Source organism: Schistocerca piceifrons, chromosome 8 (genome assembly GCF_021461385.2).
Source record: "Schistocerca piceifrons isolate TAMUIC-IGC-003096 chromosome 8, iqSchPice1.1, whole genome shotgun sequence".
NCBI lineage: Eukaryota > Metazoa > Arthropoda > Insecta > Orthoptera > Acrididae > Schistocerca > Schistocerca piceifrons.
In genome coordinates, this window is record NC_060145.1 from 54,538,771 (window position 1) to 54,827,128 (window position 288,358).

The 288,358-nt window shown below is 42.8% G+C and overlaps 1 protein-coding gene and 1 pseudogene across 1 annotated transcript; one reads left to right on the forward strand and one right to left on the reverse strand.

Moving 5' to 3' along the window:
* Window positions 1-17,584: 17,584 nt before the first annotated feature.
* On the forward strand, window positions 17,585-17,702 carry LOC124712897 (annotated as a pseudogene).
* Window positions 17,703-71,593: 53,891 nt separating this feature from the next.
* Window positions 71,594-232,494, reverse strand: LOC124711749 (alpha-tocopherol transfer protein-like). The gene is made up of 7 exons (XM_047241962.1): window positions 232,443-232,494; window positions 153,899-154,040; window positions 100,495-100,654; window positions 97,675-97,933; window positions 81,065-81,175; window positions 80,880-80,982; window positions 71,594-72,095 (listed from the first exon to the last, which is right to left on the reverse strand). Exons 2-7 carry the CDS (start codon window positions 154,038-154,040, stop codon window positions 71,944-71,946), a joined length of 927 nt encoding a protein of 308 aa, XP_047097918.1. The 5' UTR covers window positions 232,443-232,494; the 3' UTR covers window positions 71,594-71,943.
* Window positions 232,495-288,358: the final 55,864 nt, after the last annotated feature.

A 288,358-nucleotide genomic window follows, 5' to 3' on the forward strand; every position in this document is an offset into this window, starting at 1 on the left:
TATAAGAGGTGTTTATTTTTGCTAGATGACCACCAGACCGTGAGAAACAAATGACATTCATCCGCAGCCACACTCGACGCTGCACTCTCAAGAACTGTGATGTAGCGAGCGATACAAGAACGAAAAATAGGACCGAAACAACATCTCCAGTGAATTTGGAACTTGCGATGTACTAAAGAGCGTATGACACTGGCTGACTGCTAATATATACGGATTAATTAGTTTCATATGAATAACGAGATAACGTCAAAGAACAGAATAACAAAATTACCGGGTGGGCAAAATAAATGTAGCAAGGAAAACAGTTACATAACGCTGACACGGGATCGATCCTTCTTGGTAAACGTCACAGAAAATGCCGGAAATGGCCACCGTCAACAATGCAGCGCTGTGTTCGTGTTCTCAAACTGTGGGACAGGCGTAGCAGCTCCGCCTAAGGGATAACAGCAATAGTGTTCTCAATATTCTGCTGTAGTTCTTCAATTATGTGTGGTGTATTTGAGTACACTTAAGCCTCCCTTCAATTTGCCCCACAGGTAAATATCATAGTTGGCCAGGAGGTGGCACTACTTCTGCTAATTACTTTTCCGCACCAGACACTCCTGACAAAAACGTCATGACGGTGTGAGCTGTTGCTCCATCTCGCTTAAAATATCGAAACAGTCGTTCTTGTGTCAGTTGATCCAAGTACAGATTAAACTGTTTACATACCAGTTAGCATTAACTGAGTGGCGAAATAAAATCTTATTACGATGCGCACCAAACATGGTTCAAATGGCTATGAGCACTATGGGACTTAACATCTGAGGTCTTCAGTCCCCTAGAACTTAGAACTACCTAAACCTAGCTAACCTAAGGACATCACACACATCCAATGCCCAAGGCAGGATTCGAACCTGAGACCGTAGCGGTCGAACGGTTCCAGACTGAAGCGCCTAGAACCACTCATCCACAACGGCCGGCGCACCAAACATGAATCTTGCGAGAATGCAGTGGTTCTTTAAAGTAGTGATGCGGATTTTCTGATGCATAATGGCGCATTTTCTGCGGGTTGACACCCTGACAGGTTGAACCACGCCTCAAAGGTCCTGATTCCACTTCACTCGCGAAACCACTGGCAGAGCTCTAAGTGCTAGAGTTCGCTTAGACACTTTAACTCAGGCACAATAGCAAATTTGTAGGGATACAGATGCAGGTACTTTTGGATGTTTCAGCACAACAATCCGGTAATTCTCACAGATATACGGCGTCGATTTTTCGTCAGACTTTATTCCATGCTTTCCTCCACTCAAGCAATGTTTTGTAGTTTTCGAACTGTTTTCGGATAGCTGCGGTTTTATTCGCTACAGAGCCTTTTTCATGCCATTTTCCCAAAGCGTTTTGCGTTACAGACTTTGCTGGAGGTTTTACCAAAACACATTCAGTCCTAAACTCTTGCGCACGTTTCCATGTGCTTCGTATAACACTCGACAACCAACAAGTGCTGTTTTATCCTGAGTACCATTCTGCAATCGCATTCAATTGCTCACTAAACATGTCTGCTCTTCCCACTAACTCAACAGTAATGACACAGCAAAGTACTAGGAGCAAGTGGGAGATTCGCATGCATAGACATTTGACAGCAACCGACTGTTGCATCTATAACACGATTTCCAGCATTTTTTCGTGATGGGCAGTTCTCCTGTTCTTTAACAAGGATCAGTTCCGTTTCAGTCTTTCAAATATTTTCCAGGGCAATTTTGTCTTGTCAGCCCTCTATAAAGCGAAGTAAAATACTTCATTCAACACTTTCAGATTATTACCTCCACTCACAAATATTTGTATCTAATGAATACGAGGGAGTGCTGAAAACTGATGCCTCCAAATTTTTATTCTGTTCTTAATATCGGTCGAGGTTACAAGACATGCTCATTACTTTCTCGCTTCGCTGAACCAAGTTGCAACCATTTGCCGCTCGATTTCTCAGAACTTTAGTGTGTAACACGGCAGTGTGAGGCGTAACTACGTCGCGGCGCAGGGAAACTGAAAGCACAAATTCAAAAAATGATCCAAATTGCTCTGAGCACTATGAGACTTGATATCTAAGGTCATCAGTCCCCTAGAACTTACAACTACTTAAACCTAACTAACCTAAGGGCATCACACACATCCATGCCCGAGGCAGGATTCGAACCTGCGACCGTAGCACATATTCAGAGACTTGATCCAGACATGGATCACCCTCTGATTCAGCATGACGAAGTCAGACCACACACGAGCGATATCTGTAACAGTCCGATGCTTGGGTTCACTGTGATCTATCGTCCTCCGTACAGCCCCGACTTATCCCCATCCGACTTCTATCTGTTTCCAAAACTTAAGGAAGACCTTCGAGGACTTCACTTTGATAGTGATGAAGCGGTGCGAGCAGCGTTGGAGTTGTGCCTCCGTCAACAAAGTTAAAGATACTACAGAGACGGTATCAACAAATTCGTCTGTCGTTGCAGAAAATACGTTCATCGCCAGGGTGACTACGTTTAACAATAAATATGTACATATGAAGAATAAAGATGTAGAATATTAACACGTTTGTTTTATTTAAAAAGTTGTAAGAGTTTTCACATAAAATATTCAGAGGTATGGGGCTTCCATTTAGTTGCACAACACAAAGTTTAAAACTTCGAATTAAAGCTCATTTTTTAGCGTTACTTTCGCGCTCAAATATGATATACCGCCATTGTAGTGTTTATAATCTGTTACTCAATCCCACAAGTAAATTACAACGTTTACATTACAGTGACCTTTTGCACTCTTACAGATTTTATTATACACGTATCGGGTACTAGTCGTTGGATACAAAAGATTCTAACTAAGAGGCGCGCGGGGTAGCCGTGTGGTCTGATGCGCCTTGGGTTCACGCGACTCCTCCCGTCGCAGGTTCGAATCCTCCCTCGGGCATCGGTGGCTGTGTTGTCCTTAGTGTAAGTTAGATTACGTTAGATTGAGTAGTGTGTAATCCTAGGGACCGATGACCTCAGCGGTTTGGTTCCATAGGCCTTACCACAGATTTTTCTAACTGATAAACATACATCTTAAAAATTACCAAGTTACCAGCTTTCTCTGCTGGTAGCAGCACAGCAAGACAAAGCCGAAAAAGATATGATTTCTGGGATTAGCTACAGAAGAGTTTGCGTAGCTAAACTACAAACCAAAACGAAAAAGGATAACAAATATCTTTTAGCAGAATGGGAAGCAGTATTCGATGCTGTTTGACTCTAGGTATGGTAACTGATGTACCACCAACAACAAAAGAGCCTCTTAATCTTTCCCAGCACTGAAGTACTCTTATCCCTTCACAAAATTTATTTTCTTGTCTCTGCTTGCCACGTCTTTGCTCTAATCTTCGTATTCCTTCTTCACTTATTATTCCATTCTTAGGTTTTCTGTGGCGTCTTCTGTTTGCTCTGTCCTTCTCTCAGCGACCTTTATCTTCCAGTAATTCCTTTGCTGTCACACTTAACGATGCGTTTTTTTTACCACATTTTAAAATACTCTGGCCGCAAACTTGCCTTTGTCACTTAGAATGTCTTCTTTTGCCCTACAGTTAATGTTTCCCTAAGCTGCATCGTGTTCTGGACTTTGTGGATGGCTTATAAACTTGCACGTCGGTTCTATTGTTGGAGCCGGCCGCGGTGGTTTCGCGGTTAAGGCGCTCAGTCCGGAACCGCGCGACTGCTACGGTCGCAGGTTCGAATCCTGCCTCGGGCATGGATGTGTGTGATGTCCTTAGGTTAGTTAGGTTTAAGTAGTTCTAAGTTCTAGGGCACTGATGACCACAGATGTTAAGTCCCATAGTGCTCAGAGCCATCTGAACCATTTTTTATTGTTGAACCTGAAATAGTGCCTTCTCTGCAACATTTGACCTCTAAACATAATGATTGTTGGGCAGAGAGCTGCCTATTTCCCATCGATGAAATATCCTCCTCGATAATGCAGAGTGCACGCTGTCGGTGCGTTGAAGGAACCATTCTGTAACGTTCATCATCGGTGAATAGCAGAAATCAAAGACAACACAACTGAGAGGGTCGCGGTACGACATTTAAATCAAATACTGTGATCTCGGCAGAGTTACTTTTGAGAGGGTTTATCGCTCACGTTGTAACTGTTGTGCGTCTTGCACGTGCAGGAGTGTACGGTTTGTCGAAGCGTAACTTCTGGTGTTCATGTCTGTTTTACACTGTGGATGGCCGCTAAATGATGGACGTTAGAAAAACCCTTTCAACAACCAAGATCGCATAAATTTGTTTTTTGTTGACAACCGGTTTCGTCAGTTTTAATTGTCGTCTACTGGTATTCAAAAATTTTTTGCTATAAACTTGTTCCATTGTGAATTAGTATCTCATGCCAGTCTTAAAACGCACGAATTAACAAGGCTATGTGAGTACTACGTATGGCAACATACCCATGTGCACAATGTCGTTAACTAAAAATAGTTTATTGTTGACAGACCTATGTATAATGTGCTGTACTTCATTCACCATAATGACAACATAGTATGAGGCACTAACTGACAATGAAACACGTTTTATAACAAAAATTACTTGAAGACCAGAAGGTGACAGTTGCCACTATCGAAACAGATTGTCAACAATGAAGACTAAATTATGCGATCCTGCGTATTGAAAGCTTGTTTCTGCGTAAAACATAGGTCGCTCCTTCTAAGTTCTCATATGATAAAATTTAATCGTAATCCCTCTTCACCTTTATGATGGCTTGAGCTCTGCTGGACATTGTCAATGAGATATCTTTATGTCTGTGGGGGAATGGCGATCCTTTCTTCCTCAAGAGCCGGAACCAGAGAAGGTGGTGATCTTGCACACTGAGCTCTGAAACTAAGTCGATGTTCTAACTCATGCCACAGGTGCTCCACTGGACTCAGGTCAGCGTTCACGGCAGGCCAGTCCATTTCAGGAATGTTACTGTTCACAAACCAATGCGTCACCGAACGTGCTTTATGACAGGGTGCGTTATAATGCTTATATGCTCATCCTCTTCGACCTGTTACTCTCCTGTACTCGGTTCGTAATGCTATGGAAAAAGTTTATATCCTTCTGCATTTAGCAGTTTCTTAGAGGCATTGAGTAGACGACGCCCTAATCGCAAAAGACATTCCAATACCGTAGGACCACCTCCTCCATACTTTACCGTTGGCACTACACATGATGACTGGTAATCTCCTCCAGCCATTCACCAAACCCAAACCCTTCCATGGGATTGCCACAGAGTACAATTCTATTCAGCACTCCCTCACTAGTTTCCAGCCATTCAGTTTCCACTCATTCTCTACCCAGTTTTTTTTTTCGTCATCAGTCTACTGACTGGTTTGATGCGGCCCGCCACGAATTCCTTTCCTGTGCTAACCTCTTCATCTCAGAGTAGCACTTGCAACCTACGTCCTCAATTATTTGCTTGACGTATTCCCATCTCTGTTTTCCTCTACAGTTTTTGCCCTCTACAGCTCCCTCTAGTACCATGGAAGTCATTCCCTCATGTCTTAGCAGATGTCCTATCATCCTGCCCCTTCTCCTTATCAATGTTTTCCACACATTCCTTTCCTCTCCGATTCTGCGTAGAACCTCCTCATTCCTTACCTTATCAGTGCACCTAATTTTCAACATTCGTCATCTCAAATGCTTCGATTCTCTTCTGTTCCGGTTTTCCCACAGTCCATGTTTCACTACCATACAATGCTGTACACCAGACGTACATCCTCAGAAATTTCTTCCTCAAATTAAGGCCGGTATTTGATATTAGAATTCTCTTAGCCAGAAATGCCTTTTTTGCCATAGCGAGTCTGCTTTTGATGTCCTCCTTGCTCCGTCCGTCATTGGTTATTTTACTGCCTACGTACCAGAATTCCTTAACTTCATTGACTTCGTGACCATCAATCCTGATGTTACGTTTCTCGCAGTTCTCATTTCTACTACTTCTCATTACCTTCGTCTTTCTCCGATTTACTCTCAAACCATACTGTGTATTCATTAGACTGTTCATTCCATTCAGCAGATCATTTAACTCTTCTTCACTTTCACTCAGGATAGCAATGTCATCAGCGAATCGTATCATTGATATCCTTTCACCTTGTATTTTAATTCCACTCCTGAACCTTTCTTTTATTTCCATCATTGCTTCCTCGATGTACAGATTGAAGAGTAGGGGCGAAAGGCTACAGCCTTGTCTTACACCCTTCTTAATACGAGCACTTCGTTCTTGATCGTCCACTCTTATTATTCCCTCTTGGTTGTTGTACATATTTATATGACCCGTCTCTCCATATAGCTTACCCCTACCTTTTTTCATAAAATCGAACAGCTTGCACCATTTTATATTGTCGAACGCTTTTTCCAGGTCGACAAATCCTATGAACGTGTCTTGATTTTTCTTTAGCCTTGCTTCCATTATTAGCCGTAACGTCAGAATTGCCTCTATCGTCCCTTTACTTTTCCTAAAGCCAAACTGATCGTCACCTAGCGCATTCTCAATTTTCTTTTCCATTCTTCTGTATACTATTCTTGTAAGCAGCTTCAATGCATGAGCTGTTAAGCTGATTGTGCGATAATTCTCGCACTTGTCAGCTCTTGCCGTCATCGGAATTGTGTGGATGATGCTTTTCCGAAAGTCAGATGGTATGTCGCCAGACTCATATATTCTACACACCAACGTGAGTAGTCGTTTTGTTGCCACTTCCCGCAATGATTTTAGAAATTCTGATGGAATGTTATCTATTCCTTCTGCCTTATTTGACCGTAAGTCCTCCAAAGCTCTTTTAAATTCCGACTCTAATACTGGATCCCCTATCTCTTCTAAATCGACTCCTGTTTCTTCTTCTATCACATCATACAAATCTTCACTCTCATAGAGGCTTTCAATGTATTCTTTCCACCTATCTGCTCTCTCCTCTGCATTTAACAGTGGAATTCCCGTTGCACTCTTAATGTTACCACCGTTGCTTTTCATGTCACCAAAGGTTGTTTTGATTTTCCTGTATGCTGAGTCTGTCCTTCCGACAATCATACCTTTTTCGATGTCTTCACATTTTTCCTGCAGCCATTTCGTCTTAGCTTCCCTGCACTTCCTATTTATTTCATTCCTCAGCGACTTGTATTTCTGTATTCCTGATTTTCCCGGAACATGTTTGTACTTCCTCCTTTCATCAATCAACTGAAATATTTCTTCTGTTACCCATGGTTTCTTCGCAACTACCTTCTTTGTACCTATGTTTTCCTTCCCAACTTCTGTGATGGCCCATTTTAGAGATGTCCATTCCTCTTCCACTGTACTGCCTACTGCGCTATTCCTTATTGCTGTATCTATAGCGTTAGAGAACTTCAAACGTATCTCGTTATTCCTTAGTACTTATGTATCCCACTTCTTTGCGTATTGATTCTTCCTGACTAATGTCTTGAACTTCAGCCTACTCTTCATCACTACTATATTGTGATCTGAGTCTATATCTGCTTCTGGGTACGCCTTATAATCCAGTATCTGATTTCGAAATCTCTGTCTGACCACGATGTAATCTAATTGAAATCTTCCCGTATCTCCCGGCCTTTTCCAAGTATACCTCCTCCTCTTGTGATTCTTGAACAGGGTATTCGCTATTACTAGCTGAAACTTGTTACAGACCTCAATTAGTCTTTTTCCTCTTTCATTCCTCGTCCCAAGCCCATATTCTCCTGTAACCTTTTCTTCTACTCCTTCCCCTACAACTGCATTCCAGTCGCCCATGACTATTAGATTTTCGTTCCCCTTTACATAATGCATTACCCTTTCAATATCCTCATACACTTTCTCTATTTGTTCATCTTCAGCTTGCGACGTCGGCATGTATACCTGAACTATCGTTGTCGGTGTTGGTCTGCTGTCGATTCTGATTAGAACAACCCGGTCACTGAACTGTTCACAGAAACACACCCTCCGCCCTACCTTCCTATTCATAACGAATCCTACACCTGTTATACTGTTTTCTACTGCTGTTGATATTACCCGATACTCATCTGACCGTAAATCCTTGTTTTCCTTCCACTTCACTTCACTGACCCCTACTGTATCTAGATTGAGCTTTTGCATTTCCCTTTTCAGATTTTCTAGTTTCCCTACCACGTTCAAGCTTCTGACATTCCACGCCCCGACTAGTAGAACGTTATCCTTTCGTTGATTATTCAATCTTTTTCTCATGGTAACCTCCCCCTTGGCAGTCCCCTCCCGGAGATCCGAATGGGGGACTATTCCGGAATCTTTTGCCAATGGAGAGATCATCTTGACACTGCTTCAATTACAGGCCACATGTCTTGTGGATACACGTTACGTGTCTTTAATGGAGTGGTTTCCATTGCCTTCTGCATCCTCATGTCGTTGATCATTGCTGATTCTTCCGCCTTTACGGGCAATTTCCCACCCCTAGGACAAGAGAGTGCCCTGAACCTCTATCCGCTCCTCCGCCCTCTTTGACAAGGCCGTTGGCAGAATGAGGCTGACTTCTTATGCCGGAAGTCTTGGGCCGCCAATGCTGATTGTTTATCAAAATTTAGGCAGTGGCAGGGATCGAACCCGGGACCGAAGACGTTTTGATTATGAATCAAAGACGCTACTAGACCACGGGTACAATCCTACCCAGTATCGGGACCTTTATATCACCTCAAGCTTCGATTAGCAATGACTGCAAAAATGTGTGGCCCATGAGGGGTTCTTCGACTACTGCACGCTATTTTTATCTCCCTATGTACAGTCATTGTAATGGCTGAACTGCTGGTAGCACTTAGGAATTCACGAATGATCCCGTCCGCTGAGTCCATAAGATTTTTTACAGCCTCCCCCCGCAATGATCGACGGTCCCTGTCCTTCAGTATACGTGGTCTGCTTGGTCTTGATTTAGCTGCGGTTTGTCCCTTCGCGTGTCCACTTCGCAATCACCAACACTACACCTGAACAGATCTTGGAGGATTCAAATATCCCTGATAGATCTGTCACTCAGGCGAGATCCAAAGCTAGTCTACGTGCGAAGTTAGTGTGCTCTCTTGAGCGACCATTCTGGTGTTAATGTTTTTATATTGACAACACAATAATCCTGGCCTCCTTTTACATTATACGATAGTGCAGTACCTCTTGTTAGTAAGGACTCGGCAACTTTCATTCTTGCATTATTGTTCTTAGCAATACAGGCACTTCAATATCGTATTTATCCACGGATACCGGACAGCGACTTTCAGTTAAAGATGTCCTCCCCTTTCAGGAAGTACATAATGTGTGTGCGATTACAGGGATGACGATATATGGAAGTTTGGTTCCGCCCATGAGCCGTGCACGGACGGCCAATGCGGTTAAGGCGACAACTCGCGTAAAGCACAGATTCCCATTGTCGTCATTCGCAACTGCGAAACATTCCATGCACATTCTTTTATACTGGCAGACCCGCCTCTCCTGACATCTGACGGTCATTTCTGCATTACACTGTGGTGCCCGTAAACTTTTCATCTGATAGTATAGACGTAACAAATGCATACGTCAAACATTTATCTTACCTTCACCATTTAGTGATACATAAGAAAATTAATTTAGACTAATTATTTACAAACGCAAACAAACGAAAAGAGTCAAAATTAAAAGTGAAAAGATAGATGTAACGACGGATCAGGTAGAACAAAGACTGACATTACATGTTCTCACATATCATGAGGTTCATCGTCAAAGTAGATGCGATAAGTGGTTATCGATGTATTAAATACAGCAATTTGAGACCAGTAGGGGTCATACAAGTCACAGTTCTGAATTTATAATAACTTGTACTTGCACACCTATTTCCATAGCTCTGACGTTCTTACATGTGGTTGCGTCAGCACGGAGCCTTTTCTAGCTGTTGCTGGCATGTCATTTACCTTTAAGCTCCTGAGTCAAAATTAGGAGCTGATAGTGTGGAAAAATATCTTCGATTTGATATCGGAAAGACTGCACACACATGTGGATGATGCGGCGATTTTCTTTCTCCTATCTTTTATTTTTCGCTGTTGCGAAAACTGTATTATCTACTTTAGGTCATTTCTGGGAAACTAAAGTGACTGCTCAAGACACAAAGAAATTAACTACGTTGGCTGCCTTTGGGCATTGATTTATATCAATGGGTAAAGTTGAAAATTGGTGGCAGACCAGGACTGGACTCCAGCTTCCCTGTTTACTGGACAGGTGCCCTGACCAATACGCCATCCGGACTTGGTGATCAACACGGCTGCACGGAGTACCCTTTCGGACATGTCCAAAAGAAGAGACGCCACGCAAAATAATTAAGTCCACGACGGCCTATGACACCTTCAGTGCAGATACATTAATCTTGAACTCTTACGGGAGTCGGCGAAATGCCGCGAGTAATGAGGATAATGGACCAGGGGCACTACATCTGTAGTGTGTGAATAAGTTGGGTCTGATGGGAAGTGTGCTAGGGTAGTCCATGCAGTTGTGTTCACCACTGTGTCCGGATGGCGCAGTGGTCAGTGCCTAGTAAGAGAAGTAGGGTCGAATCCTGGTCTGGCACAAATTTTCAGCTCTCCTCACTGATACAAATCAATGACCACCGGAACTAATGTTCAATACCAATCTGTCTTCACTCATAGGGAATGCAGGATCAAAATGGTGACTGCTTTTTCGGACATGGCCGAAAGAACGGACACCACATAAATTGAAGCGCCAAAGAAACTGGTATAGGCATGCATAATCAAATACAGAGATATGTAAACAGGCACAATACTGGGCTACGGTCGGCAACGCCCATAGCACACGTGTCTGGCGCAGTTGTTATATCGGTTACTGCTGCTACAGTGGCAGGTTATCAAGATTTAAGTGAGTTTGATCGAGGTGTTACAGACGGCGCACGAACGATGGGTCACAGCATCTCCGAAGTAGCGATGAAGGGATTTTCCCGTACGACCGTTTCACGAGTTTACTGTGAATATCAGGAATTTGGTGGAACATCAAATCTCCGATATCGCTGCGGCCGGGTAAAGATCCTGCAAGAACGGGACCAACGACGACTGAAGAGAATCGTTCAACGTAACGAAAGTGCAACCCTTCCGCAAATTGCTGGAGATTTCAACGCTGGGCCGTCAACAAGTGATAGTGATAAGGTCTTATGGGACCAAACTGCTGAGGTTAACCGTCCCGTCAACAAGTGGCAGCGTGCGAACCATTCAACGAAACGTCATCGATATGGAATTTCGGAGTCGATGGCCCACTCGCGTGCCCTTGATGACTCCGCGACGTATAGCTTTACGCCTCGCCTGGACTGCTAATGACTGGAAACACGTTGCCTTGTCGGACGAGTCTCGATTCCAAATTGTATCGAGCAGATGGACGTGTACGGGTATGGAGACAACTTCATGAATCCATGGACCCTACATGTCAGCAGGGGACTGTTCAAGCTGGTGGAGGCTCTGTAATGGTGTACGGCGTGTGCGGCTGGAGTGATATGGGACCCCTAACACGTCTAGATACGACACTGACAGGTGACACGTACGTAAGCGTCCCGTCTGATCACCTGCATCCATTCATGACCACTGTGCACTCCGACGGACTTGGGTAATTCCATCAGGACAGAGCGACACTCAATATGTCCAGAATCGCTACAAAGTGGCTCCAGGAACACCCTTCTGAGGTTTGATACGAAACTCCCCAGACATGAACATTATTTGAGGTTATCTGCGATGCCTTGCAAAGTGCTGTTCAGACGAGATCTCTACCCTCTCGTATTCTTACGGATTTGAGGACTGCCCTGCAGGATTCATCATGCCAGTTCCCTCCAGCATTACTTCAGACATTGATCGAGTCCATGCCACGCCGTGTTGCGGCACTTCTGCGTGGTCCAGGGGGTTTAACACAATATTAGGCAGGCGTACCAGTGTCGTTGGCTCTTCAGTGTATATATAAAGTGACCGAAGCAATATTCTTATTTTATAATGTAGCTTAAGATATTATCTAAAATTGTCCACTATACATTGTAATGATGCATTCAGTTTAAAGGCTCGCAGCTATGAGCTGATTAATGATTATCATATTTATTAATTAAAAGACTATTGCAAGTGAGTGTGGCACTTAAAATAATAAAAAGGCAAGTGATTAAGCGCACCAACAGCAGGAGTATAAAGAGTAAATTACAATCTTTTTAGTTTCGTTGAAGGTGCTGTTATGGACCACAGCTAGTCAGTATCTGTTAAGCTAGACAAAACACAATTAGAAGGCAATTAATATCTTCCATTCACTATGATTAAAAGAAAATGATAATATGCCCATTATATTAATGAAAATATCAGGGTTGTTTTTCCGGGTTCTCGGTTATTGCGTTGTGTCGCTTGCATGACATCTATACTGCATGGAGAGGAGCAGCGTCTTCGACTGGTGGTGGTGGTTGTGGTGGTGGTGGTGGTGGTGGCGGCGGAATGGCAGTCACCAGTTGCCCCCATAAGCGAACTCATACAGTTCCTTCTCTCAAACGTTGAAGTGTCGTACCTCGGGCCTGGCAGCGAATGATTTTCTCTGAAGCCTAGCAGTGACGTTTCCCACGCTAAGGGGAGGAATGGGGGAGGCTGCTCTCTTTCTTAGTCTTCTATACAGCTTCCCATGGGTGTTTCCCATACAGCAGATGTTTCAAATGTATTCAAGAACTGAAGCCCTATGGCGATGTAGTGCAGAAATTTGAGTATACTGGACATGCACAGAAACGAATGAGATCAAGACTTTGGCGACTGAAAGCTTAGTACAAAAAACAAACGCTCAGTGATGGTAAAGGGTTGTACGGGAAGGGAAGTTTAACTGACAGTATAATTGACAAAATACAGAACTATTATGGAATATCTATTAATTAAAACACACAGTGTCGATGAAATGGAGAAGGCTATTTTGGGCTCTTTTTTTCATACTTTTTAAACCGATGAATGTCCACATCATTACTTCTGTCTCAAAAGAGAAAACACTCATAAACATAGTCTGCCTGATGACATAATGGAGGTGATAAAAAATTTTTTTTCAGAGAATTAGCATCACCTGAACTGTTGAAAAAGCATGGTCTTGGAAGAACTCAAAACCCCAACGAAAGTGTAAATAGAGTTATGTTATATGCTCAAGAATCCCCATGTCTGTTTGTTGGAATAGAAACACTTCACTTTGCTGTGTATGACGGTATTGCTACTTTCAATGATGGCAACGTTGTAAGGTGCAAAGTATTTTCAAATATTTAAATGAAGATAGGTTTCAACATGGTACGAACGATGCTTCCTTTAGACAAAGAAAGTCATCGGGCTGTTGACAGGACTGTAAATAACCTAGAAATAAAAGCCAGAGTAAACAGGAGGAGGACAAAAGGAAGCTGGCGGAGGATTTTGCACAAGATGAAGACAATCCATCGTATGGACCTGGAATGCACAAAAAGGTAATCCAATCTCTATCACTCGATGCCCAAAAGTTACATTTTTCATACAAAGTACATGTTTTCTCAGGATCTACAAAACCAGTTTCCTTCATATTTTCAGGAAATGTTACACAGCCTCTTCTGCGTAACTTAACACAGCCTTTTTTCAGAAATCGGTTTAGTGTTGATTTATAAACAAAGAATGGCACAAAAAGTAGCAGATTTTCATTACAACAGAAAAAATTAATCTCTAACAACTGAATTCAAATTTTCAAAAATCCCTATCTTAAGTTCTAGCCAATACTCCAGTAAATAACCGGTAAAAATTTCAACTTCTTAGTTTAAATACTTTCTGAGTAAACATGTAATTTACAAGCGCTATTTTAACATTGGAAAGATACGGCTTTCTGAAGCCCATTGAGCAACAAAAACGTAATGTATTTGCATGTTACCCAGATATAATTAAAATTACAGCAAATAAGTTTGCAATGTCATCTGCGCACAGGCAGGTAATTTCTGAAACGAAGATCGTTTTACGCCGGCCGAAGTCGCCGTGCGGTTAAAGGCGCTGCAGTCTGGAACCGCAAGACCGCTACGGTCGCAGGTTCGAATCCTGCCTCGGGCATGGATGTTTGTGATGTCCTTAGGTTAGTTAGGTTTAACTAGTTCTAAGTTCTAGGGGACTAATGACCTCAGCCGTTGAGTCCCATAGTGCTCAGAGCCATTTGAACCATTTTTGAAGATCGTTTCGACGACACCGAAAGACATAATAGCAAATAAATAGTGAAATAAGCAAATAGTTCTCATTACAGAATTAGAGCTACTCACTTAACTCCTCCTATGAGTAATGGCGCATCATTACATAAAACAGTGAAAATAAAAATGACCAACGTTTCGACCACATTACAGCGTCATTCCTCAAAGCACACACACCGCTGGATGCGATTACTCATATATTGCATCTCTACTTGTGTTGTATGACAAGGCTGACATGCCGGTCGTTTTAATGATTAAAATAATTTAAATTAAGACGCCGTAGCCCCGAAAATGCGTTACTGTAGCCGAATTAAATGAGGTGATGCTGAGTGAATTGAAATTTGGGGCAGAATTAGACTAAAAGAAAGAATTGGCTCATAGGACATGTTCTGAGATCAAGGAATCATCAGTTTAGTATTTGAGGGAGGTGTGTGAGAGGGGAGGGGCAAAAATTGTAGAGGGGCACCAAGGCTTGAATACAGTAAGCACATTCAAACAGTTGTACCTTGGAGCAGGTATTCGGGGATGGAGAGGCTTGTAGACGATAGAATAGCATGGAGAGCTGCATCAAACCACTATTTGGACTGAACACCACAACGGTAACAACAACAAGATTAAACACTGGCCAGGGAAGATTATGTGACTGCAGTTGAAAATATGTTTAAATTTTTTAATTACGGTTCAAGGAGAGAAACACATAGATAAAGTAACCAACAGAAAGATAACGTTGTAAAATGGTTTTCATATATTTCATCTTCGACGAATAAAGTCACGTCTCCAGTTCTATGGCCAGCTACTCTAAAATGTTTCCAACGTTTGTTTACAACCATTCTCAATATTACGTAACCTGAATCTATAAAATAATGAAAAATTATTGATTTTTGTGTAGACAATGAAAAGAAATTAAATAAAAAACGCAGAGCTAATGTGAAAATTAATCGTGGAGGGAAACACTCCTTACTTACACGTCGTCACTGAATCAGTGACACCAGATAGCTGCTGCTCTATAAAAAGGCAGTGTTTCAGCCATTAGACCATCTATATGAAAACAGGGTTCAGTGGATGGTTGTTGGTGCCGATATCATACTTTTCTCGACAACAACCAGAAGAGAAAACACTATATTCCAGTATGCTTTCACATCTGCCATCACTTCAGTGGCTTATACACGGTGTCCTTTGCGTATTATGGTTCGATCGAAGAGACTGTACGGTTATGAGGCTAGTGCTGAAGACGATTCATAGCACCCGCAACAACTTACAAAAGTCATCCGACCGTTTCAGATAAAAGTAATGTCATAACACATCATCCGTCACAGAGTCACAACCATCAGCTGTATAATTATATGGATCAGAATTACAAACTGATTGACAGCTAGTTGTTTGCAGGACAGCTACCACGGCAACAGCGAATCAGGGAATGAGTTTAGTCGCACCTTCTATTGTGTTGACCCTTGTCGTATCGGTCTGCTGCCACAATTTGTCGCACACGGCGCTTGTAGCTGGTAGCGTAACAACTGTAGGGGAATAGCCTTTACTTGTGTGTGTGTGTGTGTGTGTGTGTGTGTGTGTGTGTGTGTGTGTGCGTGCGTGTGTGTGGGTGTTATCGTAAATACAAACCAGAGAATGTGAACTGACAACCTAAATATGCTACTGAGCTCAAAGCCACATCACTTACACGAAATTGAGAAGAATCCTGTTTGTGTGAAAACCGATCTCATTCATAAGCAAATAAATAAGCAAACCAATTATTTCACGATCAGTAGAATTGGTCAGTGCGAACTGTTAAAAATATATAACTGTACAAAAACTCCCTGTAATGTCGACCTGTATAAGAATGTAACCTGAAACATACGAAAATTTCTGCAGTGACATATGAACCTGGTAAAATAAAGATGCTGACAGAACCTACATTATGGCAAAGGTAACTGAACAGTCATGGATTATGAATCTCATTTGTAAAATGAAGCATTGGTAGAAGCAACAACCTGTAAGACTCCGCAACAGTAAAAAACATACTGCTTAGTACTAACTACAGATGGACGAGGGAAATTGGGTTCATAATCTTGATACAAAATGCCAATGAAACTCATGACTCAGCCTTTAAGTTCTGAAATTTCAGTTAGGAAGGAACTTATCAAAGAACAACCACTATAGACTAATATGAAAACTCATTTAATCTAATAATTTCCATGGCACAGTGAATTAACTCAGAAGATCAATCGCTAGAACAATTATCAAAACTCGACTGCCACGAGGGGTGAAGTCTACAAACATAAAAATAAACTATTTGCCTCATCAAATAATACCTTCTTCATTTCAAAAGCATTTTTGTGTCCGTATGCTATCCAACCATTGCTCTGAGTCATCATTCCTCCTCGTAATAAATCAGCAACTGACATAGATCCCAAAATGTGCCCGTGCATAACACTGTACACTCGACGAATCCCGCCTGCTGCACACCACAGCTTTCCATTACTGACTGTCAAAGATTCTACTACTCCACAGTGCTGCCGTTGCAGACACATACTCTTGCCTAACAGCTACTTCTCTGACCGCAGTTCTTCAAATATATCATTCTCCTTTACAAATATTGACGTGTCCAAAAACATTATCAAAAAATAGCCATCTTACACAATGCTGATTCGTTTTTGTTGTTTGCGTTGGTTCTTCGTGTGGCTTGTTAAATATCGTCAACAGAATTTTTTAAACTTCACTACCAGACACAGACAGTGACAGTTTTTAGAACGGGAGGAGCAAACGGAATGAACGGGGGAAACGGAATGAACCTTCGCACGTTGAAAGAATATGTGGTGTTATTGCATTGTTAACGAGCTCAAGTCACATTTAGAAAGAACTGGACCTTGATGTCCTGCATAGTGGCTCGGGGACGGATTTAACGTCCGGGGTGGTCCAACACATATCCTACCTGTGAAGGTCATGGGGACGAGAGCACTTCAGCGTCTGTATGGACTGTTGTCATGTGAGGACCAGCACCGCCCTATTGCACAATGACACCACGATACCGTCCGCACAACGGATTTAACGCATGAAGACGCAGGGTGTCCGCGACCTATCGTTGTGTCGTCAGAGTTCCCTCCGTCGTTACGAGCTGTGACTTGAAGTCATACCCGACGGCTCCCCACTCCCCAATGCCAGGAGTACGACTCCTGTGCCTCTCCAAAACACTGGAAGAATGGGATCGCACCCCACTGGATTATCCGAGAGTCAAATTTTCAGAAACGTTTACTTTACGCACAAAAAATCTATTTGAAATACAGCTCTGAAACTTCTTTGGGTGTTTCAGGGTACTGTTTGGAGGAAGGTAGACTACACCGATAACGTAGTATCAACAGGAAGGAAAATATAAACTGTTTGAAAAAGTAACCTTAGTTTTGATTAGCCAACGGCCTTGCCACAGTGGTAACACCGGTTCCCGTCAGATCACCCAAGCTAAGCACTATCGGCCTGGGCTAGCACTTGGATGGGTGACCATCCAGTCTGCCGAGCGCTGTTGGCAAGCGGTGTGCACTCAGCCCTCGTGAGGCAAACGGAGGAGCTACTTGACTGAGAAATAGCGGACAGGAGAGCGGTGTGCTGACCACATGCCCCTCCATATCCTCATCCAGTGACACCTGTGGTTGAGGGTGACACGGCGGCCGGTCGGTACCGTTGGGTCTTCCAAGGACTGTTCGGACAGAGTTTAGATTTTAGAGTTTTGATTATCAGATTTAAAACTTGTGGCTGGAATGACATGATTGTAATCTATTTTTAGATAGACACGCTTATGTCTACATATGGTTTCGAGCATTTAAGTAAAATAGCTGGTCAGAGAATAGATACCAAGTATGGGCCGGCATATCGATATGTAATTTACTTATGTTCACAAAAATCTGTAACAAAGTCAACATGACGGTTCTAGGCACCTCAGTCCGGAACCGCGTGACTGCTACGGTCGCAGGTTCGAATCCTGCCTCGGGCATGGATGTGTGTGATGTCCTTAGGTTAGTTAGGTTTAAGTAGTTCTATGTTTCAGGGGACTGATAACCTCAGATGTTGAGTCCCATAGTGCTCAGAGCCATTTGATCCAAAGTCTACATGAGAGCTACTGTCATTAATTGCATTTGAGGAAATTTGGAAATTTGTGGTTAGGTCTTATGGGACCAAACTGCTAAGGTCATCGATCCCTAAGGTAACACGCTACTTAATCTAACTTAAACTAACTTACGCTAAGGACGACACACATACCCATGTCCGAGGGAAGACTCGAACCTCCGACGGGGGCAGCCGCGCGGACCGTAACAAGACGCCCGAGACAGCCCGGCTGCATATGAACAACAAACACTCCTATTGTCCTACAATTTTCATCGTACGAAGAGTTCACGTTGTTTAGTTAGTGCCATGTAAACTTAATGAAAATTGGTAGTATTTCTCCAGGCGTTCACAGGCTAGTTACCTTAAAAACCGTTGATTTAAGACGAGTTCGCGCTTGAGATGATTTATTATTTCTTTCTACAAAAATTCAGAACGGCCACGGCCAACTACGCAGTAAAATTTATATTTACTTGGTTAACCCCAAGACAGTAAAAGAAAAACGACCGTTTAGCATCCCTTGAGCGGCAGCTGCCGTTTGTGAACTACTTAAATTGACGCGTGTTCAACACCCAGCAAAAGACGATATTTACACCACATCGCGAGGAAGAATTACAGGAGCTGCTGAATGGAATAAACAATCTACTGAGTACAGAATATGGATTGAGAGTAAATCGAAGAACGATGAAAGTAATCAGAAGTAGCAGAAGTGAGAACAGTGAGAGACTAAATATACGATTGGTGATCAAGAAGTAGATGAAGTTAAGGAACTGCGCTACGTAGGCATCAGAATAATCCATGACGGACGGAGCAAGGAGGACATCAGAAGCAGATTAACACTGGCAAAAGGGCGTTTCTGGCTAAGAGAAGTCTACTGGTATCAAACATAGGTCTTAATTTTAGGAAGATATTTCCGAGAATATACATTTGGAGACAGCGTTTTATGGTAGTGAAACATGCACTGCGAGGAAACTGGAAAAGAAGAGAATCGAAGCGTTTGAGATGTAGTGCTATAGACGAATGTTAAAAATTAGGTGGGCTGATAAGGTAAGTAATGAGGAGGTTCTCAACAGAATCGAGGAAAATAGGGATATACGAGTGGAAAACGCAGTCGAGGAGAAGGAACTGGATGGCAGGAATAATTTGTATGGCAGTACAGGTAGCTGTAGAGGGTAAAACCTAGGGCTCGGCAAAGGATGCTAGCGTTCGAACGTGCTAGAGATGTCCCGATGCGCCACAGCTTCGATACAGCATCGATCTTGTTCGAACAAGCTCGTGGCATTTGACTCGTGCCGCGCGAGTGCAAAGGACGCGTAGGAAACGACGAACTAGACACAACAGTAAGCCGTGGCTCAGCGCAAATTTCTCAATTTCGTGAAACAGTGGAGGAAACAGCAATAAATCCTACCGCTGCACAAACTCTTGTTATGTCTGAATAAATTTAAAACACCGAGTTCTCATATAGTATGTATGGATATATGAACATTTATACCAGTTTTTAAGTAAAGATATCAAAGACGAAAATGTTTCCCTACAAAACATATTTCTTGACTGAACACAGTATAATACATTATTTGACTACAAGAAGCGGCAATGATTTCCAAATAGGTTGGAAATGAGCAGTTCAATCCCTGTTCACATTTCTGAAAAACAGGTGAAAACTTTAGCAGATTCTAATGAGTTTGAAAAGAACGCTGCAACTTTCAGATGGAACAGTCAACTAATCATGAATTAAATACCGAACAAACGGAATATGTCTGAATAAAGCGCTGGTTATTTTTATCGCGAGAGTACGTTACAGCGGAGTGAACAGTCTTTCAGATAGTACTACCACACCTCACCAGATTGTGGGTCGACCGGAAGCTCGAGAAGTCCACAGAATCATGATTTATTAGCTGCCGTTGTTACGCGTGACCTACACCTCTGAAAATACTTCAGTCCGCGTTTCACAGCTATTTTTATTGTTAAAATCTATAGTGCACTAAAAACGTTGAAACAGGTCGTTGTGGTAGCGCCAACAGAAATCAGCAGACCACAGGCTGATCAAAAGATCGACCGAGCGATGTGGCACAGTGGTTAGCGCACTAAACTCGCATTCGGGAGGTATGTGGTTCAAACCCGGATCCGGCAATCCTGATTTAGGTTTTCCGTGATTTCCCTAGATCGCTTCAGGCAAATGCCTGGGTGCCTCCTTTGAAAGAGCACGGCCGATTTCCTCCCCTAATCCGATGGAACCGACGATCTCGCTGTTTGGTCCCCTCCCCCAACCAACCAAAAAATCTAACAGAACCCGAGATTTCCCGATCTGCGACGTATACTGTTCTAACAGTTAACGTCGTCTTCAAATACAGCCCTAGTAAAAACTGTAGAGGAAAACATGCAGCAAATAATTGAGGACACGGGTAGCAAGTACTACTTTGAGCTGAAGAGGTTGACACAGAAGCGGAATTCCAGGCGGGCTGCATCAAACCAGTCAGAATATTCATGACAAATAATAATAATAAAATGTGATACAGACTGCACAGCTCTTAGTCCTCTGGAAGAATCCTTGCAATTAATTGGTGAGAAACTGGATGAGGAAACAATCAAACTTTGTCGCCATGTGCTGACGTCAACATACTTTTTATTCAGTGACAAATATTGTCAACAGACGGAATGGCTATGGGGAGCTCATTGTCCCCAATAGTCGCCAGTCTTTTTATGGAGGATTTTGAGGATATGGCACTGAAGACGGCGTCTTTAAAACCAATCTGTTTCTGGAGATTTTAACCTCCCCCTCACTTATCGACCTTAATGACAGTGAAAAATTAAACAGCGTTCACCTAATGGAAATTTGGGAAAACCAATCGTCACCGAAGTTAATTTGTCGGTAAAGAGGGAGGAAAGGGTTACATCTAAATGAAAGGAAAAATGCAAATGAAATTGGTGAAAATTAATTTTGAGAAAAGGGTAAAATTAATAAAGAAAGTAAATGTGCGGTCGTTACGTTAACAATTAATTGGCGTTAATTAGATATTTGAGATTTGGGGAAAATTACGGTCGCCAGTCCTATGGACAATTACTAAAATAACTGAAAATGAAAGATTGATGCATATATAATTAGCACTAAAAGCGTGGCAACTGAAGGTTGACACGTGTTGTGTGAAGACTGAATGTTTGTCAGAAGTAATAAATTTCGCTACACTCTGACTTAATTTAGCAAAAGAATTAATAAAACAGGAAAATTTAAAGTTAATTTAGTGACTGAAATTAATAGTGAACTTTATTTCTGAAGCACTACGAAATTCAATAAAATAAGGTTAGTCTTGGGCTACCTCAACAATCATTTCAAAAGATACTTGAATCTACGCAATTTAGAAATAAAAGATTTAACTTTGAACAATTACCAATAGTAAAATTTTGTACGTACCAAGCTGAGCTGCAGTCACAGGTAAGCTAAAATATGGTAACAAAACTCGCACCATTAATTTGTGCTTGTGTAATCTAAATATTGTAGCCAGCTATGAATACCTTAACTGAACTTTGAAATTAAAGCAGTGAAATCGAATGATATTACTTTAATGCTGGCGATTGAATTTCAGCGACACTCGGGTTCATTCCGAAAAGGAAGGGACCCTGCTTGGTAATGCAATTGGGACAATGAGCAACAAAGGTTCATGCTACATTGCTGTAATTTAAAGAGAGAAATGGAACAATTTTAAAAGCTGAGGTCTGCCATACAGTTCCAAACCTTTACGTGCTTCCAGTCTTCCTTGCTGGTTGATTGAAGGTTTGAAGTCGTCGGTCGAGGAGGTGGCGACAGTCGCTCATTGTCGGCCGTCGCTGTTGCAGAAGCTGGATGTTGGCGCGCCTTCTCGACACGGTCACCAGGCGAAACGGGCTCTTGATGTGCGCCTGATAATGCTTCCCGTCCGCGACACCGTGTCAGAAACTATCATAGCAAGTCGAGCGCAACTACATGCTGCCAAACCCCGAAAGCGCGGCAACTCGCGGGAGCGTCACACAACACACCTGCTCAACCGCACTCCTCCAGCCAGACTCTCTCTCTGCTCTGACCGCACTCCACGCGGCAGAGTTAACACTACCAAAGATCCTAAGCACTTTGGTTCTCCACACGACCTATCGATGTATTCGTTCGATAGCATAGTTTTCCCTAGGCCAGACCCAGCGTATAAATACAAATAATATTCACAAAACAAACCATTTATACATCGACATAAATGCATATATATATATATATATATATATATATATATATACAAATAGTAAAACAATTACAATATACAAAGACACAGAAATGTTATATCTTCAGGTAACAAAATAAGGAAAAAAAATTTGCAGTGCAATAGATGGAAATAGGAGGATATGCATTTCCGGCGTTACAAGGTACGTCGACGATACGTTTGTGATGTGGCCTCATGGGAGAGAAACTCTTGACTGCCTCCTAGATCATTTTAATTCCCTGCATCCTAGCATCAAGTTTACCATGGAGGTGGAAAGTTATGGAAAGCTTCCGTTTCTGGATATTCTGGTATACAGAAAGGATGATGGGACACTGCGACACAGTGTTTATCGAAAGCCTACGCACACGGTCAGTTACCTGCGTGCTTCTAACTGTCATCCATCGTTCCAGCGTACGGGGGTCCTGAAGACGTTGGCGAGAAGAGCTTATGCCAATTCAGATGGAGAAAGTTTGACACAAGAATTGGACCATCTTAAGGTTGTGTTTAAGCTGAATGGCTATACAGATAAACAGATCCGTCGTGCTTTCCAGTTTGGACCTTCGCCTGAACCACCAGAAGATACCTGCAAATCGGTAGCTTTTCTACCTTTTGCTGGGAGCATTTCCTCGAAGATAGGAGGAACTCTATGAAGATATCATATCAAAAGCATTTTTCGTCCGCCAGCCAAGATTAGAGCGCTTCTTGGCTCTCTTAAGGATGACTTGGGTTTGAGGAAGCCCAGTGTGTACAAGATCCCTTGCCACTGTGGGAAGTCTTATATTGGTCAGACAATCCGGACCATTCAGGACCGATTTGTTGAGGACCAGCGGCACACACGGCTGCTTCAACCTGAGAAATCTGCAGTGGCGGAGCACTGTCTCACCGAGGGACATAGAATGTTGTATGACGAGAATCAAACGGTTGCCCCTGCATCTCGGTATTGGGACGGTGTTTTAAAAAAAATCCATAGAGATTCGTTCATCTGATAATCTTAATAGAGACAAGGGTTACCTTTTAAGTAATACTTGGAACCCGGTGTTATCAGACATTAAAAAACAACGCTCTGTGTTTCGATCGTCGGAACAATTTTTAATTTTTGATAGCGATATCTAGATTTCGCCTGTTTCCACCACTGGCGGCGCGGTATGTTTACTTGCGCTAGAGGGCAGTTACGGTACCTTCTCGCGCACGCGTTGTGGGCCTTCTGCGGCCTATATAGGGGCCGCCGCTTGTGCTGAGAAGTCAGTTCCGGCGAGACCGTGTACCAGCACTCTCACCTGAAGATGGCGGCCAGTTGGACCGCGGAAATATTGTGTCAAGATGACGTTACGATCCGGTTGCACACACGAGAAGAATATTATCAGCTTAAGAGGACGTAAACTTTTCTAACCAACAAAGAATTATAATTGATTTTCCCAACAAGAGAAGCTACGTCATACTTAAGTCCACTTTCATGAAGTTCAAAGAGCTTTGCTCTCCATGATAGTACAACGGACTATATTTTACTTGTTCCTATTACCCACAATGAAACGTGAACAGAAACACTAATAAGGGTGGCTCAAAAATTTGCCTCGATTGACGTTCAAGAGTTTATTTAGGAATACTAAACACCGAAAGATAACTATACATATGCCTTGCGTTGCATTCACCCAAGTTGTCAAGCCAAATGCGTTACAGGAATGGGAACGGTAAACGCCATATGTAAGGGTGTGGATAGGAATTAAAACTCCAAAAGTGTGTGGACTGTTCATGTTTGCTGAGAAAACAGTTACAAGTAACATCTATCTTGATATATTACAATAGTTTTGGGAACCACATTTAATATAAGATCACTGTCGTCTACCAAAATGATGGAGGACCTGTTCATTTTATCATCCGTGCATTACAAAGACTCTTGCCTCAACGCTCATCCGATTTGACCCGTATGGTCTTTTTCATCCGCAGATTTGTCAGGGGCAAGGTGTATCAAATGAAATTCAACAGTCTTCAACAACTGGAAAAGATCATTTTTGCAGCTGTGAGACAAATAACTCCATCTATGTTAGAAAGGGTGTTTCGTGCTACACAGGAACGAAGGGACTTTTGCGTACATTTCCTGGGTCATCACACTGAACTGCATTAAATTTGTGTTAGTAAATGTTTATGTTGTTTATAGTTCATAATAAATAGTTTAAGTGCAGAATGGTAAATGACTTTACGAGCATGCTACATTGTCCAGAATCAGATTTTCACTCTGCTGCAGAGTGAAAATCTCATTCTGGAAGCATCCCCGAGGCTGTGGCTAAGCCATGTCTCCGCAATATCCTTTCTTTCAGGAGTGCTAGTTCTGCAAGGTTCGCAGGAGAGCTTCTGTAAAGTTTGAAAGGTAGGAGACGTACTGGCAGAAGTAAAGCTGTGAGGACGGGGCGTGAGTCGTGCTTGGGTAGCTCAGATGGTAGAGCACTTGCCCGCGAAAGGTGAAGGTCCCGACTTCGAGTCTCGGTCCGGCACACAGTTTTATTCATGGTAAATTGTCTTTACATGTCTTTTGGGGGATGTGCTCCGGCATACGAGCGTTCAGTAACATTGTCAGAGCATTTTACCGATTTGAATGTTGTAAAATGTAGTACCAACTATGTTTCTGTCTCAAACTAATCAGAATATAGAAGATGATTTCCCATTACCACAGTTAGAATTTTTAATCTGGTGCTACACTATGACATTAAGTTACATTTACACTCTTAATCTCGTCATACTTCGACATTTCCGAAGTCGTAAGTGAGTTTACGTACTTTTACAATATCTTTTGGTCAGTGGTACGATTTTTTGGCTTATTTTTACGAAACTATTCGTGGGCATTCCGTAATTTAAATTTTTTGGAGTTTTGTTAACTAAATGCGAACAGACCTTTTAGATTAAATTTGGTACCGAAGTCGGGTTTTGCATGTCGTACATTACGGTTTTAGGATACATTTTTAAGCACATGCACGCTCAATATTCAAAAGTTTAATACTTTTAGAGGCGGTTTCGTTAGAACCCATACTAAATAAGAGGAAAAGGTGAAAGTAAACGCTTGTGAAGAAGGGTGACGCGAATAGTCCCACGCTTGTTTAAATCACTGGAAAAAGTCACAGAAATGCTACAAAACCTAAAATTTTGGATACTCTTGAAGAATGATGCCAATTATCCCGCTAATCCATACGTACGAAGTTTCAAGAAGCAGTGTTATCTTTTAAAAAAAATGTCGCGTCGTAACCACAATATAGTTCAGATCTGAAAGCAGGATCGTCAGTAAAAACGGAAATGCCGTGTGGCTAGGGCCTCCTAGCAGGTCTTCCGAGTTGACGCCACTTCGGCGACTTGCGTATCGATGGGGATGAAATGATGATGATAAGGACAACACAACACCCAGTCTCTGAGCGGAAAAAATCTCCGATCGTGCCGGGAAGCGAACCCAGGTCGTTAAGTATGACATTCCGTCGCGCACCGACAGCTGCGTACAGACAGAATAGAACTCCTGGGTAGGAGTCCTGCTATTTACACAAACATCGAATACTGCAAAATATGTAAAATAAGGAAGTTCGAGACTCTTCAAGAAATGGTAAATACTAAATAATAGATAACTGTGGTGGTCGAACTTGAACTGGCGACCCACTACACACCAGCCAGCAACGCTAACCTCTACGTCACGTCGCATGCAGAACAGCTCACGGCAGAGTATTTCAGAGCCTACGTATCACTCCCGCAGAAACCTCGAACAAATCATCAAACTCGTTACAGCGCACCCGAAGACATCAACAGTCGTTCTTGCCGCACAGCATTCGCGATGGAAAACAACACTAATATGTTCTATAATGTCTAGTTGACTTCACCATCCACCTCATAGTGGTTCGCGGAGTATATTCATATATGTTTAAATGAACACGTCGATTCAGTTCGTCAGAAAAGTGTACCATCAACTCAGCTAAAACACACCCATCGTGACGCCAAAGTTGGAAGCGCCTGATAGCTGTGCAATGCTACACACCTCTCTGCTGGATAGGAAGCAGAGCAACAAGGCGCTACAAAATTTCGAACAAGGGAACCTCCCCATCGCACCCGCCTCAGATTTACTCGTAGTTATAAGTTGGCACAGTGGATAGGCCTTGAAAAACTGAACTCATATCAATCGCGAAAACAGGAAGAAGTTGTGTGGAACTATGAAAAAAATAAGCAAAATATACAAACTGAGTAGTCCATGCGCAACATAGGGCAATATCAAGGATAGTGTAAGCTCAGGAGCGCCGTGGTCCCGTGGTTAGCGTGAGCAGCTGCGGGAGAAGAGGTCCTTGGTTCAAGTCTTCCCTCGCATGAAAAGTTTATTTTCTTTATTTTCGCAAAGTTATGATCTGCTCGTTCGTTCATTGACGCCTCTGTTCACTGTAATAAATTTAGTGTCTGTGCATTGCGACCGCACTGTAAAACCGTGCGATCAGTAGACGAAAGGACGTGCCTCTCCAATGGGAACCGAAAACATTTGATCGCCTCGTTAGCAGGAATACTCTCTCTTCCGTGCGCTGTAGTCGACTGACGTCGTGTGTTTCGATGTTTGTTTCGGTGTAGCGACCCCTTACTACGGCGCAGTTACCTCGCATCGGACGGACGGACGTACAGATAATAACTGTCTGAAAATAAAAAATTAAACTCTTCACTCGAGGGAAGACTTGAAGCAAGGACCTCTCGTTCCGCAGCTGCTCACGCTAACCACGGGACCACGGCGCTGCTGAGCTCAGACTATCTTTGAGGTTGCGTATCTTGCGCATGGACTACTCAAGTTGGTATATTTTGCTTATTTTTTTCATAGTTCCACACAACTTCTTCCTGCTTTTTCGATTGATCTGTGTTCAGATTTTCAAGGCCTATCCACTGTGCCAACTTATAACTAAATCTGAGGGGGCTGCGATGGAGAGGTTCCCTTGTAAGTGCATTTGAAACAGACATATTTGTAAAGCAGAAACATGTTTATAAAGAAGGTGAGAACGTTAAAATAGCAGCTCTACAGGAGTTAATTATTTTTAATTTCGCTACCGGCTCCACAATAGACGTATTCCATTTCCGAGTGAATTCAAGTACGCTTTCTAAGCCATACTAGGCCAAATTTTTAGCCAGGACTAGGCACAGCAGGCATAGAAAATTGTTTACGAAAATTTTGCAAGATCGGATCGAGAATATTATTTTATGTATCCCAATAACCGCTCCGATTACTTGTGTGTAACATTCATAAAGAAATCGTCGATGTTCTGTGTTTGCCGTTTATGAAAAGTTAAATCGACCGAAAATCTACGCTCGTACTCGTCACTCCACTGTGCGGCACACAAAACAGGGCAGTGCTCTTAGGGCGAATGCTTAAACGCTTCTGCTTCGGTGCAGTTAACCTAATATTGTCTTTGTGGTTTTAAAGTGAGGCGATACGTGGGCGATTGTACTATCTTCCTAGGTAACTCACTTAGTATTGGTTCTCGAAACTTTGTAAATACGCTTTCGCTGTATAGTTGACGTCTATCTTAGATTCAAGGAAGCACAGAATGAAAAAATAGACAGATACCGCAGGTCATTCCATTTGGCTGAGAAATCTGTTGAATAGCTATGCACTGTGCGCTCGGCCACTCCTATATACAGCCGGACCAGAGCTTCGAAAATCCCGTCCCCAATAGGGTAAGGTGCCCTATTTTCGAATAGCTAGGGAAGTCTAAAGATATGGTTGGTTAAAAATCAGCCGAAAGCTCCTAAAATGACTGACGTACGTAAAATATTACAGATTTTAGTTATAAATAACCTTTTCCAGCGAAATTCAACATATTACATTTCATAATTCATGTCAAATAAACTTGTGCATTTTGGAGAGTGTACTACAAGGGTTCACAGAACAATAGATCATCCGGCCACCCCTTAAAATTAACATGCCAAATCCGCAGTTAGTAGGAAGCACAAGGATTTCAGCTAGTTTCCTCTTCGGCACCACTGTACAGAGAGCAAATATCCACCTATCCGGAATTAGGCCACCATCCGAAAACATGGCATCTTACCCTACTGCACAGCCGTTACATTACCCTCGCTAGCGACGATAGGCATCCGATATCCGTAAACGGTACCGATGCAGAACACGAATGACATATCTCTCTGCTGAGCCCGTGGAGCAGCATGCCGCAAAGTGCATTGGTACACAGCTACTTCCACACTTATCCGGCTCCAGACAAATCCAGCTTTCTTCGGCGAACAAAACGAGAAGCACTTAACCGAGACCGAAAGCCACTCACGTGTTTTGACTAGCTGAGTACGTACAGGGCTGTGTCAAAAAAACGAAAACACAAAAAACACAACACATTGCCGTGTGTAATACGGTGTAGGAAACCAGCTGGCATTAAAAACAGCTTCCAGTCGTCTCTAAATGGATAAATACGGGACCTGCACTGTTTTCATGGGAATTTTGCACTTTTCTTCCTGCAAAATAGTTACAAATTCAGGTAACGATGACGGAGGTGGTTCAGATAACGCACACCTCTCTCCAAACTACGCCACAAGAGCTCAATAATATTGAGAACTGTTGTGGCCATCCTCGTGTTCACAAAACCAGTGCGGCACGATGCGAGCTGTGTAAACAGCGGCCCTATCTACTTGGAACTAGGCACCACCATTGGAGAATAAACATTGCATCACGGGGTGGACCTGATCAGCGGAAAATGTCACACAGTCATTGGCAGGTAAGTGCAGGAACTTTCGCACAATCAGCTTAACAGCTCATGCATCCAGTTTGCTGGCAAGAATAATACTCAGTTAATGGAAAAAAAAGTAGAGGACCTGTTAGATGACGATCAGTTTTGTTTTAGGAAAGGGAGAGGGGCAGGAGAGGCAGTCCTGACATTGGATTGATAATAACAGAAGCAAAACTCAGAAAAATGAAGACACTTTTATAGGATTTGTTGACCTGGGAAGAGCGTTCGACGATGTAAAATGGTCGAAAATGTTCGAAAACCTGAGAAATATTGCCGTAAACTGAACAGAAATACAGGCAACATACATTACTCCTGAGTCGTGATGTAACACCATATCTCTAATACCCTACTGATTTATTTTGCTTTTGTTTTATTTAACATTACATCGTTGAGCTTCTGTAAATGTGTTTGATTGAATCGATAACACAAAATTGTTTACTCCTTTCTTGGTAAAAACTTTGATGACATGATTTGATTCTATGCAATGTAGTATATCTGTCATTTAAATTCTATGTCCCATTTCTAGGGAACAAAACTTACTCTATAATATTGTAATTTCTGTGTGAATAATTTTTTGTAGAATTGTCTATATGTGCAAATGTTCTGTTTTATTTAATGTATTTGTTTGCTGTTATGTAAACTTCTGACCTTCACTTAGGATTCTTAGTTCTTTAGTATATAAAAGGTGCAGTGGTTCCCCTCAGGAACGGAACTGTAGCGCGCGCAAATTGTGGTTGGCCTAGATAGAAAAGGTGGAAGAAGAGTCAGACGGGGACGAGCTACCAAACTGTGCACTGCCATGTAAATGTTACATATTGTGCTGGTTCCGAGAGAGGCTTTTCCTGCTACTTTCAAATGCCTCGGACGGATGGATAAGTAGCTGGAACGATTCTGGAATTGGTATGCATCATCGCCACCAAGAAGGGACAGAGTCCAGCAATTCTGCCTGCAAATCCACCGACCAACATGCAGTTGCCACCACATTGCGCAATCACTGTAAAAGAGTACTATAATAGTGTACAGTGAAGGATCAGCTTATTGGATGTGTTAGTGTGCTCGAATATAAGGTAACTTATAACTGAATTTATGTACCTACCTTAATTTTTTCCCTATCACAACTCCTTTCAGGTTCAACTCCATTTAAACTATGATTACCGAGTGTCCTAGTTTGTGAGAAAAATGAAAGCCTCAGGACATTAATTAATGTTGTTCGATCTTTGATAAGAAGGGAATTTTCAGGTTTACTGTGGATTTAGTGAAATTGTGGGAAGCAGTAAATGTAGTTTTGTAAAGTTTTAAAGTCACCTATTTAACCATTTATCTGAAAGTAGAAGACTGTGGTAATAAAGACAATTTGCTGTTTCTTTTAAAGATTAAAATTTCATAAAACTGAGGCTTATAAAGTTTTGCTTAGTTAATCATAGTGCTACCTGTAGTGAATTTTAAAAGGTGAGTCAGTTTCTCGCAAATTTGTCAATATTGTGTTTCACTGTAGTAAAAGTGGAAAACTGCAATAGTAGAAAATTATATGTTCATGATTGCTAAGTGTTTGTCTCTCTTGTGTATTGGAAGTGCATATTAATAGTATAACAGGATCCACAGTTTGTCTATTGTGCTAATGCTAGGTAATAAGTAACGAGAAGATCACTATTTATGAAAACCAAAATTTATTTATTCAAAAGACAGTGAGAAGTAACCTGTTAGTGAATTTCAACTAACTTTCATTTTAAATAGTAAAGTATTTAACTGAGAGAGACTTAACCTGTGACCAGTTCATAATTTTGCAGTGCATTACATTTAAAATTTTATGTCAGCTTGGAAAATGCGTGAAAAGTAATACTGAACTTATTACTAATAACTATTTTCTTGAACAAGAATGTTAATATTCTCTTGCCTAATTAGGCTGGCGACCGTTTTCTTTATCCGTTAAACAGTGCAGATAGGCAAAAATTTTGTTTGTTGCTGTTCAAATATTTACGCAATTCTGACTTTCATTTCCGATAAGCCACCCCCGTTAGGTACAACTCGGTCAACACAACAAAATTCCTCTCAGAGAGTAACACTGTTCTGTTGCTTTATACCATAATTGTTTTAACTAGATAGTTATATTTCACGACCTGCCTCCTATTTTAAGGTTATGGTATAGCAGTAGCAGACGGTAGTGTTATAGTGAACTCGGCCAGAAGTTGTAAATAGTATGAAGCAAGACACATCCTACCAAACAACTTCCTTCCATTGCTCCGTCGTTCATGTGTTAATGGCTTCGGAACCACATCTTCCTGTTATAGGCGTTTGAATCACTGATGCGTGGTTTTGGAATTCCATCTCGCGCTGCAGTTCCCAGTTTACGGAGCTCCCTTAGTGTTGTTACGGTGCTGACAGGGTTGGCGAGTTCGGCGTTCAGTTCATCAGTGACTTTCGCAGCTGTTGTGCTCCGATTTTTTCTCACAGTTTTCTTTGATGATAGTTTGTCACCATCACTCAACACATACTTTGATCCGCGTTGTGACTTAGCGGATGATATTTTTTCTTTGCCCTATATGGGGGTATAAATCTTCGATCGGTGCCTCTTGAAACACCAAACACTTCGACTGAATCGGCTACGGAAGTACTCACCATGAGCTCCAACAATTTACCTGCGCTCTAAATCACATAGTTCCGACACAATGCACTCACAAGTATAGTCTGTTCATCGTAAAAACAATCACGATGTACACAAACATATACGCGGGGCTGGTCAGCGGTAGTAGCACATGTTCATGGGTGTTGTTACGCCGCTGGAAGTAGACCCTACTTATGTACTAGATATTTGTGTTATATTATCGCCAATGAAACTTTAAGATGCCCAAAAGTACTAGAAGACATCAACGGGTTTGTTGTTCAGTACTCTAAACGTTTATGCTATATATTTCCTACTTCAAATCTCAGTGTACAGTTGCTTTCCCTGAACGGTTCTGTGCATGACGTTATGGCCATTTCTGATCGGTCCGTGTCGGCTTGGTTTGTAAATAGTATCTCAGTTTCTCCTTTGAATAAAAAGTGCCAAAACGCCTAATTTTTCCACCTTCTGTTTAATAAATTTAAGAACAATGGTATAGTAACATTATAAAAATATCACTAAAGCTAGACATTTGAAGCAGCGTAGTGGATATATGAAGTGACCTGGATGCGCAAGGCCGTCGGTTTGATTCCACTCTAAGTTAATTTTTTTAATGTTTATTGAAGTAACATCCTGCGATGTACACTTAGGAGTAAATGTAATGTGCGGAGGAAAATCAGTCTTTAGATGTGACAATGCGCGGCTGACCATTCCTCACTTTTTAAGTGGTGATCTTCCTGTAAACGAGCGTTCAGTTACATTGTCGTTATGAAGAAACATCCGGAGGGTAGGATGGTAGAAACAAGCACCCCCCGTTATAACTACTGAAGAAAATGATGGGAAGCCCCCCCCCCTCCCCAAAAAAGAAGGTTTTCGACAATTTCGCGGACAGTCATTGTGGTGGTTCTTACTCGTTCATGCTCCCATCGTGTACGATGAAAATGCCTGAGACTGCGTCGTGCTCTTTTGTGAAACACAGAAGAGGAACACAGTTGAAAAGCGGTGAAAAACTGATAGTTCAACCATGTTTTCGAGAACCTATCGGAAAACCGTCTGTCGCTATTGGTAAAGGAACTTGTAGCAATGACATCTGATTTCACCGGTGTTTCTGTGACAAATGTAATGTGTGTTCTTGAAGAAAGACGAAATACGGGCAAGCTGTCAACTCCAGAAAAGACAAGAAAACGTCAATCGTGTTTTTTAGGAAAATGTGATTATTTCCTGGAAAATGCTGTGTGTTCAAAGATGTACCAATTTTTCTTCAGGAACTAAATGCCTACAATAAACAAGGTAACTCGGGTAGTAAATAATGACAATAACTTCCCTTCTTTTAAAAGAACGACATTTCATTAAACTAATAAAAGATACTGGATTTCATTACGAAAATAGGAAACGAAGTAGCGTATTTACAAATAGAGAGGACATTGCTTAGTGAAGGAGGCGTCACCTCAAGTAGATTCAACAGCTCAGATGCGAGAAACGGGAGATTTATTACCTTGCCGAAAAATTGTTTAACCCAGGACAAGTGAACAAAAAGTGTGCACTGGCAAAACAGTGACTGATAAGAGATAAGCTTTCGTTGCACGTCTATCATAGGGGCTAAAAAATGCGACGGGAAAAGGAAAAGGCTAATAATAGCGCATATAGGAAGCAACTGTGGTTTTGTGGAGGGTGCTGAATTGATTTTTGAATAAAAAAAGACTGGAGATCATCATGAAGACATAAATGGTGAAGTGTTCCTATAATGGTTCAAAGATAGTCTACTGAAATTAGAGACGAACTGTGTTATGATTATGGACAACGCTTCATAGCACAGTGTTAAGGTTGAACGGAGACCACAAAAATCTTGGAGGAAGAAAGACATTATAAACTGGCTTATGGGAAAGGAAGTACATGTCGACCCTAATGCGATTAAGCTTGAATTACTGAAACAAGCTGAAGCTTACGTTGTAAATGAGTACATTATTGACGAGCAAGCGCAGTCTGTGAGTCACATTGTCGTTAGGTTACCGCCGCGCATACTGCAACTTGAACCTCATAGAACTTATTTGGAACCAAGTGAAAGTATGTTACAAAAAGTGATATGGCATTTAATCTACCAGACGTGCTTGAATTAATGTACGACTATGAAGCTCTGTCGCACGTTACTAGCGAACGCTGGTAGCATGCAGAACAACAAATACCAAAAATAAAGCGAAAATGTGACACTTGGATGCTTTCATAAAGTGTGCTGTTGAGCGGCTACTCATCAATGCTGAAGATGGCAGCTCCTCTGTTGAAACGTCTACTTCAGACTCATATTCAGGGATGGAAGGAGTTCAGACGTGAGCTCATGACTGAGGCGAGCGATTCCTTAAAAGGCTTCAGTATTTCATTACACAGCAAACACTCTTAAAAAATGGTTCAAATGGCGCTGAGCACTATGGGACTTAACTTCTGAGGTCGTCAGTCCCATAGAACTTAGAACTACTTAAACCTAACTAACCTAAGGACATCACACACATCCATGCCGAAGCAGGATTCGAACCTGCGACCGTAGCGGTCACGCGGTTCCAGACTGTAGCATCTAGAACCGTTCGGCCACTCCAGCCAGCCAAACACTCTTACAGACACTGGATTCATGCAAGTATATTTGATGGTATTTCTCTAAACTAAAATATTGTTTCCACCTGGTCCCTCAACGAGTTTATTACCGGAGAGTAACTGCATATTTATCTCTTTTAAAATTTAAATCGCATTTCAAGTTTTATTATTTGTCTGCTGTTGATCGATTTTATTAATTATCTGGAGGCGTAATACTTCGTCTAGTCTGCTTCCGAATGTTTTATTTTAACAATTTTGACACGAATGATTTCAGTGACCAGCATTTTCAAATAAGTATCTGTGACAAGTGTTAAAATAAAGCAAGTGGTAAGACATTGGACATTACATTATTAACATTCAGTTGTAGAATCTCTAACAGAAATGAATGAGCTACCAAACGACTATCTGCAGTTGTTCGCATCAATGCGGACTTGACGGACAAGCTTACTAGTTTATGCGCGCCTGTAAAGCGTTGTGGGTTGGGTTATCTTTGCTGAGCAGTGCGAGCGAGCGTCGTTGCGGCGTAAAACATAAGATTATTTTTGTACCCGACTATACACAGCAGAAGGCCGCAGGGAAATGAAATCCACTCAGGTACCAGCAAACACTGAATATTACGTAGAGTGATGTTTACATAAGAGTTGTTCTTATCATGAACAGACTATACACAGAAAACTGTTCAAACCACGTCTGACACAACGTATGGAAGACACTGGTCTGCACAACGTGCAGGTTTCGCTAGCAACTGCATTTACGTTCGACCATGTATTACTCGCGCGTTTCCATATTTTTATTCAACCCTTGTAACTGGTACGACTTCTGTGAAAATGGCCTGAAAATATTCCCCTATAACACACAATTTTGACCCAGGAAAGAATAGTAACGTGAACTGACTGCTATTTGACTCCTCAGAAGTAGAAAAGACCCTTTTCTTTTTTAACTTAAAGGGACGTTGAATACGTATTCGAGTGTAACATTAACATCAACACACATTACTCTCGTGATATAATCCATAACTATTGTTGTGTCCTTTAGTATACAGAGGATACCTGTAATGAGGATGTAAAACCTCACTTTGTAGGATCACGGGGCCCCGGGCCGTGTTGGGAAATTTCTCTGTCCGGGGACTGGGTGTTTGTGTTGTCCTCATCTTTCCATCATCATTCGCGACAGTGGCTAGGTTGCACTGTGTACGGATTGGGAATGTGTACGGGCGCTGATGACCCCGCAGTTGAACGCCCCACAAACCAAGCATCATCATCATCATCATCATCTGATGACCCCGCAGTTGAACGCCCCACAAACCAAGCATCATCATCATCATCATCATCATCTCACTTCGTATGGTCTAATACATATTCACAATGAACATGATACAATAGTTATCCCTATCATATTCAGGATCAGCATCAATTCTCGCAGTTGTCAGCAACATAAACCTGCCTTTTTTCACTGTACAGCGTGTGCAAAGAAATTGAAAATACTTCTGCTGACGGCAGGTTTCCAGCGAAAAGGATCCTGCTGAAGTTAGAACGTGTCTAGTGAATTGTGCTTGCATCAGCTACCGATTTAAGTAAGAATACATGAGGACGTGGGAACATCCAGGAAAACACTCTAACTTTGAAGGTGGGATGAAATAACACTACACAACAACAAAAAAACTTTTTTTCAGGTACAGAGATAAAACATGGTAGAGCTAACTAATTTGGACTTGCTGAATCTGAAAATGAAGTTAGGATTTCGCTATCACACTCCAACTCTTTGTTACGGAGGTTTTGAAATGCCTATATCCACAAACAGAGACTAGGTTGATCTACACTAAATTTAGACAATATATAACATACTTAATGCCATAGAACTATCTTACTCTAGTGTCCTGCGCCTAATGTACATTTTTACAAGAAAAATTGCAACATTCATTTGCTCAATGGTGATGTTGACGGTGGAGGTTGAGTCTCTTTGATACAACTTCCTCCTGTGGGATGTATAACCTTCAAGCTTCACAAACCAAAAGAACACTCAGCATTGAAGGGTTCCATCTACCTTTATAGCGGCTTTCCATTCGCAAAATATTCTGATGGAACCTTTCTCCGTTTTCGTCACTACCCGCTCCAAACTTGGTAGGGAAAAAATGTAAATGAGAAAGAAGGAAGTGAATTTTTAGTGACATTCTGCATCCAAGATTTTTATAGTTCTCTAAAAGAGTTCCCACTAATATATCACTGTTTTCTGCTCTTGTATTCCCTAAGAAACCTTCAACGACATCCTTAAAAGAACGCCAGGCTGGAAGCTCTAACTGACTTAATTTTTCTGCGAAGTTCTTATCATGCATTAACTTCCTAAATTTGTGGCCCAATAAAATACCCTCTTTGAGTTTGGCGTCACTTAATTCAGGGAACACTTCACGTAGATACATGAAACCATAATCATCTGTGCCCATTCCCTTGACAAAATTCTTCATAAGGCTGAGCTTAAGATGCAGAGGGGGAAGGAAAAAATTTTGAGAGTCCACCAAAGGTACATATTTCACATTTTCTCTCCCTGGAATCAATTTCTCTCGTGGTGGCCACTGTTTTAACTGTATAATGTTTATCTGTTGCGCGGCTGTCCCAAAGGCAAAGGAAACAGCAGTACTTTGTGAAACCACTTTGGAGACCAGTTAATAAACCAATCACCTTAAGATCACCGCATGTTTTCCAGTTTTCTTCGTTACAGCTTCAAGTATCTCTGGCAAATTTCCGTAGTTCTCTTTCATAGTCACATAGTACCCTACAGGTACAGATAGAAACGTATTACCATCATGCAACAGTACAGCCTTCGGACTTGCCTTGAAAGTGTCAATAAACAAGCGCAGATTAGTAACATCGTATGGTGTGTTTAATTGTTTCATTAATCCTACTACATCACTACAAGCACAACGTTGCCCACCATACAGTAATATGTCATCAGATCTTTATTACGTTGCCTGAAGTGAGTAATTCTTTTTTCTTCTTGAAGTAAGTTCCATTCCTTAAGCCGTGAAGACAAAATTTCTGCAATCTCCTTGGATAGGTATAAATCACGAACTATATCATTCAAGTCTGCTGATGTGGTCTTTGTTCTGGAAAGTGCTCCTCTTCACTTGACATTGTGCTTCCTCAGCGTTTGCAGATTCATGATCAGAATTAGGAACTTATTCCCACACTAGTGGAGGGGTTGGAACGGGCGGGTCTTCACAGTGGGGAACAGGTCTAATTGCTGAGGGCAGGTTAGGGTACTGAATATTCTTCTTATTCTTTGATGAAAAGCCAGTTACGTAGTCAAACAGAAGTAGCAACCATCAACATGATTTTGAGGCACTCGCCAGATCACTGGTCTGCCAAGTGGTAAGTGCTCTATTTTTCATTCAGCCGTGGTGTTAGTTTAGAATTGCACCTAGTGCAAGTTATGTGAGGTGCCCAGTCTTTATCCTGATCTCCCAGTTGGCATTTGAAGTATAAACGATACGGCGTCTTCAGTAAGTTAGAAGTTGGTCGTCTTTGTTTCCTTGTAGTGAATTCACCACCTATATAACAAAATGAATCGGGGTGGTTTGTACATCCACGTTTTGATTTCTTCAGGTTTTATTTTCAATGCCTACAAAACACTTTTCTGTCGAATGAACTTAGCCAGATCAGTTCCTGAAAAAGAAAAGAAAAATTCAAAGACTTGAGATAGTATAGAAGTAAGAGTAAGCAAATGTATGTATCTGGAGGGTTTAAATTCACTATGTAAAATACACTAATGTTACATATTATATTTAAAAAGTAGTTCACATTAAAGTTAAGAAGAAAAAAGTTCACTGCACTAACTTTCATCACACTCCTCAAACACAAAGCGTGTAAAAAGTATACAATAAATTCAACTATGTTATATAACTTGCAGGTCATAACTTTTAATACTGACGTGATGGACACCTTCTGATTACACGTTTTATGACACATTAAAATACAGAATTAAGTTTTATATGTACTTTGTCTGTACCAAAACCCCTGTTGACTAGTGACAGATATATTGAGTAGCAGCATATTGTTACTCAATAAATAAGTGAGACTTTGCCATAGGAAGGTTACGTTTGTCTTCAAACCGATGTTGCGAATAATTTCACTGAGCATTTAAATTAATACAAAAGATATCCCATATAATCTAAAATTGCTCAAGTAATAATAAATTAGTGGGACAGTAACGAGTGTCACGGGCTACATCACGTACGAATAGATAAAATACCGACATTGATCCTTGAAAATTTAACAAAGTCGCCCTCTTCGAACAACGGATTTAACCTTGGTCACAAAGATGGCACATCTATGCAGCTGAAAACTTGCTGAATGAAATGTTACGTCAATGTACGCTTGCAAGTCACGATCCCATCGCAAACTCCTGTAGGCTGCAGCATATATATTCATCGAAATGAAACACCAGACAATAATTGAAATGATGAAGGCAGCGTCCTCGTAATGCATCTAGCCCTGACACTCCCGGAAACACAAGTGTCTCTCCAGCAACTCCAGCACGCTTCTCACCTCTGCCGCACTGATATCGGATTGGTGAGACACGTACTACTCCAATGTATACCTTCACTGTTCAGCCAAAGACTGTGGCATTCGAAGTGTTTTATTATATTTTAATTAATTTATTTATTTAAGAAATGAAATGAAATGATCGTATGGTATTGTTGGCCGGGAGGCCCCTTGCGGGGAAGTTCGACCGCCGTATTGCAAGTGCTTTTTAGTTGACACCACTTCGGCGACTTGCGAGTCAATGAGGATGAAATGATGATGAAGAACACACAACACCCAGTCAGCACGAGGCAGAGAAAATCCCTGACCCCGCCGAGAATCGAACCCGGGACCCCGTACACGGGAAGCGAGAACGCTACTGCAAGACCACGAGCTGCGGACATTTATTCAAGAAATTTTGTTGAAGAAAATTCTTTGCTTCTTATTTATTTTTGGTATTTTTAGTTATGATTTCCAGTGGTTTTATTTATGTTTTAGCATCAGTCTTTTAAACACTAAAGAATATAAGTCTTTGATTTTGAACACTACAGGAGAGCTTGCTATATGTCCCGCAGCGTCAATCTCGCTGATACTCCTCGTCGGAATCTCTAAAATGTTTATTTCGCTACGAAGATCCTTCGGCACAACTAGGTGCTATGTTGTATGATGCATAAGGACTGATGTGTCCAACTTTTTTATCTACGAAAAGTTTATTGCTTCTGAGATATTCCTCTCAAGGATGTTAACCGTGAAAAGATGCAGGTTCGCACTATCATTCTACACTGCACCTCCGATCGATCTACGTCACGTGATATCTGAAGAATGTTTGTGTTCTTTCATCTCCCCAACGACTAAATTACTCGCAATGATAAACGATTTGAAAGACCTTTTCTAATGGACAGCTTTCAAGACTTCATTCCAGATGTTCCCTTACCCACCTTCCATGCACAGCACAGTGCTGGGTCTTTATAGTATCATTCGTAATGGACGCCTAGAGACCAAAAAGGTCGTAGAGGCGGTTGCACACAGACAGTGTGTTAACACAGCCCTCCAAGTGTCCTCCAAAAAGGCAGTTCGGTTGTATTTTTACGCGCCCTAATCTGTCTGGTGACGTCAGCTATGAGATTTCACTACGAGCGTCGGTCAAAGCTAACTTACCGCTCAAGATAACGCTGACAGAGCGCATACCCAGGCGTTCCTTGTCCTATTCTCGCGTTCACAGCGCGTTCTACGATAGTGCACTGCGAACTAACGTTTACTTTTTACCTCCTTTATACGGGTATAGGTGGCTCTAGGCAGTGAATTTCTGTGGTAAAAATGGTGTTGAGAACGACATTGCGATGATGAAACAGATACATACATACCATAAGAGAGCTGTTCGCCCCCGATAGCTGAGTGGTCAGCGCGACAGAACGTCAATCCTAAGGGCCCGGGTTCGATTCCCGGCTGGGTCGGAGATTCTCTCCGCTGAGGGACTGGGTGTTGTCCTTATCATCATCATTTCATCCCCATCGGCGTACAAGCCACCGAAGTGGCGTCAGATCGAAAGACTTGCACCCGGAGAACGGTCTACCCGACGGGAAACCCTAGTCACTCGACATTTACATAAGAGGCCTGTAATAGTTTTTTTAGTAGTTTACCATAGGGGATAGTCAGGCCACAAACAATAAATCTGCTGTCATTCCGTGCTGTGGATATACATACCACTGACCCACACGTGTTTCTGTCCTCACTCCACGTTGAAAACCACATGTGGCGATGAATACTGTCTGCAAGAGAGCCGCTGCCGCAAGAACAGCTGGTAGTGATAGCGTGTGACAGGTGTTTGTAGATAGACAAGACCTATCGAAACGATTACTGCCGCCTATAGCTTGAAAATGATATTCGTACATACTGTGCCAACATTTATATGCGTTTATCCCTCTACACTGCTCTCTCGGCGAATATAAATACAGCGCGACAATTCATCAAGCCATCGCTCGCGAAATGCGTCCTATCGCTTTGGCGAACTCTGCTGATATGAGGGTTGTTATATGGCCTTGCAGGTCTTGTGGCCTCAGTTCTGTCGAGAGCATCTGGGACGAAAGTGGGAAAGATGCGCTCGCCTTGAACCCAGCTACAACAAATTACCGTGAGTGCTTTCGGTCTTCTTTCAGTCCGTGCAACTACACTTTGGCGCCACCACCACCAGAGCGGAAGAAAAGCTACATATCAAAATGGCTCTGAGCACCATGGGACTTAACATCTGAGGTCATCAGTAACCTAGACGTAGAACTACTCAAACCTAACTAAACTAAGGACAGCACACACATCCATGCCCTAGGCAGGATTCGAACCTGCGACCGTAGCAGCAGCGCGGTTCCGGACTGAAGCGCCTAGAATCGCTCGGCCACAGCTACATGTCACCAGGCAGCAGTATGTAACTTAGCTTATGTTTTCGTAGCGTATTTTGCCTTACTGTTGCCCGTTATTAAATCCAGAGTGCCACTCCTTTTGTAAGCATACTGTAACTTCGTTCCCCTTCCCCTCGCCTCTCTAGAGTGCGTGGAGCGTGGCGTAATTGTTAGAGAAAGCTAGACGATCGACGCCACGTCTAACGCCAGCAGACACATGGTGAGCATAAACGCTAATTTTGCATTTTGCTGGAAGACAATTAAGGCCTTTACCAGAAAAACTTGTGCACTTTAGATCAATTTCAGCAGTAGCCGTATAGCGAAGTACTACGAAAAGTGTAAATTCCGCAATGAAACCAACATACGTGGACTTCATCCGAATTCAGTGTTCGTTCTGACTGAGAGAGATAATCTCTGTAGCTGATATTTGCAAGTGGAGATACTTTTATTCGCGTATCATGTCGAGAGATCAGCAGTCGGCCGCGCTGCGAAACATTTACACGCGCACTACTAATATGAACCAGCGTTAATTGCGAGAACTGTGCCGAGCATCAAAACTATCTGAACTGTGATATCGTGTGACTGCAGGGCCAGTAATCGAACAGAGTGACTGAACAGCGACAATAGGTTCCACCCCAACGGACTATGTAACTGAAGTACTAGTTACAGTTCACAGTAATCGTGTGCTCAACCCATTTGGAACAGAACAGCCGAAGTTATTTTGTTTTACTGCTAGAATATATTTGTGGTCCTTATTATGTGCACGCTCTCTCAAGCTCCAGCTAATTAATAACCAGTTTCATCACCAATCATAGAGCGCACAGCAAAATTAAGGGACCAATTTTTTTGAAACACTTTCATTTTTTCCCATTGAGACACGGGAGCCTCGAACTTGCCTGCAAGCTTCCTCTGTCATGTCGAAAATCCGTGACGCCTCGTGACGTCACTCTCGGGCTCGGCGCGCTTCAAACTGCGAGGTGTCGACACTTGGAAAGAGAAAAAAAAAAAAAAAGGAAAAAATGGTTCAAATGGCTCTGAGCATTATGGGACTTAAACATCTGAGGTCATCAGTCCTCTAGAACTTAGAACTACTTAAACCTAACTAACCTAAGGACATCACACACATCCATGCGCGAGGCAGGATTCGAACCTGCGACCGTAGCGGTCGCTCGGTTCCAGACTGTAGCGCCTAGAACCGCACGGCCACTCCGGCCGGCCGGCGAGACATTGAGAATGATTTAGTGAGGGTACTGTGTCTACATTATAAGATTATTTGGAGGGGTAATTTGCAATGTTTTATTTCAGGATTTATTGTAGCTTCTATGTTGTTTCGTCTCAAACGGATTTTTTTTATTTTGTTTTGCACAAGGTCTATGCAGTTATAAAGAGATAGTTTATATGGACATCTGGGTGCGAGGAGGTTGGAGAACACAATTATTTGGTGGACGGTAACAAGTCAAAAATCAGTGCACAGTATGCGTATAAATTAGGTTTTTGGTGGTATATAATGGATTTATTTATGTGTAGGTAGGTGTTAGGCTTAAGTTTTTGGATGGTTTTATGTTTGTTGTAAATTCCAAATTATAAGTTATGGTCACGCCAACTGGGGTCCATGGAGGTCAGAGAAATTTTAAAATGAAAATTAATAATGGCCACCTAGGAAGACAGATGTATTTTTATCTAATTATCTGAGAATATTGTGGGGGAATAATTTACTATTGTATGGAGTATCGATTTGTATGCAATTTGACTGCACGGAATTACACGAGGGGTAAGATTTGTTCATATTTGTTAGTTTAGAGTAAGGGAGTTGTTTAAATTAAAAGAAAATATGAATTTGCCGATGAAGTCGATTGGGAATCTGCCACGAGATGCATGTCTCTAGTGGGACTTGAATAACGTGTCAGAATCATTGAATGAATTTAAGAGTATCTTGCAAATGCTGTAAATGAATTGTTTACTGTGTAGTTTAGATCTGCTTTTATCAACTCCACTGGGAGAAGCGTTCGATGCAGATCCTGAGTGGTTTCGGAAAGTATTTGTTTTCTGGTATCTACACCCGATTTCAACAGATTTCTGCCCCAAAAGAACGCTGACGATGGAATGCAGAGCCATACAGAATTTCAGCGGGATACTCGGCTCTGAATCTGTGGGGGCCGCTGGAGACTTCGTTGTGACAAAAAGGTTCTTTGAAAATGAGTGCAGTGGCGCTGATATTTCTGCGGAATTACAATAGACAGTCGATTTTGATAAATGTTTAGTTTTATTTGGCATTTAACTAATATGCCGCACTTCATAATTTATGTTAGATATACGTTTCTTTAAATTTAAAGCATGCTGCATCAACTCCACTACAAATAATTACACTATTGATCTGGCGCTTAGGATATTTGTGTTATTGTCTTATGAATTTGTGTCTTGTAAATTGGGGCGCTACTGCATAACATATACGGCACGCCAACATGTTATGAAGTGGAGGTGTGTGAGTTAACGAGCATTTCACTCTCATTTAAATATATGGCCGAAAGAGTCAGCCTACAGGAATTGTGAAACGAACCCTGTCGTCCAGGACCGTGTGCCACAAAGAGCGCAGATTCGCCATGACATGGGGAAATTCACAGGCGTGTATTGTGTTGAATGAGGCCTAGGCGCTGTAGTGTGCGAGTGAGACAGACAAGAACCTACTTCATAGGGAAACCCCGTAGAAGCCATTTGTGGCTAGGAGACGTAGCACTGTTAAATATGGTGGACCTAAGATCACCCAAAAAGTGAAAATTCATGAAAACTATTTAATTCTGTAGCAATGCAGGAAATGAAGCCGAAGTAATTTTGATCTACCATCCTTCATAAATTTTCATGGTGATCCGAATAAAAAAAACTGAATTCTTTGGTCGATCTTAACGATCGACATTTCATTTCATATAGAAGTGGATCATTAAAATGACAAATGTTTTAAATATCAACTCTGAAACTCTATTTGTTTAAAATATACAGTAAATTTAAATTATCAGTATTTTCAGTTAAGCATCAGATCATCATTTCCTCCACACAGAACACATTGATCGATGACATCGTCACACCTTATTGAATCATTTGGTAATAGAATGTTTGTTGTAAAGTTTAGTGCATAATAGTTACTTTTGTTCTATATTTATTTATCAGAGAGCACACTGGTGGAAGACTACAGGCCGTGACATTCAAAGTTAAGAAGGAAATTGTACTGGTTTTGTGTAAAAGAATTTAACGTTTATTATGTAATGGATATTAATGTTATTTTATTTAGAACGTGAAACTGGTCAAGCTATGATTATTGAAATATGTTTAAATGTAAAATAATGTAGAATAAGCTATAGCCAATCAGATGGATGGCTTCAGGAGAGGGATCTGCCCTAGTCAGTTGAGCGAGGATATTCGGCGCGCGGGAAACGCGGCCGGGGACGGCCAGAGGGACAGTGCTGGTGCAGACGTCAAAGCGGACAGTTCGGCTGGAGACACCAAAGTGAACAGTCCTGGTCTACACACCAAAGGGAACAGTTCGGATTCAGACGCGAAACTCCAGTGGACGACTCTGCAGGAGAGACGCTCAGTAGCTCGGTACGGGCTTTTGTTGAAGTTTCGAGAACATACCTTCACCGAGGAGTCAAGCAGTATATTGCTCCCTCCTATCTCGCGAAGAGACCATGAGGATAAAATCAGAGAGAGCCCACACAGAGGTATACCGACAATCCTTCTTCCCACGAACAATACGAGACTGGAATAGAAGGGAGAACCGATAGAGGTACTCAAGGTACCCTCCGCCACACACCGTCAGGTGGCTTGCGGATTATGGATGTAGATGTAGATGTAGAAAGCGGACCGTCTGTGTTTAGGCGGCTGGGAGGTGAGACGACTTAGAAAATTTCGCGTTGCTTGGTATCACGGGACTTGGTCTCTGAGCGGTAGGCAGCTGCGCGCCTGGTGTGAACTCCAACTTTTCCTGAAGATAACGGGGTGGAATATTAGACTTGTATTTTGCAATGAGATTGTGAATGATCGAACTGTGTCAGAAGGATGTGCGCTCGAGTGTAACATTAAGTCTAAATACGACCACTTTCGCTATTAGTTTGTTTTCTGAATAAACATTATTCTAACCAAACCGCAACTGTGTGGCCTACATCATTTATGGGTCGTTAATTTAGTTCCCGACACTACTATTACTGTTGTTACAGGTCATACAATTTCGCAAACTTGCCATCAGCCAGACAATTGAACGAAACGGTCGCAAATGTCTAATTTATGGCGCGTAATCCGACACGTGCGCTTCAACTCCTAAACGAGCTTGAGCCAAGACATTTCGACGAAGAGGAACCACATTTGAGCTTGAACATCTCTGGGATGTTAGCTCGCAACCGTTTAATATCCGTTGATAACTTTTAGTGTACCGCTAATTCTGAATCTGTAAGCTTTATTACAAAAACTGTTGTTGGTATGTAATGGATGTAATAGCGTATTTATTTCTGACGGTATATAATTGTTTGTAATTGTAATGTAAATTTTGTAAATGTCTGGGCTATAGCCAAGGCAACTTTATCTAAACGTATCGATAGTAACGACGAAATGGCAGTAGCTGTGCCGTTGTTTATCTTTGCATATGGAGAACCTCTGTCGCACTGCGGCCAGAGAAGAAGCAGAGCAGCCTGAATCGAGAAAGTGTGCGGCAACGTCTGTTGGGCGCTCTTGCAGATGCGGTGTGCAGCTATGATCGCGTCAATGTATGCGCACCTATATCGTTAACGCGCGAGTATTGAGACAGAAGTGAACAGTGGATGGAACCTGTAGTTCTAACTACTGCCTGTAGCATAATTATCTGTGGTTCTGGAGAAGATTCGATGTTCTCAACCAGCAACAGCAGCTATTCAGCATTGTCGTCGGCTACATTCTTCGTCGTCCGCACAGCTTCATCATCGTAAGACTGTTAAATGACAATATGTAACTGATATTGTGCTGGCATTACCCAGTGGCATTTCTTTCACCAACTTTAATGACTAACCTGATTAATAACCTGCAATAGTTAAAACTTGTAGGGCACCTGGGTTGTCATTGTTCTTAGACATTATTACGCAGCATGCTGCCTTTTCCTTTCCATGCAATCACCGAATGTCGTAAGTAAGAATATAAAAAATTGATTATTTACTGCCAGTTTTGATTGTCTGCTAATGACCAGTTTCTATCTAAATTTTTCTGCCTCTGTAACTGTTCATTCTTGTATTGCATAACAGAGGCTTAACTAACTTGCAATTTTGAGTGTTAACTTGACTGAGAGTAATGTAGCATTTCACTAATCACTAAAGATACAACACAAACTAAGACTGCGCATTTTCATTTATCCTGTCTTTAGCTTCGCGAGTGACTTCTGCTGGCTTGGGACATATTTTATTGTTCTCATGTTAAAATTAAATCAGTTGCTCATTTGCTAAAAGTAGCTTCAATTCAATCTTAAAATAATTAAAAGTAAATTGCTTGCCATTTTCCAAATTTTGCATTACGTTAGCTGAAATTAGTGAAAATAATTTTTTTACGTAACAGAGTTTCAGTTCCAGTCAGTCGTTTATTTAACCAGCAACTTCATTTAACGTTGCTTTCAAAATTTAGTGTTTCATATTAAGTAATCGCACATTCATTTCTTTTTGAGTCATTTATTTTGTCGCGAACTGTAGTGGAAAAGTGTGACAATGATTATTTGCTTAAATTTCTTTGTTATTGACTTTCTTAAGATTCTGGATACTCATTATCCTAGTGGGCTGACTAAGATTAATTATGAATTTTTTGCTGATCAGTATCTTTTGTATCATCAATATGTGTATGAAAATATTACATGGTACCCTTTTCCCCCAGTGTGGTTCGTGAGCTATTGCACTATATTCCATCCCTTTCAAAATTTTCATCAGTATTTATATTAGGTATAAAATAGATTCTTCCTTCAGAAGGGTCTATGGTACACATTCCTACTACTAACCGCTATTGTTTTTCTTCGGCAACGATAGCCTTATGGCTCTGAACATTATGGACTTAACATCTGAGGTCATCAGTCCCCTAGAACTTAGAAGTACTTAAACCTAACTAACCTAAGGACATCACACACATTCATGCCCGAGCCAGGATTCGTACCTGCGACCGTAGCGGTGGCGCGATTCGAGACTAAAGCGCCTAGAACCGCTCCACCACAACGGCCGGCGATAGCCTTACTCACTAGGCACACGCTATCACGGCCAATTATATCGCAATCCAGGAGGCCGATTAGGAAGGGAGAGGTTACAAGAAGGGGAACTTTATTTGCATTGCTGCACCCATACTACCCAACATTATCTAAATCTGATTAACACATCTGAAACAATATTTTTATTTTTATTTATTAAAGAGACATTAATTTTTTTAGCTATCGTCCCAAAGATAACGAGGACAGCATCGCTATCGACGTTACAAAAATCTGTCACGAGACCCGCATCAGCGACAATACTGATGCGTTCCAGGATATTCTCCCTGATGGACACGAAAAATTCTTCCAAGTCGTACCTTGGCATCTCCAGGAATCCCAACAGCCTGCGATGATGACCACTAGAATGCAAGCTAGGGAGAAATGCTGAACAAAATATGGCAAACACGGAAATTATCGCAGCACGGGGGAATGACCGAGCGCCCAAGTCTGTAAGCGAAGATAATGACTTCACGGAAGCCGAGAGATACCGCCATACTAGTGACAAAGCAGAGTGTCGTAAGAAAGGCTGGGTACAACGCAACAGTAAATGTTTAGATGCCGAACCAGCAGCAAAGAGCCTGTGAAAGGTGAAGTTGTGAAACTCTGAAGTCACTTGGAGAGCCGACGGTGAGGTAAATCGGGAACACACGAAGTCATAGCCGTCCCCACCGCCACAGAGCGCACTGGGAGCACCAACATAAATATTCCACTCTTCTCAGCAAATCGCTGACTGCCTAGTGTGAAGTCTCAGCCGAGTTGCAGATATCCAGTGAGAGGGGAGACTGGTGATCAAACGGCATGGTTAACTGTCTGTGACCGTCTATGGAACTGCGAGTCTGGCTGGAAGGACGCTGCTGCTGCTAGCTGCTCTGCCAACTTCCCAAGTGACAATGATGGAACCTTCCAGGTCTACTGGAAGCTTGACCTGCGTGACCTGGACGCTGTCCTTCGTCCGCCTTCGAGAGTGAGGGACACCACTGCTCAACTCGCACTGATGGTGCCGGCTCCCGTCTTCCAAAAGTGAGGCTGAGAGCCGACCCCTGAGAGCCAGCGAGTACTTCAGAAGGACCTGGGGCCTGAGTGGAGATCTTCGAGGTCAACGAGGGCACTTTGGAGTTCTCGCATAGAGCTAGAAGCCGCCGGCGTCCACGGGTCTACGATCGACCTGTGACGTGTCCCCACCTGATACTTTGCTGCACTGGCGAAATTGCAAATCGAGCGTAAGCCCACATTCCACTGTGACGAAGTAGCTGCTCTGCCAGTCTGGCAATGGAACAGTGCTTCGGAAAACAGTCCTATATTACCTCCTAACAAAGGTTTTATTGTCAATGACATTTTCTTGGCCCTCTCAAACGTTGCTAGGTCCTCACCACTGCATCCTGTCTGAATTTCTCCTGAAGAGGGCCCCATTTCTGTAGCACTACTGATCATATGATGAGCACATGCAGAGCACATGGCAGATCGTGTGATGGTATCATGCTGTGAGAAATGACATCAGTTATTGTAGCTCATTAAAACTGCGCGATTAACTCTTCCCCAACAACAAAATTTCAGTGGTTGTTCGGGGATACTTGGGATTTTCGAGTGAGGGGCCTGTGATCTCAGATCGTTTCATTTGATTTCTTACCTCCATTTATTTTTGTATCTGTATTTCACTAATAATAATTGCATAGCATTATAAATGTCGACTGTATATACTGTGTGGAAACAAATGCATTTCATTTGCACTCATCATTTGCTATTCACAACAGTAATGTCTCCTTTACTCTTCTACCTTACGTCTGAAATCAGTACTGATTGGTTCTTTCTCAGGTTTGTTTCATCTCAGAGTTCTCCCACTACTTTCCCCTTTTTCCTGCACATTTCGGTGACTGAGTACTACAGGCCTTATTGTGAAGATTTGTATCTACAAATAAGAAGTTAATTACGCAAACAAACTTAATTTAAAAATTTTTTGGGTTATCAGTCTGACTGGTTTGATTCGGCCCGCCACGAATTCCTCTCCTGATCCAACCTCTTCATCTCAGAGTAGCACTTATAACCTATGTCCTCAATTATTTGCTGGATGTAATCAAATCTCTGTCTTCCGCTACAGTTTTTGCCCTCTACAGTCCCCTCTAGTATCATGGAACTAATTCACTCATGTCCTAACAGATGTCCTATCATCCTGTCTCTTCTCATTTTCAGTGTTTTTCCACATATACGTCCGGCTGCTGTGGCCGAGCCGTTCTAGGCGCTTCAGTCCGGAACCGCGCGACCGCTACGGTGGCAGGTTCGAATCCTGCCTCGGGCAAGGATGTGTGTGATGTCCTTAGGTTGGTTAGGTTTAAGTAGTTCTAAGTTCTAGGCGACTGATGACCTCAGAAGTTAAGTCCCATAGTGCTCAGAGCCATTTGAACCACATATGCCTTTCCTCTCCGATTCTGCGCATTGCTTGGATTGTTAGTCCATATTCATTTGTAGCACCACATCTCAAATGCTTCGATTCTCTCCCGTTACGGTTTTCCCACAGTCCATGTTTCACTACCATACAACGCTGCACTCCAGACGGAACGGTCTCAGAAATTTCTTCCTCAAATTAAGGCCTATATTTGATACTGAAACACGTATGTAACATAGCAGCGATGGCGAGGCATTGTAGCATCTGTGACCAGAGAGTTTGCGCTTGACCGCGCGAGTGTTTCGATTCGCTGAACTCCAGTGCGAGTACACTTATGTCACTGGTCGACATGATGTTTTGCCATTATGTTTATTTGTTGTGAGAATGCTAAAGACATTTTTTCAGTGCGTGTGCACTCTGGACATGATTTTTTTTGCCATTATGTTTATTTCTCGTCAAAATGCTAAAGACATTTATTTTTTCAATTTGTTCTGAAGTACAGTATATGTACACTCTTGTCTTTTATATTGTATATACATTTTTATTTTTATGATATGTTCTGAACTACAGTGCATGTGCACTTCTGTTAGGTGTTAATATGTTTCCTACTGAACTTCAGTGCCTGTGCACTTTTCTCATTTTTCAATATGATTTGTACTATTCTGTATATTCAATACTTCAATGCGTATGCACTTATGTCATTTGTTACTAATTGTACATACATTTCATCAATTACCGATATGTTCTCAACTGCAGTGCATGTGCACTCATGTCACTTGTCAACATAATATTTTTTGCCAGTCTGTTTATTTGTTCTGAATATGCTAAAGAATTTTCAGTGCCTGTGCACTTTGTTTTCTGTCAAATAATTTGTATATACATTTTTCTGATTTGCTACTATGTTTTGTACTCACATTTTGTCTTTGTATTTTGTACATAGTGCGTGTGCACAACATTTACTTTATGTACTACATCTAATTATTCTGTAAATTGTAGAAGTTTATTAATTAGAAAAAAATTTGCCGCGATTGGCAAGTCCAAATGACTCACCATCGCTGCCAAATTTTTGCCCCCCCAGTGGAAGGTTATGAAACACGTATGTAACATAGCAGCGATGGCGAGGCATTGTAGCATCTGCGACCAGAGAGTTGAAACACGTATGTAACGCAGCAGCGATGGCGAGGCATTGTAGCATCTGTGACCAGAGAGTTTGCGCTTGACCGCGCGAGTGTTGCGAGCGGTTCTCAGTCTGTCAGTCAGTCGTTGCGAGTCTGTAGCTCTGTCTAGTTGAGAGCAGTACTCTGTCAGTAGTCGTCGCGTGCAGTACGATAATAGTCGTCATGCAGAGCGGTCGGTCAGTAGTAGCAGCCCAGTGCGGTTGTGTGATGTAGGCGGTCGGCAACACTGGTCAAGATGGTGAATAAGGTATACTGTTAATTAATATAATCATTAGATAATGAAAAATTTTATTTATTGTAATTATTCTCCAACAAGTTCCCCAATAATAATTTTTATTTCAAAAGCATTTTTTTCAAAAATTTAATTTTTTATTGAACTAAAGATTTCGTTGCACTTCCCATTTCATTCCACTTCTTTTGAAGAAAAATTTCACTAAAATCACAAAAAAAGAGAATATTATTATTTGCAATGCAGTTCCTCCAAGCGGTGCGCAACAACAAGAGCAGAAATGTGACATCCATTTATTCTGAGGTAAGATTTTAATTCTGATTGTTTTGCACAGGGCCAAAGACCGATATTTCGGTTTAATTGAATTTCCTTATCACTGAATGGACTTTTAAGTTTTTTTTGAGGGATTTGCATTCGAGTCAGATTGCGTATTTCACATTTTTGTTGCCATTGTCAGTACATTTCATTGTGGGCAGGTTACGCATAGAGCAATGTCCATTAGGATTTCCAAATAATATTGTCATTCATTTTCTTTCAAATTTTTATGGGGAGGTTACACTTTTTTTTTTCTTTTTTTTTTACACCCAGATCTTCCTAGAAATTTTTCCATTGCTACCGACAGTTCCAACACCGCTTTAGGCGTACATATTTTCCAGGAAATTGAAGAAGATGGTTCAATAGTAATTAAAAACATCGCATTTGCAAGTCGCATTCTGTCACCTGCTGAGCGAAATTATTCTGTTACAGAACTTGAAACATTATGTGTTGTATGGGCTTTCACGAGATTTAGGCACTTTCTTTATGGCAGACATACCACTGTTTACACTGACCACAGAGCGATACAATTTTTACTTTCGGCCAAATTCACTCACGATAGATTAAGTAGATGGAAACTGTATTTACAAGAATTTAATTTTACGATTGTCCACATTCCCGGCACACAAAATGTTATAGCAGACGCACTATCGCGTTCTCTCGGCAACAATCAGCAAGACGCAGCAACCAACTTCTGCAAAACAAATTTCAGTGTCATGTACATTCAGCAAGTCGCATTTGAAAACTTTATTTCATCGTCATTACAGGACATAGCACAAGAGCAAAATAAAGACAATGTGTGGAAAGAAATTAAACACCTATGGCAAGATAGGAATAATGTTACGATTAGAAACCACTACACTGTACGCAATGACATTCTGTTTCGCCGCTCTCATCCTGACAGCAACATTTGGTTATTATGCATTCCTGACGAACTGGTTAACAAATTAATTTGGTACACTCATTTAAGTTACGCACATTACGGAGCAAGAAAATGTTTTCTTATACTGAGACAGAACTGTTATTTTACCAACATGGAGAAACGTATACGACGAGTTTTAGCGTCTTGTAAAATTTGCCAGAAAGCTAAATCAGACACCACTTCACATATTCCTCCTTTATATCCCATTATACCTGTTAAATTAAGACATATGGCCGCTGTAGATATTTTTTTGGTCCGATTCCGAGAACTAACAGAGGTTTTTGCTACATTTTTGTCGCTGTTGAGCTCACTTCAAAATTTGTTACGTTCACTCCATTACGCAAAGCTACTGCTAAAACTGTTTCGAAAGCATTTGTAAAACATTTTCTATCTCATGTAGGGCATGTAATGAAAGTAATTTCTGACAATGGATCTCAATTTCGTAGTAGCGTATGGACACGCATGTTACGAGCCAGAAACATTTCTCCGATCTATATATCCAAGTACCACGCTTCTTCGAACCCCTGTGAAAGATTAATGAAAGAAATTGGTAAGCTGTGCCGAATATACTGCCACAAAAGACATATTGATTGGGATACACACATACTCTCATTCCAAGATGTAATTAATTCCATTCCAAATGAATCCACTATGCTATCTCCGTCTGTTATACTGAAAAATGCTGAACCACCTAACAAAATTAAAGAGTTAATAACATTTCCTACATCTCATCGATTACGACACCACGAAATAATTGACATTGCGCTGAACAACATCAAACGTGCCGCAGAGCGCCGGAGAAGACAGCAAAAACAGGTTTGTACACGCCGTGACTTTCACGTTGGACAGAAGATACTAGTACGTACACACTATTTATCCAGTAAATTAAAAGGTAAGTGCAGTAAATTTGAACTTCTATACGCAGGTCCATATCGGATTCGCAGCATCCCTCACCCCAATGTTGTACACGTCGAAACTTTGAGAACCAGAAAATCGAAAGGCAATCACCGTATCTCAAACATTAAACCGTTTATTGAATGAAGACACTTTATGATTCAACACACTATAATGTCATTTACTAATGCAATTATTTCACCTGACTAATTACTGATGATTATCGTATTTTTTCTTGGCAAGTGCCCGGCAAGGTAAGGTTAGCAGGTCGCTTTTCTTGTCGTTACACATCAGACCGTGCACATTTTTCCATTTTTTTTTTGTGTGTATGATGGTACTTCAGTTTTATTTGTATGCACTGTGAAATAGCTAAGATATAACACACACCAGTTGACTTTGACATTTTTTTTGCCCTATGATATCACAACATCGTGACTGTTTTACATTTTTTGCTGCTGCATTGTATTATTCTGTGTACATTTTTGCATCAGAACACTGTCAATGTCTTTGACATATTACGTTTTCTGTCATGCTTTGCTGTATGGTTAATTATGTCACCATAAACCAGTCATTATTTAGTGGGTATAGGATTTAAATGCAAGACATTAATCTTTGTTCATCAATTTCAGAAAGAAATGATGCGTGTAAGAGATAAATTCCACAGAAATGGGAATTTCACCTACGGAATAAACGAAAGGAGATGCAATAACTTTATGAGGAAGAGTAAATGGATCAGGATTAACAAACATTAACAAGAATATATTATACTCATCATAGAATAGCAGTCTTAACTAATTTTTTCTTTCAGAATACAAGGTGATTGATGCAGGCTGTCAGACTGAACTACACATCTTAGTTTTAGTGATGAAATATGCTAGAGATAAGGAATAGTTGTATAATGAGTAATGAAGTGATTTTTTTGCAGATGATAATGAATACTGATGAATGATGATGAGGGATATGGTATTATGAATAATGAAGTTTTTCTTTACAGGTGATGATGATAGTGAAGTTATGGTAATGTGGATAATGAAGTGATGGATAATGAAGTTTTTTCTTTACAGATGAGGATAATGTTGAAGTTATGTATTTATGCTACGTAGTTATTTAAGTATTTGTTGCAGTTTGTTTTGACAGCAAGTATTATATTGCATAGTAGGATGACAGAAAGTTTTGGAAAGGACAGCTATGGAACACATTTTATACACATTTCACTACCTGTTAATTCGAAGTTCACTACTTTTCAGCATAGTGTGCGTTTCTTCTTTCAGGTCAATAATCCATTTTGTATATTTTTTCAGGAGAAGTTTTTCATGATACTTACTAAACCAGTTACTTATTATACCTGTTCTAGTACTTGCATTTTTATTTTTTACCCATTTGTGTTTATCATTTATGAATGTGATCACATATACTGCCTTGTTACATAATCTTTCTACAGCTGACTCATGACGAATGACGTTACCTATCCTCATTTGCAGCAATCGGTCAAAAGCAAATAGTGTTATGCCTCAGCAATTAATTATCGATCTCAACGCAATGCATTGCTAACAAAAAAAAAATGTATTACCAGTCCCAAATAGTGATACCAGTTTGAGATAATTCTGAATAATACTGATTAGCTCTGAATAGTATGTCACTTCAGTAATGACTTCTTAATGAGACAAAAAAAAAAAAAAAAGGAGAAGGTATATATATATATAAAATAATGCTTTGTCACTAGCTAATAACTGCCACTGTTTATTGTAATGAGACTACTTATAATGCCTGTGATTATTAATGCTATGACTGTAATTAACTGATTTTTAATAATGACTTCGTAATAATCTGAATAATACTGAATGATGATTCTATTCAATACTTGCTGGCCACTGAGTGCCAATAATTAATGTCACTTGAAGAATTGTTATTAATTATGCCATTAATTAGCCCTTTTTTTCCCATGTTGAGTTTTCATGTTTTGGTTAATGGCCAATGAGTGCCAATAATTTGTATCACTCAATGTATTATGTTAATGCTAGGCCAATAATTGACTCTCCTTTTCAACTAAGACTTCTGATGAACATTATTCTGTCACACTAAATATACTTTGTAACTGGCCAAGGACCGCCACTGTTTATTGTAATACGATTACCCATGATGCCAGCTAGTGATTCTTAATAGATTGGAATGACACATAATTAATTAACTATGGTACTGTTTAATAATGCTTTGTAATTAGGAGAAGACTAATAATTCTTACTATTGGAATGACAAATGATTAATTAACGACAAATGATTAATTAACTGTAATTAGACAAATGATTAATTAACGACAAATGATTAATTAACTGTAATTAGGAAAAGGCTAATGATTATTATTGGAATGACAAATGATTAATTAACTGTAATTAGGAGAAGGTTAATGATTCTTAACTACACTCTGTAACTGAAAAGAATGCGATTATTTAATAATGCTTTGTAACCAGGAAAAGAAGGCTACTGATTCCATGTAAAACAATTAATGAACATTTTTCTGTAATACTACATACTTGGTACAGAAATGTTCAATAACTGGGCTATGAATGCCACAAACTAATTAAGTCTCTAATTGTCAATATTATGTGACTTGATGTCCTTCACCTCATAAGCTGACTACCCTGAATTATTGCAATGTCCATTTGTCCTGTTTATCCTAGTGATCATGGAGCACTATATTTGGTTTTGCACTAATTCTACATTGGTGTGCCTTGTAAGAGTGTGGTGTTGACACGACATGCTGTCCACCACCGTGAGCGATGAAGACATTATTATGGTCCCACTGTTTGGTGTACCTAATGTACTGCCAAAATGAAAATATGGAACATTACTACGACAGTTCAGTGTCTTGGCTACACTGATAAATTCTGATGGGAAAAGAACTTCAAGTTGTGTCACTTGGTGTTGTACTTCTGTGGAAAGATATGGACTTTCAAAACAGCTGTGTGCAATCTAAAGTGCTACAACCATGATGCAATCCTTCCCTTTCCTATCCTGATTCTTGTCACGTAATTAAAAAAAAAAAAAAAAAAATTTTTTTGGTAACATCATTTCTGTTCGTAGGTTATACATTTTTTTCGATTCGCTGAACTCCAGTGCGAGTACACTTATGTCACTGGTCGACATGATGTTTTGCCATTATGTTTATTTGTTGTGAGAATGCTAAAGACATTTTTTCAGTGCGTGTGCACTCTGGACATGATTTTTTTTTGCCATTATGTTTATTTCTCGTCAAAATGCTAAAGACATTTATTTTTTCAATTTTTTCTGAAGTACAGTATATGTACACTCTTGTCTTTTATATTGTATATACATTTTTATTTTTATGATATGTTCTGAACTACAGTGCATGTGCACTTCTGTTAGGTGTTAATATGTTTCCTACTGAACTTCAGTGCCTGTGCACTTTTCTCATTTTTCAATATGATTTGTACTATTCTGTATATTCAATACTTCAATGCGTATGCACTTATGTCATTTGTTACTAATTGTACATACATTTCATCAATTACCGATATGTTCTCAACTGCAGTGCATGTGCACTCATGTCACTTGTCAACATAATATTTTTTGCCAGTCTGTTTATTTGTTCTGAATATGCTAAAGAATTTTCAGTGCCTGTGCACTTTGTTTTCTGTCAAATAATTTGTATATACATTTTTCTGATTTGCTACTATGTTTTGTACTCACATTTTGTCTTTGTATTTTGTACATACTGCGTGTGCACAACATTTACTTTATGTACTAAATCTAATTATTCTGTAAATTGTAGAAGTTTATTAATTAGAAAAAAATTTGCCGCGATTGGCAAGTCCAAATGACTCACCATCGCTGCCAAATTTTTGCCCCCCCAGTGGAGGGTTATGAAACACGTATGTAACATAGCAGCGATGGCGAGGCATTGTAGCATCTGTGACCAGAGAGTTTGCGCTTGACCGCGCAAGTGTTGCGAGCGGTTCTCAGTCTGTCAGTCAGTCGTTGCGAGTCTGTAGCTCTGTCTAGTTGAGAGCAGTACTCTGTCAGTAGTCGTGCAGTGCAGTACGCTAATAGTCGTCATGCAGAGCGGTCGGTCAGTAGTAGCAGCCCAGTGCGGTTGTGTGATGTAGGCGGTCGGCAACACTGGTCAAGATGGTGAATAAGGTATACTGTTAATTAATATAATCATTAGATAATGTAAAAATTTATTTGTTGTAATTATTAATTTATTTGTTGTAATTATTCTCCAACAAGTCCCCCAATAATAATTTTTATTTCCAAAGCATTTTTTTCAAAATTTAATTTTTATTGAACTAAAGATTTAATTGCACTTCCCCTTTCATTCCACTTCCGTTAAAGAAAAATTTCACTAAAATCACAAAAAAAGAGAATATTATTATTTACAATGCAGTTCCTCCAAGCGGTGCGCAACATCAAGAGCAGAAATGTGACATCCATTTATTCTGAGGTAAGACTTTAATTCTGATTGTTTTGCACAGGGCCAAAGACCGATATTTCGGTTTAATTGAATTTTCTTATCACTGAATGGACTTTAATTTTTTTATGAAAAACTTATATTTGAGTCAGATTGCGAATTTCACATTTTGTTGCCATTGTCAATACATTTCATTGTGGACAGGTTACGCTTAGCACAATGTCCATTAGCATTCCTAAATAATATTGTCACACTCTTTTAAAATTATTGTGGGGAGGTTACACTCGGCTCTAGCATTCATAATTAAATATTGTCATATTTCTTTCCTTTTAAATTATGGTGGGGAGGTTACAATACTAGCAGACATCTCTTGGCCAGGTATGCCCTTTTTTCCAGTGCTAGTCTGTCTTCCTTGCTCTGTCCGTCATTGTTTATTTTACTGTCTAGTCATCAGAATTCCTTAACTTCATCTACTTGGTTACCATCAATCCTGATGTTACGTTTCTCGCTGTTCTTATTTCAAGTAATTGTCGAACAAAGTAGCGGGCTTAAGTACAGTGTAACAATCATGCAGGGGCTAAGAAAGTTCTTGCATTATCTGAGAAACACAATTCAAATCACCTTGTGGTCTTCTTTTGAGAAACATGCTGACAATTTCTAGCTCAACTGTTGTCAACAGTCAGCTAATGACCGGAGTTACAGATATCATGGCCGACGAGACACAACTAACTTTTTACAGAGACCTGAACGGTTTCCGACGTTAATAAATTTCAGGTGTGTCTTATACACTCGAAACTTTCAACACAGGAGTTTCAAGAATTATACTCTACAGAAATTGTTAAATAAAATTTTCTTTCACAGAAATTTACCAGAGCTACCAACCTATCCCTGAACTCTGAATAATAGTTCAGTCATTTAGTTTATAACCTGACCAGTAATACCCCCCACCCCACCCCACTCTACCCCACTAAAAATAGCCAATTCTTTGAAGACTCGAATACCAATGTACAAACAGCTTCAAACGTCCGATTACTGTACAAACGAGTATGTCTGAGAGCTTTTAGCTACGTTTTAAGAAAGGCTGGTTTCACATATATTTCAATCTTTGTAATATCATGTCTTGAAACGTGTCTTAAAACGAAATAATTTTGCAGGTACATTCAGAGCATATATGAAGACAGTCTTGTTACATGTCAGCTTTTCCCCAAAACTGTAATGCAACATATTTCATATTATATGCTCATACCCGTGGTCAAGACAGCCAAGCTCTTAACACTGCATTATCTGCAGACAGTATTCAGTACACCAGTGACCGCCCAGCTAATTTTTTCTATTCCCTTCATTTTGTTACAAAGCGGGCCCTGGTATATCTCTGTAGAGTTGTAAGCTTCCAAACTGTCTGGGGCTGAGGAGACACCACAAATGTGTGTAGAGTTGAGAGATAACTTCAGAACAGGTATTCGAAAGCGGAATTCATTTCGCCCACCCCTGTGCTCAGAGACGCTATTTGCGTTGGCAGCCATGTCATGGAAGAACGTTCATTTTAAATCCTTGTAACAGACCTTCTCACTGGTTCATAGTATATTTCTGTAGAGTTTTTGCTTTCCCATGACTATCTACATGTAAGCCTTCTATTTGTGAGCTTCAGAATCGTACCACTGACTGGGACGCTTTTTCTACCATCCTCACCACAACACAGCACTACTGGTTAGTTACACATGGGTGTGTTGAAAAGTAATGCTTGTCAATTTTTCATGTAAAAACTCTAAAGACAATCAAAAATAATTAAACTTTAAACCAAAATAAGAAATAACCTTCATAACGCCCCTGAACGGGCTGTATTTTTAGCATTATCTTCACCATCATAGTGCAGCTGATCTATAAATGAGAGATAGCTCAAAATTCTTACACACAACTAGGGTCATTAGTCAAAGCATTTCCCAAAAAATCATTGAGATATTTATTATATTTTGGTACTGACAACAATATTTACAATAGTATAAAAAACGGAACACTATTTCACTGCATTACCATTTTCTTTGGAACCACTGACTGCACAGCTTGGAAAAAGAGTCAGAGTACAGACAACATTCACATAAGCGTTTTATGCCTCCAGTTTCCTTCCCTGATGCTAATCTGTGAAAAAGACAAGTAATTTATTTTCCTACAACAAAAATATTTAAAAATGTGGCTCAAATATCACCGACATCATCATGATGTTATAAATTTTTCAGGAAATAGTAAATATCTGTACTAATTTTTGTGAGTTTAACTTCAGTCATTTAGGAGAAAAGTCTACTTGAATTATGAAAATTCAAGTTTTCGGTAAATCACTAAAGAAGATTTACTGATATATTAACTTACCACTATACTCATTTAGAACATTCCAGCTGCATACTCCAGTCGTCGTCCTGTTCCCTTATCCTCCATACTCTCTCTCTTCATTCTTTTCTCTATCCTTGACTCCTGCTTCGGTTACTCGCCGCTTATGAACAGCAGTTAGAGCTGAAGCCATATTCCTTCCTGTTTGGATGTTCACTTTCTTCATAACATTGATCTTTTAAATGGCACCATCATTGAGTGTTATTATTGTATACATTACACCAATCTTCAGCACTGTCAGCCCAACAAATACAGCTGTTGAAGTTTTCATTTGCATTCTGAGAGAGACCATGCATACATTTTCTAAGTAGATTTTTATTTACCAGATCCCTATATATAGGCCTAAGTGCCTCCATTACAGCAAGAGGTAAGGAATGTTTGTGGGTATATTGTATGCCTGCAGCATTGCTCCACCAGTACTTGCACCTCGAATCTTCCCCTTTTGGACACAAACCATGCTGAGGGGTTTCATTTGTTGGCACTTTGTGAAACTATGTTGCCCAAACAGCTCATCTCATGTTCTCCAAATCTCCTACATTTCCCCTTATTGCTAGTCCGTAATATTGAGTCAGAGTCAGTTTCACTTTTTGTAAGACGACCTCGACCACCAGTGTGTATCCTGACTGACAGTTTTTTCTACTGAAGACTGTGCATAATTTTCTCAGCCGAGCTCCCATTCGTTTTTGTGCATGCCCAACATATTCAAGCTTTTCTGTCAGAATGTCCACAAATGGTCTGTCATTAACAACAGTAGTGTGTCCTTTATGGTCTCCATCCTCAAGGTAGCCAACATGCCTCACACCACGACTGACCTCTGATGATCTAAAAATGTTTAGAACTCCTTTTTTTCCATGTTTCGACTTTGGCCATCAAACTTCTTTTCACAAACATGGGTGCCAATAAATTTCCTTGAGCAACCCTGGCAGTGCTTTGTTAGACATTCATAATGTAGTAACTTACCAGTTTCAATAAATCTGCCAGTAACAGTCCCATTCAGAGACGTATGACCTCTCTTCTGCCCATATGCATCAAATGCTGCTACAATATCTGTATTCTCAAACAAGGTTACTGCTTCTTCTGCTGCTCTTTTCATTGAATGTTCACTTACACTACATAAAGCATTATGTACTAATTTATTGTATCTGTCAAACCTCAGTGGAGGTGGAGGCAAATCCATCACTGCACAAAAAGTCTGGGCAGCTCTCCTTCCCCTTCCAATACTTCGCATTGCATAAGCAAGCTGAATATTTAAACTCTAATGTCGACTATCAGTTACTGGCGATATCATAGTATCACTGTGTGTCTTACACGAGTTACAGGCAATCACTAACCAACTTGAAAGACCTTTCCTTGCTGGAATGTCCTCAGAAACGTCAACACCACCTTCACAATTGCAGTACTTGCATTTCACAGCACTCTTCAAAAGTATTCACAGCATATTTAGGTACACTATAACATTTCAGTCGTTATAGCTGCTCTCAATACTACTAAGCTTGTTCTTATTACATTCAAAAAGCGAAAGTTTACGTCTAGAAGCACTTCCTGTGACACAGTTTCCACGGGCGACTTTTGAAGCAACTGACGTGTATTATTCGGATGTGTTTGGAACTGGTTGCCGCCAAACTTCCGTTTGGGGTTAAATTTCTTTACTCTCTGCATTTTTAGCACAAGAAACACAAACACACAAAAACAAAACTGTGGTGTCACCGCCAGACACCACACTTGCTAGGTGGTAGTTTAAATCGGCCGCGGTCCATGTAGTACATGTCGGACCCGCGTGTCGCCACTGTGATCGCAGACCTAGCGCCACCACCAAGGCAGGTCTCGTGATACGAGAGTGGACTCGACCCCAGTTGTACGAGAACCAAGCTACCGCCCAGTTGTACGCGAACCTAGCTATCGCCCAGTTGTACGAAGCCTTTCTCTCTCATTAGCCGAGAGACAGAATAGCCATCAGAAGTTAATGGCTACGAACTAGCAAGGAGCCATTTGTATCAGTGCCTATAGCTTACGAGTAATCAAGAGAGATGTATTCCAAGGAATTATTAAAAGTTAAGTAAAAAGCATCTACATACTTTTCTTCTTATTCATTCATAAGTTCTCATGTTCCAGACTTCACGCCCGTCTGCTTATTGCCGTTCGTGCACTATCGGCCACAGCGTTAGTTTAGCATTCCTTTTCAGCACTCCACATCACGGTGTCGGTCCAGCTACCGACACTACAATTATTGGCGACGAGGGAAAAGGACCTTTTTCTGATTGCTTACTTTTATTTCTGATTGCTTACATTTATTTGTGTCATGGCTTCGCCACATTCTCCAGATGTACTGTCCGAATTTTATCGCTTGCAGAATCAGCAGACGCAGGCGTTACTGGATGCCCTTGGACAGCTCGTCCAGGGTCAACGTGCGCTGCACACCGATGCGGCCGCAGCCGCTTCACCGCTACCGCAGCCACAACCTGCCGTTGCACCGCCTTTTAGGCACTACGACCCGAACCACGAGACCTGGCAAGAGTGGTCTCGTCAGTTCGCCTTTCACATGGCTGCCTACAGAATTCAAGGTAATGAGCGGCAGCCGTTTTTGCTTTCTTGTGTCGGTGTGTCCACATACCGGGTGATAGTGAAATTGTTTCCCCGGCGCGACGTAGCAACTTTGTCATACGAGGAAATTTTGTCTGCATTAGATGCCTATTTCAAAGAAACAGTTAATGTGGTTGCAAAACGGTATACGTTTTTTCGTACAAAACGTACGGCCGGTCAAACTAATAGGGAGTGGGTAGCAACATTGCAAGGACTTACTAGGGACTGTGCCTTTGAATGTGACTGTGGTCTTTCTTATTCAGATACAATGGTGCGTGATGCAATTGCACAGAACGTTTCTGATGTTCGCATACGGGAGCAAATTTTGAAACTAGTTAATCCCTCCCTTCAACAAGTGATAGACATATTGGATAGACAGGACACACTTGACTGTGCTCAGGAATCTTTTGAAACTTCGCCAGCTGTGTGTAACATTAACCGGCCCGCCGGGCGCGCTCGCGCAACGCGGCCCGGTCAACTGCCCTCGCGGCCGTCCGCACAGCTGCCGCCGCGTGCTAAGCCAGGTGTGCCGCGCCAGCACACAAATGCAGTGAAATCATGCCCGCGGTGTGCTACTAGACATTCGCGTGAACATTGCCCGTCACGCCAAGCTATTTGCTTTTTCTGCAATAAGAAAGGACATGTTCAAAGTGTTTGCCAGAAAAAGCTCAGATCAGACAATCACAATCATTCCAGGCCCTTTGCTTCGCGCCGGAATCGAACCAAGGACACTCAGGCTCGTGGACCTTCGCCTATGGACATTCATGTCGTTAATTCCACTTCGTCCAGTGACAATTTCTCTAACAGTAACTGTGATCGTCCCACAAAAACTGTGCGTCGACGTCGCCGGCAATCACGTCAATTAGCAAGTGATTCTGTACCAGTGTCTGTTCCAATTGCACAAAACAGTCGCTCTTGTCGTCAGCAGGACAATAAACTTTTTGTGGACTTAGACTTTGAAGGCAAAGTGATACCATTCCAGCTCGATACCGGAGCTGCAGTTTCATTGCTCAATCACGACACGTACAAACAACTGGGCGCACCTCCGATGCGTGCCGCAAATGTTAAGCTAACTACATATTCCGGACAGACAATTCCTGTGTTAGGACAGTGCAGCCTTCTTGCAACATACAAGGGACAAACAAAACTTGTGTCATTTTACGTTCTTCGTTCTTCTTCTGCAGTGAACTTATTTGGTCTAGATTTATTTAAGTTGTTTAACATGTCTATTGTAAATCAGGTCCTATCAGTGAATCAGACTGTGCCTGCAGACAGTGTTTCTCGGCTGTGTGACGAATTTGCAGATATTTTTGCACCGGGCTTAGGTTGCGCTAAAAACTATGAAGCACATTTGGAACTGGAAGGACACGCGCAACCGAAATTTTTCCGAGCGCGCAATGTTCCCCACGCATTGCGTCAGGAGGTCGCAAGAACATCGAACAATGTAGAATCACAAGGTGTGAGTGAATGTGCGCAATGCCTCTTTCATTTCAGCTCCGCTTCATCGCTTACGCCGTAAAGGTGTTCCGTTCGTCTGGACGACGGAATGTGAACGCGCCTTTCGCCAGTTGAAATCGGCGTTGCTTTCTAATACTTGCCTTACGCCATTCGATCCCCAGAAACCCCTTTTGTTGATGGTAGATGCCTCAGATTTCGGGATCGGTGCTGTGCTTGCGCACAAAGTTGGCTCCCATGATCGCCCTATTGCCTTTGCGTCCAAATTGCTCTCGTCTGCGCAAAGAAATTATTCACAGATAGAGAAAGAAGCTTTGGCTCTCGTGTTTGGTGTTCCTAAGTTCCATGATTTCTTGTATGGTCGTCACTTTACCATCATCACAGACCACAAACCTTTGACATCGCTTTTTCATCCGACCAAGCCTGTACCTCCACGTACAGCGCAGAAATTCATTCGCTGGTCTATTTTCCTCTCGCAGTACCGCTACGATATCTTGTATCGGTCCACTGCTAAGCACGGAAACGCCGATGCGTTGTCCCGTTTGCCTGTTGCTGAGGATAAAGCATTCGATTCTTCCGAACTTGCTTGCATGTTCATTGATTCGGAAACCGATGAAGTGGTCGAATCGTTTCCGATTGATTTTCGTCGTGTCGCTACAGCCACAGCTGCTGACCCTGTCCTTGCTACTGTTTTACGTTTTGTTGCTACGCAATGGCCTTTGTCAAAGTCTCGGATCGAGGATCCGTTGGTTCGCCGATTTTTTGCTCACAAGGAGAGACTTTTTGTTCGACGTGGTGTTTTGTTGTTGCGTTCTGATAATGATCAGTCCAGAGTCGTGGTCCCACGTTCGTTACAGTCCTCTGTTTTACGGCTTCTTCACCAAGGACATTGGGGTATAGTGCGAACGAAACAACTTGCTCGTCAGCACTGTACTTGGTTCGGAATCGATGCTGCGATTACGAATATGTGTTCTTCGTGCCCGGCGTGTGCCGAACAACAGTCCACACCGCCGCGGAAAGTCTTTGCGTGGCCAAAAGCCACTTCCCCTTGGCAACGCTTGCACATTGATTTTGCTGGTCCATTCTGGAATGCTCGATGGTTGGTTCTGGTCGACGCCTTCAGTAATTTTCCTTTTGTTGTCCGGATGTCTTCCACGACGTCCTCCGCCACCATCCAAGCGTTGTCTGCTATCTTTTGCGTTGAAGGTCTTCCGCAGACTATTGTTTCCGACAATGGCCCACAATTCATGTCCGCAGAATTTCAGTCATTCTGCCAGGCCAATGGTATTCAACATCTGACATCCGCGCCGTTTTCGCCTCAGTCCAACGGTGCCGCTGAACGATTGGTCCGGACTTTCAAGTCACAGATGTTGAAATTGAAAGAGTCGCATTCTCGGGAGGACGCATTGTTGCTCTTTTTGTCTTCGTATCGCTCTCAGCCCCGAGATGGTCGCTCGCCGGCTGAGTTGCTCCACGGTCGTCCTCATCGCACCTTGATGTCATTGCTGCATCCGCCGCATCAGGTTCCTGTGCAGCGGCAGACTCCTGCTTTTGCTCCAGGCGACGTTGTATTTTATCGCCACTATCGAGGTTCACGGCGTTGGCTCGCAGGGCGCATTCTTCGCTGCCTCGGCCGCGCGATGTATTTGGTTTTGGGGGCCTCTGGTGAGGTGCGTCGGCATCTCAATCAACTGCGCCTCTGTCGTCGCTCGGGTTCTGCCGCTCCCCGTCTGCTTTCAGCGACGGTGCCGTCCGGTCAGCGCCCTGGGGACCCATCTACTGGCTCGCCTCATCCCCAGGTGTTCCCGACGATGCCTTCCATTTTGCCCCATGGCGACGCGCCGCCGCCGCCGCAGCAGCAGCAGCCGCCGCCGCCGCTTGTTCTCCCGCCGGCGCCGCCCGCATTCGACGCTTCGTTGCAGCCGCCAAGCGCCTCCCAGGGTCACGCGCCGCCGATCGCTTCCCGTGACCAGCTGTCCTCCGCCATGGAACGCCCGCCCGCTCCGGACCACATGACGTCGTCGCGCGTCGGCTACCCCGACGCCATGGACATCGACCCTTCGGTCCCTCATGTCTTATTACGGGCGCATACACCGCATGTTGACGTGCACCCTGGACTAGTTTTGCAGGCGTTTTCTAGCTCCCCTCGGACCGGATGGCCGGGTGCGGGTGGCACAGCCTCGCCTGTTGTTAGGCTCCCCACCTCATCGCATACGTCAACATGTGGTCCTCCCCACGGCGGGCGGAAGCCTTATCTCACGACCGTTCGCCGATTTGCGGGGGAGGAATGTGGTGTCACCGCCAGACACCACACTTGCTAGGTGGTAGTTTAAATCGGCCGCGGTCCATGTAGTACATGTCGGACCCGCGTGTCGCCACTGTGATCGCAGACCTAGCGCCACCACCAAGGCAGGTCTCGTGATACGAGAGTGGACTCGACCCCAGTTGTACGAGAACCAAGCTACCGCCCAGTTGTACGCGAACCTAGCTATCGCCCAGTTGTACGAAGCCTTTCTCTCTCATTAGCCGAGAGACAGAATAGCCATCAGAAGTTAATGGCTACGAACTAGCAAGGAGCCATTTGTATCAGTGCCTATAGCTTACGAGTAATCAAGAGAGATGTATTCCAAGGAATTATTAAAAGTTAAGTAAAAAGCATCTACATACTTTTCTTCTTATTCATTCATAAGTTCTCATGTTCCAGACTTCACGCCCGTCTGCTTATTGCCGTTCGTGCACTATCGGCCACAGCGTTAGTTTAGCATTCCTTTTCAGCAATCCACATCACGGTGTCGGTCCAGCTACCGACACTACAAAAACAACACACACTAACTACAAACTCCGAAATCATATATTCTCAGATCTTTGTTTACATTCGAACCATAGCCTTCTAGACATGCCTGTACTTCAGTTCCGGGAGTCAGTGCCTTCTAGAATACACCTGTGTTAACGATCCATAACTAACGATGGAAAAAACGGAAGAACAAAATAATGTATCACATATTCTGAGGCACTTCAAACTGACAGATGGGTATGGCCCCTGTGCAGTATTACGTTCAACCTGGATTTTAGAACGAATGGAAAATGATAATGTCCATAAACTATACATTTTTGAAATCGGTATGAAATGCTCTTTTCTATAGGCCAAGAATATTTTTTTTCAAATTTTTGGTCACGAGCATGTCCCATTAAAGCTTTTTAAAAATAAAACCAAGGTTATTAATATTCTCATCTTTATTTCTTTCTACGTACTTCTTTCTCAATGTAGTCACCCTAGCAACGAATACATTTCTCCCAATGAGAGACCAATTTGTTGGCCTGTCACTGCAGAATGTTTGACTTTGTTGACTGAGAGACAACCTCACCTCTGCTTGCTTCATCGCTCTCAAAATGAAGTCTTCGAATGCGTTCTTTAAGTTTTGAAAGAAGGTGAAAATTGAATGGTGCCGAATCGGCAGTGCATGGAGGATGATCGATGACAGTGAACCCAAGGTGTCTGATCGTTGTAGTGCTTGTGTGCAGTCTGGCGTTGTTATGCTGAAGGAGAGGGTGCTCTGTGTGTGGATGAACTCTTTGAATCAAAACTCTATTACAGCCCACTGTTTCTCATATGCACCATAATTTTACACACTACAATTCGCAGCCCTCTAATGGCAGTATTTTGCATGTATGTAGACACGAAGACATAGAATGTTAATAACGTTTGTTTTATTTGAAAAGCTTTAAGAGATTCCGCGTAAAAATTCAGAGGTTTCACCCTTTAGTGTGCCCCCATATTTTCACATAAATGTCATTCCTATTGTTCACTGTAATATACAGTACAGAAGGCTATGATGATAATGGAGTTAATGATTTGTTGTTTTAATGTGTTAAGTATGAATATATTACCTAATTAACTGTAGATTGATTTGAGAATATGTGGATCTTGACACTGTTAGATAAAACTGTGTGTGTGGATTTCATAAGTGGTGTTTTTCCTAAATGTTTCTTGAAATAAATATCCCATTGCACCAACACATATACCAGAATGTGAGTGGTTTGTACATAAGTGTGCTTATGGATTTCCACATTGCTCACCTTGATACCAGGTTGAGCCATGTCACTACATTCATCAGGCAATGAGCATGCGCAACAAGAAACAAAAATAGTACCCACACACTGTTCAAATGCTCGTGATGAACTTTTGCTACACATGAATCTTACCACAACTTCATCAGTGTCCATTTTATTCGCAACAGGGAGGGGATGTTACATAGTAGATATTTCCCAAAACTGTCATGCAATGTATTTCTTGATCTTATACGCTCATACCAAGGGTCAGAGTAGTCTATCTCTTACAATGCATCACAACTGCAGTCAGTGTTCAGAACTACTAGTGACTGCCAGCTAACTGCTCCTTTTTGCGTTCTGTTATTACTGTGAGGGATTTTTATTTTTTGCAGGGTGGAAAGCTTATAAGCAGGCTGAGGCTGATGTAGTAGTTTATTTAAAAGAGACAGGGATGCCATAAATGGGTTCACAGCTAAGGGCTGACTTCAGGACAGGTAGTCGAAGGTGGAATTCATTTCGTCCACTCCTCGCACTCTGGTCGTTACAAAGGGCAACCTATCTGCCAAGGAAAGTATTGTTTGAGGCATGGGGAAGAACCCTTTTACAAAATATCTAAGCCTGGTACAGCCCTCCACGTATACTACAGCGCGAGAATCGCTATTTGCCTCGCCAGACTCTTCACTGAAGAATGTTCCTTTAAATCCTTGTAACAGGCCTCGTTATTAGTTGATAGTGTTTATTCCTATAGAGCGCTTGCTTTCTCATATCTGTCTTCGTGTAAGGCTTTCCGGTTGTCAGCCTCAGAATCGTATACTGGAGTGTGAGAGGTTTCCGGCCATCTTCCCCACACCACAGCACTATTGGTTAATTATACTAAAATATACAGGAGATGGAGTATATTTAACCTTTTTTACAAAACTGATAGTGCATAGGACTCGCAAAGTCTGCTGTGTTGGCCAGAGAGATCCCTGCTGGGATAGAAACAGCCATGTTTCAGAGCATTGAGATAGAGAACACTTGTGGACAGATGATGGACGAGTTAACAACTTTCGGCTGACGATCAAAGAGTTAAACACTTGCAGCCAGACGAGACTTTGGGTCGTATCGAAGCATGTGTGTATTTTAGTACTGAGGAGCACACTTTGTAAAGACACAATGATGGTTAACTCTTGTCAGCAGCTAATTGCTCAGTTTTAACGTTTTGCAGCCAGCTAGTTTCTTCCGTCACGCACTTTGGCGATCTTACTGGTGTTCATATTTTTATCGTGATTACCCATGTTGTGCCAAGGTTAGATTTCGCAGCTATACTCCATTAGCCACTTGTTAAATGTTGAGTTTTTTGTCTCAGTGCGTAATTGTGTGTTAATGCTTTACAGTAATACAACTCATTATTATAGTGACCACTTGTTTCCTTTATAGGTAGATGATCACTCTCTTCATTAACATACCCCTGTTTATTTGGCCACTTCCATCAATTATAATTCAATAAAACGTTTCCCTTTGCGTGACATTAGCATTTCCTTTCAGTTTTTATAATCTTATGAGGAGCTTCCCTTCCTTGTACGTCACCATAGAATGACATCTATCATCATAGGAATATACTAAAGCTCAAACAATACCCCACAAGTCTACAAAACGTGTTGAGAGCAAACTAATACACTGAAGCGCCAAAGAAACTGGTATTGGCATGCATATTCAAATACAGAGATATGTAAATAGGCAGAATACGGCGCTGCGGTCGTCAACGCCTGTATAGGACAAAAAGTGTTTGGCACAAGTGTCTGGCGCAATTGTTAGATCGGTCACTGCTGCTACAATGGCAGGTTATCAAGATTTAAGTGAGTTTGATCGTGGTGTTACAGTCGGCGCAAGAACGATGGGACACAGCATCTCCGATTTAGGGATGAAGTGTGGATTTTCCCCTACGACCATTTCACGAGTGTGCCGTGAATATCAGGAATGCGGTAAAACATCAAATCTCTGACATCGTTGCGGCTGGAAAAAGATGCTGCAAGAACGGGACCAAGGACGACTGAAGAGAATCGTTCAACGTGACGGAAGTGCAACCCTTTCACAAACTGATTCAGGATTTCAACGCTGGGTCATTAGTGTCAGCGTGCGAACCATTCAGTAAAACATCATCGATATGGGCTTTCGGAGGCGAAGGCCTAGTCGTGTACCATTGATGATTGCGCGACACAAAGCTTTACGCCTCGCCTGGTCTCGTCAACGCCGAAATTGGAGTGTTGATGACTGGAAACGTGTTGCCTGGTCGGACGAGGTTCGTTTCAATTTGTGTCGAGTGGATGGACGAGTACGGGTATGGAGACAACCTCATGAATCCATTGCCGCTGCACGTCAGCAGGGGACTGTTCAAGCTGGTGGAGGATCTGTAATGGTGTGGGGTGTATGCAGTTTGAGTGACATGGGACCTTTGATGCGTCTAGATACGATTCTGACAAGTGGCACTTATTCTGTCAGGTCACCTGCTGAATACAGAAGGATATGTTCACAATTTACAGCATTGTTTGGTGCCTGCGGCAGAGGAACAGCTATAAGCAGACGATTGCTTTCATCAGGGTGGCATCCTGTCGCAAAGCAGCATCTATGAATGATAATGTTTTGTGGGGAATATTTTTGTGAAATGAACTGGCCAGCCGAACTGCTTAGAGTCCTCATGTGAACCCAATGGAACACCTTTATAGTTACAGTCAGGTCTTCGAAGGAAGCATTTGAAGTAAAAATTCGCGACATCTATGAACAGGTGGCCCCAGTATGCCAGTATCGCTAATTTTGAGAGGTGAATATGGGGCCTGAAGATGGCATACTGAATTGCCGAAACTGGTAGCGAAAAATAAAATAACTTCTTAATTTGCACCGCTCTTTGGTGAATTTCTTTGTTGCACCTTTGGGATGAGTTAGAACGTAGACTTTTCGCTGTAGACCCCAGCGCCCAGTATCAGTAACTTCTCTGGTTTCGGCTCTTTAGGAAGAATGGATCGATCTTCCTCCGGAGACACCCGCTGAAAGTGTCCCCAGCAGAAGCCGTCATAAAGATGAAGAGTGGACGCACCTGTATTAACGTCCATGTACATTCTATCAAAGAACGTAGGTATCACAGCTATGACACCTAAATCACCTTTACATCCTGTTACAATTTTATAGGTGATATTACAGTAGAAATTTTTTAATCAGTTGACAGTATCTGAGAAACCAAAGTCTCCTTATCATTTTACAAATCCAGCAGTTTATTAACAAAAACAGAAATAACATCTTTAAAACTTTTATGCATAGCTTAGAATTGACTGTCTCAGGAATCACAGACTAAAATAAGGAACTGACAAACTCAAGTCACGTCTCCTCAAGCAATGTAATCGGTAGCAGTTAGTTAATTTTGGTCCAGCATTATCACACACATGTGATGCGCTGGTTGACCTTGCTCTGAAGTCGTTTTGCACACGATATCAGTCTTAATGGCGCGTAGGACAGTAACTTGGGGAGACTGCCGTCTGATTTCTCTTCCCGCAAGTGCACGCTGCACTTGCACTGCACACCACCGTACTTGGGCCGCTGCTCAGTCCACCACTAGCTGTCGGAACGAGCCCTCCACGCCGAACAGGTCGCTGCTGGTTTTCGGCTTTCCTGGCCGTTTCGTTTCGTCGCTGCGGTACTTCCCGTCCTCCTTGAAGAATTCTCCAAGGCTTTCGAACCGCTTCCTCCACGGTGCTGCAACAGGTACAGTTCACAAAATGGGCCTATTTTTGTATTGCATATTTTACACATACAGACTTTGAGAATGCATGTGAACAAAAGCTACGTGTACACACACACACACACACACACACACACACACACACACACACACACACACACACGAAAAACCAGTCCTGAGTACAAGACTGCTCAGTGTCGCCCGCCATTGTCACCTATTGTTTCGAAGATGCTGCTTGCATTAACTCATTTGTTATTTCTTTACTGCCTAATTATTACATCTGCTTGTGGCAGGCAACAATTCGTGCATAACTGGCGGCCGGCCGCGATGGTCTTGTGGTTCTAGGCGCTGCAGTCCGGAACCGTGAGACTGCTACGGTCGCAGGTTCGAATCCTGCCTCGGGCATGGATGTGTGTGATGTCCTTAGGTTAGTTAGGTTTATGTAGTTCTAAGTCCTAGGGGACTGATGACCTAAGATGTTAAGTCCCATAGTGCTCAGAGCCATTTGAACCATTTGAACCATAACTGGCGAGCAGTCTGTACTTTCGGCCGGTTTTTCGTGCGCTACTCTGTATCACTCAGAGGCCAAGTTTATCCCCGGACCCTCGACATTGTTAGTTCTAGTATTTGCCACCTATAAAGGATTTCAGAAGACAGACAAGAAGATGTGTGTGAATGAGTTCAACATGGCTCCATATTCTACTCTTACAACCGTTCTGCTTGCTCGACTAAAATCAAACTGATTTCTTATCCTCCTCTCTTTTCAAATGAGCAAAAGTTTCTTGCTGGCCGGTATTTTCACCTTATAGGTCTCTAATATTCGGAACTTACTCCATTACAGATTGTCTCTGCTATTTCATGTTAGCACCAAAGTTTAAATTTATTATACTTCTCCACGATTTGTCCCTTAAGTTCGTATAAAACCTTATCCTTTTTATAGGTAAATTAATAAAATTCCTGCCTCAGTGTAGTGTTTACTACTCCTGACGTATCCAGGTTGTCTGTATGTGGACTGAATTAAATTACTTTAGTTTCGATATTCTTCCCGTCAATCAACAATTTTGTTAGCAGGGCTCTCGCGTAAGTTCTCAATATAAAAAATTCAAACTTACGATTCATTTTCTCTGTGGTTTTCTAATATTCCAAAAGCAAAGGGCACGCTAACGCAAGATCTTCGTTTCCGAAATCCAGACGCGATAGGCATCTGCGCAACCGATATCTGCATTTATTATTATTATTATTATTATTATTATTATTACATACAAATTTTATAATTGTAATTCATCAACGCCGTTACCCTGAGTCGACACGAACGCTTTTGTTGCCTTTTTTTTCAAGTTTTTATCGTATTCCCTACTTTTTATTCATCTGAAGTCATGTTCCACACCTGTTTGAAAATCTTAACCACCCACCGTTATTTCAGTTTCTGGTCCACCAGAAGTATTTCCATATGCAGCCCATTGCATCCTGTGTTTCTCCTGTTGCTTAAGATCTTCAGCGTTGCACCAGAGTCATTAAGTGAAATTGCTGTCTATTTGATTTTACGTTCAGCTTCTGTTGTACATGGGTGTTCTTGATTTAATCTAGTATGACACCGAAATACTTGTCAGTGAGCTAGAGTGTTGGTACCACTGCTTTATTGCTGTCCTCTTAAATCTTATTTCTGGACACTTTAAAACCAAATCTTTATCACAAATTCATGATTTTCCCTAGGCTTAAAAATGACAGGAAGAGATGGGAAGAACTTGTCTCTAAACTTTACATTACCTTTTTTACTCCTGCCTTTTTGATAGTTTAACAATACTTTAACTAACCAAATTGTTCCAAATCTTTCAGATTTTCGTGTCTAAAGATATTTCAATGACTTGTTAATTGTAATCAGTGCTCCCTCAAATGGACTGCAGTATTATCGCCTATAAGCTTCACATCAATTTGCTCGTCTTATGGCGATAATGGACAGTGCATACTTTAGATTATATTGTGCCATGGTCTGCCGCATTCTCTACATATGACATCCTATTCGCTGCCTGAAAGCTAACGTCTTCATTAATTACCGGTAATTCTTTGATATTCCTGTATTGCGTTTTATTTCAGAGGTTCTTACCCATTACACTTCTGCGACCACCTCTTACCTTTACGATGATTTAATTTCCACCCAATTTATGCCGTTGTCTGCTATTTGTATATTTGGCATTGTTCAACAGTCTTGAATGTATAATTACTGCATTTTCGTGACTTTCCCGCCCCTAGCACAAAGGGCTCTCATATTCCATTCTAGTTCAACAGTACTTCCATCTCTTTGGACTCATCTAGGGACCACTGCCTGGAATACCTGAAGTCTCATTCTTTCTTGATCCGTCAGTTTTATACTGATTTTATGTAATTTGAATCGGGTTATTACTATTCGGTAACTATAAAAATGTGCATACAACCCGCTTTATGTCATGAAGGTCCACGACATTTTTTCCTAAATGTTAATCTAAATAGGATGTAGTGTGGTTCATATCTTCCAAAGACTGATTTTGGCAGATGTATCTTTTCGGACTGCTACGGAGTGGAGAAACTTCTTTACAAGCATCTTGACATCTTACAGTACATGGTCCGACATTCCCGTCTTATTTACCACCCTTACAATGGCAATAAGCCTTTTTGGCTATCACATTTTATAAGTTCGTAAATTTACGTGTATTTTATTATTCTGATTACTTTATACCTATCTGATAAGAAGTCTTGAAGGTTCCCCCCTACATTCGTAACAGAAATTAAGTCTACACTCCAAGTCGTGCATACTTACGTTCAGTTTTCCTCTATAGAATTCTAACTCTTAACACTACTAAGTTTCAATTCCGAGACTATTTGCTTTTTTCGTGAACTCACTTCTCCCTCTCTTCAGCTGTCATCACTTTCGGAGAGAAACGGGGAATTAGTTTCGAATTTTTTCTCGGGAAATGGTAAATCTGCATTTCCTGCTAATATACCTAGAAATTCAACTCTAATAATTATAGCTGCGAACTGCAGTCCTACGCAGCTCATCAATGCCGAGTCTCTTTCCAGATAACATGTTGTTGTTGTTGTGGTCTTCAGTCCTGAGACTGGTTTGATGCAGCTCTCCATGCTACTCTATCCTGTGCAAGCTTTTTCATCTCCCAGTACCTACTGCAACCTACATCCTTCTGAATCTGCTTAGTGTATTCATCTCTTGGTCTCCCTCTACGATTTTTACCCTCCACGCTGCCCTCCAATACCAAATTGGTGATCCCTTGATGCCTCAGAACATGTCCTACCAACCGATCCCTTCTTCTGGTCAAGTTGTGCCACAAACTTCTCTTCTCCCCAATCCTATTCAATACTTCCTCATTAGTTATGTGATCTACCCATCTAATCTTCAGCATTCTTCTGTAGCACCACATTTCGAAAGCTTCTATTCTCTTCTTGTCCAAACTATTTATCGTCCATGTTTCACTTCCATACATGGCTACACTCCATACGAATACTTTCAGAAAGGACTTCCTCACACTTAAATCAATACTGGATGTTAACAAATTTCTCTTCTTCAGAAACGCTTTCCTTGCCATTGCCAGCCTACATTTTATATCCTCTCTACTTCGACCATCATCAGTTATTTTGCTCCCCAAATAGCAAAACTCCTTTACTACTTTAAGTGCCTCATTTCCTAATCTAATTCCCTCAGCATCACCCGACTTAATTAGACTACATTCCATTATCCTTGTTTTGCTTTTGTTGATGTTCATCTTATATCCTCGTTTCAAGACACTGTCCATTCCATTCAACTGCTCTTGCAAGTCCTTTGCTGTCTCTGACAGAATTACAATGTCATCGGCGAACCTCAAAGTTTTTATTTCTTCTCCATGAATTTTAATACCTACTCCGAATTTTTCTTTTGTTTCCTTTACTGCTTGCTCAATATACAGATTGAACAACATCGGGGAGAGGCTACAACCCTGTCTTACTCCCTTCCCAACCACTGCTTCCCTTTCATGTCCCTCGACTCTTATAACTGCCATCTGGTTTCTGTACAAATTGTAAATAGCCTTTCGCTCCCTGTATTTTACCCCTGCCACCTTTAGAATTTGAAAGAGAGTATTCCAGTCAACACTGTCAAAAGCTTTCTCTAAGTCTACAAATGCTAGAAACGTAGGTTTGCCTTTCCTTAATCTTTCTTCTAAGAGAAGTCGTAAGGTCAGGATTGCCTCACGTGTTCCAGTGTTTCTACGGAATCCAAACTGATCTTCCCCGAGGTTGGCTTCTACTAGTTTTTCCATTCGTCTGTAAAGAATTCGTGTTAGTATTTTGCAGCTGTGACTTATTAAGCTGATAGTTCGGTAATTTTCACATCTGTCAACACCTGCTTTCTTTGGGATTGGAATTATTATATTCTTCTTGAAGTCTGAGGGTATTTCGCCTGTTTCATACATCTTGCTCACCAGATGGTAGAGTTTTGTCAGGACTGTCTCTCCCACGGCCGTCAGTAGTTCCAATGGAATATTGTCTACTCCGGGGGCCTTGTTTCGACTCAGGTCTTTCAGTGCTCTGTCAAACTCTTCACGCAGTATCATATCTCCCATTTCATCTTCATCTACATCCTCTTCCATTTCCATAATATTGTCCTCAAGTACATCGCCCTTGTATAGACCCTCTATATACTCCTTCCACCTTTCTGCTTTCCCTTCTTTGCTTAGAACTGGGTTTCCATCTGAGCTCTTGATATTCATACAAGTCGTTCTCTTATCTCCAAAGGTCTCTTTAATTTTCCTGTAGGCGGTATCTATCTTACCCCTAGTGAGATAGGCCTCTACATCCTTACATTTGTCCTCTAGCCATGCCTGCTTAGCCATTTTGCACTTCCTGTCGATCTCATTTTTGAGACGTTTGTATTCCTTTTTGCCTGTTTCACTTACTGCATTTTTATATTTTCTCCTTTCATCAATTAAATTCAATATTTCTTCTGTTACCCAAGGATTTCTACTAGCCCTCGTCTTTTTACCTACTTGATCCTCTGCTGCCTTCACTACTTCATCCCTCAAGGCTACCCATTCTTCATCTACTGTATTTATTTCCCCCATTCCTGTCAATTGCTCTCTTATGCTCTCCCTGAATCTCTGTACTACCTCTGGTTCTTTTAGTTTATCCAGGTCCCATCTCCTTAAATTCCCACCTTTTTGCAGTTTCTTCAGTTTTAATCTACAGGTCATAACCAATAGATTGTGGTCAGAGTCCACATCTGCCCCTGGAAATGTCTTACAGTTTAAAACCTGGTTCCTAAATCTCTGTCTTACCATTATATAATCTATTTGATACCTTTTAGTATCTCCAGGGTTCTTCCATGTATACAACCTTCTTTCATGATTCTTAAACCAAGAGTTAGTTATGATTATGTTGTGCTCTGTGCAAAATTCGACCAGGCGGCTTCCTCTTTCATTTCTGTCCCCCAATCCATATTCACCTACTATGTTCCCTTCTCTCCCTTTTCCTACACTCGAATTCCAGTCACCCATGACTATTAAATTTTCGTCTCCCTTCACAATCTGAATAATTTCTTTTATTTCATCATACATTTCTTCAATTTCTTCGTCATCTGCAGAGCTAGTTGGCATATAAACTTGTACTACTGTAGTAGGTGTGGGCTTCGTATAACATAGTCCAAATCTATTCTCTTTAATCACTGTTTCCTCATACGCTCTTGACGACGTTAGGATTGACCCAGGCAGTAAGGTGCCGTCAATGGTTTAGATTTTTATTCAGAATTGTACCAACGATTGGGATGGAACTCAGTACTTACTACTGCTCCTCAGGTGAAGTGACCACTTAGGATGATGTTAGAACTTTAATACATTTTCCTGTCTGGAGGTCTGCCCTTCTCCAGCACTACTACATGTGTACTCTGCTCTGATTCCTTTGTTCATCAGCTTTTCTTCTAAACATATTTCGTTGCAGCATTTGGGACTCTGACGTACAACTTTTCTACTTATTTGCTAACTTGCTTAATATATGTGATTCTTGAGTTTCTCCCGGCGTATTTGATAATCAAAATATCCACGGGTGTACTGCCGGTCTACAGTGTCCAACGGGCACAATATTTCGGCGATCACACATGTCGCCGTCATCAGGTGAACTGACGGACTGAGCTCCTGTGAACGTGCCGGCACGGAGATCCGTACACTATGGCTGCTCAGGGGGAACTGGGTTCGGTCGCGGCGGCGGCCGATTTAAATACCCTCCGCCCGCGGCGCGCTCACTCCGCCGTCCGCGCCCCGCGCCACGGTCGCGCGATGGAACAGATTGCGGCGGCGTCTGAGATGACGTCGGAGTGATGGCTCTGTCCGCCGTGGTCGTCACAACTATACATTTGCTCGATTTACTCTTGATTAACCCAATCGCTGGTTCCCAAGCCTTGCTAAGATTATAGTCACAGTCACGGTTTATGAGGTCGTCATTGGTGCGAATTTCGATGGCCTCTCTAACAACGCTGTTCCAGTATCTCGACGTCTGTACCAGAATCCTCGTGCTTTCATACTTCATAGCGTGATTTTCCGACAAACAATGTTCAGCGACCGCCGACTTGCTCGGATACATCAGTCGAGTGTGCCTCTGGTGTTCACGGCATCGATCCTCGACGGTACGCATCGTCTGACCAATATACGACTTGCCACATTGACACGGAATCTGGTACACGCCGGCCTTCCTCAAACCGAGGTTATCTATGGCGCTCCCCACCAGTGCACGAGTTTTATTCGGAGGACAAAACACAGTTCCGACCCGGTGTTTCTTCAAAATGCGGGCGATTTTCCCCGAGAGTGCGCCTGTATATTGGATAAACGCAGTGCCTACCTCCTCCCTCGTGATTTCATCCATCTCCACAGGTTGTGATGTAGTGGTTGGGCGGAGAGCATCATCTCAGACACCTCCGCAATCTGTTCCACCGCGCGACCGTGGCGCGGGGCGCGGACGGCGGAGTGAGCGCGCCGCGGGCGGAGGGTATTTAAATCGGCCGCCGCCGCGACTGAACCCAGTTCCCCCTGAGCAGCCATAGTGTACGGATCTCCGTGCCGGCACGTTCACAGGAGCTCAGTCCGTCAGTTCACCTGATGATGGCAACATGTATTATCGCCGAAATATTGTGCCCGTTGGACACTGTAGACCGGCAGTACACCCGTGGATATTTTGCTTAATATCTGTTGCTGTCTGTTCTGTCTGTTGTCTCGTCGAGAGATAGTTCAATATGAGTTTCGTTAATTATTTCCGTTCATTCTGCACAGGTGTCAAAAGAACGTTAACCTCGTCACTCACCGCATATTCTCAGAAATTCCGCTCATGTTCTTGCTGGGCTTCTCTATTCCTCAGTTAGTAACTAACCACCTTCCACACGGGGCACGTCCACATCTCACCACTGACTTCTAGTATTAGCCGCACGCAGGTGACGTCAACAAGTGTATGGGCCTGAAGATGACGTTACGACGTTGAAACTAGTTGCCAAAATAAAATCGACGCCTTATATACAGCTGGAGGAATTTCTTCATTTTTAATATAAATTTATACCAGCTGACGTCCCACTGTCCTCCATTTCAACTATGGATGTACGAAGATTTCTTACAATTATCCTATCCAAGGCCTCCAGTCTCTGAAGGCTACAGTTCATCGTGAAGCATTCATTCACGTAGACTCTGATGACTGTTTTAATTCCTTTCCAGGAGATGACCTACTAATTACTCATATGTTTCGTCGACCAATACGCACTTTGGGATTCTATGACCAAGACATGCTTTGTCTAGTCCTTTGTCCTGTGTTGCCTCACCAAGGTAAAGCAAAGCACTTGCATTTTTTGACCCTTTGAATCCTTTATCCAGTTTCAAAGAATGTGTGTCCATGTTTTATCGTTCGGATTTTTGTGTGTCTATCGATTGGGAAAACGCAGGGTTGCGCCGTGGTTCTGCGCTCAAGTAAAGTGAAGGTCCCCCATAACTGGTAGGGTGTGTCAGTTCTAGTGTCGAAGGAAGACTCCGGTAAACATCTGCACTAGGACCATGCCTATTAAAGCACTGTGGTATTCAAAACAATCCGGGCGTTCATGGCAGTTTTACTCATCAATAAGTCTAAAATAATAACCAGTATTTGGCGGGAATCTTCAATTTTTTTATACTGCTATTGGTATTACGCACAATGCAATAAAAACTTAAATTCTGCTTTCAGAATACGACAAATTCGAGAAAATAATTTTGACATGTTATGTCGTTTGGAGTTTAGCTCCGTTGATTCTACACACTACGCTTGATGTAATTATTAATGCAATGGCGTTCTGTCGGGGCGTCTGCGTACCTCTGTCGCAGCACAGGAACTCTGGCTGTGACAGTTCAGTATCTCTGTCCACAGACGACATAAAAAAAAAAATAAACTGTCATACGGCTTTGCTGCTCATTTCCTCGCAAGAGTTCAAGGGCGCTGCTCACGTGAAAGAGCGTTACTGCGATTGTTTCCAAGTTTATAATTTGGTTTCATGCTTTTTAGTTAATGTAAATTGATATTACTAGAGCAATAAGTAAACAACCCAATCACGTACGATGCATATATCCGGACAGGACCCTGACGTTGCAATTGTGTTTTGTACAGAAATTAAATATATCTGTAACAACGCACTACTCTGTTTTTAGTGCTCTTGGTAATGTTCTCTCCTAATATTAAGCCCTTTGAACAGCTTTTCATAGTTTGAGCAGGAAAGGGTTAACATATTGACAGCCATAACGTAGTTCATGAAGCCCACTTCAAGACCTGTAAAAACTCACCTGCGACTATTTCTATCGGTCCCGCACTGCCGCCGTACTCATTCGGCAGTATGTCTTTGTCGAAATACTCCAGCAATGAGTCCAAGTTGGAGTGCATTACAACCTACAGCACAAGAAGGCACGGATGAAACACAAATCTATTAACAGTAAGAGTAAAATCTGATAACGAACGACTGATCACTTACCCTCCGCCTGATCTTTTCCTTCATCAGGGGAAGAAACAGTCCGGTTATAGCCTCGGAAAAACTGGGGGCGTTCACGAAGTGCATTGCTTTCATTCTCAGCGGGTATGCATCCTGCAACAAGGAAAAAAATAATTTACGTTAATTTGGCTCAGGTATGGAAGATGAAGTAGATAGCATGTGGGGATGGGTTGCCCTAGACGAAATTCAGCAAATCGTGAATTGCTCTGTTGTGCCAATCTCTCCATCTCCAAGTTTCTTCTACACATAACTTTTCAGTTATTAAATTTATATATTTCACCCACTGGCGCTCCTCCTAGTAACATGGAAATTATTCCTGAAGTGTTAATACAAGTCCTACCATCCTGTCCATCTTCCTGTCACTGGTTTCCGCAAATTCCTTTCCTCATCGATTCTGTGGAGAATTTCATATCAATACCTTTCATTTTCAGTATCATTTAACACTACCTAGATTGCTAAATAAAATTTGTGTTATTTCATTCATATCTGTTATTCAGAAATTGCAGTATATATTTCAGAATAAAATTCAGTCAAAAGTGGCTAACGTATTTTTGTTTCACTTTACCAGTTTCAACAAATTAGTCTGTCATCTTCAGAGGCCTACAAAAATGGTGATACCATATGTCGTTAGAGGTTGGCTATACATTTATGTAAAGTATGAGAACTATACCAGAGAAACAAGTCCTGACATCATCTTCGTAGAAGCATAATGCCATTTTATGTCAAAAATGTACATATCACATGCGTTTTTAGTAATCATAGATGGCAGTAACCGAATCATGTGTATATCAAGCTGTTGTAGCATATTGCATAGCATCTCTTATAGAATGTGACAATTTGATGATTCCTTTCATATACTAGAACTATTTGTGATGGTTTTTAAAAATGTATTATTTATAACTTCCTTATATACCTAGATTATATTTTTTATATGCTTTTATGTATGTAATGCATCTGATTGTACTACTTAATTAAACTGCATTTTTTTTTGCTTTAATAGTGATCATTGACTTTTGTGGAGTACTAAACTCCTTAAATGTTTACTTACTTTTGCTTCTGAAATACTCCACATAAATTTTCCATGAGTGAACAGTTTAAGCTTTGTGTAAGTGTAGATGCAAAGAAAAGAGCTAATTGGTTTACTTGAAAGACATTATTAAGGAACTCTATAACCAGTATTGAAGGTAACTGAATAGAACTGTGATCACAGTAAGTGATTATTGACCATTCCAGTTTAAGGCCCAACTTAAGGAATACCTGCTTCTCAAGTTTATTGAAGTGTTTATACTCATGTATTTGTGTATAGAAATGTTTCCTCATTGTGTGTTACTGGAAGTGCTCGGTTATGATATTAGCGAAATGACAGAATATTTTCTCGGTCCCCATCCTAAATGCTGAGCCATAATTACAATTATGACAATACATAGTATTTGTGGATTATTCCATTACTTCTTGGTAGAACAGTTCCATATTTAAGGTTGAATAACAAGTACATTGTTTGTGTTCTATTGATTTTTGTTTATTTCAAACTAGTTTTCAGATGATTACATCATATCTATGAAACAACTGACTAGCATGTGGAAGGGACAATGATTCTTAGGTAATCGCACATTATAGGTAAAGATACAATCACTTGAACAGTATGTGGTGCATCATACTTGTTCCTTAATGTTGACGTTAAATTTTGCAGAATGGCCAATGTTAAGCACAATAAATAAACAATTAGAATATATAATCTTACATTATTATAGTGTATATGGTTATGATGCTACAATTTGTGAAGTTGTGGCATTGGGTGAGAACTGTCTAACTGAGCACTAGCAATGTATCTCGAGAAACAATCATGTTTTAAATTTTTTATGCAATGGGTCATATTTAACAAAGTACATGGCAAAAATACATACTATTAAAGTAGTACAAGTTATATTGTTGAAGTTTGTCTGGTCAGGAATAGAAAATTCCAATGTGTTTTCTGTAACAGTATGTCATTGTGGCAGTTTGTGGTTATATGGCTGGTTGACAGCATCATGTGAACCTTAAGAGTGGGGATGTTCTCAGCTATAATTGATCATTTAAAACTACAAGCTAAATGTGTGTGTACCTCAAGTGCTTCTAATAGGCTTAGTTTTCTTCCTTTGTTGGTTGCTTGTAGTACTACTGTGTTAATTTGGTATTTGTGTCCTTCCTTCAGTGAAGGTGGAGATTGATTTACGTAATCTCCAGCTGTGTTTGTGTTCAATGAGCCTTGTTGTTGTAGCCCTGCCTGTCTGACCAATATCAAGTTTGTCACAGCCATTGAAAGTGTATTCCACATCTGTTACTTAATAAATCTTATTTGCCCTTACGTTTAATAGGGTAAGGGCTGTAGTGCCTCTTACATAAAATGATGTTCCATAATTGCAGGATTTCAGAGTTTTGGCTAATTTGTCGGATAGCTTTCCTAAATACGGGATAGTACACCAGTTGGTTTTGGATATGACTGTTGCTGCAGAGGGAGCATACACACAGGGTAGCATTTTTTGTTTCTGTGCAAAATGTTGTCAATTAATTAAGGGGGATGGCCACTGTTTGATGCAATATATTTAATGGCGTCTAATTCTGCTTGAAAATTCTGTTTTGACATTGGTATGGATGTAAGATGATATACCATGGAATGAAAGGCAGCATGTTTGTGAGATATTGGTTGTTGTGAACATGAGGGTATTACAGTGTCTATTGTTGGTTTTCTGTAAATTTCAGAGCTATGTGTATTTATAGTGTTATCTATGTTGAGATCTAGAAAGTTAATTGATTTTTCACCAGTTTACATGGTGGACTGTACGTTTTTGTGCTGTGACTTTAGATGTACAAATAATGTGCTCAGTTGTCTTTCAGTTACAGTTCACACAAACACACACATTATGTGATCTACATATCTGTACCAATATTTGATATGATCACTGAGAGGCTCACTACATAGGAACTGTTTCAAAATGGTCCATGAAGATTCCTGCTAAAAGAGGACTGACATGAGACCCCATTTCCAAACCCTCTGTCTGCATAGAGTACCCTCAAATTGAAAATAATTTTGTTGTAAACATGTCTGAATGGCCTGTTTTATGTCTTCGTCTTGTACAGGGTTGACACCTGGCCTGTACAGTAGTACTGTCAAAATATCAAGGCGTTCTTTCACTGGTATGTTTGTAAATAAACTGCCAATGTCAAAAGATACTAGTTTTGCACTATGTGGAATAGGGAAGTCTCTAGTTTTGTTAACAAGGTCTACTGAATTCACAATTCCATACTTAGATTTAAATTTTGTCTTGATTTTCATACAGAAATGAAATTATTTGGTAATTTGATAGTTTGGTGTGGTGTAGCTTGTCACAAGAGATTGTAAAGGTTATCCTTCCTTGTGATGTTTAGGTAGTCCACACAGTTTAGGAGGTACTGGGTTCATGTTGATGAAATACTTAGCTTTATCCCCACTTTTAAGCTTGAGATAATACTATCCATCAACCACATGCCCACAAACTGCCACAATACATACTGCTACACAAAACAAGAGATTTTCTATTCCTTACCAGACAAACTTCAACAATACAACTTTTAATACTGTAATATCATATATTTTAACCACATACTATGTTTAATATTATCCATTGCATAAAAAGTTATTTACAACATAAAACATGTTTATTTGTCAATGTAAGTTACTAGAGCTCAGATAGTTCTCATCCAGTGCTACAACTTCACAAGTATGGCATCATAACCATACAACCTACAATAATGTAAGGTTATATATTCTATTTACTGTGTATAATACTGTACATTGCCAAAAGTTTAGTTTACTATGTTATAAAATCATTTAATCTCTAATGTAGTTTAAATTAATTATTTATTGTGTTTAACATTGCCCATTGTGTAAAATGCAATTTCAACATTAAGAACTGTGAGTGATCACAACACACTATCCAAGTGATTGTATCTTTGGCTACAAGGTTTGGTTATCTAAGAACCAGTGTTCCTTCGATAAGCTTGTCAGTAGTTTCCTGAAGATGACCAAATAAGCTGAAAACTAGTTCAAAATAACAATCAGTAGAACACAAACACTGTACTTGTAATTCAACCTTAAATATGACAGTACAAGTACTTACATTGTGCAGCAATCATTTTAATAGTTCTTGTCTTTGAAGGTTAACTGGATGCAACTGTTCAGATTATAATAGAGTCAAGGACCCCATACAGTACTTAATGCAAAGAAGTAAATGCTATTACAGAAACCAGATAATAATCAGATCAGTTGACATAACCAGTTGAACATCAATTATATTGCAGTGGTTTTTTCATAATTAATGTGTAAAAACTCGTCGTGAAAATTAGTGATGCTCCACTCTCATACAGCGACACTGTGTAATGCACAATTCCTTTCTAGTGTTGAATATAGAACTATATGTTAGAGTGATTTTGTTGTCAGAACACATTAAGGATCCAGCTATGTTGCTTATGTCTAAATTCTGTTCCAAGGCCTGTTAGATGTGCTACTTTTTTGTGTCCTAATTGCAAAACAAATTTTAGTACTAAGTATTTATAGTAGTTAACTATCTTAATTAACAGATAGCCACTTGGTTCTGCTTTTCCTAGTTAGACTGGAGAACGTTTTGATCTTTTATGTAAATTTCATTTTACTTTAAAACCTACTGCATTTTTGGTTTGAATCCTCTTAACTCGACAACTGCTTCCTGCCAGGCACAGCATTTCGAGAAACGAAACGTAGTCCAGTACCTATTCTATTAGCATACAGTCACGTTCACATTAAATTTCTTTCATAGGTGTAACATTACTGAAAACTTGCTCTCATAGTGTTACAGATAAGCATTACACTTGTCTTTACACCTGACGGAATTATTAGTGATCGGTAGTGTTACAACTTTATATACCTTACATATATGTACAACGAAGGTCCAAAAGTTTGTAGTATCCCTACTGTACACTACTGGCCATTAACATTGCTACACCACGAATATGACGTGCTACAGACGCGAAATTTAACCGACAGGAAGAAGATGCTGTGATATGCAAATTGTTAGCTTTTCAGAGCATTCACACAAGGCTGGTGCCGGTGGCGACACCTGTAACGTGCTGACATGCGGAAAGTTTCCAACCGATTTCACACACACACAAACAGCAGTTGACCGGCGTCGCCTGGTGAAACGTTGTTGTGATGCCTCGTGTAAGGAGGAGAAATGCGTACCATCACGTTTCCGACTTTGATAAAGGTCGGTTGTAGCCTATAGCGACTGCGGTTTATCGTATCGCGACATTGCTGCTCGCGTTTGACGAGATCCAATGGCTGTTAGCAGAATATGGAATCGATGGGTTCAAGAGGGGAATACGGAACGCCGTGCTGGATCCCAACTGCCTCTTATCAATAGCAGTCGAGATGACAGGCATCTTACCCGCATGGCTGTAACGGATCGTGCAGCCACGACTCGATCCCTGAGTCAACAGATGGGGACGTTTGCAGGACAACAACCATTTGCACGAACAGTTCGACGTCGTTTGCGGCAGCACGGACTATCAGCTCTGAGACCATGGCTGCGGTTACCTTTGACGCAGCATCACAGACAGGAGCGCCTGCGACAGTGTACTCAACGACGAACCTGGGAGCACGAATGGCGAAACGTCATTTTTTCGGATGCATCCCGGTTCTGTTTACAGTATCATGATGGTCGCATTCGTGTTTGGCGACATCGCAGTGAATGCACGTTGGAAGCGTGTATTCGTCATCGCCATACTGGCGTATCACCCGGCGTGATGGTATGGGGTGCCATTGGTTACACGTCTCGGTCACCTCTTGTTCGCACTGACGACACTTTGAACAGTGGACGTTACATTTCAGATGTGTTACGACCCGTTGCTCTACCCTTCATTCTATCCCTGCGAAACCCTATATTTCAGCAGGATAATGTACGACCGCATGTTGCAGGTCCTGTACGGGCCTTTCTGGATACAGAAAATGTTCGACTGCTGCCCTGGCCAACACATTCTCCAGATCTCTCAGCAATTGAAAACGTCTGGTCAACGGTGGCCGAGCAACTGGCTCGTCAAAATACGCCAGTCACTACTCTTGATGAACTGTGGTATCGTGTTGAAGCTGTATGAGCAGCTGTACCTGTACACGCCATCCAAGCTCTGTTTGGCTCAATGCCCAGGCGTATCAAGGCCGTTATTACAGTCACAGGTGGTTGTTCTGGGTACTGATTTCTCAGGATCTATGCACCCAAATTGCGTGAAAATATAACCACATGTCAGTTCTAGTATATTTGTCCAACGAATACCCTTTCAATGGCCAGTAGTGTAGTAGGGTTCTGAAGATGATTAATTTGTCGATACCGGTGAAGGGAAATTAGGAGATATTTGCGACTTACGACTGAATTTTATTCTTAAATACAGTGTCTGTTTATTAGAACGTTTCGGCATCTGCCATCATCAGATCTCTGCAAGCAAGTTGTAAGGAACTTAAAAAGTGTGACAGACGTTTGCTACACAAGCGCCGAAGATTTATTGTTATTAGGTGTAGATTTTAATACACAAGAACTTCGTTTATCCAGTCTTCATAAATTCTTATTTTCCGTTCATCCCTGTTCATTGTTTTCCTTTCCTTTTTTTTGCGAAAATGTCCGGGGTACAGTTGTTACGGTACGATATACGTACAGCATTGTTGGTGCTGCTGGTAGCATGGAGATCGTTGGTGGTCAGTGTGGATCTGTTCCTTATATAGTCAAGAGGATGCACCGTTATTATTCTTTTTCTCCCATGTTTTGAATTTGCTTCGAAGCAAAAGAAAGTCGTTCTCTCCCTGGACAAAAAGTTTGAAGTACGTAACAGAATAGGCAACGCAGAACTGCTGAGAAATATAGCTGCAGCTGGGTCAGGCTGCAGGAAGAACCGATAAGAAACTGAGGACATCTGCTTCAAAATGATAACTAAAGAGCGTTTGCAGAACTGGAACACGTTAAGGAAAGCGAGATATGAAACGCTCGATGAATCATTATGGTTCAGTGAGAAAAGAGCATGGCGTTCCGATATCAAGACCAATCCTGCAGGAAAAGGTGTTAAACAGCAAGCTGCCCGATGACTATTGTTACTTCACAGCCAGCCATGGGTGGTTGGGAAGATGGAAAGCTTGTCATGTTTTCCTGGGGATAAAGTGGCCGCAGAAAACTCAAAAAAGAACTTGAATATGTTATGTCTTTCTAAAACAACCCCACACCAGATTTTTAATGCAGATGACTTTAGACTTTTTTCTCGTATGCTGCCAAGTAAGATGTTTGATTCCAAACCAGATGACTCGGAAAGTGGTTGTAGAGTTAAAATTATGGTGTGTAGCAATGCATCCAGAAGACACAAATACCCTCTCCTTTGATAGGAAAATCAGAACACCCGCGTACCTTGAAATATATTAACCCATTGCTGTACTTTGATGAATCTGACTCATGATAATTTTGGACCAAACAAGACTATCTCGAATCAGACTCGTGGAAACTAATGCGGGCCAAACATAAACACCACGAGTCTAGTTCATGAGAAGAGTACTTAACAGTTACAATCGTGGTTTTGTTATTACCGTAAGGCCATGAGAAATGGTCACACTTCGTTAAATCTGAGTTACAAAACAAGCGTGCTATGGCTTTGAACTCGCGTTTTTGAAGACAAATTTAATACACCCTTACATAGTGTTAAGAGTCGGGCGTTTACATGAAAGGAGTGATGAAGGATCCAGTGGTAGCGACGTGGTTGTACAAAACAGAAAGGATGCGAAACGTTCAATTATGGATGACGACAGTGATGGAGAAAATTCAGTACGTAAGTTACGTCTAATTGGATTTGGGGGAAAACGAAAAACACAGACATTCGGAAATAGACTCGTGACATAGAAGCATCGGTTGGAAATAATTTAAGTGAAAAAGCAGTATTATTGGAACTATTTTCTATTATATTTGAGCCAAATTTTTGGGATACTTGTCACGGAAACAAATCTCTTCGCACCGCAGGTAACCGACAACGAATGGGAAAAACGGGAAGTGGACGATAATTGGTACCTTGTCACTTTCAAAGACATGAAGGCCTACTATGCACTGTGCATTTTTATGGCTCACGCCAGAAAACCAAACATCCAAATGCACTGGTCTAAAATATCAAATCAGAAACGTCAATATCTTAAAAAGTAATGCCTTTGAAAAGATTTAAACAAACTTCGAGATTGTCACGTTTTTGCAATATGAAACTGCCGGCGTTATTGAAAGGCTTCGAAAGATAAGACCTGTCATCAACCTCTGAAATGTGAAATCTACAGAAATTTACACGTCAGTTGAAAACGTCAGTGTAGGCGAATCCTTAATGAAATATAAGCGTAACATGTATATGATATCCACGAAACACGAAAGTGTGCAGATGATCGAACACACAAAGAGATTTGTTTTTTCAAAAAGAACATGAAACCCAAATGCATCTAGGAATAAAGAATGGAATGGGTGATACTGACCGTCAAGATCAGACGTTTGCCTGTTTCCCAACCACGAGAAAAACCTAAAATAGTTACTGAAACTATTTATGAGCTGGATGTAGCTCTTATCAATACGCACATTATCCATAAAATAATACACGGTCGAAGAAAGGAAAAATGAATAACAGAGGTAATTTTACAAACCGTCCAACTGTCTGACTACGAAAAGCGTGGAAGACCTTCACTAGCTGAGACACTTCTTCGCAATATTGCGCCCATTTTCCAAAACATACCGATGCGACGCCTAACAAAATACTCCCAACTAGGATGTGCAAAGTTTGTGTGAAACACCAAGTTCGAAACGAAACGACATGAGAATGCACTGAGTGTAAAGTAGCTTTAGATGTGCCACAGTACTTTCGAAACTACCATATCATGCAGGACGACTAATTTCTACAGTTGTAGGCATTTTCCTTTTAGAAAATCGTTCAAGGGGAGCATTGATTTTTATAATTAAAATGTTTATGTTTTATGTACTGTTCGACGTGGACATTAACACTAATTTAATTCCTGTTTACATATATATCAGGAGTTACGTAAGTGTTAACGTCCACATGAATAGTATCGCATAAAACAAGTAAGTGTAAAGCTACTTAACAAGTATCCGCATGTCGGCTTTTGTTTTGTCTTCGCAACGCGCCGGCCCGTTTAGCATGTTTCGTCTGCAACCACTTTAACACAGATTTTGTAGAACTAAATGGTACAACAAGGGATTAATCGGTCTTGTTTGCCAGTTGCCTACAGATCACAAAGTAGTATGTGGGTTGACAGTGACATTTTAATAAAATGGTTTCATGATCACTTTGCGCCAAGTTTGGGAAGATATTTGGATCACCTTCTGTCTAAGGGCGTACTGTTTATGGACACTGTACCGTCAAATTCTAGCGGATAGCTGCTCGTCAGTTGTGACATCAAAGTGAAGTTCTCTCCTCCTAACGTAACGGTTCTTCTACAACCGATGGAGCAAGGTTTAACCGACAAAATCAAGTACGTATACAGATGACAGAAACTGGTAAGTTAAGTGATTACTGAAATCCGTAAATTGAAAAGATATGATTTTTGTGGTTGCATCTTGTTGAGACCAAGGTATTGGACCATCAACTCTACAGTCATGGAAAACAGTATGACCCGCTATGTATGATTCCACCACTGGAGTTTGTGTAGTTGTCAATACCCCTGAATTCCTTTAAATGTTCACGAACTTTCCTGGTAGTTCGGATGTGGACGATAGTGGCAGTTCACAGAATGTCAGAGAAGCTGGTTAAGGAACGATGACCGATGTATGAATTTGTATAGTTCCCCTGAAGATGACACGCAGCTGCCCAGTCGAAATATCGTGCGATGAACTAAACGACGACCGGCTCCAAGTCTGAAATATATTTGAACATTCAATCCACCGGGAAAATTCTGAAATTCACGAAACTTTAGCTTAACTAAGGCCTGTCATTCATTGCAGTGTGTGTGTCTTTTGTCAGTGTTGTGATTTATCCGTAGTATCAAAAATTTAACGCTATCTGGTTCTTATATTTCATTGCTGGAGAAGATATTTTTAACACCTTGTGTAGTTCTAAGAAAAGAATTTTATATACGGGGTCGGATCAAAATTCAGTTTTAATCCACGTCGCTTGAATCGTGTATTTTCAATATTTTCTTAGATGCCTTTTCCTTTAGATGATTGACACCGGTATTTATTCCTGTGCATTGTAGAACCTGGATAAATCGCGAAATTTGCATCTTTTAACAACGCAAGCGAAGGTCATGTATGTACCTCACAAAAGACCGACAACAGAATCGCTTAGTCTGTTGTGTCTGCCATTCCATAATGATTTAACTTTCCTGTCACGATGATGCATACAAAAATAGAATTTCTTATATGCTACGTTGAAAATAATAATCTCAAGAGGTACTGAAAATACTGACAATAATCAGCAAGTTGTCACCGAAGTTAAATGAATTGACATTTCAGTCTGTCCCGGAAAATACCACTATTGAAAGTACCTAAAGGTAACGTAATGTTTTGCCAAATTCAGATAACATATTCCAAGGTTCAACAGATTTCTCTCGGAATCACTTGAATATCTATTTTTAAAAGTGTAGATAACGTTTAAAACTTTCTTTGGAACGTAGGCTGTAGTTCAATCGTATGAAAATTGTTTATTATCGCTTTTCTGAGAACCTGGAGGCTATCTACGAAGGAAGTGTAATCTCAATTATCTAGTACTGACAGAAGAAGGCTGTTACTCGTAAAATTGTGAGCTCTTCATGGGGCTCCGTTTGAAGTTTTCTTCAATTAACTTTACACAAATTTCGTTTACCTTATTAGTTTAACTCGTTTTTTTACTGTAATTAAAACAGCTATGTTACTGCAGGAGTGTATTTTTTCTCTAAGGTAGAATTTGATGATCTGCTGACTGCTAGAACGTTTCAGTGTTAACAGTAAAGCCACTTAACAGTTACTTGTACACCTTGACGCAAAGTAAGGATACATTTTAATCTTCCATAATATTCTGAATCCGTTTTGGGCCAATTTTTAGATGCTTTTGGCCTAACTGCACAGAATAACTTTTTCAACCTAAGCAACCTATGCCTTTGTTGAAGTGCAAATTCTAATTTTCATTGACACAAAGTAGTATAACTTTTCAGTCTGTCCTTTTGGGCTCTACTTTTTTTAAATGTTTGACTTTTAATATTACAGAAATTTTCTGTCTCTCTCTGCAACTCATTTGTGTATGAATGCATTGTTTAATTACAGTACTGAAAATTTATCTAAGCATGAGTGAAAAGAGTGTGTGCGCGACACGATACAGTGTTCTGTTCGTATTGTTGTAAGGCATCAACCTCTAATTATACTGCCCTGGAACTGAAATATGAAAATTTACGGATACTGGCATTTTAACCACCATCACCATTTCGTACCTGTCTTAAAAATTTTGACATTAATACTCATTCGAGGAAGGGTTTAGCAATCGGATGTCTTAGCTGTTGTTGATTCTTGCTGCATTGTACGATAATGTATTGTGTATTAAACCAGGGACCTAGAAACGACGGAGAGGCTTCGTCCTGCCGTAGCTGTCAATGGATAACAACCACACAACAGGGCACAGCAGTCCACCCACCCCACCGACGCCGCACACCGAACCTAGGGTTATTTGTGTAGTTCAGCCCCAGTGGACACTCCCCTCATACCAGACGAGTGTAATCCACATGTTTTGTTCAAAATGGCTCTGAGCACTATGGGACTTAACATCTATGGTCATCAGTCCCCTAGAACTTAGAACTACTTAAACCTAACTAACCTAAGGACATGACGCACATCCAGGCCCGAGGCGGGATTCGAACCTGCGACCGTAGCAGTAGCGCGGTTTCTAACTGAACCGCTCGGCCACAGCGGCCGGCCGTCAGTACTCCATATTTTCATACTTGCGTTTTTATTTAAGGAACAGATTAATATTTTTCCTCCATCTTTATTTCAATATGTTGATTCCAAGTTGTAACGACAACTGTACATATAATAATTTTTTTCTTTATGAATTTAGATAAATTAATGTAAGCAATGTTTTGAACTTCTGTTTCGGTTCGTTTCGTTATGTTAAAGGAACTGCGAGCAACTTTTGAAATGAATATTATTATTTTATGTTAGATTTCAAATAATGTGGTAATCAAAGGGAAGTGTATTTAATGTTAAAACTATTGTAAGATGTGAAAATTGTAATTTATACACTTGGTCCATACGTAGGTAATGCATTAGGATATGTGTAGTAGAAATCCTGTGGTGAATACCCTACCTGTAGGGGAGCGGGAAAAGGTGGAGGCAGGCGAGGCGGGAAAACGCACACTGGCGCGGTTCTGCACAACGGGCTCAGCATTACAGTCGGAGGCGAGCAACAGTCGGAAGTACACGTACTGTACCGAGGAGGCTACCCAGGAAAAGTGGATTCCATTGAGCCTCGGATGAACCGATTCCGACGACTACTTGGCATGGCTATATTTTGAGGCACAAAATTGGAAAGATTACGACGCTAAGAAGATGGAAAGTGCCGATGTTGTGTGAGCCTTAGCCGTGCTTGCATGTGTGCCGTGCTGCCCGCTATCTCGCTGCCCGCCATCCGCCGCACCGACTTGCACAGGTCCAACATTTATTTCATCTTTGGAAGTGTATCTGTGTGGGCCAGTGTCGAAACTGTTTCTAACTGTTCAATAATAACGTGACTTTTACCAGAATTGCTTTAGCCATGACTTATCCTGATCACTGACCTAGACAGGATCCTTACCTCGTATTGTGCAACCCGAGTATCCTGAACTGAAAGTTTAAAATTAGTGTCAATAAGAATTATCAGCAGTCAAACCTTTGCTATAAAGAAGTTTACAGTTCTGTGTGTTATTACAAATGTTGGTAAAGAACAAAAGTATGACTAAATTGGAAGAGAGTTTTTTTTGGATTGAGTTAGCGATGTTATTTAATTAATTTGAGACAGAAATAATGACAGTTAAATTATTCAGAAGTAAGACAAAAGAGTAGTTATCCATAGATTGATAATTTTGAGTATAAATTTGCCTTCAGTACTTAATTGTTTCAGTTTAACGACCATAACAGTTTCAGGGTCCCCCCCCATTCTTTCAAACCTTGAAATGTGCTCATCAGATTTGACCAGTAAAGCTAAATTCTATATTAATCCTAAGCGTATTAGTGTTTTTCCATCATTAATAGTGACATTGTGTGTGTACTTTCAAGATTGTCGATGCTAGGGCAATCTACGCCCGATTTCGGTCTGATCAATATACAAAATGCAGTTCGTAGTAATCATTGCTGTGTGGTGTTGCGTAAATTTAGCTCGTCCAAATTAGTACAAAAAGAGAAAACTTTAGTTCAGTGGATTTTTCTGGTTCCAAACTTTGCCATATAACGCATCATTACTACGTGTTACTATGCTTGTACATGCACCCACTTGTACAAGGAAAAACTCACTCATTGCCTAAGTAGGCTGGCGACCGAATTATTAATTATAGGTAGTATCTACTGTGAGTACTTCTTGTCCATGCTAAAGAGTAATTATACTTTACATTTGCTTGATGCATCACTGTAGTTATTGACTGAGTATAAGTCCGATCTTGCTTCTATTAGGTACACGCAGTCAACTTATGTACTAAAATCCTTGTTTATAAGGTGAAGCCCGTGAACTTATTACAGTACAGGCTTTATCCAGCTAACGTACGTCCGAGCGGGCGGTAGCGTTACAAAGTGCTATTAAAAACATGAGCTTATTTAAAACTGGTCAGTCCCATGTGTTAGCAGACATCACAATTCAAAAGAGAACCAAAAGACACTTCTCTCAATAAGGCCTAGATAATTATTTAAATACTATTTAACAATTCATTGTGATTTAACTTTAGCACACTTGTGCAAGAATGCTAGCTTATTTATTTATGAACAACTATTACTTATATTTGTTGTAAATGATCTGAGTCTAACAGAATGTTTATGACATTTCTTTATTTAAATATTGTTGTAATACATAAGTTTAGTCCAGAAAGTGGTCATTGTTAATCAGTCCATGTCTGTAGAACTTCAGGAAGATATATGTGAGATGGGGATGGCCTTCAGCCAATAGAAAAGCAGATAGTAGCAGAACACTATTGCAGTCAAGTGGAGAGTGCCACTTTTCGAGTGAAGAGCTCAAGGGAGGTATGATGGACACTTTTACGCTAGTGTTGGCAGGGGGCAGACTGCTTGTGGTAACAAGTGGTATTCGACTGTGAAGGTGACTGACTCTAGGCAGTGAAGGCCACTCCGATCTTTAGTTTCTGGAGGGACTTATTTTTCGAAAGGTTTGAATGTGCTCTAGAGTAGGACTTCAGTTGTTCCGCTTGACTTACAGAACTGAGAATAGATATGGTATGAGTTACTATTCTTTGCAGCGAACGTGTTAATTTGTTAATCAACGTGAGTTGAACTGTTTCGAGCTGTTGAATGTTCGTATATAGTGATTATGAAATGGAATTAGTTTTTGCGTATCTTCAATGGCTATTTACTTTGAAGATTTTGCTACCATTCTTGAAAAGTCTCAACATAATTTCACTGCATTTGGGAGGTTACCGTCTCTCTGAATTTTTACTGAATGTCGTAGGACCACTTCCCATTTATTTCGCATGTCCTTTCTTGAATAATTATCACTCAACGTAACTATTTGTTGAATATAACTTTTGTTAACAAGCTATTTAACTTTTGCTGTATCTAAGTCAAAATTCTAGCCAACGCACAGACTAATTCACTGCAGGATCACAGCTACTGGTTACTATTTCGAGCAAATTAGCTGCGGTGAATGAAAGCAGACGTGCAGGGCTCGACCTTGTGACTACGTCGAGCTATTTTGTTTTTAAAACAGAGCCGTGCATAGCCCAAGTACCTCTAACGTATGAGCAGCATAAGGTGAAATCGCAACTGGTTTGTTCGTATTGACTGCGTTTAGGAAGGGAAATTACACAGCATTAGCCGTTAGGTACAGTCGACCAGTCCAAAGAAAAATCAACGGTCCATGCATGCCACGAACTTTTAATACCTCTGAAAACTGTGTGGAAGGTTTTTGCGACTACACTTATATTTCAAACCGTACCGTCTGCCGCTCGTACGACAATTGAACGAAAAGATTTTGGTCGGTGCATCACTGGATTGGAGACAGGGACGAAGATGACGTGGTTCTGGGCACTTCAAGTTGCATGACCTAACGACTTGTTAGGTTTTGGTTCGGGGGTACATTGAGGACCATGTTTACGTACCCCCACTTTCAACGCCAATGACAGCTCATAGAAGGCATCAGTGTTGCTTTGGTGACTATTGATAGTATGTTGCTACATAAAATTCGGAGTAGGTATTAAAATCCATGGAGAAGAAATAAAAACTTTAAGATTCGCCGATGACATTGTAATTCTGTCAGAGACAGCAAAGGACTTGGAAGAGCAGTTGAACGGAATGGACAGTGTCTTGAAAGGAGGACATAAGATGAACATCAACCAAAGCAAAACGAGGATAATGGAATGTAGTCGAGTTAACTCGGGTGATGCTGAGGGAATTAGATTAGGTAAGGAGACACTTAAAGTAGTAAAGGAGTTTTGCTATATGGAGAGAAAAATAACTGATGATGGTCGACGTAGAGAGGATATAAAATGTAGACTGGCAATGGCAAGGAAAGCGTTTCTGAAGAAGAGAAATTTGTTAACATCGAGTATTGATTTACGTGTCAGGAAGTCGCTTCTGAAAGAATTTGTATGGAGTGTAGCCATGTATGGAAGTGAAACATGGACGATAAATAGTTTGGACAAGAAGAGAATAGAAGCTTTCGAAATGTGGTGCTACAGAAGAATGCTGAATATTATTGGGGTAGATCAGATAACTAATGAGGAGGTATTGAATAGAATTGGGGAGAAGAGGTGTTTGTGGCACAACTTGACTAGAAGAAGGGATCGGTTGGTAGGACATGTTCTGAGTCATCAAGGGATCACCAATTTAGTATTGGAGGACAGCGGGGAAGGTGAAAATCGTAGAGGGAGACCAAGAGATGTATACACTAAGCAGATTCAGAACGATGTAGGCTGTAGTAGGTACTGGGAGCTGAAGCAGCTTGCACAGGATAGAGTAGCATGGAGAGCTGCATCAAAGCAGCCTCAGGACTGAAAACAACAACAACAACAACAACAACATAAAGCTTTACTGGTATTTGGACCTGAATCGTGTGGCGGCGACAGGGACACTGACAGAACACTGAGTGCAAAATGCCAACTTCTTGTTTTTACCGTTCTATTAGTGCATCAGTGTAGTTTGTAGCTATAATCCTTGGGAAAAAATAGAGCTTTGAAAATGAAAGAACCGTTTTTTCTAATCCTGCAGTTTTTCCCACACATCATTCTTTCACTGGATGAGTACTGCCTCGTTCACAGAAATGTCATTACGGAAAATCTCTTTCACCCGAGGTCTAAAGAAGTAAAGCTCAGCTGGAAATATCTGAATTTGTGTGCTCAGACCGCACAGTGGAGCGAGACGGCGCCGCACCTGGAGGACGGTGGTGCACTTCTTGACGGTCGCGGGGCCGAACAAGGCGGCGTGCGACAGCGAGCAGCCCTTCAGGTCGATGAGGGCCACGGTGCCGGTGAGGACGGCCGCGTCGTCCTGCAGCAGGGCCGCGTCGCCGCCCATGAAGTTCATGCGGAAGATGTCCTCGCCAGTCACCTTCTTGGGGTCGAGCTGGCCCAGGCGCAGCACGGTCACCCGCTGCCCGTGCTTGTCCAGCTGCGGCAGGTAAGTGATGAACCTGGCCGGAAGAATCGCGGTCAGACTTCGTAGTCCCATTAGGAGTATATAAAATCGATAAATTCGATCGCCACTGGAAGCGATATGAACTGTTAGTGTTTGGGATCTATACACTTCAATTTCACACCTTAACAACATCGAGTTCCTTAAACACGAAATGTTGAAGGCGCAGTCGACATTGATCAATTGACGATCTTGGGAGTGAATTGGCCAACTCAGTTGTTAAAGCCATCCTAGACAGGACGTGCGGAAGCGAGTCGAAACGATCGAGAAAGGTAAGGTGGGAAGGTTCTGGAGAGAGTGAGGAACGATGGAGACGAGCGGGAGGGATGGAGGGAGGGAGGGAGGGAGGGAGGGAGGGAGGGAGAACGGAGACGAACGGGAGGGAGAGACAACGGAGATGGAGCAAATTGAAGATGTCTGTGAGAGTAACACCATCGAAGATTGATACTTTCAGAATGATGGGAACGATTTGTTCAGGGTTTTACAGTCGGAAAGAAGCTTTTGTGTGCCACAGTTTCGGGTGTCCATGAGGGAATTTAAGTCTGGCTTCTCCAAAATAGCTATACCTTTCTATTTTTTGCAATGCAAATAAATGTAGAGAAGTGCAGTGTTAACCTATTGCACAGGACATGCAGTCAATGAGCTATGAAACGTAAGAATATTTTCTTTAACGCTGTCGGTGAAGCAGTGGATTGCAATGAATGTTTCCAGCGCCATGGAGTGGTAAATATACTCGTCGGTAGAGTGATAAGGTCCTCTGTCATTGATCACATTCTACATCAAGAAATGTGTTCATTTGAATGGTGGACAGAATAACTTTGCTTAACAAATTATCTTTGTACCTGTCATCCACGTAGTGTGTTCACAATAGACGTAAGTCTATGCTCCCAAAGAAGTTGAACCGAGAGAGTGTGTTATGCCTACTTAAGTTGGAACACTATTTGGTAAGTACAGTCCACTTTCGTGGCAAAGGACTCCAACCACTGAAAATTGCGCAGCTTGAAAAATTAAGGATAAACTGTAGATCACTGAAGTAATCCGTGCTTTACGCGGGTAATGGATCAGCGAAGTTCAAATACACACACGATATCGTTGTATGGCCATCTTTGTAGAAGATGGTTTTTGCGAGGCCGGTTTCTAAATTTGAGGAAAACAGTAGTACACCTTCAGCCGTCCATTCTGAACCCTATTGCTGCTGCTGATGGTGGTGGTGGTGGTGGTGGTGGTGGCGGCGGTTTGTGGGGCGCTCAAACTGCGCGGTCGTTACCGCCCGTACACATTCCCAGTCTGTACACAGTCCAGTCTAGCCACTTTTGTGAATAGTGATGGAATGATGAGGACGACACAAACACCCAGTCCCCGGGCAGAGAAAATCCCCAACCCGGCCCGTGATCTAGAGTTAGCAACGCTAGCCACTGCTCCACGAGCTCTGGACGCTCCGTGTTGAGATACCAATTTCAGTGTTACATTACATCGTCATCACGCCCCTGCATAAACAACAATATTATCAAATGTAACAAACGATAATAATGAAGGGGACAATTATCTGATGGACGAACAACAGTTTCAGACAATGGGTCATACAATACATACATAAAAATTAATTAATGCAATAGTGACAAACACAAAATAATTGCCAAAATTCAATTTAATGAAAGCGCCTCACCAATGTGGACGTAATAATTAGGAATACTGAACTGGAATCAGTATACAATAATTACACACAGTAGACAAAAGATGTGCATTGTACCCAAGTCATATAAAAGTACTGAATTACAAGAATCAGAACGTATCAGCTGAAAGTTAACAGGCGGTAAATGACATATCTAACAATGCGTGTGTTTCATGTCTGTGATAATGAAATAATTTGCAACTGTGTGCCAATGCTAACTAACGAACTTTCACTACTTAAAAATACCTAAGAAACATGTAAAACACAAGTAGGTAAAATAACTTAACCAGGTAAAATGTACATTCATTAAGTGACTGAACCATGTGTGGGCAGGTAGTTGCCAGATCAAATTAAAATTTCTTGTACATGAAGCGACTGATCCGTGTGTAAGCAGTAACCCCATTACAGAACGAACTAGGAAGGTAGAAAGAGAATTAAGTAGGCAAGTTAAATAAAAGAGTAAACTAAGAAGATGCCAGTGAAATGGTCAGACAACTTAAAGATAAAAGCAATAAATCCGAAAACTACATCGAGAAAAAAAGAAAAAAGATAGCAGTAAAGTAGGTGAAGTATCTATTATAGAAATGTTTTTACGCAAAAAGTAATATAATGTCTTCTGTATACATTTTTGGGATTTTCCTTCTTCCCTGCTGGTTATACCATGGGATGATACCATAAACAAGAAACTAAGGGTAATTCTCAATCTCTAGAAATCGGTATTTTCCTAATTAATTATTTTTCTTACTTTTCAATAGGTTAAGACAAACACCGAAATTTTACGTTGCCACGTTGTAACTGATTATCAGTATTTAAATTTTTTTGCAATATTTTGCTTAAAGCAGGCGTCCTATGAGCCTTCCTCCGTCCCACTATATGAACGGACTCACCCTGCATTGAGGATCTCTTGTATCTTGGGCTCCAAGGGGTCCCTGTTGGCGAACAGTTCGGGAGCCGCCGTCTTCATCGTGTAGTACATGTCCATCTTGTGCTTCGTCTTCTCCAGAGAGAACTTGCAACCTCGAAGAAACGTCACAATCCACTGGTCGTCTGTAAGAACACCAACATTTCATCTGAGAAATGAACTGGAATACCGGAGATTTAAATTGTTTCCGTAGTAAGGGTGGGTCAAATGTTTTGGGTCAGCATGCAACAGTAGAGGTTCCGAAAATGGTGATCTGAGCAACAGCTTCGGTGTTCACTAATAATTAATTCAGGCGGTACTATGTCTAAATGAGCAATGCGTGTGTGGTGCTTGTTTACGAACTACTTAAGTTTGTTGGCACTATTCTGAAAGATAGTACGCAATTATTTGATTGCTTATGAAATTCATAAAGGAACCGGTTGGTAGGGTCCTAACTGCTCATCTCAGTGTACAGTAATGGACACGGATATTTAAGAGAGCATGACAGAGATCTTTTACTCCAGGATAATTCTAGATTCAGGCTGACGGTCATCACTTTGGACAGTTGCTATAAACTTCAGTGTCTGGTGTAGCGTGCAGGTCGTCTAGATAATTAAGAACTTAAATATTTATTTACAGCTATTACACAGTCCTCCCACATTAATGTACCCAACGCTGATCTTCGACATCAACGTGCAATAACCAATCACAGACAATGTGAGACCTTAGTTTCACCTGGCTTATACAATTTTCAAACAACTTACGGGAATTCAGTCAAATAATATTTACAGCAACCGCCGATATTTCGGTAAGAGTACATCCCGCCATTTTCAAGGCACAAACTGCAACAGCCATATGACTAGCGTAACGACTCTGTTGGACAGCTCGCCGATTGTATAACGGAGGTTAAGCAGTCTGAGCGTAAAGGCTCTCCACGGGGCTGGTGTAAAAAGCTCCAGAAGGCAATGCACGGTGGTGGACAGAGTCGAGACGCCGAAGAATAAATGGCCGTGCAGAGGAGTAAACTACTCGTATCCTTCCATAGTCCAATTTCGAGTACACAAGTGGCGCGATATAGGCGGAGGAGGACCACTCGGTCCGCTCCCCAGGAGGTACCACTGAGAACACGGAGGGTGTTGAGAGGTAGCAGACAGCTAGCCGAAAGATACGAAACGTGGGAAGACCAGCACAGTTTTCTGACAAACATAAGTCACAAGAATTTGGCGATGTCCGTGAACGGAAGGTCGACAGAGCTTAGGTGTGGGGAAGGCGGAGGACACTCCGTACGACGCCAAAAATTTACACAAATGGTCTTACTGGGAGAAAAACGGAAGCCCGTTTCAATGCTTCATGAATGGAAGCGATCGGGAAATCCTTGGAGAGGTCGTTCAAGAAGGCTGGTCCATTGAGAGCTGTAATAGATCGCAAAATCGTCGACAAAGAGGGTGCCCGAGACATCGGGAAGGAGACAATCCATAATTGATGAAGATGGCAAACAGTACAACACTTAGCACGGAGCCCTGGGGTACCCCGTTTTCTTGGGAGAAAGTACGGGAGAGAGTAGTGTTCACCCGCACTCTAAATGTGCGCTCTGCCATAAACTCAAAAATAAAAAGGGGTAACCGACCTCGAAAGCCCCAAGAGAACAGTGTGCGGAGGATGACTGTCCTCCAACAGGTGTCGTATGCTCTCTCCAGATCAAAAAATATCGCTACTGTTTGGCGTTTCCGGAGAAAATTGTTCATGATATAAGTGGAGAGAGCAACAAGAGGGTCAACTGTAGAACGATGCTTTCGGAAACCGCATTGGGCAGGTGTTAAAAGGTTTCGGGACTCCAGCCACCAGGCGAAACAGCAATTCACCATACGCTCCAAAACCTTGTATACACTACTCGTGAGAGATACGGGGCGATAGATAGAGGGAAGACGTTTGTCCTTTCCAGGTTTCGGAACAGGACTGACGATTGCTTCGCGCCATCTTCTGGGAAAGGTACTGTCGGTCCAAATTCGATTATAAAGGCGAAGGAGGTAACGCAGACTACGGTCCGATAAATGTAGCAACATTTGGACGTGGATGCCATCCAGTCCTGGGTGGAAATGCGAGAGGAAGAGATTGTGTGTTGGAGTTCCCACATAGAGAAAACAGTTTTATAACTTTCGCGATTTTGAAAGGAGAAAGCAAGAGGTCGCACTTCCGCTGCTCGTTTCTTCTGGAGAAAGGCTGGTGGATAATTTGAAGAGCTCGAAATCTCAGCAAAGTGTTGACCCAATGAGTTAGAAATTGCGACTGGGTCCACTAAGGTATCATGTGCGACAGTGAGCCCAGAGATCGGGGAGAAACTAGATATGCCGGATAACCGTCGAATTCGACTCAAAACTACAGATGATGGAGTGAAGATGTTAAAGGAGCTGGTAAAGTAGTCCCAGCTTCCCTTCTTGCTATCGCGGGTGACGCGACGGCACCACGCGCGTAATTGCTTGTAGCGGATATAGTTGGCCAACTTAGGATGGTGGCGGAAAACGTGCAGAGTACGTCTCCTCTCGCGTATTGCGTCACGGAACGCCTCGTTCCACCAAGGAACTGGGGGCCGCCGGGGCAAAGGGGAGATACGAGGTACTGAACGTCCCACGGCTGCAGGAATAATTTCCGTAACATGAGTGACCTGATCGTCGATGCTGGGAAACTGACGTCATCGAATGTCGCTAGAGAGGAGAAAAGTGTCCAATCGGCTTGGGAAAACTTCCAGCGTCTTGGGCGCATAGAGGGCCGCTGTGGCTGTAATTGAAGGGACACATCGAAAATGGTCACTCGAGTTTGTATCAGCAAGAGCGAACCATTCAAAGCCCCGAGCTAGCTGAACAGTACCGACCGAAAGGTCCAAATGAGAGAAGTTTGACGTGGAGGCCGACAAAAATGTAGGTCCCCAGTGTTGAGGCAAACAAGATCCGTTTGGTGGAAGAGGTCAGTCAATAGGGAGGCTCGTGGACAAGGACGCGGAGATCCCCAAAGTGGGTGGTGGGCATGAAGACCCCAACCAGCCAATAGAGCGGCGGGAGCTGACCAAGGAGATGAAAGAGATCGGCTGTTGCCATTGGTGTGGACGATGTAATGTATACGGTACAAAGAGACGGTGTACCCAGAAAGGGAAAGACGTACAGCGACAGGTTGGAAGGAACTGTTTAAGGGGATTGGGTGATAGACAGTATTATGGAAGTCCCCCATGTGCTGGTGTGCTATCAACAGGGGGGAGATCAAACTGGACCGATTGGGAATGAGGGATGCAGCTTTGTTTCCTGAAGACAAAAGACGACCAGGGAGTATGATCGTAAGAGGATCGACAATTCATCCTGACTGGAGCGAATTCCGTGGATATTCAAATGTATAATTGACATAGGGCGGACAGAAAAGGGAAAAATCTCACCACAGTTGCCGTCAACTGAACGACCGCTGACAGCCGGCGGCCGACGGCGTGGAACGCCATTCAGCCAGAGGCAGAAGATCCTGATTCATAGTTTGCTCGGGGCCAGCTCCTGCCGCCAGTGATCGGCTGGATGCTCGGCCACAAGCAGTGCGTCTCGGCGACACGGAAGAAGGCCGAGGGCTGCTACCGCTGGGTGGCACTGTAGATGAGACACGCCGTGGCGAAGGAGGACAGGAACTTCGTTCCTTTTGAGCCTTCTTGGAAGCAGGACGTTGAGGGCAGCGAGGAATCGATGGTTGGGAGGTCGGGATACGTAAAAAATCTTCGCGAGTAGGCTCTTTTTAGGAAGTCAGGGTGTCCGATCTTGGAGCCCGTGATTTAGCAGGAGCCAATGAAGGGTGAGCCTTAGACTCAGCAGATGATAGTGGGGAGGTTGAACGGGCGATCTTTGGGCTGGCCCATCTGACGAACGTTGCGCTAAAGGTGAGATCGCAAGTTTGTGTGGCTACCTCCTTAGTAGGCTGAGGAGATGCAAGGACAGTGCTATATTTACCAGATGGGAGCACAGTGGTCTTTCTACTGGCGAATAAGTTACGAGCAGCAAATGTAGTCATCTTTCCTTCACTCGAATTTCCTGCAATTCGTTCATCTTTGAAAATAGGGCAATCTCTAGAGGAAGCCGCGTGGTCGCCCATACAATTGATGCAACGAGGGGATGGAGGTGGACAACCACCCTCATGGGGTTCCCTGCCACATATAACGCATTTGGCCGGATTAGGACACGACTGGCTGGTATGATTAAAGTGCTGACACCGATAGCAACGCCTAGGGTTGGGGATGTAAGGGCGAACTGAAATGATCTCATATCCCCCTTTAATGTTCGATGGAAGCTGAACTCTGTCAAACGTCAAGAGGAGAGTATGGGTCGGTACTAAGTCCTTGTCAACCCTTTTCAGGACTCGATGTACGGCTGTTATGCCCTGGTCAGACAGGTAATTTTAATGTCTGTTGGATAATCCGTTGAGTGAGCGGGTATAAACCACCCCACGTGACGAATTTGGAGTACAGTGCGCTTCCACCCGGACAGGGAAGGTGTGTACCAGTGCAGTTCACCGCAATTTTTGTGCCTGGAAGACACTGACTGTTTCTAACAACAAGGTGCGATTTCATAATCGGGAACAGGACTTTGCAGGACCTGCAATGGCGTCGACACCATTCCGAATAATGAAAGGCTTGACTGAAGAGAAGTCTTGACCTTCGTCAGACCGAGAAACAACGATGAACTTTGGCACTGATGGAAGAAGTGACCGTGGCTGAGACTTACCTAGCTTTCTCTTGTAGGCAGAAGTTGAAGTAGAGGAAACCATTGCAAAAGTATCCCCCATGATTACCGGCGTCTCCGATGGCGCGCACCTTCCTCGTGGGGCCCTCTCTGAGGGCACTGCCGCCTTAAATAATTGTCCACACCTCAGGTCACACCTCCCGAGAAACAGATGGAGGGACCGATCGGCACGTTCGGAAGGTACCAGCTTGGGTAATCACCCCTCCCTGGACCTGGCCATCAGCAGGGTGTACGTACGTGTCCTACGTGTCTACCCGGGCCGGGAACGCGTGGGTCGGCCTTCAGACACGCACAGGGAGGAAGGGAGGCGGAAGGGAGGCTCTAAGAAAAGGAAAGAAGAGATGCCTCAAACGCCGCAGCAGAGAAGAGGATAAAGAGAAGAGGCAAGGAAAAGAGAAGGGCAAACGGAGGACAGAGACTTGCCAGCATAGAGCGCAAAGAAGAGAAACCATTCCTTACAATCACAAGCGTCCGTCTCCAGACGAAGGCACAGAACATACTCCCGAAGAGAGGGAGAAGGGGAAGGGAACGGGCGGGGGTAGGGGGGAAGGAAGGATCGTGGATGGTAAGCGATGTGGAAAAGGAAGGTATGCAGCCCAGAAAGAGAGCTGCACTAGCTCGGGAGGGGTCACTGGGGCCCAAAAGCATAATAACCCTGGGTTTGGTGTGGGTCGGCGGCAGGGGGTGGGTGGACTGCTGTAGCCTGTTGTGGACCACTGTGAGCTACGATGGGACGAAGCCTCTCCGTCGTTTCTAGGTCCCCAGTTCAACACACACACACACACACACACACACACACACACACACACACACACACACACACACACAAACTGCAGGGTGACTTTCGCTAGGGACACAGGTGAAATGTGTGTACAAATTCGTGTTAAGTAAGCCAGTTATAATTCACATATATTTGAAATACGCCCATGCGGACCAAGTTACCGGTAGAAGCTCATCTTAAATCCCTTTGATTTGAAACAAATTAGTTACACGTAATAGTAACAGTTGGGGGCGAAATGCTGCAGGGATACGAACCAATAACCTCCTTTCGGGCTGAGCGAGATAACGTGGAGAGAGAAGGGGAAGGAAGACAGTAAGGAAAGAGGAATGGGATGGAGAAAGACAGTGGGAGGAAGAGAGATGCAGAGAGGGTGGGAGGAGGATGAGATGGACTAATAGAAGACTGGAACAAAGGCACAACCGGTCAAAACCGAATACTCAAGTAGTACAGTGTAACTGCTGGCCCATTGTGCCTATGTTATGTTGTAATTGCACACCAGCCAAACGCCAGGTTTATCCACTCGTTCACTCATGTTCATTTACATAGGCTCCGACGAGAAAGGTGGCCCTGTGATGAGAAGCTGGAGTTTTTATTCAGGTCCGTGGTCTGAACTACAACCTGGCCATCCAGATTCAGGTTCCCCATGATGCACTTGAATTCCTGAAGACGAGTGCTGTCATGATTTCTTTGAAATGCCCCATCCGATTTCCTTCCCAACCACTGTTTGAGCTCACCACATTGTCTGCTGTACGTGAAACGTTAGTCCACCTTTTTGTTCCATGATCTCGTGTGTAAACGAAGGAAGAAGGAAAGAAACTTGTGTTTAACGTCCCGTCGACATCGAGGTCATTAGAGACAGCACAAGCTCGGATTGTGTCAAGGATGGGGAAGGAAATCAGCAGTAGCCGTTTAAAGGGAATCACCCCGGCATTTGCTGGAGAGATTTAGGGAAATCACGGAAAACCTAAACCTGGATGGCCGGGCGCGGGTTTGAACCGCCCTCCTCCCGAATGCGTCCAAACACAGCTGGATGCCAGATACAGATACGGACAGCATCTCAAACTGCTCAGCTGTCTTCTCGCGTAGTGGCATCGGTTCGCCACATCCTTGCCCCATTACGACCTGGCACAGTGCTTTAAGACTCCTATAACCTCAGCTGAAGTGTCCGCAATTTTTCACTCGAAGCATAGGATATTCATACTTGTTTACATAAGAGTCATGATGAGAGTGGAGATTTCTAATTAAATGTATCGAAGAATTCGTCGTAAATATGGGTGGCAGCTCAGCTGTGAACTGCACTAACCATTCCAAAAACGGTTTTGCACGTTGGGATTTCCCGGTGAGGCGGAATGAAGAAAACTATGGGCCATAATTTGCCTGTGAAACAACTAGGCACCAAATTATGGCACTCAATTGTGTATTGTAATCATATGTTAATAAAAATAGTAATAAAAATGGAACCAAGTTCTGCAATTGCGTTTCTTCCCACAGTCGAAAACTTTAGTGGAGCAATTCGCCTAAAATTTTTCGATTGCTGAGGTATTTCTGCAAACGGCAAAGAGGAAAAGAATAGAAAAGAATATTTGTGGTGTATTTACACGCCATTGTCATAAACACACACACACACACACACACACACACACACACACACACACACACACACACAAATGGAATAATACATAACCCTCCTCTCATCTAGGTACGTTAGAACGAATGATAAGATATTTTTATAACGGAATTCTCATTTTAAGGGAATCTGCACAAGTAACATAACCTTCAAACAATAAAGTTTTTACCACAATTCAAAAAGCAAGAAGCCTATCATGAACTACACAAAACGAATACAGGTTAAACGATAGACGAAATTACTACTGAAAATTCATTTCACTTTAACTTAAAACTATACTTTCCCCTCTCTGTACAATAAAAATGCCACATTTCTTAACGTACCTACGTTTGATTAAAAAACAAACCACTTTTGCAAGTGCTTATCCATGGACAAAAACTAATGAATATGCACTGGTTGTTACTGCATAACATCCAGATTTAAAGACATTTATACCGAGCTCTTACATAATTACGTTTAATATTTACAAACTATCACTCGAGTTCCAAGCCTACATTTCCATAGCCGTGTAATACTACATTACGTGAAACGGACATTCTAAATATCTCTATACACAATAACTAGTGTTCGGTACACTTCATTTCATACACGCGGTATCAAATATCCTATAAGAAATATTGTATGAAGTTGCGTGAACAGGTTAACCACCCACAAGGGAAACATTGCCGAATCCTCAGAGTTGGAGAAAACATGGCGGACGATTCAGCCTATTATAATGGAGCTCTGCATTGGTAGCTGACGTCACACAGCTAAAGGCTCTGCTGATGGCACTGGAGATTTCAATTCCATTTTCCTCCCTAAGTTTCCGAGTGAAACAACGTACAGTTTAGTACAGGATATATTTAGTTGAAGTTCAGTTGAAGTAAATCACGGCTTCCATGTGCCTGAAGCGAAGCATGAAGTCACTGTCTCACTCGTTTATGACAGAATGGAACGGAAATTTGACGTGAAAACCATTCATAAATTCAGAGGTGCTCTGTATGCGTTCGGGAGGTGACTATTAGAGTTTCTAGGAGATATGAGAAACGAGCACATCTTTTAACGGACTGGTTATGATTATATGATTATGGGACAGGAGGTGGGTAAGACACGCAGACAGTGGAATGAATGGTAGACGTAACAAAGAAATTTTGAGCGGATTTTAAGACGTCTATCTGGAGTATAGGAAATTCAAGATAGGAAGAGAAAATAAGCTTTTGAAATTTGGTGCTGCGGAGGAATCTTGATTAAATACGTAGATCGAATAACAAAGAAGTAGGTACGGAATCGAATGAAGAAGAAAAGAAATTCATGGCAGAACTTGACAGAAGGAAGTGATCGGTTAATAGGACACATCCAGAAGCATGAAGGAATGGTCCAGTTTGCTAGCTGAGGTCTGTGAATGTAGGGGCAACAAAAATTAGCCCGCTTCTCGTGGTCGTGCGGTAGTGTTCTCGCTTCCCACGCCCGGGTTCCCGGGTTCGATTCCCGGTGGAGTCAGGGATTTTCTCTGCCTCGTGATGGCTGGGTGTTATGTGCTGTCCTTAGGTTAGATTGGTTTAAGTAGTTCTAAGTTCTAGGGGACTGATGACCATAGATGTTACGTCCCATAGTGCTCAGAGCCATTTGAACCATTTTGAACAAAAATTATAGAGCAACACATAGGCTTGAATACAGTGAGCATGTTCAAATACATGTGGTTTGCGGTATTTATGCAGAGGTTAAGAGTTTGCACAGGATACACTAGCACGGAGAGCTGCATCATAAAGTCTACAGAAGAACAAAGCCATGGACAGGTATCCTACACTGTGTGTGTGTGTGTGTGTGTGTGTGTGTGTGTGTGTGTGTGTGTGTGTGTGTGTGTGTATTTCGACACCACCTATTAAACCGATGGACCGATTTCAACAACGTGAAAAACTACCAATCATGCATAACATTTAAATTTATTGGTTCTTTGCTACTAACTCTGTTCGGAACATATTTCGCTGACAGTACCCTTATATGACGCTGAATGTACTTACACAAATATATTATTGTAAGAGTCACAGTTCAAGAGATATGACCTCTCTAGCACTGAGAAGCGCGAAAAAATGCGGCATCTTGCATGAAGTTTTAATACATTTATTCTTTACCACTGACACACTGCTCGAGTGGAGCCAACGAAATTCCTGACATCCGGGCGGCTGCTTTGACAGCTTTCAACTGCTAAGCGCGAAGGGCTGTAGGCGAAAACAATAGCCGTCCTTAGAGCTATGAAGAGGCATTGCCATAGTGATGCTTGCAAAATCGCGCTGTAGACACACGAAGCAGCTGTCTCCAGGTCACAGAAACTATCCGATATACTGTACTTATACATTTGTACACTATGCACGTTTCCTTGTGCGACTATCTGATAACTTGAAAGGGGTTTTCTCGATACATGGAAACGAAATTTTTTCGATACTTCGCTACAAACGCAGCTAAATTTTTGTTTTTGTTTCTAATAAAGAATTGGTAAAATAATACTCGGCCAGTAGTAGGTTTGTGAGCTAGTATATTGTAACATTCTAAGGTTAAAAAGGATAATACAATGGAAATGAAAGTTTGGCGTCATTGGCCAGGAGGCCCCTAACGGAGCAGGTCCGGCCGCCTTGGTGCAGGTCTCACTATGTTTGACGCCACATTGGGGGACCTGCGCGCCGGACAACAACACCCAATCCCTGAGCGGAGGAAATCCCCGACTCACCCGGAAACAGAACCCGGGCCCCTTAGGATGGCAGTCCGTCACGCTGACCATTCAGCAATCGGGGCGGACGATAGTACAATGAGCGATAGACTATCCACAAATTTTAAAAAAACCAGACTGCATTTAAAAGAATGTAAATCATCTTTTGGCTTTATTGGCCGGGAAATCTCTCTCTACGCCAGAAACTTCTATATCGGTACCAGCGCAGTGTTCTGCAAATGCAAGTTTGCTCGGCGGTCGAAGGTGTGTGTGAAGCTTATGCTCTATAAAGCGGTCCCCACGGTCCTCGTGGTCTGACTAATGTAAGACATTCCGCCACTCCACAGCATCCGGTTTGACTGATTTACACAGGGACACAAAACAGGTTTCCCGTACCGAAACAGTCCATTCTGAGGTTGCTCTTCCTGTAATTCTAATGAAGCCGGAAGATACATTTAAAGAGCAATAGGATGTCTTTTACTTAAAGAATTTCTTCAGGGATTACTGACCCGAATGTTCTAAATCTTTTGGCTTCCAACGCTTTACAATGGAGAATAAAAACTAACCCACCTCACTGCCCAGTCCACACTTACGGACTGAGTATGTAGTTTACGTAGTTCTTTAAGTTCCCCTGGCCAGTCATCAGTCTCAGCATGAGTTTAATCTGTCTCCAGTTCAAGCTGAGGATTACAGACCACCTCTTGCCATGTTTATGATTTTGGGTATTAGCCCAATACTCAGCGTGCTCCCTCCTGATGCAGCTACACAGTTTTGATTTTAGCATCGCCTTAGCGATGGTTCGGACAGGATCCGGTCCAACAAATGGAGTCGCCACAGTTGTCGTGGCCAGCCTATCAGCTGCTTCACTGCCGCTGATTCCAAAGTGACCAGGAACCCACAACCGGTTTACCCTGTTGCTCCTCCTTAGTCTCACAAGGGCATTGTGACATACTGAGACGGTCTCTAGTCTCGCTGGTGGGCCTCATGAAGAATTATTAGCTGCTCGGCTGTCTGAATGAACGGAGACGGTATAAAGTATACACCCACCTTACGCTAAGCAAGTTGTTTTCAGTGCGTGTGGCCTTTCTGCACACATCGTTTTTGCTTCTGATGGGCGTAGCCTCACCCAATTGAGGATTCATTTGTCACACACAGCTGTTTTCTTATTTGTGCCTTGATAATGACGGGGTGGCATTAGAGAACAGAAAAGGGACGATTACGTCTGATCTTGCGGGCTGCGTACTTTGCAAATTAAGGCGCTACTGTTGCATCAACGCTGAAGTTCCTTTGTTCCCGGTAGTTCCACGAATATGAGCATTCTGAACTGTGGCGCTGCGGTCGCTTCATACTCATCGACTCTTACGGAAGCATGCATGAATGTAAGGCTGGTCATGACTACTTCTTGTTATGGAAGATGAGTATACGATCTTGCTGCTGTGAAGCAGCACTGAAAAGGCGAAATGACCGATTGTCGGGATCAAACAGCCTGACAAAGCAGGGTTTTGTGAGACTGTGGAGGGTGTCAGACGAAAATTAATGGATGCAGTGTACACAACTTCAAATGTGTTCCATTAGGGTAGAAGCGTCGTCTGGATAAGGTTTACAGTGTAGTAGACGCTTCGGACGGAAAAAAAAGCGAGCTAGGCGACGCAGTGGTTAGGACACTGGACTCGCATTCGGGAGGACGACGGTTCAAATCCGCGTCCGGTCATCCTGATTTAGGTTTTCCGTGAATTCCCTGAATCACTCGAGGAAAATGCCGGAACGGTTCTTTGGCCGACTTCCTTCGCCATCCCTCCCTAATCAAAATGTTCAAATGTGTGTGATATCTTATGGGACTTAACTGCTAAAGTCTATCCTGAGGCCAAATACACACACCCATGCCCGAGGGAGGACTCTAACCTCCGCCGGGTTCCCTAATCAGAGGGCACCAATGATCTCGCTGTTTGGACCCCTCCCCAAAATCAACGAACCAGTCAGACGAAAAATATAAAAATTACGTTCAATACAAACTAAATGCTTGTATTCGTGTTTATTCCACCTCCACCGTAAAGAAAACGTATGTGCTGCGTCAAAGGAAAACTGGCTATATGGCAATGTCAAGGTTATATCCCAGCGACCAAAAGGCGCGCTATATCCGTATTATTTTGCCTATGGCGAGATGTGTTTAAGAGCTAACAGCTATTAGCGTATCTAAAAAAAATGGTTCAAATGGCTCTGAGCACTACGGGACTTAACATCTTAGGTCATCAGTCCCCTAGGACTTTAGAACTACTTAAACCTAACTAACCTAAGGACATCACACACATCCATGCCCGAGGCAGGATTCGAACCTGCGACCGTAGCAATCGCGCGGCTCCGGACTGAAGCACCTAGAACCGAGCGTATCTCAGCCTACCATTCGTTTCTGCAGATTTATCGAGTATTGTTATAAATTCAATCTTATAATTAATCAACATTTAAAGATTACATTTCATCCTCATGTCACGTTTTCTGGCACAGTTGTTACGGACTCAGAAAGAAAGAAAGAAAGAGAATGTCCTAGACCTTCTCAGAATAGATATTAAATAATGAAATTTACAGCAGTCCTCAAGAAAGTATGTATTTGAACGATATTCACTGTTAATCGATCAGTCACTATATTGCTATAAAACATTCGTTGTGCCGAATGTTTATAGCGTTTAGGCACGTCGGACATTTTGTGACGTTTCAACTTGCACTTATGAATGGCTGCAAAGCCAAAATCGTAACTGCGTGAAATAAATGAGTAGTAATTTACAGTCTAATTGCGAAAATTTCTTTCAAAATGGTTCCTCATGTAGAGGGGACGCCAGGGGCCCGCGATTACAGCTGGGAACTTGTGTGCTCGCCCACTTCTAAGCGGCAGGAGACGGAACTGACAACTGAGATGACGTCATAGGACTCGCTGGCGGTTTAAATCGAGTATATCTAACGCTGCTGATTCCGTGCACGCTATTTGAACATTCGAAATGCCGGGAGAAGTTTTTCTCGCTGAAGATTCGATGAGTACACCGCGTACACAATGAAGAAGTACAGGACAGAGTTGAAGAGCAGGTAACTTAATGGCACAACTCGATTAAAAGAAGGGGCACAGTAATAGGAAAAATCCTGAGGCGTCAAGGAGTAGTTAATTTGGCACTGGAGGTACGTGCGGTAGGGTGTGAAATTGAAGGGGAGATGGTAAGGTTTTACTATGGTAAGGAGGTTCAACTTAAATGCACCTTGCACTAGTTAGGCAGAGATGAAGAGGCTTTTACGTGATGTCTGGCGAGGAGAAAATGGTTCAAGTGGCTCTGAGCACAATGGGACTCTACTTCTGAGGTCATTAGTCCCCTAGAACTTAGAACTAGTTAAACCTATCTAACCTAAGGACATCACACACATCCATGCCCGAGGCAGGATTCGAACCTGCGACCGTAGCGGTCTCGCGGTTCCAGACTGCAGCGCCTAGAACCGCACGACCACTTCGGCCGGCTATGGCGAGGAGAGCTGCGTTAAACCAGTCTTCGGACTGACGACGACGACACCACTACGACCAAAGTGAAGTTAGGAGTCCGCAGCTCGTGGTCGTGCGGTAGCGTTCTCGCTTCCCATGCCCGGGTTCCCGGGTTCGATTCCCGGCGGGGTCAGGGATTTTCTCTGCCTCGTGATGACTGGGTGTTGTGTGCTGTCCTTAGGTCAGTTAGGTTTAAGTAGTTCTAAGTTCTAGGGGACTGATGACCATAGATGTTAAGTCCCATATTGCTCAGAGCCATTTGAACCATTTTTTTGAAGTTAGGAAGGTACATAACATTCGAAAATATGCGGGATCATCATGGATGCATGTAACTAGAATATTGCACGAACACATCTGGAGGCGGACTTTAACATGCAGATACCAAACTACTGATTGCCATTATTATGATACTGGTATACAAAGTGAAAGTTATCTTAACAGACAGACAGAGTCTGGTAGGTTGCTCGGGACAGCAAAATGAACATTTTTATGCTATGTCAATTTCCTGCGAGCATTTTTTAATCCGGTAGAGGGTGTATTCATTTTTCAGTTCTAAAAGCTGTTTCACGTTCACATTTAGTTGTGCGCCTAGACCCTGCACAGTACTTTGACTGATTGAGAGATACACCTGGAGTGTATACAGTGATATGGTTGGTGCTTACTGCATAACAGTGGGGTCTTCAGCATCCAGAATTAGCGTGTTTGAAGTGAGTTTCATCCAACTGCCAAATTTACTCGCGCTCATGAAGTGTGGTTCTACGTGAATGTGTTGGCAGGTGGGCCATATCCCCTACCTAAGACATTAAATGACAGTCATAATTACAATTTCCACTACAGAGCATTGACAGAATTTCTGGATGACGTGCCACTCGTTACAAGGCAGCAGGTGTAGTTCCAGCATGACGGGGCGCAGGCACATTTCAGTCGTCCTGTTCGTCGATTCTTTAACCAACAACCTCCACAGAAGCGAATTGCCAGAGGTCGTTCTGTACCATGGCCTACCCGATCCCCTGGTTTGACCCTTCCGGACTTTTTTCTTGTGGTGCGACATGCGCAACCTTGTTTACAAAACCCTTGTTGAATCAGGCAAGGATCTGGTTGCCCAGAGAATAGCAGCAGCAGCAGCAGCAGCAGCAGGAGAAATTAGTGACACTCCAGCAATCTTTATATTATAACACGATACTTGTGTGTAACCTTTGTCTACGAGTCAATACAAGCATTTCTGAAGTAACTGCTTTGTTAATGTTGTCGTCTCTTGGTAACAAGGAATGAAAAATTGTGTTACTTTTCGTCTACTGTAACTAAGATTTGATGTCCTCTTAAAAATAGAGTCTCAGAGGAAATGACATCGAAAAAGAGTTTGCAGTGTCCCTTGCAACCTCAAAGAGTTATTGGTTTAATTTTCACCCAGAGGAACTACTATCACCGCATTAAAAAATTCTCAGAAGAAAATATGACGGTAGAGAAAAATACGTCTTTCTGTACGCTATGCACCATCCCTGAACTTGGCGGTTTAAATAATTTTCCCACTATATACAACAGCACTCTTGAATGAGATTTTCACTCTGCAGCGGAGTGTGCGCTGATATGAAACTTCCTGGCAGATTAAAACTGTGTGCCCGACCGAGACTCGAACTCGAGACCTGCAAGGTTCGCAGGAGAGCTTCTGTAAAGTTTGGAAGGTAGGAGACGAGATACTGGCAGAAGTAATGCTGTGAGTACCGGGCGTGAGTCGTGCTTCGGTAGGTCAGATGACAGAGCACTTGCCCGCGAAAGGCAAAGGCCCCGAGTTTGAGTCTCGGTCGGGCACACAGTTTTAATCTGCCAGGAAGTTTTTTAACAGCACTCTTGTTTACATGATCAAGAAAGTCGAAGTGTGAAATATGGCAGCTTGCTCTAATTGTAGAAAAATGTAAGTTAATGGAGATGAACAGGAAAAATAATCCTGGAAGGTTCGAATACAGTATCGGCGGCGCGCTGCTTTAAACCGTCACGGCGCTGAAATATGAAGGTGTAAAGTTGCAAACAGGCAGTAAATGGAACGGGCATGTTAAGTCGCCAGTAGAGAAGGCGAATGGTGGCCTTCAATTGATCGATAGAATTTTATGGAAGTCTATCTATAAAGGAGATCACATGTAAAACACTAGTGTGACCCATTCTTGACTACTGCTGGAGTGCTTGGGATCCTCCTCCATGTCAGATTAAAGGAATACTTTCAAGCAATTGAGTAGCGTGTTGCTAGACTTGCTGCCGGCATGTCTGATCAAGATGGAAGTATTGCCATGCTTCGTCAACTGCAGTGGGAATACGAAATGGCATGCAGGTCCGAAGGAACACTGCATCATACTCCTTGATAACACAGGCAATAGTCTTTCGTATTAATTCACCAATACCAGGCTCTCGATTCTCCATAAATACATTCTTTCTGGACGGGACTAAACGTACGAGTGAAGGATGTAACACAATGACGACGACATATGGAAGTTTTGATCTGTCCGTGATTCGTGCACGGGCAGCCGAAGCGTTTAAGGCCACCGCTCGCGTAAAGTGGAAAATCTGGGTTCGAGCCTCGGTCCGCCACAAGTTTTTACAGTCGTCTTTCCAATGTACAGCTGGTAATGGTTCATAATTGCAATTGCGAATACGTCTCGTGTATCAGATGGGAATCTATGGAGTCAAGACGATATTCTTTTCGCGAAACACTAATGAGAAAATTTAGAGAATCGGCATTTGCGGCTGACTGCGGAACAATGCTACTGCCGCAACCGTGCATTTCGCGTAAGGCCCACGAAAACGATGTAAGGGAAATTAGGTCTCGTACGAAGGCATATGGACAGTCGTTTTTCCCTCACCTTATTTGCGAGTGGAAGAGGAAAGGTAAAGACTAGTAATGGTTCAAGGTACCCTTCACCAGGCACCGCATCATGGCCTGCAGTGTGTTTGCGTAGATGGAAGTGTCAGTTTATCAGACATGTGAAGGAAGTCAAAAGTTCAGTTGCAACGCAGCATTTCTTCAGCTCACGGAACTTCTTAATTAGTGCACAGTAAATTATCGAATGAAATGAAAGAAAAGAAAGCAAAAGTAATCACCACACTGCGCCTTTTTGAGTCATTTTCCCACTTTCGTGAACAAAGGTCTAATCCAGCGCATCGATGAACCTCGTAACCCAATTTTGTTAAATTTTATGGGAGAAGGATAAACAGTTTCTTAAAAAATAATACGAAGTGAACAGATAAAGTTGCTACATGTGTTATTGACAGGTTAGAGGAATCCACACACTTTCATATCTCCCTTTGATAATGGAGTTTCTGGTTATTGGAATTACGAAGTTCTCAGCGACAGATAGAAGATTTTCATAGCATGTCATCGACATTTAAATGCGACCAGCTGATTTATTGATTTATTAACTCCACTCACTTACCTCCAAGAAGGAACACAACCGATCTATACGGATCTTTGATCTGTTGGCACCTTCCTTCAAGTGTGCCGAATTTCTGGAAAGGAACTTTAGACTGGCAGGAGGAAGTGCCGACACTGCGCAGAAGACGTCAGACGAGTGTGTGTGTGTGTGTGTGTGTGTGTGTGTGTGTGAGTGAGAGAGAGAGAGAGAGAGAGAGCGCGTCACCGTGGAGTGGCGTTACTCACACATTAGAAGCCAAAACACACACACAGTACTGATAACACCGACGCAGCGGGAAGTAGCGCTCTATCGCAGTATTGCCTTCGCAGCGGTTCCAGAATTTCCTCCTTTCCTGCACACATTGTCTACTGAGTGATGGCGATGTGAATTTCTGTTCACAATGTGGGCCACACAAGATTTTCCTTATCTTTTTTTTAGAGACAGTGAGTCGTTTCAATAGTTGTTCTGTACTCCACGCTACACACATTTTTTATCCAGGAACTCAGGAACTGACGTCGTAGAATGGAAGACGAGTGACAAATTGCTAACCAAAGTGAAGTTGTTAAAATACTAGAATACTATGTTTCGTCATTGTTATTTAATGTGGATAATAGCAAATTCTTAAAGCAATCCCAGACATGCCTCAAAAGCACTCAGCCAGATGAGGACTCACTTCATCCAAGTTATCGGAAATAATAACCGTTGTAGGCCGTAATTTCATACCAGTGAAATTCATTGCACTGGCTAAAATCTGAACTCTGATATGCTATAGGCAGTAGAACGAATTTCCTGTCTCAGCACTAAATACTTTTAATTATATGTGGAGTACTCTATTTCAACTTGAAAAAGTTCTGTTCTGGCCAGAAATATGGACATCTGAGTAACAACCTAAGTGATACGAGAAATGCTGCGTCATAAATATGGCTGCCTAAAAAAAATAATTTACCTTAAATAACATGTGCATTTGTTCATAATGTGATATGCAAACAAATTTTTCTATGCGGTTCGGTGAAAATTTATGACTTCGCTTTATTGGAACATCTGGCTGTTCCTTGCTGCTACCCTATTACATTTCAAAAAACTTCTCTATCAACATCAGTATTTATTACTTTGCTTGAAAAACTGACGTGTCTATTTCTACAGCTGTGTCATTATTTACGTACTAACCTGCAGAAGTCCTACAGTAACTTAGCGATATGTTCTCGACCATTAGTGCTTTAAGTCTGTGGCTGTGCGCCCAGAATATATTTATGGCATTTGTGTTTACGAAGTACCTTCCGCGAAGAGAACGTATTCAAACGTAAGCTAGACGATGCTTTTGAACAAATGTGTACAGAATTAAACATGAAGTAAAATAATGTGGGAAGGTACCGTACAAACTTGGACACAGCCACTGAATGACAACAGTGGTATATTGGAGATGACAGTACCTGTAAGTTACGATTAGAGTCAATGTTCCACAATTCAGGCGTTCGGCAATTAAAACAGGTGCAGTCTGTCGAAGTGTAGATGCTCTGTTTGTGTTGCAGTAATAGTAATAGGAGGAGAATTACTTTCTAATCCTTTCACTTTTTGTCAATAACCTACGGCGTACCAGCTTAATTCGCAATTCTGAGCTGTAACCTATTGACTGCACACCGAGTATTCCATGTCGTCATCGGCGTTTACTACACATTCTTCAGCGCCCCTCCTCAAAGAGGTTGACCTATGATTATGTCACATATGTAGGGGGGATAGACATCTGCACTTTGTGCACCTTTCCGGTAACTATTGCAAACATCAATGCTCTTTTTTGTAGGCACAGGTAGAAAATGGCCCGTTCTTGAACAAATTACATCCATTTCATTTCTGAAAAGACGACCATCTCGGTTGACATCGGTCAATCTGTCACGCAGAATTAATGATAAATATCTTGTTAACACAGCAGCTGAGGTGTAAGGCTGTCATTCTCGATTTTCAAACGTAGCTGTTGTAGTATTCTATGTGGTGTGAATCCCTCCTCATTCGCGAAAAATACGCCAACTGTTGTCTGCACATGGTAAGCACTCTGTCTTTCGCAGAGCTGTAGTATGGAATTGTGCGTTTGTGGTCAGAGAAAAAGCTGTAAATGAAACGATTGACGTAACCGCTACTGCAGAATGAAGCACGCAGAACCGTAGCTGCAGTTATTTGCACATTTGTTTCACGACTATCGTTGACACGTTTTAGCACATGCTGCTCCATTTCTGACGCACGAACTGTGTGAGGTCTTCCAAGATCTTTCTAACTACCCTGTACCTGGAACGTGTTGGAGTAGCCTGCTAAACACTACCAGATGGAGGACGACAGTGTAAATACGAGAGCTATTTGGAAAGTAAGTTCCGATCGGTCGCGAAATGGAGACCACTGTGAAAATCCGATGACGGTTTGCACAGATATGCTGGGTAGTGTCTCTAGTATGCCCATCGACCGCAGCACGTCGCTGTTTTCAATTCTGGGTGCACAGTGAGTACATAAAGATGCCTAGATAAATAATGTCTCCCGCCAAGTACGAGGGCCTAGTGACAGATTTCGCCTGATGTCTTGCAGCCCACACAACGTAACTGTCATGCTTTCCGTTCTTCATAATAATTCTTAGCCACACACTGCAGGTGCAATGAACATGCACCAGCAGTGTTTTCGATGCGAAGTGTTTGGTCACCCCGTAATTGTCTCGTCCTGAGTTTCAACTGTGCCCACATTAACTGCTGGCTGTGAAGACAATATTTTGGCACAGACAACGAGCTGTAGACGAGCGTAGAAAACTGGTGGAAAGCACTGTCGGCTACCTTCTGTGACGAGGATACCGGAAGATTGGTTCTACGCTGCGGCAGATGTCAAAGTCGGAGCGGCAACGATGTAGAAAAGTAAATGTAAGATATATCTTACTATTTCAAATAAAACAGTTTGGTTTTCACAGTGATTTCCATTTCGCGACAGATCGGGACTTACTTTCCGAAGAGCCCTCGTACTATTTGGCAACGATGATTCCGGATTGTCCTCTCTCCAATGACGAACAATAATACTTGCTACAACGATAGGCAGGGACTGGAAGATGTACGAAACACTTGTGACTGCTATGACAAATTTCCATCACAGCAAGCAATGCCTCCTCGCAGCATAGGAGCAGTTTATGTTTGTTCGTGGTTGCTATCACAACCAACCTGTCACTACCGCTATAGTGCTGAAAGCATTACCAATTATTCATTTTTGCTGTTATTATTTCTTTAATAGTGTTCCACTGGATGCATAGAAAACAGTAGCAGAACTATTTTCTCCCTTTGTACAGCAGCATAACTTTCAGTTTCAAAAATCTTGATATTGTGCCAATAACTACCACATGTCACTATCTAATCAGTTATGACTATTCCACCAATAAACAAATAAAACAGTTTCTGCGTCATTCACTTGTTTATTTTGCCACTTCGCGTTTCGATTGTTCACACCATCTTCAGGTGGAAAATTGTTTCTTCGCTGGTGTTATTGAAGAGTACAGACGTCTTTTCACAGTCGCAGACCAAGGGCAGAGTACGTTATTTTACGTATTTTGAGGGACGGTAGATTTGTAAAATATCTGCATGTTGTTGCCTCACGTAGGCCCTCTTAACTGCACATTACATTTTGAGTGTAAATGTAATGTGTAGTGAAGAGGACACAAATCAGGTAACAGTATGCAGAACTTTTACAACTCTACCACCTCTCGAAAGGCGTAAAATAGTCTGCAACTGTGAAAAGGCTTCTATACCCTTCACCAACACCAGCCATGGGAGTAAACCACTCTCTACCTCAAGATGATGGCGAGAAACATCGAAACACGTAGTGACAAAATAAACAAGTCACTGGCGCAGAAACTACTTTTAGTAATTAGTTATGACGACTGCGAACAAATGTTAATCGTATGTCAACTGATTGTGGTAAAGTGTTTCTGCGTTCATATTAGAGAGCTGTTCCTTCTCACACGGACCAGAGCTAGGAAGGTACCCAGCTTCAGATAAACGTTAGGTTTAAATTTAAAAAGAAACTTTTTTCATTACTAAACAGATTTTGTTTGGATGGCACGTATGTTCACAAAATGGAGATTTCCTGCCATGTTTACTCATAACGTAAGACAACATACATTCAGTTGAAACGAGGAAATCTGATCCACGTTAAAATGATCTCCAAATATTATGTTGCGTTTTTACAGAATCTCACATCCATTCGTTTTCAGTTTTCACTCAGCTACAGAACAAACACTGAAGTGCAAGTGTCTCTCACGCACAAGATAAGTTATCGGATTATATAAGGTCTTGATAAACTTTCGCTTGCAACACGTAACCTGCAATGGAGATATGACTATAATTACGTCACACTGAAAATAAAACTACGGGAGTCACATACAAACGTCGCTGTAAGAAGAGAAGCGAAACGTGACTGGTAATGGAAACTTCAACGTCTCCGCGACACAAGCTAGCGTTACAGATATAGAAACAGTTACAACTTCTCAAGCAAAAGTCACTGTCAGCAAGATGAACCAGAAGATTCAGTACTGAATTCAAACCACAAAACCGTCGCCACAACCAAGCTCTTTCATGGCTATTGCCGTTGAGTGCATGTGAATATCATATGACACCTGTGTGACTGGTGGTTTACCACACCAGTGGGAAGACACAATCAGTATCTTCACTGCGCGATAAAAATGGTGATGTTACTGATGACAGTGGCATTAAATCAGAGTTACTAAATACGGTTTTCCGAAATTCCTCCACCAAAGAAGTAGTAGTAAATGTTCCAGAATTTGAGTCAAGAACAACTGCCAACGTGAGTAACTTAGAAGCAGATATATACTCAATGTAGTAAAACAAATCACTTAAAGGCAAGCTCTCCGGTCCTGATTGTATTTATGTGAAGTTCCCATCAGCGTATGCTTACACAGTAGCTCCATATTCAGCAATCATATACTATCGATTGCTCATTGACAGATCCGTACCTAAAGCCTGAAAAAATGCGCAAGTCACACCAACATCCAATATCCAATATAGGAAATAGGAGTAATCCGTTGAATACAGACCCATATCTCGAACGCCTATTTACACTGTGATTTTGGAAGATATGTGTTCAAATATTATGAGTTATCTCCCAGAAAATGTCAATGACAAGCTGCCAACACGGGTTCAGAAAATATCTTTCTTGTTAAACACAACTGGCTCTTTATTCTCATGTAATAATGAATGCTACTGAAAGCAATGTCAAAAGTAATCCACGCTTTAGGTTTCCAGAAGGCTTTTGACACCTTACCTCACCAGCAGCTTGTAATCAAATTACGTGTATATGGATTATCATCTCATTTGTGCGACTGGATTCGTGATTTACTGTCACAAAGGTGACAGTTCGTAGTAACGACAGAGTCATCTAGTAAAACGGAAGAAGTATCTGCCATTCCCAAGGATGTGTTGTACGCCGTCTGCTGTTCCTGATCTTCCTAATAGATTTAGGGGGCAATCTGAGAAGCACTAAGATTCTTTGGAGATGATTGTGCGATTTTATCAGATGATCAAAACAAATTGCAAAATGATTTAGACAAGACATCTGTATGGTGCGTAAAGTCGCAGTTGACTCTAAATAATGGAAAGTGTGAAGTCATCCACATGAGTTCCGAAAGTAAACCGTTAAATTACAGTTACGCCATAAATCACACAAATGTAAGAGTTGTGAATTCAACTAAATACTTTGGGATTAGAGTTACGAATGATTTAAGATGGAACGCACACACAGATGATGATGAGGGTACAGCAAACAAAAGACTACCATTTATTGGCAGAACACTGAGAAAATGCAACTTGTCTACTAAAGATATTTCTACACTACGCTTTTATGTCGTCGTCAGGAATACTGCTATGCGGAGTGTGATCCGCATCGGATAGAATCGACGTAGGACATCGAAAAAGTTCAAAGAAGGGCAGCTCATTTTGTATCATCGCGAAGTAGGGGAGGGATTGCCAAGCAAATGGTACGTGCACTGGGGTGGCAATCATTGAAAAACAGGCGTTTTTCATTACGACAGGCTCATCTCATGAAATTTCAATCACCAATTTTCTCCTCAGAGTGTGAAAATTTTTCGTTGGTGCTTATGTACAAGGGAAGGAATGATAATCATTATAAAATGTGAGAAGTGAGAAATGAGAACTCGCGTAGAAAGATTTAAGTGTTCGTTTTTCGTGCGTGCTGTTCGAGAGTGAAACGGTAGACAAATAGCTTGAATGTGGTTCGATGAATCGTCCGCCAGGTACTTAATTGTGAATTGCAGATCCTGTAGATCTAGATAACTGTCATTGGTTGAATTAAAAAAATCTGTATTTTGTTTCTGTTAAGGCATAGTTCTTGATGCGAAGTCAAGTTTGCATAAATAAGAACGCTCCAAAACCAAACAAAATGTTACATTTCGTACCGATACCAATACCTAAAATTGTTGCCGTACGAAAATAACATGTGAGTTAACTTATCTATACTAACTGTATACAGGATAGACGTAAATAACTATAAAGGGATCTCTCTGCCAAGTCACGTACAAGGTATTATGTTTACTGCAAACAACCCAGCCGCAATTTGAAGTTTAAATTGGCAAAATACCAAGCGGCCTTTAGATCAATACGCTCGTTTGCGGAACAAATCGTCAATCCAGAAAACACAGATATAAACCAACCCGAAAGAGCCAAATTATCTGCAATTCTGTTGACTTCAAGAACCCAAATGCCTCGGTACGCGGACTGTCTGTCTGAAGTCCTGCAAGAACACAGACTAGACTTAATGACAATAAGCCTCATCAAGCAAACACCGACGGACACAAAGTCTAAAGTAAAATTTATAGAAGAAATATCAGAACCCTTTGTAATTAAAACCGGTATTCGCCAAGGAGATGCAGCGTCGCCACGCCTCTTCAATCCCATCGAAGACACAGTCGTTGCAGAATGGGGAAATAATGACAAAAGCAAAATATCTTTAAGCCTAAAGATGAAATTAAGGTCGCTTGCTTAGCTTTTGCAGACGATTTAACTGTACAAGCAAGCTGTGAAAATCACATCAAACAGATAGCAATTCCCAAAGAATGCGTTAAAAATCCAGCTCACAAATCTCATTTGAAATACCTGAATTTACTTCCAGTAAGTATATTCTTTAAGAAAGAGGGGCAAATAAAGAGGTCAGACACTTCGAGTATCTCCGTGAGATCACAGAATCAACAGGGCTATAGATGGAAGCCAGTAGTTTGACTACAGAAACACAAAGAACATATCGGGGAAAGTGTGTGTGTGTGTGTGTGTGTGTGTAATGAGTTGTTGTTGTTGTCGTCGTCTTCAGTCCTGAGACTGGTTTGATGCAGCTCTCCATGCTACTCTATCCTGTGCAAGCTTCTTCATCTCCCTGTACTTACGGCAACCTACATCCTTCTGAATCCGCTTAGTGTATTCATCTCTTGGTCTCCCTCTATGATTTTTACCCTCCACGCTGCCCTCCAATGCTAAATTTGTGATCCCTTGATGCCTCAGAAAATGTCCTACCAACCGGTCCCTTCTTCTTGTCAAGTTGTGCCACAAACTCCTCTTCTCCCCAATTCTATTCAGTACCTCCTCATTAGTTACGTGATCTACCCATCTAATCTTCAGCATTCTTCTGTAGCATCACATTTCAAAAACTTCTATTCTCTTCTCGTCCAAACTAGTTATCGTCCACGTTTCACTTCCATACATGGCTACACTCCATACAAATACTTTCAGAAACGACTTCCTAACACTTAAATCTATACTCTATGTTAACAAATTTCTCTTCTTCAGAAACGCTTTCCTTGCCATTGCCAGTGTACATTTTATACCCTCTCTACTACGACCATCATCAGTTATTTTGCTCCCCAAATAGCAAAACTCCTTTACTACTTCAAGTGCCTCATTTCCTAATGTAATTCCGGCAGCATCACCCGATTTAATTCGACTACATTCCGTTATCCTCGTTTTGCTTTAGTTGATGTTCCACTTATATCGTCCTTTCCACTGTCCATTCCGTTCAACTGCTCTTGCAGGTCCTTTGCCGTCTCTGACAGAATTACAATGTCATCGGCTAACCTCAGAGTTATTTCTTCTCCATGGATTTTAATACCTACTCCGAATTTTTCTTTTGATTCCTTTACTGCTTGCTCAATATACAGATTGAATAACATCGGGGAAAGGCTACAACCCTGTCTCACTACCTTCCCAACCACTGCTTCCCTTTCATGTCCCTCGACTCTTATAACTGCCATCTGGTTTCTGTACAAATTGTATATAGCCTTTCGCTCCCTGTATTTTACCCCTGCCATCTTTAGAATTTGAAAGAGTATTCCAGTCAACAATGTCGAAAGCTTTCTGTAAGTCTACAAATGCTAGAAACGTAGGTTTGCCTTTCGTTAATCTATTTTCTAAGATAAGTCGTAGGGTTAGTATTGCCTCACGTGTTCCAACATTTCTGCGGAATCCAAACTAATCTTCCCCGAGGTCGGCTTCTACCAGTTTTTCCATTCGTCTGTAAAGAATTCGCGTTAGTATTTTGCAGCTATGACTTGTTAAACTGATAGTTCGGTAATTTTCACATCTGTCAACACCTGCTTTCTTTGGGATTGGAATTATTATATTCTTCTTAAAGTCTGAGGGTATTTCGCCTGTCTCATACATCTTGCTCACCAGATGGTAATAGTTTTCTCAGGACTGGCTCTCCCAAGACCGTCAGTAGTTCTAATGGAATGTTGTCTACTCCCGGGGCCTTGTTTCGACTCAGGTCTTTCAGTGCTGTGTCAAACTCTTCACGCAGTATCATATCTCCCATTTCATCTTCAACTACATCCTTTTCAATTTCCATAATATTGTCCTCAAGTACATCGCCCTCGTATAGACCCTCTATATACTCCTTCCACCTTTCTGCTTTCCCCTCTTTGCTTAGAACTGGGTTTCCATCTGAGCTCTTGACATTCATATAAGTGGCTCTCTTTTCTCCAAAGGTCTCTCTAATTTTCCTGTAGGCAGTGTCTCTCTTACCCCTAGTGAGATAAGCCTCTACATCCTTACATTTGTCCTCTAGCCATCCCTGCTTAGCCGTTCTGCACTTCCTGTCGATCTCATTTCTGAGACGTTTGTATTCCTTTTTGCCTGCTTCATTTACTGCGTTTGTATATTTTCTCCTTTCATCAACTAAGTTCAATATTTCTTCTGTTACCCAAGGATTTCTACTAGCCCTTGTCTTTTTACATACTTGATCTTCTGCCGCCTTCACTACGTCATCTCTCAGAGCTACCCATTCGTCTTCTACTGTATTTCTTTCCCCCATTCTTGTCAATTGTTCCCTTATGCTCTCCCTGAAACTCTGTACAACCTCTGGTTTAGTCAGTTTATTCTTTAAATTCCCACCTTTTTGCAATTTCTTCAGTTTTAACCTACAGTTCGTATCCAACAGATTGTGGTCAGAGTCCACATCTGCCCCTGGAAATGTCTTACTATTTAAAACCTGGTTCCTAAATCTCTGTCTTACCATTATATAATCTATCTGATACCTTCTAGTATCTCCAGGATTCTTCCATGTATACAACCTTCTTTTATGATTCTTGAACCAAGTGTTAGCTATGATTAAGTTATGCTCTGTGCAAAATTCTACCAGGCGGCTTCCTCTTTCATTTCTCTCCCCCAATCCATACTCTCCCACTATGTTTCCTTCCCTCCCTTTTCCTACTCTCGAATTCCAGTCACCCATGACTATTAAATTTTCGTCTCCCTTCACTACCCGAATAATTTCTTTTATCTCATCATACATTTCATCAATTTCTTCGTCATCTGCAGTGCCAGTTGGCATATAAACTTGTACTACTGTAGTAGGCATGGGCTTCGTGTCTATCTTGGCCACAATAATGCGTTCACTATGCTGTTTGTAGTAGCTAACCGCACTCCTATTTTTTTATTCATTATTAAACCTACTCCTGCATTACCCCTATTGGATTTTGTATTTATGACCCTGTATTCACCTGACCAATAGTCTTGTTCCTTCTGCCACCGAACTTCACTAATTCCCACTATAGTTAACTTTAACCTGCCCATTTCCCTTTTTAAATTTTCTAACCTACCTGCCCGATTAAGGGATCTGACATTCCACGCTCCGATCCGTAATGAGTAATGATCAAACATTCCGATCACGAACAAAATGAGATTTGACAAACTTCATAGTATAGGTAAAAAAAAACTACGCAGAGTTTAACGTGAATTCCGAACAAAAGCGAGACTTGGAATTTTTCTGTTTATTTGCAAATCTTTCACAGGGATGAAAGAGGCGGTAAGCAAAAAGATCCTAGGATCGTCAGCGGCTTGAATTCCGAACCTTCTGATTTCTAGTACACAGTCCAGTCACGTTATTATGACCGCCGCCTAAGCTCGATGTCGGCAAGCAATAGCCTCTTAGAAATAGCAGGTGGCAGCATTAGCAGTAAAGAGTACATGAAACATTTCAGGGGGGGACGGGGGGGGGGGGGGGGACGGTAAACAGTGGAGTCGTCAGCGTCGTACGGCGGAAACTGAACGATTTACCAAGGGTGGAAGAGTTTCCAAAACAGCTAAGTTTATGAAGTGTTCGTGTGCCGCCATCGTTGAAGTACACCGCGTATGTCAAAATGGTGCAACTGGAAACTGGCGCCAAGGCAACTGAAGTGAACTACGGGCCATAAATGACGTGTGTATGAATAGACGTGCGACTGCTGAGCAACTGACAGCCTAAATTACACAAGGGGCTAGGAAGTCTCTTCAATGACCGTTCAGCGAATATTGCTGCTTATGAGCTTCCACAGCAGGCGCCTCGTTCATGCGCTCATGCTGACTGCTGTTCATGGGCGACGAAGCCTGGAATTTGCGCGCAAATACCACAACTGAACGTCCACTGATAGGCGGTTGGTGGGCTTTCCGGATTAATCACGTCTTACGCTCCATCGAACAGATGGTCGTTGGTGTGTACGGTGTGAAACGTCTGGAAACAAACACGCTACAACAGTCGTCGGAAAGGTCGTGACCGGAGGTTGGAGCATTATGGTCTGAGGAATGTTTTCATGGCATATACTGCATGATTTTGTCATTCTGGAAGGACCGATGGATGAAAACAAGTATGCATCTATCCTTGGGGACCACGTCCACTCCTACTTGCGGTTTGTTTTTCCACTGCACGATGGCACCTATCATGACAATGCAGTGCGTCTTACGGGTCGCAGAGTACGTGCGTGGTTCGAACAGCACCCCGATGAGTTTACCTTACTGCCCCGGCCACCAAACTCCCCGGATTTAAACCCAGTCGAGAGTCTGTGAGACCACATCGATCGCGCTGTTTGCCCAGTAGATCCTCGACCGAGAAACCTTGCGCAGCAGACCACGGCATTGGAGTCGGCAAGGCTCCACATCTCTGTCGATACGTTCCAGAATCTCAGTGAGTCTCTCCCTGCACATCTCTCAGCGGACAACGCTCGAAGAACGTCGTTATTCAGGCTTTTGACAGGTGGCCACGTGTGAATGGACAGTGTACAAGCATTTCTTTAAGACAAAAGCACTCATATAGAACACGATTTTCCCCTCAGTGAAAAACACTCATTTACAATAAAAGATAACATATGAGAATTACAGTTTGTTCGAAAGAGAGCAAAAATGGTTCAAATGGCTCTGAGCACTATGGAACTTAACATCTGAGGTCATAAGTCCCCTAGAACTTAGAACTACTGAAACCTAACTAACCTAAGAACATCAAACACATTCACGCCCGAGGCACGATTCGAACCTTCGACTGTAGCGGTCGCGCGGTTCCAGACTGAAGCGCCTAGAACCGCGCGGACACAACGGCCGTCTAGAGCAAATCCAGTAATCTAAGTATTGTTTATTTGCAATGCTCATATACTCGTTTCCCATTTAACAATCAGCGAAAGGTTACTGCGTTACCGACTCACTGATTTGTGTCACAGTAGTATGAAATTGTTAAATACTTTAAGTCGATGTCGACACAGCACATACCAAAAGGAAAGTAGCTGTAATATCTAAATGTCCGTATGTGTAAATACAATCTGCATCATGAAGTCATTTGATGTGATACCGTCCTACGTTTTCTTTACACTTCCTGTGATTTATGTTTTGATCCGGGTATGCCAATTGTAATGGGCTGTACTTACGCAAATTTTTGCAACTGGTTTCACAGTCAGAATTATGTAGTAATGAAAATAAAACAAAGGAGTATTTTATTCCATTAATTGATAGCCAGTGTAAAATGTTGTCATGCAGACAATCTGTGTAGCATGTGGGTCCCCTTACAACCAAAATATTCATCTGAGATGCTTACAAGCACATTTTTACCAGTGATCACAGAAATACCATCTGATAAGTACGACCTCGGCTTTGATCACTGCAGTAGTCCGTGTGAGAGGTCGCCTAGCAAGGTTCACAGCAAGGAGAACCTCCCTAGTTACATCTAGCGGGTACAGAAATACTCGGATAAATGCATGATACACACTGTGCTGTCTTACAATACATTTATCCGGAGCAGGTTTCGATCATGGATCATCTCCACAGTTGAAAAGTATCTGTTGTGACACCTTCACATGTCGCACATGCTATTTAACCAGGAAAGTATACGCCATAGCTGACTTGTAAACGTCAGAAAAAGATACTCAACGGCTTAACACCGGCTTAAGCAAGTAGAGAACATTAAAAACATGAAAACGTGTGACAGCAGTAAGTACACAGCACCACCGCCTGAGCACCATTTGAAAAGTTATGAGCTGGCCAGAAAGCATTGCTTCCCGCTGGGTCCGCATTTCACCAGAGGCGGATACTTCCTCGTTTGTAGACAGCTCACTATCTCCTAAGAATAAGGGAATGTGTTGATTTACGTGTTTTATATCATACAATTCTCTGCCATTGTGTTGCACACCGACTAATACAACGGGCAACTTCCCGTGTTGTTGAGCAGTGAGATGCGGTTAGAGGTGTTAGTATGACGTCCACATCCGGCCTGTTCAAATATCATCATACGAGAATAACATCAGTGGTCTACATTACGAACTGTTGGTACATCAAACACCATGTCCCCTCGTATCAGCTTGCGTCAACATAAATTAGAACTAATTAATCATCATCCACTGTTATTCACAGTTATAGTTTGTTCTACAGGCAGTTTAGTCTAGTGGCACCATTTCACCCGAATCGGGGTTTTACCTAAATGCGCAATGTTTAGACAGTTCCGAAATTTCAATTTCCGAAGCTCTCTCTCTTCGTGAAATTTCCCCGTTGAATGTAAAGAAAGACTGTGCTGGTAAACTTCTACCTTATTTGATACAGAAACAGCTGAGTAAAACTAGACGTACTCATACAGTTTTCTCTTTACTTATTCTGATCATTTCTAAATTGACACACAATATTTTAGCGCAACGCAATCTGACTTAATAATCCCTACAAAAGAATAGCCCTGGCTAACAATTACCTATACCCTTGACGAATCACTTATCTCACAAAAAAATCTTCGTTGCTCTAACTACAACTATACAGTGAGCGCCAATACTGCCAGCTAAATAAAAAATTCTAAGTACTGAAGGCACTAACTACTGACAGGCATATAGTTATCAAATGAAAAATTTAGATAGAGAACAAACAATGTATTTACCTTAATAGTGTTCAAAAGTTATATATATATACACTCCTGGAAATTGAAATAAGAACACCGTGAATTCATTGTCCCAGGAAAGGGAAACTTTATTGACACATTCCTGGGGTCAGGTACATCACATGATCACACTGACAGAACCACAGGCACATAGACACAGGCAACAGACCATGCACAATGTCGGCACTAGTACAGTGTATATCCACCTTTCGCAGCAATGCAGGCTGCTATTCTCCCGTGGAGACGATCGTAGAGATGCTGGATGTAGTCCTGTGGAACGGCTTGCCATGCCATATCCACCTGGCGCCTCAGTTGGACCAGCGTTCGTGCTGGACGTGCAGACCGCGTGAGACGACGCTTCATCCAGTCCCAAACATGCTCAATGGGGGACAGATCCGGAGATCTTGCTGGCCAGGGTAGTTGACTTACACCTTCTAGAGCACGCTGGGTGGCACGGGATACATGCGGACGTGCATTGTCCTGTTGGAACAGCAAGTTCCCTTGCCGGTCTAGGAATGGTAGAACGATGGGTTCGATGACGGTTTGGATGTACCGTGCACTATTCAGTGTCCCCTCGACGATCACCAGTGGTGTACGGCCAGTGTAGGAGATCGCTCCCCACACCATGATGCCAGGTGTTGGCCCTGTGTGCCTCGGTCGTATGCAGTCCTGATTGTGGCGCTCACCTGCATGGCGCCAAACACGCATACAACCATCATTGGCACCAAGGCAGAAGCGATTCAGCGCTGAAGACGACACGTCTCCATTCGTCCCTCCATTCACGCCTGTCGCGACACCACTGGAGCCGGGCTGCACGATGTTGGGGCGTGAGCGGAAGACGGCCTAACGGTGTGCGGGACCGTAGCCCAGCTTCATGGAGACAGTTGCGAATGGTCCTCGCCGATACCCCAGGAGCAACAGTGTCCCTAATTTGCTGGGAAGTGGCGGTGCGGTCTCCTACGGCACTGCGTAGGATCCTACGGTCTTGGCGTGCATCCGTGCGTCGCTGCGGTCCGGTCCCAGGTCGACGGGCACGTGCACCTTCCGCCGACCACTGGCGACAACATCGATGTACTGTGGAGACCTCACGCCCCACGTGTTGAGCAATTCGGCGGTACGTCCACCCGGCCTCCCACATGCCCACTATACGCCCTCGCTCAAAGTCCGTCAACTGCACATACGGTTCACGTCCACGCTGTCGCGGCATGCTACCAGTGTTAAAGACTGCGATGGAGCTCCGTAGGCCACGGCAAACTGGCTGACACTGACGGCGGCGGTGCACAAATGCTGCGCAGCTAGCGCCATTCGACGGCCAACACCGCGGTTCCTGGTGTGTCCGCTGTGCCGTGCGTGTGATCATTGCTTGTACAGCCCTCTCGCAGTGTCCGGAGCAAGTATGGTGGGTCTGACACACCGGTGTCAATGTGTTCTTTTTTCCATTTCCAGGAGTGTATATATATATATATATATATATATATATATATATTCTTGACGTCTATTTTGACAAATTTCCTTTTCCTGACGGACACACGTCCGGATCGTCCGCTCATATTAACATTGCCAAACTCTGGCATCTCTCTCCCCCCACATACACCACTGCTGGCGGCTCACCTCCAACTGCCCAACACTACACTATCGAATAATCCAACAATGAGTCCAACCAGCCACAGACTGCACACAGCGCAGTCAGCGATTTTAATGCAGAGCGCTACGTGCGGTCACCAACATAGAAACCTAAACAGCCCACTTACATCCGTATCACAGGCACTCGTCCAAATGCAACGAGGTCTCCAGTTTTTCTCACTCGTTGTGTTATTGTCACTCAGGCGTCTGACGTAGAAATGTCTCATACTTTAATGAAATGTATCAGAATATTCTAATATTTAGATGCAGCTGTACAGCTACGGATAAAATGATCGGAAACAGAAAATATATCGAGATAAGAATCTTATAATGAAAAATAGTGTGATGGATGAGAAAGGCTGGAGCGCATTCATCAGAAGCGGCCCGTGCACTGTTGTAGCAGGGGTATAAATAGTGTGGGCCGGAGAAGTTGCACTCAGAGAAACGTAAACACAGAGTGCTGCTTGCGTCACGAGCGCCTCGTATCGGACGAGTATAGTAAACAACTGGCGAACCTGAAATGTTTCTTAGAGCGCAGCTGCGTGTTCCGGCTCACCGACAAATTTCCTTGAATCCTGGTCATACCGCTATGGCAGTTCGAAGGATATGAATGCAATGGCAACCTTCTTCAAGGCCGTGACGCGCGGCATGACTAGTGAATGGATGTCACCTGGGCAGCAAATCCATCAGCCCATGCTGACTGTTAGTCATCTGATTGTGAAGTCGAAACGTGGAGGAACAAGCGCAACTAAACAAAGACCAGGCACACATCACGTTCGGACAGGGACCGTCGAGCACTGCGGAGCGTAGTTGTTAAAACCACATAAGATCAGCGAAAGGAATCACGCACGGGTTCCGAAATGCTACCAGCAGTCTAGGTTACGAAGTAACTGTGCATGGGTGCTTAAAAACAACTGGGCACGAGGTCTGAGCCGCTCCTTGTAGCCACACATGTCTGTAGGGAGTGCTAAGCGACAACTGACGTCGTTTTAAGACCAACGTCACTGGATAGTGGATGACTAGTAACGGCGGTCTGGAATGATCAATCACCCTATAGCCTGTGACCCTATAGCCTGGAGAATGTTACCTGCCGTCACTGGTAGGGCCAATAGCGAAGTACAGTCTTCTTCAGTCCACGAATAGCTTCGATGCAGCTCTCCAAGCTACTCTATCCTGTGAAAGCCTCTTCACCTCAGTAGCTACCGCAATCTACCTCCTTCTCAATCTGCTAACTGTATTCATATCTTTGTCTTCCTCTGTAATTTACCGGGTGATGAAAACGTCAGTATAAATTTGAAAACTTAATAAACCACGGAATAATGTAGATAGAGAGTTAAAAATTGAGACACATGCTTGGAATGACATGGGGTTTTATCAGAACAAAAAAAAGTATTGCTAGACCCGTGAAAGATCTCTTGCGCGCGTCGTTTGGTGATGATCGTCTGCTCTGCCGCTACTTTCGTCATGCTTGGCCTCCCAGGTCCCCAGACCTCAGTCCGTGCGATTATTGGCTTTGGGGTTACCTGAAGTCGCAAGTGTATCGTGATCGACCGACATCTCTAGGGATGCTGAAAGACAACATCCGACGCCAATGCTTCACCATAACTCCGGACATGCTTCACAGCGTTGTTCGGAACATTATTCCTCCACTACAGCTATTGTTGAGGAATGATGGACATATTGAGCATTTCCTGTAAAGATCATCATCTTTGCTTTGTCTTACTTTGTTATACTAATTATTGCTTTTCTGATCAGATGAAGCGCCATCTGTCGGACATTTTTTGAATGTTTGCATTTTCTTGGTTCTAATGAAACCCCATATCATTCCAAGCATGTCTGTCTATTTGTACCTCTATCTACATTATTCCGCGATTTATTCAGTTTTCAAATTTATACTAACTTTTTTATCACCCGGTATATCCCTCCTGCCGCCCCCCCCCCCCCCTCCACTTCCCTCCAGTACTGAACTGGTGTCCTATCAACCGATATCTTTCTCTAGTCAGGTTGTGCCACAGATTTCTTTCCTACCCAATTCTATTCAGTACCTCCTCATAAGCTACGTGATCTACGCATTTAATCTTCAGCATTCTTTTATAGCACCACGTTTACGAAGCTTCTGTTCTTGTCTAAACTGTTTATCGTCCATTCACTTCCATACATGACTGCGTTCCAGACAAATACTTTCGGAAAAGAAATTCAGGGGGAGGTAGCATTACGGTATAGGAGTGTTTTCCATTGTTAGGGTGTGGTCCCCATGCTGCAAGCTAAATGGGGAAGGTAACGAACACATTGTCTTGTATTGTGCCCTGCTTCTGATAGTGTAACAGTTCGGAGACAGCATGACAAAGCAACCTGCCAAAGCACCGTATGTGAGGCAACGGTCTACGGACAATAATTTTCCTGGAACAGAGTTGCTTGCCCAGACACCTGACTTGAAACCCGATGGCACACCAGTGGGATCAGTTAGAATGTCCACTTCGCTCAAGACCACGGCGTCCAACATAACTTTATCTGGTGTCCACTATTAAGGTAGAAAGGACTATCACACATCCAGACATTCAGAAAGCTCACTGAAAGTATCCCCAGTAGAGTTTACGCCGTCAAATAGTCGAACGGTGGACATACCCCTAGTAATGGTCACTAACAGGTCTCTGGATAATTTTTATCAGATGGCATATATTCTACATTCTACCGCCTGGCGTAGCTCTAATATCTGCTTGGCATTTACAATCTTAAACAAAATATAGTTATTAAAATATGAGATGCACTAAGGGAAAACTTGGCCCGCCCGGTAAGCCGAGCGGTCTCACGCACGGCGTTCCGGAGCGGGAAGGAGCGCCTGGTACCCGGCCCGAATCCGCCCGGCGGACTTGTGAAGAGGCCTGGTGAGCCGGCCAGTCTATGGGTGGTTTTTAGGCGGTTTTCCATCTGCCTCGGCGAATGCGGGCTGGTTCCCCTTATTCCGCCTCAGCTACACTATGTCGGCGATTGCTGCGCAAAGAAGTTCTCCAGGTACGCGTACACTAACCATTACTCTATGTTAGCGTGGTAGAATTACGCAATTACACTCGTCCCGTGTGAAAGGTTCCCCGGGGGAGGGGGGGGGGGGGGGGGTGTTTGTCCACCGGGCGCCGAACCGCACAATAACGCTGGGTTCGGTGTGGGGCGACGGAGGGGTGAAGTGGACGGTGGTAGTCGTCGTGGGGTTGTGGACCACTGCGGCTGCGGCGCGGACAGAGCCTCTCCGCCGTTTCTAGGTCCCCGGTTAACATACAAGGGAAAACTTTGCATGTGTAGTGATGTTCCTTATGTGACTGGTCGAATTCTCCCTGCATTACAACATTCCACAAAGTTATCTACAAACTTCTCGCAGTTTCTGTAATATTTCCTGTCATTAGTAGCCTCTACAGAATATTTAGAACATACATGAATCTGGAAATACCATCTTAGAATATGAGAACGGACTCTGGAAATATAAGTCATCCATTATTAGCAGTTGTTCAACTATCCTGAACTTATTAATTTACCTGCTGAGAAATCCGGAGTTGTCTGGCTATTTACCGTGTTTATAGATGTGCCCAAGGTTTCATATGAATGGAACTCATTTCTGACTTAAAACCTCCTTCGTTTACAACGTTTGAGGTAATCTGATTGGTGACATGAGAAGCTTGTTTGCTTCATTAACATTGCAGAGAGCCACATAGAGCTGGATGTATTAAAATCAATTGTCACCAGTGTCCACTCCTGTAAACCGCAACGTCTGTCCTCGTGATTTGTTTATGGTCATGGTATAACGTAAGCTCTCTGGAAACTGTATACGTTTAAAGGAATATGCAAAAATTTTACGAATAATCGAGAAATGGAGTATAAAAGCTCGTTCGCCTGCCCCACATCCCGTCAAAATGTACGCTTCTGTAATACGTTGGAGAGTTATAACTAAGTCTTTGTGAGTGTAGAGTTCTGAGGAGTGAGACAATGCATGATGCTTTCGAGCAGAGGCACATCGCACCACACTTTCGGAAGGAGTTTCCTAAGAGTGAGGTAAAGCCTGATGTTCTTGAGCCACAGGAAGTCTCACCTCACCAGCTTCATTGTATTTTTGAGACTGCAAAGTGCTCAGTCTTTTAGTCGTTTTGGTGTTTTCAGAAAGACATGACTGTTTTCTAGGCATTTTTATTCATAAAAAAGACAAAAATGTGACGAGTAGACACCGCAATCACTAAACAAACTTAATAAATTATTTTTCCTAGGAAGGAATACAAAAACCTATGGAAAGAAGCAAAGCAATGTCGTTAAGTTTTCAATACACAAAGAAAAATCAGTAAATTTTTATATCGTAGCCGCGTAAATTCGCTGTTTGTATTCGTGAAGATAAGGTTGCGGAGCTTAATTCTGTCACTAATGTAAACTTCTGAAATGCGTTTGTCATTGAAATAAAAAACACTAACTATGCCATCTATTGGGTCTTTGATGTGCTACGAAAATAAACAACAGCATCTACTGGTTCTTTGGTATACTATGATGTAATGCTTAAATATCCGAACTACTAAGGTGAACAGGTGATTTTAAATAAGTTTTAGTTACATTACCTTTTTCCGTGTTCCTATTTTGACAAAGTAAAGTCTATATTTTCCCACAGGTTAGTTCAAGTTACCTGTGGAACTTTCATGAAAATTATTCCAGTACTTTTGGAGATTATCGTGTTCAAGTAGACAGAGACGACGGTTTTACAAATTTCATTATTAGTACAAGTATGTTCACCGGCTCATGTTTTACACGTTTATCTTTGTTATTCGATCAGTTACATACAGTTAAGACCAATGTTTAAGAGGCTGCAACGAGCTACCGTTGCTGCACAATAGTCAAGACTAACGCAACACCTATTACACTGAGGTGACAAAAGTCACGTGATACCTCCTTGTTACAGTTGGACCGGAGAACGCAGCCCATTCCACGTAAACACAGCCCACACCATGATAGAGAAACCACCCGCCTGCACAGTGCCTTGTTGACAACTTGGTTCCATGGTTTCGTGGGGCCTGCACTACGTTCGAACCCTGCCATCGGCTCTTGCTGTTACGGCGTGAAGTCGAGCACCGGCACGCCAGTCGGAAACGAGAGAGAGAGCATACAGGGCTGTGAAGAAGACTTCAGCCAATTGCATGCTGACCGACCCCTCTCCAGGTCTACAACACCACGTCAGCGACCTCTATGCCATGAGGACATAAGCGCCGTGCCGACCTATCGCGGCCCAATTCTACACTAGCATAAATATTAAGCACTTCAAGACCAGCGACTGAATAGATTTCTTATTTGCATGAAGTCATTTGCTTGCCACACTTTATGTAATTGTCAAAGTTAAGTATTGCCATTGTTCATTTCGTAATAAGAACTCATTAATACAATTTGAAACAAGAAAGTGGATCCTGCAGTTTTGCAACAACTGCATGAACCAGTGCCAAATACCAAAGATCTGGCGAAAGAGCAGGGTGATAGCTCTTCTGAAACCTGGAAAGGAAGCAAATTATCCCAAGAATTTCAGACCAGTTAGCCTTCGGAATCACCTTTATAAACTGTTCGAACGTATGATTGTGACTAAAATCCTACCAATAATAGACCCTCTTCTCATACCCAAACAAACAGGATTTCGGCCAAACAGAAGCTGCACAGGGCAGCGTTTGCATCTCACTCAGTTTATAGAGGACGGCTTTGTGGATCTCACAGCAGCGTATGATACTGTCCATCATCGGTTACTCCATGCAAAATTGCACAATATGATCAAGAATGCCCACCTCGTTAGACTACTCAGCACCCTCCTCAAAAACCGCAGGTCTTTTGTTGAATTTCAAGGACAACGCAGTCGCTGGAGAGCGCAGAAAAATGGTCTACCTCAGGGAAGCGTCTTGGTTCCACTTCTCTTCAACATTTATACCAACGACCAGCCATTGGCCCCAGGCACAAGGAGATTCTTATATGCACATGACCTAACCCTTGCTACGCAGAGCTCATGCTTTGAAAGAGTGGAAAGAAACCTGACAACAGCACTTAGAACACTGTCAAGCTACTACAATCGGATCCAACTCAGACCAAACCCTTCCAAGACACGAGTGCCTTTCATTTAAGGAACGGGGAAGCTAATCGAGAGCTACATATTGCATGGTCAGGCATCCAACTCCAGCATCATCACGCACCTAAATACTTGGAAGTCACTCTCTATAGAACTCTGACATTCAGAATCACTGCAAGAACACCAAAATGAAAATCTCCGCTCGAAACAACCTAATTCGGAAACTAGCGGGGACACAGTGGGGATCACATCCACAAACTATTCGCTGTTCTGCAATGGCACTGTGTTTTTCTACTGCTGAATATGCTTCTCCAGTCTGGTACAGGTCATCCCTCACCAGACAAGTAGACATTGCTCTCAACGAAACCTGCAGGTTGATCACAGGTTGCTTAAGACCTACCCCAACTGATAAGCTCTACTGCCTGGCTGGAATAGCGCCACCCTGGGTACGCAGAACAGTGGCTGCCAACAAGGAGAGACTGAAAGTGGAACAGGACAGTGCCCATCCACTGCACGGACATAAGCCACCACAGCAACGGCTGAGATCGCGAAAGAGCTTCCTGAGAACATCCGAAAAGCTCACCATTTCACCAGAGAAGGCAAGGCTGGAGTTATGGAAGAAGTCGACGCCTCACCTGCAGACGGCAGAAGCTGAAGAACTACCACCTGGACGAGACGAGAGCTGGTTGGTGTGGAAATCTTTAAACAGATTACGATCAGGAGTTTGACGATCCAGAGACAACCTGAAGAGACGGAGCTTCACAACAGAAGATACGTCCAGTGATTGTGGATAAGAACAAACCACAAGCCACATGCTTCAGTGCCTTTTGTGTCCTACATTCTGCACGAAGATTGATCTCCTGCAAGCCACTCCAAGCGCCTTGGAGGTTGCAAAGTATTGGACACATGTAATATAAATACAATTTGTATATGTATCTATATATATATATATATATATATATATATATATATATATATATATATATATATATATATCTACATATATCTATACATATATTTATTGATGTGTATGGCTACTGTAAATCTGTATGTTTCTGACTCGAGAATAATAATAATACAATTTGCTTGAATTGTCTAGCGATTCCAGAAAGTAGATTTCCTGGACACCCCATATTCGACGACTAGACAGGATTCAACACTTTCAAACTGAAATCGAGACTCAGCTGACCAGACCACGGTTTTCCAGTGTTCTAGCGTCCAACCGGTACGGTTGCGAGCCCATGAGAGGCTCTGCAGGTGATGTCGTGCTGTTGAAGCCATTCGCGTAGATCGTAGCCAAATTTCGCCGCACTGTCCTAACGGCTTCGTCCATCGTACGTTCCACACTGATTTATGCGGTTATTTCACGCAGCGGTGCTTGTCTGTTAGCACCGATGGCTCTACCTAAACGCTGCTGCTCTCTGTTGTTAAGTGAAGACCGCCGGCCACTGCGTTGACCATGGTGAGAAATAGGTCCTGATTTTTGGTATTTCGGCACACTCTTGACGCTGTGGATCTCGGAATATTGAAATTACTAACGATTTCCCAAACGTAATCTGCTAGTCATCGAATATGGGATGTCTATGACAATTCAAGCAAATTGTATTAATGAGTTCTTATTACGAAATGAACAATGACAATACTTAACTTTGACAATAATACAAAGTGTAGCAAGCAAGGATATAAGATGAACAACAAAAGCAAAACGAGGATAATGGAGTGTAGTCGAATTAAGTCGGGTGATGCTGAGAGAATTAGATTAGGAAATGAGAGTTTTGCTATTTGGGGAGCAAAATAACTGATGATGGTCGAAGTAGAGAGGATATAAAATGTAGACTGGCAATGGCAAGGAAAGCGTTTCTGAAGAAGAGAAATTTGTTAACATCGAGTATAGATTTAAGTGTCAGGAAGTCGTTTCTGAAAGTATTTGTATGAAGTGTAGCCATGTATGGAAGTGAAACATGGACGATAAATAGTTTGGACAAGAAGAGAATAGAAGGTTTCGAATTGTGGTGCTACAGAAGAATGCTGAAGATTAGATGGGTAGATCACATAACTAAAAATGTTCAAATGTGTGTGAAATCCTATGGGACGTAACTGCTAAGGTCATCAGTCCCTAAGCTTACACATTACTTAACCTAAATTATCCTAAGGACAAAGACACACACCCATGCCCGAGGGAGGTCTCGAACTTCCGCCGGGACTAGCCGCACAGTTCATGAGTGTAGCGCCCTAGACCGCTCGGCTAATCCCGCGCGGCATCACATAACTAGTGAGGAGGTATTGAATAGAAGTGGGGAGAACAGGAGTTTGTGGCACAACTTGACTACAAGAAAGGATCAGTTGGTAGTACATGTTCTGAGGCATCAAGGGATCACCAATTTAGTATTGGAAGGCAGCATGGGGGGTAAAAATCGTAGAGGGAGACCAAGAGATGAATACACTAAGCAGATTCAGAAGGATGTAGGCTGCAGTAGGTACTGGGAGATGAAGAAGCTTGCACAGGATAGAGTAGCATGGAGAGCTGCATCAAACCAGTCTCTGGACTGAAGACCACAACAACAACAATGTCCCAGGCGTCTAGCTCCAACTACCATTCCGCGTTCAAAGTCGTAATTCCCGTGTAACTGCCATAATCACACTGGAAAACTTTTTACATGGATCACAGGAGTACGAATATCAGCTCCGCCAATGTACTGCCTTTTTATATCGTGTGTACGCCATACTACCGCCATCTGAATGTGTATGTCGCTATCCCGTAAGTTTCGCCACCCGAGTGTACGTAATCGAAAGTAGTGGAAACACGTCGTGTAGTAGCAAACATTCAGTAACGGACACGTATCCGAAGAACAGCTGTCGCGAGGTGTAAAAATGCGTCTCATCACCAGATAGTTAGTCAGAGGCGTGATTACTGTCGTGAACCTCCCTAAACGACCCTGTATCTGGAACCCAAATACCTGCATCTAAAATTATACTTACGCAGCTTAGATTCGAACAGAAGTGAAACGCGAGCATTGCCAAAGCCTAGAAGACTAGAATTCTACCGAAGTTAATGATGTGACGCGGCGCAAGAGTTTATCAACACTCATTGTCAGCAGGACTGACGAGACAGGCAACGTTCAACTTAAACAGGTGGCTGAAGTCTAGAGTAAGAGACGACGGGGTGCACTGCTGCATGAAGAGAATCAAGATGGGCACCAATGCTTCGAAAGGAACTGTGGAATCGTTTGTAGGAAGTGGAGACACATGACTGGCGATGCAAATTGCTTTAACGCTCCGTAGATAAGGTGATCGTCGAGAAACAAACTAACAACAGTTTCAAATCAGTGTATGCATACAATGAAAAACATCATTCATGTGGATGGACAACGAAAACAAGTCCAAAACGAAATTTACAGTTGTTTCTGGTTTCTTTGGAAACTCAAAATTCAATGTCAGAACACTGTTACAGCCAAAACCACAGCGAAACGATTAGTGGGAAAACACAAAAGGAGTAGTAATCTCCGATAGCACTTCGTGTGCCGCTGACAGAGCTTAGAGCTCAAAGATACAGGAGGCGGGAGCATGCAGCCTGTTAATCCCGGTGTTATTGCTGTCTCGCGCAGCGGGTGTCAGAAGTCCGTCAACACCTGCGCAAACGTGTGAGCGACTTCCGTCACGTAAGCCGCTGTCTGGTTCTCCTCAGAAGTCTTATCATCCGAACTGGGCTCGTTAATACTCTCAATAGTGTCAGAGGTCGCCTACTTTGAGATAAAAGCAGTTACGACCGAACAAATACGAAGTAGATAAATCTCACTACATTCTGAAGGGATCCAAAATTTCCAAGATACAAAGATTATAAAAAAACGAACTCTAAATTTGCCTCTGGCTACAGGGAAGGTTTTTAATTTTTTTTATTGTACTGTTTGATTCGGGATTTTTGTTAAAGCCGTGCGTAAGCAAAACAGCACTATTACTTAGACTGTGTGTTACAAGTTATTACATCACTATTGGTCGTATCATCAGATAAACGTTCTTATGCTAAAGTCACGCTGTGCATGAAATAACAATTACTCATATTCTTGGGTATAACAACAATACAATGCAGACAACACTGCAGTCAGGGCAACCGCAGCTATGAGTAATCACCTTGGGTGTTAATAAACCGCTTCAGCTGTATTTCATCCCCTATTTTTAGGCCACTACCGGTTTTAAGACACTAACAGCCGTATCTTAAGGTCAAGATCTCCATAACAATAAATCGAGAAGGAATAAGAACCCTGCGATATCTACTGATACGATAATTTTTTCTACAAACATTTAAAGATCCGTTTCAACTTTTAAAAGCTTTTACATATCGATGTTAAAATACTTGTACACTTGTGCTCAGCCCGCATCTCGTGGTCGTGCGGTAGCGTTCTCGCTTCCCACGCCCGGGTTCCCGGGTTCGATTCCCGGCGGGGTCAGGGATTTTCTCTGCCTCGTGATGGCTGGGTGTTGTGTGCTGCCCTTAGGTTAGTTAGGTGTAAGTAGTTCTAAGTTCTAGGGGACTGATGACCATAGCTGTTAAGTCCCATAGTGCTCAGAGCCATTTGAACTTGTACTCACGTAATTTACCTACGTTAACTGTAGTCACAAATTTTACAACCAGTTTACATCTTAATTCAGAATAGTCTATTTAAGAATATGAACCAGTAATTATTAATTCATCTTATCACGTTCTGGCATTACTAGTTGTTCAAGAGCTACGGCGTGTATCCTTTGCACCAAAATAAAAAGGGTCATTAACTGTGCAAAATATTTTTATTTCACGTTACAGGATTCAACAGATTAATCTGTTTAAATTGATAAAGGAAAGAGGTAAAAGTGAGGAGTGTTTGTTTTAATGGAAAGAGAAATGGTTCAAATGGCTCTAAGCACCATGGGACTTAACATCTGAGGTCATCAGTCCTGTAGACTTAGAACTGCTTAAACCTAACCAACCTAAGGACATCTCACACATCCATGCCCGAGGCAGGATTCGAACCTGCGACCGTAACAGCAGCGCGGTTCCGGACTGAAGCGCCTAGAACCGCTCGGCCACAGCGGCCGGCTAATGGAAAGAGTAACACCGTTTTGCCCACTGTAATAAAACTGGTTATGGTGAGATAAAATTCAATATTCGCTTTTGAATAATATGAAATTACTTATTCTCAAGTTAAAGACTCGAAATCCAGAAGTCCTCTACCAAACAGCTATACGTAAATGTATAAACGTCAACATATATGAACACTTTATGTGATTACTATGGTTATTACGAACTTCTTAAAAAGATAGACAATGATAAACAATTATTCGTACTTTGTGTTTGTAATGAACGTTACAAAGATGGTTTTGCATGAATAGATCCATACACGATATTTTCTTTGGTACATGGTGTTGTAGGTATATCTCTCTTCTTGTTTAGCACGAGTGTGGAGTACGAGTATAGAGTACGAGTTGTGTATGTGTTGAGTTACCACGAAGGTTGAACTTTATTGTACTGTGAAGTGGACGTGGAGTAACTAAAAATATATATCAATTCGAGAACAGAAACTCAACCATTGTTCATATCATTTAAGAAAATTAAGCCGAGCATCCCCTAGACCAGTATATGAAGTTTCATATCAGAATTTAGCATGGACATGGATTACGAGCCTGCTGTGAAATTGTAACCACCCGCCCAAATTTAAACTTACTTCCAAATTAATGAATCGATTTTGCATTACAAGCGGGAGGTGACGTTTAGAATACAATGCGGCAACGTAATTAAAGGAAATATAAATGTTAACAACTGCATCTAACGATGGGGCTGATAATCCTGCAATCGATGATATAATAAAGAAAGAACCACCCTCGCGGTCAGAGATTTTTTATTTTTAATTTCAACTCATCACACGACTGCGTTCCCTCTTTCATCACAAAGGAAGGTTTAAATATATTTCAACAATGATTTATTTTCATAAAAGTTTTTCAAAGTTTTGGACTCGCAGACGTGACTGTGTCAGAACACCATGTGATGCTAATATTTGTTTTTACTACACTATACTATGCATTTCAGGTCGTATGTCCACACTTCTAGTGTATCTATGTAGCTGAATTAATTTTCTTGCTGTTAAAGGTGTGATGCTTCACCATAGTGAATTCCTGTTATGAGAAACATATGATTTCTGATTACTTCGGAAATCATGAAAAAGGAAATGAATGAAAATGAGAATATCTGAAAACAAATATTGTTACATAATTATTTTACTATTAATAAGAAAGTTCACCAGCAGAAAAAGGTATTGGCCAAGGCAGATCTGTTTCTCTATCACTTATAAAATAGTTTTATGAAGAAGCTTAAAGATAAAATAATACACTACTGGAAATACGTGGACGACACATTACTACTATATGGTACCCCATTTCCTACCTTCCTGTGAGGACGGTACGTGAATCGCGCTTGATTTCCCGCGACAGGCAAGGGTCCCGAGTTCGACTCTCGGTCCAGCGCACAGATTGAATCTACCACGAAGTTCCAGCTCCGCGTATACACTGCTGTTGAGTGAAAAATTCGTTCTAGAAAGGCAAAAATCTTTAAAAAAAGCTATGTCGCAATTGCATTCTCCACGTCTAAGAAGCTCTCACACATATAACCCACAGCACAGGAGGAATATTAGTAATAGTTGAGTGTACAAGGTTTAATTTCCTAGCTGTCCCACTTACGAGGGGCGTTCAGTAAGTAATGCAACAATTTTTTTCTCAGGAAATTTCGATTGAAGCAATGTGGAACCTGTCGTGGAACATCGTGGAATATCCCCACTACAGCCCCAGTAGTTTCATGAAATTCCGATAGGTGGCGGCGCTGTACTTAGTCTTCAAAATGACGTCTCTAACGCAGGTGCGTTCAAAGCAAATAGCTGTCATTGAGTTTCTTTCGGCGGGAAACCAGAGCATCTCAGATATTCATGGGCCCTTGCAGAACGTCTACAGAGACCTGGTAGTGAATAAAAGCACGATAACTCCTTGGGAGAGGCGTTTGACACCACGGCAACAAGGTCACGCAAACCCGCCGTATCTGCCCGGTGCCGGGTACTTCACAGCTGTGTCCACTGCAATGTCGGAACGAGTGGACACACTCACTCGAGTTGATCGACCAATGATAAACAGAGACCTCACTGTACAATTGGATGTCTTTGTTGGTAGTACTGACACACTCGTCCGGTTGGGCTACCCAACGACGTGTGGACACTGGGTTCCTGCTCACGACCTAACAAAAGACTATGAAGAGCAAAGACGGACCATCTGTGCTGAATTGCTCCGAGGGAAGCAGTACGCGGATGACTGGGAGGTTACTGCTGCAGCAAGACGTTGGCTCCAACACCGACTAGTAGTCTTACCATGCGGGCATAAAGGCCCTCCCAGTAAAGTAGATTAACGCTGTCGCTTTGAAGAGAGATTATGTTGAAAAATAGGGTTTGTAGCAAAAACAGTGGGGAATAATATGATGTATTGGAAACTTGAATAAAACCAACTTGTTTTCAGAAAAGCTGCGCTGCGTTATTTATTGAACACCCCCCCCCCCCCCCCCCGTACTGTGTAGGAGGAGCAAGAAGAAGTTTCTAGACTTGGTTTCAAGAGCATATGAGAGCCAGAATGACATTTTCACTCTGCAGCGGATTGTGCGCTGATATGAAACTTCCTGGCAGATTAAAACTGTGCGCCGGATCGAGACTCAAACTCGTTTCATATCAGCGCACACTTCGCAGCAGAGTGAAAATCTCATTCTCAGCCCAGGCTGTGGCTAAGCCATGTCTCCGCAATATCCTTTCTTTCAGGAGTGCTAGTTCTGCAAGGTTCGCAGGAGAACTTCTGTAAGGTTTGGAAGTAGGAGACGAGATACTAGCAGAAGTAAAGCTTTGAGAACAGGGCGTCAGTCTAGCTTGGGTAGCTCAGTTGGTAGAGCAACTGCCCGCGAAAGGCAAAGATCCCGACTTCGAGTCTCGGTCCAGCACAGTTTTAATCTGCCAGGAAGTTTCAGCATATGAGAGCTTTCCGATCGAAGCATTTTCTAAAAACAGGTATTGCACAACATGCTCAACACCAACCACCTGTTTAATGATATACAAAAGAACCTACCAGTTCTACACACCCGACACAATGGAAAGAACCTGTGTCTACAGGAATAAATGTTAATATCATCGAACTAAAAACATAAATTAAAAATTAATCACTGCTAAATGAACAAGCACAATTTGTTAGCCACAACTTTTTCAGTAGTTTTAAACAATATTGTTAAAGTAATCACTGCTAACACTAAATACTTCTTCGCAGTGCCGCAAGCCGTGACGTTCTAACTAGAAATAAACTATTGTACATCTTTGACACTGTAAATCAACATACATCTGTGATTAGCGCTTATTTTACAACAAAGCTATGAACTTTTTATATCTATAGATAAACATATGCACCTTGAGCGAAGTAATGTTGCATAGTAATACAGAATTATCAGCATTGAACACGGTAATAATCAGGACTGTTTCATTTAACTCATCTAGTAAGTTTTGCATGTTGTCATGAATTTTCATTTTTATTCGTTTTCTGTTTCTCCGATTTCCAAATTCAACACACACGTATCTAATACCTGAAACGCACTATTCTGCATTGTCTCGCTCAAGGACGAGAATACTCATGTAACTATCCACAAACACCTGAAGATAGGCTCACAGTGTCAGAAATACATAGTTTAGCACCGGTATTACGAAACAAAAATCTTAGTGACTGGAGCCGACTTTCAATACACTTGCAGAATAATTTTTTATACCAGATGTGTAACTTATTTTAACACCAATAATGGTTAGGAAAAGAACCCGAATGAGGTAAGAGTTCAATAGGACACTTCGAATTCAGTAAACCTTGGTCCGTAACACTGGCCGGGTATGCACCGTTATGGAACTCTTCCGTAAAAAGGCAGCCATTAAGCGTATAGCGCACGGAAATGTGTTCATTTAAGTTAATAGCCCGAGGCAATACCTATTACGCAAAACAGTGGAGTTACTGGTTGAATTAGCGAGGGTAACTGTGTAAGCTTAACAGTCAAAGCTGCACAAACCTCCAATTCCTCTCCACTCCTAATTAGGGCCTACGGTACTACCGATTTTTCTCTGATGCTTAATGAATTAAGATTGACTACAACGGAGGTACGGTAATGGCATTAAACTATTAAGATAAAACCAGCCCACGGAATCATGAATACTTTTTAATTTTACTAATTCCTATATTTCACATTTTTTTTATTGTGGTAAGTACTTAACTATTTGCATGTTTTTATCTAGGCTTTTTAGCTGTCTCTATTTAAATAGATATCACTGTGTCAGGAATAAACTGATAACATCCCTATGGAGACAAGGTGTAATCCAGAAAGCGCAGATGTTTTATCATCTTCACCGAATGCCCGTCATGTATTCTCAGACGTTTCTGCTGATATATGTATCTCGTATCCGACGCCACGTGAAGGATCAAGGTAAAAATTCCTTGAGTTACATTCCAATGCTCAGTGCCTACTGTCATGGTTCTGTTATGTGTGTATTGTTTCAGTATCTCTTGAAGCATTAAAAAGTCAGTAATAAAATCTAACTTATGCCGCAGTTCTTCTTACGAAGTTCAGTAAAAGTAGTTAGTAGTTGTCTTCCTTACCCGACATTGAAAACTATTCTGATTCGTCGAATTTGTCATCGATATCACTTTTCCTCACTACAGGTGTATGATTAGTTCCACTAGATATATTTTTAAGACTCTGTTTTAATTATTTAGGTTACATCAGAATAATTTTTGTTTGTTGCGTAGGCGTGCTGAAACTGCTTTGCTCGTTTACTCGTAATCATTTTTCTTCCATATTTTTAGGAGACGTTCCTCGTCAACGTAGACGAATGACCCACAGTAGTGCTTATCTAGGCAATATTTCAAAAGCTCGATACTCTGAGAAGATTGGAATGTTTTTCTATTTTTCAGACTGAACGATGTCCCTCTCTGAAGGATACTCTAGAGTTGTTGAAGAAAAAGAAAAAGAAAAAGAAGAAAAAAGGAAACGATGATGAAATGCTAAGGACGCCTGGAGGGATCCAGTTGTCCTAGTTCCATTTGTAACTTACTTATATATCCACACAAATTATAAAAATATATGTATGTATCTGTTGATGTATGTTCCAAATCTCCTGCTAAACCACTGGATCTATTTCAGCCAAACTTTGTAACGTATCACTTACTGGCTGGGAAGGATCGCTTTTGGGGTAAGTATCAAACACCCGTCAAAGGGTTGTCGATGTGGGTGAAAATGCAGTGAGACCCTCTACGTGAGAATACCCATACTTTAACTACCCAGTATTTCAGAATAAGAGCACTTAGCGTCTTGCAGCTAACTTCACACATAATTTCAAACCTGTACTAAACGTTTTATCTCTGATGAACCCCACAGAATGAAAGGAAAAAAGTTTGTCGCTTACTATGTTTTCGCTGTTCACACAGTAAAACTCAGCATGACGCATGATGATTTGATTTATCACTTCTTTACTACTAACTGGATCTGTAACATTTGGCAGACAGTAGGCATATATGCCACTGAATGTATCAGAAACATTACATCGTTGTACGGCACTTATTTCAGGAGATATGACGTCAGATACTGACAAGGGAACCTCCCCATCGCACCCCCCTCAGATTTAGTTATAAGGTGGCACAGTGGATAGGCCTCGAAAAACTGAACACAGATCAATCGAGAAAACAGGAAGAAGTTGTATGGAACTATGAAAAAATAAGCAAAGTATACAAACTGAGTAGTCTATGCGCAAGATATGCAACATCAAGGATAGTGTCAGCTCAGGAGCGCCATTGTCCCGTGGTTAGCGTGAGCAGCTGCCGAACGAGAGGTCCTCGGGTGAAGAGTTTACTTTATTTTCGCAAAGTTATGATCTGTCCGTTCGTTCATTGATGTCTCTGTTCACTGCAGTAAGTTTAGTGTCTGTGCTTTGCGACCGCACCGCAAAACCGTGCGATTCATAGACGAAAGGACGTGGCTCTCCAATGGGAACCGAAAACATTTGATCGCAAGGTCATAGGTCAACACGTCTGATATATTCTATACGACACTAGTGACGGTATGTGCGTCACATGACAGGAATATGTTGTCGACCCACCTAACTTGTACACTTGGCGAATGGGTAAAAACATTCTTCTACCTTGCCCGATTTAAGTTTTCTTGCAGATGTGATAATCACTCCCAAAAAGTGATGAAAATAAAAAATTAAACTTTTCACTCGAGGGAAGACTTGAACCAAGGACATCTCATTCCGCAGCTGCTCACGCTAACCACGGGACCATGGCGCTCCTGAATTCTCACTGTCCTTGATGTTGCATATCTTGCGCATAGACTACTCAGTTTGTATATTTTGCTTATTTTTTTCATAGTTCCACACAACTTCTTCCTGTTTTCTCCATTGATCTGTGTTCAGTTTTTCAAGGCCTATCCACTGTGCCAACTTATAACTAAATCTGAGGGGGGTGCGATGGGGAGGTTCCCTTGTGAGATGCGTGAAAAAATGCCGCGTCATGCATGACATTTTAATTTATTATTTACTACTTAAGTGACGACACATATCGCAGACAGTAGGCACATATAGCACAGGATGTACCTTCAAAATAATAATGTTGTACAGGGCATAGTCAGGAAATAGGATATCATCAACATTAAGCTACGTGGAAATAAAACTTTATGGCGGAATTCGCTGGACATACAGGTGAAATATTTGTACAAATACGCGTGAAATGCGTTAAATATGTGTGAAATATGTGTGAAATATGTGTGAAATATATTTGATATGTGCGAATGCGAGCAAAGCCACGAATAAAAAGCTAATTCACAACCCAAGGAACAATTTCTATCAAGTTTGGTAGGTATACACGTTAGCTGTAAGCTGGAAATAAATACTGTAGGGGTGAGAACCACCAGCCTCCTACTGGGATGCGATAACATGAAGAGAGACGGAAGGACGAGGAGATGGGTGGACAGAGGGGAGGAAGGAGAAGATAGGCACAGAGAGGAAAGGGGAAGAAGGAGATGGACAGAGAGAGGGAGCAAGGAGTAGGCTTGCAGACAGTGGGGTGGATGTGGACAGAGGGTGGGTGTGGAGGCAATGGACAGGGACAAGGAGGATGGCTAGCGTTAGGACGGAGGAGAAGTGGAAGGGAGAGGGAGAGGGAGAGGGAGAGAGAGAGAGAGAGAGAGAGAGAGAGAGAGAGAGAGAGAGAGAGGGGGGGGGGGAGGGGAGATGACAGGGAAAGGGTTCACTAGGAGAAAGAGGGCATAGAGAGCAGGAAGATGAGAAGATAGAGGAGATGGACTATTAGAAGACTTTAATACCCGAGAAATGTCGGATTTCTCAGCTAGTTAAAAATAAAGTTCAGCACTGCAGTATTTAGCAGTTAAATGCCACACTTATTAGTAAATTAGTGAAACAAGAATATTAACGATAATGACAGCCTCTGGCTGACTTACAATGAGTCCAAATAGCCAAGAACTGCAGAAAAGTTAATTTTTATATGGAAATGACACAGTTCAGCGTTCTACTGTGCAAAAGGTTTGACTACCGCAGAACCGAAACACGTTATAGTGCTTCAAACATACAGCAATGTATAGTTGGAAGCTGTAATTGACGACGACGACGACCGTCATCCCTGTATAAATCATCTTCCAAATTTATTCCTCAGCCACTTGTTTTTTCCATTCTCTACAACATCTTTTCTTTTGTCTCTTGTATGGAGGTTGCCACCATGGAGGTTGACACTTCTTTCAGCTATCGTTCATACCCTAATCTCATCACAAGCCCATACCGTTTTCAATGTCGATTTTCCCCATCTTTTGTGATGAAGGTGAGAGATTTCATTTCCTTCCTAATCTCTTTGTTTGGTATCTCCTTGCGTCTTGATACTCTAGAAATCGTCTTAAAAAGTCATTTAGCACAGCTCGAGTCGTCGTCTATTTTTTTCATTTCTCAGGGTTCCGCTCCTTATAAACACTTTTACATTAGATTCATTTAATCCTCTAAGTCTTTTCTTGATTGTTTTTGACAAAATTATGGAATTCAGCTTGTTAATTGCTTCTTTAAGTTTATTTTGTCTCCTGTCTTACTTCTTGTTTAATGCAATCCTTGTTTAAAATTAAGTTCCCAGATATTTACACTTCTGACATGCCTCGATTGTATTTCCATCGACGACAATGTCTTGTTAATTTCTTACAGTGAGATTTGTTAGTACAGCCTTCTTGTTCGATTCTAAGATTTTCTTCGTCATGTTCTCTAGTAGCATGTTCATTTGCAGCCATGTTATTTTAGCACTGGCGTATAGTTAACGCCATAGATAAAGCCCATTTATGTGTACATCCATTCCTCCACAGTTTTTCTTCCAGTCTTCGAGAAATTCGTTCAGATAATCCAGAATGAGATTTTCACTCTGCAGCGGAGTGTGCGCTGATATGAAACTTCGTGGCAGATTAAAACTGTGTGCCCGACCGAGACTCGAACTCGGGACCTTTGCCTCGGGAAAGGCAAAGGTCCCGAGTTCGAGTCTAGGTCGGGCACACAGTTTTAATCTGCCAGGAAGTTTCGTTCAGATAATATTTAAACATAGGAGGTGCTACACAGTACCCTTGTCCAGGACCTTTGGTTGGTTTGGCATATTTGTTCTGGTATTTATTCTTGTCCCTGATCTCTTGTAAACTTTTTTACTGCAGCAACGTATATTGCAAGTAGGCTGTTTAGTTTTTTATGTTGGTAACGCCACGTAGCGCTCTCTATGAAAATCACTGACTGTGCTGTGTGCAGTCTGTGGCTCGTTGGCATATGTTGCAATATTCGCTAGTGTAGTGTTGGGCAGTTGGATGAGAACAGCACGTAGCGTTGGGCAGTTCGAGGTGAGCCGCCAGCAGTGGTGGATGTGGGGAGACAGATGCCAGAGTTTTGAGAGGTTGCTATAAGCGGACGATCTGGACATGTGTCCCCCAGAAAAAGGAAATTTGTAAAGATGAATGTCATGAATTGAGATTATATATATATATATATATGACTTTTGAACACTATTAAGGTAAATACATTGTTCTCTATCATAATCTTTCATTTTCTAACAATGCCTATCAGCAGTTAGTGTCTTCAGTAGCTAGAATCTTTTATTTAGCTGACAATATTGGCGCTCGTTGTATTGCAGTAGTTAGAGTAAAGAAGACTTTTGTGAGGTAAGTGATTCATGAAAGGTATAGGTTGTTGTTAGTCAGGGCAACTCTTTTGTAGGTATTATTGAAAGTCAGATTGCTTTGCGCTAAGAATATTGTGTCAGTTTAGTGATGATCAGAATAAGTAGAGAGAGACATGTCTCAGTAAGTTGAGTTTTGCTCAGCTATTCGAAAATCAAATTACTTATAAGTTTATTAGCAAACTGATTCATACTTTTTAAAAGGGGAAGTAACATAGTTCATAATTTTTCTAAGGGGGCGTTTCAGTATGTATTGAGCTCTCGTCAAGATGTCGATAAATGGAGATGGACCGTAAGCTAGTTGTCATGATTTTCACTTGGTGAGAGGCGTGTGTGGATTGTGGCATTCATTCTGCAAGCCTTTGTAAGCCATGTTTTGCTATTTGATATTTATTATTAAGATGTCCGCCCCGGTAGCTGCGTGGTCAGCGCGACAGACTGTCAATCCAAAGGGCCCGGGTTCGATTGCCGGCTGGGTCGGAGATTTTCTCCGATCAGGGACTGGGTGTTGTGTTGTCCTAATCATCATCATTTCATCCCCATCGACGCGCAAGTCGCCGTAGTGGCGTCAAATCGAAAGACTTGCACCAGGCGAGCGGTCTACCCGACGGGAGGCCCTAGTCACACGGCATTTCATTTCATTAAGATCAGGCACTGTCAGTGCAGCCTCAGTAGACCAGGTCTGATAATGAACACGTGAGGCTTGAAAATACTTGCCTAATATAAATACTGAAATTGTTTACACAATCGTTAATAAACGCTTTAAGAAAATTTTATAAAGCTGCTTGTTCCCTGTCAACAAAATGCTGAAACTGGAAAAAATAAATTGTCTAATAAAATGACTCCTCCTCCTCGGCAGTCTCCCCCTACCTTCAACCCCACCAGTCTGCCCCGTTCTTCCTTGACATTTATCCAGTCGCAGGACTAGGTACTGCTCCCATTATTAGTCCAGCGAGACTCACCGGTCCTGGCCGTGAGGTGTGGCTGCTGCTTGAGCCAGTCCCTGATGTGCTGGATGTCTTTCTCCAGGCGGCGCGGGTCCTCCCCCAGCTCTTTGGCCGCCTCCTGAAGTTGCGGGCTCAGCGGCCGCAGGTTTGGACTCATCTGGAGACAAAAGTACAACAATTAAAACGCTTGAGACAAATTCACGAAATATGTACGCTAGAGCCGAAAAGCAGACGTAAATGGCAAGAGTAACATTAGCGTGAGCACAGCGTTGTGTGATAGTGAAGCACAGACTGTGGGGAAAACCAGAACCGATGACCGTCTTAACATTTGAGATGTGGTGCTACAGACGAATGTCGAAAATTAGGTTTACTGATAAGGTACAGAATGAGGTGGTTCTCTGCAGAATCGGTTAGGAAAGGGATATATGGGGAAAAAGCGACAAGAAGAAGGAATACAGTTGTAGGGTATCTGTCAAAACATCAGCGATTTCTATGGTACTAGAGGGTGCTGTAGAGGGTAAAAGGATAGAAACTGGAATACATCCAGCAAGTAATTGAGGACATAGGTTGTAATTGCTATTCGAAGATGAAAAGTTTGACACAGGAGAGTAATTTATGGCCGGCTACAGCAGACCTGTCAGAAGACTGACAAATCAAAACTTGTGGGTGTATGACAGGATCAGACAGAGAAGTTATTCCCAGGGGACACCTATTGCCAGCAGTTGTGAGGATATGGCATCAATCCACATTATTTCTGAATCAGGTTTTTAGGAGGGGGGGGGGGGCGTAAATCTGGTGCCACAGGGGTCACCTGGAACCCACCTCAGATGCATGGTTGGAACATGCAGTATGTGTTGCATGGGGACCAATAGAATGCTATCTTTCAGGCCTTCTTTCTGTCACTCTTCTCCTCGTACGGTTTCGAAGTCTACAAGGGCTTTTCCGTCCCACTTTCAGGGACAGAGTAGGAAAGCGAAACACTATTATCACAACCTCTGGCAGTTCCAGCCAGTGGCTGGTATCTGGTAAGGGAGCATCCTGGAGGACCCTTTATGGTGAGGGATGCTGTAGGAGGATGCTGCTTCTGTAGCTGGGGTGTTGGTGATCGATGTCCCCAATGGGTGGGGAGCGAACACTCGATAAGTGGGTATGAGGGAAACAGTATGAGGAGGGTCCCCGTGTCGTCAAAGCAACCCTGACGGTCTGACATGGATGGGATGAAGAGAAAGGGTATTGTCGCCATAGGGGATGGCGTTCCTGTAGCCCCAACAAACGTTATCATATGTGGAGGCGGCAGACTACCATAATATTTTTTGGCCTCTTAATACATGAGTCATTCTATATTTGTGTTCCTGAAACATCGCGCAGTGGAGTGAGCAGGGGAAATGACATTCCCTACACTCGATACAGACGAGTGTAGCGGGAGGAGTCACGAGTGTCCCTGTGCAGCTGATGTCCACAATCCCTACAGACACGGTTGACGTTATGACGAGAAGGCGTGAGCCTGTATCTCACACATTTGAAGGGCTGCATGGGAGGGGCAACTACAGTCTCACATTGCATTGATATACCATCACTTTGACCTTTGGAAGCAACGAGTCTCCTTCAAAGGCCAAGATGAAGGCCCCAGTATCAATCCGATTGTCCTTTGGCCACCACTGAACGCGATGGGCGAAGTGCACAGCTCGTCACTCAAAACTGCAACTGACTCATCGGTCTGTAAAAGGAGGTCACAGTGTGCCATACTGAGACATACGGGGGCTGAGAGTTACAGGAGGTCATAGAGACTGTCATAGGCCAGTAATGCCTGCAACTAAAGAGTGGATGCCATTTTAATCTAAACTGAACCACTTTCAATTTTTGAAGTTGCTGCTACTTCCCAAAACCATCCTCAAGATGTTGAACAAAGAATAACGGGTTTCTGAAGAAAAAAAAAAAGAATCCCTGTCAGACAGTAAGCCCTACACTTTTACCACAATGTAGTCAGGGAAGGAAACGCTGTTGGGTCATCTCTCTCCACATTGTATTAATCCTTTCCTTCAGAAGAGACTGCCGGTGCTGTACAGCCACCAGTGGAAGAAAGTCTGAGCCGCTTCTTTTGCAAGTTATCTGCCTTGGTGTCACCCCCTCAGAGCAGGACTTTCCCCATGGGCGCCACCCAGACAGAGCAATAGCCGCATGGTCACTGAGCTGTTGCTCAGAGACCCCATGCCCCAGCTGCATGAGGTAGCCGCGTGGTCTGGGGCGCCTTGCCACGGTTTGCGCGGCTCCCCCCTGCCGGAGGTTCGAGACCTCCCTCTGGCATGGATGTGTGTGTTGTGCTTAGCGTAATTTAGTTTAAGTTAGATTAAGTAGTGTCTAAGCCGAGGGGCTGATCCCTAGCAGTTTCGTCCCATAGGAACGTATCACCACCACGCAATTATGGAGCCTCCACCAGTTTGATCAGTGCCTTGTCGACACTTGGGTCCATTGCTTCGTGGGGGTCTGTGCCACATCCAAACTCTGCTATGAGCTCTTTCCAACTGAAATCGGGACTCATCTGATCGGGACACTGTTTTCCAGTCGTCTAGCGTACAACTGATATGGTTACGAGCCCAGGAGAAACTCTTTAGGCGATGTCATACTCTCAGCAAAGGCATTCGCGAAGGTCGTGTCGTTACGCAGCCGATCAAAGCCAAATTTCGCGTAGCTGTCGTAACCGATACGTTCATTGTACGTCCCACATTGATTGTCTGTTAGCACTGACAATTCTACGCAAACGTCACTGCCTTCGGTAGTTAAGCGAAGGCCCTCGGCCACTGCGTTGTCCTTTGAGAGAGATAATGCGTGGAATTTGGTATTCCAGACACACTCTTGATACAGTGGATCTCGAGATATTGAATTCTCTCACGATTTCTGAAATGGAATGTCCTACGTTTCTAGATCCAACTACTATTCTGCGTTCAAAGCCTGTTAGTTCTAGGCCGCTATCACGCCGGGAACCTTTTCACATGAATCACAAATGACAGCTACGACAATGCACTGCCCTTTTATATCTTGTGTACGCGAATGTATATGTGAATATCGCAATCCCACGACTTGTCACCTCTGTGTATGGGAACGGGGAGGAACCTCAAATCATTAAATGGTTTTTGGAAAGTTACTGTGGCCATATCAATCTTTAGCACTGAAACGTGAACTTCAGTGCAGGATCCACGAAGTGTTATTGTTATTGCCTTGAGTTTCTTATTACTGATGCTCCTGTGTTTTATCCATTATGTAGAATGAAGTACGTTTAAGCGAAGTGCTCATTTGCTGTTCAATTCAGCTCTACCACTTCCCTGTCCCATCAGAAACATGTTGTCTCCTACTATACATAACTTGGAAATGATCTCGACGTTTCAAGTCAAAGGAATTCGATGTCATGCGAAGAGCTACCGGCACTCTTTCTTACTGCTCGCCACCCGCGAACGGAGCAAGAAAGAGGGACATAAATAATAGCAGCAGTACACGAAATACTTCGTGCCATAAGTCGGCTACCAGAGCGTAGGGGTGTGCGAGGGTGGGGAGTGGCAAGGACCGGGCGCGTGTGCGTCGTGGAAGCAGAAAATATGTTAGCGCTGAACAGGTGCCCACTCTATGACAATGCAAATGTGTCTGGTCTCCATCAGCTGGACGGCACAGGAACTAAAAAACACGTTACTCGAACTCGGCCCGTACTCTTCCGCCGTTGCGTCACCGCCTCGCTAACTGAGGCACACGAGCTTAGCGTTCTATCTGTGTGCCTCGTCGCTTCAAACAGCACGCTAGCGGTTATCTCAAAGGCTCATTACGTGCGCCACGACTTAACAGCATGCGACTCTGCCAATGTCTCCATGACTCAGCTCTATCAAGCGCCTCGATGTTGAACACTTAGATGTACCTACTGATCGGGTCAATTATCCGAACTACGTGCAAGCAGAAAATGGATCTATTTTCAGCACTGGTCATAGTTACGACTTCCCTACTTTCCATCTGAAGAAATCATTCCACAGGAGGAGGTTAATTTGTTCAAGAGATCACTTACGTTCTTGCTATGGCTAAAAACTTAACACTTTGTCGTCCGCACGTCTCGTACAAATTTATTAGCTCGGCGCCAGCAGCGCTAAGCCGTATTACTTGGCTTGTCGCCGGCCGCTTGTCACCTTGCCGTTGATGACGAGCTTCAGACACATTGACTTTTGCGCGCTTTATTTTCCGGAAATCCTCTATTTTGCCATATCGTCCCACAAACTCGAATTTTGTTTTAAAGTAACTTCTCTGCAAATTCTACACTGTTATGATAATTATCCACGCAGAGGTGATGCCACTACCCATCAGAAGGTGTCAACAGTTCCATCACTGTTTTTGCTAAAGGCTGTCCAGCGCCGGAATATACACTCCTGGAAATGGAAAAAAGAACACATTGACACCGGTGTGTCAGACCCACCATACTTGCTCCGGACACTGCGAGAGGGCTGTACAAGCAATGATCACACGCACGGCACAGCGGACACACCAGGAACCGCGGTGTTGGCCGTCGAATGGCGCTAGCTGCGCAGCATTTGTGCACCTCCGCCGTCAGTGCCAGCCAGTTTGCCGTGGCATACGGAGCTCCATCGCAGTCTTTAACACTGGTAGCATGCCGCGACAGCGTGGACGTGAACCGTATGTGCAGTTGACGGACTTTGAGCGAGGGCGTATAGTGGGCATGCGGGAGGCCGGGTGGACGTACCGCCGAATTGCTCAACACGTGGGGCGTGAGGTCTCCACAGTACATCGATGTTGTCGCCAGTGGTCGGCGGAAGGTGCACGTGCCCGTCGACCTGGGACCGGACCGCAGCGACGCACGGATGCACGCCAAGACCGTAGGATCCTACGCAGTGCCGTAGGGGAACGCACCGCCACTTCCCAGCAAATTAGGGACACTGTTGCTCCTGGGGTATCGGCGAGGACCATTCGCAACCGTCTCCATGAAGCTGGGCTACGGTCCCGCACACCGTTAGGCCGTCTTCCGCTCACGCCCCAACATCGTGCAGCCCGCCTCCAGTGGTGTCGCGACAGGCGTGAATGGAGGGACGAATGGAGACGTGTCGTCTTCAGCGATGAGAGTCGCTTCTGCCTTGGTGCCAATGATGGTCGTATGCGTGTTTGGCGCCGTGCAGGTGAGCGCCACAATCAGGACTGCATACGACCGAGGCACACAGGGCCAACACCCGGCATCATGGTGTGGGGAGCGATCTCCTACACTGGCCGTACACCACTGGTGATCGTCGAGGGGACACTGAATAGTGCACGGTACATCCAAACCGTCATCGAACCCATCGTTCTACCACTCCTAGACCGGCAAGGGAACTTGCTGTTCCAACAGGACAATGCACGTCCGCATGTATCCCGTGCCACCCAACGTGCTCTAGAAGGTGTAAGTCAACTACCCTGGCCAGCAAGATCTCCGGATCTGTCCCCCATTGAGCATGTTTGGGACTGGATGAAGCGTCGTCTCACGCGGTCTGCACGTCCAGCACGAACGCTGGTCCAACTGAGGCGCCAGGTGGAAATGGCATGGCAAACCGTTCCATAGGACTACATCCAGCATCTCTACGATCGTCTCCATGGGAGAATAGCAGCCTGCATTGCTGCGAAAGGTGGATATACACTGTACTAGTGCCGACATTGTGCATGCTCTGTTGCCTGTGTCTATGTGCCTGTGGTTCTGTCAGTGTGATCATGTGATGTATCTGACCCCAGGAATGTGTCAATAAAGTTTCCCCTTCCTGGGACAATGAATTCACAGTGTTCTTATTTCAATTTCCAGGAGTGTATCTTGAATGAGGAAATTTATCCCGTACTCGAATCACACAGCATCCGAATGAGTATGCCGTATTTCGTAATTTTCTAAATATTGTAAACTTCAAAATTTAACCGTCCACGCCACGGTATCATTCCTTCATCAGTTGAGATGTTTTGGCTTGGATTAAACGTTTCTTTAAACTTTTTGGAAAAATAATCAATTACGAATTGCACTTTGACAAGCCGGTCGGCATTATCCAGTTTATTGTCGGAAAAATGTAAAAATGATAATATTTGTCTGGATCGGTTGCGGGACATCGTTTTGCGAAATATCTGTGTGTCTATCAATGGATTCGTTGAACAATAATCACTGATCATGGTTTTCTTACAGTTCCCTTAAGGATAGCAAGCCCAAACCATTCCCAAGTTCGGGTCCAGTAACGTCGACAAATTGGCATTTTTTAAAATCCAGTTTCCTTCTATTGCAATTTTGACTGTAGTACTTTTTGGTTTCGTTGCTAATATATTCAAATAGATCGTTCCCAATATATAATTGTACTATATCCTCGACACTCTGTGTATCTTTTAGGAAATATGTTTGCACCCGGGGATCCTACAAATTTATTGTTGGTCCTCGGTAATTCAAAGTCTGACAACTGCGCACTGTCTTCTTCGTCTGATTCAGCCGAATCAGTTGGCAACCGTAGCGTTCACCGAATTATTCTTGGACGTATTTCACTATCTTCCTACGATTCTGCTTCACTTTAATTTTTTTTTGATATCCAGTGTCTTCTTCCAATACTAACTTGCTGTCACTGGCCAATGCGCGAAACTATGCTGACGACACCGCTGTGGTATCGCTGACCACTGAGCGATACTATGCAGACGACACCACTGTGGTGTCGCCGGACAGCATAGTGTTAATAGATATTCAACAGTATGGTAGCGACAAACGGTTTTGTGCAAAAATTGTTTAAAAAAGGAAGGAAGGAAATAACAGTTTAACGCCCCGTCAATAATGTCATTAGAGACCAAACACAAGCCCGGATTGTTTCACGGATGCCCTTTCGAAAGAAGCATCACGCCATTTGCCTGGAGCGATTTAGGGAAATCACGAAAACTCCAAATCAGGATGGCTGGACGCGGGTTTGAATCGTCGTCCTCCATAATACGAGTCCGGTGTGCTAACCACTGCACAATCCAGCTCGGTATTTGTAGTTTCTCGGCACTGACAGTCCAAGTCAATAACATGCTCTGGTGAGTAACTGTTTTATCCGCTATAATCTAAATTAACGAACCATGTGTTTATTCCCGTGATATATCTGAAATACTAAGGTTAATGAGAAATACGTAGAATGTGAGACTTTCTGGCAGATGAAAATTGTGCGCCGGACCGGAAACCGAAACTATTTTTGCCCCTCACGGGTAAGTGCTTTACCGACTACGCTATTCGAGTGCGACTCACGACCCGCCCTCACAGCCTTACTTCCGACGCAGTACTTGTGCTACTTCGCTGCAGAGTAAAAATTCATTCCGGAAACAATCTCCAAGGCTGTGGCTAAACCATGTCTCGGCAATATCCTTTCTTCCAAGCGTGAAGGCCGTGTAAGTTACGCAGGCGAACTTCTGTGAAGTTTGGGAAGTAGGAGATGGGGTAAAACTGTGAGAAGGGAGCGTGAGTCGTGCTTGTACAGCTCAGTCGGTAGATTTGGTTAGTTCTTTGATTTGGGGGGGAAGGGAACCAAACCGCGAGGTCATCGGTCCCATCGGGCAAGGGAAGGATGGGGAACGAAGTCGGCTGTGCCCTTTCAAAGGAACCACCCCGGCATTTGCCTGAAGGGAATTAAGGAAACCAAGGAAAACTTAAATCAGGATGGCCGGACGCGGGTTTGAACCGTCATCCTCCGGAATGCGAGTCCAGTGTGCTAACCACTGCGCCAGCTCGCTCGGAGTTCAGTCGGTAGAGGACTTGCCCGTGAAAGTCAGGTTCTATCCTTGCGTGGCGCACCTTTAATCTGCTAGGATGTTCCAGATCACTTCACACTGCACTGGTGGGTGAAAATTCATTCAAGTGCAATACAGTGAAGCAAGAACGATGCACCACGAAGACAGATTCGAATGAAAAGAAGTCTCTATATGTTACGTACTTGTTCAGACGAACAAGTGATTACACTTTCAGAAAAATTGGGAGATTTATTCAATACACAAAGCTTGAAAACTTGAGCAAGTCAGTAAAGCGTTAGTCCACCTCTGGCCCTCATGCAAGCCGTTATTCTACTTCAAACTGACAGTTGTTGGATGTCCTCCTGAGGGATATCGTGCCAAATTCTGTGCAATTGGAGCGTCAAATCGTCAATATCCCGGAGCTGGTTAAAGCCCCCTGCCCATAACGCTCGAAACTTTCTCAACTGGAGAAATATCCAGCGACCTTGTTGGCCAAGGCAGTGTTTGGCAATCACGAAGACAAGCAGTAGAACCTCTCACTGTGTGCAGACTGGCATTACCTGCTAAAAAGTACGCCCAGGATGGCATGCCATGAAGGGCAAGAGAACGGGTCGTAGAATATCGTCGATATACCGCTGTGCTGTAAGGTTCCCGATGACAACCAAAGGGGTCCTAAAAACCAGAGGTTGTAGAGAGTTTCAGAGAGAGCATAAGGGAACGATTGGCAAGAACGGCGGAAAGAAATACAGTAGAAGAAAAAAGGGTAACTTTGAGATATTAAATAGTGAACGCAGCGGAGGATCAAGTAGATAAAAAGACGAGGGCTAGTAGAAATCTTTTGGTAACAGAAGACGCACTGAATTTACTTGGTGAAAGGAGGAAATATAAAAATACAGCAAACGAAGCAGACAAAAAAGAACACAAACGTCTCAAAAATGAGATCGACAGGAAGTGCAAAATGGCTAAGCAGGGATGGCTAGAGGACAAACGTAAGGATGTAGAGGCTTATCTCACTAGGGGTAAGATAGATACTGCCTACAGGAAAATTAAAGAGACCTTTGGAGAAAAGAGAGCCACTTGCATGAATATCAAGAGCTCAGATGGAAACCCAGTTCTAAGCAAAGAAGGGAAAGCAGAAAGATGGAAGGAATATATAGAGGGTCTATCAAGGGCGATGTACTTGAGCACAATATTATGGAAATGGAAGAGAATGTAGATGCAGATGAAATGGGAGATACGATACTGCGTGAAGAGTTTGACAGAGCAAACGAAACAAGGCCCCGGGAGTAGACAACATTCCACTAGAACTACTGACGGCCTTCGGAGAGCCAGTCCTGACAAAACTGTACCATCTGGTGAGCTAGATGTACGAGACAGGTGAAATACCCTCAGACTTCAAGAAGAATATAATAATTCCAATCCCAAAGAAAGCGGGTGTTGACAGATGTGAAAATTATCGAACTATCAGTTTAATAAGAGACAGCTGCAAAATGCTAACAGGAATTATTTACAGACGAATGGAAAAACTGGTAGAAGCCGACCTGGGGGAAGATCAGTTTGGATTCCGTAGAAATGTTAGAACACGTGAGGCAATACTGACCTTACGACTTATCTTAGAAGAAAGATTAAGGAAAGGCAAACCTACGTTCCTAGCATTTGTAGACTTAAAGAAAGCTTTTGTCGATGTTGACTGGAATCCTCTTTCAAATTCTGAAGGTGGCAGGGGTAAAATACATGGAGCAAAAGGGTATTTAAAATTTGTATAGAAAACAGATGGCAGTTATGAGTCAAGGGGCATGAAAGGAACGCAGTGGTTGGGAAGGGAGTCAGACAGGGTTGTAGCCTATCCCCGATGTTATTCAGTCTGTATATGGAGCAAGCAGTAAAGGAGTTAAAATCCACGGAGAAGAGTGAAAAACTTGAGGTTTGCCGACGACATTACAATTCTGTCACAGACAGCAAAGGATCTGGAAGAGCAGTTGAATGGAATGGACAGTGTCGTAACAAAAGCAAAACGAGGATAACGGAATGTCGTCGAATAAAATCAGGTGATGCTAAAGGAATTAGATTAAGAGATGAGACACTTAAAGTAGTAAATGAGTTTTGCTGTTTGGGGATCAAAATAACTGATGATGGTCGCAGTAGAGAGGATATAAAATGTAGACTGGCAATGGCAGGGAATGCGTTTCTGAAGAAGAGAAATTTGTTACAATCAAGTATAGATTTAAGTGCCAGGAAGTCATTTCTGAAAGTATTTGTATGGAGTGTAGCCATGTATGGGAGTGAAACGTGGACGATAAATTGTTTGGACAAGGAGAGAATAGAAGATTTCGAAATGTGGTGTTTCAGAAGGATGCTTACGGTTAGATGGGTAAATCACGTAACTAGTGAGGAGTTACTGAATAGAATTGGGGAGAAGCGGAATTTGTGGCACAACTTGACTAGAAGAACGGATCGGTTGATAGGGCATGTTCTGAGGCATCAAGGGATCATCAGTTTAGTATTGGAGGGCAGCGCGGAGTGTAAAAATTGTAGATGGAGACCAAGAGATGAATATACGAAACAGTTTCAGAAGGATGTAGGTTGCAGTAGGTACTGGGAGATGAAGGAGCTTGCACAGGACGGAGTAGCATGGAGAGCTGCATCAAACCAGTCTCTGTACTGAAGACCACCACAGCAGCAGATACAACAACAACAAAAACAACAGCCTACGAATTACAATTGCGAACAGTTTAAATTGGAAAGAATAGATAGAAAATGTTGTGGGGAAGGCAAACTATAGGCTGCATTTTATTGGCTGTAACAGGTCTACTAAAGAGACTGCCTACACAACGCTTGTGCGTTCTCTTTTGGAGTCCTGCTGCGAGGTCTGGGATCCTTACCAAACAGGACTGACAGAGTACATCGAGAAAGTTCAAAGAATAGCAGCACGTTTTGTGTTATCGCGAAATAAGGGGGAGACTGTCACGAACATGATACAGAATTTGGGGTAGACATCATTAAAACGGAGGCGTTTTTAGTTGCGGCGGAATCTTCTCAAGCATCTTCAATCACCAACTTTCTCCTCCGAACACGAAAATATTTTGTTGAGGCCTACCTACATAGAGATAAACGGTCATATTAAAATAAGGGAAATCAGATATAGGTTTCGTTATTTTCGCGCGCTGTTCCAGAGCGGAATAATAGAGAATTATTGTGAAGGTGGTTTGATGAACCCTCTCCCAGGCAATGAAGTGTGATTTGCAGAATATCCATATAGATGTAGAAATTGACGAAGGCTTTATGCCCTGGTATCGACATGTCCCCTGTTGACCACCCTTGCCAGCTCCGACGTGAAATTGCGCTGCAGCATCCAACATTCGTCCGAGGGCTGCTTCAGTTTACCATTTTGCATTTTTCGTCGATACTTGTTCAAAAATGGCTCTGAGCACTATGGGACTTAACTTCTGAGGTCATCAGTCCCCTAGAACTTAGAACTACTTAAACCTAACTAACCGAAGGACATCACACACACCCATGCCCGAGGCAGGATTAGAACCTGCGACCGTAGCGGTCGCGCGGTTCCAGATTGAAGCGCCTAGAACCGCTCGGTCACAGCGGCCGGCTTGGTATATCAATCTGCACATACACAAATGGCGGCAGTATCTTGTACACGAAGTACAAAAGGGCAGTGGAGTGGCGGAGCTGTCATTTGTACTCAGGCGATTCATCTGAAAAGGTTTCCGACGTGATTGTGGCCGCACGACATGAATTGACAGTCACTGAACGCGGAATGGTGGTTGCAGCTAGACGCGTGGGGCATTCCATTTCAGCAATCGTTAGGGAAATCAATGTTCAGGGATGATCAGTGTCAAGAGTATGCCGAAAATACCAAATTTGAGGCGTTACCTCTCACCACGGACAACGTAGTGGCCGACGGTCTTTGTTTCACGACCGAAGGCAGCGGCGTTTGCGTAGAGCTACCACTGCGAAGAGACAAGCAACACTGATTGAAATAACGGCACGGATCAATGTGGGACGTACGACTAACGTATCCGTTACGACAATAAGGCGACATCTGGCGTTAAAGGGTAATGGCAGCAGGCGATCGACACGAGTGCCTTTGCTAACAGCACGACATTGCCTTCGGTGCCTCAACTGGGTTCTTGACCATATGGAAAATCGTGGCCTGGTCACGTGAGTCCCGATCTCAGTTGGTAAGAGCTGATGGTAGGGTTCGAGTGCGGCACAGATCCCACAAACCCATGGGCCTACGTTGTCAACGACATACTGTGCGATCTGCGGGTGGCTCCACAGTTGTGTGGGCTCTGTTAACATGACCCGATCATTGATTCGAAATGATTATGTTCGGATATTTGGAGGTCGTTTGCAGTCATTCATGGACTTCATGTTACCAACGACGTCATCTCACCGGACTACACTTGTTCGTGACTGGTTTGAAGAATGCTCTGGACAGTTCGAGCGAATGATTTTACCACCCACATAGCCCCACATGACTCCAGTCTAACATTTACGGGACGTAATCGACAGGTCAGTTCGTATACAACACACTGTAGCGACAACACTTTCGAAATTGTGGTCGGCTGTAGAGGCAGCATGGTTCCGTGTTTCTACAGGGGAGTTTCAGCGACTTTAGTCCATGCTTTGTCGAGTTGCTGGACTTGTTGTTGTTGTTGTTGTTGTTGTTGTTGTTGTTGTGGTCTTCAGTCCTGAGACTGGTTTGATGCAGCTCTCCATGCTACTCTATCCTGTGCAAGCTTTTTCATCTCCCAGTACCTACTGCAACCTACATCCTTCTGAATCTGCTTAGTGTATTCATCTCTTAGTCTCCCTCTACGATTTTTATCCTCCACGCTGCCCTCCAATACTAAATTGGTGATCCCTTGATGCCTCAGAACATGTCCTACCAACCGATCCCTTCTTCTGGTCAAGTTGTGCCACAAACTTCTCTTCTCCCCAATCCTATTCAATACTTCCTCATTAGTTATGTGATCTACCCATCTAATCTTCAGCATTCTTCTGTAGCACCACATTTCGAAAGCTTCTATTCTCTTCTTGTCCAAACTATTTTATCGTCCATGTTTCACTTCCATACATGGCTACACTCCACACGAATACTTTCAGAAATGACTTCCTGACACTTAAATCAATACTGGATATTAACAAATTTCTCTTCTTCAGAAACGCTTTCCTTGCCATTGCCAGCCTACATTTTATATCCTCTCTACTTCGACCATCATCAGTTATTTTGCTCCCCAAATAGCAAAACTCCTTTACTACTTTAAGTGCCTCATTTCCTAATCTAATTCCCTCGGCATCACCCGACTTAATTAGACTACATTCCATTACCCTTGTTTTGCTTTTGCTGGACTACGCCGGTAAAAGGACTTCCGACCCGATATTAAGAGGTACCCCGTATCTTTTGTCACCTTAGTGTAATTCTTGTTCGTGACTGTTCTTGTTTCGAACAGTTCGAGCCGTATGAACCATAGACTTTAGCATTGTATTTCTTTCTGACGAATTGTAATGGTTCGATGCGTGGAGTTAGGATGTAAATGGTGTTCTATACAAACTGTGATCGAGGGGTCTGTCCGTTCTTAACTAATACGTTGCTGAAAGATAATTGGCCCTCCGTGGTGAATTTTACATTACGATGGATGAATTTTAATTGTTCCAGGACCTCTTTAAACTTTTACGCTCCAAGTGGCAACAGTAGAGATGTGTCGCCGATGCAGCTTCCGATAGAAACAGGATCGTTGCAATTTGGCGGGTGCTAGTGTCTTTGCTTCGACGAGTTCCGTGTATACCCTCGCCGCTTCAGTTGATAACTGACTACCCGTACCACGCCATCTGGTTCTTCATAATATTTTCCGTCGGAGAGGAATACGTGTGTCAGAACGTATTTGAAATGTTCTGTGATACAATGGTCAAACTTCTCCACGATTAGTTCCAAGATATCAAAGTAGCAGTCTTACTTAATCGGGATACTACATCGAAGCTAATCATGGCATCCGTATCCTGAAGCCTCAAGTAACTGAGGCAGTTCACAAAATCAAGGGAGTTGCGAATGTGGTGTTCGCCCTTCCCCACATATTCGGTGAGGACGCATCAGGTAGTTTCCCTGATGGAAAAAGCTGCAACACCAACAAGTAGTTGTGTTACATGAACTGAAGCTGGTACGCCTGTTTCCACACCTGAAATATTCAAACTTCAATCCGTCGCATAAGAGTGGTGGTAGTCACGCCACCATGTATATGCAAAACAGGTTTGCTTTAAAAGCGCTAAGTAATGGTTGTGAGCGGTAGTTACCTTTGAAATTGGACGTGGTGACCTGATGTCGGTCAAGAATGCCTTTAAGGCGACGAAGGTGCCATCATTAACCTTTCACTGAGTTTGAACAAGATCGTGTAATAGGTCTACTGAAAGCTGTATGTTCCTTCTGCGATACTTCAGAAAGAATTGGCGGGAATGTCGGTCACCAGAAGACCAAGCTCTGGATGGTCACGTGGCACTACCGAAAGGGAAGACCACCGTGTTCGTTGGCACTTCGTACTGCATCTGCAGCATCAGTTTCAGACGCAGCTGACACCGTAGTGACAAAACGGTCACAAATCGGTTACCTCAAGGACAGCTCGGAGCCGGATGCCTTGTGCATTCCACTGACCGGAAACCACCGCCATCTGCGACTTCAGTGGTGTCAATCGAGAGCTCACTGGAATGCAAGGTGGAGATCTGTTGTGTTTTCTTATGAAAGCTGGTCCATCTCGGTGTCAGTGATGGCTGCGTGTTGGACAGGAGGCGGCCAGTTGATGGTTTGCAATCAACCTGTCTGCATGATAGACACACTGAACCGACACCTGGGGGTTATGGTGTAGGGTGTGATTTCCCATGACAGCAGTAGTACACTCGTGACCATCCCACGCACCCTGATTTCAAATTTGTACATCAATCTGGCGATTCGACCTACTGTGCTGCTATTCATGAACTCCATCCCACAGGTTGTTTTCCAACAGGATAACGTTCGCCCACGTACCGCTGCTGTAACCTAACATGCTCTACTTAGTGTCCACATGATGCCTTGGCCTGCTCGATCACGAACAATCTAGCACAAATGAGACATCATCTGATGACAACTCCAGTGTCATCCACAGACTGCATTAACCGTTCCTGTATTGACAGATCGACCAAGTGCAACAGATACTGAACTCCATCTCACACATTGACATCCGGCACCTGTCGAACTCAATGCATGCACGTTTGCATGCCTGCATTCAACATTTCGGCGATCACACTGGTTATAAACGTACCAGCATTTCATATTTAAATGGCTTTTCTAGCGCTTACATTAACCTTTGATCTTGCTATGTTTATCACTTACCCATGTTACCTAGAGAAATTTATTGCCGAAGTTTGATTACTCAACATTAATTATTTTTTAGTGTTGCGACCTTTTTGCCGTCAATGTAGGTGCGTCAGTGAGTGTTAGAGGAATTCTTTGTGTACCTTAGCTAGGCTATATGGACGTGGTGGCCTCTTCATAGAAGCATCGCGCTCTGAATTTAAACAGTGAGCTCTTCCAAGATTGGCGATGTGTCTCTCATGGCGTAGCCCATGCAAGTTCGATGGACATCTTCCTGTCATCCTGGTGCTTATTAGGCAACACCGTGACGAATTATACTGTTCTTTGTGTCCTATATATTTTTCTTAATCCTGTGTCAAGGTTTACATACCAACGAGAATATTTAAGAACGAGCGGTTTGAAAGCTACCTTTGTTCCTGTAATTAGTGTTCCACGCCAGGTATTTCGGGATGCACACTCTTACAGGTCTTTTTTCAATGACTAATACAATAGTATAATCTAACATATGTTCCATTTATGTTGAAGACCAACTGTCAGTACCTGCACCAGGTGTCGTCTATCCTCCCCAGTCTACATGAATTTAATTACAATTCCCTGGCGTTGGAATTTCGCACGTACAACAGCATCATCAGTTAAAACCGTCCTGGAGCTTACTGCTTGAAGCAGCATTGCTTCTGCAGCAATCGAACAAAAGATGCCCTGTAACACTGCCATTGCACTAGTTCTCATGTCACTTACGTCAGGCTATGATGTTGTTGTTGTTGTTTTCAGTCCGAAGACTTATTTGATGCACTGGATAGAGTAGCATGGAAAGCTGCAAGCTGTAACTTACATCCATCTGAATCTGCTTAGTGTATTCATCTTTTAGCCTCCATTCACAGTTTTTACCCCCCCCCCCCTCCCCCTCCAAACGCTTTCCTCCAATACAAAATTGGTAATCCCTTGACGTCTCAGAATGTGTCCTTATCAACCGATCCCTTCTTCCAGTCGGGTTGTGCCACAAATTATTTTTCTCCCCAATTCTATTCAGTACCTCCTCATTAGTTACGTGTTCTACTCGCCTAAGCTTTAGTCTTCTTCTGTAGCACCACATTTCGGAAGCTTATATTCTCTTCTTGTCTAAACTGTTTATCGTCCACGTTTCACTTCCATACAAATACTCTCAGTGAAAGTTTTCCTAAAACTCTACATTCGATGTTCGCAAATTTCTTTTCATCACAAATGTTTTTCTTTCCACTGGCAGTCTACATTTTTAGCCTCCCTACTTCGGCCATCAGCTATTCAGCTTCCCATGTAACAAAACTCATCTACTACTGCAGGAGTCTTTTCCTGAACTAATTCCTCCAGTAACATTTGACTTAATTTGTCAACTTTTCATTATCCTTGTTTGGATTTTGCTGATGTACATCTTAATTTCTCCTTTCAAAGACACTGTCCATTCCGTTCAATTGCTCTTCCAGTTCCTTTTCTGTCCCTGACAGAATTATAATGTGATCGGCAAACTAAGTTTCTGTTCCTTCTTCCAGAATTTTAATTCCTGGTCCAAATGTTTCTTTTGTTTCCTTTACTATCTGCTCAACGTACAGATTGAAAAACATTGGCGATTTGCTAGGAACTCGTCTCACACCCTTCTCAGCCACTGCTTCCCTTTCATGTCCTTGGACTCTTTTAGTGGCATCTGGTTTCTGTGCAAGTTTTAAATAGCCTCTCGCTCCCTGTATTTTACTCCTGATACCATCAGAATTTCAAAGAGATTATTCCAATCAACATAGTCAAAAGCTTTCCCTAAGTCTACTGAAGCTAAAAATGTAAGTTTTCCTTTCCTTGGCCAACGTTAGTCAGTATTTTCTTGGGTGTTTCTGCATTTTTCCGGAATCCATGCTGATTTTTTACCAGTTTTTCCATTCTACTTTAACGAATTTGTGTTGATATTTTGCAACCATGACTTATTCAACTGATAGTTCGGTAATATTTACGCATGTGAGCACCTGATCTCTTTGGAACTGGAATTAGCGATATAGCCCGGCAAGGATGGTTCAAATGGCTCTAAGCACTATGGGACTTAACATCTGAGGTCATCAGTCCCCTGGACTTAGAACTACTTAAACCTAACTAATCTAAGGACATCACACACATCCATGCCCGAGGTAGGATTCGAACCTGCCACCGTAGCAGCAGCGCGGTTCCGGACTGAAGCGCCTAGAATCGCTCGGCCACAGCTGCCGGCGCCGGCCAAGGAGCGTCGCGCTCAATCAACCAGGAAACTGGAGAGACGAGACGTCATTCTGGACTGGTTTTCTTGTACTATACCTAATAGTGTTACGCCTTATTTCCCGTGTGGACACAATGTTGCTTGAGTAAGCCGAATGTGGTAGGTTATGTCTGTAAGGTATCATACCTCCTGTAGTGGAAGACAACAATACATAGTGGGACTCACCTGGATCACATCTCTAACCTCATAAACTCTATTAATTGCCCAATGCTTTTTTAAAGGCGTGTTCCGAATCTTCCGAAATGCATTCGACGCAGTTATATACTGTCCATTAGAGTGGAAAGTACAAGCTTACCGAATATGGGTCTATTTTGTGACTGGATGTCAATAACACATTCTTGACGAGGCAAAGTCAGCTTAATGTGAAATGTCCGCAAGGTAATTGTAGGAGAAACACATTCATTGCAAAAATCTGAAGGAAATGTAACTCTACATGAAAAAATAGCATATAAAACCCTTGTTCTACGGGTTCGTGACTACTGTCCAAGAGTCTTAGACCATTAGCAAGTAGGATTAACATAACACAGAAAGGATAATCAAATAAGATCGGCACGTTTCGTCACGGCATCGTTTAGTCGATGCGGAAGCGTTACAAAGAAGCTCAACCAGATCCAGTGGCAGTCATTATAAGAGAGACGTTATGCATCAGTAAGAGACTTACTGTTGAATTTCAGAGAGCACGAGTTTTTCAACATTTTACTTCCTACCAAACACGTATCGTGAAATTTACCACGAACACAAATCTCATACCGAAGTTTCAAAAATGGTTCAAATGGCTCTGAGCACTATGTGACTTAACAGCTGTGGTCATCAGTCCCCTAGAACTTAGAACTACTTAAACCTAACTAACCTAAGGACATCACACACATCCATGCCCGAGGCAGGATTCGAACCTGCGACCGTAGCAGGCACACGGTTCCGGACTGCGCGCCTAGAACCGCGAGACCACCGCGGCCGGCCATACCGAAGTTTATAGACAGTCTTTTTTCCCCACACACCATTCGCGAATGGAATAAAAAAGGGGGAAATTATAGTGGTATCAGAAAGAACCGTCGGACACTGATCGTAAGGTGGTTTCCGCACTTAAACTGTAAAATCAAGCCGAAGAATCCATTAGGCATGTGGGTACTGTGGCTTGGCGTGCTACAGTACCGGTCTAGAATAAAACGAACAGACCACGAGAATATCCGCTATTTTACCCTGAGTAACTGAAACACTACTGCGATTACTGGGTCCTTCGATAAGATTTGGTGTCAGCTTTAGGAGTCCAGGTTACAAAGGGGAAGTGTTACCACCAAGGAAAGGGTCATCTGTCTACACTTGGCACCGACTAGAGAGGGATGCGGACAATATCCGTCGCATCTTTTTAAGCACGTTTTGCGACAAAATGGCATTTTTCTCAGCGCTCACATATCTGGTGCGAACAAGATTAATGTTGTCGAGTAATCTCCTCTTGCCTTAGGTGATCAGTTACCGATTGTTGTTCTAATTCACTGGCCAGTTTGAGTCGGTTGTACAGTAGCGGAAATCAGTATAAAGGCATGAATATTTGTGTGAAAATTAACATTATCGGTTGAAATAGTTGTGCACAGTGTAGATGCTATGTTATGAGATACAGTATACTGACAAATTTAGTCAAATTGTACCGCATTTGATGTCAATAGCACACACTACAATAAGACACCGACGAATCAGGTGGTAGAGGGTGGAACTCTGAATAATGGCAGTCGGTTCTTTGCATTGTGTGTGCCTAAGTGTCTTTCCTGAAGATAGGAAACAAATACAATTAGGGCCATTGCGCATTGCGTACATGAAACACGACTGTGACAGTGCCACGTGGAAAACAGTTATGTGGTGAAAATGCAAAAATCGGTGCATAGAAGGAACTTGAACACTACATGTTATCGCCCTTTAATCGCTCAAGTACAGTAATTTATAATTTCATTAGAGTAGGTGTAAGATATGGACAGAACGGAAAATATGGGAAAAGTAGAAAATTACCTGAGGCATCGAAAAGGCTAGTTTTGCGCAAAGCAAGGGCCACAAACCATATTCTGTTCAACTTCTTGCTGCTTTGCAGTTGCCAGTAACTACCAAACGTCTACGATAAATTGTGTCAAATGAATACATCATGCATTCAAGAAACGACTGCAAAAACTTGCTCTGACACCCAAACAAACAGGCTAGACTGGCATTCGGTGAAGAACATGTCGTGGTCTTTAGAATGGGGTAAAGTGATCTTCAGTGATAGAAGAATTTAGATGGTCCGGATTGATTTCAATATGAACGGTATGATACGAAAACAGAGCAGCATGTAGGAATGAACAGATATTTTAGTGGAAGTGTTATGATTTGGGCGATATTCGCTCAGTTCTCGGATAAACGCTAAAATGATGACTAGTATGTACGGAGACGGAATCGATTAGAATGTATGAGACCTAGGGATCCGAAGTCAAATGTTTCAGCAAGATAATGCAACTGTGGATGGTTCTGCTACAACAAAGATATCAGTGTCTTGCCCTGGTCTGCAAGGAACCTGGATTTGAACTCCGTCTATAACCTTTGGGGAATATTTACAAGCCGTGTTTATCTCAGTACAAGATAATGTCAGGCCGTATATGAGCTGAAAAGAGCGATACGCGACGAGTTGGTGTAGATTTCACTCCAACAACTTCCATCCAGGAAATGCAGATGCCTTATTTTGTTTCGTGTGTTATGAAAGAAACTGTAACTCCGCCATGACTTCATGTCGTAAGTATCTACTATCAGTGGTCTTGGGGTAGCGTCTTTGATTCATAATCAAAATGTCTTCGGTGCCGTTCGAATCCCGCCGCTGCTTAAATTTTGATTGATAATCAGCGTTGGCGGCCGAAGACTTCCAGCATAAGAAGTCAGCCTCATTCTGCCAACGGCTTTGTCGAAGAGGGCGGAGGAGCGGATACAGGTTTAGCGCACCTTCTTGTCTTAGAGGTGGGACACTGCACTTGAAGTAGGAACGATCAACAAAGATCAACGGCATGAGGATGCAGAAGGCAATGGAAATCAGTGCATTAATGACACGTAACGTGTATCCACAGGACATGTGGATCGTAATGTGTATCCACAGGACCTGTGGCCTGTAATTGCAGATGTGTCATGATGATCTCTCCTTTAGCAAAAGATTCCGGAATAGTTCCCCATTCGAATCTCCAGCAAGGGACTGCCAAGGGGAAGTTATGACAAAAAGATTGAAGAATCAACGAAATAACATTCAATGAGTCTGGGCGTGGAATATCCGAAGCTTTTCACGTGGTACGGAAACTTTTAAATGGAAAAGGAAATGCAAAGGCTCAGTCTAGATATAGTAGGGGTCAGTGAAGTGAAGTGAAGTGAAGTGAAGTGAAGTGAAGTGAAGTGAAGTGAAGTGAAGTGAAGTGAAGTGAAGTGAAGTGAAGTGAAGTGAAGTGAAGTGAAGTGAAGTGAAGTGAAGTGAAGTGAAGTGAAGTGAAGTGAAGTGAAGTGGAGAGAAGACTAGGCGCAGATGAGTATAGGCTAATATCAACAGCAGCAGAAAATGATATAATGCGAGTAGGATTCGTTATGAACGGGAATGTAGGGCAGAGTGTGTGTTACTATGAACAGTTCAGTGACAGGTTTGTTCTTATCAGAATCGACAGCAAACTAACACCGACAACGATAGTTCAGGAGTACATGCCGACGTCGCAAGCTGAAGATGAACAGATAGAGAAAGTGTATGACGATACTGAAAGGGTAATACAGTATGTAAAGGGGGATGGAAATCTAATGGTCATGGGGGACTGTATTGCAGTTGTAGGGGAAGCAGTAGAAGAAAAGGTTACAGGTGAGTATGGGTTTCGGACAAGGAATGAGAGAGCAGTTAGTTAAGTTCTGTAATAAATTTTAGCTAGTAATAGCGAACACTCTGTTCAGGAATCACAAGAGGAAGAGGTATATTTGTAAAAGGCCGAGCGATACGAAAAGATTTCAGTTAGATTACATCACAGTCAGATAAAGATTCCGAAACCAGATACTGGATTGTAAGGCGTACGCAGGAGCAGATATAGACTCAGATCACAATATAACAGTGATTAAGAGTAAGCCGAAGTTTCAGTCATTAGTCAGGAAGAATCAACACGCAAAGAAGAGATGACGAGATACGTTTGAAGTTCTCTAAGCCTATAGATACAGCAGTAAGGAATAGCTCAAAAAATGGTTCAAATGGCTCTGAGTACTATGGGACTTAACATCTGTGGTCATCAGTCCCCTAGAACTTAGAACTACTTAAACCTAACTAACCTAAGGACAGCACACAACACCCAGTCATCACGAGGCAGAGAAAATCCCTGACCACGCCGGGAATCGAACCCGGGCGCGGGAAGCGAGAACGCTACCGCACGACCACGAGCTGCGGACAGGAATAGCTCAGTAGGCAGTACAGTTGAAGAATGGACATCACTAAAAAGGGTGATAACGTAAGTTGGGAAGGAAAACATAAGTACAAAGAAAGTAACTGCGAAGAAACCATGGGTAACAGAAGAAATACTTCCATTAATCGATGAAAGGAGGAAGTACAAAAATGTTCCAGGAAGCTCAGGAATACAGAAATACAAGTCACGGAGGAATGAAATAAATAGTAAGGGCAAGGAAGCTAAGACGAAATGAAAAATGTGAAGAAATCGAAAACGAAATGATCGTTGGTAGGACTGACTGAGCATAGAGGAAAGTCAAAAAACCTTTAGTCACATTAGAAGCAAGGGTGATAAAGAGTGCAATGGGAATTCCAGTATTAAATGCAGGCGGGAGAGCGCATAGATGGAAAGAATGCATTGAAAGCCTCTACGAGGAGTAAGATTTGTCTGATTTGATAAATGAAGAAACAGGAGTCGATTTAGAAGAGCTAGGAGACCCAGTATTAGAATCAGAATTTAAAAGAGCTTTGGAGGACGTAAGATCAAATAAAGCAGAATGAATACATAATATTCCATCAGAATTTCTAAAATCGCCGGCGACGTGCCAACAAAACGACTATTTACGTTGGTATGTAGAATGTATGAGTCTGGCGACATACTATCTGACTTTCGGAAAAACATCATCAACACAATTCCAAAGACTGCAAGAGCTGACAAGTGCGAGAATTATCGCACAATCAGCTTAATAGCTCATGCATCCAACTTACTGACAAGAATAATGTACAGAAGAATGGCAAATAAAATTGAGGATGCGCTAGATGAGGTTCAATTTGGCTTTAGGAAAGGTAAAAGCACGAGAGAGGCAATTCTGACGCTGGGGTTAATAATGGAAGCAAGAATAAAGAAAAATCAAAACTCGTGCATAGGATTTGTCGACCTGGAAAAAGCATGTAAGATGTTCAAAATTCTGACAATAGGGGTAAGCTATAGGGAGAGACAGGTCATACACAGCATGTAAAATAGCCAAGAGGGATTAATAAGAGTGGACGTCCAAGAACGAAGTGCTCGTATTAAAAAGGGTGTAATAGAGAGATGTAGTCTTTCGCCCTACTGTTCAATCAGTACATAGAGAAAGCAATGAAGGAAATAAAAGAAAGTTTCAGGAGTGGAATTAAAATTCAAGGCGAAAGGATATCAATGATTCGTTTCGCTGATGACATTGCTATCCTGCGTGAAAGTGAAGAAGAATTACGTGATCTGATGAATGGCGTGAACAGTCTAATGAGCGCAGAGTATGGATTGAGAGTAAATCGAAGAAAGACGAAGGTAATGAGAAGTAGTAGATATGAGAACAGCGAGAAACTTATCAGCATCGATGGTCACGAAGTAGATGAAGTTACGGAATTCTGCTTCCTAGGCAGTAAAATAACGAGTGACGGACGGAGCAAAGGAGGACGTCAAAAGCAGACTACCAATGGCAAAAAGGGCATTCCTGGCCAAGAGAAGTCTGCTAATTTCAAATATCGGCCTTAATTTGAGCAAGAAATTTCGGCGAATGTACGTCTGAAGTACAGCATTGTATGGTAGTGAAACATGGACTGTGGGAAAACCAGAACAAAAGAGAATCTAAGCATTTGAGATGTGGTGCTAAAGACGAATGTTGAAAATTAGGTGGACTGATAAGCTAAGGAAGAATCGGAGAGCAAAAGGAATATGTGGAAAACACTGATAAGGAGAATGGACAGGATGATAGGACTTCTGTTAAGACACGAGGGTATGACTTCCATGCTACTAGAGAGACCTGTGTGAGGCAAAAATGTAGAGGAAGACATATTGGAATACATTCAGCAAATAATTGAGGACGTATGTAGCAAGTGCTACTCTGAGATGAAGAGATTAGCACAGGAGAGGAATTCGTGGCGGGACTCATCAAATCAATCAGAAGGCTGATGACAGAAGAAAAAAGAATCTACTACTTTCATAATAAATTCGATAAATGTATGCTTCAGACATTGTCTATTACTTTTGTGGGAACCCTGCCTTTATACCGATTCCCGCTACTGTATTGTTCTCAAGCTCCTTCGACGAATGAGTGAATGCTTCAAACCATCCTCGGAAAATTAGAATCAAAAACTCAGGCACGCAAAAAAAAAATGTTCACATTGTTGAGAGACAGTTATTCTACCGTCAAAGTTTTAAATATCACATGGAAAAATAAAGCTACAGAATTAATTTTTGTTTGCACGTACAACCCCGCAGCCATGGCACACACTGAATTTCCCGAAGTGCAACAATAGGTACCAGAATAAAATGGCACAGCTCGTTGATAGATTGGAGATGGACTACAATAGACTCATTTTGCGCCTGTTGTGGCACTGTGCGAACTTTCGTATCTGCCATGACTGTGGGGATGTAAATGCTAGCAAATAAAAGAATTAATTATAGAACTTTATTTGGACGAATAGAAAGTTCTAAGCTTACTACACGTTAATAAGGATAACTGTATGGTGTCAGCAAGGACGTTTCTCCGAATATACAAGTTACTCTTTTGTAATACGGAAAGAATCTTTAGGTGAGGATGTAGCGAGGCGCAGTCATTCTAGGAATTCTTTAAATTGTGTGCTATGGTTTCCTCTTGAAATTTTCAGTAGCAATCGATACACAATAACTACGGGCTTTTTCCTATAATTGCCAATTCAGTGTTATCAGACGTAAATTTCTGTCTCTGAAGTAATTACCTCTTATCTCCATAAAGCAGTTTGTGGACTCTAAACTTAGGCGAAAGGTAGGTCATGATCTCTTTAAGAGACAAACAGAAGAGCTAAATAAGCGATAAGGGTGAAGGTTATCTAGTTTTAATATGAGCATGAGCGTCAGAATCGTTAGTTCAGTTAGTTCAAGTGTTTCTCTCTTTTCTTTTTTTTCATTAAGTACCTGGGAGTATTCCATTCGAACAGATCATTATTTCATCGGAACTGAACGATCAACGGTGCGTCCCAACAGTAACTCTGTCTACAATTCTAAGGAAGAAATCCAAGACATATCAATGTCACTCTGACATCTGTGTTAGTAGATACTGTACAAAAGATGTGATAAACGACGTATCTTCGTTGCAGTGCGAAATCGTGGTTTATCGCCTTTGACTGTTGTCAATGCATATCTTTTTCTATTTGCAAGCTGGAAGCAACATATAATGTTGAGAATATTCAACAGCAACCGAAACAGCGCTATATGCGTAACAATTAGCGAATAAATAATTGTCATTGGATGTAAAATATGCCACAACGATTAACTGACTGCAGCTTAATATACCAAACAAAAATACGAGCAGGATTTATTTCTTACTCTATGTAAAAATGAAATGAAAGGAAATGACGTAACTTCAGAGACTTTACTGGCTTCATACAGGTATTTCATCTACACTACTGGCCGTTAAAATTGCTACACCACGAAGATGACATGCTACAGACGCGATATTTTACCGACAGGAAGCAGATAATGTGATATGCAAATGATTAGTTTTTCAGAGCATTCACACAATTTGGCGCCCGTGGCGACACCTACAATGTGCTGACATGAGGAAAGTTTTCAACCGATTTCTCATACACAAACAGCAGTTGACCGGCATTGACTCGTGAAACGTCGTTGTGATGCCTCGTGCAAGGAGGAGAAATGCGTACCATCACATTTCCGACTTTGGTAAAGGTCGGATTGTAGCCTATCGCGATTGCGATTTATCGTATCGCGACATTCCCTCTCGTGTTGGTCGAGATCCAATGACTGTTAGCAGAATGTGGAATCGGTGGGTTCAGGAGGGTAATACGGAACGGTGTGCTGGATCCCAACGGCCTCTTATCACAAGCAGTCGAGATGACAGGCATCTTACCCGCATGGCTGTAACGGATCGTGCAGCCACGTCTCGATCCCTGAGTCAACAGATGGGGACGTTTGCAAGACAACAACCATCTGCACGAACAGTTCGACGTCGTTTACAGCAGCATGGACTATGAGCTCGGAGACCATGGCTGCGGTTACCCTTGACGCTGCATCACAGACAGGAGCGCCTGCGATGGTGTACTCAACGTCGAACCTGGGTGCACGAGTGCAAAACGTCATTTTTTCGGATGAATCCAGGTTCTGTTTACAGCATCGTGATGTCGCATCCGTGTTTGGCGACATCGCGGTGAAAGCACATTGGAAGCGTGTACTCGTCATCGCGATACTGGCGTATCACCCGGTGTGTGGTATTGGGTGCCATTGGTTACACATCTCTGTCACCTCTTGTTCGCATGGACGGCACTTTGAACAGTGGACGTTACATTTCATATGTGTTATGACCCGTGGTTCTGCCCTTTATTCGATCGTTGCGAAACCCTACATTTCAGCAGGATAATGCACGGCCGCATGTTGCAGGTCCTGTACGGGCTTTTCTGGATACAGAAAATGTTCGACTGCTGCCCTGGCTAGCACATTCTCCAGATCTCTCACCAATTGAAAACGTCCGGTCAATGGTGGCCGAGCAACTGGCTCGTCATAATACGCCAGTCACTACTCTTGATGAACTGCGGTATCGTGTTGAAGCTGCATGGGCAGCTGTACCTGTACACGCCATCCAAGCTCTGTTATTCCGGCCAGAGGTGGTTGTTATGGGTACTGATTTCTCAGGATCTATGCACCCAAATTGCGTGAAAATGTAATCACATGTCAGTTCTAGTATAATATATTTGTCCAATGAATACCCGTTTATCATTTGCATTTATTCTTGGTGTAGCAATTTTAATGGGCAGTAGTGTATATAGAGTGAAGTGACGAGTTAAAATCTGTAGTAAGGCCGGGAATCGAACCGGGGTCTCTAGCTTACAAAGCAGATCCATTAGCCACTAAGCCACCTTGGCACAACGATTCACACAAGTGCACGGTTTACCCTGGCATGCCTCCCTCCTCCTTCCAAATTCTCACTGCCGCCTCCGTAAGGGAGAACTTAAAGTCGACTGGACCAGCAATGAGAATTTGGATCAACGAGCGAGGTAATTCGTGCGCTTGTGTGAACCTCTGTGCAAGGGTGTCTTAGTGGCTAACACACCTGCCTTGTAAGCAGACGACCTGGGTTCGATTTCCAGCCTTGGTACAAATTTTCACTCGCCGCTTGTGTCTATAAACACGAATTTACACTACTGTGTTCGGAGTTTTCTCGGTAAAAACTGTGTCATGTCAGCACTTATTGATAGTCGCATCATGGGGCAATGACCTATCAACGGACTAAGGACGCTGCGGAGGCTCTCTGGCGGGGTGGTCGGCAGCGAGAGAGGTGCTTGTCGACTGGAGTGGGCCAAGTTGGAAGCGTGGCCGGTGGGACGAGGGAATTGGCCGGGAAGAAGTGGTATACTTGGAGCCTTGCTCAAACAGTGTTATTTCAGAAGTATCGGTACTTCCTCGGAAAACCTGACAGTCGCATTTCGTGGCGATGTAAACACGTACACAGCCGGCGTTTGAATTAAAGCACGATTGTACTGTGCCTCTGCTGACAATTTACTGAATAATCCCTTTGAATTGTTCACTGCTGTTGTGACGGTGTGCCTCTTGTGAAATACCAAGTACTGAAACATCCTGGCAGATTAAAACTGTGTGCCGGACCGAGACTCAAACTCGGGACCTTTGCCTTTCGCTGGCAAGTGCTCTACCATCTGAGCTACCAAAGCACGACTCACGCCCCGACCTCACAGCTTTACTTCTGCCAGTACCTCGTCTCCTAGGAGGACGGGGTGTGAGTGGTGCTTGCTAGCTCAGATGGTAGAGCACTTGCCAGCGAAAGGCAAAGGTCCCGAGTTCGAGTCTCGGTCCGGCACACAGTTTTAATCTGCCAGGAAGTTTCATATCAGCGCACACTCCGCTGCAGAGTGAAAATCTCATCCTGAATACCAAGTACTATTTGTGGTTCGGAGACAAGACGCTCAATTTAATAGTGGTCGGTCGGTTGCAATGTGGCAATAGTGTTGTTTAAGGAACCCTAAAGGCATCCTTACAAGGCGCCAAAGTAATAGACTGGTCTTTCTCTAACGGAGTCGGCAGCAGTCTGGTGCTACTGGCCTCATGGGTGCTTGCGTATTATTTGTTAAGCCGATGAAATGATGTTTACATGTGTGCAGGGTAACAAAACCAGTGTCTAAGTCCATCTTTTTGAGACCACGGTTGCCTCTCACTCTATGTAATGCTGGTTCTGTAAAAGGAAAACACGCCAAATACACTTCCTATGATGCTGAATTACTGGACAGTATAGTGGCAGCGGCTTTTGCGTGCTGTAACAGAAGGGAAATATCAGTGTGTGTTCATTATAAATTTCTGTATTTCTGCAAAGGTTGTTCATTTAAGGGGTTCTAACCTGAATCTAAAGACCAGTGGGTTCCATGGTTGTTTGTTAAAGGTATTATGGTTTAATAAAAGTAACAATTTAGGGTTTTGTATTTGTTGTTTTTAAAGATCGTATCTTAACGCCCTGCTGTCGTTGATTATCAGAAACTGCACTGAAGAGCCAAAGAAACTGCCACACCCGCGTAATATCGTGTAGGGCCCCCGCGAGCACACGAAAGTGCCGCAACGGCATGGACTCGGCTAGTGTCTGAAGTAGTGCTAGAGCGAATTGACACCATGAATCTTGCAGGGCTGTCCCTAAATCCGTAAGAGTACGAGGAGGTGGAGATCTCTTCTGAACAGCACGTTGCATGGCATCCCAGATACACTCAATAATGTTCATGTCTGGGGAGTTTGGTGGCCAGCGGAAGTGCTTAAACTCAGAAGAGTGTTCCTGGAGCCACTCTGTAGCAATTCTGGAGGTGTGGGGTATTGCATTGTCCTGCTGGAATTGTCCAAGTCCGTCGCAATGCACAATGGACGTGAATGGATGCAGGTTATCAGACAGGTTGCTTACGTACGTGTCACCTGTCAGAGTCGTATCTAGACGTATCAGTTGTCCCATACCACTCCAACTGCACACTCCCCACGCCATTACAGAGTCTCCATCACCTTGAACAGTCCCCTGCTGACATGAAGGATCCAAGGATTCATGACGCTGTCTCCACATCTGTACACGTCCATCACCTCGATACAATTTGAAACAAGAGTCTTCGACCAGGCGACATGTTTCCAGTCATCAGCAGTCCAATGTCGGTGACGACGGGCCCAGGCGAGGTGTAAAGCTTTGTGTCGTGTAGCCATCAAGGGTATACCAGTGGGCCTTCGGCTCCGAAAGCCCGTATCGATGATGTTTCCTTGAATGATTTCCACGCTGACACTTATTGGTGGAATAGCATTAAAAGCTGCTGCAATTTGCGGAAGGGTTGCACTTCTGTCACGTTGAACGATTCTCTTCAGTGGTCGTTGGCCCCGTTCTTGCAGTACTTTTTCCGGCCGCAGCGATATCGGAGATTTGATTCAACTGTTCCATAGGTCTTCCATTTAGTAGACGTACCAAGTGAAGTAATCTTAAGTGTTACCCATGTTCCACATCTAGACTTATACGTATTTTGTATAGCAAATCAGAATCTACCTTTATTTCATAGAACTTACTCTCTGCGGCCGGAAACTATAAACAGCGAACGACAGCTGATGCAATCAGTGTAGCGAGGAACCAATCCCCAGGTGACCGCGAAAACTAGCGGACGATCAAACTCCTTTGAAGTATGATGTTGGTGCTGAGTTACCTTCTGTCTAAATTAGGGTTAAAATTTATCATTTTTAGACACAAATCAACTATTTTGTTTCACTTAGAAGTGGAAATAGTTAAGAATCCAAGAGAAACTGCATATGTTTCACGTTATTCGTAGGAAGTATCTAACTTGTCCCCTATCCAAAATCATCAGCCCATCTCCAATGTAATGTTAGTAACTTCTATGATCATGTCGCTGCAACAGGGAGTGACAAACTTGGCACGTATAGATTGGGAGAGTCATGCTATGAAAACCGGTGCCAGAGACAGGAATTCGTATGACATTTTTCTGAATGTGTTGTCCAAAGATTGCCTGAGAACCAACTCGTAAAGCTAACTCTTACACCAGCAAGAACAGACCTGAACTTACCGAATCAGTTAACTTAGAGGTAGGTCTCAGTGATGATAAGGCTTTGGTAGCAACTATGACTAGGAAAGTTAAGCAAGGTAGGAAAACGCTTTTTGTCTAGCGTGAGTGTCAGGATACGAACTGCAGAGTACCTGAGTATTCAGTATCAAATATTCACCACTGAGGACGAAGAGACGAAGCACAGATGGAAAAACTTCAAAAGAATTGTTCAACATTCCTTAGGCAAGCGTGTTCCGAGCAAGGTCTTAGGGGCTGGGAAAGAGACACCGTGTTTTAGTACCCGTGCTAGAAAACTGCTACTTAAAGTGTTTCATCGCCGAATCAAGAGGAGTCAAAATCTAGCTGAACTAAACGATAATGAGAGTAAGGAGAGCGATGAGACAAGCGTTCAATGACTTTCAAAGTAGTAGTTTCTCAATCGATCTGACTAAAAACACTAATAGGTTTTGGTGTTACATAAAAGCAGTCAATGGTTCGAAATCATCTATTCAGTCACTCAGTGATCTTAGTAGCGCATAAACGGAAGATAATAGAGAGGGCAGAAATACTGAATCCCAGCCTTCAAAAGTGTTCACCGCAGAAGACATTAATACTGACCTTCCTTTCAATCACCATACGAAAGTCAGAATGGCACATGTTTGAGATAACCGATGGTAGAACAGAAGCAACTACGGTAGCTTAGTAGTGGAAAAGCATCAGGACCAAATGAGATGCCTGTGAACTAAGGAGGTTGCGTGAAAGAACTAGCTACTCTTTATCGTAGATCGCTGGAGTAACGAAGGGTACCCAGCGACAGGAAAAATGCACAGGTCACTCCTGTTTTCAAGAAGGATCGTAGGACAGATGTGCATACCTGTACGTCCATGTTGTTGACGTCAACCTACTATACAATTATGGAGCATGTTTCGTACTAAAAAATTATGACGTTTTTAGAGAACTAGAATCTCTTCTATAAAAATAAACATGGATGCCGCAGACAGATCTTGAGAGTCTCACCTCGCTCTGTTCCTTTCCGAAATCCATAGCGCTATAGAAAACGGCACTCAGGTTGATTCCGCGTTCCCTGACTTCGGGGAAGGCATTTGACACCGGGCCGCACTGCCCGTAGGCGTAAAAAAAATACCAAATTACCGAGTACTGGACTAGATTAGCGGCTGGATTCTGGACTTGTTTGCAGAAAGAATTCAACAGATCGCTCTTAACGGAACAAAATCGACAGATGTAAGGGTCGTATACGGAGTAACCCAAGGAAGCGTGACAGGACCGTTAATGTTTACAAAGCATTTTATTGATCTAGCATAAAGCGTAGACAGCTCTAGGATTCTTCGCAGAAAATATGGTAGTCCACAATCAAGCAGCATCGCCAAAGGACTGTATCCATTTGCAGAATGACACACACAGGAATCATCAATAGTGCAGGTTCCGGCAGTTGTTCCGAAACGTAAATAAATGACATGTTGCGCATACACAGGAAATGAAATCCACTTCTGTACAATTACATTACTGATAAACTGCTGGAGGCAATTAGATTAGGAAATGAGACACTTAAAGTAGTAAAGGAGTTTTGCTATTTGGGGAGCAAAATAACTGATTATGGTCGAAGTAGAGAGGATATAAAATGTAGACTGGCAATGGCAACGAAGGCGTTTCTGAAGAAGAGAAATTTGTTAATATCGAGTGTAGATTTAAATGTCAGGAAGTCGTTTCTGAAAGTATTTGTATGGAGTGTAGCCATGTATGGAAGTGAAACGTGGACGATAAATAGTTTAAACAAGAAGAGAATAGAAGCTTTCGAAATGTGGTGCTACAGAAAAATGCTGAAGATTAGGTGGGTAGATTACATAACTAATGAGGAGGTATTGAATAGGATTGGGGAGAAGAGAAGTTTGTGGCACAACTTGACTAGAAGAAGGGATCGGTTGGTAGGATATGTTCTGAGGCATCAAGGGATCACAAGTTTAGTATTGGAGGGCAGCGTGTAGGGTAAAAATCGTAGAGGGGGACCAAGAGATGAATACACTAAGCAGATTCAGAAGGATGTAGGCTGGAGTATGTACTGGGAGTTGAAGCTTGCACAGGATAGAGTAGCATGGAGAGCTGCATGAAACCAGTCTCAGGACTGAAGACCACAACTACAACAATAACAAACTGCTGGAAACAGTGTGTACCACAAAAACCTAGAAATAACTATCCAGAGCAACCTTAAGTGGAATGACCACATGAAAGAAATATTAGTAGGAAAATCAGAGGCCAGACGGATTCACAGAATGAATCTTAAGGAAATGTAGCTCATTCACGAAAGAAGCGGCTTACAAGGGCTTCTTTCATCTATTCATGAGAACTTCGAGATTGTCCCAGTATGTTTGCAGACGCAAGCTGTCGCCAGCACACCGGTCGGCAAAGATTTAGCAAGAAGATCGATAGTAGGCGCTGAATGAAGTGCACCCATCAGGTGAGGCCAAAGACACCCTCACAAGCAACGTGCCTCCAACGCCCTCTTGACCGCAAGTATTTAGATCACTGCCATGGACCGGAGGGCTCAGTAGCTCAGTCAGCCTCAGTCATTAGCTCTGTCACTGGCGCACTAACTCACATTCTAGTCTGGCGTCTGTCATTCAATGCATAGTGGGACTTTTACTTCACCATCAGCGGGGCTAGTGTGGACTATTAGTGAAGAGCTTGTACCATGACAAATGGACTCTGAAAGTTGAGTAGCTTCCTGTTTATGTAAATAAAGAAACATTTTATCACGTATAAAGTTGTATTGTAGAAAAAGGATACTGGCCACCAAACAACATCCTCTCCCTTGATTCTTATGGTACAAGACCCAACAGTAAGTGCCATACTCCTGTTGCGTTACGAGATGCCCACCGATCCAGAGCCACAGATGATAGTATTCAGTACAAGCCGCCTATGATGAGTAGCCCAGAGGCCTACTAACACCGTTCCAGCCTGGGGCACAAACTCTTCTAACTCCAGTATCCCTTGAGTCACACTGACCACCGACACAGCAGATCGGGATCAGCGTTCAACATTATCTTACAGCATCCGACATCGTGGTTCGTCTGATGGGACAACACACCTGCAAGGAACAGAGTACTCCCAGAATGGCGTGTGAGGGGCAATACACACGGATCGTGGTCATCGCCATCTCTGAGCAGAGCTTCCGATGGGGCACACTTTCCACAACATGGATGGCACTGGGCTGATGTAGCAGGATACAACTGCCTGAGCTAACCAGTGGCTTCAGCAGATTCCTCGCCAGCTTGCTAAGCCACCAGGCGCGCCGAAGGAACAGCGACAAGATGTATTCAGAGAAACAAATGAAGTAATAATTAATCATGTTTTATTGCGTCTGGCGACGCCACACAGGTTACTTGGCCTCCATCCTGACAAATAGCAGGGGTTCTCAGCCTGGGAGCGCACGCCCCTACAAATTAGTGTAATTGTTGTCCAGTCAGCGCTAGCGCGTTAGAGATACGCTCAACAACCAGCAGTGGCAGACGCTACAAGAGAGGCATTGTGCATTACTTTTTCCCATACACTGCTTGAGCCATGCGCGAGCCGAAGCTGGTGCTGTTTGTGGGTTTCCATCCTCTCTTGGAGGCCAGACCGTATCGTTTACTTGGCATGGTTGCGGTTGTTTGTCCTCTTCTCGTCTTGATTGGCGGTACTCGTTTCGCAAGCGTTGCCTGTCTGCTAGTGGCAGCAGCGGCGGTTATCGATATGTAGTAAGTGTTTCCCTATCTTTGGGGCGACGTCGTTGTTTTTGCGTGTCGTGTGAGTGTGGCAGTTCGGTTGGGGACTTAGGAGGAGCCAGCTGTGCGCAGTGCGATAACACGCCGGGACCGCTGGTGGCACGCATGGACTGCCGGATTGAAGGGCTGTGGTCACGAGGGTGCACGACCTCGTCGTAAACCGGATCCTGCAGGGTTTAAGATGAGTGCATTTCAATTCAAATAGACAAACCACCATTGTGACATCTCGCGATTCTCCAGTGACTTGGATTCGTGTTGCTGCTCGTCGTGTCGCCGAGGCGAAGAGCAGCGAGTGGAGTGCTTGGGGGAAGCGGATCTGGTTAGCTTTCCTCGACCTCTTTTCACTATTTACTGCGTTCAGCTTGTTACGATTAGTTAGGTTCAACCAGCGGTATTTTTCCTGCCTTGTGGCCGCTAACGTCCCAGTTACCTGCCCTGGGGGGTACGTTTCGTCGCCTTGCCGCTGCTGTCCGGTAAGGCGTGTAGTTTTGACAGCTTTCTTGATTGTAGGCCGTCTGTGATTCTTCTACTCTGGTGGTAGTGATGTCTTTCTCGTTCCAGGCGCTCTAAACATAGTATTCTGGACATAGTGCAGACCGCTGGTTCTGGCTGTGGCGTATTGTTCCATTGTTGTATTTGGTTTATCGGACATCAGGTAGCTTCAGCAAGATTATCATTAGTCATTCGTTAGACTGCCACTAGTCTGAGTTACCATCTTGTGAAGTGAATGCAACTCTTGGCTGCCTATCTCAACGCTCGCAAAAGTGTTTGTTGCCAGACCTTCTCAGAGGTCGTTTCCAGGAGCACCGGTCCTCGTGTTTTGTTATTGTATTATTTATTACCATAGCTTGTAATGCCTACATTAAAGGTTATGTATGTCTAGTTAATAGTTCCAGTCGCCTTCTGGAATAAATGTAGCAGTGTAAGGGTTGTGTTACAAGGTTACCATCTTGTTTCACCCATTAGGTGATCAGTTGCTCGTTTCTTTTAAGTAACCTTTGCTTGCATTTACTGTTTTACAGTAGGTTTCTAAATTTTTAATATAATTGCCGTTCCTGGCGTGTAAGGCCTTCATTCTTAATTTATTGCAATTCTTGGCGTGTAAGGCCTTCAGCCGTGATCACAATCGCTTGCTTTTTTTAAAACGTTATTTGTATCTGTATTTTATGGTGATTTGCTAAGTTGTAACGTACTGAAAACATTATTTACAGTTTTTTATTCCTTCATTAATAACGTGTGGTATTTTTTATTTATTGTTGAGTCTGGATTTACTGTTTTAAAAATAAATGTGTGTAACTGTAAAAGGCAACCAATAGTAACTGATTGCGGCCCCGTCCACAGTCGTAACCGAATCCTGCCTTCCCTTGACAACCAGGTTTCACTGCTGTTTGGAGAGAGTTAAACACCAAGATCGAGAGATGTGATCGCATTGAAATTTATTCCACCATCTAGGGGCATGACACTACACTAATAATTAGATTTATGCCTACACACACTCTGCTGTGGAAATTCAGTACGGAGTAGCACCACCAACTGCTGAAGTCAGAGCTGCTAGATGTCGTGGCATGGGACCAAGGAGCGCCTAAACATACTGCTGGAGAATACACTCCCACACGGTTTGTAAGCGCATCCACGAAGCCTCAGCTGGGCCCGGAAAGCAATGGTAGCCGTCATTCTTCAAAAAAGGCTTGCCCATTGCTCACCACTTGCTGCCAGGCATCGTCTTGCTGAAATACGGCGTGCGGAATGGCCTGCAAGAGCGGCAGTGTCTCGGGCTGTAAAACCTACGTGATGTAGCAGTAGCTGTTCAGATTAGCCTCAAGACAAAGGAGGCGAGATTGTGTGTTTTTAGGCAATGGCGCCCCAAAGCATCACACTTGGAGTCTGTCCCCATTGTCGCCCAACAATAGTCTGTCCGACTGCGTCGAGCACGTGTGGGGGGCAATGACTGTAGGATAAGTTGAAGCGGGACTCGTCCGAAAACACTACAGTTTCCACTCAGCACGCCAGTATCGACGTTTAAGTGTTCGTTGTAGTCTGCAGCGATGGTGGATTGGGTCAATGAAAGCCGACGGAATGACATGCGTATCACCTGTCCACCCTACAGTACACTGCGGCGAGCCATCGACGCAGAGATGTCCACACCTGCTGCAGTGCACCAACGTAGATGAAGCTGTTCTGTCCGTTACAGCCAAGCAGACAAGATGGCGGCCATCTCGCGCTGTTGTCACCTTGTGCCGTCCAGTACGCTGTCGGCGCTGTGTACGGGCCCTCTCCACTCCACTGGTTCCACATACACTTCTGCTGAAGCATCATCATTAGAAACTTTCCTACAAGGACAGGTATACAGAGTAAAAGGCATAATTCTACACTCCTGGAAATTGAAATAAGAACACCGTGAATTCATTGTCCCAGGAAGGGGAAACTTTATTGACACATTCCTGGGGTCAGATACATCACATGATCACACTGACAGAACCACAGGCACATAGACACAGGCAACAGAGCATGCACAATGTCGGCACTAGTACAGTGTATATCCACCTTTCGCAGCAATGCAGGCTGCTATTCTCCCATGGAGACGATCTTAGAGATGCTGGATGTAGTCCTGTGGAACGACTTGGCATGCCATTTTCACCTGGCGCCTCAGTTGGACCAGCGTTCTTGCTGGACGTGCAGACCGCGTGAGACGACGCTTCATCCAGTCCCAAACATGCTCAATGGGGGACAGATCCGGAGATCTTGCTGGCCAGGGTAGTTGACTTACACCTTCTAGAGCACGTTGGGTGGCACGGGATACATGCGGACGTGCATTGTCCTGTTGGAACAGCAAGTTCCCTTGCCGGTCTAGGAATGGTAGAACGATGGGTTCGATGACGGTTTGGGTGTACCGTGCACTATTCAGTGGCCCCTCGACGATCACCAGTGGTGTACGGCCAGTGTAGGAGATCGCTCCCCACACCATGATGCCGGGTGTTGGCCCTGTGTGCCTCGGTCGTATGCAGTCCTGATTGTGGCGCTCACCTGCACGGCGCCAAACACGCATACGACCATCATTGGCACCAAGGCAGAAGCGACTCTCATCGCTGAAGACGACACGTCTCCATTCGTCCCTCCATTCACGCCTGTCGCGACACCACTGGAGGCGGCCTGCACGATGTTGGGGCGTGAGCGGAAGACGGCCTAACGGTGTGCGGGACCGTAACCCAGCTTCATGGAGACGTTTGCGAATGGTCCTCGCCGATACCCCAGGAGCAACAGTGTCCCTAATATGCTGGGAAGTGGCGGTGCGGTCCCCTACGGCACTGCGTAGGACCCTACGGTCTTGGCGTGCATCCGTGCGTCACTGCGGTCCGGTCCCAGGTCGACGGGCACGTGCACCTTCCGCCGACCACTGGCGACAACATCGATGTACTGTGGAGACCTCACGCCCCACGTGTTGGGCAATTCGGCGGTACGTCCACCCGGCCTCCCGCATGCCCACTATACGCCCTCGCTCAAACTCCGTCAACTGCACATACGGTTCACGTTCACGCTGTCGCGGCATGCTACCAGTGTTAAAGACTGCGATGGAGCTCCGTATGCCACGGCAAACTGGCTGACACTGACGGCGGCGGTGCACAAATGCTGCGCAGCTAGCGCCATTCGACGGCCAACACCGCGGTTCCTGGTGTGTCCGCTGTGCCGTGCGTGTGATCATTGCTTGTACAGCCCTCTCGCAGTGTCCAGAGCAAGTATGGTGAGTCTGACACACCGGTGTCAATGTGTTCTTTTTTCCATTTCCAGGAGTGTATAAACAAAACTAGGTCTTCTTTGTGTCTTCGGGTCGATTCCACAGTGCCAGGTCTTGTAGGCGATGACATCTCGGTCCGAAAAAGATTCTAGGCCAGCAGCCTTGAAAACAAACTTGGAGGAAATGGCACTGCACAATCTGTAATTATTAATGGACCTATTTTCTTCCGTGGGTGTCTAGTTAATTTTTTACTCGATGTCGCAACGGGAGCAGCTGGCAGTGGGTGGTTTACACTCGCAATTGTCCGCTGTGAGAACGCATCGCTACCTGGACTAGAATCTTTTTCGGACCGAGATGTCATCGCCTACATGACATGGCACTGTGGAATCGACCCGAAGACACAAAGACGACCTAGTTTTGTTTATAGTAATATGCCTTTTACTCTGTATACCCGTTCTTGTAGGAAAGTTTCTAATTATGCTGCCTCAGTAGAGGTGTATGTGGACTACGAGCGGCAGTGTCATGGAACGACAGACCCGCCTCCCAAACACCGCTCATCCTGTCCCCTTCGGAAGCATTCACATGCCAATACTCCGTCCTGTCGTGTGCCTATGTGCACGCCATCTCTCTGTCATTTAAATGACTTATGGTTTCGCTGTTCTACGCATCCTCTTATCGTGGCGTGTTGTAGACCATCGCTTCTTAGTGTCTCACTTTTTTTTTCAGAGAGTAGTGTAGATCACGCGCAATGAAAAAAATCGAGAAATTAGAGCGTTACCAACAATTTTTCTTCCTACACGCCAGTTTAGCAATACACCCTGAGGAAGGCGCCTTGCAACAATCGCCGAAACGTCGGAATTTTAAAGATGACAAAGCGGCTTCAGACCCAGAGGAATTTTACTGACTGTGACAACGGCCGCGGAAGCCTACGTTTACATTAACGTTCAGTATCCCCTGTTAATATTATTTGGTACTGGGCCTACATACTTCAGCAATATTCTAGAATGGAACGCACTATTGACTTGAAAACTCTCTCGTTTGTAGTCTGATGGGATTTCCCTAGCTTTCTACCAATACACCTGTCTGCACCTGCTTTACCTAAGTTATGTGATTATTCCATTTAATATCTTTCCAGTGATCTGTACGAACTTACCAACTCGAACTGTGACTCATCGATGTTACTGTCACAGAAAGTACTTTTTTCGGTTTCTGAAGCGTGCAATATTACAATTCTGAACATTTAAAGAACGTTGCCAATCTTTGCACGTACTGAAATCTTTGCAACATCTGACCGTGTCTGTACCTGTACAGTTATCAGACGGTACTCCATTCTACGTAATTGCACCTGAAGTTGTTATCAATATGGTTTGCAAAGTCATCAATATACAACAGGAACAGCACACTTCCCTGGGACGCAAGAGAAGTTACTTCTACTCACGTCGGCTCTCCACCAAAGATGACAGTTTGTGTCCTCCCTACCATAAAGTGTCCAATCCAAACACAAATTTCGCTTCATACCCCGTACTATCGAAATTATGATGGTATGTGTAGGTGCGATACTAAGTCAAACGCTTTTCGGAAATCGACAAATATTGCATCTCTCTGACAGCGTTAATACAAAGCATTCAGCATGTCATGGGAAAGACCGAGTTGGCTTTCAGATGATCGATGCTTTTCGGAATCCATGCTGCTTCACATGAAAGTCATCCTGTTAGAAATTGTATTGTATTGTATTGTATGTTGACCAGGGACATAGAAACGACGGAGAGGCTACGTCCCCGCGCAGCCGCAGTGGTCCACAACCCCACGACGACTACCGCAGTCCACTTCACCCCTCCGCCGCCCCACACCGAACCCAGGGATATTGTGCGGTTCGGCCCCCGGTGGACCCCCCAGGGAACGTCTCACACCAGACGAGTGTAACCCTCATGTTTGCGCGCGTACGTGGAGAACTTGTTTGCGCAGCAATCGCCGACATAGTGTAACTGAGGTGGAATAAGGGGAACCAGCCCGCATTCGCCGAGGCAGATGGAAAACCGCCTAAAAACCATCCACAGACTGGCCGGTTCACCGGACCTCGACACTAATCCGCCGGGCGGATTCGTGCCGGGGACCAGGCGCTGCTTCCCGTCCGGAATCTGTTAGAAATACTTCATCACGTTTGAGCTCAGAATATGTTCTAAGCCGTCCTCACAAGGGACGAGGCAGCTAAAGTTGTGGATGCGGATGGGCCATCCGACCTCACGAGAGACGAGAGTGCCGTCAACACAGGACGACCTGGTGAAGATGATTTACGCTCTCAGCCAGCGTTGTCAGCTTTATATGGCTCGCAGAACAAAGAGTTTCCTTACGAAAATGAACGCACGTAAAATAGCTGCCTTACCTGTTAGCGATTGTGAAGATGAGCGGAGAAAATCGCCAAAAAGTTCTGGACTCATCGATGGCTTTAACAGCTAATTGCTGGTATAGGAACACTACCTAATGGTTTACAATGATTTCAGTAGAAGCCAACACGAGTTTTACGTTAACTCAATTACATTTTTCATTCCATTTTCGGTTTCAAATTGAATACAATTATGGTGTAGTGTTTAATGTCAATTTTCGAGTGCATAACATCCATATTCTCGATGTTGTGTTTACTACCAACACTCTGAATTTCAAGGTTGAGCTTCGTTTCGTAATTTCATTCGAATGGAAGAGGAAACTTTTTTCGAAGCTGCTCAGCCACACCGAAAAAGACATTTACCGGTAACAAACAAACGAGACCCAGTCCATTAACCCAGAAATAGGTATACACATCTTACAGAAAGTTTTGTAACGGCAAAAACTTCCAATGTGTAACTTTCTTTTACTTTCAGACTGGGAGCCACGATAAGATTTCTGGCCACTGGGGAGACATTCCAGTCGTCGTCTTTTGCAAGAAGAATTGCAGCAAATACATAACTTATAATAACATAGTTTTTGAGATAATGCTTCTACTAAATGCATTTGAAAGATCCAGAATCTCTTACAACAGAAACCGTAGAAAAAAGTTTTGGAAGAGGGTGGAAGCGAACTTGCTATCTTGCTCCCCTCAGTTCAGAGCTCACGACACTATCCACTGCCCTGTAACTTCGACATAGCGACCTCTGTTTGTGGTCTACAATCTGAAGACTGTATCTGCACCAGTCATTTAATATTTAATCTGCACATTGTCCCAGAAAGACACGCTTTTGATAGATCACCACTGCGCAGTAGCATTGCAATGGTACACTTTCTTAACAGACAAGTAATAACACTAAAAATACCAACTACACAGAGACTTTATCTACAAACATGTAGTTCCTGGTCATTTTATTGTGACAAGTTGTACCTAAATTGATGCGTTTGCGAGAGATCTGCAATTTTCTGATGATTTGAAAGATTGGTTGGTTTAAAGACGGGAGAAGCGACCAAACTACGAGGTCATCGGTCCCTTGTTCCTAATACAACAATGCCACAAGTGTGAGAATGAAACGGACGAAACATGTAACACAAAACGGAAAGAAAGGAAAAGCCACAAAACGAAGAAGAGGCAACGAACACTAAAAGGAACAAAAAAGGAAAAGAAAACAACAGAGACACGCTAGAAGCAGAAGAGAGTGAAACATGAAAGCAGATTACAGTGGCTGGCCAACCACGAGAATAGAAAGGGAAAGCCAGCCACTCTGCAACACGTGAAAACCTCCACCCTAAAAGCACTAGGGTGGAGGACACAAAGGACATGCGCTAAAACCTACATAGAAGTATAAAACCCACTCTCACGGATAAAACGTAAAACTAAAGTAGCTGTGGAGACATTGTCGCCCAACACCGAAGGCAGGGTGATGGGAAAGTTAAAAGTCTGGCGCAGAGCGGCTAAAAGTGGGCAGTCCAGCAAGAGGTGGACTACTGTCATTTGCGAGCCACAGCGACACTGAGGCGGGTCCTCGCGATGGAGTAGGTAACTAAGCGTTAGCCACGTATGGCCAATGCGGAGCCAGCAGAGGACACCTGATTCCCTGCGAGAGCCCTGCATGGAAGACTTCCACACATTCATAGTCTCAATGACACGCAGTTTGTTGTGCGTGCTGTTATGCCATTACGTCTCCCAATGCCGGAAAATCCTGCGGAGTAAGACAGAACGCAGGTCAGCTTCGGTTTCCGCGTCGCCTGTCGGCAAGTTCGTTGCCGGGGATTCCGATATGTCCTGGGGTCCACACAAACACCATGGAACGGCGGGACTGTTCTATGGCATAGATGGACTCCTGAATGGACGCTGACAGAGGGTGACGAGGGTAGCACTGGTCGATAGCTTGTAGGCTGCTCAATGAGTCAGTACACAGGAGAATTGACTCGCCAGGGCATGAGCGGATGTACTCACGAGCACCAAAATATGGCTGCCAGCTCTGCAGTGGAAACACTGCCGCCAACTGGCAAAGAGTGCAGCTCAATATGTCCTCCATGAACATATGCGAAGCCTACGTGACCATCAGCCATTGAGCCGTCGCTGTAAACCACTTCAGAGCCCCGGAACACGTCAAGAATCGAGAGGAAGTGACAGCGGAGAGCGGCGGGGTTAACGGAGGATTTGAAAGAGCTGATCATTCCGCGTACTCTACGAGAAAGAAAACCCACCGAATACGATAATTCATACAATACGGTGGCTCCTGTCGTCTGCTTGTAAAGCCGTCGGCACGCGGGACGATGCAGCTAACGTTGACGCGCATGGAGACGTGATATCCAACGTCGGCACACGACGCGAACTGGTTAACATTTTGCGTCCTCAGTGCCCTGCAGTAGGAGTTGTCGGCTTTATTTGGCTCCCCAAAACAGGACAGTTTGTTCACGAAAATGGACGCGCGTAGAATTGCTACGTTACCTCAACTGAAACACATTTCCTCTCTTGGCCATATGGGGGGGGTCACGTTGGTCTGTGTGTGGTACACATAAAAACTGCAATTTCTGTGACCATGTAGTAGGACAAAAAAAGAGTACGTGTCGACTCATCAAGAACCTCAGCTTATGCCAGTTAACTAAATCTAACACACTCACTCCTGACATAGCACGCTTATATTTACAAAACATCAAATATTAGAGAAATTATTTCTATTAATTTCATAGGAGAGTCGCACAACCCTTTATAAAATGCGAAAATGGAAAAAAATTGTACATACGAGGACACTACTTAGTCTCGTAACACCCAAGTTATAACGCGAAAATAACGACGAAAATTCTTCAACCACCGGTATGACGTCTCCCGTGATTTTATTGCAACAAATCGTACCAGTAACGACTCTTTCTCCATAAATTCATTGTGGTAGTGCTTAGAAGCAGCAAATGTTCATATGTTGTAACGTATAACATAAAACGAAACGCATATGGGCTTATAATGAACACGAAGACAGTATGGCGCCCTGCTTTCTGGTTGTCACTTAGGAAGCCTTCTTGCTTCCTACTGATTCTACTTTGCGTGGCCTGTTGTCGCAATATCGCAGAACTTATTTTGTGTCTCACGTCACGAACCGGTTTCCTAACGTAAAATAGGAGCAGGAAATGACGCGAAAACACTCGTAGAACGCCACGTGAACGTTATCTAACTCGTCCCCTGTGCCGTCGGCTTAACGTAAAACGATGTCGCTGGCCACGTTCCTCTCCAACAGGCAAAAATCTGACACACCAGATTATTTCACGCCCCGCAGTGTAGTGGAACTTTCAATTCCATGCTGTGACGTCACCAGCTGCTCGCCCACGTCCGTTTTTACGTCCCGGGACAAAACTGTGAAACCAGGCCGCAGCCAAGAGCAGGTGTGTTACTGAACTGTGTGGTCATCTACTGGGACGGCAGAACACGAGCGCCGAAATCAGCTCACCGCGGAACAATCCCAGGTGTCGAGTGCCCTGGGACCAGCAGGCAGGAAGCGACTCTGACCTGACTGACTTCCGCGTCGTCGGTGTGCGCTGCCGATTACGCCACGAAATTCTGTCTCCAGATCTGGCAGAGAAGCCGAAGATATTGTGGTCTTATGTAAAGTACACCATCGGAAAGGCAATACCTTCACTGATGACAGTGCCACTGAAGCGGAGTTATTAGATATGGTTTTCCGAAATTGATTCACTACAGATGAAGTAAATATTTCAGAATCTGAAGCAACAACAACTGTCAACATGAGGAACTTAGAAGCAGATATTCTCAGCGTAGTATAGCAGCTTAAATCACTTAATAAAAGCAAGGCCTCTGGTGCTCACGGTATACCAGTCAGGTTACCCTCAGAGTATGCTGATACAGTAGCTCCATATTTAGCAACATACACAGCCGATCTCTCGTTGAAAGATGCTTACCTTGAGACTGGGAGGTTGCGCAAGTCACACCAATACCGAAGGAAGGAAATAGAGTAAACCGCTGAATTTCAGACCCGTATCACTAACGTCGATTTGCAGTAGGTTCTTGTAAAATATCCTGTGTTCAAACATTACGTGTTATTTCTAAGAAAACAATTTACTGACAAACAGCCAACGCGCATTCAGGAAACATCGTACTTGTGAAACAACCAGTTCTTTATTCTCACGACGTGATGAGTGATATTGACAGGGGGTGTCCACTTCATCCCATACTTTTATATATCCGGAAGACTTCTGACACCATACCTCACAAGCGACTTTTAATCAAATTGCGCGCCTATGGACTATCGTCTCAGTTCTGTGACTGGATTCGTGATTTCCTGTCAGAAAGGTCATAGCTCATAGTAACTGACACAAAACGATCGAGTAGAACAGAAGTAACATCTGGCGTTCCCCACGGAAGTGTTATAGGCCCTCTGCAGTTCCTGATCTACATGAATGATCTAGGAGACAATCTGAGTAGCAATCATTTTTTGCAGACGACGTTGCGATTTACCGTCTTCTAAAATCGTCAGGTGATAGAAACATACTAGAAAACGATTCAAGGAAGATATCTGTATAGTGCAAAAAGTGGCAGCTGACTAAATCATGAAAAGTGTGAAGTCATCCAAATGAGCACTAAAAAAGACTCCAGTAAGTTGTAGTTACATGTTAAATCACTCAAATCTAAAGGCTGTAGACAACTAAATACTTAGGGACTACAATCACGAATAACTTAAGTTGGAACGATCTCACATATAACTTTGTGGGTAAAGCGAACCAGAGACTACGATTTATTGGTAGAACACTGAGAAAATTTAATTCTACTAAAGAGAGTGACTAAACTACTCTTATATGTCCTAATCTGGAATACTGCTGTGTGGCGTGGGATCCGTATCAGATAGGATCGACGGAGAACATCGATAAAGTTCAAGGAAGAGCGGGTCGTTTTGTACTGTCTTGGAAAAGGGGAGAGCGCGCCAAGGATATGATGCGTGAATTGGGGTGGCAAAGGACAAAAGCATTTTTCGTTGCGGCAGGATCTTCATGAAATCACCAACTTTCTCTTCACAGTGTGAAACTACTTTGTTAGCGCCCACGTTCAAAGGAAGGACTCATCATAATCTATAATTCAGACCACGTATACAGGGTGGTCCATTGATCGTGACCGGGCCAAGTATCTCACGAAATAAGCGTCAAACGAAAAAACTACAAAGAACGAAACTTGTCTAGCTTGAAGGAGGAAAACAGATGGCGCTATGGTTGACCCGCTAGATGGCGCTGCCTTACATCAAACGGATATCAACTGCTTTTTTAATAGGAACCCCCATTTCTTATTACATATTCGTGTAGTACGTAAGGAAATACGAATATTTTAGTTGGACCACTTTTTTCGCTTTGTGATAGATGGCGCTGTAATAGCTACAAACATATGGTTCACAATTTTAGACGAACAGTTGGTAACAGGTAGATTTTTTAAATTAAAATACCGATCGTAGGTACGTTTGAACATTTTATTTCGGATGTTCCAAAGTGATACATGTACCTTTGTGAACTTATCATTTGTGATAACCTGTAAATAAAACATTAATGCAATAAATGGTCAAAATTATGTCCATCAACCTCAATGCATTTGGCAATACGTGTAACGACATTCCTCTCAACAACGAGTAGTTCGCCTTCCGTAATGTTCGCACATGCATTGAGAATGCTCTGACGCATGTTTTCACGCGTTGTCGGTGGATCACAATAGCCAATATTCTTCAACGTTCCCCACAGAAAGAAATCCGGGGACGTCAGATCCGGTGAACGTGCGGGCCATGGTATGGTCATCACCTGTCATGAAATATGCTATTCAGTATCGCTTCAACCGCACGCGAGCTATGTGCCGGACATCCATCATGTTGGAAGTACATCGCTATTCTGTAATGCAGTGAAACATCTTGTAGTAACATCGGTAGAACATTACGTAGGAAACCAGGATACATTGCACCATTTAGATTGCCATCGATAAAATGTGGGCCAATTATCCTTCCTCCCGTAATGCCGCCCCATACTTTAACCCGCCAAGGTCGCTGATGTTCCACTTCTCCCAGCCATCGTGGATTTTCCGTTGGCCAATAGTGCATATTATGCCGGTTTACGTTACCGCTGTTGGTGAATGACGCTTCGTCGCTAATTAGAACGCGAGCAGAAATCTGTCATCGTCCCGTAATTTCTTTTGTGCCCAGTGGAAGAACAGAACACGACGCTCAAAGTCTTCGCCATGCAATTCCTGGTGCATAGAAATATGGTACGGGTGTAATCGATGTTGATGTAGCATTCTCAACACCGACGTTTTTGAGATTTCCGATTCTCGCGCAGTTTGTCTGGTACTGATGTGCGGATTAGCCGCGACAGCAGCTGAAACACCTACTTGGGCATCATCATTTGTTGCAGGTCGTGTTGACGTTTCACATGTGGCTCAACACTTCCTGTTTCCTTAAATAACGTAACTATCCGGCGAACGGTCCGGACACTTGGATGATGTCGTCCAGGATACCGAGCAGCATACGTAGCACAAGCCCGTTGGGCATTTTGATCACAATAGCCATACATCAACACGATATCGACCTTTTCCGCAATTGGTATACGGTCCATTTTAACACGGGTAATGTATCACGAAGCAAATTCCGTCCGCACTGCCGGAATCTTACGTGATACCACGTACTTATACGTTTGTGCTATTACAGCGCCATCTATCACAAAGCGAAAAAAGTGGTCCAACTAAAACATTCATATTTCTTTATGTACTACACGAATATGTAATAAAAATGAGGGTTCCTATATCCGTTTGACTTATGGCAGCGCCATCTAGCGGGCCAACCATAGCGCCATCTGGTTTCCCCCTTCAAGCTAAACGAGTTTCTTTCTTTGTAGTTTTTTCATTTGATGCTTATTTCGTGAGATATTTGGCCCGGTCACTCTCAATGGACCACCCTGTAGACATAGTTGACTGTTCTTTCTTCCCGCTCACTGTTCGAAAGTGGAACGGTAAACAAATAGCTTTAAAGTGGTTCGATGAATCCTCTGTGTTGTGTACATAGTTCCGCATAGTCAGCGCATACACAACTTTCACACTAGAGCGCGCCCCGCTAAGTACAACAGCGCAGGCGCAGCGCTCGTCCGTCTCCGCACTACGAGATGGCGCTGCCATAGAGATGGACCGAATTCTGCTTCCACCAATTTGCGTATTAAAATGTAACACAGCCAATGAGATTGCTGCTAACGTAGAACCTTTTCTCCTTGTGGATCACAATCACGCAGTGATACATGAATGCGCGAGGTAGTATAACGAGTGTACAGACCTCCGATTAGTCAATCTGTACCAGTCTGCATTTGTCTGCAGCAGTCTGTACCAGTCTATAGTCAAGGTTCCGTCTGCGCCTAATAAGAACCATATTCCTGTACATAGCCATGAAGATAAATGTATAGACACTTTTGTCAAGTATCAAAGATATATGTGAGAATAAAATTAATGTAGCAGTATCAAAGGAACTTCCGATTGTCAATTGTAAATAGCATCCAGAACCAAGTTAAATAATTTTTATGCTTGTTATTATTTTAATAAATGTGTGTGAAAATTGATCAAGTTCTGGTTAAAGTTGGTCGCCATCAATGTCTACTCTAACCGTGCAAGTGGCATTTCTATCGTCTGACCTAACGGCGGAAGATAAACACGCCACGATAAGACCACGAGACACATTGCTGACACTCGCCTACTTCGTTAGAGCGACAAGTCAAATAATCTGATGGGGTGTGTACCGAAGGTCTTACAGTACGCACACCACACGGCCAGATACTTAATTGTGAATTGTAGATGTATACCCATTCATTGTCTTATTCCAACCGGTTAGCAGTGGCTCACAAACGCAGTCCTTGGTCGACTTCAGCGCCGACAACTTGTGTTTAAACACTGGCCCTGCCGCATACGTAATGTAGGGTATGACGTGGGCACGCCTGTCATGCGTGAGCCACGAGTCTTCGCCGCACTCCTGCGACCACCGGGCTGCGAAGGAGGGACCTCTGCCTGTCTGGCCAGCGCAGGCAGCCAACACCGCACCTCTGCTCGCACCTGCTCTCCAGTTGCCGATCGCAGTCCGCATGTCGAACCCGGCCAGTGGCAACCCCGTGTCACTGGGACAGCGTGGCCCGCCATTAAGACACAAGGCTCTGCTGGCTGGCCTTGCTCCCAGCCGGCGGTCGTATTTAAGCCTCGCGAGGCGTCTTCGTCTCCAATCCGTGTCAGCGCTCCACTGTGTAAGCAGTTCGCCCGTGTGCACCGCTGCCCGAACATCGCCTACCGCTCAGCGTGGAATATTACGTAAAGAAGAGAATCCATTTGAATATCTATACTAGCCGGATAGAACAACTAGCGACTTATTCGTGTTCATGGAGGAGTCTACCTGAATGATTGAATGAAGGACGCTGTATCTAATCGCCGATGGTTTGTCTGTAACTTTCCAACACGTTTCATCTGCCTCCAGAGCCATCTACGGACCCTACCACGCTCACAGGAAGACTAACCCATGCAGACAAGCAAGGACTACATCTACGCCCATACTCCGCAAGCCACCTGACGGTGTGTGGGGGAGGGTACTTTCAGTACCACCTATCGGTTCCCCCTTCTATTCCAGTCTCGTATTGGCCGTGGAAAGAAAGATTGTCGGTATGCCTCTGTGTGGGCTCTAATCTCTCCGATTTTATCCTCGTGGTCTCTTCGCGAGATATACGTAAGAGGGAGCAATATACTGCTTGACTCCTAGGTGAAGGTATGTTCTCGAAATTTCAACAAAAGCCCGTACCGAGCTACTGAGCGTATCTCTTGCACAGTCTTCCACTGGAGTTTATCTATCATCTCCGTAACGCTTTCGCGATTACTAAATGATCCTGTAACGAAGCGCGCTGCTCTCCGTTGGACCTTCTCTATCTCTTCCATCAACCCTATCTGGTACAGATCCCACACTGGTGAGCAGTATTCATGCTTTACCGACGATTAATTTTATATAGTCATTCCATTTTAAATCACTCCTAATGCGTACTCCCAGATACTTTATGGCATTAACTGCTTCCAGTTGCTGACCTGCTATAGTGTAGCTAAATGATAAAGGATCTATCTTCCCATGTATTCGCAGCACATTACACTTGTCTACATTGAGATTCAATTCCCATTCCCTGCACCATGCGTCAGTTCGTTGCAGATCCTCCTGCATTTCAGTACAATTTTCCATTGTTACAACCTCTCGATAGACAGCATCATCCGCAAAAAGCCTCAGTTAACTTCCGATGTTATCCAGAAGTTCATTTATGTATATTGTGAATAGCAACGGTCCTACGACACTCCCCTGCGGCACACCTGAAATCATTCTTACTTCGAAAGACGTCTCCCAATTGAGAATGACATGCTGCGTTCTGTCATCTAGGAACTCTTCAATCCAATCACACAATTGGTCTGATAGTCCATATGCTCTTACTTTGTTCATTAAACGACTGTGGGGAACTGTATCGAACGCCTTGCGGAAGTCAAGAAACTACTAGCATTTAACTCCGGTTTCCCAGAAGCTACACCTGTCCTGCCACAGTTTTAAGATTGTACAACAAATACGTGCCAAAATTGTTGAACGGTATTATTGTGGACACACAATGAAAACTCTGCAGCACACAATGCGTTATCAAGGAAAACATTGGCCAGTCGCGAATAAGACTTGTGCTTTGAGGGTTCCGTACAAACTTAATTATTTATACTGACTATTTATCCGTCCCGAGAATCTCTACGATTCTGGCCTGTTATCGACACTGACAGTGGAAAGATATCGATCCCGGAAATTCCAAGACTTGCTGGAAATTTTTGAGTTGGAATTGGATAACAAATGACAAAAGAAATATTTTTTCGTGTGGCAATTACAAATTAACAACTTACGAATTTTTTCCGTTACTTTCACTGTGGAACTTCGCTGTCTACCAAATTTCATGATTTTGGGTGAAGTACACTACAGGTTTTCAAGAGTGAATTTGCGATTGTCAAAATATGTGACATGAATGGTCTTATTTTTGCTTGCAGTTACGTACTTAGAAGCTTACATCTATAACACGCCCAAGGGACTATAGAGCTTAGCATGTTACAAATTTCAACCAAACACGTCTACCTGTTCCTTAAAAAGTTTTTAACAGGCCGACGGACAACAAAGTAACCCTTCAAGTAAGCGTGTCATGGCAATTTTTTGAATACAAAGCAAAATAGTCTCTCGTACAACATTAACAGCAGTCTACCGCGAAATAATCAAGAATAATGTCTGGTTATTTGGAAACGGAGAATGGCCATAAAAATTTGTTTATTGCACGATAAGAACGGCGGCGTTTCTTCGGATGCAAAAAATTTAGAAGGTGACATGCAATTTAAGAAAAATCGAGCAAGCCTGCGAAAATACATGGCTCTGAGCAGACACGTCCTCATACATGTACATATCGTGCAAGGACAACCAGTCCCTTACGGCCAATAGGAGATTCCGATGCCAGTCACGTAATTTGCATTCCAGTCAGCGCCAGACGTTACTGTGCAGAGCAGCTGTTTGCATCATTTTGTGCTTCTGTGCTCCCTCGTAGTAATATTGCATAATACTGATGCTAGTAATTATTATTATGAGAACACGCATACTCATCTGCTGACCGAATTTGAAGTAGAGTAGAGAAACTACGAAGGAGGCCGACAACTGTAATGAAAGAGGAATATAGTGAGGCCTAACAGCCAGTGCGTGGAGTAAGAAAAAATGGTTCAAATGGCTCTGAGCACTATGGGACTTAACATCTATGGTCATCAGTCCCCTAGAACTTAGAACTACTTAAACCTAACTAACCTGAGGACAGCACACAACACCCAGCCATCACGAGGCAGAGAAAATCCCTGACCCCGCCGGGAATCGAACCCGGGAACCCGGGCGTGAGAAGCGAGAACGCTACCGCACGACCACGAGATGCGGGCTCGTGGAGTAAGAAACCTTGGTGCAGGTTGGAGACTGGATATAAAGGCCTACGAAATTTAGAACGCAAAAGTTAAATGAAACGAATTTTCATACACAAATACGAAGGTATAGGAAACACTCCTACTGATGAAGCAGTTGAACTCTAGAGGTCCCAGCAACATATAAAAGAGCAGAAGTCTGTTTAGAAACGTTGACCGACCATTACGAAACTTTTTTCTGAACCACTAGCTAATTCACGTCTCAGCCTTCCAATCTCAGATGACAAGAAGAAAGATGTTGACAGTTTTCCGTAAATCGGAAGACTGGCGAAACCAAGTGGACTTACGTTGGTATACATCAAAATGGTTCAAATGGCTCTAAGCACTATGGGTCTTAACATCTAATGTCATCAGTCCCGTAGACTTAGAACTACTTAGACCTAACTAACCTAAGGCATCACACACATCCAAGCCCGAGGCAGGATTCGAACCTGCGACCGTAGCAGCAGCGCGGTTCCGGACTGAAGCGCCTAGAACTGCCCGTCACAGCGGCCGGCTGGTATACATCCATCACCGATGATATACCCATGTTGTTCAACACACAGGTAGGGGAAAATGACTATTTGAAAGATAATTGTGGTTTATACGTTTAAGTGCAACGGTTTCTTCAAAGAATCTTTCTGATAATAGTTAATTCCATTGTTACATCGTTATATTCTGTTATGGTGATTTGAAATATTTTACGTAACTGAAGAAACAATAAATTCAGAATTTTCGGTGAAACACTGAAAGGGAATATCAATGTTACAATTGCTAATTTCTAGTTTTTCCTTTATATCACATACTAAATTGTTAGAAGTAAGTAATATGGTACAGTACAGCAAGAATTATACAAAACGATAAAAGTTATTTTTAAAATCAAGCTGATACTTGCTTTTGAAACTTATTGAAAGCCGAAAACTTCCGAATGGTTCACACACATGAGAACATGTCCATATTTAAATGTGTCTCAAAGTAATATTTCTACATATAAACTGCGTTTTGGCACAAAAGTCGACGCGCTTACATTGCAATATGTTATTTTCATTTATGTGTATGCCTGGAACAAATGTTATGTTGACTGCGAAAAATTGCATTTAGTGGACACGCTCATCTTTGCATGTCACATCTCGAAGACTTAATAAAGGACCGTGGATATGGACAATATGGACACCGCTGGTTCGTCTGTAGCTTTCCCACAAGTCTCACCTGTCTTTCAGACCATCTGCGGACCTTACCAAGCTCGTTAGAAATGCTTACGTTCAGCTGCGATTTCCCTCACGCTACACTTGTCCTGCCACAGTTCTAACATTCTACAACAAATGAATGTGAAGGGTGTCAGACGGTAGTTTTGTGGACGCACAATGGCAACTCTAGCACACAACACATTACCAAGGAAACAATCAGAATTCCAGTTTCACACTGAAGTGTCATGGTAGTTTTTGGAATACAAAAATAAGTAATCTACCGTACAATATTAATCACCATTCTGCTATGAGATAACTACGAAGAAAGTCTGGTTATTTGGAAAGGGAGAATGGCCAGTAAAAATGCTAACTGTGCGATAAGAGCGGTTGCCGTTCTTCGTATAAAAAAAAATGCAGTTGCGTCCATTGTATAGAGGAGGGCATTTACACGTCACTACTTTTCTTTGTGTGTTCCTTTAGTAACCCTAAAAATACTGCTAAGTACAAAATTAAACCATATTAAATTTCTTATAAAGAAGTTCGTACTGGTTTTTTTTTTATCCAGGACTCAGTTTCCACGTTACAGGGGTTGGAAAAATCGCAACGTTATTGAAAATTAAGTTTTAATGTTATAAAAGTAATGTTTAATTTTTATTGAAGTGGGACAAGATAAAATATTAAGTATGTGTTCACGTAAAGTGAAAATAATTCCACTATACAAACGGATGCTCAGTGAAGTTATTTTGTCTGCTGACGTAAGAGAACTCGTAGGAAACGCGGGAGAGGTGTAGCTTGTAAATTCGAAAGCGAGCAGCGCCCGTGTACGGGTAAGTTACCTTTCACTGGAGAACGTCACATCTGCCGCTCTAGCAGTACAGACGAGTAAGCAGAGATTTACGTAGATGTTTTCCACACTCATTTCTTGCGTTGCCATGGTTAGTAACTCGTATCTGTATTCTAGGTAGTGTTAATGTATTCTGTGAAAAATGTAGAACCTGGTCACGTCTGCGCAATACGTCGCGAGTGATTCATGAAGTGTGTTGCAGGGGGTACGTATAACTTTGCGAAGCATGCTGTAGTTTCTTCTTGTGGCGTTGTGGGTTTAGAGGGGGAGGTTTTCCCTTATTGCTCTTCAGTTTGCAGACCCACGTAAGATCGTAGTCAAGGCCACAATCCGGTGATCTGCCTGTCTTCGCATTTCTACCCTCCAACCTTCCCCTCCACTCCGTTTACAACGCCAAAACACAATATCCGTTAACACAGCTCTTCTGCACGCATATGTCGTACACACATTTGTTGTTGTTGTCGTCTTCATTCCTGAGACTGGTTTGATGCAGCTCTCCATGCTACTCTATCCTGTGCAAGCTACCTCATCTCCCAGTAAGTACTGCAGTCTTCTGAATCTGACTAGTGTATCCATCTCTTGGGCTGCCTCTACGATTTTTACCCTCCACGCTGCCCTCCAGTACTAAATTGGTGATCCCTTGATGCCTCAGAACATGTCCTACCAACCGATCCCTTCTTCTAGTCAAGTTGTGCCACAAACTCCTCCCCAATTCTATTAAATACCTCCTCATTAGTTATGTGATCTACCCATCTAATCGTCAGCATTCTTCTGTAGCACCACATTTTGAAAGCTTCTATTCTCTTCTTGTCTAAACTATTTATCGTCCATCTTTCACTTCCATGCATGGCTACACTCCATACAAATGCTTTCAGAAACGACTTCCTGACACTTAAATCTATACTCGATGTTAACAAATTTCTCTTCTTCAGAAATTCTTTCCTTGCCATTGCCAGTCTATATTTTATACCCTCTCTATTTCAACCATTATCAGTTATTTTGCTCCCCAAATAGCAAAAGTCCTTTACTACATTAAGTGTCTCATTTCCTAATCCAATTCCCTCAGCATCACCCGACTTGATCCGACTACATTCCATTATCCTCGTTTTGCTTTTGTTGATGTTCATCTTATATCCTTCTTTCAAGACACAGTCCATTCCGTTCAACTGGTCTTCCAAGTCCTTTGCTGTCTCTGACAGAATTACAATGTCATCGGCGAACCTCAAAGTTTTTATTTCTTCTCCATGGATTTTAATACCTACTCCGAATTTTTCTTTTGTTTCCTTTACTGCTTGCTCAATATACAGATTGAATAACATCGGGGATAAGCTACAACCCTGTCTCACTCCTTTCCCAACCACTGCTTTCCTTTGATGCCCCTCGACTCTTACAACTGCCATCTGGTTTCTGTACAAATTGTAAATTGCCTTTCGCTCCCTGTATTTCACCCCTGCCACCTTCAGAATGTATTTAATAAATCATAAATAATATATTTAATAAAAACATTCCATTCCATCGTGGCAGAATGTTACAGAAACCGGTTTAAAAGTGTTTCAGAACAGAACCAGTCTCGCTTGCGAAATTATTGAATGTCAATGACGCATTTCACTCTTCTGGGGCATCATCAAATTGTCGACAAGAACAAGAAACCAGTCAATTAGGAACAAATGGAGGAGAAGTGCATGGTCCTGTATTGCACGGCTAAGCAGACAATGTGAACTAAAAGTGATAAAAACGTACGTAAAAGTAGCTGGAAACGTGGTCCATCAGTCATAAAATCACATGTAATGTAAAACAGACACGAAGATAATCGGATATACAGGGTGTTACAAAAAGGTACGGCCAAACTTTCAGGAAACATTCCTCACACACAAATAAAGAAAAGATTTTATGTGGACATGTGTCCGGAAACGCTTAATTTACATGTTAGAGCTCGTTTTAGTTTAGTCAGTATGTACTGTACTACTTCGATTCACCGCCAGTTGGCCCAAATGAAGGAAGGTAATTTTGACTTCGGTGCTTGTGTTGACATGTGACTCATTGCTCTACAGTACTAGCTACAAGCACGTCAGTACGTAGCATCAACAGGTTAGTGTTCATCACGAACGTGGTTTTGCAGTCAGTGCAATGTTTACAAATGCGGAGTTGGCACATGCCCATTTGATGTATGGATTAGCACGGGGCAATAGCCGTGGCGCGGTACGTTTGTATCGAGACAGATTTCCAGAACGAAGGTGTCCCAACAGGAAGACGTTCGAAGCAATTGATCGGAGTCTTAGGGAGCACGGAACATTCCAGCCTATGACTCGCGACTGGGGAAGGCCTAGAACGACGAGGACACCTGCAATGGGCGGGGCAATTCTTCGTGCAGTTGACGATAACCCTAATGTTAGCGTCAGAGAAATTACTGCTGTACAAGGTAACGTTGACCACGTCACTGTACGGAGAGTGCTACGGGTGAACCAGTTGTTTCCGTACCATGTACAGCGTGTGCAGGCACTGGCAGCAGCTTATTTGCCTCCACGGGTACACTTCTGCGAATGTTTCATCCAACAATGTGTCAATTCTCATTTCAGTGCAAATGTTCTCTTTAGGATGAGGCTTCACTCCAACGTGATCAAATTGTAAATTTTCACAATCAACATGTGTGGCCTGACGAGAATCTGCACGCAATTGTGCAATCACGTCATCAACACAGATTTTCTGTGAAGGTTTGGGCAGGCATTGTTGGTGATGTCTTGATTGGGCCCCATGTTCTTCCACCTACGCTCAATGGAGCACGGTCTAATGATTTCATACGGGATACTCTACCTGTGCTGCTAGAATATGTGCCTTTACAAGTACGACACAACATGTGGTTCACGCACGATGGAGCTCGTGCACATTTCAGTCGAATTGTCGTACGCTTCTCAACAACAGATTCGGTGACCGATGGATTGGTAGAGCCGGCCCAATTCTGTGGCCTCCACGCTCTCCTGACCTCAACCCTCTTGACTTTCATTTATGGGGGCATTTGAAATCTCTTGTCTACGCACCCCCGGTACCAAATGTAGAGACTCTTCGTGCTCGTATTGTGGACGGCTGTGATACAATACGCCATTCTCCAGGGCTGCATCAGCGCATCAGGGATTCCATGCGACGGAGGGTGGATGCATGTATCCTCGCTAACGGAGGACATTTTGAACATTTCCAGTAAGAAAGTGAAGTCACGCTGGTACGTTCTGTTGCTGTGTGTTTCCATTCCATGATTAATGTGATTTGAAGAGAAGTAATAAAATGAGCGCCATCATGGAAAGTAAGCGTTTCCGGACAAATGTCCACAAAACATTTTCTTTCTTTGTGTGTGAAGAATGTTTCCTGAAAGTTTGGCCGTACCTTTCTGTAACACACTGTATAATCCATCCGTCACGAAACATCTAAACACGCAGTGGACTTATTGAAAGGTGAGAAACAGCCAGAATAACAGCGAGCAGGTACAAATATGTGGCGGAAAAATTTCCCACGGTTATCGCGTGTTACCTGGAGTACACCAGCTGTCTCCGCCGTGGCAGTGAAAGGTGGGGCCACGCTTACAAAACTGCGGTACGAGTCCCACAATGTCTGTATTGGCGTGCACACAAACATTACAGTGACAAATTGAGATATAGGTGCCGCGTATATTGCGGCAAAAAGTACTCAGGAGGCGCACATGACCGGCTTAATGCACATTTTTCGAAAAACAAGAGTGCGTAAAACTAGTAATTAAATTGCATATAAGCAAACCAACGCGCACACATAATCCGAAAGTAAAATTAGAAGTACCCCCATATAAACCGCAAATAATAGGTAAAATGACTACATGAGAAACAACGAATCAAAAAATGTCATTAAACTCCGTCTCACGCAGTAAAACAGCTAAATTTTGGAATACATTCATAGCATATGCATACTGAATAGATAAAACTTCAAGATACCGGAATCTTGGACAGTCTTAAGCATCACAAACAAGAGGAAAATATTTTTACCCGTCAGAATAAAGGAACAGGTTATAAAATGTAAAGAGGTAAAGTCATTTATAGTACAAAAAGAGTCATTAAAAACCCCGCTTTCAAATATGGTTTCCCCAACTTCCCACACAAAAACCAACAAATTGAGAGTGATGCTGTCGGCATAAAATACTCATTGCAGCAACATTCTGAACACTGGTAACATTGTATCATAATATATTTGATTACTGCTAATCAGTTGATCTTTCAGCAACCTCTCTTTGTCGACATCGAGGTGGTTCGAATGGCTCTGAGCACTATAGGGCTTAACATTTGAGGTCAGCAGTCCCCTAGAACTTAGAACTATTTAAACCTAACCAACCTAAAGACATCACACACATCCATGCCCGAGGCAGGATTCGAACCTGCGAGCGTAGCGGTCGCACGGTTCCGGACTGAAGCTCCTAGAACCGCTCGGCCACAGCGGCCGGCCAACATCGAGATGTTTAACAATTTTCAGCTCCTCTAGCAGAGCCAACTTCTTCGCCTTCTGAAGAAGGTGCGGTATCCTCAGGTTCTCTAGTGTCGGGGACTGGTGGCCACTTTACTTTCGGTGATCAGCAAGGTGGTCTTTAACCATCTGCCAGTCTGACCTATATACGACTTTTCGCAATCGCTACACTCCAACTTACATCCGCCCGACCCTGCATACTACTCGTTGCTTGTTTTTGTAAACATTCTGAAGATGCCCAAAAGGGTGAAACGCGTCGTTAACAATTTCTCAACGGGGACTGGTTTTGTTCTGAAACATTTAATATCTGTTCTCAGTTTACTTCATTTTAAAATAAACAATTTTATGTCATTAAAACACTATTTTAATAGTCTGCGATTTTTCCATACCCTGTAACGCGGAAACCATTATCATGGAAAAACTAATTTTGTACATGAAAATGTTTTCACTAAAAGCCGCTGTCTTCAGGTTATTCGACAAAACAAAGTAACCTTTAAACGCTATCATTCTCCTTTACTTCTCACTTTTCAGGAATTCTAGCATATCGTTCATAGCACTCGCGCCTTTTGTCTTCGTTGACTGGGCTACAGAAACACTAGCAAGGCGTGCCTACCGGTCGGGGAGCAGTCGGGATGCATTGTGGAATATGACAGGCAAGAATTGGTCTTATTACTATTTTTAATCTATTTAGATTATGTAAGGTGTTTACTACTGACAGACAATGGGACTACAGAGTGTATGGCTTAGGCGGATATCCTTGTTAGTACCCCAGGTCGAAAAGCCCCTGCTGTGACTGTGTCAAAATATTGCACCCTGAAACAAGCTGTTAATCCAGTACTACACGACACACCTAACGTGTGAGAGTCAAATGTAGACGACCTGCCACCTGGCTGCAGAACGGGTGAAGCTGCTATTTGAACATTGTTTATCCACATGGAAGAAATAGAAACGGTTCTTTTCTGCCGAGGATCCGCGCATGCACGGTAGAAGAAGTGTGTGCGCTCACATGCGTTCTCTTTTTCATATTTCCATTGAGAAAAGCTATATATCTAATGATATCTCGTTATTGTAGAAATGGAATGAAAGAAAGAAAATATAAACGTGTTTATTGGGGTACAGTGCAAGGAAAGGTATCTGAGCAACAGAATATCAACTTTCATACTCAATGATGCAACCGACGTAAACAAGAATACGGATACGAGTATCAAATATGTACCCTTGGGTGGCTGTTGCGGTCTTACAGGTCAGAGGCGTAGCGCGTAAGGGCTAACGGGAACACTGTAGGGTCCACATTTGTAACATTGGGGCCATGGTACGGACTTGGTATACCGTGCGTGCGTGCGTGTGTGCGTGTGCGTGAGAGAGAGAGAGAGAGAGAGAGAGAGAGAGAGAGAGAGAGAGGTAGGTACCGCTGTCATAACAGTGGCGAGGGCAATAATAGTGGCAGACATTGCTACATTGGAAGTAAGCGTAACTTTATTACTAGTACGAATAGCTATGGTGATAGTAGTATTGTGTAGCATATAATAATGTTTATTGGATCATTAGTTGCCGACGTATAGAAAAGAATTTGCTGTAATAATGAATGTAAGAATTAACACAGCCTGTGTTTAAAACACACATAACTGGATATCACGAAACAAATCGTGAAATCAGGAAATAATAAACCCGAAGACAGCGTACAGTAAGCTACATATCGCGCGATATGGAGCACACATTACACAGTTAATTATACTCGTATATACTGTCGGACCTGTGTGTATCGTTGTCTATCACTATTATTGATACATTTTATTTTTTGTCTGTGTGAAATCTACCTTCAGACAAAACTGCGTATTAGTATACCCACTTTTAAATTGAAACAATAGCACGCGTTGTGAAAAGATACCGCTGTTGGTTAAGTCTACTATTTTGCAGACACGCTACGTCCGTGGTCCCCCACATTCTTTTCGTGTGGATATGTCGAAATTCGAGGTTCTAACTGAATACTCCACTTGTCGGTTAAACAATTTTTGTTCATACCACGTTGAAAATTATACATAATTATAATGTATAAGTTGACTGAATATAAATTAAACTCAAGAAAAGTTGTTTGCTAGCTGTAAATGGCTGATCCACCGGCGCGAAATACTCATATGCTCTCTATGACTTTGAACTTTCTGAAGAGCTTGTAAGTCAAGGCAAACAATCGATAAGTGTTATCGGTGCAGTACTGATTATTTTATCTGGAGCGCAAAATTACTTGTTAAGCTCTGTGGCCTATCTGTGCCTTTATCCAAAATTCTGAGTAATTCCTTTGCTCATTTTCACACACATTTGGTGATAACTCACTTTCCCCAAAATATAACTATGTTTACAGCTCCACTACCCACTTCTAAAAATGAAATCTACTATATTGGTCAGTATGATTATTTGATAGTACAGTAGCCACAGTGTTACACATTGTTATTTACTGACGAGGTAAATCTAAATTCCTTGTTTTATACTCGTGCAAATATTTCAATGCCAGACATGAAAATATCAATACTGAGACAGTTCACATCTTCAGTGGTAATGTGGGCCCAAACTCTGGGACAAAACGAAATGTAAGACCATCTGAAGGAATATTAGTATGCTAGCACGAATTACTAACTTTAGAGTTCCACGAACAATGGTCTGTCTTTCTCCCTGGGTGTAGCATTAGATGACTCTCAGCTGGGCACAAAATACTGTCGTGAAATTTACAAGCTTTTTATCTTCAGTTAATAGTATCTCTTGTCTCGTACGGTATCTGAGCTCTTTTGTTGTACAAGGTATTCTTTACTTGCGCACGTCTACTACTTTCCTTCAGCTATCCTGTGCAGATAGGAAAATTCACTTCTACTCCATCTTCTGGAATTTTGGTATTAAGCAAATGGCTACCTTCTACTATTCTTCATTACTTTCGTCTTCGTTTATTCTTAAAAACCTTCTGTACTAAGTATCATATCCATTCCACTCAATTTGTCTGCATTACACTCAGCCAAATGAACCAAATGCAACAGATTCTCACTTTCCTTGCGATGGGGAATATCTCATTTGTCCAGCTGAATGAACCTATTTCACCACATACGGCGTAACTTTGAACTGCCGGCCGCGGTGGTCTAGCGGTTCTAGGCGCTCAGTCCGGAACCGCGCGACTGCTACGGTCGCAGGTTCGAATCCTGCCTCGGGCATGGATGTGTGTTGATGTCCTTAGGTTAGTTAGGTTTAAGTAGTTCTAAGTTCTAGGGGACTGATGACCACAGATGTTAAGTCCCATAGTGCTCAGAGGCATTTAACTATGAACTGCACTGCAACCTAAGAAACACTTTCTTAACTAATATTTCATTAGAAGCACAGATTTTCAGTGAACTGCAGTAGCCCTTTCCCTTACTACGTAATTTATTTGTTTAATTCATGCATATTATAAAAACGAATGAATGGGCGTTTGTACGTATGCATGCATGTACGTATGTATGTACCACATCTCCTCCTAAACCACAGAACAAATTTCAACCAACCTTTGTGCACACATCTCTTACTGCCAGGTAACAATCGCTATCTGGGTGAGAACCGCCTACCTACCATAGTTCAGGAGATGTGACGTCATAAAGATGTGTGGAGCAACCGCCGCATTATGCGTGACGTTTAAATTTGTTACTTATTTGCTACTACTATTGGCAACATTTTTCAGACAGTATTCACATAAATGAAATCTATTCACAGTTGCGAATATAGGCAACTATCAGCTGAGTAATGGAATGACGACAACGAGAATGTGTGCCGGACCGGGACTCTAACCCGGATTTCCCGCTTATCGCGAGCGGTCGCCTTATCATTTGGCTACCCGAGCACGACTCACGACCAGACTCAAACTTTCATATATCTTCAAGCATGTATCTATAACCTGCACTCTTACATCTATTATGTACACTATGCGATCAAAAGTATCCGGACACTCCCAAAAAAATCCAGTTTTCGTATTAGGTTCACTGTGCTGCCACCTACTTACAGGTGCTCACTATCAGCGACCTCAGTAGTCATCAGACGACGAGAGAGCGGAATGGGGCGCTCCGCGGAACTCACGAAGGTGGTCAGGTGATTGGATGTCACTTGCGTCATATGTATGCACGGGAGATTTCCGCACCCCTAAACATCCCTAGGTCCGCTGTTTCCGATGTGATAGTGAAGTGGAAACGTGAAGAGACATGTGCAGCATAAAAGCGTACAGGCCGACACCGTCTGTTGACTGACAGATACCGTCGACAGTTGAAGAGGCTCGTAATGTGTAATAGGCAGACATCTAGCCAGACCATCACACAGGAATTCCGAACTGCATCAGGATCCACTGCAAGTATTATGACAGTCAGGCAGGAGGTGAGAAAACTTGGATTTCATGGTCGAGCGGCTGCGCATAAGCCACACATCACGCCTGTAAATGCCAAACGACGCCTCGTTTGGTGTAAGGAGCATAAACATTCGACAACTGAACCGTGGAAAAACGTTTTGTGGAGTGATGAATCACGGTATACAATGTGGCGATCCGATGGTAGGGTGTGGGTGTGGCGAATGCCCGGTGAACGTCACCTGCCAACGTGTGTAGTGCCAATAGTAAAATGCGGAGGCAGTGGTGTTACGATGTGGTCGTGTTTCTCACGGAGGAGACTTTCACACCTTGTTGTTTTACGTGGCACTATCACAGCACAGGCCCACATTAATGTTTTAAGCACCTTCTTGCTTCCCACTGTTGAAGAGCATATCGGGAATTACGATTGTATCTTTTAACACGATCGAGCACGTGTTCATAATGCACCGTCTGTGGCGGAGTGGTTACACGACAATAACATCTCTGCAATGGACTGGTCTGCACAGAGAACTGACATGAATCGTATAGAAAACCTCTGGGATGTTTTGGGACGCCGACTTCGTGTTAGGTCTCACCGGCCGACATCGATACCTCTCCTCAGTGCAACACTCCGTGAAGAATGGGCTGCCATTCCCCAAGAAACCTTCCAGCACCAGACTGAACGTATGCCTGCGAGAGTGGAAGCTGTTATCAAGGCTAAGGGTGGACCAACACCATACTGAATTCCAGCATTACCGATGGAGGTCACCACGAACTTTTAAGTCATTTTCAGCCAGGTGTCCGGATACTTCTCATCACATAGTGGATATTCCCGTACAGGGGGAGACATTTTACTTGGAAGTCGCTTGCCCGGTGTCGGCGGGTAACTATGAGAATGCAGCGCCTTTGTTACTCCGAATTACGATGAAATGTTCCTTCGGGCATGCATGCGGCTACAACCCTCCATTGTGCAACTGATGATTGTCCATACTCTCAACTGCGAATGCATTTCATGTGTTTCACGACAGCTGTAGTCGCCGCACAGCCTGTGCTTTCGGACATGCAACCATGTCCGAAGGAATATTGCATCGTAATTGGGAATAACATAGGCACTGAAATACCGAAGTATCCAGATATATCGCTGAATGCATCTACAAAGTTATATCATTCTACGACACACAGGCCAGGAGATATGACTTCATAAACGTTCAGATGCGTGAAAAAAAATGCCGTATGATCCATCAAGTTTTAATACATTCATTCTTCACTGCTGAGACAGTTCTACAGCTGAGTCAACTTAAGGATCTCTCTGACACCTGCCAACGCTTCTGATAGCTTTCAATTGCCCATCGCGAACGCCTGTAGGCGAGAGCAATAGCTGTCAGTACAGCTATGAAGAGCCGTTGCCACAGACATGTTTACAAAAACGCGTTTTAGACAGGCGAAGAAGCTGTACTTATGTATCTGTACATTATGAGTACTTCTTTGTATGACTTATAATTTTGGAAGTATTTTCATGAGTACATGGAAATGAAATTTTTTCGATACTACACTACAAACACACTTCATTTTTTGTTTCCATTTCCAACAGAAGATTGGCAGAATGACCAGCAATGCCGGGATTGCAGCAAGTTGGCGAATAAAAAGAAAAAGCCCCACTTGATCCAAGGTCTTTGTTTAGAGTGTCGGAATGCACGGAAATAGCGAATCATGAAGCCAAGAATGTAATTCAGAGCAAAAGTGTGCCCATGTAGTCATCATGTGGTTCCAAATCTTAGTCTACATTTCAGTGCTGCAAATCAGAGACTTAGGCTAAAATGTCTCTGAGCACTATGGGACTTAATATCTGAGGTCATCAGTCCCCTAGAACTTAGACCAACTTAAACCTAACCAACCTAAAGACATCACACACACACCCATGCCCGAGGTAGGACTCAAACCTGCGACCGTAGCGGTCGCGCGGTTCCAGACTGAAGCGCCTAGAGACTTAGGCACTCTTCAGAATGTGGCAAAAACTGCTCTAGTCAAAAGCTGTCGTATTCGTCAGTTTGTAAATTGCCGTGAGCTGATTGTCCCCTGAAATCGGCATCAAATGTATTAAACACAAAAAGGACAAAGAACTCTCCATGTACCATGGATCTCGCCGAGGTTGGGTGGCAACAGAACCATACCGTCGCTAAGTACGATAAACTATGATGCAACCACGTAAGCAAAAGCAAAGCGCATTGGTCTGATTCTGAGTCTGCATAAAGCGCCGGAGCCCTCCTCCTGTATCCGTGATGGCCGGAAGAACCAACCTGTACCTCTAGCTAAAGACTTCCCAGTTTCTTTACAAAATACTGAAAATTCTGCACATTATTTACCACGGTAGTCTGAATTAAAATCGCTCGACTGAATGATTTGCAGTCAGGAATCATACTTCGCTGCCTGGCCCAACGCTATGACTTCTGCAAAACCTGCATCTGGTTCCAACGGTAATCATCAACGCAAGGTGATACACAGACGATTGTTACAAACCATTTCCGAGTGAATCGCTTATTCCGCCTTTGTTTATTCCGCCTGCGTCTAGCGCCGAAAATTATGCTGCTGACAGTTCCTCGCATGGGATTTCTTACTATCTTTCTTACTTTACTGCCGTTTGCAATTTGCCACGCAGTAATAAGGATCGAGGTTTCGGATAACGTGTCTCGCCTGTAGCGTTCCTACTAGTTTATACTACGCCTAAGCTTCTGGCCTAACGGTGACGGTTTACTGTTGTACGCTGAGAACTTCGCACCTTTGTGCACAGTCTACAGGAGTAACAGCTGTTTGCTTGAAGGCGGCATTTGAGGAATCGTTACATAGAGACAGAGATCATGTGTGTTATTGTTTCAAGCGTGTATTCTGTGATAGTCTAGCACTGAAAAGTAAATCCATTGGAACATAAACAAAATATTAGAAACACAAAGTTTACCGTGTGACCTACATGTAATACGTAGTCAGTTATTCGGGAAGTAGTACATTAAAGAGGGTCAGTTTCGCAAATGCACAGTAGCGCCGTTGTCTTTTGAACAGCGAAAAAATATTGCCACAAATTATTATTGTTATGCTGTCTGAAGTGCCTCAGATATCAGAATAGATTTGCTGGTACAACTGGGAAATACTTCGGACTACCTGTTAAACGTTCTCTGGACGGGAAGGGGCATTTTTTGCTCATAGCTCTATAAAATGACAACTGATCTCTACCGCAAAACTATATAAACCACTCAAATGAATCTACACTTGTCATAAAAAATTATTTTGACAACGAACATTATTACGAAGATATTCCCAAGTGCTGCTATGCTTTTCTGCCAAAATCGCCTCGTTATATAGCCAACAACTCCTTTTCAGCGATTACAGGCCCTACAGACCACGGTTGCATCAGCGATTTGCTCCCATCTTCCTGTATCTCTCGCTGTCTCTCTCCACCCTACAGCAATTCCTAACACTGCTACGTTTTCCTCTGTGCCATCTTTCCGCCGTGTGCGAGGTCGGCCCAGTGGTCTTGTTGCTTGGAGAGTGTCCTCAAACACCTTCTTAGCAATTCTGTTTATTTCCATTCTAGCCGCATGCCCAGCCCAGTACAATCTTTTATCTTTTAATTTCTGGACGATGCTGCGCCACTTCACCAACTCATAAATTTCAGTGTTCTTTCGAACACTCTACAGGTCTTTCTCCAACACAGGTCGCCAGATTTTTCTCATCACTTTTTTCTTTCGAAAACATTTAAGGATATGTGAACGTAAATGCGTCTGCAACGCCATGTTTGTTAGTGGGAATCTGTTTCAAGAATTGGTTGTCCTGTAGACTCAGGATTGTACTGGAGCGGACCCGAAATGCGTAAGCCTTCTGGGATATTTTTTTTTCTGTAATAGACTAATAATGGATTTCGTGAACATTCTGATAAAGATTAATGTCCTATGAGCATATTCTAAATTCGTGTATAATAAATTTCTTTCAGACAGAGCACCTTCTGTTCACAGATCGGTACGGATTTAAAAGCATAGCTCGTGTGAAAATCGGCTTGTCTTTTTCTCACACTGTATCCTGCAAACTACTGGATGAGGGGCATCCGGCAGATTCCATATTGGTTGATTTCCAGAAAGCGTTTGACACGGTCCCACCCTGCATACTTAACGAAGGTACGAGCATAACGAATTGGTTTCTAGATGTGTCAGTGGCTCTAAGAATTCTTAGGTACTCCAACCCAATACACTGTCCACGACGCCTAGTGTTCATCAGAGACTAGGGCGTCAACAGGGAAGGCTGTTTTGCTCTGTTTGCAGAAATGAACTGACAGAGAGTGGGGAGAAATCGGCGATTAGTTGCTGATGAAGCTGTAGTATACCGAAGATGTCTGATTGACTGGAAGGATACAGGATGACTTAGAACTTCCGTTTGATGTGGAGGATGGTAGATAGCTCTAAATGTATGTAGATGTGATTTACTGAAGATGAATGGAGAAAAAATTCTGTAATTTTCCTGTTTGACACAGTCACGTCCGTTATACATCTGGACGTGACGTTGCAGTGCGATGGGGCATGGACCAAGCACGTACGGTCGGTAGTAGGGAAGGCTCAAATGGAACAGATGGCTCTGAGCACTATGGCACTTAACTTCTGAGGTCATCAGTCCCCCAGAACTTAGAACTACTTAAACCTAACTAACCTAAGGACATCACACACATTCATACCCGAGACAGGATTCGAACCTGCGACCGCAGCGGTTGTGCGGTTCCAGACTGAAACGCCTAGAACCGCTCGGCCACTCCAGCTGGCTAGTAGGGAAGGCAAATGGTAGATCGGTTCCCTGGGGGTCTTTTAGGAAAGTGTACCTCAACTGTAAAGGAGACAGCGTATAAAACGCTAGAACGGCCCGTCTTGAGTGCCGCTGGAGTGTTCAGCATTCCCGCCAGTTCTGAGTCATGAAAGACATAACTCGTGTGTTAATGAGATCCTTCTAGAACTCAAATGAGAATTCCTGGAGGGAAGAGGATTTTCTTTTCGCGAAACACTACTGAGAAAATTTAAAGCAGCAGCCTTTGGTGCTGACTGCAGAATGATTCCACTGCTACCGCCATAGTATTCGCTCAAGGGCCGCGAAGAGAGGGTCAAATCAGGGCTCATACGGAGGTACATGGACAACCATTTTTCCGTCGCTCCATTTGCGACTGTTACAGGAAAAGAAATGCCTAGTAGCTACCCTTCGCCGTGTACCATATGATGGCTTGCGAAGAGTGTGGAAGGTAGCTTAGAGTTTAATATCCGTTCTACAAAGGAGGCGCAAAATTAACTCATATCCTTTTCGAAGGCGTCAACCCGACAGCAGTTCAAAAATACGAAGGGAGATAAGGTATCGGGATCTCTTTAACGTGGTCTGAAACCTGTTCCTTTCAAATGTGAGTCCAATGCCTTCATCAGCTCTCTTCGTCACCTCCCCTTATGAACCAAGTCTTCTGCCTCCCAACCACACCAACCACACCCAAAGCATTGATGAGTGCCTCCTGCCGAGGAAGCAAAAAATCAGTGGCAAGACTTTAACCCCAACGACTGCATTAGAATAGCTGTTGCTCTTTGACGCCACAGCAATTGGAAACACTTGTGTTCGTCGATAATCCTTGTTGAAATTTATCATCATTTCCACTGTTTCTACAATGTTGTGAACGTTGCCAGTTTTTCTTTTTTGTTTTGTTTTTCAGGATTTCACCATCCTCCGCATTTTTCTATATTGTACTAATTTTATATTTACTACTAAATCCAACTCCTTCTATAGTCTGCCTAGCATAATCTAGTCTTAGTCTGCCTGCCGCTACAAGTTGTTCGCTTTGCTGGTTCCTAAAGCGTCAAATTTATTTCTGAGTACAGTGGCGGATGTTACACAACCTGACCCTTCTTCATGTAACGATCTTCCACAGACTCATTTTCTCACCCGATCTTTTCAGCACTACTTCATTTAGTATTTTATAAGTTCACTTAATTTTTAACACTCTTCGACAGTACTACACTTCAGGTTCTACCCGTTATTCGTTCTCTTGATGTCAGATAGTACACGTTTCACATTCATGGTGTGTTTAACAGAAAAACGTTGAAACATCCCCTTAGAAAAATTAAGAATGACTGTGCTGGTAAACCTCTTACGTTATTTGATTTTCAAACAGCAGAGCAAAACTGAACGTACTCAGACAGTACTCTCTTTACTTATTCTGATCAACACTAAACTGACACACAATATTTTTAGCGCAACGCGATCTGACTTTCAATAATCCCTACAAAAGAATGGCCCTGACTAACAATAACCTATACCTTACGTGAATCACTGACCTCACAAAAATCTTCGTTACTCTAACTACTGCAGTACAGCGAGCGCCAATACTGCCAGCTAAATAAAAGATTCTAACTACTGAAGGCACTAACTACTGATAGGCATAGTTAGCAAATGAAAGATTTTGATAAAGAACAAACAATGTATTTGCGTTAATAATGTTCAAAAGTCATCATATGTATCTATCAATTCATGACAACTATCTTTACAAATTTCCTTTTTCTGGCGGACACACGTCCAGATCGTCCGCTCTCAAAACTCTGCCATCTCTACCCCCACATCCACCATTGCTGGCGGCTCACCTCTAACTGCGCAACGCTACGCGCTGTTCCAGTCCAACTGCCCAACACTACAATAGCAAATATTCCAACAATGCAAACCAGCCACAGACTGCACACAGCACAGTCAGTGATTTTCATACAGAGCGCTACGTGGCGTTACCAACATAAAAACCTAAACAGCGTACTTACAACGTTAGTGACCCATTTCCTTATTTCAATATCGATAGCATTATTTTGCTGAGGAGAACTCTGTTTGCCTATGCCACTCTACTCCTTATATCTTCCTAGCTTTGGCCATTCTCCTTAATCTTGCTTTCGAAGTAGTAGAAATCGTTCACCTGTTCGTTCATTGCGTTGTCGAGAACTTTTATGGGATCAAGTTGTTATTCTCTTTTCTGCTACTATTCATAATCATCTTTGCTTTGTTTGTCATAAGCTGTATTCTGTGCTACGTATAATGACAGTCCTTTCCTGGATGTCTTCCTTACAAAATTATGTTCCGAAATAAGCTGGAATACGAGCCGTAACGTGACAGTGCTTCGGGTCTCACTGACAGCACTCACTATCTCTGGTGTAAGAGTGCGCAAGTACTCCCGTTTCCAAGCGAGTCTCGCTTATCTCTGTGTACAGTAATAGCCGCACACTCTACAGTATGCTGAGTCAAATCAGACGACGTGGCAAGTGCAATGCTGTTGTGCAGGTTGGATATCATCGCGAGAATATCGTACTGGTAACTGCCACGGAAACAGCAATAATACACTGCTCTCGAAAACTTAATCATGAAACAGATACACTAATGTAACACACTAAGCAGTCTGTGGAAACCAATGAAAGCTCGGGAGCATGTTGCCAATGTCTACCTGGAGCGCACAGAGATCCGAATCTCTCTCGTCGTGAAGTCAGCGTGACCATAGCGCCAAAAGGGGATGGTCGCATAACGCGAGGCAGTTAAGAGATCGGGAAAATGCAGTGCGTGTGAATCAGCAAGCAGGTACGGTGCGCTGTGGCGGTCTTCACAACAACATGGCCCAGAGGCATTTTGGGGACTTCAGACGGGAAAGAATCATCGGGAAATTGGGGGGAAAAGTGTGGCGAGTGTAGCCATGAGTTTGGTATTGCTCACAGCATTATTTCACGTGCGTGGGGGACGTTCCGAACCAAAACCACTGCTGCCCGAAGGAGAGGAGGTGGACTACCACGGTCAACTACAGTAGCAGATGACCGCTACATTGTACAACAGGCAAGAAGGACCCGTGTCCAACGGCGCAATCACATTTAACATGAGCACAGAGCGCGTAATATATACAGGGTGTTACAACAAGGTACGGCCAAACTTTCAGGAAACATTCCTCTCACACAAATAAAGAAAAGATGTTATGTGGACATGTGTCCGGAAACGCTTAATTTCCATGTTAGCTCATTTCAGTTTCGTCAGTATGTACTGTACTTGCTCGATTCACCGCCAGTTGGCCCAATTGAAGGAAGGTAATGTTGACTTCGGTGCTTGTGTTGTCATGTGACTCATTGCTCTACAGTACTAGCATCAAGCACGTCAGTACGTAGCATCAACAGGTTAGTGTTCATCACGAACGTGGTTTTGCAGTCAGTGCAATATTTATAAATGCGGAGTTGGCAGATGCCCATTTGACGTATGGATTAGCACGGGGCAATAGCCGTGGCGCGGTACGTTTGTATCGAGACAGATTTCCAGAACGAAGGTGTCGCGACAGGAAGACGTTCGAAGCAATTTATCGGCGTCTTAGGGAGCACGGAACATTCCAGCCTATGACTCGCGACTGGCGAAGGCCTAGAACGACGAGGACACCTGCAATGGGCGGGGCAATTCTTCGTGCAGTTGACGATAACCCTAATGTCAGCGTCAGAGAAGTTGCTCCTGTACAAGGTAACGTTGACCACGTCACTGTATGGAGAGTGCTACTGGAGAACCAGTTCTTTCCGTACCATGTACAGCGTATGCAGGCACTATCAGCAGCTGATTGGCCTCCACGGGTACACTTCTGCGAATGGTTCATCCAACAATGTGGTCAATCCTCATTTCAGTGCAAGTGTTCTCTTTACGGATGAGGCTTCATTCCAACGTGATAAAATTGTAAATTTTCACAATCAACATGTGTGGGATGACGAGAATCCGCACGCAATTGTGCAATCACGTCATCACAGATTTTCTGTGAACGTTTGGGCAGGCATTGTTGGTGATGTCTTGATTGGGTCCCATGTTCTTCCACCTACGCTCAATGGAGCACGTTATAATGATTTCATACGGGATACTCAACCTGTGCTGCTAGAACATGTGCCCTTATAAGTACGACACAACATGTGGTTCATGCACGATGGAGATCGTGCACATTTCAGTCGAAGTGTTCGTACGCTTCTCAACAACAGATTCGGTGACCGATGGATTGGTAGAGGCGGACCAATTCCATGGCCTCCACGCTCTCCTGACCTCAACCCTCTTGACTTTCATTTATGGGGGCATTTGAAAGCCCTTGTCTACGCAACCCCGGTACCAAACGTAGAGACTCTTCGTGCTCGTATTGTGGACGGCTTTGATACAATACGCCATTCTCCAGGGCTGCATCAGCGCATCAGGGATTCCATGCGACGGAGGGTGGATGCATGTATCCTGCTAACGGAGGACATTTTGAACATTTCCAGTAAGAAAGTGAAGTCACGCTGGTACGTTCTGTTGCTGTGTGTTTCCATTCCATGATTAATGTGATTTGAAGACAAGTAATAAAATGAGCTCTAACATGGAAAGTAAGCGTTTCCAGACTCATGTCCACATAACATTTTCTTTCTTTGTGTGTGAGGAATGTTTCCTGAAAGTTTGGCCGTACCTTTTTGTAACACCCTGTATACATCTCTTTCACCCCCCCCCCCCCCGCCCCACACCTCCCCACAGTGTCAAGGCGACTGCATGGGTGCGGTCACTTTGCCCAACGACCAGTAACTTGTGTTCGATTGACATCCGCATATCGATGGCACAGTTTTAGAAGGTGCCAGGAGTATAGGGACTGGAGCAATGAAGAGTGGGGTCGCGTGCTTTCCTCGGATGAGAGCAGATTAGGTCTGATTTGTGACTGGATGTAGGCCTACCATCACATGGCGAGAGAAGGGAGCACTTAATGCACATACATTTAGTTACATCGTCGCACATGATCATTTTGGTAGTCACGTGTTACAGTGTGGGGATGCATGACATTGCATGGGCATACTTACCTCAGTCACATAGTACACTCGTTGGCCAACTCTGTTTTGACACTGTATTCCTTCCCCTTTTCTGAGAGGTGCGTTCAGCCCCGCCTAAATTTCTGTAGCTGATAGAGCGTGACCGCATCCAACAACACTGGTTGAAGATCTTTTGGAACGAGAGGGTATTCGGCGAATGGACTGGACTAGCCTGCCCGTTCCCCCTACTTAAATCCTATCGAGCACGCGTGAGAAGCGCTGCAGAGACGTACTGCAGCTCTTCATGAACCAATGACCATCCAGCTCTTGACAATCGCGCTGGAGGAGGAATGTAACGCTCCAGCTCAAGATCTTGGTTGGTTGGTTTGGGGAAGGAGACCAGACAGCGTGGTCATCGGTCTCATCGGAATAGGGAAGGATGTGGAAGGAAGTCGGTCGTGCCCTTTCATTTAGGGAAATCACGGAAAACCTAAATCAGGATGGCCGGACGCGGGATTGAACCGTCGTCCTTCCGAATGCGAGTCCAGTGTCTAACCACTGCACCACCTCGCTCGGTAGCTCAAGATCTCCTCACCAATTTTGTGACCAACATGGGAGCACGTTGAAAAGCATAAACAGCTGTCCGTGTGTATCATACGCTCTATTAAGAACTGTGTCTCGCCTTTTGTGATGGTGGAGGTTGTGATGATGGAGGTTGTGATGATGACGACGACGATGCTGCTGGTGGTGGTGGTGGTGGTGGTGGTGGTGGTGGTTTGTGGGGCGCTCAACATTGTTGTCATTAGCGGCGGTGCTAGTTCCCAATCTGTCCCTTTCCAGTATCGCCACGTCTCAAATGATGAGATGACAGGACAACACAAACACCCAGACCCCGGGCGGAGAAAATCTCCGACACGGCCGGGAATCGAACCCGGTACCCCGAGATCCAGTGGCAGTAAGCATTTTGTGATGCCGAGAAACCGTCATAAGACGCGGCGACTTCAGCAGTTCTTGTCTTTGAATGAAAGTGTAATTTTTGTTCGTCTCATTGCATAGTTCTTTGATAGCTTCTTCACTTTACTGTTGCAGTTCTTTCTACGTTAGCTCCAAGTTTCATGGAACGACATTACTTGGCAGACACATCACGACAAAAATACTTTAATTCCTAAGTTTTGCATTGACTGACTGTTCCGTCGGTTCTTGGGAGAATATTTTATGCGTTGTGCATGAAAACACCACAACACTGGTGTAATATTCTACAATATTTATTATTTATTTCACAAACCGATTTTCGGCTGTTACGCCATCATCAGGTACGAAGATTATTTCTTATCTATTGTCAGCTGTCACACCATCACCAAGTACAGAGGTTATCTTTGTACTTGATAATGGTGTAGCAGCTGGAAACTTGTTTGTAAAATAAATAATGAATATTGTAAAATATTATACCAGTATTGTGTGTGTGCTTTCATTAATAATCCTAAAGTTTTGCTCAACAGTGTACGTACATTAAAAATGTTATTCTTCGGCAGCAAATAATTGACCAGTGTCACTGACTTTTTCCAACCAGTATGGTATAGTATTTGCACACCATGGTGTTACCCGCGATTAGACAGACATTTATAAAAAGTGTTCAAGTTTGTATTTATTCGAATCTTCTATTAGTCGATCTCCTACCCCCCCCCCCTCTCCATCTCACACAGACACACACACACACACACACACACACACACACACACACACACACACACACACACACACACACACACACCTTCTCCTCCTCCTCCTCCTCCTCCTGTCGACGTTATTACTCCCACCATAAGAGGAGGATCATGGTGCTTACACACCACAGTATATTTTTTTCCAGATCGTAACTAAAATGTGTACCAAATTTGGCTCTAATCGTTTCCTTGGTTTCAGACGAGATTTTTGCCCATGGCTTTGCTAGCGTACGCACACGTTGAATACATTTCACATGTATTTTGACACATTTCAGCTGTATCTCTAGCGAACTTCGCACTAGAGTTTCATTTTCACACTGCTCAATATTTATGACCCATCCCCTGAATTGTCCCGTACAATGATAGCATTTTGCGGGTCTATGTGCCTAATGTCTTAGAAATGTGTTGTGAACAGAGTTAGTAGTAAATAAGTAATAAAACGTCATGCTTCATGGGGCAGTTTTACTGCGTGAACAACAAAAATGTATTAAACGAATAGCTTTTTTCCTGTTATTTTGTGGAGGTTGTTAGCGAGGAAAAAGGGTCGTACAAGTTTGGAATTATTTGTTAAGTTTGTTGCAAGGCAGTGAATGCACCATTCTCAAATACCGGATGAAACAAGTATCGGTATTCGCAAGTCGTGGGCTGCAGTTCTTTTTGATCCCTACACCTTTTATACGTGTATACAAGATATCCTGTATGTTAATTCGAGGTATAAGCTACCTCCGTTCCAAAATTCATCCTAATCCATCCAGTCATTTCAGCGTGAAGTAACAAATTTTTCCTGAATTTACGTTAGCGCTTGCTCAACACACAAACTGAACGACACTGGAGATAGACTACAAGCCTGTCTCACTCCCTTATCAACCACTGCTTTTTTCATACCTTTCAACTCTCTTAACTGCCATCTTTTTATTCAGAATTAAAGAATGTATTCCGGTCAAAAGCTCTGAGTCCACAGATCTTATGAACATAGGTTGATCTTCCTTTAATATACCTTCTAAGATAAGTAGTTGGGTCCGTACCGTCTCTTACGTTCCAACGTTTCCCAGGAATCCAAGCTTATCTTACCCGAGACTGGCATCTACCAGAGTTTCCATTCTTCTGTAAATAATTCGTGTCACTATTTACATATATCTTATGAAATTGATAGTTCGGTAATTTTCACACCCGTTAGCACCTGCTTTCTTTGGAATTGGGATTACACCGCATTGTGAGCTCAAGGATAAAAGTAACTTTCACATGGTGCTCTACTGCCAACTGTTTCATACATCTCTGAAACTTTGAACATACGTATCAACTTCAACAGTATCGAACACAAGGTGACAAACGAATACGCAATGATATGAAGAGAAGTGACACTTTTATTCAAAGACAACAATAAACTGTAGTCTCCAGCATTTTATGATGGTTCCCTGAACATTATAATAACTAAGAAATCGTTCTTAATAATTTGTGTGATCACCACACACGGCCGTTCATGCACTGCAACGTGGCTTCCGGAATAATTATTTTGATGTAGAAAACGGGCCACTTCAGCGTAGTTATGTGTTTCATGCAGTAGACGTACTGACAAAATCCGTCTGCTGTCGTTAATAAGAGCTTTCACTTTGCAAATGAAATTTTGTATGTTCAGATGACAGTGTAAGCAGCATTTAAAATTACTTCGGTGTGATGTTACATATCACAGAAATCGGTTAGATTCTGAGATGCATGTTGACGTAACATGAAACTCCTTACATTTCGAATGAAACCATGGTAATTAAGCTGTGCTTCTGAAGGTACGTTGGCGAAGCATAAACGTAGTAGATGGAATTTATTAAGTTTTACGTTCATTATCCCGGATTGCCGAGAACGGCCAGTACTGCTGCAAAGATGCTTTATGGAACTATTCTACCTGGTGAGCAAGATGTATTAGACTGGGAAATAGCTTGCAACGCGATTGACCACTGCTGGATGATCATTGATGCATATGGAAGTGCTACAATACGTCTACTTAACGCGTCCGTCTCGTACTCGGTGGGATTTAAGTCAGGATAACGGGCACGTCACTTCATTCGCCGAATATCTTCTCGTTCCCTTAATTGCTCCACCTGCCCTGTTCGATGCAGTCGCTTTGTCATCCATATAAGTGAAGTCAAGGTCGAATGCACCCCTGAAAACACCCACGGGCGATGAAGTACAGTGTCACAAAGTTGACCGTTGTGTGTACCTTCTTCGAAGACCTGAATGTCACTACGCCCATGCAACTTCTGCCTCCCCACACTAACGCCTGGACCACCAAAACTATCATCTTCGACAAAGCTGAACTTACCGTCATAAGTAATGCTCCCAGGAACATTGTCAAACATGATCGTTCTGGTGGTCAAAGTGCTATGGCCTGGGGACATGCTGAATTAGCATGCTGACCAAATCTCTCAGTGCGGTGCATCCACGGTCAACCTAAATTTGTGGCCAGCAATGGAGCTCGTCTCAGAGACTGCATTGTCGTCCTTCGTGATCTTACACACCCTATTAAAAACCACATCCCATCTTTTGGTATGTCCAGGGAACCATCATAAATCACGGCGATATAGTTTAATGACTATCTTTTCATATATGTTCGTCTCATTGCCTATTTCTTTCGGTCACTTTCTGCGCTGTGCTGTATAAGTTCTCCCTATGTGTGGTCCAAATTCATCGAGATAAGTTAACTGGCAGTGACATGTCATACGAAAGGTGCTTTCGTTATTTAAAAAAAAATAATAAAAATAAAATGTGTGTGGAATCTTATGGGACTTAACTCCTAAGGTCATCAATCCCTAAGCTTACACACTACTTAACCTAAATTAGTCTAAGGACAAACACACACACCCATGCCCTAAGGAGGACTTTAACCTCCGCCGGGACCAGCCGCACAGTCCACGACTGCAGCGCCCAAGACCGCTCGGCTAATCCCGCGCGGCCTGCTTACGTCTTTTAAGTTTTCTACACCAGTATTACATTCTTCAAGTAAGAGGGCATTTCGCCTGTCTTATACATGTTACTCAAAAGGAAGAATAGTTCCATAAAGTTTTTTTGCAGCAGTACTGGTCGTTCTCGACAAACCGAGATAATGAAAAGAACGTAAAACTTGATAAATCACATCTACTATGTTCATACTTCGCCAACGTACCTTCAGAAGCACAGCTTCATCACCATGGTTCCAGCTGAAATGTAAGGAGCTTCATGTTATGTCAACACGCATCTGCGAATCTAGCCGATTTCTGCGATATGTAATATCACAATGAGGTAATTTTTACATGCTGTTTACATTGACATCTGAACTTACAAAATTTCATTTGCGAAATGAAAGCTCTTATTAATGACAATAGACGGATTTTGTCATTACGTCTACTGCATGAAACATAACTACGCTGAAGTGGCCTATTTTCTACATCTAAACACACATTCCGAAAGCTGGAAGGTGAGTGTCAAAGGGTACTTCGTGCATGCTGTTCCAGTCGTGAATAGTTCGAGGGAAGAAGGGTTGCTGATAAGCTTACGTGTGGGGTCTAATCTCTCTAGCTTTACCTTCACCTTCGTTTTGCGAGGTGTAAGTAGGAGGAAACAATTTATTTCTTTATGTTTAGGAACGGACGCTCTCGGAACTTTAACAGTAAACCACACCGTCATCAAGGGCGCCGCTCTTGCAGCATCTACCAATACTGAGGATCTCCGTGACGCTTTCGTGCTTGCTAAATGAACCTGTAACGAAACGCACTGCTCTTCTTTTGGAGAAGTAACAGCGGAAAATGGCCCGATTCAAGAATAAACATCCGGGCTACGAGTAAATCATTGTCGTTAGTCTCTCGGGTGTTAGAAGAACAAGGGTTTTGTAACTAACACCAGTCGAAGGTGACAGTGGAGGTGCTAAATGTGTGCTATTGCTAAAGACTGCAAATCATTCCTCATTACTTGAATGCTGTAATTTATGATTGCAATTATCTGTCGCCTTATTTATGTCATTTCATTGTAAGCTAACCATTTTTTGTTACTGTTTTCGTGGAATAACAAAAAAAGAAAAAACCTGACAGTGTTTATTGGTGACTCCATAAATATTTCTTACAGGCCCTGCCTCTTATTTCGGCCATCGTAATAAAACTGTTCAAGAATTGTAATCTGTGTTATGGTATTGTAATCTGTGTCAAAGTAAAGAAATAAAAATAGCATATAAAATCTGACATGCTCCTCCCGCCCCCCTCACCTCCCAAACGCACTGGTATTAGCGAAGTTTTATACAGCTCGTGCAAAGGGCTCCTTCCGAGAACAGGACTAATTTCAGCGAAACAGACAACTTTCGTCACAATAAACAAATTTTCATATAGGTCAATGGCTCTGAGCACTATGGGACTTAACTTCTGAGGTCATCAGTCCCCTAGAACTTAGAACTACTCAAACCTAACTAGCCTAAGGACATCACACACATCCATGCCCGAGGCAGGATTCGAACTTGCGACCGTAGCGGTCGCGCGGTTCCAGACAGTAGCGCCTAGAACCGCTCGTCCACATCGGCCGGCCAAAATTTCATACTCTCGATCAGAAAACGTTTGGATGTATTTATCGTAATATTACTGTAAAGGAACACTGTGCAGAGTTGTACGCCCATTCGACAGAATAGGTTAAATTTTGTGTTTCACTCGTAAACAGTTTCTTGAGCTGATGTTTGTTTACTGAGCTGGTGCACTGTTTACATTTCAACAGCTACATGTTAACAACGGATGCCTTCATAAATAATAAATGAATCTGCGTAAATGATAAACGCATTGTCCACAGACCAAAACAACGATATTAATTTCCGCCATATCAACAGTAAATCCCCGTACAATCACAACATCCCCCCTCCCTGCCGCCATATCAACAGTAAATCCCCTTACAATCACAACATCCCCCCTCCCCAGTGATTGTACACCATATGACCTAAGTCAGAATCAGGAATCACTTCTGTAAGCGTCATTGTAACTATGCACTTTTTTTGGACTGTCACCATTTTGTGACTTCGTGGCTTCACTTTACACGATTCGTTCTAAAAATCAAACAGCCTGAAATTCACCGAGAGTTCTACAATCTTAAAGAAATTATACGTATGAATATAGCACCTCTTCGCATTTTAACTATATAAATACTCGTACTATCAAGTAATGAATGCTCTGACACTAGTAACTCATCTGAAACGTTTTAAACAATACTCCTGTCACCTACACATACAGTGCTACTAGATTTAAACTAGTGTGTCACACGCGGGGAAGTAGTAACACGAAAGTGACGTTAACGCCGGATTCATGGTAAACTATTCTTCGTCAGATACAGAAAGGCGGCAGTTTTCCTCCTTGCTGAAGCCGTTTGTTAATCACTTCTTTCTCTTTGCGAGCTGCTGCGCTGACGACCAAAGACATAATGCACTTACCGTGACTATTGCAGATTTCCGCGATGTATTACACGTACTGCCACGGCCCGCTCTGACGCTGCACTGAATTAGGTTAGCCGGTTCACCGAGCCGCGCGCTACGCACCCGACAAGCGACGATCGCCGCCTGTGACGCAACAGCCCGCCGCGTCATCGCTACGTCATCGCTACGTCACCGCCCGCTTGAGTCAGGACTCCGCGGCTGTATTTCCATCCTCATGCCGCCAGACGCGTCTGTGACGGAATTCCCCTTACCTTCTGCATTCATAGCGCTGTGGCATTAGCCACTTTCTCATATCATTTGTCTCGTGGAGCAAACAGTACCATTTGGCTAGAGAAGATAGCATTCAGATCTAAATATATAGATCGAAAACCACCGCACTGTGTGTGGGGAAGGACGCATGTTGTTCTACTATCATTTTTCTCCTTTCCTTTCTACTCACGAATGGCATTGAAGTGAAGGTAGTCAACTGCCCTGGTTTGATGCGACTCTCCACGCTACTCTATCCAGTGTGAGTCCCTTCATCTCAGAATAACTACTGCAACCACTATCTCTCTGAATCTGTTTACTGTATTCATTTCTTGGTCTCCCTCTACGATTTTTAACCCCACCCTGGACACTTTTCTCCAGTACTAAACTGCTGATCGCTTGCCGATCCCATCTTTTAGTCAAGTTTTGTCACAATTTCTTTTCTCCCTAATTGTACTCAGTATCTCCTCACTAGTTTCGTGCTCTATCCATCTGAACTTCAACATTCTTCTACAACACCATATTTCAAAAGCCTCTGTGCTCTTCTTGTCTAAACCGTCTATCGTCCATGTATCACTTCCAACTGTAGGAGCAAAACTTTACAATTTCTTCGAATTTTGTAAGACAGGTCCTCTGTTACACATAAAGCTTTTCCTTGTAATGGCTCCCAATGCAGTTGGTTTACTGTTGGCCAATAAAACTACGAGTCAAGTGACAAACGTCAAATTAGCATGAAGTGCACTACATGCTTACATATTAGTAACTAGCAACCTAGCAATGATTCGCAATTGCTATATTTACATGATAATTGGTTATATGTACCACTTTGCTTTTCCGATCTCTCTCTCTCTCTATTCATCTCCTGTTCCTCCCCCATCTCTCTCTCTACATCTTCTTCCTCCCCCCCCCCCCTATGTCCATTTCCTAACCCGCTTCTTCTGTCCTTGTCCTCTTATCCTACCCCTCTGATCTAGACTCTTTTTTATTGTTATTACAAATTCCGATTCCAAAAAATGGCTCTGAGCACTATGGGACTCAACTGCTGAGGTCATTAGTCCCCTAGAACTTAGAACTAGTGAAACCTAACTAACCTAAGGACATCACAAACATCCATGCCCGAGGCAGGATTCGAACCTGCGACCGTAGCGGTCTTGCGGTTCCAGACTGGAGCGCCTTTAACCGCACGGCCACTTCGGCCGGCTATTCCGATTCCGTAGCAGTATTCTATTCACAAATCGACAAGCTTACATACTATATAATGATATTTATTTGTAACATATATGAAAAATATATAGCGTATGTCCAATGAAACGTTTGTAAGAGTAATGTCTAAAAATTTGAAATAAATCGGTCAAGAATTTTCGAGATTTTTGGTAAAAACATTTCCTCTTCATATAAACTTGTATATTTATGTATTGTATATTTTTTTTTAAAATATTATAGTCCATGTACACCTCATTGTTCATTAGAGTATCGTGCTAAAACTTGAAGTAAATCGGTCAAGAACTTTTCCAGATTTTAGGTAACAATTTTTCCCCTTAATTTATTACATATACATTGAGCAGCCACAACATTATGACCACCGATCTACTAGAAATATGAACCTGTCCAAGCCATAGCAGCGACTCTTGTCGAGGAATGACTGCTAGTCAGACAAATGCACGGTGCATCAAGTATCAGTGAGCGTTCCGTTCGTGTGTAGAATGCGGAAAGCGCGCGATCTGAGTTTGATCGAGGTGGATGGTTAGTTATGTGACTAATTTGAGCGCAAGATTACCCAAGGCCGCTCGAGTTTACAGTGGATGCAAGCTGGTGTACCAACAAAGTTTACGCCTCTGCACGCGCTATTTACCGTAAGCTGTGACGTGCTGCCGACTGCAAGGCCGCTCTCTCCCACTGAAATTCCTACAATACTAATCAGGCCTTTGCTGAACTTTCCAGCAGCAACTTTCCCTATGTTTCTCGTTATGCAAGAAAACATGTACTCAGCTCTTCTTAGGATGTGGCGATATATATGCCCATGGTTGGAGCAGCGTGCATATTACACTGTCTTCTCAGTTCTCGCAAGAACAATGAACTAATTTGGCTGGTTTGTTTCTCCACAGTTGGAGCTAAGCGTTGCTACAGATAATCTCTAGCTGGATTGCAGCCGCTGTGAAAGCAGTGTCCACACAATTTTTTTGCTCTGCGTCGTACAGAGCATTAAGCACTCCGTTCTGCACTTGACGCCAGTTCAGAGAAGAGTTCTCGAAAATTTCTCTCTTTTGCTACTCATGGCAGAACTTCCTCCCCCGCTTGGGTTCATTCGTTCTTCACGTCACGGCCTTTGTCGACCAATAGGAGCGTTCCTCTTATTTTGTGGAAACTCTCTCTGCCAATCGCAATGTCCCTTCTATCAAACTGCGTCGAAACTTAAGTATTTTTCTCCTTCCTAGTGCGAGTTTTGCTATTTAGGGAGTAAAATAACTGATGATGGTCGAAGTAGAGAGGATATAAAATGTAGACTGGCAATGGCAAGGAAATCGTTTCTGAAGAAGAGAAATTTGTTAACATCGAGTATAGATTTAAGTGTCAGGAAGTCGTTTCTGAAAGTATTTGTATGGAGTGTAGCCATGTATGGAAGTGAAACATGGACGATAACCAGTTTGGACAAGAAGAGAATAGAAGCTTTCGAAATGTGGTGCTACAGAAGAATGCTGAAGATAAGGTGGGTAGATCACATAACTAATGAGGAGGTATTGAATAGCATTGGGGAGAAGGGAAGTTTGTGGCACAACTTGACTAGAAGAAGGGATCGGTTGGTAGGACATGTTTTGAGGCATCAAGGGATCACAAATTTAGCATTGGAGGGCAGCATGGAGGGTAAAAATCGTAGAGGGAGACCAAGAGATGAATACACTAAGCAGATTCAGAAGGATGTAGGTTGCAGTAGGTACTGGGAGATGAAGAAGCTTGCACAGGATAGAGTAGCATGGAGAGCTGCATCAAACCAGTCTCAGGACTGAAGACCACAACAACAACAACCTAGTGCGTTTCCGACAATCGGACGTTTTGTGCCCGTTCTAGACGTCTAAAGTATGAGGGTTGTTTTTTTAAGTAAGGGCCGTTCGCGCGTATAGTCCCGTAGTTCTCGCGGACGCCGCAACAAGCCACCGCGCCACTTGCCGGCATCCTTCCCGTTCACACTGATGCAAGTTGCAGCTCTGTAGCTGACGAGTTCGCATCGCTGTGCTACTTTATAATGTTTACGATTAATGAATCGCCCGCCGCGTGTGAGATATGGTCAGTGATACGTTTTTTGACCGCGAGAAGCCTATCAGCTGTAGAAATTCATCGTTTCATCGTCAGTTAACAGAAGTTTATGGCTTGAATGCAATGAGTGAAGGTAAAGTGCATCAATGGGTTAGAGAGTTTAAAAATGGCCGTCAAAACGTCCATGACGAAGAACGCTCAGGCCGGCCCTCTGTGATCACGGATGATTTGGTGGCTGCAGTCGAAACAAAGATTCGTGAGGACAGAAGATTCACAATTTCCACTCTTTCTTTGGAATTTCCACGATTTTCAAGATCGGTTTTGTACAAAATTGTGTCTGAAAACCTAAACGTTAAGAAACTGTGTTCTCGGTGGGTACCCAGACTCCTCACAGAGGACCACAAAGAGAAGAGATTTGACACTTCGCCGGCCGCGGTGGTCTCGCGGTTCTAGGCGCTCAGTCCGGAGCCGCGCGACCGCTACGGTCGCAGGTTCGAATCCTGCCTCGGGCATGGATGTGTGTGATGTCCTTAGGTTAGTTAGGTTTAAGTAGTTCTAAGTTCTAGGGGACTGATGACCAAAGATGTTAAGTCCCATAGTGCTCAGAGCCATTTGAACCACTTTTTTTTTTTTTTTGCCACTTCATTGGACTTTTTGATTCGTTACGAGGAAGAAGGGGATGACATGTTGAGTCAAATTGTCACTGGAGATGAAACATGGATATCCCATATCACTCCCGAAAGCAAGCGACAATCGATGGAATGGCGACACACAACCTCTCCCGTCAAGGTCAAAGCCAAACAGACGGTGTCAAAGCGCAAGATTATGGCAACTGTGTTCTGAGACCGGCGCGGTGTTTTGCCAGTGGACTTTATGCCACGAGGAACGACAATCATCAGATGCCTACTGTGCAACTCTAAAGAAGTTCCGCAGAGCAATTCAAAACAAAAGGCGCGGCATGCTGACAAAAGGAGTTTTGCTCCTGCACGATAACGCTAGGCCTCACACCTCTCAAAAGACTCGGGATTTGATTGATTCTTTTGGCTGGGAAGTTTTGGACCATGCACCATACAGCCCCGACCTTGCTCCTAGCGATTTTCACCTTTTCCGATACCTGAAACACCATCTTGGCGGGCAGCGCTTCAATGACGACGATGAAGTGAAAGCGGCCGTGAACTCTTGGCTGTCGGAGCAGGCGGCCGAATTCTTTGAAGAGAGAATTAAAAACTTAGTTGTACGGTATGACAAGTGCTTAAATAAACAAGGCAACTATGTAGGAAAATAGGTAAAAGTGTGTAGAATCAGACAATAAAAGTTTTTTTACAAAAGTATTTGTATCTTTTTTTTAAAAATAAAAACGGCCCTTATTTAAAAAACAACCCTTGTACATGACCTTTCTGTGTGCTGCACTCGCTGGACACTTGATCGAAATGCGTCACTAGTTTTTTTTTTGTTCATATCCGATTGGAATCCCGAAACGCAGCTTTCTAAAGCTTTTTCTCTGTCCCTTGTGCAGATGTCCCGCTACACACGGTCCTCCAACCTGAATCACCTGCTCAGGGTCGCTGACCTTCCTCCTTCCACCCCTTCAAGTGGTTTCCATCGTAACCCCTGCAGCGCGCCTTCGCTACGCCATTGTCCGCCTGGCTTTTCAAACTAAAAACGACTCGCGTTGCCTGTTCCACCTTCCACTCAAAGGCATGCACTGTATATAATTACCGTCGATTGACTGTTATCCCTTTTTGCAAATGTTCTCATAACCGCCGAATTACGTTAGGTGTCATATTCACCTTCTCGTTGCTATGTATAAAACTCTCATGTAAGGAGAGAATCTGACCATTTATTCTGCCACCTTACAATGTTGATTAAAATTCAGTCTCTGGTTCCGTTATATGACCAAGCCTCTTGGAGCTTTTTTATGCTACTTCCATCTAGTTTAACTGTAGATGTAACAGGGTATCCAGCGACGAGATGGCAACGATAAGCTGCTTGATAATAAAATGTAACACCCGTGACGGAAAAGACATTTACTCATAAACATATTTCGGTGCAATTACTGTACCAATATATTTTATAGCTTGCCGCAATTTTAGCAAATATGGTAAGTATGAGAGCTTCAGCCAGTATAATATACAAATTTTATGATTTCACATTGTACACTGTTCACTTTCAGCTCCCCACTGTGTGTGCTTCTGCCTGTATTGGACAAACGCATGTACTATAAAACAGAGGGAAACAGTTCTCATTATAATGAAAGTTTGACTTTCGGTTTAGATCAGTGCCATACTTACAAATACTGTAAGAACATAGTCCGCTTCTCGTGGTGTCACAGTAGTGTTCTCGCTTCACGAGGACAAGGTCCCGGGTACGATTCCCGGCGGAGTCAGGTATTTTCACCTGCCCCAAGATCACTGGGTGTTGTTTTGCCATCTACATCATCATCATTCATCCCCATTACGGTCTGAGGAAGGCAACAGCAAACCACCTCAATTAGGACCATGCCTAGTATGAGGGTGCGGGTCTCCCGCATCGTTCCCCTATGCTCTGTCAAGAAGCATGGGACTTCATTTCCACTTTTCCATAAGAACAGAGGGCAGTAGAAGTACAGTGATGGAAAAAAAGTGACAACACCAGAGGGAGTTACGTGACAAAGATTAAATGTGGTAGGCGTGTTTCTACATCTGAAAGATGACATCTGTTGATATTTTGTTCTTGTCGCACAAGAGTGGAGCTCGAAGCGCCACTATGAGGACTCGTATCAGGTTTGCTTTAATTTCTCTTTGTAAAGGGGTCGTAGTGAGTTGATGTTAGTCAACAATGCCTTTAAGATGACAAAGACGTCATTATCAACATCTCACTGACTTTGAATGAGGTCATGTAAGACTTCTAAGAGAAGCTGGATGTGCCATCTGCGATACTGCAGGACGCCTTGGCAGGAATGTAGCTACTGTACATGATTGCTGGCAGCAGGGGTCATGGGAAGGTAAGGTCGCAAGAAGATCTGGTTCTGGATGGTCACGTGGCACTATCAAGAGGAAAGTCCTACGTGTTCAGCGTATGTCTGCGGCTCATCTTACTGAGCTGCAGTAGCAATTCCAGTAGCTGTTGGCACCACAGGGTGACTCAACGAACTGTTACGAATCGATTACTTCAACGACTGCTCCGAGAGGGACGCGCTTGCTTGCATTCCAGTGAACCCAAACCGCCGCCGTGTGCGACATCAGTGGTGCCAAGCGAGAGATCACTGGAAGGCAGGGTGGAGGCTATTGTGTTTTCTGATGAAAGCTGATTCTGCCTCGGTGCCAGTGATGGCTGTGTGTTGGTTAGGAAGAGACCAATTGGGGGCCTACAACCAATGTGACAGAGTGCTAGACACACTGGGTCTACACCTGTAGTTATGGTCTGGGGTGCGATTTCGTATGATATCAGGAGCACTCTCTTGGTTATCCCACGCACCCTGACTCCAAATTTGTATGTCAGTCTGGTGATGAGATCTGTTCTGGTCCCATTCATGAAGAGCATTCCAGCGGGTGTTTTCCAACAGGATAACACTCGCCCACGTGTTTCCTTGGCCTGCTCGATCACCTGACCTGTCCCCAATCGAGCACCTATTGGACATCATCAGACGACAACTCCAGCATCATCCACAACCATCATTGACTGTCCCTGTATCGACCGACCAAATAGAACTCCAACAGGCCAACAGGCATGCAACTCCTAGCCCCAAACTGACATCCGGCATATGTACGGCACAATACATGCACGTTTCTATGCCTGCATTCAATATTTTGGCGGTTATACTGGTTATTAATGTACCAGCATTTCCCATTTGCAATGGCTTATCTCGTGCTTACATCAACCTGTGATCTTGCAGTGTTAATCACTTAAAAATGTTAACAAGACAGGTGTATTCCCGAAATTTCATTGCTTTACATATATTAATCTCTCTTTTAGTGCTGTGATTTTTTTCGTCTTTGTATAACACACAATAACTCAAAACTATGTATCTTGGGTCATATCTTCCTTTCCATCAGCTGTAACAAACGACTCTTAATACCCCAGCAATAAGACAGACCGTTTGTTTCATGAACATAATAAAGGAAATGACTGAGGCGTAATGATAATAAAATGCGGCAAATTATCTCTGGATTCCAGCGCAATAAGGTATACAAGTGCGCGCTCATCCACGAAAAACTTGTAACGCAAAGGGTACTCGTAACACCGATTTCTGTGCGTAGCCACATCCATAAATATAAAGCCTGGTCGTGAAAGTTGTGGAAAAACGTGAGGGATCAAATAGGATATCAGTGAGACCGTCATTACAACAATTTACAGCATACATTTCCAAAGAGGCCGTGATTGCCCATTCCTAAGACATAGCTAGAAGACAAATGTACAGATCTGGAAACATATATCGCTAGGGGAAACATAGACATCGCCTACGGGAAAATGAAGAGGTCTTTGGAAAAAAGAAAAGCAGCTGCACGAAAATCAAGAGCTCAGATCGAAACCTAGTCGTAAGAACGAAGTGAAAGCTGGATGGTAGAAGGAGTATAGTGGGTTTATACAAGAGGAGAATTTGAAAGAAATGTTATTGACGTAGATGAATAGGAGATGGGAAATAAGATAATGCGAGATGAATTTGACAGAGCACTGAAATGCCTAAGTCGAATCAGGGCCGTGTGAGAAGACGACATTCCGTCAGAACTACTGATAGCTTTGGGGCGTTCACTCCGATAGCTGAGTGGTCAACGTGACAGATTGCCGTTCTATGGGCCCGGGTTCGATTCCCGGCTGGGCCGGAGATTTTCTCCGCTCAGGGACTGAATGTTGTATTCACCATCATTTCATCCCCATCCTGCACGCAGGTCGTCCAGTGTGGCGTCGAATGTAATAAGAAATTTTGGTCTTATGTCAAAGCGGTAGGTGGATCAAAACAAAATGCCCAGACACTCTGTGACCAAAATGGTACTGAAACAGAGGATGACAGACTAAAGGCCGAAATACTAAATGTCTTTTTCCAAAGCTGTTTCACAGAGGAAGACTGCACTGTAGTTCCTGCTCTAGATTGTCGCACAGATGACAATATGGTAGATGTCGAAATAGACGACAGAGGGATAGAGAAACAATTAAAATCGCTCAAAAGAGGAAAGGCCGCTGGACCTGATGGGATACCAGTTCGATTTTACACAGAGTACGCGAAGGAACTTGGCCCCCTTCTTGCAGCGGTGTACCGTAGGTCTCCAGAAGAGCGTAGCGTTCCAAAGGGCACAGGTCATCCCCGTTTTCAAGAAGGGACGTCGAACAGATGTGCAGAACTAGACACCTATATCTCTAACGTCGATCAGTTGTAGAATTTTGGAACACGTATTATGTTCAATGACTTTTCTGGAGACTAGAAATCTACTCTGTAGGAATCAGCATGGGTTTCGAAAAAGACGGTCGTCTGAAACCCAGCTCGTGCTATTCGTCCACGAGACTCAGAGGGCCATAGACACGGGTTCACAGGTAGATGCCGTGTTTCTTGACTTCCGCAAGGCGTTCGATACAGTTCTCCACAGTCGTTTAATGAACAAAGTAAGAGCATATGGACTATCAGACCAATTGTGTGATTGGATTGAAGAGTTCCTAGATAACAGAACGCAGCATGTCATTCTCAATGGAGAGAAGTCTTCCGAAGTAAGAGTGATTTCAGGTGTGTCGCAAGGGAGTGTCGTAGGACCGTTGCTATTCACAATATACATAAATGACCTTGTGGATGACATCGGAAGTTAACTGAGGCTTTTTGCAGATGATGCTGTGGTGTATCGAGAGGTTGTAACAATGGAAAATTGTAGTGAAGTGCAGGAGGATCTGCATCGAATTGACGCATGGTGCAGGGAATGGCAATTGAATCTCAATGTAGACAAGTGTAATGTGCTCCGAATACATAGAAAGAAAGATCCCTCATCATTTAGCTACAATATAGCAGATCAGCAACTGAAAGCAGTTAATTCCATAAATTATCTGGGAGTACGCATTAGGAGTGATTTAAAATGGAATGATCATATAAAGTTGATCGTCGGTAAAGCAGATGCCAGACTGAGATTCATTGGAAGAATCCTAAGGAAATGCAATCCAAATCAAAGGAAGTAGGTTACAGTACGCTTGTTCGCCCACTGCTTGAATACTGCTCAGCAGTGTGGGATCCGTACCAGATAGGGTTGATAGAAGAGATACAGAAGATGGAACGGAGAGCGGCGCGCTTCGTTACAGGATCATTTAGTAATCGCGAAAGCGTTACGGAGATGATAGATAAACTCCAGTGGAAGACTCTGCAGGAGAGACGCTCAGTAGCTCGGTACGGGCTTTTGTTAACGTTTCGAGAACATACCTTCACCGAAGAGTCAAGCAGTATGTTGCTCCCTCCTACGTATATCTCGCGAAGAGACCATGAGGATAAAATCAGAGAGATTAGAGCCCACACAGAAGCATACCGACAATCCTTATTTCCACGAACAATTCGAGACTGGAATAGAAGGGAGAACAAATAGAGGTACTCAGAGTACCCTCCGCCACACACCGTCAGGTGGCTTGCGGAGTATGGATGTAGATGTAGATGTAGAAGACCTGTACCAAGGCTGCCGGACCTACTCCGCAAGGGGCCTCCCGGTCAATGACGCCAAACGCTCATTTCCACAGCCTTGGGGCAGCCAGCCATGACAAAATTCTTCCATCTGTTGAGCAAGATGTATGAAACAGGCGAAATTCAATGTAAAATTTCATTAGGCATATGCAATCACGGTCAGTTATATCGCAATCCAATAGGCCGTTTAGGAAGGAGGAGGTTACACAGTCACTCAGCGACCATACAGGCACCGAAACCGAAGATAAGAGAGAAAAGTCCCAAATACTGAATTCGGTCTTCTGAAATTGTTTCAACATAGAAAATGGTAATACAGTCCTTCCTTTCAGTCATCGTACGAATGTTAAAATGGCAGATATCCCGATTACCGATCGCGGAATAGAAAAACAGCTACAATTGCGTAGTAGAGGAAAGGCACCAGGACCAGATGAGATACCTGTAAGATTCTACAAAGATTATGAGAATGAACTTGTTCCCCTTCTAACAGCAGTTCATCGTAGTTCGCTGGAGCAATGAAGGGTACCTAATGAATAAAAAAAAAGCGCAGGTCATTTCCATTTTCATGAAGGGTCCTAGGACAGACTCACATAATTACTGGCCTGTGTCATTGACATAAGTCTGATGTATGCTTATGGAATATGTTTCATGCTCAAGAAATATGACGTTTTTGAATGACGAAAATCTCCTCTATTAAAATCATCATGGGTTCCGCAAACAGAGATGTTTCAAAACTCAGCTTCCTCTGTTCCTTCGTGAGATCTATAGTGCTGTAAACAAGGGCGATCAAATTTATGTCATGTTCGTTGACTTCAGGAAGGCATTTGACACCGTCCCGCGCTGTTGTCTAGTGAAAAAAAACAAACTACCCTACCGAGTATCGGGCGAGCTTTGCGACTGGATTTAGTATCTCCTTGCAGGGAGAACTCAATATGTAACTCTTCGCGGAACAAAATCTGCAGGTATAAAGGTAATTTCCGGAGTATCCCAAGGAGGTGATGGGAATGATCTAGCAGGAAGAGTCGGAAGCTCCTTGGAAATTTTGGAAATCTGTGGTAAGTTCTATGGGACCAAACTGCCGAGGTCATCGGTCCGTAGGCTTACACACTACTTAATCTAACTTAAACTAGCTTACACCAAGGACAACACACACACACACACACACACACGCCCAAGGGAGGACTCGAACCTCCGACGGGGGAAGCCGCGAGAACCGTGGCAAGGCGCCTGAGACCGCACGGCTACCCCGCGCGGCCGGAAGCTCTTTAAGACTGTTCGCAGAAAATGCGGTCGTCCATAAGCAAGTAGCAATGCCAGAAGACAGTATCGATCCGCAGAATGACATACAGAGTGCTGAACAATGGTGCAGGCTCTGGCAGTTGACTATGAACTTAAATAAAAGTAATATATTGCACATACATAGGAAACGAAATCCACTACTGTAACATTACACTATTGATGACATATTGTTGTAGAAGTATCTACCGTAATATAGCTAGGAGTAACGATCCAAAGCGATCTTAAGTAAATATCTAAAGCGACCTGAAGTGGAATGACCAACATGAAACAGTTAGTGCGAAAAGAGGACGACAGACTGAGATTCGTAGGGATAATCATAAGGAAATCTATCCCATCAACGAAGGGAGTGGTTTACAAAGGCGCTTTGTTCGACCGATTCTTAAATGTTGCTTTTCAATCTGCAGCCCTTGCCAGGTAGGAATGACAGAAGACATAGAGGAGATCCAACGAAGAGCCGCGCGATCCGACACGGGATCGTTTAGTCTGCACAAGAGCGTTACAGAGGTGCTCAACGAACTCCATTGTCAGACGCTAGAAGAGAGGCATCATGCATCAAGAAGTTTACTATTGAGATTTCAAGAGAGAACTTCCCGGAAAGAGTCGGATAACTTTTTTCTTCCCTCCACGTACACTTCGAGAAAAGTCCACGACGATAGAATTCGAGAAATTAGAGCTAATGCAGAAGAGGCCTCTCGACAATCATTCTCGCCACACGCCATTCGCTAGCGGAATGGGAAAGGATGGGTCAGTTAGTGTTTCCAGAAGTACCATCTTGAGGAGGATTGACGTAAATGTAGAAAAAGTGAATCCGCAATCAGTCCCACAGGTTGCGCCCAAGCCGTGTTTCCTCAATATCCCTTCTTTATTTAACAGCAACATTTATTTCCCAAAAATCACGAAAATATTCCTTAATCACTCACTTTAATTAATAGCGCGATTATATGGAATGTTGGCCTATTATCAGTAATACAAAATAAAAGTAGCAACTTTATCCAACCTGGCTATCTCTTCTAACTAAGATGACTATAGGGACCATCACGCAGAGCCTCCATACTCACCAGAGTCTCAACAGGGAATGCCCACTCGTCTCCTCCTCCGGAGTCCACCAACGGTGGCCGGAAGGGCTCAGAGAGTCAGTTAGTGTTTCCAGAAGTACCGTCTTGCGGAGGATTGACGTAAATGTAGAAAAAGTGAATCCGCAATCAGTCCCACAGGTTGCGCACAAGCCTTGCTTCCTCAATATCCCTTATTTCGGAAGCACTAGTTCCGCAACGTACGCCGGAGAATTTCTGTGAAGTTTGGGAAATGGGAGCTGAGGCACTGGCGGAAGTGAACCTTTGAGAAAGGGTCGTAAGTCGTGTTAGGATTGCTCAGTCGGTAGAGCTAAAGTGCTACGTTCGAGTCTCGATCCAGAACACAGCTGTAATGTACCATGAAGTTTCAGATCAGCACGCAGTCCAACGCAGAGTGAAAATCCATTCTGCTGAAATTTGCGTGTCTGTACAGGGATGTGGAATGCAGTACTCCTGCATATGAGTCCAGTGCACCACCTCACACGATACGTACGACTAGCAGCCCAGCTCGTCGTGACGTGACGTATCACATTCTTCTTATCAGTTAAATCAAAACGACTTACGGCTTTTACACAACTGTAATCCGCTATCCATCTGTCTGAAGAGTGCTGCCTGTTCTGCTTTTACAGAATGGTCAGAAATACTTCGCCCACGATACCCGATGAAATGTGGACATTTAATTCCATATAGTTCATTAGCGGTTTCACTGCCCTCTGCTTATCTTTCAAAAGATACTGAAGACGTCAATCAACACCTGATGATCCTCGTCGTTCTGGAATTCTCATATACTGCCACGAAACCATCACTATCTATCCGTTGTCAAACAATATAAATCATAAATTTCGCCATTCTCCGCATACGAAGTTTTATTCCCCTGAATGCATGGGATTGTTATCTACATAGCATCCCCCTGGTAGAGCGAATAACGTCGTGTTTAATGATTACTTTAAACTGTTCCACAGTAAACGATAGCTATTTAAGGTTTTGTATGTTAGTTTCCTGATTAAGAATCTATCAACATCCGGGTGTCCATGAAAGTAGTACCCAATTTCGGAGAGCAAAACATTGAATCAGATTAAAATATTTTTAGTAACGATAGGGAATTTCATTACACAAAGTGGTAACCAATTTATGTATCTTCGTTTTTCACTCAAAACACTAAAATTCCAAGGTTTTCAGATGAGGCATAGATCTAAGCGACAGAAAAACTCAGATGACTCCCCTATATAACGTGGGTAAAATAAGGGACTCGCAAACCACTATCCTGCAAGTCTGTTTGTTGCAGAATTATTGAGTATATTCTACACTACTGGCCATTAAAATTGCTACACCACGAAGATGACGTGCTACAGGCGCTAAATTTAACCGACAGGAAGAAGATGCTGTGATATGCAAATGATTAGCTTTTCAGAGCATTCACACAAGGTTGGCGCCGGTGGCGACACCTACAACGTGCTGACATGAGGAATGTTTCCAACCGATTTCTCATACACAATCAGCAGTTGACCGGCGTATCCTGGTGAAACGTTGTTGTGATGCCTCATGTAAGGAGGAGAAATGCGTACCATCACGTTTCCGACTTTGATAAAGGTCGGATTGTAGCCTATCGCGATTGCGGTTTATCGTATCGCGACATTGCTGCTCCCGTTGGTCGAGATCCAATGACTGTCAGCAGAATATGGAATCGGTGGATTCGGAAGGGTAATACGGAACGTCGTGCTGGATCCCAACAGCCTCGTATCAATAGCAGTCGAGATGACAGGTATCTTATCCGCATGGCTGGAACGGATCGTGCAGCCACGTCTCGATCCCTCAGTCAAGAGATGGGCACGTTTGGAAGACAAAAATCATCTGCACGAACAGTTCGACGACGTTTGCAGCATCATGGACTATCAGCTCGGAGACCATGGCTGCGGTTACCCTTGACGCTGCATCACAGACAGGAGCGCCTGCGATGGCGTACTCAACGACGAACCTGGGTGCACGAATGGCAAAACGTCATTTTTTCGGATGAATCCAGGTTCTGTTTACAGCATCATGATGGCCGCATCCGTGTTTGGCGACATCGCGGTGAACGCACATTGGAAGCGTGTGTTCGTCATCGACATACCGGCGTATCACCCGGCGTGATGGTATGGGTTGCCACTGGTTACACGTCTCGGTCATCTCTTGTTCGCATTGACGGCACTTTGAATAGTGGACGTTACATTTCAGATGTGTTACGACCCGTGGCGCTAGCCTTCATTCGATCCCTGCGAAACCCGACATTTCAGCAGGATAATGCACGACCGCCTGTTGCAGGTCCTGTACGGGCCTATCTGGATACAGAAAATGTTCGACTGCTGTCCTGGCCAGCACATTCTCCAGATCTCTCACCAACTGATAACGTCTGGTCAATGGTGGCCGAGCAACTGGCTCGTCACAATATGCCAGTCACTACTCTTGATGAACTGTGGTATTGTGTTGAAGCTGCATGGGCAGCTGTACCTGTACACGCCATCCAAGCTCTGTTTGACTCAATGCCCAGGCGTATCCAGGCCGTTATTACGGCCAGAGGTGGTGGTTCGGGGTACTGATTTCTCAGGATCTATGCACCCAAACTGCGTGAAAATGTAATCACATGTCAGTTCTAGTATAATATATTTGTCCAATGAATATCCGTTTATCATCTGAATTTCTTCTTGGTGTAGGAATTTTAATGGCCAGTAGCGTAAGTTCAAATATGAAAAATATTTCTGAAAGAGAAAAGATTATGTGGCCGCGTGGTTTGAGGCGCCATGTTACGGATTGCGCGGCCCCTCCCGCCAGAGGTTCGTGTCCTCCCTCGAACATGGGTGTGTCTGTTGTTCTTAACCTAAGTTAGTTTAAATAGTGTGTAAGTCTAGGGATCGATGACCTCAGCAGTTAGGTCCCTTAGGAATTCACACTCATTTGAACATTAAAGGCAACAGGCACATTCCGCATCCGTATATTGTCGGACAGCGTTTATCGCAATGCGACACTGCAGACTGTTAACATAGGTCCGAGGATCAGGAACAGGTTCTCAGGTATGTGAGTGACCCGACGACTTTTTACGCAATACAACCCAGTACGTTGTCCTGAACGTCGAATGTTCATCAGAAGCAAGGGTATCGTCAGGAGTTCTCGGCGAAAGTGTTATAGGACTACTCTTACTCTCTACATACGTAAACGGCCTGACGTGTAGGGTTGCAGTTGACGTTGTAGTGTTCGCAAAAGTCTCGTCATTGAGTAACTGTAGGATTTAAGAAGGCTTGTACGGAATTTGTATTTAGTGTGATGAATGGCAGATTTTCTAAATGAGGAAAAATGTAAGTTAATGCGGATGAGTAGGAAAAACAATCCTGTTATGTACGAATACAGCATTAGTGCGCGTGCTCCCTAACACAGTCACTTCAATAAACATCTGCGCAGACTGTTGCAAAACGACATGAAATTCAACGACCACGTAAGGCCAGTTGTAGGAAAGGCGACTGGCCGACTTCGGTTTATTGAGAGCGTTGTACGAAAGTGTAGCTCAACTGTAAAGGAGATAGCGTGCAAAACCTTTGAACGAACCATTCTTGAGTACTACTCGAGTGTTTCAGATAACCACCAGGTTGGATTAAAGGGAGACCCCGAGGCAGTTCTGAGTTGCGCTAGTAGATTTGTTACCCGTATTACGCGAGTATTACGGAAATGCTCCGTGAACTCAAATGGGAATCACTGGAGGGAAAAGACGTTCTTTTCGCGAAACGTTATTGAGAAAGTTTAGAGACCAGGCGTTTCTGAAAGGCTTCATTAAGATTCTACTGCTACCAACATACACCTTGCAAAAGGACTGCGACGACACGAGAAATGTGGTATCGTACAGAAGCATATACAAGATGCATTCAAGTTCTAAGGACTCCGATTTTTTTTCTCCGGACTGGAAAGGGATAGAAACATGCGCATTGTTTTAAAATGAGGCCGGGTTCATTGTCAATACGTTCCAGAGATGGCAGCACCATACGGCAGATGGAATTTTACCGCCAGGGGCGAGAATGAGAACTGTTTTAAATACTTAAAATGGCGACGTTTTCCTTACTTGAACGGCGTGCAATCATTCGTTTTCTGAATTTGCGTGGTGTGAAACCAATTGAAATTCATCGACAGTTGAAGGGAGACATGTGGTGATGGAGTTATGGATGTGTCGAAAGTGCGTTCATGGGTGCGACCGTTTAATGAAGGCAGAACATTGTGTGAGAACCAACCGAAACAACCTCGGGCTCGCACAAGCCAGTCTGACGACATGATCGAGAAAGTGGAGAGAATTGTTTTGGGGGATCGCCGAATGACTGTTGAACAGATCGCCTCCAGAGTTGGCATTTCTGTGGGTTCTGTGCACACAATCCCGCATGACGTTCTGAAAATGAGAAAAGTGTCATCCAGGTGGGTGCCACGAATGCTGACGGACGACCACATCGTGTGGCATGTTGCCAAGCAATGTTGATGCGCAACGACAGCATGAATGGGACTTTCTTTACGTCAGTTGTGACAATAGATGAGACGTGGATGCCATTTTTCAATCCAGAAACAAAGCGCCAGTCAGCTCAATGGAAGCACACAGATTCACCGCCACCAAAAAAATTTCGGGTAACCGCCAGTGCTGAAAAAATGATGGTGTCCATGTTCTGGGACACCGAGGGCGTAATCCTTACCCATTGCGTTCCAAAGGGCACTACGGTAACAGGTGCATCCTACGAAAATGTTTTGAAGAACAAATTCCTTCCTGCACTGCAACAAAAACGTCCGGGAAGGGCTGCGCGTGTGCTGTTTCACCAAGACAACGCACCCGCACATCGAGCTACGTTACGCAACAGTTTCTTCGTGATAACAACTTTGAAGTGATTCCTCATGCTCCCTACTCACCTGACCTGGCTCTTAGTGACTTTTGGCTTTTTCCAACAATGAAAGACACTCTCCGTGGCCGCACATTCACCAGCCGTGCTACTATTGCCTCAGCGATTTTCCAGAGGTCAAAACAGACTCCTAAAGAAGCCTTCACCGCTGCCATGGAATCATGGCGTCAGCGTTGTGAAAAATGTGTACGTCTGCAGGGAGATTACGCCGACAAGTAACGCCAGTTTCATCGATTTCGGGTGAGTAGTTAATTAGAAAAAAATCGGAGGCCTTAGAACTTGAATGCACCTCGTAGATAGTCGTTTTCCCTCGCTTCATGTGCATGTGGAACAGACAAGAGAGACTAGCAGTGGCGGACATAATCATTCGAGGTGATCGAAGAATCACAATTAAACACTTCTGTGCACAACAGGACACCTCTGTTCGTAGTGCTGACACACTGGTCCACCAGTCGAAGCACTCAAAGGTTTGCACCCGTTGGCCGCCTGACAGAACACCATGAAGAGAAACGAAGGACCATCTGCGCGTAATTGCTTGAGCCTTACGAGTCTGATGGGGAGGTTATTGATGCAACAACACGCTGGCTCCGACGTCGTCCAGTACAGTTACACCATGCGGATATACAGGCCCACCCGATCAAAATGTTCAAATGTGTGTGAAATCTTATGGGACTTAACTGCTAAGGTCATTAGTCCCTAAGCTGACACACACTACTTAACCTAAATTATCCTAAGGACGAACACACACACCCATGCCCGAGGGAGGACTCGAACCTCCTCCGGGACCAGCCGCACAATCCATGACTGCAGCGCCCCTGACCGCTCGGCTAATCCCGCGCGGTCCCTCCCGATAAGCTGTAAGGCCGCGGCATTGAATGGAGTTAGAAAATAGGGTTTTGTAGCCAGAAGAGTGGTGTATTGGAGTCCTGAATAAAGCCAACCTGCTTTCAGAAGAAAATGTGTTGCATTACTTACTGAATCCCCCTCGTAAAACACTGCAACTTGTAATGGCTCTTTATTTACGTGACCATTACGGCACTCCAACCCCAGTTCTCGATACCAGTAGTATCGTACTACTTTCCTGCGAAGTAACACACATATATTTGTGTCAATATTCACATTTGGTTTTGTGGTGTCACCGCCAGACACCACACTTACTAGGTGGTAGCCTTTAAATCGGCCGCGGTCCGTTAGTATAAGTCGGACCCGCGTGTCCCCACTATCAGTGATTGCAGACCGAGCGCCGCCACACGACAGGTCTACAGAGACTTCCTAGCACTCGCCCCAGTTGTACAGCCGACTTTGCTAGCGATGGTTCACTGACAAATCACACTCTCATTTGCCGAGACGACAGTTAGCATAGCCTTCAGCTACGTCATTTGCTACGACCTAGCAAGGCGCCATTACCAGTTACTATTGATGCTGTAAAACATGTACCGCCAAGAGCGATGTTCACCAATTATGGATTAAAGTTAAGTATTCCAGCAGCTACGTATTATTTTTGCTAGTCTCATATCCCTGACCTGTTCCAGACCTCACGCCAGCCTGCATGAGCTTAAACGCGTGCCTTTCGGCTTCCTTCTAGTGGGTTGGCTGTCTTGCCAATCCACAACAGGTTTTATTAATGTATAGATACTACGATGTATCGATATATTACAGTGATGTGGTTCTTGTGTGTATTCATTTCTGTGAGACTGTCATAATCTTTGACTTACTTGTAACCGTTTTTGGCGCGAATGCGCACAGAGCAGTCTTTGTTTCACTTTGCAGAAGTTAAGTTGTTATTTCGCTTCGTAAAAGAACAGTCAAGTCTTGTGTTTGGTTAAAGTGGAATTTAAATATATGAAGATTGATACAAAAACTGTTTTCTTGATGATGTGACAATTGAGAAGAAGTATATGTGAATTTACAAGAAGTTTAATAAAAATGTAGATCGTGAAAACCAAGTCAAAAATTATTTCTACCGTACCACTGCTCTGATCTGGGATTGTTTGATCATTAAGTATTTCCTGAAAAACGCATTTGTTAGGTCTTCAAATATTGCTAAAATACAGATCTGGACCTTCTAGCAGTCAAAGTGGAATCACCCTAGACTCAGCAAGATAAGCCATAACAACTTCGACGAAATCTACGTGGCAATCCATTCACGATAATTGCCAAAATTAATGACTTTATTACAGTGACTTCATTATTTCCATTCTGACGATACTATCCACAGTCAATAACTTTGTTGTTGCCCAATAAAGCGAACATATTCTGCGTGAGCAACATTATTAATCTGATTTATAACCTACTATGCAAGTGGTGGTATTGTTAGAAACTGTAATAAGTATAGTGAATTATCTGCAACCAGATGCTTTATTTTTCCATGACGACAGTTCAAGATGCCTTGCATCCCATCTTCAGATGTTTGCGTTTTTTAAGGTGTCGTGAACATTGTTCTTCATTAACGGAGTTGTAGAATTTTGCAGCTGATATTTCCAAGACAGCTATTGTAAAACGTGTAGGTAAAGAAACGATGTTCACGACGCGTAAATGAATGTAAACATCTGAAATGGGATCAACATAAGTAGAATTATTCTCAAAGAAACGTGTTTCGAGGCGTAGTTTCATATCGTGACGTGTTGGAAAAGGGGTGTCTTTCACACCAGGGCGTTATCCCATAAACATTTAACGTTCAGTACCCTATAGTCCTGATTTTATGCGCTAGGAGCTCTAATGTCGCGTCACATAACGAGGTAGCCCGCGAGCTTAACATAGTACGTGAAACAGGCCCGCTGGTTACCAAAGGCTGCGCATCGCTGACGTATATTCTGCTGTTCTCTTAAGAGAAACTTCTCGTTGCCGTTTCCAGTCCGTACATTCTCGTAGCATCCGGCCTAGGTCGCTTACTATCTCCAGACCACATACCCTTCAAGTCTACGATACATTCGTATCCACAATTACGAATAACCGATCATTAGCTATGAAGAAATCTGTAGTAGTCTGAGTCCGAAAGTGACTTAAAAAGTGTCTGAAACTTGTAATGTGTATTTGCACGCCATCAGCGTCATCTTCACAACACAGACTGGAAGAGGAGAAATAACGTTGCACTGACGACGCGGACACCAGAAACGTAACACCTGTCCGGATTGGGAAATGACATCGGCCATGCCCTTTTCAAAATAACAATCCTAGCATTTCCTCAAGAGGATTAGCGAAACCTAGGAAACCTAACCAGGTTTGCAGAGGGGATTTTGAACCGAAGTAATCCAGAAGGCGAGTTCATTCTCTTACCACTGTCATCCTGCATCCTTCACCGTTGTCGAAACAGTCGACTACACCCTCTATAATTTCATTTATTTCATAGTTCATCTTGCACGTATCGGGTGGTTATACACTACTGGCAATTAAAATTGCTACACCAAGAAGAAATGCAGATGATAAATGGGTATTAATTGGACAAATATATTTTACTAGAACCGACATGGGATTACATTTTCACGAAATTTGGGTGCATACATCCTGACAAATCAGTACCTAGAACAACCGCCTCTGGCCGTAATAACGGCCTTGATAAGCCTGGGCATTAAGTCAAACAGAGCTTGGATGGCGTGTACAGGTACAGCTGCCCATGCAGCTTCAACACGATACCACAGTTCATCTAGAGTAGTGACTGGCGTATTGTGACCAGCCAGTTGCTCGCCCACCATTGACCAGACGTTTTCAATGGTGAGAGATCTGGTGAATGTGCTGGCCAGGGCAACAGTCGAACATTTTCTGTATCCAAAAAGGCCCGTACAGGACCTGCAGCATGCGGTCGTGCGTTATCCTGCTGAAATGTAGGGTTTCGCAAGGATCGAATGAAGGGTAGAGCCACGGGTCGCAACACATCTGAAATGTAACGTCCACTGTTCAAAGCGCCGTCAAAGCGAACAAGAGGTGACCGAGACGTGTAACCAGTGGCAACCCATACCATCACGCCTGGTGATACGCCAGTATGGCGAGGACGAATACACGCTTCCAATGTGCGTTCACGGCGATGTCGCCAAACACGGATGCGATCATCATGATGCTGTAAACAGAACCTGGATTCATCCAAAAAAAATGACGTTTTGCCATTCGTGCACCCAGGTTCGTCGTTGAGTACACCATCGCAAGCGCTCCTGTCGGTGATGCAGCGTCAAGGGTAACCGCAGCCATGGTCTCCGAGCTGATAGTCCATGCTGCTGCAAACGTCGTCGAACTGTTTGTGCAGAGGTTGTTGTCTTGCAAACGTCCCCATCTGTTGACTGAGGGATGGAGACGTGGCTGCACGATCCGTTACAGCCATGCGGATAAGATGCCTGTCATCTCGACTGCTAGTGATACGAGGCCGTTGGGATCCAGCACGGCGTTCCGTATTACCCTCCTGAACCCACCGATTCCATATTCTGCTAATAGTCATTTGATCTCGACCAACGCGAGCAGCGATGTCGCGATACGATAAACCGCAATCGCGATAGGCTACAATCAAAGTCGGAAACGTGATGGTATGAATTTCTCCTCCTTACACGAGGCATCACAACAACGTTTCACCAGGCAACGCCGGTCAACTGCTGTTTGTGTATGAGAAATCGGTTGGAAACGTTCCTCATGTCAGCACGTTGTAGGTGAATGTTCTGAAAAGCTAATCATCTGCATAGCACAGAATATTCCTCCAGTCGGTTAAATTTCGCGTCTGTAGTACGTCATCTTCGTGGTGTAGCAATTTTAATGGCCAGTAGTGTAATTTATGTCAGCTACTCACGGAGTTCAGATGTGGGCTGCAACTATCATGTAGCAATGAACCTTGGTAGACATGCTAATGCGTTGAAGTGAAACCGATGTACGCCGGAAAGAAATTAGTTCCAGTTTTGGCCGCCACTTGCATATCTGGCGCTACATACTTTTTGTATGACGGTGTGCTGTGGACATCCACGCTGTCATATGACAAGCCATAATGTGAGTATTACAGTATAGCTGTCGAGAAGAAAGACAGTGCAAGTGTTTCAGGTGAACGGCAGCAATTACAGTGCTACATTCAGAGATTATTGCCGACTGAAAGGTCTGAGGAGCGGCCTGATTTCATTAAATGGTTTGAAGACTATGATATTGAAATTCGAAAACTCGTGTGATCTTGATGTGACACCTGGAATAGGAAGTCGTCCTATTCCGGTGGAAGTTATTGACGAGGTTACTGCTGCTGTACCTGACCATGCAGCACGTACCTCGGATAGTAGTTGTGCTCATGCAGTGTCAGAAGAATTGTGTGTTCCATGTTCAAGAGTACCGAAAATTTGCGGTCTGTTTGCACTGGTACCCGTACAACATCCAAACGGTGCAGCAACTGAAGCCTCACGATTCGCAGAAACGCTCTGAATATGCTCTTCGGTTTCTGGGATGGTTCGAAGATGATGACATGTGGCCGGACAACATTCTGTGGAGAGACGAGGCACATTTTATGCTATAGGGCGCAGTCAATACACAGAACTCCCGCGTGTTGTGCACAAAGCGCTATCTCTCTCGTCGTATGTGAGTGTGAGGTGTGGATTCACACTTCATTGTCGGTCCCTTCTTCTTTAAAGAGAAACGCACAGTGGGACCATCAAGTTTGTCGTGACGCCTGCTCATTATTGAGGCCTTGTACAGCATGAGATTCCTGCTTTGGAGGAGCGGAACTGTGTGGAAATCACAGTTCTCGTGAAATATGGGGCAACATCTTATATCGCACGCCCAGTGAAAAGATCTGCTTAATGCAACATTCCACGAACACGTTATCTCCAGAGGTCTTCCGGATGCATGGCCTGCAAGATCACCTGATCTGAATCCAAGTTACTTTTGGCTCTGGAGACATCTAAATGAATGCGTTTACCAGGGACACGTTCGGTCTGTACCTGGTCTAAAGGCCATTATACAGGAACGCATTGCTCAGATTCCTGTGCAACTGCTGCACGCAACTGTTGATCACGTCGTTTTACAGATGAAGCATCTCGTCGACGTGTCTGGTGCTTATATTTAACAAGTTGTGTAAGTGGCGGTTAATAACAAAATCAACATTATGCCTACTTATCTTGTTTGATGTTTTCTGCCCATGTCCTATTCTTAATCCACTACCGGTACATTTTAAAACATTTCTGTACGTCTTTCTTGCATTCACAGCGCCAGATTTGCACCTGGTGTCGAAAATTCTATGTTTTTCCAGCGCATCTCGGTTGCGCATTAATGCATTAGCATATCTACCAAATTTCGCTGCCATACGACAATTACAGCCCACTCTGGACTACCGTAAGTAAAGCCACCTGGTACCGTAGCAATAAATACGTGCTCGACCGTATCTTTTAAAGTACGGTGTTTAGGATACGTATGTGAAGAGTGAAGCTAGCTGTTGCCACATACTTTCACCCTCATACCTCCTCCGTCCTTAGGAAAGACTGTAATAAGCAACGGAGAAACGCAAAAAGCTTCATTTCCACATAAAGTCACATTCAGCGAGAAGAAACTTGTGAGTTATCTTCTTACCGAACTTTCCAATCAGTTAAGGTTCTGTCCCAGTGGCCGCAAAACGAACTTTCGACCAAGTAATGCGTGAATTGTCTCTTATCAACCTTTGTTATCACAAGCTGAATCTATCTGTAAGACGTAAACACGTTAGAGGTCAACTGATAAGAATGGTGGATATCTCCTGAATGAAAGTATAGAATAGAGCACTGTACAAAAGAGTTTATAATCCAGCGGTCTGTTTGTTGGGTAGCGGCACACTGAGGAATATTGAGAGTCAGAGAGCATAAGATAAAAACAAACGGTTATAACACCACTCTCACTCAATCTAAGTTGGAAAGTGTTACCTCTTTTACAGGTTTAAGTGACCATGATCGGGTGTCTAAAGGATAAAAACTCATGGACTGTTCATTTCGTTTCGAAACATAGATCTCTATTAAAAATGGACAATGTTACTGTGAACAGATTCGTAGCTAAGTACGTTCAGAACTCAGAAATAAAATGTGAGCTCTTGACCTTAGAATTAGGCGAGAACATGTTAGCAACATCTGCAGGGATCCCTACAGTTATGCACGAACAAAGTAATAAAACTTTTCACACTCTAACGTTTACTAACTGACCAGCTAAAGAAAGCAGAACACTTGATTGAAGAAAAGTAATAACTCATCAAACTAATTTGTAACATATGGTGACAGCTTAATAAAGCAGAATACCTCTTTATCGAAAAATAATAATCGATCAAAATAATTGCTAACAAATAGGGACCCTACAACTGTGATATCTTTCAACAACACTTTTAGTAGCACTTTTCATACACAGAAACGCATAGTACATATGTTTTATTGGGTTGCACAAATTCCAGCAAAAGTCATTTCGGAATAGTAAGCAAATTCAAAACAACTATTTTATGCGGGAATTTGGTTTTTCAAAATCACACTGAACGATTTGTGAACTGCAGTACCCTATAAATTGTGATAACTTGACTAGAGCCTTTCAACACTTCAGTTATTAATATTACGAAAAACTCTAATAATTAAGTTTACATGTATGGATACTCGGAAACTTTCAAGATTCCACGCAGAGTACGCGAAGGAACTTGCCCCCCTTCTTGCAGCGGTGTACCGTAGGTCTCTAGAAGAGCGTAGCGTTCCAAAGGATTGGTAAAGGGCACAGGTCATCCCCGTTTTCAAGAAGGGACGTCGAACAGATGTGCAGAACTATAGACCTATATCTCTAACGTCGATCAGTTGTAGAATTTTGAAACACGTATTATGTTCGAGAGTATAATAACTTTTCTGGAGACTAGAAATCTACTCTGTAGGAATCATCATGGGTTTCGAAAAAGACGATCGTGTGAACCCAGCTCGCGCTATTCGTCCACGAGACTCAGAGGGCCATAGACACGGGTTCCCAGGTAGATGCCGTGTTTCTTGACTTCCGCAAGGCGTTCGATACAGTTCCCCACACTTGTTTTTAATGAACAAAGCGAGAACATATGGACTATCAGACCAACTGTGTGATTGGATTGAAGAGTTCTTAGATAACAGAACGCAGCGTGTCATTCTCAATGGAGAGAAGTCTTCCGAAGTAAGAGTGATTTCAGGTGTGCCGCATGGGAGTGTCGTAGGACCGTTGCTATTCACAATATATATAAATGACCTTGTGGATAACATCGGAAGTTCACTGAGGCTTTTTGCGGATGATGCTGTGGTATATCGAGATGTTGTAACAATGGAAAATTGTACTGAAGTGCAGGAGGATCTGCAGCGAATTGACGCGTGGTGCAGGGAATGGCGATTGAATCTCAATGTAGACAAGTGTAATGTGCTGCGAATACATAGAAAGAAAGATACCTTGTCATTTAGCTACAATATAGCAGGTACCCGTGGTCTAGGGATAGCCGGCACGGTAGCTCAGCGTGTTCTGTCAGAGGGTTAGCAGCCCTCTGTAATAAAAAAAAACTGAGTTAATGGATCAACAACGAACCAAAACGGCTGTCTTACGACGTCCGGCCAGAGCAGATGCAACGAACAAAAGCGAACAAAATGAGATTAAAAAAAAAAGTATCGAATGCTACTTGATTTGCTCTGTTTATTTTAGATATCTCTGTAATAGTGGTCGGTCCGCACATCGCGTTGTAAATCCTAGTATATCAACCATGTCGGAAAGAGATGATAACGTATACAAAGCCAAACTGGCGGAACATGCTGAAAGATATGACGGTAAGTAAATAGCTTTTATTCTCCGCAGTATATATTATATTACAGCCGGCACGGTAGCTCAGCGTGCTCGGTCAGAGGGTTAGCTGCCCTCTGCAATAAAAAAACTGAGTTAGTGGATCAACTAAGAACTTAATCGGACGTCGTAGGACGTCCCCTCCGAACACATAGAACAAACTATAACGAACCAAATGAGGTCAAAAAAAAAAAAAGGGGGGGGTAGCGTCTTTGATTCATAATCAAAACGTCTTCGGTCCCGGGTTCGATCCCCGCCACTGCCTAATTTTGATAAATAATCAGCATTGGCGGCCGAAGACTTCCGGCATAAGAAATCAGCCTCATTCTGCCAACGGCCTTGTCAAAGAGGGCGGAGGAGCGAATAGAGGTTCAGGGCACTCTCTTGTCCTAGGGGTGGGAAATTGCCCCTAAAGGCGGAAGAATCAGCAATGATCAACGACATGAGGATGCAGAAGGCAATGAAAACCACTGCATTAAAGACACGTAACGTGTATCCACAGAACATGTGGCCTGTAATTGAAGAAGTGTCATGATGATCTCTCCATTGGCAAAAGAATCCGGAATAGTCCCCAATTCCGATCGCCGGGAGGGGACTGCCAAGGGGGAGGTTACCATGAGAAAAAGATTGAATAATCAACGAAAGGATAACGTTCTACGTGTCGGGGCGTGGAATGTTAGAAGCTTGAACGTGGTAGGGAAACTAGAAAATCTGAAAACGGAAATGCAAAAGCTCAATCTAGATATAGTAGGGGTCAGTGAAGTGAAGTGGAAGGAAGACAAGGATTTCTGGTCAGATGAGTATCGGGTAATATCAACAGCAGCAAAAAATGGTATAACAGGTGTAGGATTCGTTATGAATAGGAAGGTAGGGCAGAGGGTGTGTTACTGTGAACAGTTCAGTGACCGGGTTGTTCTAATCAAAATCGACAGCAGACCAACACCGACAACGATAGTTCAGGTATACATGCCGACGTCGCAAGCTGAAGATGAACAGATAGAGAAGGTGTATGAGGATATTGAAAGGGTAATGCAGTATGTAAAGGGGGACGAAAATCTAATAGTCATGGGCGACTGGAATGCAGTTGTAGGGGAAGGATTAGAAGAAAAGGTTACAGGAGAATATGGGTTTGGGACAAGGAATGAAAGAGGAGAAAGACTAATTGAGTTCTGTAACAAGTTTCAGCTGGTAATAGCGAATACCCTGTTCAAGAATCACAAGAGGAGGAGGTATACTTGGAAAAGGCCGGGAGATACGAGAAGATTTCAATTAGATTACATCATGATCAGACAAGGACTGCGAAATCAGATACTGGATTGTAAGGCGTACCCAGGAGCAGATATAGACTCAGATCACAATATAGTAGTAATGAAGAGTAGGCTGAAGTTCAAGACATTGGTCAGAAAGAATCAATACGCAAAGAAGTGGGATACGGAAGTACTAAGGAATGACGAGATACGTTTGAAGTTCTCTAACGCTATAGATACAGCAATAAGGAATAGCGCAGTAGGCAGTATAGTTGAAGAGGAATGGACATCTCTAAAAAGGGCCATCACAGAAGTTGGGAAGGAAAACATAGGTACAAAGAAGGTAACTGTGAAGAAACCATGGGTAACAGAAGAAATACTTCAGTTGATTGATGAAAGGAGGAAGTACGAACATGTTCCGGGAAAATCAGGAATACAGAAATACAAGTCGCTGAGGAATGAAATAAATAGAAAGTGCAGGGAAGCTAAGACGAAATGGCTGCAGGAAAAATTTGAAGACATCGAAAAAGATATGATTGTCGGAAGGACAGACTCAGCATACAGGAAAGTCAAAACAACCTTTGGTGATATTAAAAGCAACGGTGGTAACATTAAGAGTGCAACGGGAATTTCACTGTTAAATGCAGAGGAGAAAGCAGATAGGCGAAAAGAATACATTGAAAGCCTCTATGAGGGTGAAGATTTGTTTGATGTGATAGAAGAAGAAACAGGAGTCGATTTAGAAGAGATAGGGGATCCAGTATTAGAATCGGAATTTAAAAGAGCTTTGGAGGACTTACGGTCAAATAAGACAGAAGGGATAGATAACATTCCATCAGAATTTCTAAAATCATTGGGGGAAGTGGCAACAAAACGACTATTCACGTTGGTGTGTAGAATATATGAGTCTGGCGACATACCACCTGACTTTCGGAAAAGCATCATCCACACAATTCCGAAGACGGCGAGAGCTGACAAGTGCGAGAATTATCGCACAATCAGCTTAACAGGTCATGCATCGAAGCTGCTTACAAGAATAATATACAGAAGAATGGAAAAGAAAATTGAGAATGCGCTAGGTGACGATTAGTTTGGCTTAAGGAAAAGTAAAGGGACGAGAGAGGCAATTCTGACGTTACGGCTAATAATGGAAGCAAGGCTAAAGAAAAATCAAGACACTTTCATAGGATTTGTCGACCTGGAACAAGCGTTTGACAATATAAATTGGTACAAGCTGTTCGAGATTCTGAAAAAAGTAGGGATAAGCTATAGGGAGAGATGGGTCGTATACAATATGTACAACAACCAAGAGGGAATAATAAGAGTGGACGATCAAGAACGAAGTGCTCGTATTAAGAAGGGTGTAAGACAAGGCTGTAGCCTTTCGCCCCTATTCTTCAATCTGTACATCGAGGAAGCAATGATGGAAATAAAAGAAAGGTTCAGGAGTGGAATTAAAATACAAGGTGAAAGGATATCAATGATACGATTCGCTGATGACATTGGCATCCTGAGTGAAAGTGAAGAAGAATTAAATGATCTGCTGAACGGAATGAACAGTCTAATGAGTACACAGTATGGTTTGAGAGTAAATCGGAGAAAGACGAAGGTAACGGGAAGTAGCAGAAATGAGAACAGCGAGAAACTTAACATCAGGATTGATGGTCACGAAGTCAATGAAGTTAAGGAATTCTGCTACCTAGGCAGTAAAATAACCAATGACGGACGGAGCAAGGAGGACATCAAAAGCAGACTCGCTATGGCAAAAAAGGCATTTCTGGCTAAGAGAAGTCTACTAATATCAAATACCGGCCTTAATTTGAGGAAGAAATTTCTGAGGATGCACGTCTGGAATACAGCATTGTATGGTAGTGAAACATGGACTGTGGGAAAACCGGAACAGAAGAGAATCGAAGCATTTGAGATGTGGTGCTATAGACGAATGTTGAAAATTAGGTGGACTGATAAGGTAAGGAATGAGGAGGTTATACACAGAATCGGAGAGGAAAGGAATATGTGGAAAACACTGATAAGGAGAAGGGACAGGATGATAGGACATCTGCTAAGATATGAGGGATTGACTTCCATGGAACTAGAGGGAGCTGTAGAGGGCAAAAACTGTAGAGGAAGATAGAGATTGGAATACGTCAAGACAATAATTGATGACGTAGGTTGGAAGTGCTACTCTGACATGAAGAGGTTAGCACAGGGAAGGAATTCGTGGCGGGCCGCATCAAACCAGTCAGTAGACTGATGACAAAAAAAAAAAAAAAAAAAAAAAAAAAGCAGGTCAGCAACAGGAAGCAGTTAATTCCATAAATTATCTGGGAGCAGGCATTAGGTGTGATTTAAAATGGAATGATCATATAAAGTTGGTCGTCGGTAAAGCAGATGCCAGGCTGAGATTCATTGGAAGAATCCTAAGGAAATGCAGTGCGAAAACAAAGGAAGTAGGCTACAGTACACTTGTTCACCCACTGCTTGAATACCGCTCATTAGTGTGGGATCCGTACCAGATAGGGTTGATAGAAGAGATAGAGAAGATCCAACGGAGAGTAGCGCGCTTCGTTACAGGATCATTTAGTAATCGCGAAAGTGTTGTAAATAGGCTGTTTAAGTTTTTATGTTGGTAACGCTACGTAGCGCTCTGTATGTGCTGTGTGCAGTTTGTGGCTGGTTTGCATTGTTGTTGGAATATCAGCCATTGTAGTGTTGGGCAGCTGGATGTGAACAGCGCGTAACGTTGCGCAGTTGTAGGTGAGCCGCCAGCAGTGGTGGATGTGGGGAGAGAGATGGCGGAGTTTTGAAATTTGTAATACAGGATTTAATGAACTGCTATGTATATTATGATTTTTCAACACTATTAAGGTAAATACATTGTTTGTTCTCTATTAAAATCTTTCATTTGCTAACTATGCCTATCAGTAGTTAGTGCCTTCCGTAGTTTGAATCTTTTATTTAGCTGGCAGTAGTGGCGCTCGCTGTATTGCAGTAGTTCGAGTAACCAAGATTTTTGTGAGGTAAGCGATTTGTGAAACGCATAGGTTAATGTTAGTCAGGGCCATTTTTTTGTAGGGATTTTTGAAAGTCAGATTGCGTTGCGCTAAAAATATTGTGTGTCAGTTTAAGCACAGTCTTGTACAATTTTTCGAAAGGGGACGTTTCATATGTCGACCCTTAGCCGAGGATACCTCACTGGAATCTTCTGATTTTTTCTTGTAGTTTGTGTAATTAGTGTAGATTTTGTTTGTTGCTAGCGCGTAATTGTAAAGAGAATCTCCTTTGTAGTTGCAGTCTTTCATTGTTGCACAGTAAAACAGGTGTGGCACGCATGTAAATTTGCACCAAGTATTTCGCAGCTTGCAATTAACTAGATATTATTTTCAGCGCTATGTTAATGTGTTCTCTTATTTTCTGTGTTATCGTGTGAAATATTGTGACAATAATGGCGTGTGAAAAACGTAACACTAGGCTCCAAAGTAAACAGAGAAGTAATAGTGACGACGAGCGTAGCTTACCAGCACCGCTGTGTAATGAATTAACAGACATTCAAAGTAGTAATTTGGTAACTGTGCATAGGGAAATGGAACGGGCGTCAAATAATGGTGTAGACAGTGAAACAGGTGGTGAACAGGGAAGCATTATCGATCGATCGGTAGGCAACAGCTCGCCTCAGGAATCGGGAATGACAGAACATAATATTGTAAATACTGTAGACTCAGGTTTTGGGTTCTCACCGTTTTCTCAAATGAGTCAAGACACATTTTCCGCTTGTCAAAATGTGAATGTTGCCGGTGCAAATTCATTGCCGAAAAGCACTCAGGAACATGTTTCAGACACCAGTGCATTGTTATTACAATTAATGCAACAAATGGGACAAAAGCTTCAAAAGTTAGACACAATGGAACAAAATCAGAGACAAACAGACCAAAAGCTTCAAAAGTTAGACACAATGGAACAAAATCTTCAAAAGTTTGACACAATGGAACAACACCAGAGACAAACACAGCAACAGTTAGACGCAATGGAACAAAATCTTCACACCACGCTTGAACAAACACGTGAAGATTTAACTACTGAGTTACATAAAATCGAATCGAAATGTCAAAAAGTCTGCAACGACGTAAAAACACAAATTTGTGAGCATTTTCAACCTACTTTTTCGCGGCATGAAAATGCGTTACAGAATCACGAAGCAGCCATAAAAGAACTGCAAATTATTGTTCATGAAAATCATGAGACCATGCAAGCTAAAACTGACTCAGTTGCATCTACGGATTCGTTTACGCAACTTGCAAAAACTCAGGAAAACGTAAAGGACACAGTAGAAACACACATGGAGGAAATTAGTTCATTATCAGAGAAAGTAGTTGGACTTTCGGATCAGCTAAATAATTTATCTACGAAGGTAGATGATAATCCTAATGACACAAGACCTGCAGCCGTCACTGACACAAAAGAGTATGAACAAATTAAGAAATTCAAACAAAATCAGAATCAAATTAATACGCAACACAAAAGAGAAATCCGGGAAGTACAAGATCAGTTGGCACAAGCAATACAAAAATTACATATTTCAGAGGACACTCGCGCTCCAACACGGGAAGAGGGACTTAGAAATACGGAACAACCACAAAATAATAACACAGGACACTTCGGAAATTATGAAAGAAATTGGCAAGGTACACCGAATTTTGAGAAGGAACCGCGGAAACGAAGTAACAATGAGCGATGTGCGACTCACCGACACCATGATTTTGACTACAAGCTGTTCATTACTACACGTAAATTCAAAACATTTAAGAATTCTGACAACGACATTCATCAACAAGCATGGCTTCATCAATTCTCTCACTGTTTTCCTCCCAACTGGTCACTGGAGCACAGGTTAGAATTTATGTGTGGCTATTTAGAGAATGAACCAGCTGTAAGAATGCGATCGGTCACTCACGATTGCCGCAGTGAAGGAGAATTTTATCATGCCTTCCTCTCAGCGTATTGGTCTCAAGCTACACAAGACCGAGTAAAACATAGCATCATAATGATGAAACATTTCGAACAATCTGAATTTTCCAGTCTTATGAAATATTTTGAAGACATGTTTCATAAGAATCAGTATCTTTCAAACCCATACAGCCCCTCAGAACTCATCCGCATTTGCTTAATCAAATTGCCTGAACATTTACGACATATTATTTTAGCAGGACGTTGCAAAGACGACATTGAAGCTTTTCAGGGACTCTTACAAGAATTAGAAATTGACACAGACAGTCGCGGGATGCGAAAACAGGAAAACAATCACTACAGGTCACATCCGTCACAATTCCGTGACGACAGAAGCAATAACTGGACACAACAAGTCTATTCTTACAACGCAAATCGTGACCAAAACAGACACTACCCATATGACAACCACTGGCAGAGTAATAATAGTTACAGAGAAAGATCGCATTTCCGTAGTAATGAATATGACAGAGATTACCATAGAAACAGACAATATGGGAACAAAAACAACTATTATCAAGGGAGACAGAATAACTTCAGACGCAACAGTTCAGCTCGCAGTTACGATTCATGAAGAAATTCCCCACCACGTGACCGGCAAGAAAGAAACTATGGAATCTACCGACATGACGACAGACGATACAATCGTAACGACAGACCTGAATTGCATCAGAACTGGCGAGCTTCAAACAGGGCAGGGCCTTCTCGTCAAGGTGAATTTGTAGAAGTTAGGCCTCCTAATCCCAATAACGACGCACGCCAACAAAGAGATAGCAGGCAATGACTCGCACCGCAGGCAGCCACGTGCGCCGGCTGGCTCAGAGAAAAATAACATACACGCCAACCTCGAGAAAAATTCCAGTATTCTTTACCGACATATACCACACGATAATTCCGTTGAAGCTCGAGCTTTGCACAGTAGGAAGAGTAAAGGTTTACACCACATTTCACATGTAAAACCATTTATTGAGAGACAATCTGCTTTTTAACTTAGTCTTTGCTACAAAATTTTTTCACTTCATGTTACTAGTACTCTTTGTCACACTTAGAAACTTCACATGCAACTATGTTTTAAAATTAACTATCCAGTCAAGAACCAAGAGAACTTATTTAAACAGAAATTACGAATGCATTGTTATAGTGAACAGGCGTCACAGTGTTATTGTGTGTGTACATTCTTGCTTGTTAGTTGCACGATTACGTAACGACTATAAGGCTCACATACTTAGAACATATACTGGTACTGCTAATGAGATTTTAATGCAACATTTTGGTCGACTTGAAAATACATGCTGGATTTAAAGTACGTTCTGTGAGATACCAGATGACACAGTGGTTAGTGTATGTGACAGCTACACGATTTTATCACGATGCTACTGATGAGTGACAATTTACAATGTTGCTTTTGCTGTGTATCTGTTTTATATCTGCACAGTTTTTCTAAATTCTTCTGGAAAGTAAAACATGTTTTAGTAGTAACTTTTGTGGTATAGCTACAATGAGACTGCCTTTTCAGTAGCACAACAATACGTACAGCACAGTACTTTCTTCATCACGGCAATAAGCATAATAACTAAGATATCTATACGCAAAGCATTTCACTTTTGTTTATTATGAGGTAAGTACATTAGCTTCTGCAGATCTTAGCTTTCAGAGGACAATAACTACGACACTTCCACAGAGATTATCTTGCAGCAAGACCCACATTTAGCGCTACAGGACACGTATTTGAGTGATTAATTTTGTACTTAATACATTTATTTTTGAAGATATTTGAAGTACAATGATACAAAGGTTTTCCGTGATACATTTCATTCCCTTGCTGTAATCTGTAACACCTGAGGGTATAATTACATTAATCCTCAGGGGGGTACACACCTACTTTGTGTACCATGTGTTTTTCAAGCACAAGGAGCCCTAGCTAATATGGTATTTGCTTATACAACTTTACACATTGGTACCATATTTCTCTAACACATAATTACACAGCTATCTGATCATTTAACTGAGAGATAAACATTTTTTTTACTACATCAGTGACACATGTTTACGCAATTACGCAGTTGGGTAACTTCACACTTACGAAATTGTATTTTGTCTGTACTTTGTGAACTGTTCATATTTTTTCGGACCCATTGTGATATTATGAGAGCTTTGAATGATATATTTGGTATGGGATCACGATTTTTAAAGTACGTTTGAGGCAGATGACACTTTTGACATGAGCAGAGAGTTTTTTTTAGGTTTTTAAATTACTGGAGGAAGCTACAACGATTTTGAGAGTTGACTGAGGTGTTATGCTGTTATTATTACGATGACTATGTGTATTATGCTGTTGCGGTATGTTTATGATCAATAAGCTGATGCTATATGAGTTATTTGAGTATGCTACGTATCTGTTATGATGAAATATTGAAGAAGTGTCGACGAATAAGGTAAGGAATAGTGAGTAGTGGTTAGGGACTCCGGTTTGTGAAAAATGATGTTGGAAACCAAGAATCGTAGTTTAAGAGTTATGAAATGTATGTAAATGCGTGAATGTATTACAATGCTGACGAAAATTCTTTGGACTCTGTTATGTCAATAGGATTTTGTTTCTACAGATTTGTAACGCAAATTCTTGACCTGTCAAATATTTTTATATGAGACTGTTACTGTAGCGGAAACTGCTGTCGTAAATATTTCCGTAAGAAATTTAAGTGACCACCTGCTCGTAATGCGTCGTGGGCAGCTGCGCGACAGTCGCCTGGAAAAAAGCCATTAGTGTGTGGCTTTCAGAGGCACAGGTTAAAAAAAAAAAAAGAGAGGCCATTATCCTCGCTATTGACATTTCTTTGTAGAAAGCATCGCAAATACGACACGCTCAAACTTGAAAACATATGATTATGCTGTGAAGCTTTTAATTTATGATATTTACTAAAATGCCTAATGAAACGATGAGAACCATTTCATTACTATTGTCTTGCTAGTTGAGAGAAATGCCATATGGCTTGCTTTATGTATTTATTTACTCATTTTGCTTAATATCTAGTTTCTAGCTGCACTGCAGCATTGGTTAAAATAAAATTTAATAGATGTACTAATATAAATATTTTATGCCTACAGATCCAGTAAATAATTTTATGATCTATTCAAAAAAACGAAGGAGCATAAAAAGACATTTCCCTTCACAGGAATTGCATACGGAATTTTCTTTTCAACTACTTGGTAATTTTTTTGGTAGAATAACTTCTTGTGGTGCACCAGTTTAATTACATAGACATTAAGATGTGAATATACATTTCCTTTGTCTGCATTGTTGTCTTTAGTGTAATATTTTTTCTGCTTGAGCTATGTCATGTTCAGATATAAGTTATTGCATTTGCTGCTGCTGTTTGCCAGGCATAGTGCTACTAAATTTCACTTTGTATTACTCTGTTAAGCTAGTTTTACTACTGATTTATTTTTCTTGCTGCTGCACATTGGCTCATATTAGTTGTAATGTTGCATTGCTTGGTAATTTAGATTTACTGTAGGTGGCTTTGCAATTTTCCATTTTTTTGTCATTGCTGTTTGTGTTAATTGTGCTGCTGCATTGCCTCATCCCTTAGTTTAGCATCTGAGCTCAGTAGATTTAAGTTAGCTTAAGAGGGGGTAGCCTATAAGAGAATGAGTTGTGATGAATTGGAAGAAATGCATTGAGAAGCTGTAAGAAAATGGTTTGGCCAAAAAAGTATTTTGAAAGAGGATATGAATCAAAAAAGTAGGGTTTAGGGACAGCAGGTTTAGGTAGTATTTTCTTGGAAATAAATGATGAGGTAAGATAATTGAAAATAAATAATGAGGTAAGAAATATGTGAACATATAAATACAGAAAGCATGCTTGAATAGGATTTTTTTTGGTGGAAACAAATGTTGAAATAAGACGAAAGATCTATGGAATGAAGTTTTTAGGTTGGACTGCAGTATCAAATGTTACACTGAAAACAAACCCTGCCCTTTCCTTTTTTGTTATTTTGCTATGTGTTTGTGTACCCTTGTGTATTTATGTTCTTCCTGTCTTTATATGTTTATCTGATAAGATTTACATTGTAGAATTTTTCTAATACTCAGCTACATTCACTATGTTGAGGAATACTGTTATCCTCAAATATAATTTGCATTAATAATATGTTATTTTCTTTGTAAAGATGTTTAGACATTATTTATTCTGTTTAGTTTTAATGCTCATGTGTCAAGTTGATGTTTCAAAAGTTATTCTGACCTTTTATGTATTTACTTATGTCATAATTCCTGTAACACTGATGTATATGTTTATTTCTATTCTTTTGTAAAGCCTGTACTACAAATGTTATCTGTATTGCTATGTTCTTTAATGATGTATTTTGTACCTTTTTAATTGTATTCCTATGTTATAAAATTGTAATTGATACCAGTTCATCATATTATTAACTTGTAAGTTACATTTCACTGCACACGTTTCTGTTGGTCATAGTATATGGACAATATGTGAGAAGTTGGGACTGTTAGTGTTTGCACATGTGTTAATAATTCAGCAAGGGACTGGATAACAGCATTGCTGGTTCTAAGGACAATTCCAAAAACTTTGTGAGTGCACAAGTGGTGGTTATGGACTTGCTATATTATCTGCAAGACTCTTCAATAGTGATTGTGCACCTGCACAGTCACAACAGATGGCTGCTGGCCATCTCTACAAGGACTACAGTGGGTCTGCATCTTTGATGACCCACCAATACCATTATTTCTACAAGGACTACAGTGGGTCTACACCTTTGCTGACTCACCAGTACCATTATTTCTACAAGGACTGCAGTGGGTCTGCACCTCTGGTGGCCCACCAATACCGTAATCTCTACCAGGACTACAGTGGGTCTGCTCTGTGATGACCTACCTACCAATACTCTTCAAAATTTCGACTGACTCTGCTGTGGGTTTGCTCTGTTGTGGACCAATACCTGTCTGCGTGTCAAGAGTCAGCACTGTCTTTCCGTTGGAAGGACAACACTACTTCTTCAAGACTGCATGGAAATCCACTACTTCCGTGTGCATTTTCTTCTACTGCTCAGACTTTGAGAAAAACACTGCTATTTTACTGTGATGAACGATCAGGACTGTCTTTATGGACTGTGAGAAAATTTTAGCTTTTGACCAACATTGTATCAATAAGTGTGTGCATTTGTTTCTTTGTTATTGTAATTATGAAAAATTTTTTCAAATCTGTATTGGCCACTGCCCAAAACAATTTGTAAAATTTTTTGTGGGGAGCATGGGGGCTACGTAAGTAGGGATTTTTGAAAGTCAGATTGCGTTGCGCTAAAAATATTGTGTGTCAGTTTAAGCACAGTCTTGTACAATTTTTCGAAAGGGGACGTTTCAGTGTTACGGAGATGATAGATAAACTCCAGTGGGAGACTCTGCAGGAGAGACGCTCAGTAGCTCGGTGCGAGCTTTTGTTGAAGTTTCGGCAACATACCTTCACCGAGGAGTCAAGCGGCATATTGCTCCCTCCTACGTATATCTCGCGAAGAGACCATGAGGATAAGATCAGAGAGATTAGAGCCCACACAGAGGCATACCGACAATCCTTCTTTCCATGAACAATACGAGACTGGAATAGAAGGGAGAAGCGATAGAGGTACTCAAGGTACCCTCCGCTACAGACCGTCAGGTGGCTTGCGGAGTATGGATGTAGATGTAGATGTAGAAAAAGACGACCCCAACACTTTTGCTGCCCAGGGACCCAAGGAACATATAGTTTCATTTGATTAAAAGCACCTATGCCTTGGTTTGCAGGCAGGATCCCTCATTTCGTTCGACACCGCCGTGCTATTCCACTACCGTTGAAGAGCCTCTGCAATGCTGTTTGAGTTTAGGACGAATACCAATGGGCTGAGGAGTGAATGGGAACTTGGACTGAGGACGGAGGCGTGCTAATTTTGTCCGTGGAGTTGTGAAAAGCTGTTGTGCCAGGATGGCGTAGTGGTTGGCGCATCTGCATAGTCAGCAGGAGACCCGCGTTTGAATCCCGGCCTTGGCACAAATTTTCATTTGTCGCTTCAGTATGTATACGTACATCATAGACGTTTCAGATTTGAGTTCTCCGGCATCATACGTTTTCATCTGATTTATTTGTAAATACGGCTACATTTCGGATGCGCTGTCATCACGATTTATCTAAACAAGGCCTGTACGTATTTCAAAGTCATAGCAATAACATGAATCTGACTCACATAACTTGTAAAATTTAATACCGAATCGTGCCCTATTTAATTGACTGAATTGTTTGTAAGACTTGCGTCCCTTAAATTTCTTGAGCTATTCGTCCACAGTACTGTCCTGTTTCACTGTATACCCTTATTTACATTTTTGATTCAGATACTAAGTCACAGGGTTTTCTAAATATGGGCGATTTTATACTAGCCTTCTTCGAACAATTTAGCTGAACTATTGTTTTTCCACGATCACTATTATTATGGACAATGCAAAATATCTTTCAATTTCATTAAAATCTACAGGAAACCAACTGCTGTCGATTCATGGTATTCTGTGTGGATTGGTTCGTATTTTTGCGTACCGGTCACTCTCGGTTACAAAATCCTTCCAGAAAGTTATCAGATATTAAAATAAATATATCTAGTTCTCTTTTACTTACTACTCTCTGACGTAAGGTTACCTCTTTCACACCAGGAGTCGGCCGGCCGAAGTGGCCGTGCGGTTAAAGGCGCTGCAGTCTGGAACCGCAAGACCGCTACGGTCGCAGGTCCGAATCCTGCCTCGGGCATGGATGTTTGTGATGTCCTTAGGTTAGTTGGTTTTAACTAGTTCTAAGTTCTAGGGGACTAATGACCTGAGAAGTTGAGTCCCATAGTGCTCAGAGCCATTTGAACCACACCAGGAGTCACTGTATAGTTCCAGGGTTTTGGGCTTTTTCGTGTTTCTTTCAAAATTCAGCTTTCTGGTCGTTGATCTTCATCACCTGTATCATCCTTAAATATTAATCGCCTGCATTTTTGTCGTGCAGGACGTGAGATATCAGTACTTTCAGTGTTCGTAGGAGAGATATTAACATAACGCTCGTCTCAACATGTACGTTTAGAAACATTCAAGAACATAAATTTCGACATGCGAACGTGACCAAGAATAACATTTAACTGAGGGTGATAGAAAGAGATAATATCACGAGCCTGGTCTGCGCTGTGTGTTGTAGAACACATCACATGTGGCGACCGTCATGTAAGGGACCAGGCGTGTAATGTTTACGTTTCGCCCGACCAACTCACCAGCTGGCCTGACTCGTGATAATTGCGTTTAGCCCGAACACCGGACCACGAATCTTGCGTGGCTGTAGGTTAATGAGTATACTGAAGAGACAAAACATTATAACCGCCTGCTGAACAGCTAGTTTGTCCGTCTTTGGAACGAAATACTGTACGTCACTGACTCTGCCCATCCGGTATCCGACAGTTCCTTGGTAGGGCTGTGGAGGTATGTGACATTAGATGTGTACGCACAGGTCGTGTAATATGCGTAAATAACGCGCCGCTGAATTGCGCACGAGGTGACTGCAGCTGGTAGTGATCCAAATGGGTTCCATACGATTTACATCAGGCAAATCTGGCAACCGAGACATTAACGTGAGATCGCTATAACGCCCCGTATATCACAGTAGCACGGTCCTGACTCCGAGACACGGACATGTTCAACAATGTATGAAAGGTGTGCTCCGAAACACTTACGTGTACATCAGCGTTGTGCTCTTTCGGCAAAGACGTCGCAGATCACCATCTATCCTACTTTACAGAGCAGACAAGTATCCGAACCCCATGTTCTGTGAACAGTTGGAACGTCCAACTATTTAGCGCCTAGTGGGAATCTACCTCTTTCCGTAGATGCTCACGACAGTAGCACGTGAACATTCGACCAACTTCGCCGTTTTCGGGACACTCGTTCACAGGCTCTGCGCGACAATAATAATCTGCCCTATCAAAGTCGCTTATCTCAACTGATTTCTCCACTTGTAGCCCACATCTTCAGAAGGGTGATCCTCCTTCCGTGTCTGCTCCGCTTACATACTTTTTGCTACCATGTCAAGCAAGTGCCCGCAACGCCTCGGGCATCGGTCATAGTGTTTTGGCTTATCAGTGTGTGTGTGTCTGTGTGTGTGTGTGTGTGTGTGTGTGTGTGTGTGTGTGTGTGTGCGTGTCTGTCTGTGTGTGTGTGTGTGTGTGTGTGTGTGTGTGTGTGTGTGTGTGTTTGTGTGACATATACATACCGTAAACTGTGTACGTTAAACATACCCTGTTTTAATAAGCTGAAGAATGTTGCTGTTTTGTTTACCATTTTATGCGTCATTTGCTAAAGAAACTTTGTAATCGGAAATTATGGGTAATATGAGAGCCTCGAGGACCAGACTGCGGCTTTGCGGTCCGTTCCCCCTGATGCCGGGAGTGAATAGGTGAACGAAACAAATATTTGATCGAATCACAGTTAATACAATTCCAGACTTCGCTAGTAATCATGTGATCGCTTGAAAGTACTGCACTAAAAGTTATTGCTGCGGAAGCAAAGGAAACTTCACAGCAAACATAAACATAGCCAAAGCCTCGCAGGCAAACAAAAATTACGCGTAGCGAAATGTAGGGTGAGGAGGGCTATGCGAGAGGCGTTCAATGAATTCGAAAGTAAAGTTCTATGTACGTGTAGCGAAATGTAGGGTGAGGAGGGCTATGCGAGAGGCGTTCAATGAATTCGAAAGTAAAGTTCTATGTACTGACTTGGCAGAAAGACATTTTGGTCTTATGTCAAAGCGGTAGGTGGATCAAAACAAAATGTCCAGACACTCTGTGACCAAAATGGTACTGAAGCAGAGGATGACAGACTAAAGGCCGAAATACTAAATGTCTTTTTCCAAAGCTGTTTCACAGAGGAAGACTGCACTGCAGTTCCTTCTCTAGATTGTCGCACAGATGACAAAATGGTAGATATCGAAATAGACGACAGAGGGATAGAGAAACAATTAAAATCGCTCAAAAGAGGAAAGGCCGCTGGACCTGATGGGATACCAGTTCGATTTTACACAGAGTATGCGAAGGAACGTACCCCCCTTCTTGCAGCGGTGTACCGTAGGTCTCTAGAACAGCGTAGCGTTCCAAAGGATTGGAGAAGGGCACAGGTCATCCCCGTTTTCAAGATGTGCAGAACTAGACACCTACATCTCTAACGTCGAACAGTTGTAGAATTTTGGAACACGTATTATGTTCAATGACTTTTCTGGAGACTAGAAATCTACTCTGTAGGAATCAGCATGGGTTTCGAAAAAGACGGTCGTCTGAAACCCAGCTCGCGCTATTCGTCCACGAGACTCAGAGGGCCATAGATACGGGTTCACAGGTAGATGCCGTGTTTCTTGACTTCCGCAAGGCGTTTAATGAACAAAGTAAGAGCATATGGACTATCAGACCAATTGTGTGATTGGATTGAAGAGTTCCTAGATAACAGAACGCAGCATGTCATTCTCAATGGAGAGAAGTCTTCCGAAGTAAGAGTGATTTCAGGTGTGCCGCAGGGGAGAGTCGTAGGACCGTTGCTATTCACAATATACATAAATGACCTTGTGGATGACATCGGAAGTTCACTGAGGCTTTTTGCGTATGATGCTGTGGTACATCGAGAGGTTGTAACAATGGAAATTTGTACTGAAATGCAGGAGGATCTGCAGCGAATTGACGCATAGTGCAGGGAATGGCAATTGAATATCAATGTAGACAAGTGCAATGTGCTGTGAATACATAGAAAGAAAGATCCCTTATCATTTAGCTACAATATCGCAGGTCAGCAACTGGAAGCAGTTAATTCCATAAATTATCTGGGAGTACGCATTAGGAGTGATTTAAAATGGAATGATCATATAAAGTTGATCGTCGGTAAAGCAGATGCCAGACTGAGATTCATTGGAGGAGTCCTAAGGAAATGCAATCCGAAAACAAAGGAAGTAGGTTACAGTACGCTTGTTCGCCCACTGCTTGAATACTGCTCAGCAGTGTGGGATCTGTACCAGATAGGGTTGATAGAAGAGATAGAGAAGATCCAACGGAGAGCTGCGCGCTTCGTTACAGGATCATTTAGTAATCGCGAAAGCGTTACGGAGATGATAGATAAACTCCAGTGGAAGACTCTGCAGGAGAGACGCTCAGTAGCTCGGTGCGGGCTTTTGTTGAAGTTTCGAGAACATACCTTCACTGAGGAGTCAAGCAATATATTGCTCCCTCCTACGTATATCTCGCGAAGAGACCATGAGGATAAAATCAGAGAGATTAGAGCCCACACAGAGGCATACCGACAATCCATTTTTCCACGAACAGTACGAGACTGGAATAGAAGGAAGAACCGATAGAGGTACACAAGGCACCCTCCGCCACACACCGTCAAGTGGCTTGCGGAGTATGGATGTAGATGTAGATGTAGAATTTGTAACGCAGCGTGCAGTCAAAAGAAAACCTTGGTAAAAAGACAAAAATTATGCCCCATTCATAATTAATTAACTTTAACTGAACTCAGGAAGTAAAGTGTCTTCAAACCACAACTTCCAGAATTCAAGGAGGCAGTGAAACACATATTGTAAATAAAAAAATGTACTAAATGTTATTTATTATTGATCATGCTGTGTAAGAGCTATGTCCTAAAAGATGAATGTAATTTTACAGATTGCGTATAACAAAAAAGCAGCAAAGATATTGTACCTAAATGTTGTCCACTTTTAATTTATAAGTAGGGAAGCGAGGTCTTCCAATGCTCACTTGACCTCTTCTTGTATTTCATTAGCGAACAGAGGTATATGTAAATGCTATGTGTTACTTATTATTATTATTATTATTATTAGTATTGTTTAATAGTAAGACAATTTTTTAAAAAATGTGTCTACCGTCACTTGTAGAATCCTTTAGGATCACATATGCTAATTTGGTCTATGAGTCTCAATATTTCAGGTCTATGTATCAGGATAGTGAACACATTGTTTGGAAGCAGAATGGCTAGTAGCTTGTCGCCTCGGATCTGTCACTGTAATGTATGCAGGGGGTATCATAACTAATGGCGTACGCGCATACAGTTGAAAGTATACGATACTAGAAGCAAAAATGTCTCAGTAAACATAGGGCCGAAAATGCATACCTTAAGAACTATGAGCAATTTTTCATCTTCGATACTGTGAAGCAAATCTATTCTACTGAAAACTCTTTGCTTTCCATATTTTGGAAAATGGTAATGTGGACCAAAACAACGAAAAAAATGACCGGTAAACATGTGCTCTAAAATGCATGCCTTAAGAACTATGAACACGTGCTCATCTTCGCTACTTGTAAGCACAACTCTTCTAATGACTTTTAAGGTATGCATTTTAAGCAAATGTTTACTGGACATTTTTTCTTGTTTTGGTCCATACTACTACTTTTCAAAATGTGGAAAGCAAAGAGCTTGCAATAGAAGAGATTTGCTTCACAGTAGCGAAGATGAAAAATTGCTCGTAGCTGTTAACGTATGCATTTTCGACCGTATGTTTACTGAGACTTTTTTGCTTCTTGCATCGTCTACTTTCATGTGTATGCGCTTACGCCATTAAATATGATACACGCTGTATACAAAGTCGAATTCTTACATCATTTTTCTGCGAAATCGGAATTCACACTTTTTGCCATCTTGTGTGTGGAAGCCAATACAAAATATTTTCACGGTAAATAATTCTAACAATGACGATGTAGAACAGTCACCAGAGCTTCATACATCGACAGGAAACCAGAGAAGGAAGATACTAAAGCTGGCGAAAGTTAACCAAATAATATTAAATTTTGTGATGTATGTCGTAGTGGTAACCACATTGTGCCATCACACTTGTTCTGTGTCTTTTCCGAGTCAAACCTTTCTTAGCCAAGTCGCATATATTTTGGTAACAGCTAAACATTTTTCCCAAATTTTATTCTACCAGTAAGGAAGGATACGTCACAGTGAGTGAGCACCACATATTATTCTTACAGCACGTTTTTGGACAATGAGGACTTTTTTTTTTTTTACAGATGAAGTACCTCAAAACATTATTCCGTATGACATTATTCAATGAAAGATGCAAAATATGTCATCTTACTGGTTTGTCTCTCCCCAAGTTCTGCAATGATTCTAAGTGAAAATGTGTCTGAACTATGTTGTTTTAGGCGTTCCAAAATGTGCTTTTCCAGTTTCAATTCTTATCAATATGGATGTCTAAGAATTTTGTGGTTTGCGCTGTTTTTATTAGTGTAGTACCACTAGAGGTGCTGATCTGTGTATGTTGTGTTTTTTTTTTTCTTTTTTAAGTTGAGGGTGAGACCATTCATAGAAAACCAGTCAACAATACTGTTAATAACACTACTATCATTTGTTCTGTTTCTCCATGTATACTTGGTGGGATTGATAAAGAACTCATTCTGCTTGTTGTATATTAGTCGTTTAAATTGTTTACATATACGAGGAACAATAGTGGACCTAAGATTGAGGCTTGGGGAACTTGCAGTGATTTTTCCCTGGTTATAATAATGTCCCTGGACTACATTTGTTGAATTACTCATTACAACTTTCTGCATTCTTTCGGTTAGATATGGCATTATCCATCGGTTGGGTATACTGACAATCCCATAAAACTTCGATTTATCTGGGAGAATACTGCAAGTCACACAGTGAGATTCCTTAGACAGCTCGCAGAAAATATCAGCCGGAGCTACTTTATTATTTAATGCTTATAAATATTGTTGATTTAATATGTAAATGGCATACTCAGTAGAGTAACTCTTTTGAAATCCAAACTGTGATTTGCTGAGGATATTATTGTTGCTCAGGTAGGCACTTTCTCAAAAATCACTTTCTCAAAAATTTCGGAAAATGGTATCAGCAATGAAACAGGTCCCTTGTTATTGACATGTTTCCTATCACCTTTTTTTTAAAGAGGAATTTTACAATGGCATATTTCAGTCTCTCTGGAGTAACTGATGCATTAGTTATTTCATGTAATGCAGGGCTTATTGTATGGGAACAAAACTTTGTACTCTATTGGAAGTACCATCAAAACCTGATGAGTTTTTATTTTTGAGACAATATATATTTTTCTTAATTTCAGATGGAGTGTTGGTAATACATTCATATGACTGAACTCCATGAATGTTGCTTTTTCAACATACTGTTGCGATTTTGCTCTTGAACTGTTTGCCCCTATACTTTCTACTATATTTAAGAAATGATTGTTAAATATATTTGCTGTCTGTAATACTTCACTTGTAGCCCTTCCATTCAGTTAGATAGTGAAGTTATCCTGTTCTGTGGGCAGTGGTCCTGTCTCTCGTTCCACTACATTCCATATAGCCTTAAATTTGTTGTTGGAATTACTGATTTCTGACATTATGTGCATGTTCCTTGAATTTTTGATAACTTTTCTTAGTAGTTTTGACTAGTTTTTGTAGTGTGAAACTACTGTGGGATCTCTAGTTATTCTTGCCAACAATTACGTTTCCTTTATCCTTTCACAAGGTACTTTAATTTCTGTAGTGATCCAAGATTTTTTAAATGGCTGTTTAGTGTCCTCTCTGATTCGCTTATGTGGAAAGCTACTTTCAGTCAATAGTATGAATTTATAATGGAATAGATTAAATTTGTTGTTAGCATTTGGTTCAATAGAAATGGCATCCCAGGTCACCTGTTGTAAAACGTTATTTAAAACATTGGTCCTGAACTCATTAATCATTCTAACTGATTTCCACTGAAGAGTATCCGTATTGTAAGACACTATCCTATTTATACTCAACATTGTTGTGCAAAGTGGGACAGAGAAATGTGTTTAATTAAAGTCCCACACCACTATCCACAAGTGTGTATCTCCTTGTTTCTGTAAATCATTCCAGCTCGATGACAAGGTAGTTCTTTTATATTTCTATTGATCTAAGGCCTCTGTCCTAATGACATCCATGTCGTTAAACTGTGACGTTACTTCCTTTGTCAAGTTAGCCATTCTACGAATGGATCGAACAGGTAAACAAAGCACATACGAGTTTAATTTATTTACAGCAATTATCACAAAAAGACACATATGAAGTTACTCTGACAGAGGTGTATTTTATTAACTTTTAATACATTAGTGTAATTTTATTCTTTTCTCTTCAAATTTCTTAAACTGTTTCCATGTCTTTACAGATAACTGATGAAACAGCAAAGACTGCCTTCAACAGGGGAACTTCAAATGCGAGAGTGCTATTTTATGGACGAGATGTTAAACCCTAATCTTCCTTCCTTCCATGCAGCGCAAGACAGAACATTACCTGAAACGAAAATATTTCGGTGTCATTATTGTCAGTCACGAATATAACTTCACTGAAATAAATTACACAGTTACATTCAGAGTGGGGTAAAGTTCAAGGTATTTCACAATTGTAGACTTGTAAACTTGCATACTTGTTAACATGTCTTATAATACACATATCAAACTTACCAGAAACCGTCAAATTATAATAATGGAATATATGTATAGCGTAAAGAAAAATTATGTCATTAAGCATATATCCACGATGATGAGAAATGAGATTTAACGCGATGGAAATGTAAATAACTATACCATCGTACCATTATATTGAACGGTTGCTTACCTCGTCTCTCTGGATGCTGTAACAGGGGCATCATTTCGTTGAGAAGCCGTGAACAGTAGATATATCCGTTGTAGCCAAGTCAGGATGCCGCAAAACATGTTATGCACAAAACGCTTCTTCATACTCTGTTACACTGAATTAGCCTCTCCACAGGTCGTGACCGATGCGTCGTCCTTAGGCTGCTGTAGAAAGTAGTCCATACCCGTTTTATCAAATGCAGATAACCACACATCAGGTTACATATCATAGCACGCAGTATATTTTGCCGCTCGTAGTTGCTCCAGGCTTCATATCTGGTCTGTTACAATAAGGACGTTACACACTGAAATGACAGACACAAGACTCAAGACACGATAAATTTTTAGTATTACTTCTGGGCAGACAACGGGTCTCGTTTAGAAATTAAAACAGCTTACTGCTCTTTTGAGCGTAACATTTTGATCCCTCTGCGTTTTCGGCTCCATTGCTTTGTGCAGCCCTTCTAGGACGTCAACGTCGAGGGCGCTGTAAGTTTTGTTGTACCTCCCCGTTCCAGTTACTGGAGTCTTTTTCCAAGTTGTTGACACACCGGATACTTTTGAGAAAGTCACCATCCGCCCAGAGATACAAAAGTAGTCACCATCACCTCGAGTTAGACACTGACGAAATGTACTTGTAATTGTGTAGATAGTTTCCCAGAAAACTTCAGTAAAACTGTTTTTCTCACTGATGCTGACGTCTTTTCGTGGTGGCAGCAGCTCTTCTATCGGTATATCCTGAAGCATCGTGCTATAGCTTGTATTACCTGTAACGTTGGTAATTTTTGTCGATGCGTCTCACTGCTAACTTGTGTAAAATACTGATACTGATTTCGTTACATTTGCCGGTGTTCTTATACACCTCCGCAATGAACCAGTCGATGCAACTATCTGATTATTTAGCAATGGACACGTGTTTATTACGAAAGATAAGACAACGGAGCTATTATCTATACACTCGCTGAAAACATCACGCAGGTTCGAGATGGTGCAATATGTGTCACGAGGAGTTGACTCCTAATAGGAGAGCAGAAAAACTGTCGGAATCTTCTCCTCACTTACTGAAAGAGATCGAAATCCCTAGTGTAACACCACAGCTGTTTCCCTTATGACGCAGACGCTTAAAATAAAATCATATAATACGCACACAGTAGCACAAAATTAATATCAGTATTTTCCAGCTGCCACCGTTCATTGTAAAATGAGACATGTGAACAAATACCCACGTAGTGATGGGACGATGAATTAGCATCTTGGGGCCTTTCTTTGGATACCAACGGAGGGTAAATGCTGGAGATAAACGTAGTGCGTTATTTCTTTGCCATGGTACCTGTGAAGAAAGCGCAACCCTGTGTTCAGGAATAATATTATCTATTTCTTTTTGCTCCTTGATAATGAAGTATACTGGGGGTGTAAGACATCAGCTCCATTATGGACAGATTTTGGACATGCTATGAAACGTAGGAAAATGCAGTGTAGAAGGATTCTATATTCAATAAAATCCAAGGAGTCTACGTAACACACGTACACCAGGCGGAAAGAAAGAAGCTAAGATCGTTGAAGAGAGTGGTGTTTACGAAAACTGCAGACGCGCTAAGCGTTTTGACCAAGGAGGGGCGGAGAATATTTTGCCTCTTTGCCAGGATGGCCCCCACCTCTTGTAGCACTATGACACAAAAGTGCCAGCTAATTTTTTCTTGTATCTTGTAAATTTTATCAGTTTGTTTACATTTTCTGTAAATTTTGAAATGTTCAAATGGTTCGAATGGCTCTGAGCACTATGGGACTTAACTGCTGCGGTCATCAGTCCCCTAGAACTTAGAACTTAAACCTAACTAACCTAAGGACATCACACACATCCATACCCGAGGCAGGATTCGAGCCTGCGACCGTAGCGGTCGCGCGGCTCCAGACTGTAGCGCCTAGAACCGCTCGGCCACTCTAGCAGGCTTTTGAAATGTTACCTGTGGCAAAAATGGAGTATCTTTCTTGTAATTAATGTGGGGTTAGTTGAACCAATGTAAATTACCACTGTAATGGATTGTATTTTACATCGGATCATTGCCTAGAGGAACAGATGGGACTGTTGGGCACATCTTGTTTCAGTTGTCAAAGAGTAAATTGAAACCTTCTGTGGGCGCAGCCATGTGACGTCAGAGAGAGTATGCGGCCCTCAGATGTTAAAACACGTGACGGTGTGGTCGCACGTATTACGTGCAGAGTGAAAAATTACGTCTAAGTAAGACCAAATTAATAATTGCGAACCACAGCGGGTGGGACAAGTGTGTACCGATGTCTAAGGCTCCAGAAACAGCAAGATAATTGGCCACGGCTAGTAAAAGTGTGTCTGTAATACATAAAGTAAAAGGAGAATCATCTCAGGCGTCGAAATCATCACCTCAACATCTTCAACGATCTGTAAGACTGTTCAGCTTCGTTCAAATTATAAATACAGGGTCTACATAAAGTCTGGGAACACTTTCAATTATTTATTGCACAAGGACTGAACATTGTACAGATGTCTTACATATTGCATTTTGAAGAGAAACGGCCGGCCGAAGTGGCCGTGCGGCTAAAGGCGCTGCAGTCTGGAACCGCAAGACCGCTACGGTCGCAGGTTCGAATCCTGCCTCGGGCATGGATGTTTGTGATGTCCTTAGGTTAGTTAGGTTTAACTAGTTCTAAGTTCTAGGGGACTAATGACCTCAGCAGTTGAGTCCCATAGTGCTCAGAGCCATTTGAACCATTTTTTGAAGAGAAACTCTGAAAGTTTTTTTTTATTACAAACATTCGATATGCGAACCATGAGTGACCCGGCAGACGTCAATACGGTAATCGAATTCTTGCCATACCCGTTCCAGCATGGCATCATCGACTGTGGCAGTCGCTTCCCGTATTCTCTCCCGGAGCTCTGCTACACCACGTGGTAGAGGCGGTTCATACACCAGATCTTAATGTGTCCCAATAGAAAAAAGTCACACGGAGTGCGATCTGGTGATCGGGGAGGCCAGTTCAGGAAACAGCTGTCCCCTTCTGTAGCACGGCAGCTCCGTGTTCAGGTAACAACGAACTTCACGATGAAAATGGGATGGAGCCCCATCCTGCTGAAAGATGAACGGAGAGTCCGATTGCGTTTGAGGGATCAGCCATCGCTGCAACATGTCCAAGTAGAAATATCCAGTTACAGTGCTCTCGGCGAAGAAGAATGGCCTGTACAGTTTCCGACGTGACAAGACACAAAAAATATTTACCTTTGGGGAATCACGCTCAAATTTAATGCATTCGTGTGGATGCTTTGTACCCCAGATTTGACAATTATGCCTGTTCACTTTCCCAATAGTGTGAAAAATGGCTTCGTTGCTAAAAATTAAGCGATCAACAATGCCATCCCCACCCTCTTTCAATTGTTGCAACTGAGAACAAAACTCAAAACGCTTGTCTTTGTCGTCGTCATTGAGCTTCTGCACTAGCTCCAATTTGAATGGTTTCATAGACAGCTTTTGTCGCAGGACTTTCCACACTGTCATTGGAGCCACTTTGAGTTCACAGGATGCACTACGCTCCGATTTCTTTGGACTCCTTATGAATGTACGCGCTCCGTACTCATTTCACTCACACTGGGGTGTCCACTTCTCTTTGCCGGGCACAAGCAACCCATCGTAATGAATTTGTTGTGACAATGGTAAATGGCCTTCCTTGTTGCTGGCTTCTTACCGCACTTGGTTCTAAAAATCCGTTGAACAGCTGTAGCACACTTGATTTGTCGAACTCCAACACAGAGAAAGCTGGCTCCGCACTGAACTCGCCATGTTTGCGACTAGCGCTGACTATCGGCAAATTACCAAACTACGCTGTGGTGGTATACACGAAAAAAAAAAAAACTTTCAGGGTTTCTCTTCGAAATGACATATGTATGATATCTGTACAATATTTGATTTTTGTGTAATAAATAACTGAAAGTGTTCCAGGACTTTATGTACACCCTGTATTGTGAAGCACCCCCAATTACTATGAATAAACTCTAGCTCCCTGATTCCAGCATTCGTCAATGTCACTCTGACCTTGATTGAAGTCCTATACCTTTCTGCTATAGAAACACAGAGTGTCGTTGATTTATTGAAGAAAATGTTATTAAAAAAAGTTAATGCTGTCAAATTTCTTTTCTTGTTAAAAATATGGTGGAGACGTTCGCTAAAATAAGTACGTAATTATTACTATTCCGATTATCGATTAGATAAAGAAAAGGTATTGTCCACTTGAACTGGCGACCGTTCAGTATTACAAGTAAATCATTGGACATCAGTTTCTGTTCTATAATAACTAGAAGCAATGTTCACTATTATGATTTAACTGAAGTAACAGTAGAGCAAATATAATTGAACTCTTACAGACAAATTAAGATTCAGGTAAAACTACACTAATTTTACACATTTTTATTTCATGCTATTTATCAAAGTGTTATTTTGTGTTGACTTAATTGGTTCGTATACTGGCGTTGTAATTGTGCTGAGGATTAATTGTTATTTATTCAATCAAGTAACTTCTAAACATAGGAAGTTTCAGTGAAATTAGTTTGCAGATTTCATGAGTCTTGCACATGTAGGTAAACGTCGTAACACGACTGTAATAATTTTAAAGATTCGGGAAGGTTTCGTGACGCCAAATAATTGAGTACATTGAATACCAAACTCCATGACTTTTCTCCCCTTCTTGTACAGGATTCTTTGGCCAGCATCTTCTGCCAATGGTCAGTAAGTCAAGAAGTACAAGCTGCGACGATATCGACACGGTGAAGAGGTAACATTTTATTCCGTTTGGCTATTCAGTGATGGAGCGTCAGTCCTAAGGTTTCCAAAGATTGCTGCAGTCCCATTAATATTACTTGATAGTTGACACTCACTTGCTGTAGCTGGTTTCCTCCAACAACATTGCTCAGTGTCCCGCTCGAACCGATCGCCGTTGCCAAACTGCTACGACAATTATTTTCCTTTCAATTCCAGGTATGGGTTTCTTTCTTGACAGTTTGGATTTTGAATCCTGGGTCTGGCCCTCATATTTCGTATTTCATTGCATACGATAACCACACCAGAAACAACACTAACGAAATATAAACGTTTCGTACACAGCACAAACTAAACAGTGTGACATATGCAGTTATTATAATCTGAATTATTTCTATATATTTCTGAAGAAGAGAAATTTGTTAACATCTAGTATAGATTTAAGTGTCAGAAAGACTTTTCTGAAAGTATTTGTGTGGAGTATAGCCATCTATTGAAGTGAACATGGACGATAAATAGTTTGGACAAGAAGAGAATAGAAGCTTTCGAAATGTTGTGCTACAGAAGAATGCTGAAGATTGTATGGGTAGACCTCGTAACCAATCAGGAGGTACTGAAGAGAGTTGGGGAGAAGAGGAATTTGTGGCACAACTTGACTAGAAGAAGGGATCGGTTGGTAGGACACGTTCTGAGGCATCAAGGGATCATCAGTTTAGTATTGGAGGGAAGCGTGGAGGGAAAAATCGTACTGAGAGACCAAGGCATGAATACTCTAAACAGATTCAGATGGATGTAGGTTGCAGTAGCTACTCGGAGATGACGAAGCTTCCATAGGATAGAATAGCATGGCGGGCTGCATCAAACCAGTCTCTGGACAGCAACAACAACATAATCACAGAGAACAGCTTACATTAGATAAGCTTCGAGCAACATTGCGTGAAGCCGAATTTTTGAAGGCTGCAATTAATCGTTGCGACTGGGTCAGGAGAGCCACAAATACAACAACTTTTTGCAGTGCAATGTCATAGTGTAGTGGTTAGCGGGCGTAACTGACGTTTCGCAAGTCGTAAGTTCGAGTATGGTGAATTGCAGTGAAATTTTTTATTTTTCTAAATCTAATCAGATGACTTTATCATTTTTATTCATTTACTTGGTTCAAATGTTCAAATGTGTGTGAATTCCTAAGAGACCAAACTGCTGAGGCCATCGGTCCCTAGACTTAAGCACTACTTAAACTAACTTATGCTAAGAACAACACACACACACCCATGCCTGAGGGAGGACTCGAACCTGTATATCCAGGTATATATTTACTTTCTAACACTTTTTTCCATGTAATTTTCATCATGCTATTGAGTATTTTATTTGCTCTTTTTTTTTTTCAAGCATTCGTTTTCCGTTTGGCCTCTTCTTCTATCGCCTATAATCTGCTCGTCAGTTGGTAATGCGGCATCCTGTGTAAATAGTGTGAGGATAGTATAGGCAACTAATGACAGCGAGAAATTACAGTTTGCTTTTACCGATGAAACTGAATTTTCATGCGGAAGGCGCTATGCAAAGAAATGTACATAATGAAACTTTTCTGTCTTTTGTCTTTTGCGTTTAGTACTGAAATTAAAATTATGCAGTCTTGAGTTTTCTCGTAGAGGTTAGCCTTCAAATGATAAGAACAATGCAATCGAGATTTTAGTTTTGTCGGAGATTGTTGATCGCCGTTTTCTCGGATACACTGCACATCATTACGAGGTTGTGGGGTTAGGTTAAGGACATTAGTTTAAATTCAGGGCTACAAAACGTGTCGTTTGCCGCAGTTCAGTCATTGATCACTTAGAATCATCTGCCGACAGAGCATCTCCTTTTTCCGTCATGCCTCACGGCGGTCGTTTCCGACATTGCCCCGTTTTACCCTTTAACAACATTTGCGAAGTGACTGTCGTGTTTGTGTGTGGCCTCTAGCCAAGCGGTAGCCAGTAGCGGATATGGCAACACTGTAGAGGCAAGTGATAGACGTCGACTATCAAGCAGTTTTAATTGGACTATAGACTCCAATAAACGTGAGAGTGTTTCGCACCAGTAGCGCATATTCCCCATGCGAAATGTGTTATCCTACGCTAAACAAAACGCTGAAGGTAATTCTGAAGGATTTGATACGAAGGTTAATATTCCCGATGATGATGAGATTATTAGGAACGACATTGGTATTTTCTAAGCGTGTGAAAATTTATTGAAACCTCGTAAAAGGTGAACCATCCTCTACACCCCAATTATAGCGCTGCCCTGCCGCAGCCAGAACATCTGTATCTTTGCCAGATGTCGTATGCGACCTATGGTAAACGCATTGTGTATACGCTGCGAGAGTAAAAGTATTCATTGTATAAGTGACGGGAGGGCGAGTGATTATTTATCTTCATAGTAACCACTCCTGCTTCCCCCACCCCCCCAACCCCCACTCCCCACCCCACTACCTACAAGTGTTTCTCCGTCATATAAGCTGAGTAAGTATGTTCTGCCTGTTTCTAAGTGCCACATTTGGTTTGTTCTCACTGGTAAAGACGTAGTTTGTTCCACTAATCCCAGAACGAAAGTTGTCCCTTGACGAGGACAATTTGGCTTTATTATACTATGGTATGTTTTAAACAGATCTGAATATGGTCACCACTGACCGAAATCTATTGTCTAACGACAATTTCTGTAATAATAGAGCTGCAATTAAAGAAAAAAAATTATACTTCCTGGATCACTGTTTCTATTCGCAACAACATCGCAGCTCGTAAAGTTAAAGGACTAGGTTCAGTCGTGCATTTGGTTGGCTTCCTTTCCACGAACGTGCAGAATAAGAACTTGTGAAACGATTTCATTGCTCTCCTATTATATGGCTCTAAGCACTATGGGACTTAACATATGAGGTCATCAGTCCCCTAGACTTAGAACTACTTAAACCTAAGGACGTCACACACATCCATGCCCGAGTCAGGATTTGAACCTGCGACCGTAGCAGCAGCGCGGTTCCGGACTGAAGCGCCTAGAACCGCTCGGCCACAGCGGTCGGATCTCCTATTATATTTAACATCTAAAGATGTTAGGTTAAGTCCCTTATCAGCAACACTGTTTGCTGCGTATTAGCAGTCATGGTGTTTTCTACAACTGTATGTGCGTAATATCACTCCACTGGTCAGCAAACATTGTTTAATAATTTTTTATATAACTGCGTACATAGTATAAGTTGTTGAGCAATAAGAGTCCTGCTGTGTTGGACACAGAGCACTCGAGTCGCCACGTCGAACGCAATGGCTCGGTATGTAATTGGACTCGGAAATCATCAAAACTTTTGATAGACATCAAAGTGACGGTGGAGTGTAGCAGGGGTAAGATGGAAAGTATGAGAAAGTTCAGATTCGGGGTGTCTGACATGTGGGACACATCACCTACAAGGTGGCACAGGCTTTCCATGTGCTATCGTGTCACGTGTATTTCACGAATACATAGCTGGGACATCATAGGGTCGAGTGCCATGAACAACAGCGTGTTGATACCGGGAGTCACTGCCATCGCAAGTTGATACAGTGCCCACATTCCAGTAAATCGTCCACCATTCCAGTGCTGGTCAACAATTAGTAGGCAGCCATACCAGCAAGAACCAGTACTTCGCTATAGGATACAGAAGACTCGCCCCATACGTACTGCTGCTTACTTCACTTTACACGTGTAGAAGCGTACAATTTAACTTAGTGACAAGAAGACCGCCACTGGACATAAAAAGCATATAAAAAAGTCGGTTGGACCGATCAGTTGCTAGACACCCCACTTGCTAAATCGACACAGTTTCATAGCTTGGACAGGTGGAGTAGGAAATCTGTGTAGGGGGTGTTCGACACATTGTGAGATCCAGAGATATGTGAGGATCCTGTATCATTTGGTATTATTTATAACTTTTGAGAGTGAATTTAGGGAACTGATTAATCGCATTGACTATGTTCAGCTACCTCTGGTTTCGCCGAGGTGGAATTTTAAAGTAATCACTGATTCGCTGCTCTCTGACGATATTTTGAATAAAGTCAAATTCTTGTTGCTGAGCGCCAGTACT

What these genes read in the sequence shown, in the direction of transcription:
- LOC124711749 (XM_047241962.1), bottom strand. Translation starts at nt 154,040, where the DNA reads ATGAGTCCAAACCTGCGGCCGCTGAGCCCGCAACTTCAGGAGGCGGCC. An exon ending in AGGAAAAGATCAGGCGGAGG is followed by an intron (nt 80,983 to 81,064) that starts GTAAGTGATCAG and finishes CTTGTGCTGTAG; the next exon opens with GTTGTAATGCACTCCAACTT. An exon ending in ACCGATAGAAATAGTCGCAG is followed by an intron (nt 72,096 to 80,879) that starts GTGAGTTTTTAC and finishes TACCTGTTGCAG; the next exon opens with CACCGTGGAGGAAGCGGTTC.